Raw genomic sequence first — 278,391 nt, 5'->3', positions numbered from 1 at the left:
CATATATATATATATATATATACAGGGGTGCACATATTTTTTTTGCCCAGGTTCTCAGAGGAGAACCTGGAGATGTGACTTGGTCCTCATTGAGCTTGAGAGCCGACCCGCCTGATGCGATAAAATTATGACAAGCTTTACTTAGAGCCAATTAACTTTAATTAATTATATTAACAATTAATGCTTGATTAACATCAACTGACACAACAAAATTGTCATTACTTTGAAGTGAAATGTAAAGAAATAAACATAAAAACACCAATTCAAAATAAAGGGCATTATGCGGCTCCCACATTAACTCCAAGCCTTTGTAAAAGTGGGATGTCCTCCTCATAAGACCTCATTGAACGTGCATGTTTAGCTTTGTAAAATGCGAGCAAAAACACGTTTGTCAGTACATGGCGCTGTTCTTCATTACCTTTATTCCGCCACTTGTCCATAGGGTGAGTGGGGTCCTGTCTGACATCGATTGTTTGCTTAACTGCCACATGCTCTGTTTTTTTCGTGCTTTTCAAAGTTTGGTTGGCTGAAATTCTTTGACCCTACATAAAATGCGCTGCTCTTATCAGCGACATTGGGATTCTCACGGCACATTTTGTACCGCATTTCCGTGCGAGCATCATTTGCTTCTAGCCATGGTACCTCCTGCAGCCACTTTTCAGCAAAAGTCCTTTTTTTCGGTAGCTCTGGTGATGTCTCTGTCATCTGTCTGTCTTTTGACGGGGGTGGGCGAACACGGAAATAATTACTCAGTGGGGCCTGCCTCTTCGACATTTTGAGAAGTTATTTTCTCGTGTCCGCCGCAAAAACTGGTCAGCCATCGGTACGCAAAAGCGTATGGAAGCCGTTGAGGGCCAGCGCGTTTGTCTACGTCCAGTACACATGCGCGCATGCGGACCACTTATGTGCACCCCTGTTTATATATATAATACAGGTAGTGCCTGGGTTACGAACGAGTTTTGTTCCTACGCTGGCGACGTAACCCGAATTTCTGCATATGTCGGATTTACCCCATTTAAGCACCCTTAAATACTCCCCAAATCTCAAAATAACTATCCAAAAACATGTATTATACGTCATTGTACTGTCCTCGCCAAGACATTGGGGCTAAGTCCTAGTGAGACAGCGAGCTAAGCGCCAAAATGACGAGGTTAGACGTCCATGTGGTTTGCTGACTTTATTCATCTGCTTATGGCATCAACACGTGCAGAATGGAACTAAATTAAAAATGAAATCATCTTCAATAACAGCAATTCAAATTTGCGGATATAACTAGCTGCTGATATAGCAATAACAATTCACACAAACGATTAGCATGTATTAGTTATAGCCAGGGGTGAAAGTGGGCCGGAACACTGTTCCTGTAAGAGATTTGGTGCCGGAACGGGGCGGAACGGTGCTTTGATGACGGCATACTCTATGAATTTGACGGCAACTGCCACACAGGCATCTCCAAGAGGAAAACAATCTACTAACGTCAGATTTACATACACAAGAGTTAACAACAAGCAAAATAAAGTGCTTGTGTAGCGTCATCCGTTTCCACCGATATTTATTTTTTATTCATTCCACGGATGGCACGGAGCTCTCCGCAGCTGCAGCAGTTATCGGAGTCTGACGAGACCAGGTACGAGCAGTCGCGTCTGTGTGCACATGGACTCAGTTGTCTCTTCAATTAGCTGACATACTGACATGTGATCAGCAAAGATATTTGGCTCTGATGGGTTCAAATGCACGTTTTCTGGAACAGCCAAAGAAGAAAAAATGAACAAGCTTGTTGAATTATTGCGATAAAAAAGAGGCAATGCAACAGAAAATTGATCAGATCTTTAAGAAATAGAATCGAGTTGAAGAGGTTTATTTATTTAATTTTATTGTATTTGTTTTAATGGGGAGGTTCAGTACATCTTTCATGTCAACGTGCACTTTGGACTTATTTTGTTCATTTATGTTAGGCTACTTACAGTGGGGCAAATAAGTATTTCGTCAACCACCAATAGTGCAAGTTCTCCTACTTGAAAGGATTAGACAGGCCTGTTATTGTCAACATGGTTAAACCTCAACCATGAGAGACAGAATGTGTGGGAAAAAAAACTGAAAATCACATTGTTTGATTTTTAAAGAATTTATTTCCAAATTAGAGTGGAAAATACGTATTTGGTCACCTACAAACAAATAAGATTTCTGGCTGTCAAAGAGGTCTAACTTCTTCTAACGAGGCTCCACTCGTTACCTGTATTAATGGCACCTGTTTTAACTCATTATCGGTATTAAAGACACCTGTCCACAATCTCAGTCAGTCACACTCCAAACTCCACTATGGCCAAGACCAAAGAGCTGTCGAAGGACACCAGAGACAAAATTGTAGACCTGCACCAGGCTGGGAAGACTGAATCTGCAATAGGTAAAACGCTTGGTGTAAAGAAATCAATCGTGGGAGCAATTATTAAAAAATGGAAGTCATACAACACTACTGATAATCTCCCTCGATCTGGGGCTATGCAAGATCTCACCCCGTGGCGTCAAAATGATGACAAGAACGGTGAGCAAAAATCCCAAAACCACACGGGGGGACCTAGTGAATGACCCACAGAGAGCTGGGAACACAGTAACTAAGGCTGCTATCAGTAACACAATGCGCCCCCAGGGACTTAAATCCTGACCTGACGTGTCCCCCTGCTGAAGCCACAACACGTACTGGCCCGTCTGTGGTTCGCTAGAGAGCATTTGGATGATCCAGAAGAGGAATGGGAGAATGTGTTATGGTCAGATGAAACCAAAATAGAACTTTTTGGTAGAAACACAGGTTCTCGTGTTTGGAGAAGAAAGAATACTGGATACACCATACCCACTGTGAAGCATGGGGGCGGAACATCATGCTTTGGGGCTGTTTTTCTGCAAAGGGACCAGGCCGACTGATCTGTGTAAAGGTAAGAATGAATGGGTCCATGTATCGAGAGATTTTGAGTGAAAATCTTCTTCCATCAGCAAGGGCATTGAAGATGAGACGTGGCTGGGTCTGTCAGCATGACAATGATCCCAAACACACAGCTAGGGCAACAAATGAGTGGCTTCGTAAGAAGCATTTCAAGGTCCTGGAGCGGCCTAGCCAGTCTCCAGATCTCAACCCCATAGAAAATCTGTGGAGGGAGTTGAAAGTCCGTGTTGCCCAACGACAGCCTCAAAACATCACTGCTCTAGAGGAGATCTGCATGGGGGAATGGGCCAAAATACCAGCAACAGTGTGTGAAAAGCTTGTGAAGAGTTACAGAAAACGTTTGGCCTCCGTTATTGCCAACAAAAGGTACATAATAAAGTATTGACATGAACTTCTGGTATTGACCAAATATTTATTTTCCACAATGATTTGCAAATAAATTCTTTAAAAATCAAACAATGTGATTTTCTGTCTTTTTTTTGGTCCACATTATGTCTCATGTTTGAGGTTTACCCATGTTGACAATTACAGGCCTCTCAAATATTTTCAAGTGGGAGAACTTGCACAATTACTGGCTGACTATATACTTTTTTGCCCCACTGTATTTATTTCCTAATAATTCAAAACAGTCAACGTCTGTGTGATCTTCTAAATATATTCCATTTCACTGTGCATAATGTATTTATTTTTATGAATGTTTACTTATATCTTTATTATTTAAGAAAAATCAGTAAATATTTACATTATCTTCAATTTTAATGTACATTCTATTTTCTTAAGCAGTTAAAATTGAGGTTTTGCATTTAGATGTGAAGAAATGAGGGAAAGTTATAATTAGGAGATACAGGTTAGGGTTACTGCTGTTTTTGTTAACTGTTATTTTGCAAATCATTGAAAAATACAATTTTATCTCATGTTTGCCTTGTGATATTAAGTGTAATGCAGTAGCCAAATGCACGTGTAAAACCATTTTTTGTGAGTGTATGTGTTATAGGTATAACTGTGCCAAAAGCAATTTTCTCTGTATTTCAGTGGTATTAGGAGGTTTCGCTCTCACTCGACTGCGTGATTTCTTCGTTGGAGCAAATACGCTCTTCCTGGTGTGTGTGCGTGCGCGCGCTCTTCTTTGTGTGCGCAAATACGTTTTTCTTCATGTGTTCAGGTGCCCTTACTCGCATGTGGATGTACTACCTGCTCTTTGCTTCCTGCGCTAAAATAAAAGTATGCATCACAAAACAAACATCAACATTACGAAAAAAAAAAACAAAAACAACTAACTAGAGTGAAGACAAAATGGCGAATGAGTCTCCGGCCTCATATAGTCGAAAATCACGTAAATCGGGTACGTCGTAACCCGGGGACTACCTGCATATCAGTGTCATTGGCAGTCAATGATTTTTTAAATCTATTTTTAATTACTTCATGTATTCATGATGTTCTATGTAATTATTTAATGTACGTAGTTTCCGCCAATTCTTATTAAATTTTATTCCCTTTACATTTAATAAAAGTCGGTCCACTATAGTCATTGGTTACTAAAGTACAAGTAGATTGAATGATCACCAGTGGTCCATGCAGTTTAACTGGATTGGACGTCTATCGCTATCACTGTCAGCCAATGAGTTAATAAAGTATGTAACGCCTGTATAGATAAAAAAAAAACACGTTTTGGATAATGATATAGTCCAGCTTGCGGCTACGTCAGCTACCTTACACTCATGTCTGCGTTGACATGGAGACACACTCGTACGTACCCCCTCGAGCTCCGAGTGTTCTCAAATACACACTCTCTACAGTACAGTACACACATGGTCTCACACACCCTACATTGACGAACAAACACATGCACTCCCTATGGGTCAGTGACTTAATATGCACATACTTACACATTGTTGATAGACACACAAACACACACACCCTGAAGGTCAAGGCTGTGATGGACAGCAGTAGTGATGCGCTGTGACACAATCAGCTGCTTCCCTTCATTTCTACTTGCCTCTCCCCGTCAGGTGACACCCATGAAATAAATAAATAAAAATGAAAAGAGCCTACATCCTCAGGGTGTAATGGGGGTGCGGTGGGAGGTCAGCTGGTACGGAGAGGAAGTCGGCGTCGGACGAAAATCGGGCGACTCATGGGGAAGCAGCTGGGAAATGAGGGTGTCGAGTCCAGAAGCAGCTGGTTAGCATCTAGAGTAGTTGTTCATTCTCTGGTAAAGCTAGTTGATGTCTACCGAACAGCTGAAGTAGGGCTGACATCCCAGTTGAAATGAACTGGACTAGGGATGTCCGGATCCAGGTTTTTGCACGATATTGTTTTGCACTTCCGATCCGATACCGATACTGGCCGATACCGATACCGGCCTATCTGAGCATGTGTTAAAATTTAAAGTTACCGGTATTTAGCCTCCTTACTTAGTTGTCAGACTCATGTTGAAAAAGGTTTTAGTACTCTAGATAACAACTAGCCAGCTGAATTAGATGAGTTTGAATAACACACAACGGTTGGTAACAAGAAACTGACCTGTTTATTCAGTGACAAACACAAAACATAAATAACAAACAGAAATGGCATAGTCAGTCAGTAAAACTTGCAAATAATATTGTAAACTGTCTTAAAAAAGCAAAACACACAAACAACCTCAGTGGAAAATCATACAAACCCCCCAAGCTATTAGATGCTTTTAATGTTTCGTGCATTAGTTACAAAAATTGCATAAAAAGCCTCTCAGGTTTAAATAAACGACTATTTCAGTATCAAGTTAACATTTTAAAACAGTAAATAAAATACTCAAGTCCCCATTCTGTATCAGCAGCTTTAAACTACATTCAATTCATTTAATTTTGCGAATCAACTGTTAAAGTTGTTAAAATTGCTCCCGTTATTCCATAATTTCCCTTCTGTCTACTTTCGACATGTGAAAGTTTTAAAACTGTTTTGAAGATACAGTTAAGTCATGATTTTACCGATCTAGGAGTATTTTAGATAAAAAGTTAATTAGGTTCGCTTGGAAGGTTCACAACAGCCTACTAGGGAAGTCTCCTGCTTTAAGATGGCGGCTGTTTACTAACGCAACTAGTTTTCAATACTTCAATGTTGCTAACACCGTCGAGTCTGTCATTTTGCATCTTGTTCTATATACATATGATATCTATTATCTACAGTAAAATGATGATGACGTAGCTTGTAGTGGCTGTCAGCAGCAGTCAGGTATTCTTGTGTTTTTTATCCGGCGGCATGAGTTGAGCTAAAGCCGTGAGTTGAGCATTAGCATTACCCGGGTCTATGACAAGCATGATGTTTACTCTCGGGACGCAATGCGGTCTGTTTCTCATTGCGTCCCGAAGACCGCGCTGTGTATTAGTTCTGCTTTGCTTGACATATTTCAATAATCGGAATTTGGATGTTTGTGAATCGTTCTCGAATCTTCCACGGCCAAATCGCTCAAGGATGTAATGACGGCTGTGCATGTTGTACCGTGGTTCTAAGTGTTGGATGGTGCGTCTTTACTCATGAGAGATACTTTAATGGCTCGTCATCCAGAATGAATTCTTCGGCAATGACTCTTGTTATTCCCTGGGCTTTGGGACTGTCAAGTGCCAGTTTGTCACGCATAGCAAAAGTTTCTGCCTGTGTTAGTTGCGTAGGACCTTTCTTTTTGTCTTCGGTTTTCTTAACATATTTCTTATATTGTTTGTGGTGGTATTTCGCTAAACGCTTGATTAGGTTGGTTCTATTAAAACTTCTTACAGCTTTACCACCACGCTTGACTTTATTGTGGCATATGTTGCACTCTGCCTCTTTGTCTTTGTCGTCCTTTAAGGTGAAATGATCCCACACAGCTGACATTTTTACCGATAAAGTATCTCGGTAAATTGGGAGACAGTAATGTAAATGTAGTGTGTTGAAGGTGTGCCGTAAAATGTGGACCGGATTTTAGGGAAACCCATGCAAAAACTGTAATGGATTATGTAAATCGGTGCGCTGGAAAACCTGGACAGGACTTAAAAAAAAAAAAAAAAATTGGATCGGAGGTCTGGATCGGAATTTTTCCGTGTTGGCCGATCCGATACAGATGCGCATTTTTTAGCCCATATTGGCGCCCGATCCGATATTTGGATCGGATCGGGCGCCACATCTCTAAACTGGACATCTATTGTCATCAATGGCAGCCAATGATTTAAACAAAATATAATAAATCGAACCATGATTGTGTAGGACTATGAATTAGTTCCCCCACATGTGTTACCATTCCAAAGCAAAGCAGGTCGAGCCGAACTAAAGTGTGTGCCGTGTTGGTGCGTCGAGACTAAAGAGAAGGGCACAACTGTCTGCAGAGGAAAAACCCCAACGACTCATAGGTCCTGTCACGGCTGAACCTTGATATCTGCCCTTTTCACATATGAAGCCAGCTGACTTTGAAGGGCTGCCTTTTTACGGTCTGGACGGCGGCCAAGGTTCGTCCGGCCCTCATCTGTATAATCGCATCGTGTGTTCATTTAAGTGTGAAAGTGGAAATGTCTCATTGTTTGCTCCCAGCGGCGTTAACTGACATAATGTGAGGGCAGGTCGCCTCAGTCAAAGACACTTGTCCATCTTGATATTTTTTTTAATGGTTTATATATAAGTGGCGCAATTAAAGACTTTTTTTTTTTTTTTTTTTTTTTTTAGAAAAAGTATTTTTAGAAGTTTGACTCCAGTGTTGATTTTAATTACAATACAATATTTTATTTATGAACTATGACTACTAAAATGTGAATTTTAATTTAGCTATGCTCGAGAATAATTTTGAAAGCAGTAGTATTAAAAGAATTACAGTAGGTTCACACATGGACAAAGGAAGTTTAAAAAAAAAAGGGGTCAAATTAAAGTGTGTTGTCGAAGTAAAACTATTCATAAACTTCACTATCAGTTGACGGGAAACCGGGCGCGGGGGCGTTCCATAGAGGGCCTATTTTTTCAAAAACTTAAAATTCAAAATATTTTCTAAACTAATGCCGCGAGCGACCTAAAACCAAAACAAGCACCTCTATTAGCCATGTATGAGTCTTCATGAGCAGCGGCATCAAAAATATTCAAAGTAGTTCCCCAATAAAATCCCAAATAATTATTATTTTTTAAAATATAAGTATAACAAATAGGGATGGGAATTGATAGGATTTTTACGATTCCGATTCCATTATCGATATTGCTTAACGATTCGATTCTTTATCAATTCTCTTATCTATTCTAATTTGGGGAAAAAGAACAAACGTTTTGATTGGCATCGAGTTTGTTTAATCAGAACTCACAACCTTACAAACTCACAACGAAATCAAAAGAGGCCCAAAGCCTCAATGTTAACTGTGGCAATAAGTGGCAAATACACAAGAATGTGTAACATTTTACTGAAACATTTATCTAATAGAAATAAAAAATATTGGTATTTATTGGCAGATAGGTTGTTGTTCTGCCTTTGGCAATATGTGTTAAAGCAGGGGTCCCCAAACTTTTTCCTGTGAGAGCCACATAACTTTTCCCTTCTCTGATGAGGGGCCGGGGTCAGTTTGTAACAGAAAAAGTGTGACGATTGCAGAAGTGCATAAATGTAAAAAATTATTGTTTTTCAGAAAGCCACAATCAAATAACCCTTTCTGGATTCTTCACGGAATGAAAGTAAATAAAATAAAAATAATAATATAATAATAATAATTAATAATAAAAACACTATTAATTAAATAGATAATAACCAAATAACCCTCTCTGAATTCTTCAAGGAAAAAGGCCAGGAAATAAAACGATTGAGAAAAAAAAAAAAAAATTCAAAATGGCCGGACCAAATGTGGAGGCGGGCCGTATTTGGGCCGCGGGCCGCAGGCACCCGAAGAAATGCCGCACATCCAAGCGAGTGAGCGAGCGACGTGAGAGAGGGAAACACTTCTACGAGCCTACGTTCTTTGTTAATGTTAATATCTACAGAGGCAACGCCTGTATGTATCATCTTTTGTGTTGTTGTTGTTGTGTTTCCACTCGCGATCGGACACTTAAATCCAGTTGTGTAGTGGTTTGAACGATGTGCTAATGCTAGCGAACGAATGCTAACCATACTGTTATTAGCAGCTAATCATCACTGATTTACGTTGATGCAAACCTGTTTGTTATTGGGGACGAAATTGATTTGTTTCATTTCTATTCTTAGTTTCACTCTTCAAGTGATGGTTGAAAAGTCAGCAAATTATACCAACGTCTTCTACATCGTCATTTGGGAGTTTAGCTAGCTGTATAGCCTGAACTGAGCTTTAGCCTCTCTGTGAGGACAGCGCAGTCGTATTCCCTCCCGATGCAGTTACCTCCACCTTGCAATGACTGCAAGTCACTTTGTTGTGATTTTTCCTCGTGAAGTGAAGACACACTTTCGAGCGTTTGAACCTACGTGCTGTCATTGTTATGTTTATGGCTGCAATGCTCGTGCTTACCCGTCGTAACCTTTCATTTTCACACTCTTTCCTGGTGAAGTGTAGTCAAACTTTGGAGCGAGTGGTTCTTGGCGCCATGCTAGTTTGATGCGTCTGGACAACAAGAAACGTCACGACGCAATACGCGTCTTTAGGAATCGTTAAAGGGATCGTTAAGGCTTTTTCATTGTGATGTCGAGGCCTCGAAACACTCGGAACCGGTTCCGAATTGGAATCGGATTTCGATTCCCATCCCTAATAACAAAGCGAAAAAGGGCTATAAAATTCTCAGATTTTATGCAAGATGCACAAAAAACACCAAATTCAGAGATAATCACCTACATTTTCAGGATCAATAGCAATATTTAACATATGATATAACTTTTTGCCCGAAATAGCGTTTTATATGTTTTTTTATTAAGTGGAATTTTGACGCAAGTTTTCAACAGCTCATAAATCACTCAATTTTAACATCAGAAACTTAATACTTGATGAAAGCATGCATAATCATCTTAATTTTACTCAACAAAAGCTTAATTTGCAATTTATTAAGGTTGAATCCTGGTGTCACGATTGCCTCAGCACGTCTTGCCAGTTATGTGGGCCCTCGTCGTTATTAGATTGAAATGTTACATCATATAGAACACGTAAAAGCAGATTTTTTTTTTTTGTAAGGATGCAGAAATGTCTAAATCCCCCCAAAAATTTTTGCCCCAAAAAACAGGCAGATGGCCAAAAATTGCCTGATTATTTTTCGAATGTAAAGTCCAACGTGGCGGCCGTCACAAAACAAAAAGCTTTTTAAGTTGAACATTCTTGTAAGTAATTGTGTAAATCCCTGAATTTCTATAGATAGCAAAAACATCGGGCAGTTATCATTTTAATATTTTACGTAAATATTTTAAGCTAAAGTTATGCAATTTTTTTCCATTCATTTCAGTTTTTTTCATGTTTCAAAGTGCATGCATGGTGCTATTTTATATAGTAATTACCTTGAATCCTCGACCAAATCCCTCCCGAGACACTTCTTCCTGCTTGTATGCAGTAAAACATTCGTCGTGTTTCCACCTAAATTGGGCGTTAGAACGCAGAGTATGTTTAGCACAGTGAAAAACGCCACAATGCTCTGCCTAGCCCGGCCCCCTACGGGAAGCCGTGGCGAATGTCAATAGGAGCTGTCTCGTCAACTGATAGTGAAGTCTATGAACTATTTTTAAAACAAATGTAAGGTCAAACTTTTAACAATAGTTAATGGACAAATAATTGCACGCACCTGACTGTAAGTAAATCACAAAATTATACAACAGAGGCCAACAAAACAACTTGAGTAATAAAATATATGCTGTAACTACGATTATGTGCTTAATGGCCCCTGCCACCTGTAGATGGGTTCCGGCACCCCTACAACCTAATGAGGATTGCAGGTACCCATAAGGAGTGAAATACATTGGAACCTCTACTTAGGAACGTCTCTACATACAGAATTTTCAGGGTATGGCACGCCTCAATGGGAAAATATAGCCTCTTGTTACGAAAGAAATTTCAGGATACGAAAGGCAAAGATCCAGTATGGGCTCTCAGAGTTCATTGAACGTAACAAACTTATAGCTGCTCTACCATGCGCTATTGCCAAGCATCTTCCTGGCATTCAATTGGCTAAGAGGGTCCTCTACTGTATGTGTATGTGTGTATCCCAGCATCCTCTTCATTCACCCCTCGTGTTCCGACAGCTTTACGTGAGTGTATTAATTTATTCTTTACTATATTCTTGGTTTTTACATCATACACATCTCTCTTTTTATGTTTATTGTGCAATAATCTATATTTCTTACTTGTTTTGATGCATTTTTATGCTTTATAAAAGATTTATGTCTGAATTTTGGGGGCTTGAACAGATTAGGGCATTTACATGGAAAGCGCATGTCTAATTATGGAATTTTCAGTTTACGAAACTACTTCCAGAATAGGGCTGAGTGATATTGGAATAGATATGGAATAAATATATTGCAATATTGAAACTAGAAGAATTTTCACTAGACTTGAATAGCTCTGTTTAGGAAGACTTTACTTGACTCACTATGACCACATTGTATTCATTAGACACGTCCCGATCCGATCACATGATCGCAAATCGGGCTGATCGAGCCATTTTTAAGAGGATCAGAATCGGGTGAAAAAGATAGGGTTTTCAAATAAAAAATATATATTTATGTTTTTATGCTTCATGCTCGAACAGCCTCTCATCCTCCTTCCTGAAAGACAGTGTGACAGATGGTCCGAGTTGCAGAGCTGCAATAAACGTTGACTCAAATGAGTTCAAGAAACTAAATTTTGTGCTTTAAGAAGAGTGAAAAAAGCAGAATTTAACACAGACGAAATCATTCGGCCCATCAGTGTGAAGTATTATCGAAACAAAATGGTGACGTCACGTACCGTAATGGTCGGCAATGGATCGCCGCATACGTTTCTTCAACACAACTTGGCCGTGTCAAAAAAAAAAAAAAAAAATCGGTTTATATATATATATATATATAATATATATATATTTCTGTCTCCATCCACGTTTATAATGCGCACCATGATTTAACAAGTTGATTTTGGGGAAAAAAAGTGCGTGTTATATTCGGGAAATTACGGTATATTGTGTAGGCCTATTCCAGAACAATTAATTTTTTCAAGTAGAGGTACCACTGTAAATGAAAGAAAGTGAAAATCAGCTCCCCTATGAAAGTATTTTCCATCCTAGAACAAGACCTTCAAGAAGCTCACACTTTTCAGATTGATTCCATCTAACTCTTCACTGAAGCAAACGACTGAACATCCTTACAAAATAACAGGGAATAACTTAAGGGTGTTGTTCTTCTTTGATAAGGACGGAGGCAAAAGAAGCTCGAGGGGTGGGGGGCTGCGGTGAATAATTGATATTGGCTGAGAGCGATATGAGTTTAACTAATGTGCCCAGCAGCGCACGCTCAAAGAGGAGCTGTTAGCCATTCCACCCCAGGCCTCAAACTCAGAGAGTGGAAGAAGAGAGAAACACTCATCCCGACTTGGAGGAGTTTTCTATTTTAAACAAATAGTCCATCTTATGCGACACGCTGCAAAATGTGTTTGGATGCATACGCACAGCTGTCTCTGCCTGGTGGGCGTGTTGTCGGAGCCCCCCGGTTCCTTTCTCAGAGCTGTAATGGAGTGCGACTGTCAGCCTTCGCAGATGCCGCTCCATAAGGACCCTTAGCTCATCCTCCTCCTTCAGAGCATCAGTGGGTTCACACTGCAAGTCGCTTTTCTCAGTCACTGCATCAGGAGGCCCAGTCTTGATTGTGGAAGAAAGCAATGGATGGAGAAAATGAAAAAGTGCAACACAGATGTAGACTTTGCACTTTTACCCTTGTTTTAATGCTTTATATGTTTAGTAGCGTTTACACACTAGGCAAATTTATAGAGCTTTACAATTGAAAACAAATACTGCAGTATTTATAGTAACAAAGTAACATTTCATAAACCCCCAATCTCGGGACTCTAGAATAAGGGTCTGCAACCCTGGTCCTCGAGAGCCGCGGGGGGTGTCAAACCGCCTAATACTACTGAAATGCAAAGAAAGCTGTTTTGGCACAGTTATTTCTATAGCACTACACTCTATAACACATACAAATACTGATTTCCATTCAAAATTGTATTTTTTTTTAAGGATTTGCAAAATAAAAATTAACACAAACAGCAATAACCCCAAACTCCATCTCCATCTTGTTGTTGTTGTTGTTTTTTTTTTTTAATAATAAAGATATAAGTAGCATACATTCAGAAAAATAAGTACAAATGACTTATATTATGCACAGTGAAATGGAATATATTTTGAAGATCGTGCAAACATTGGCTTTTTTAAATCATAAGGAAATGAATAGGTAGCCCAACATAAATGAACAAATATAAGTCAGACTCAGATAACTGCAGCAGCTTGGGAAACCTCCATGCCGCCCGTGGAATAAAATCAATAATAAATATTGGTGGAAACGGATTACGCTACACAAGCACTTTATTATGCTTTTTGTTAACACTTGTGTACAGTATGTTAGCATTTTTATTTATTTATTTTACATAGTGTTTTGACAGTTGCCGTCATATTTTCGGAATCAAAGCACCGTGTACCAGAACATCATGCCGGCCCTGAATCTTATTCCGGAACAGCAATACGGCCCTGAATCTTATACCAGAACTGCATTCCTGACCGTTCTGGCCCACTTTCACCCCTGGTTACAACCTTATCTCAAGGCTAGAACATTCTCTGGGAACCATTGCCAGAAATATTTCTCCGTGAAAAAAACGTCTTTCAGGACTAAAACCTTTAACCTTCACTTGTCACATGAACTTCCTCTACTAAAAACGTCTCTCATCACTAGAACCATCACTTGCAAAAGAATAGCTATCTCTGCGTTAGTACCAACTCTCATTAAGAAAACCTGCTCTGGGATGTTGGTGCTTTTCTCAAGACAAAACCTTAAACCTGAACGAGAACCTTCATATCATACCTTCATTCATAACCTTTCACACACATTTCCCAGTAAATTCCCGTGTAAGGTGACACGGGATTTACTCGCGTCATTGCTTTCACGAGAGAGATATCCCGGGAATGACGCGGGTTGGACACTTTCACAGACTTGTCCCATGTTGCCGACTTAGCACTTCCTGTTCGAGGAGGGCCGCTGGCGTGATTTTATAACCCGGACATTATGTCATTTTTGGTCGGCAGCAGCTGTTACATTTTGTTGGTCAGATTGTGTTTTGTTACAGAGGCGGTTGCGGGAGTGTTCCCGACGTTGTAACTGCAGCCAATTCAAGCTCATCAAGACAGTATTCAAGCCCAGGCGATCCAGGAGAAGCGTGCCGAGATAATAACTTGCTGGGTGCCATTCGACAACTTGTACTCCCAAATTTCATGCATTTGCTAGCTTGTTTGTCTGCCGCCCTTGTTTTGAAATCCCCTACGTTGTGTTGGTATTTGAGTGTATTTGTTTTGTTGTCTTATCGGCTCTCTGCCTACCGCTTAGGTTAGTGTTATTGAACCCGTTGACCTACTGTCACGACCCATTGTGTTATTCCCCCTTGTCCGCAATCGCATTTATTTTTGTTTATATTTGATAAACCCTTGAACGCGTCCCTCCATTGTTTTGTGCTTTCTGCTCAGTTCTGCCTACATGCAGAACTGAGTGCTATAGGCGTTCTTTTGTGCCCAATGCCATCAGACTTTACAACAGCAGAGGTTTGTGCTCTCGATTAAATGTACATGAAGCAGAAGGACAATGACAGGTACTCTTTTTGTATGTTTCTGACATAGTGCTGATCTGCAGTCAGGTTAGATTCAATTTGTTCTTAATTTAGTCGTAGGTTATTTGTATATGCCTTTTATATAGGTCTTATAGTTCGTCTATATGTTATACATTCGATTAACACTGTCTGAGCTGCTGCAATGCCTGAATTTGTCCTATGATGGATCATGAAAATCTTATCTTTGAGGTACAACCAGGGGTGAAAGTGGGCCAGAGCGGTCAGGAACGCAGTTCCGGTATAAGATTCAGGGCCAGAACGCAGTTCCGGTATAAGATTCAGGGGCGGAATGCAGTTCCGGTATATGATTCAGGGCCAGAATGCTGTTCCGGTACACGGTGCTTTTAATTCCGAAAATATGACGGCAACTGTCAAAACGCTATGTAAAAAAAAAAAAAAAAAAAAAAGCTAAGATGCCACACATGCATTTCATCTCCAAGAAGAAAACAATCTACCAAAATCAGATTTACATACGCAAGTGTTAACAGCAAGCATAATAAAGTGCTTGTATAGCGTCATCCGTTTCCACCAATATTTATCATTTATTTTATTCCACGGACGGCATGGAGGTTTCCCCAGCTGCTGCAGTTATCTGAGTCTGACGATGATGAGTCACATCAATGTGCGAATGCACGCAGCAAAGCAAAACGTCCGTTCAATTGGCTGACATACTGACGTGATCAACAGAGATAATTAGCTCTGATTGGTTCAAATGTGCATGTTTTCTGGAACAGCAAAAAAAAAAAAAAATGTTATTGAATTGTTGCGACAAAAAAGGGCAATGCAACATAAAATGGATCAAATCTTTAAAAGCAAGGAAAGAGTTGAGGAGGTTTTATTTGCTCTGATGGGGAAATTCAGAACATAGCTGTCAATGTGCACTTTGGACTCATATTTGTTCATTTATGTTTGGCTACTTATTCATTTCCTTATGATTTAGAAAAGTCAATGTTTGCGCCATCTTCAAAATATATTCCATTGAACTCTGCATAAAATAAGTAATTTGTACTTATTTTTCATAATGAATGTTACTTATATCTTAATTATTAAAAAAAAAAAAAAAAAAAGTAAATATTTACATTAACTTCAATTTTAATCTACATCCTATGTTCTTAAGTAGTTAAAATTGAGATTTGGCATTTAGTATGTGAGGAAAGAATTATTGCTGTTTTTGTTAACTTATATTTTGCAAATCATTGAAAAAATGCAATTTTGAATGAAAATCAGTTTCTGTATGTGTTATAGAAACAACTGTGCTAAAACAGTTTTCTTTGCATTTCAGTAGTTTAACAGGTTTGACCCCCCCCCCCCCAAAAAAAAATAATGAAAGAAAAAAAAATAGAATAACATTTCTGGCTCAGTGGCGACCTTCAGGACGGCAAGAAATTCTAGCCACTTTCGCCCCTTTGTACAACCTTGTTTCCGCAGTTGCGGACCCTAACATCGACAACAAAATAAACCACACGTTTCCAAAGATGGAACGATGGACTCTCTTCCTCGGCTCTACGATCCAGTAGCAATTTAATTTCGTTCTGTTTTTAGTTTAATTTAGCTATTTCCAGCTAGCTATGTTGATAATTGCGATGTTCGTTTACCGCTTTTCGTCCTACTGCGAGGAAAAAGGAAGTGACGATTGGCCTGCCATGATATTTATGTCATCAGCTATCGTGCTGTGACCTGTGAATTTAACGCCTGCTTTCACACACACCGCTTCCCAGGAAAGTCCTGGACATTATACTAAGACGCGACTCGGTAAATGTCAGCGTCATTTCCGTGTCAGTCGACCCGGGAAATTGCTTTCACATATAAGGGCTGCCCGGTGTTCAGGTGTATGTGAAAGCGGCTTTAAACTCAAAAGATGCTAGTGTGTATACCCTTCTTTAACTAGCAATTTTAGAGATTTTCAGACAGTAGTGATGAGTTCTAATTTTCTGCTCCCCACAAGACAATTCAAGACAATCGTCTTTATATTCTCTGGCATCATAGTCATTCTCAAAGAGTGTATCAAACATCAACGTCAACGCACCCTGCAAGTCAGTCAGCCAGTCATCCAGTCAGGGACCCTTCACGAGACATCGGGTTGGCTGTCGCGCCGACGCGGCCAAATGAGGGCTGACAGGCCGCTACATAGAGCTTAACCATCTGGAGCAAATGTGACAGTTGGGGGACGACCATGTCTGCTCAATCAGGAGGAAGGGCAGGAGAGCTCAGTGACATGAAGGACCAGGAGGAGAAAGAACCACATGGGACTCTCTTTCATGACTACTTCAGTATGAAGATGTTTCTCTTTTACTTTGTGGAAAAAGTCAGATAAAGACAGATATTTTCAAGAGAGAAGATAATGATTGGTTAAAAACTCGTCAACCGTGCGGTAAAATTAAAAGAGTCGTGTCAAGTTTTAAAATGCCATCACACACTGATCTAACCTTTAAGATGATCTTGGCTGCAAGGTAGAGAGCACATTTGAGGATCTAAAGTGTAGGTGGTTGAGGGGTGTAAGGGGTGCGAGGGGTGGGTAGGGTGGCTGCTGTATTGTAGCGCCTGAGGGCGACGCTCCCAGTCAATATAAATGTGCACGCTCGCTCCTGCTGTGCTCCCATTTGAGCACAGGGACGTTGGACGAGAGGCAGACAGACAGCACCGGGATACGACGACGCCACGCCACTTACTCTGAGAGACACGTCACACATCTATTTGCAGGTAATTCCTGACACCGAGAGTTTATTTGGTCTATTATTGCCTAGGTTTTGGTTTTGTTTGGAAAAATGGCCTTGCATGGACTAAAAAAGTGTTTGCTATCAATAGAGTCATACCATTAAAGTCAGTATAATTTTTCCACTTATCTTAAATACAGTTTAATTTGTGAAAATGGCGATTCCATTTTTACATGGTTATTGGTTGTTTTATTCTAATTGGTCTTGCATTAACGAAGAAAAGTCTGCTAATTACAGACAATTACCCGATTGTTTTGTACGTATGTCTTATATTATTATTATAGAAATAAAGAGAAAGAAAAGCACATTTTTACTCATTGTTATTTATCTTTTTACCTCTATTCCGTTTCAGCTGAAACAAATCATTTTGACAGCGATGTTCTGATTTAGAACTTTATTGAATATAATATTATTAGAGTGAAGTTAATAGGATCAAAAATACAAGGTCAAAATTTAATATGAATATTGTTTCGGAAAAGAGCTACATTTTTCTTTTTTAGCTGCTGGTGCCGTGACCTCACAACTGATAAATAGATTGATTTACATTTTATTGAATATACAAATTTAAGTTTTTAAAATATATGTATACTATATGTTTAAAAAGGATACAATTGTTTAATATGTATCACATTAAAAACCTGGTCAAATTTGACAAGGCCAATGTAAAAAACTAAAAAATACATATTTTCTAAATCATTGGCAAGCTGTTTTGTCTATGGTAATACCTATTATAATTTTCATAGTAATATTAATTGTGTTATAACAATGAATTATGACAGATAAGCCATTTAACATTTGTTTTTTCCCTGGAACAGGACGGTTCTCTTCGTGAAGGGAGACGACCCACCATCTCAGAAATCATAAAAAAGGTAATTAAATAAATACATACATGTACAGTGATGTTTTTTTTTCAAAGGATGCTGTCCCCCGTAACGTCAATCAGTGATTGCTGATGCATGTCAAAGTGGTCCTAGTGTGGATACTCTGTCTGTAATTGTAACAATAGATGTTCAAGTGGTTCAGCTATTTAGTCATCAGCTCTAAAAGCCCAAAACAAGACCGCAGGGTTTGGATATGGGGGTAGGGGGGCAAAGTGCGCAATCCAGATATAGTGGCCAGAAGAGGAGGAAATCTGTACTGTAAATTTTATTTTATTGATCGCCTGGTTACAACAGCTGTTAGGCTCCATTATGAGCTCAAACGGGGGGGTCAGAGCCCCAAGGCGAACCAGGTCGATGAAATGGTCATCGGGCGCTGACGAAACAATGAAAGTTGGTAGTAGTATAAATCTGGCAGAGGTGGAAAAAGTACATACTCTTCGTACTGAAAAACCCCAAGAAAACAGTAATGATTCAATTTCTTTAAGTAAAAAAAAAAAACATTTTCAAATTGTAAAGCTCGTTAACACCCTTCCCTGCTTTTTTTCCTCAATCAATCAACATGTCAACTAGTGCTGCAACGATTAATCGATTTACTCGAGTATTCGATTAGAAAAAAAAAAATTTGAATTAAATTTTTCTTCGTCGAGTATTCGTTTAATCAAAGTGGCGTTGTAATGGTTTGTTTTGAAAGTGTTTGCATTTAGTTTTATTGATTTGGGTGGATACACTGCCCTCCAGTCTGCCTCATTTCACATGGCTGAATCCAGCTGCTCCCTGTTAAGACCAACATAAGCTAATTTTTTGTTTGAGCTCATGTTTTTTTAATGCGTTCGTAATTTAGTTTAAAGGTATATTTAGCCGTTTTTTTGTGGGAATATGTGTTTGAACCATTTTATAACATTTAAAGTAGCGGACTTTTGCTATGTAAGTTAGTCAATTGTTCTTTTGTTGCACATATATGCTCATTTATTTATTTATTTGTACCGTTTAAGGCTCAGGTCAGGTATATTAATTTTCTTATGTTCCTTATCCGATTACTCGATTATTCGAACTAACAAGTTCATCGATTAATCGACTACTAAAATAATCGATAACTGCAGGCCTAATGTCAACTGAGGTTGACTAACCACTTTCAATGCCTTGAAAAAGTCACCATCCTATTTTCACAAAGTAAGGATGAGAAAATACAGATTTGTTTAGAAATGGAAGCGGTGGGAAATAATTGTCGAGAAAAATGAATACTCATGTAACATACAGGTTCATGAAAAGAAACTAGGGCTGTCAAACGAATAAAATTTTTAATCGAGTTAATTACAGCTTGAAAATTAATTAATCGTAATTAATCGCAATTAATCGCAGTTCAAACCATCTATAAAATATGCCATAGTTTTCTGTAAATTATATATATACATATTCTGTAAAATAAATTGTTGGAATGGAGAGATAAGACACGAGATGGATATATACATTCAACATACAGTACATAAGGACTGTATTTGTTTACTATAATAATAAATCAACAAGATGGCATTAACATTATTGACATTCTGTTAAAGCGATCCACGGATAGAAAGACTTGTAGTTCTTAAAAGATAAATGTTTGTCCAAGTTATAGAAATTTTATATTAAAACCCCTCTTAATGTTTTCGTTTTAATAAAATTTGTAAAATTTTCAATCAAAAAATAAACTAGTAGCCCGCCATTGTTGATGTCAATAATTACTTACACAATGCTCATGGGTGCTGAAGCCTATAAAATGAGTCCCACCCAAGCGCCAGCAGAGGGCGGCAAAACTCCATTAAACACAATTAACAAGTGGGCATTTCATTCTACTGTCATTTAAATCTGTCTGAGCGGGACATGTGCGTTAATTGCGTCAAATATTTTAACGTGATTAATTAAAAAATTACCGCCCGTTAACGCGATAATTTTGACAGCCCTAAAAGAAACATGAACACATTTATATAACTTCAAAAACAGATTTCAACGCCAATCCCAGAAGGCAGATCTATAAACCACAAGTCCACCATTCTGCCTGTGTTTGCCTTCAATTACTATCTTTTTGAAACATTTAAAAAAAAAAAAGACAATTTATCTCCAACTTCACTCTTTTATCTTTGCATGACCTGGGGCAAAAGAAGAAATAAAAGCCTCCAAGCAAAGTGTTTTAAACTTGCATCCTCAATCCCTGAAGGGTCCCCCTCCGAGTGGTATGTTATAATAGTTTTTTTTATTGTTCTTGATGAGAGGGGTGTTAATTTAACTTTTCAGTTTTTAATATCTTGTAAATGTAGGCGATAGAAGTAAAGAATATGAGTGTTAAAGTTTCTCAATAAAGAGATAAGACCTAGTTCATGAGTGCTTTTGAACTTATGCGCCGTGTCTTGACCCAGATCCTAGTCCTCTGCCACTAATGATGCCCCCCAGGCATGATGCCAGGCCCTCATTAGTAACCAGCCCCCACCCACCATCGCCACTTTCTCTTCTTACCAAGCGCAACCCGCAGCTTGGCTTCATTGCGCCTGCTACTTGGCCTTCGAGGTTTCTGGTCCCGAAGACTAGGGGCAACCCCGAACGCTGCACAGGTGCACAACCCCCCTGCCATAACCCACTTGCCCCCGAGCCCTAACCCTCACTCGGGCCTGGTGCTCTGCTGGAACTAATGAGGAGTGGCAGGTACAGTGAAAAGCTCAAGTTAGGTTAGTGGTGAGGTGACCTTTAGCTCAGGTAGACAACGCATGCAGTCTCGAAGTATAGTAACATTGTACCTCTAGGGTGGTCGCGTTTGGGTTCAAGGGACACATTTGATTTTGATTCAAGTTAAATGCAGCATTCAAGAAACTCATCTTGTCTCTTCACAGGACCCAAGAAAATGCAGCTTTACATTGAAAACCATGACGAAAGCTGAAGGAAAACCCTCCAAATGAGCAAACCTAGAGATCAAAAACCTACTCCCGCAACTACTCTTGTGAATGATCGTAACCTGAACACAATAGTGTTGTCTTCCGAAATATCAGGAACGATCATGTCCAAGGACGACGCTTGCAAAGTAACGTCAGCCTCTAAACACAAGGAACGCAAGCCCAAGAAGCCTCACTACATCCCTCGTCCGTGGGGCAAGCCGTACAACTACAAATGCTTTCAGTGCCCTTTCACTTGCATGGAGAAGTCCCACCTGTACAACCACATGAAGTACAGTCTGTGCAAGAACTCCCTCTCCCTGCTTATCGAGTCTGACTGGCCCTACAAAAAGGGCAACAATGTCCTGCACCCGGACCAACTGCGACCACTACAGCAGGGGATGCGTGGACCTGGAAAAGACGCCCAGGATCAGGCAACTCGGACTGAGGAGGAGCAGCAGCAGCAGAATGTGGAGGAGGAAGCGGAAGATCGGGAAAACCGTGTACAGGAAGAGGAAGGAGAGGAGGTCCGCACGTTGGTGAAAGAGAGGTCGGAAAGTGGGGATCCTGCAGAGTGTAAAGCAGATTCCGAGTTATTGATGGCGGACATGCTTTCTCTGGAAGACCAGCTAATACGGGCACGGTCAGTGGAGGTGGAGGCGCAGTTGAAACACTACAAGACCTTATCCAAGACCTGCATGACAGCTCCAAGGTTACTCTCGGACCAGTGGCGCCTCCTTACTTCAAGTAAAGCCAAAACCGAAGGCACTCAAGCCCGAATGAATGGTTCAATCCCGTGTTACCCTCCCCCACCCAACCTGGTGGATTATCAGGATCCGACCGGGCTCAACCTATCAGTGCTCGGGGTGGGCTATCCCATCGGCCCAAGTCTTTTCTCATACATGAATTCTACTCTCCCCGCCACTCAAACCCATGCGCAGCTCGCTCAGCTTCCCTTCCTGGCTTCGGCCGCCCAGCTGATTCATCCGGCCTCAGGCAGCCACACGGACAGAACTTTTATACCCCCGCGGCTCTACTACCCATTCCTCTGTGAACACAGCTTCGGACCAGCTTCCGGTCAGAGTGATGCCAATAAAGGACAGAAAACATCCCCAAACACTGGCGATACATTTTCTTTACCTGGCTTCCAGCCCAAAATTAACCTGTGGAAGGTGCCTGCTTTGAGGCCCGGGGCTGCCACGGCTTCTCCCATTGGTCGGGTTTCACCTCTAGGAGTTTCTTCTGACACGGTCTTTAGGCTGGGGGATAAAGTGCAAGCTTCACCTAAGGAAGGTAAAACAAGTTGGAGTCTCAAGAGAACAGGCGGCCATTTGACAAACCATGAATCCCCAGTGGAAAAGAAGCCGACAACAGACTTCACGTTGGATCTTCTAAAGAACATCCAGACAAGTCCTACTCTAAATATGGTATCAGACAAACTGAGGTAAGTATTACATCTGCCCTACCTGGATAAGCTTAAAGATGATTGAATATTTTCATTAGAAGGAACAACCACCATACAGAAAAGCAGTTTATCTCAGATTTTCTTGTCTGATTCCACCATTCTTTGATTTTCTCATACGGCAATATGCTCCTAACCTAAGAAATACTCAACAGTCTAATCAGTTAATTGGGAGACTAATAGTCTAATTTATGATTAGCAGACTTTTCGGAGGTTGTTTAACAATCAGAAACTCAACTTTTCTCCACTTTTCAGTTCACAGAATTTGCATCCCAGGACTAAATCATCCGAACCCTTGTACACACATCATCTAACCAGTCCCAAAAATGAAGCATCCTCCTTACCGGCTCCTATTGGGGGAAACAGTAGCCAAGACCTTACGACCGCACGTCCTATGGGTGACGGGGCCTCAGATTCAGTGGCTGCTCTACTTAATGATCTCTCGAAAGCACTTCAGGAGTACCAGGAAGCAGAACGCAAAATCTCCCACCTTGAAAAGGAGGAACTTCCCGTCCAGCATCACCTATGGGAGCACCTGAGCAAAATCCGAAATGAGCTGTCGCACATCCACCAAGCGCTGGAAAGGACGGCCCGCCAAAGCGACGGTCCGCTAGACCTTTCATTTAAGAGAGACTCCACAGACTCAAAGGAGTTCCACATTAAGGACAATATTGCAGAGACGGACGAGGAAGAAGAGGAAGCTAGAGAAGAAGAGGAGAGGAAAGCCATGAGGGCCTCGCTGGAGACTCGTAAGCAATCGCTAGACATGCTGATCAAGATGAATAATACCGGTGCGTCGGTGATGACTGCAGATGTCCTGGCTCAGGGAGCACTGGCCATCAGCCACACCCCCGCGGAGACCTTGTGGCCCGGCAGAACCACAAAGTGCGAAGCCGACTCCAGCGTGCTGCTCTGTCCTGACGGCAGATCGGTCATGTTTACGGACATCCCATCATCGGCCAAAGCGGCTAAAAGACAGACTTCAATACAGCGGGTGGAGGGGCAGTGCCCCCAAAGCCCTTTAACAGCTATAGAAAATTAACGATTGCTTGTATGTTGAGATTCTAAGTCAATCCGCAATTTGAATCGGGACAAATTTTTATAGTTGTTGTAGACATTTCACAACTCGGTTTCCCTAAAATGGCTTATTCATTGGCTGCTATTGTCCGTAACAATCAGAGTTCAGTTTATATGTTGCCATGGCAATGTAATATGCATTTGGCCATCAGAATAATAAGAATATTTAGGACCAAAGAAGTTTTTAAGATTAAAGGTGAAATGTCTTCATGAATAAAGAATTCTGTTGCCGCTATTGACTTTGCAGATGAAAGGTTAGTTCCTAAGGAAAAAACATTGTCTTTAATTTTACAGGCCACTGCATTTTGTTTAGCACTTTTCTATTGAGACCCAAACAACATGGGGAAAAACAATTTTACATTTTGTCTGCTATCTTGTTAAGTGTGTAAAAAAAGCACATACTGTATCTATAATATTGCCTGGGCTCTGTACATTTCCTCAAAAGAGACACGTGTCACACATGCACTATAAACTTTAGATTGTCAGCAGGTTGTCATTAGAAAAATCCTTTCAATCAGTTGGACTGACAATCATTACCACCACTTTGTAAATGATGTGAAAGACAATGAAAAAAATGTACAGTGTTTTAAAGTCTAAATGATTTTATAAAGACAATCTTTCGTATGTTGTGAGTTTACTAACAAAACTGTATTGCACGCATATTTCTTGCAAAAATAAAATGTCATACCAATAGCAAAAACAATGAAGCCTATCATATTAAAGCAAAGGAACAAACATCCTAATATTTTGTAACCAAAAGTTATTTCAGTTAGTGAATTCTTATGAACTTCAAGTAGTTGTAGCCAATGGCGTAAGATTGTTTCAACATTGGTAGGGACAATATAACAGCATACCCTGCATGTACACTTTTTGCTGGGGACGGGACATTAATAAGACCAAACAGATTGGGTGAACGGGGGTCAGGGTTACATTTCTCACAAATATGAATCTAATTTACTGATAGACTAAATTATCAATGCAAAATAAATCTCCATTGACTTATATTCATAAGCGGATTTTAAAGTGATCCTCTAACTTAAATACATGTAGGCTTTAATAAACCACAATTGTTCTCTTGTACTAAACTATGTTGTTAGAAACACATAAAATGTTAAATCAATGGCAATATTTTATAATATTTAGTCCATATTTTGACCGTTAGTTGGCGGCATGGTTTGCGGGCTCGCAGTGATGATGCCATGATGTGCTGCTTTTGGATGCAATTTCCAGTCTTATGGAAAAGAGGGGATTGAAGTGAGTGGTCAAGGTGGAATTATTTTTAGTATTTAGTATTATTTATAGTTTTTAGTGACATGTTTTTGAAAGGTTTCCCAGCGCTCCTTTGCCCAAAAGTGTTTTTGAAATTTTGAAAACATGCGCTAGCACCCCCCTTACAAAAATGTAAAAAATTGACTTTTCCCAAAAGTACACCTTTTTGGTAGATTTGGGCTGTGCCGAGAGTCCTGACATGTTTTTGGAACATTTCCCGACGCTCCATTGCCCAAAAGTGTTTTTAGACCGTTTCTGAAATTTTGAAAAAATGCGTAAGCACCCCCCCTTACAAAAAAGTCAAAAATATTATTTTCCCAAAAGTACACTTTTATGGCATATTTGGGCTGTGCCAAGATTCCTGACATGTTTTTGAAACATTTCCAGACGCTCCTTTGCCCAAAAGTGTTTTTTGAACATTTTTGAAATTTTGAAAAAATGCGTAAGCACCCCCACTTACAAAAAAGTTAAAAAAAAAAAACTTTTCCCAAAAGTACATTTTTTGGTTTATTTGGGCTGTGCCGAGAGTCCTGACATGTTTTTGAAACGTTTCCCGGGGCTCCTTTGCCCATAAGTGTTTTTTGACCGTTTTTTGAAATTTAGAAAAAATGCGTGAGCATCCCCCCTGACAAAAAAGTCAAAAATTGACTTTTCCCAAAAGTTAACTTTCTTGACATATTTGGGCTGTGCCTAGAGTTCTGACATTTTTGAAACATTTCCCGGTGCTCTCTGGCAAAAATGTGTTTTTTGAACATTTTTGAAATTTTGAAAAAAATGCGTAAGCAACCACCCTTACAAAAAAGCCAAAAAATGACTTTGACCAAAAGTACACTTTTTTGGCATATTTGAGCTGTGCCGAGAGTCCTGACGCGTTTTTGAAACGTTTCCTGGCGCTCCCTGGCCCAAAAGTGTTTTTTGACCGATTTTGAAATTTTGAAAAAGTGCGTAACCACCCCCCCTTACGAAAAAGTCAAAAATTGACTTTCCCCAAAAGTCCAGTTTTTTTGCATGTTTGGGCTGTGCCGAGAGCCCTGACGGGTTTTTGGAACGTTTCCCGGCGCTCTCTGGCCCAAAAGTGTTTTTTGACCGATTTTGAAATTTTGAAAAAATGCGTAACCACCCCCCCTTACGAAAAAGTCAAAAATTGACTTTCCCCAAAAGTCCAATTTTTTGCATGTTTGGGCTGTGCCGAGAGTCCTGACGGGTTTTTGGAACGTTTCCCGGCGCTCCCTGGCCCAAAAGTGTTTTTTGACCGATTTTGAAATTTTGAAAAAATACATAACCACCCACCCTTACGAAAAAGTCAAAAATTGACTTTCCCCAAAAGTCCACTTTTTTTGCATATTTGAGCTGTGCCGATAGTCCTGACGGGTTTTTGGAACGTTTCCCGGCGCTCCCTGGCCCAAAAGTGTTTTTTGACCGATTTTGAAATTTTGAAAAAATGCGTAACCACCCCCCCTTACGAAAAAGTCAAAAATTGACTTTCCCCAACAGTCCACTTTTTTTGCATATTAGAGCTGTGCCGAGAGTCCTGACGGGTTTTTGGAACGTTTCCCGCCGCTCCCTGGCCCAAAAGTGTTTTTTGACCGATTTTGAAATTTTGAAAAAATACGCAACCACCCCCCCTTACGAAAAAGTCAAAAATGGACTTTCCCCAAAAGTCCACTTTTTTTGCATATTTGAGCTTTGCCGAGAGTCATGACGCGTGTTTGAAACGTTTCCCGGCGCTCCCTGGCCCAAAAGTGTTTTTTGACCGATTTTGAAATTTTGAAAAACTGCATAACCACCCCCCCCCTTACGAAAAAGTCAAAAATGGACTTTCCCCAAAAGTCCACTTTTTTTACATACTTGAGCTGTGCCGAGAGTCCTGACGGGTTTTTGGAACGTTTACCGGCGCTACCTGGCCCAAAAGTGTTTTTTGACCGATTTTGAAATTTTGAAAAAATGCGTAACCACCCCCCCTTACGAAAAATTCAAAAATTTACTTTCCCCAAAAGTCCACTTTTTTTGCATATTTGAGCTGTGCCGAGAGTCCTGACGGGTTTTTGTAACGTTTCCCGGCGCTACCTGGCCCAAAAGTGTATTTTGACCGATTTTGAAATTTTAAAAAAATACGTAACCACCCCCCCTTATGAAAAAGTCAAAAATTGACTTTCCCCAAAAGTCCACTTTTTTTGCATATTTGAGCTGTGCCGAGAGTCCTGACGCGTTTTTGAAACGTTTCCCGGCGCTCCCTGGCCCAAAAGTGTTTTTTGACCGATTTTGAAATTTCGAAAAAAATGCGTAACCACCCCCCCTTACGAAAAAGTCAAAAATTGACTTTCCCCAAAAGTCCACTTTTTTTACATATTTGAGCTGTGCCGAGAGTCCTGACGGGTTTTTGGAACGTTTACCGGCGCTACCTGGCCCAAAAGTGTTTTTTGACCGATTTTAAAATTTTGAAAAAATGTGTAACCACCCCCCCTTACGAAAAAGTCAAAAATTGACTTTCCCCAAAAGTCCACTTTTTTTGCATATTTGATCTGTGCCGAGAGCCCTGACGCGTTTTTGAAACGTTTCCCAGCGCTCCCTGGCCCAAAAGTGTTTTTTGACCGATTTTGAAATTTTGAAAAATTGCGTAACCACCCCCCATTACGAAAAAGTCAAAAACTGACCTTCCCCAAAAGTCCCCTTTTTTTGCATATTTGAGCTGCGCCGAGCGTCCTGACTGGTTTTTGGAACGTTTCCCGGCGCTCCCTGGTCCAAAAGTATTTTTTGACCGATTTTGAAATTTTGAAAAATTGCGTAACCACCCCCCCCTTACGAAAGAGTCAAAAATTGACTTTCCCCAAAAGTCCACTTTTTTTGCATGTTTGGGCTGTGCCGAGTGTGCTGACTGGTTTTTGGAAAGTTTCCCGGCGCTCCTTGGCCCAATAGTATTTTTTGACCGTTTTTGAAATTTTTAAAAAATGCGTAAGCACCACCCCCCCCCCTTACAAAAAAGTCAAATACTGAATTTTCCCAAAAGTACATTTTTTATGCATATTTGGGCTGTGGCGAGAGTCCTGATATGTTCTTGAAACATGTCCAGGTGCTTTCTGGCAAAAATGTTTTTTTTTTTGACCATTTTTGAAATTTTGAAAAAATGTGTAAGCACCCCCCCTTACGAAAAAGTCAAAAATTGACTTTCCCCAAAATTCCACTTTTTTTTACATATTTGAGCTGTGCCGAGAGTCCTGACGGGTTTTTGGAACGTTTCCCGGTGCTACCTGGCCGAAAAGTGTTTTTTGACAGATTTTGAAATTTTGAAAAAATGCGTAACCACCCCCCCTTACGAAAAAGTCAAAAATTGACTTTCCCCAAAATTCCACTTTTTTTTACATATTTGAGCTGTGCCGAGAGTCCTGACGGGTTTTTGGAACGTTTCCCGGTGCTACCTGGCCGAAAAGTGTTTTTTGACAGATTTTGAAATTTTGAAAAAATGCGTAACCACCCCCCCTTACGAAAAAGTCAAAAATTGACCTTCCCCAAAAGTCCCCTTTTTTTGCATATTTGAGCTGCGTCGAGTGTCCTGACCGGTTTTTGTAAAGTTTCCCGGCGCTCCTTGGCCCAATAGTATTTTTTGACCGTTTTTGAAATTTTAAAAAAATGCGTAAGCACCACCACCCCCCTGCACCTTCGAGTGAGTAAAAAACGCGGATTTGGATTATTATGTTCGTGGGAGTTTCCCCCCAATCGTACTAAATAATTAAAGCACTATGGCATGCTACAGTGACGACAGTGACTCTGACGTGGACCTCACAACAATGTTTGAGTTCGTCAGGGAACGCTTGTTTGCTAACTGCTGAGCTCCCGACTGAAGAGTGGTCAAGGTGGAAATATTATTTTTTGTGACTAAATGTGCATAGTAGAAGCTTCTCCCCTTTCTGGTACCTTTATACACGTATCCTAGCTGCCACGCGTTACAATGTACAAGACATGGATTACAAAAGGTGTGCTCTTTGGCCTGTACTGTATGCAAAGCACACGACAGCTCTGGATGCTAACAATCCACATAATTATATTGGGATAAGTTTGAAAACGCAAGATGTTTACCTTCAATATCTGCAAATAAAACCGGACAGCATACACTCTTGCTCCCAACCGGAGTTCGCAACAGGACTCTCTCGCATCACCGGTTTTGCCCAACTTTTGTCTTTTCAGGTATTTGCTGCACGCATTTTTCCCTGAAGCTCGTCTTGTGAACGACCAACAGTGCTGTCCTGCTCTTCACTTTTCAGATCTGGTTCAAATAGGAGGGGTACAACTGACGACATGTTGGGAAAGCTAACGAGTGACACGCTGGAATTTCGGCAACGGGACCAGTGACGTCACGCACTGCGACGTAACAAGAATGGCGACCTATCACTAAAATAATTTTACAAACTTTATTAAAACAAAAACATTAAGAGGGGTTTTAATATCAAATTATTATAACTCATACTAATATTTATCTTTTAACAATTACTTGTCTTAAAAACAGGATCCCTTTAAGGGTGAGGGGGGGTGCAGGCCCCTCCTGGAGGCCGCAAAGTATCATCGCATGAATTTGACTTTCCTTTGTATATAAAAGTTGTAAAACAATAAACCTGCAACAACAAAAAAACGAATTAAATGTACAAAAAAATATTAGGCTGTCAAACGATTACGAAATGTAATTAATTAAAAAAAATAATTAATTTTTAAAAAATTAATTAATCGTAATTAATCGCAATTCAAACCAGCTATAAAATATGCCATATTTTTCTGTAAATTATTGTTGGAATGGAAAGATAAAACACAAGACGGATATATACATTCAACATACTGTACATAAGTACTATATTTGTTTATTATAACAATAAATCAACAAGATGGCATTAACATTCTGTTAAAGCGATCCATGGATAGAAAGACTTGTAGTTCTTAAAAGATAAATGTTAGTACAAGTTATAGAAATGTCATATTAAAACCCCTCTTAATGTTTTCGTTTTAATAAAATTGTTAAAATTTTCAGTCAAAAAATAAACTAGTAGCTCGCCATTGTTGATGTCGATTATTACACAATGGTGCTGAAACCCATAAAATCAGTCGAACCCAAGCGCCAGCAGAGGGCGACAAAACACCAAAAAACACAAGTAACAAGTGCACATGACACTGTGCTGTCATTTTAATCTGTTTGAGCAGGGCATGTGCATTAATTGCGTCAAATATTTTAACGTGATTAATTTTTTAAAATTTATTACCGCCCGTTAACGCGATAATTTTGACAGCCCTAAAAATATATTTTCATCATTGGTCAAAATTATTTTTCGAACATATCATGTGACTAACACCTTGGACGGTCATTTGCTTTGCATATAATCCCCCCCCCCCCCAAAAAAAATGAGGGGAGGGCAATTTTATTTTTTAAATGATTTTTTTTCTTTGATTGAATTTTTTTTTTTTTTTTTTTTTTTTTTTTTTGATTGAAGCAACTTTTTGGGGGGATTGATTGATTTAGACACAAATGTCCTTCCCATTAGATGGCCCAAACACAAAAAGGATTGCTTCAAACAAAGAAAACTTTTTCAATGAAAAATTAAGTGTTCAAATGCAAATTTTTCAAATATTTTTTCGCATCAAAAATGTTTTCTATGATTGAAATTTTTCTTTTTTTTCATTGAAGTGATTTTTCTTTTGGAAAATATACATTTTTTTAAAACAAATATTTTTTTTATTGGATAATACAGACAAAAAATGTCCTAGCCAAAATGTGGCCCAAACACAAATCGACATTACTTCAATCAAAAAAGTTGCTTCAATAAAATAAAAAACTTGACTCCAATAAAAAAAAAAAGTCAAAGAAAAATAGCTTTCGCATGCATTTTTTTTTTTTTGCAAATTTATTTTTTGCATTCAAACTGATTTTTTTTTTTTTTTTTTTATTGAAGTGACTTTTTTTAATTGAAAATATATGTTTTGATTGAAGCAACTTCTTTTTGATTGAATAATAAAGGCACAAATCTACCTCCATATGGCTCCGCCCAGGGGATAAAATTTTTGACTGGGGTAACTACATTGGCACGACAACGGCGGGCATACCATATTCAATGGATGACTATCTTGGCGAAAAGTATTGCCTACGCAGCCTGATTTAGAAATCCCCTATAGAATGATGCGAAACAAAAAACGCTCATTGTCAACTTATTATTATGAATATTCTTGTAAGTTAATTTTATTGCTGACACTGCGTTTCGGGGTCATCAACATGTTGTGCCCCCCCTGCCCCAAAAGTCAAACTCTGCCTATGCTTATATTAACTGTCATGTCAATTGGTTCAGGTGATACAACGTTCGATTCAAACCTTTGTTTGCAAAAACTACTAAAGAAACATTTTGAAGTGCAAGTCCCTTTATTAAAAAAATGGAGCTTTAAAAAAATGGGTCCGCTTCTGGGAGACACTGGAGCACCCGTACACTCAAACTAAACTATTGTAATATTGCAGTGATTTGGGCAAAAAATTAATGAAACTCTGAAGCCACCCCGATGAATTACGGTAACGCACATAATGCAAACAATAATCCAAATGAGGGACGGCTAGCTTGATTTAGTTGTTCGTTGTGGAGGCTGGTCTGACTGCAATAGTTTTGCAAGTTAGCAAGTTCACACAGATTAATGCCATGCTAACTCTGATGAACGTCAGAGTTTTAGTAGCAATATTTGTGGTGTTTCCCCCACCTCCTCAACATTGACGTCTTTTACATTACTTACAGTGGCTTGTGCTGGCTGAAAAAAACTTATGATATCCCTCCTCTTCGAAGGGGGTGGAGGAGACGGCATGTTGTATTTCTGTCGGCGGGGTTGTGTGAGTGTGCATCTGCGTGGCGGGAGGAGGAGGCGATCATCAGCCATTCAAATTTGGGTTTGAGGGGGAAAAAAATGGACCGGCACACTCAGCAAGTGAAAAGGGATAATTGTAAATCTGAACAAAATTAAAATCATTCACTTAATAATGCTCGGGTCTATTCTGTCGTAAAAACATATGGGAAGACAATCTAAATGACCCACTTAACTGAGGTCATCATATAATGCAAATAAGGTGGCTTAAAAGTTGGTGGGGACCATTTGAGCATCCTGAAAAGTTTGTAGTGTTATGTCCTTACCGTCCCTGTGCAAACCTAAGCCCTTGGTTGTAACTGTCTCTGAGTAAGAATACTCTTAATTTGTGAGTAAACTGAGATTGTCCAAATGTGTCTGGGCCCAGCTGATCGTATTCAATTGATGGTATATCAACACTATCAGGACAGACATGGTCTTAAAGTCAAACACTTCCCCCAGCAAAATCTCCATCAAAAGGCGTCACCTGAATCACCTCCTTTAAAGGTCAATAAGCCCCAAGTTCTATCAAGACAGGCAAAAAAGGGGAGTACAGAGGACAAGAGGGGTCAACAAGGGGCATCTCTACATCCTGTGGCCTCCTCAACATCAAGCGAAAGGTCATCTGCCACAACCGCAAATGCTTCTGCAGAAGCCAGAGATTGTCACGATTGATTCTCAGTGCATGCAGAATTTCCGGTAATTCACTTTTTTTTTTTACATTATAGTACAACCTTATTAGAGATCAATTCCTCCCCCCAAATACTTCTACACAAATCAATACCGCATAATGACAATCTTCCAAAATGTGCACTGATATGCATGAATAAAACGTTAAGTGTGGAGGTTTACAAGTTTTTACGTATGCACATGTATGTATTTAACATTGTGTCGTCAATGCGAAAGAATTGCATATGCCGCATAGTATGGAATCACAGGAGTGCCAAAATTAAAAAATAAATGAATCAATAAATAAATATAGAATAAATAAATGAAAAAAATAAAAGAATATGCAGAAGTGGAGAATAACGGGTTACATTTACGCCATTACATTTACTTAAGCAACTTTTTAAGAAAAATGTATTTTTAAGAGTAGTTGTACTAAGCCATACTTTTTACTTTTACTAGAGTAGATTTGTGAAGAAGAAATGCTACTTTTACTCCGTTACTTTGGACTACGCTAGTCGTTACATTTTTCCTCTTTATTCTACATACAGTTTTAGATGTTACTTTTTTTTTTTTCTTTTTTTGCCAGAGGCTCAACCAGTTTCACCAATGAGATGTTGCAACAGTAATCACATGACTCCATTATACCAATCAGACGCAAGCTTGCCGTGCTATGATTACGCCGGCCTGTTCAATCACATGGCGTCTTTAAAGCACCTTAAAAAATTATGCATTTGACACAAAGTGTCGACGTTAACATGACTTAAACGTGCGGATTTTAATCTCTGTCCCATTTTTTATTTGGCACCGATTGACCAAAGAAAACCAGAGATATGATCATTTCGGTTTCATAATAGGAAATATGTTTTCTCCACTAGAGGGCTCACATGCTCTTTGGACGAATAGTGCTTCATTTCTGTAGATTCATTTTTTTGTCTCACTGGAATGCAATGTTTTTTTGTATTTCTTGGTTTCATGTAGTTATTTAATATGTTATAGTACAGTATAATAACAACAATTAATATAGAGTGATCCCTCGCTACTTTGCGCTTCAAACTTCACGCCCTCAGTCCATCGTGGATTTTTTTTTAATTAAAAAAAAAAAAAAAAAAATCAGTATTTTATTCGAAAATGTTAAGATATATGCATGTGTAGATGAACAACTCATTGTTTTCATTTGTATATAGCTAATTTATATCTAGTGCTGCAACGATTAATCGATTAACTCTAATAATTCAATTTGAAAAAAGCTTCGAATAAATTTTACTGCTTCGATTATTCGGTTAATTAGAGTGGTGTTGTAATGGTTTGTTTTGAAAGTCTCCTCATTTAGTTTTATTGATATGAGTTGATACACTGCCCTCTAGTGGTAAAAGAGAATATGGCATTACTCATTTAACATTGCTGAATCCAGCCGCTCCCTGTTAAGACCAACATAAGGTACGTTTTTGTCTGAGTAAACATGTTTTTTTGTATGCATTCGTAATTTAGTTGATAGGTAAATCTGGCATTATTTTTGTGGGAATATGTGTTTGAACAATTTGTTAAGAGCATTGTAAAATCAAAAACAAAAAGTTAGCATTTTATAGCATTTAAGCTAGCGGACATTTGCTATGCAAGTTAGGCAATTGTTCTTTTGTTGTACTTATTTATTTTTTATACTGTTTGAGGCTGAGGTATTTAAATTTTTAAATGAAAGTGCAATTATGCATAGTTTTAGGAATTTTATTTTGTATTCGCATTTAATGCTCTTTTAAAAGTACAATCTTGACAAGCCTTTGTTTTATATCTCCTAAAATTAATTCTGCATCGCATTAAATGTTCCTAATCCAATTACTCGATTATTCGAAGTAACGTGTGAATAGGTTAATCGATTACTAAAATAATCGATACTGAAGCTGCAGCCCTATTTATATCATAATTATTAAATTTGCAGTGCTTAAAAACCATTTATAAAAAATATACACTTAAATATGTTTTTTTTTTTTTTGTACTTTCAAACAAAGGGGGGAAATGTCTTTTAGGCCTATGTTTCTCTTTCCAAAGCTGTTAAATCTGAATAAATATATTGAGCACACCAAAAAATAAAAAATAATACAAATATTTTTAATGTAAATAAGCTCCACCTGTTCTTCACAGAGTTGCGATTTTTGCGGGATGGAGATGGGGGGTACGCTATAACCGCGAAAAACAAGGCATTGCTTTGTGCTGAGAAAAACAACACCAGTTTAAAAAAAAAAAAAAAAATTTAATCAAACATCTTAAGCAGTTACTCACGATGTTACTCATTACTTGAGTTTTCTTTTCACCAAATACTTTTTTTACTTGTACTTGAGTAAGGTTTTTGAATGACGACTTGTACTTTTACTTAAGTAATATTATTTTGAAGTAACGTTACTCTTACTTGAGTAACATTTTTGGCTACTCAACCCACCTCTGAGAATATGTTGTCATTGACTTTTACTTTTTGTCATTGAAAAACACCGACAAAACCCAAAAAAATAATGGCAATTTTTTTCTTTGCCTTTTCTATTTTGTTTTTCGTTGTCTTTGCGTTTGCTTTTACCGAAAGGATTGGTCTGCTGAGAGAAGCAGCTGACATGCTGGATGGGCCACCTCAGCCAACTACCTATCACCAAGACAACCAAATTTAATGCCGTCCATAACTACAATAAGTAACCCAAGGGCCGGTAACCCAAAGTGTTGAAAGAGCCAAATTGGACCCCCCCCCCAAAAAAACAAAAACAAAATACAAATAACAAAGATTTCTGGAGCCGCAAAAAATATTAAAAGCCTTATATAAGCCTTATAATGAAGGCAACACTAGCTATATGTAGCTATATTAGCCTACTATTAAAATGACGAAAAGTTGGGTACAAATACATAATGAGCCTTCATGATTAAATGTATTTTCGCTGCAGTGCTTTCTATAAAGAATGACGCACCACGTGACTCCTCTCTTGTACGATGGCGCCTCAAGTTTAACTTCATTACAGTGTTAATAAATTAGAAGAATGTTTTTCATGTTTGTCCTCCTACAGAAACAATATTACAACAAAAATGTATTCCCTCCCCATTCTTTTTCCTTTTTCTAACATGTAAAAAAACAACAACAAACAAACAAACAAAAAAGCTCCAGGGAGCCACTAAGGAAGCGCTGAAGAGCCGCATTCTGCACTAGGGCCGCAGGTTGCTGACCCCGAACTAACCCTTTCCTGTTTGGAAAGCCCCTCCCAAACGGCAATTTGTTTGACAGACCATTCCATCGGTAAAAGCAAAGGCAAAGCGAAATAGAAAAGGCAAAGGCAATGAAAAAATTGCCATTGTTTTTTCCGTTTGTGTTTTTCAATGACAAAAAAAGTCAACGACAAAATTGCCAGTTCTTTCATTTGTTTTTCAATGACAAAAAGTATAAGTCAGTGACAAAAATTGTCACTTTTTTCCGTTTAGGATTTTCAATGAGTAAACAACAACAAGTAAAAGTCAATGGCAAAATATACTTTTACATTTTGATTTATTTCTCTTTGTATTTATTTATTCGTTTATTTTTTAATTTTGGCACGAAGTATAGTTTACATTCTTCCTCAAATGAATCCAGAAAGCATGCTGATAACGCCATCTTGTGGACAGCATTCAAATATTTAACATTGATCCATCCTTTTAAGTGCTTGAGGGTGTAAATTGGGCAATCTCAATGAAGTAAGTCAGAAATCAGTGAAAAGATTACAGCTGACATTGTCATATTTTCCATTTATTTCATTTTATACATTAAAAAAAATCATATATATTTCATATAGAGCTAATGAGTGAAGTTTAAAACAAGAGCACAAGTGTTCCATGTGGCACATATATAATATATATATGTACATTTCCAAAGGGTTTTGAAAACTATACAGTGTGTTTCCATAGCTGCACAGGTTATAGTAAATCGATTTTAATATAAGTGGTTTGTGTTCTTCACTGGGTTGAGGCGCAACTAGAACGGAAGCGAGAGGTCAGGGGTCAAGTGCTTTGGGGGAATTGCCACTCACAGTAAAGGTGAAGCAAGTTGCGTATTTAGGAGCATTTAAAATAGCAAAAACGAGGCAAATTTTGTAAAAGACAATATAATCATGCCAAGTCCTTAAGTGTGTTCATCACAAAAAAAAAAAAAAAAAAAAAAAGGTAATAAAGACGAATGCCAGATTGAAGTATCAGCCAATCACCACATTTGGTTGCACTGCAATAATCGAAACTCACGACATTGACTGGAGACAATTAAAGGTTCCTCAAGTAGTCAAGTTATAAGTGCAATCCCCAACCTTTCCCTCTGCAACACACAGACATGATTTAAAAATTAAAAAAAACGTACATAAGCATAATAAATTCCATCAGTCAAACTTAATTTTATAGTACAGCAGATGCCCCAACACTCAATAACAAACCATGCACTTACATACTGTATGTCCAGTAGTTATGTACACGAAACATCAAAAACATTTGGGTATAGAAATTGTAACAATAGTAAAATACAGCAGACAAATATTTAATATAAGGGAATATATATATATATATATTATTTAGACTGTGTGTGTTATCTATTTTGGCATTTGGGAAGATAATTCAAAACGCTGTTATGTATCCTCTCACAGCTTATTTTACACATCTCCAACTTTAACAATACATTAAATACCATTTTTCCTTCTTTTTCTATGAAATGTCAATACTCGTCCAACTAAGTCCATTTCTGTTAATTAAACATGCAAAAACCTGTGTTCCAAGGAAGCGGAAGGTCTTGTTTGGACCATTTGATCCTAGCTGTTCTATAAGCGTGCCGTCTTAGCAAAAAATAAAAATAATAATAGTAACACAATTAGGGTGAAAAAGGCAAGTGAGAAGTGAAGCTCCAGGGTTGTTGACATTCAGATCTATTTGGAATCTTTTGCCTCAAACAGCTTCATGCGCTCTTGCACGGTCAATCCCTCTTTCAGGCTCTGCCAAGAAAAACAGAACCAGAATAGCATGTGAGGATAAAAGCGGGGACTTAAAAAAAGGGGAGGTTTAAAGGCAACAAGGGGTTAGGACGGGACGCAAAAGACTTCATGCAATAACAAAAACCAACATTGACAAGTTTTGTCGGCGTATCGCAAGGCACCAAAGTAATATAGAGTACAAATATTTGTAGATACAAACTTGAATACAGGTAGTCCCCGAGTTACGAATGAGTTCCGTTCCCACGCTGGCGACGTAACCTGAATATACCTTTACGTACCCCTAACCCTCTAAATAACGAACCAAAAACATGTATTATACATCAGGGGTCCCCAACGACCGGGCCGCGCAGAAATAATAAATAATTTATTAACGACTGCATTCTGGCCGATTGACTTTGGCCTGTGCCGCTTAACACACCAATAACCCTGTCTTCTCTAGATATACAACTACAGGATAGGAGGTCGTCATAGAAATGCATTGATTGGACTGTTGGCAGTACATCTTGTTTTGTATATCTATGTGCGCTTGGCCTCGATAATAGCGTATGACGTAGGTCCTCGCCCATCACATTTGTTCCCAGAAACTAGAATGTTTGTTCCCCCACACTAGAATGAGTGAAAAACGGACATCTTTGGACAGATTTTTTTACGGGGAAAATGGAACCTGACGAGCCAGAAGATGAGCCTGCACCCTCGAAGAAAACAAAATCTATGCTATGTTCCAATCACTAAAGACCCACGAACTGCGAAGGAGTGGCTTCGGGACCCGTATGTGAATAAACCGAGTGGTTCGAGCATGTCTGTGCAAAAGGAATATCAGCTTGTCGAGATCGCAAATCACGGCAACGCTAAAGGTACATTTGAGACAACAACTCTACTGAGGTTCTGGATTATAGTCATTTTGGAATATCCTGACATCGCTAGGAGAACACTGAAAAATGTGCTACAATTTCCAACAACGTATCTTTGTGAAGCGGGCTTCTCTCACTCTCCCATCTCGGGAGATTCAGCCACTGATTCAGCGGGTGAGTTGTATTTTTCCTGCACTTAACACGGCAGGGCTAAAAACAAATGCTATTTCATATTTGCTGTATTTTTCTGCCGCACATTGCCGGTGTTCTGACAAATTTGGCATGCGCGTAACATTAAAAATGACTGCGAATGCAGCGATTCCAAAGTACAAAGGTGGAAAAGCGCTATATAAGTATAACACCATAACACCATAACACTACAAGCTTTCTTTAAAGAAAGGAATATTAACTTACGTTTGCCATGTTAGCTGCACACAAAAACTGCACGCAGCTCTCTCACTTAATGACTTCGCCGTGTCGTTAAGCATTAATTTACGCCATTTTCTTGTTGCACATGTATGTTTATGATGTAAATAATTTTTTTTGCACCGCTGGATAACATTGAGAGTCCAACTGAATATAAAAGAGTGCTTTTTTTCACCGCCACAAAAGCTTTGGGAGCAAAATTTTATAAGGGTGCAAAATTTTACAACACCGGTCCGTGAAAAAAAAAACCAAATCACACCGATCCGTGGTGCAAAAAAGGTTGGGGACCCCTGTTATACACCATTGTACTGCCCTCACCAAGACATTAGAGCTAAGTCCGAGCTAAACAGCGAGCTAAGCTCCGAAAGTCAGACTTCCGTGTGGTTTACTGACTTTATTCAGCTGTTCATGACATCATCACTTGCAGAATGAAACTAAAATAAAAATGACATTAAGGCAGTTTTACCTTTAATAACCGCAATTCAAATTTGTGTTTATAACTACCTGGTGATACAGCAATAAAAATCCACACAAACAATTAGCATCTATCAGTTAGCGTCTGCACATCATCAAAGCTAATCACATACAGTGCTGGCCAAGAGTATTGGCACCCCTGCAATTCTGTCAGATAATGCTCAGTTTCTCCCAGAAAATGATTGCAATTACAAATATTTTGGTAGTAATATCTTCATTGATTTTGCTAGCGATAAAAAACAGAAAAGAGAATGGAAAAACATAAATCATTATAATTTTACACAAAAATCCAAAATTTGGCCGGACAAAAGTATTGGCACCCTTTGAAAAATCATGTGATGCTTCTCTAATTTGTGTAATTAACAGCAACTGTTACTTACCTGTGGCACATAACAGGTGGTGGCAATAACTAAATTACACTTGCAGTCAGTTAAAATGGATTAAAGTTGACTCAACCTCTGTCCTGTGTCCTTGTGTGTACCGCATTGAGCAAGGAGAAGAGAAGACCAAAGAACTGTCTGAGGACTTAAGCAAAATTGTGAGGAAACATGGGCAATCTCAAGGCTACAAGTCCATCTCCAAAGACCTGAATGTTTCTGTGTCTACCGTGCGCAGTCATCAATAAGTGCAAAGCCCATGGCACTGTGGCTAACCTCCCTAGATGTAGACGGACGAAAGATTTCCACAAAAGATTGTGCGGATGGTGGATAAAGAACCTCGACTAACGTCCAAACAAGTTCAAGCTGTCCTGCAGTCCGAGGGTACAACAGTGTCAACCCGTACTATCCGTTTGAGTCTGAATGAAAAGGGACTCTATGATAGGATACCCAGGAAGACCCCACTTCTGACCAAGGGACATAAAAAAACCGGGCTAGAGTTTGCCAAAACCTACCTAAGAAAGCCAAAATGTTTTGGAAAAATATTCTCTGGTCAGGTGAGACAAAAGTAGAGCTTTTTGGGAAAAGGCATAAACAGAGTTTGCAGAAAAATAACCCGGCCTTGAAAGAAAAGAACACGGTCCTCACAGTCAAACATGGCGGAGGTTCCCTGATGTTTTGGAGTTGCTTTGCTTACTCTGGCACTGGAATGCTCGACTGTGTGCATGGCATTATGAAGTCTGAAGACTACCAACAAATTTTGCAGCAAAATTTAGGGCCCAGTGTGAGAAAGCTGGGTCTCTCTCGGCGGTCATGGGTCTTCCAATGGGGAAATGACCCAAAACATACTTCAAAAAGCACTAGAAAATGGTTTGAGAGAAAGCACTGGAGACTGCTAAAGTGGCCAGCAATGAGTCCAGACCTGAATCCCATAGAACACCTGTGGAGAGATCTGAAAATGGCAGCTTGGAGAAGGCACCCTTCAAATCTCAGAGACCAGGAAAAGTTGGCTAAAGGAGAATGGTCTAAAATTCCAGCAGAGCATTGTTAGAAACTCATTGATGGATACTGGAAGCGACTATTCGCAGTTATTTCATCTAAAGGTTGTGCTACCAAGTATTAGGCTGAAGGTGCCGATACTTTTGTCCGGCCCATTTTTGGAGTTTTGTGTAAAATGATAATGATTAAAAAAAAAAAAATTCATTCTCTTGTTTTTTTTTCATTGCAAGCGAAATAAATGAAGACATTACTACCAAAGTATTGCAATCATTTTCAAGGAGAAATTGACCATTATCTAGCAGAATTGCAAGGGTGCCAATACTTTTGGCCAGCACTGTAAACTCTCCCCAAGTATTCGAACACAATTGAAAAGGCACAATAAACAGTACAAAAGGTATTATATACAGGTGTTTCCTCGTTTGATGCTTCACAAGCAACAGATGTGAGCGCAGGTTTCCAGCTGTCATCTTTCCCTCTCTCTCTCACTCGGCTGAGCGACTCGCTTCCTCGTGTGTACGCGTCTGCTTTTGTTTGTGTGCGCAAATACATTCTTCTTCGTGTGTATATGCTGTCTTACTCGTGTGCAGAAGTACTACTAGCTCTACGCTTCCTGCGCCCAAATTAAAGCATGCATCACAAAACAAAGGTCAATGTTATGAGGGAAAAAAATGGGGGATGAGACTACGGCGTTGTAAATTCGAAATCACGTAAGTTGGGTACGTCGTAAACCGGGGACTACCTGTATACAGTGGTACCTCTAAATACGAATTTAATTCGTTTCAGGACCTGGTTTGTAAGCCTAAATGGTCGTATGTTGAGCGAGATTTCCCCATAAAAATACATTATAATTCCATTAATTCGTTCCACACCAAAAAGTCGACGCTAAATCCTGAACTGCAGGTACAATTACAAATACAGTGATCCCTCGCTACTTCGCGCTTCAAACATCGCACACTCAGTCCACTGCGGATTTTTTATTTTTCAATTGAAAAATAAATACAGATTAGCTGTTCCGATCCAATCACGTAGTCTCACTCTCCCTCCTGTGCTTTTCTTAAGTCAGGCAGTGCACTGGAGTTGCTAATTAAAGTTAACAATGATTGATAGATGTTAAGGTTTGATTTTACCAGTGATGCTTGGAAGCCAAAATTTCAAAGCGCCGCATGCGTCAATCATTGTTTAGCTAGTTAAACAGTTGCTGTAGCAACTTATTGTGTGTAAGGGGCCGTTTACATGGTGACTCTCCGAGAAGATGAAAAATTTCATGTTTGCATTTATATGGTTCCGTCTCCATCCGAACAATGTCAAAATTCCGAATGAAAATGATGTAATATTCATGCCAGGCCCTAGAAGGCAGTGCAGAGTTACAAGGCGACAGCGAATGATGCACTTTTACCTCCTTAGCCCGGAAGACAACATGCCCGCGCACTCCAAGCAATGGCATTTTCTTTTGTTCAAAAAGGCACATAAATGGAAACATTCAACATATTTAAATTAAAAATATTATTAAGACAGTAAATTAGGCCGACGTTCCGCCATATTTGCTGTTTTTAATGTGTGTCGAGGTACCACTGTACTATATAAGAACAACAACAACAACAAAAAGTAATGACAATTTCAGCAAGGTGGATGTCAAAAAGTCACATAAGCAAGGGAAACATTATTAGTGCACAGTTAAGAAATGTTAAAAGATGTTATGTGCAGTTTAATACAGGTGAATACAACAGATCAGATAATAAACCGAGAAATATATGCAATGTACTGTATTTTTTTAAACCTACAATACTACGCAAAGGCACCACTCTTTCATATACAGTGAAGAAAATAAGTATTTGAACACCCTTCTTTTTTTGCAAGTTCTCCCACTTAGAAATCATGGAGGGGGGCTGAAAGTTTCTTCGTAGGTGCATGTCCACTGTGAGAGATAATCGAAAAAGAAAAACTCAGAAATCACAATGCATTATTTTTTTAACAATTTATTTTTGTGATACAGCTGCAAATAAGCATTTGAACACCTATTAGCTAGTATTGTGACCCTAAAAGAACTGTTAGCCCGCCTGTTAAAAGTCCACCTCCACTCCATGTATTATCCTGCAGCATATGCACTTTTTCGAGGTTGATAGCAGCATAAAGTCCTGTCCACCCATTACAATCAGTAAGACTCGAACTTGGAATATGGGCAAGACCAAAGAGCTGTCCAAAGACACCAGAGACAAATTTTTTCACCTCCACAAGGCTGAAAAGGGCTACGGAGCCATTTCGAAGCAGCTTGGTGAAAAGAGGTCCACTGTTGGAGCAATCATTAGAAAATGGAAGAAGCTAAACTTGACGGTCAGTCTCAATCGGAGTGGAGCCCCATGTAAGATATCATCTGATAGGGTCTCAATGATCCTAAGAAAGCTGAGGAATCGGCCCAGAACTACACGACAGGAGTTTGTCAATGGCCTGAAAAGAGCTGGGACCACCGTTTCCAAGGTTACTGTTGGTTATACACTAAGACGTCATGGTTTGAAACCATGCATGGCACGGAAGGTTCCCCTGTTTAAACCAGTACATGTCAAGGTTCGTCTTAAGTTTGCCTATGACCATTTGGATAATGCAGAGGTGTCATCGGAGCAAGTTTTGTGGTCAGATGAGAGTAAAATAGAACTTTTTGGTCATAATTCCACTAACAGTGTTTGGAGGAAGAATGATGAATACTATCTCAAGAACACCATCCCTACTGTGAAGCATGGGGGTAGTAGCATCATGCTTTGGAGGTGTTTCTCTGGTCATGGGACAGGACAAAAGCACTGTAATAAAGACAGGATGACTGGGGTCCTGTGTTGTGAGATTTAGGGGAACAATATCCTTCCTTCAGACAGAGATTTGAAGATGGGTCATACCTGGGTCTTCGAACATAATAATGAGCCGAAGCACACAGCCAGGAAAACCCAGGAGTGGCTCCGTATGAAGCATGACAAGGTTTTAGCATGGCCTAGCCGGTCTCCAGACATAAACTCAATAGAAAACCTATGGAGGGAGCTCAAACTCCTTGTTTCTCAGCGACAGCCCAGAAACTTGACTGATGGGTGGGCCAAGATGCCTCCTGCAGTGTGTGCAAACCTAGTAAAAAACTACAGGAATCGTCTGACCTCTGTATTTGCAAACAAAGGCTATTGTACCAAATATTAACAACCGTTTATTTCAGGTGTTCAAATACTTATTTGCAGCTGTATCAAACAAATAAATCATTAAAAAATCATACATTGTGATTTCTGGATTTTTCTTTTTAGAGTATCTCTCTCACAGTGGACATGCACCTACAATGAAAATTTCAGCCCCCTCCAAGATTTCTAAGTGGGAGAACTTGCAAAATAGCAGGGTGTTCAAATACTTATTTTCTTCACTGTATTTAGTTTGTTTTTTTTCTCGCTAAATTGTGGTCTTAAAATCCTTGAAGAAATACTGTCGATTTCATGCTGGGTGCAGGTTAAGAGTCTCCTCATCCAGCCAGTGGAAAACAACAGAAAAAAGTACTTCTGACTCAGACTGTTCTTATTTACTGTACTGAAAGTAGCCCGTGAGTTAAGTAAATGAGGTCGAAAGGAGGTAAGTTCATGCAAGGGATGCTTTACTCTAAATCATGCTTATACTGTTATATACCTACGGCGCATCTCGGGCGGGTTTGGGGGGAGGGCTAAAGAGCCACAAAGGGGGTGTCAGCTGTCCCATGAGACCTGTTCAGTGACAGACTGTTGGACAAAATACATACATGACAAACACGCACGACTAATCTGCTGTCACCAACTTGAAAACAAGACAAAATGTGCGTGGAAACAAGCAAACAAACAAAAAATCTTCATACTTGCCTTTGATCTGAGACCTCGGGGTGGCTTGGAGGTTCCTGGTTGTTCTGTTTTTGTGAAGTCAGGGTTACTTTTGGATTTCATGATGTCTTACAAAGACACAGAGAGCATAATGGTACATTATTCATTGAACTGGATCCAGTTCATATCAAACACTACACTGGAGGCGTAGAAAATAAATTCAACAATTACCATATCCAGACTTAACTGTCCCATCGACGGAACTCTCGCCTGACGTTTCACTAGCGATGAGCAGCTTTTCCTTCAGTTTGCCAATATCACAGTCAGCCTTCGCTTTCACAATGCTCAGCTCGGTGTAGATGTCTTTATATTTGTCCGTGGCATACTTCTTGTCCTGTTGGCATCATAAACAATTTTTAAAATGTAAAATACGTGCTTCAAAGCAAAAATAACACTGATAATCTATTTACAAACCCTAAGAGCAGACTGCAACTCATCCTTCAAAGAGTGGATTTCCTGTTTAAGATATTGAATCTCTGACTCCTTGATTCGAAGCAGAACCTTAAAAAATTACCACGCAGTGAGAGAAAAGTTCAGATGAAGCTCTTATGCGTTTGTTTGAGTCTCCCACATACCTCCAGTTCATAAACATCTTTGCCTTGCGTAACAGACGATCGCGCAGTCTCCTTTCTGAAACAGGACCGCATCCGTGTGATCTCTGCACTCAGACGGTTGTTTAATTCCTGTTGGACCGAAAACGAAGTTAAAGGGAGAGGAAACCGGACGCTATTGCGTGTTGATTCTAACCTGGTTGTGAGTGTTGAGCTCCTGGTTCTCTCGCTGACACTGTCTGAGGGCCTGCCTCTCGGCCTCCAGGGCCTGAGCCAGGTGGGCGTTTTCCAGGCATTTCTGAGAATACTGCTCGGACAAAACCTCCAGCTCCCTCTGAATGGACTGCAGCTCCTCACTGGACAGTTGAGTACAGAATTTAAGGATCGTACTTATCAAGACGATAACCTTGACTTGAATTACATGACCTGAAACGTCTCGGAACGTACTCGTATTGTAATCGAAGTTCATCAATGTCAGAGTTCAGTCCACTGAGCTGGGAACGTTGGTTCTTCTCCATTTCCTCCTTGTGTGCATTCTTCATAGCTTCAATAGCTACACATTAAAACGAGAGACGATACATATTCTGCCATTAATTGCTAAAATAAGAGAAAGTGTCATTGCGGTCACACCAAGTTCACATCCCAAGAATTTGTTTCCGTACCAGCAATAGTAGCAGCAGTCTCCTCAGCAAGAAGCCTCTCTCGCTCCTCCATAAGTTTGGAAATCTCTCTCTGATGCTGCCTCTGGAGGTCTTCAACAACCTTGTGGTGGGTTTCTTCCATTGCTGCAAAGCCACGCTCGCATGTGGCCTGGCGAAAGAGAAAGCTGACTAAGCTTGTAAAAAATTTTTTTCTATCGCTATGTCCTAATTTAGTAGACCATGACGAGGCTAAATGCAGTCATGCAAGAGCATTGGTAGCAGAACACGAACACCGCAAGCCCAGCTATGCTAGTTGAAGAGAGTTTCATTTAGCTCTGAGTAAGTGAGTGGAGGCAAGAGATTAATATTCCACTAATATATAAGGGATATAGTTAAACAACTTTATTTAGTTGTAGGCTACAATCTATCTGCAAATATGTGAGATTTCTAGAGTAAAAGTGAAAAATATAAACCTTAAGACTTTCAAAGTCTCTCTGGTATTTTTCCCTCAGGCTGGCCACATCTCCTTCTAGGGGCTTGCTCTCCAGTTCGTCCCTCATGCTTTTCATCTGAGTCTCCAGTTCCTGGATTCTGTCCTTCAGAAGCATCGTAGTGTCCCCATCAGACAAGGTCTGTGGAACCCCCGCCCCGTCTTGATCTTCCAACGGTGCCGAGACCACCTCTATGTTTCTTTTGTACGCTTGTCGCTCCTGGATACTCAGAATGGTTTCCTCGTGTTGGGAATGCAATTTGACAATCTCGTCCTCGTAGATGCTCTGAAGTTGAGCGATTCGTTGCTCACATTCTTTCTCGAGTTTTCTCACGCGACTCGCATGTTGCTCTTGCATGGTGTCGACGTCTTCCAGCAAATCCTTCAGCTGTTGCTGGGTGTCCGTCGCCTTCTCCGCGAAGGTCTGTTCTGCTGCTGAATGGTCTAGCTCAGCTTTGATCAATTGTTGCTGGTGCTTCTGCTTCAGCTCCTTAATTTGCAACTGGAAATCTTCCTCCAAGAGAGCGACTTGTTCTTGCTGTTTTAAGAGTTGTTTGGCACGTTGGCTGATTTCACTCTTAAGGGTTTTGTTCTCCTTCTGGAGATTCTGGAGAGTTTGCTTGAAGTTTTGACGCTCTTCCTCAAGGGAGACTTCGCACTTCTCTTGGATCGTCCTCACACTGGAGGTGTGCTGCTGCATGAGAGCATCCATACTCTGCTGCATCTGCTTACACCAACCCAAATTTTTTTCATGCGTGGCTCGTAATCTGCAGGCCACGTAAACTACCTGAGCCTGAATGAGCGCTTCCTGCAGACAAACAGATGTACTCATGATAATATGCGATGTCTGGGGCCCTAAAAGTGCTTTGAGCATTTTAGCTAGTTCTGGATGGTTTCCTGTGCTCTGTAGTTCTTGAGCATATTTGTGGAGTTTTGCTGCCTGTTGTTGAAGCTCAGCAGCCAAGCTATATTGAGCACTTTGAAGAGAATCACAAGAATCAATGCCACAACACGGTATTTTCTCTGCCAAATTCCGCTCGATTATTTCTTCAGCCAGATCTTGGGCTTCTTGCAATTCGATCTGCTCTTTGTACGGCGCGAGTTCAGGCGGGCAGATATCAGCTAAAGTTTGTTTAGTGTAGCCAAAGTTGCTTTTAACTTCTTTTATCACACTTTTTAAGTCAGATCTCTTGGATGCTTCAATAATTGACTTCAAGGCCCTTTCCCTTTGATAAAGTTTGTGGTGCGCTTCAGCCAACTCCACTTTCAGTTGCCTGAATTTCTCTTCATAGTCAAGCTTAAGGTTTTGAATACAGTATGACAGTTCTGCTTTGATTAAGGTATTAAGTATTGGTGATGTATTTATTTCTGCATCAGCTACAACACTGGCCTCTTGCATTTTAGCAACATTTGAACTGTCGCAAGGCGTCTCTTTCTCCAGTTTTTTCCAGAATGCATTCTCTAACATTAACTTTCTGGTTAAGACATCTGCATAAACTACTGCTAGACAATCTTGGTTACCACTTTTAATGTTTTCTATATCTTCCCATATTGCATTAAGTGTTTGGATAAGGTCAGACTCTGGAGTCTGTATCAGCAAAGCCATTTTATTCAAAACAAGGGCTTCAAAAGAAAGGGTTTTGGCAAAGCGATGAATCATTTCTTCATCTGAAGATTCTGACATTTGAGGTTGAGGACAATATGGTGATTGTTCCTCCAAGGTCTTTTGTCCATGGCGGAGATACACTGATGCACTAAACAGCTCATTTTCAACCTCTGACAAGGAGTGAAGCTGTGAATCAGTGTTATCTTGAGAGCGAGACAGAATGGCCTTGACTTTCTCTCGACATGCTTCTACACAAAGGAGGGCCTTGGCATAAGGATTATTTACATCAGTTATCGGAGGCTCACTGTCACATCCTAAAGGCTTGTTTTCGACTGTCTTCAGATCTTTCTTTGACATGTCTTCGGCATGTGAGGAACGTTGGTCCTGTAGATTCCGAGTGAGATTTTTTAGTTTTTCCTCAGTAGCAAGCAGTTTAGTTTCTAGGGAATGTACAATGGAGATAAACTTCTCAGAGTCACTGGCTTGTGGGAATGCAAAATCAGGGGGGGAAAGTGCTTCAGCTAGATCAAGGTCTTTCTGGTCAACATCTTGTTTTGTATCATCAAAGGTATGGCACTCACCCAGGTCATTCAGGTTCATATATTTTTGGCACTGAATATTGGAAAAACGGATTCTTGGTCTCTTAGCTTGGGACTCCTTATCATCTGTGCAGTCCTCATCATTGTTAAATGAGAGTGGGGACTCCACGTTTGAAATGAAAGTAGCTGAGGGTTTAACACACTCTTGCCTGTTCTGTTCTTTGACTTGCTTCCTTCTTAAGTGCAGATCGGCATATCCCAGCTGCAGTGCATTAAGGTGCTGCTCAAGCTCTACAATACGGTTCTCTGCCACCACAAGCTTGACTTTTAGTTTTTGTTCAGCGCTGCCAGGCTCAACTTGATATGACCGATTTTGACTCATTTGACATAAAAAGCCCTCCTTGGCTTGTAGCTTCTGTTCGGTTTCCTCCAAGCTATTGCCAAGTACAGTCATTTTAACAAGAGCCTCTTTCAAGTCCTCCTCCTTACGTACCATCAATCTTTCATACATTTCCTTAGTATGACGAATCTCATCCTCTTTCTCTCTGAGGAACTGGCTCGTTCTTTCAAATTCCTGGGTTACCCTTGCATAAGAGTTTTCCAAAGCGGAATAATCTGCCTCTTCCGTTTCAAGGCGATTGCGAAGCTTGTTGACCTCTCGGTCTGCCTCTGAAATCTGGTTTAGGAGTTCCTGACAACGGCATGTGAGCAGACCTCTCTCTTCTTCAAGCAGTCGGACACTCTCCCGAAGTGACTCCAACATGTTTGTCTTCTGTGCAAGATCCTCTTTCAAGTTCAGCAATTCCTCACCATGTTCTATTCCTGTTGAGTTCTGCTTCCCTCTTAACAGGGCCTCCACCTGCTGTTGGGTCTTTAGGAGTCTGTCCTCCATTTCCTTGTTTGCAGTCTCGGCTTCGGCTATTCTTCTGCACAGATTTTGTCTTTCCCTTTCGTGACTCTCTTGAATGCTATGCTGCTCTTTTCTCAAGCGCTCCTCCTTCAGTGCCTGACCTTCTTCTGTAGCGACCAGTCGTGCAGTCACTTCTTTCAGTCTTTCCTGTAACCTCTGGATCTCTCTGAGATGGTCTCGCTGAAGGGCCTGTTGGTGCTCCAGGTGCCTAAGGGCCTGGTTTCTTTCTAAAAGGCTAGCCTCAACCTCACGGAGTCTAGTTTCACTGTCCTTAAGCTGGGCTCGTAAAGTGGCCTCACTACGTCCGTATTCCTCTTCTTGCTCCTTTGAACGTGCTTGCTCCAGTTTCAGTTCATTGCGCATGCGGGCTACAGCTTGTTCACTTGCTAAGATTTCGGCCAATGCAGAGGCCAGCTTTGACTGGAGGGCTTGAATATCAGCATCATGGCGATCCACAGCATTCTGGGCTTCAGCGTAGCTTCTTTTTAGTGTTAGAATCTTCTGTTGGGCGAGGTCTTGCTTGCGCTTTTGGGATTCTAATTCACAATGCAAGTCTTTGTTCAGCTTGTGCAGGTGTTGCCATGGTACTCCGTGCGTTGAGGAGGCAGGGTTTGTTGCACTCTTGAAAAAGATTGACGAAACAAATTTGATTATTTGATGCAACGCCTCACTTTCATTCTCTGATACGGAGCCACATCTCGAGACTCTTGATACCAATCTTGTGTCAAGGTTTTATTTTTCTCCAGGGCTTCCACTGTGCTTTTTCAAGGTGGAAATATGAAATGTATGTACACATATATACACAGTGATACTAAATCTGGATTACGCAAAATTTAATCTTGAAATGAAAATGGGGATGGGTGTGTTGAAACAAACTGTAAAACATGGTGACACTATATTTTTAGACGCTAGCGAAACAAAATACATTTGAAAAAAATATATATATTGTTTAACATGCATAGGCAAGAAGCCATTAGTTCCCCAAAAGCCATAAGGATGAGAATGCACTGTACAAGAGCAACACAATAACATGCATGATATGCCAGAACCAAGAAAAGACACAAAGAGCACTGATGAAAACAAAGAAAAAGCACAGCGCAAGGCCCTTTGATAAATTTGTCACCTCAAGCATATCAGTTAAGATCAATTATTGGCCCAGGAGATGTGAGACTCCGTGACAAAACATTAGTAAAACACATGCTATACACCACAACCATGCATATCAGTCCCAGAGAAGAGCCTCACCAGTTAGTCCCATACATGTTACACTAGAAACACATAATCAGCCCATTCGTTGCCAATATTGGCGATAGATATTCAAACAGCTTTGACTGGGAGGGACTGACAGCGAATGATAGCCGCCAGTCCTCACAGTCAAAAAATTATTGTACGTTTATTCCCGTCAATGGCACTGAAATATGATCACTTGTGTTCATTCAATGGCAAAATGTTGACTTCAATAAAAAATCCCAACACTTCCATCCACAACTTAGACCAGTGTTGGTACATTACATCAAGCAATGTTGTACCTGCAGTATATAGCCATCCCTGGCACTTTGTTCTCTTCCTAGTGCTTCTTCCAGCTGCTCCTTTAACATGCTGTTCTGTCTCTGAAGTTGATCCAGCTCTTTTAGCTTCTGTCCCAGTTAAAAACAGAAATGGAGAATTCTATGGAGACTCATTGAAATTCTATACAGATATAGTATGGTTTTGGGAAACATTACAGAACACTACCAAAATGCACATGAGCAATACCCTCATTATGACTATGCTTTGAATTGCTCCAAAATCAACAGTAAGTGACCTGAAATGAACAGAAAATGACCCAAAATCACCCAAAATCAATAATAAGTGGCCCAGAAGTGACCCACAATCAGTATCAAATGACTCCAAATTAGGCATGTGCCGATTACCAGTTCCAAGGTTTACCCTGGTATGAAAACGTCACGATTTCAAAACCACAAAAATTTTCCGTCATACTGTCGTACGGTTTTATCTATTTTTATGTCCCAAAAATGCAGCAAGAAATGGCTTGGAGCTTCAGCGCTCATCCCTCCCCCTCCAGTTGTTGCTCTGTCTTGTGTGTCGGTGACACTGCTGTTGCTGTCAAAACTACACCTGAGCTTTTTCAAAGCCCCCTAAAAAAAAGTATAGTCTAGTGTTGGAAGTATTTCGGCTACTGAAAAGAAACAGACAGCCGCGGCTTAGAGGAGAAAGGACAGCCGACGTGCAGGCACCACCTCCAGCATGATTTCACATTTTTGTGACCATCATCTGTTACTTTACACAAAATTTAAGGTAAGTAAAAGCTGTCATGAACGTTTCCCACAAGCTGCGAGAGTTCACTCTAGCATCTTTCATGTGTCTATCGATGGCAAATGCCATAACGTAAGCTTGTTAACGAGGCTGTTAACATGACTAGTTAGCATGCCAAGACGGCTAACTAGTTTTCTCTAGTTTTTAGCCAGCTTTTTTAGTCTTCAGCCATTGTAAACATTTGTTCAAAATAACATTTTTATAATACAGCCTGTAGTGTTTTTTCTCTCTTGCAACTTTCTGTGTTGAGAGGGTGTGTGTGTTTAATGTGTAAATAATGATACAAGTCATACACGCGCGCGGTCTCTTGCGCTCATTCTCCATTAATATCAAACAAATTAATATTACCGTATTGGCCCGAATATAAGATGGCCCCGATTATAAGACGACCCCCTCTTTTTCAAGACTCAAGTTTGAAAAAACTTTTTGAACACCAAATTAATCTTTATACAGTACATCCGAAACAAATGATTATAACAATATATTTGAGAGAAAAAGCATGTTATTTTGCCTCATTCAAATCTTAATAGCTGAACATTTAAATATGTAAACTAAAGTGCAATCACATTCGTAAATGAATGGCTTCTGGTTTTTGATATGTAAATAAACCAATCTACTGTGATAAAACAACAAAATTGCAATAACTGCATTAACCATTAAAGTGAGGTCTAACTGTAACTGTAGACTTGAAACAAATCTGAATAAGGAAAAATATTGCAATAAAATAATGCAAACTGGTTAAACTTGAGAGTAGCTGAGATCTGTCATGATAGAACATTACCCCTCAAGTTCAGCATTCGCTTCAATGATATCTGGTATCATCTAGCGTTGTGAATGGGTATAATGTCTAGACCCCGAATATAAGACGACTCCCATTTTTTCAGTCTTATTTCAATGCAAAAAACACAGTCTTATATTCGGGCCAATATGGTAATAGTAGTGGTATATTAACCCAGAAAAGTGAACATACTCACATTCCTGCATCATAACTTGGACTGAGAGAGAAATATGTAGAAAATGAGCAAGTCTCAAAAAATGTTGAGATGGAGCTTTAAAGTCAGTGAAGTGCCTGCAATATTTTATTTAGAAGTGTTTTTACTTTTTTATGGAAAATTATGATTTTTGTTCTAATGTCTAGCAACTTGAGTTGTGACTGGGGGTTTAGTCTATAAGTTCTATTTTTTTCAATTTTATTTCAAATATTTGTTATTTTATTTATTTTAACATTTCATTCATGTTGATGTTCCAATTTGCAAATATTTTGTGTAAAATAAAATTCTGTTCAATTGAAAAAAAAAAAAAAAAAAAAACTAGAGATGCTGATCGATCGGGTCCGATCACGTCATTTTCAAAGTATCGGAATCGGCAAAAAAATATCAGCCATGCCTTTTTTTAATATATATATATATTTTTTTAATTAAATCATTTTCTAATTGTATTAACGTTACAGGCATAATATGTTACACTTTTCCAGAGACTTTAGTTTAGGCTTATGGTAGGGTTATCAAATTTATCCCAATTACCGCGGGAATAAATTTTTTAAATAATGTATCACGTTAAAATATTTAACGCAATTAATGCATACGTTGCACTGCATTGTTGCACTCCATCTGCAATGGCGCCATTTTGCCTATAGAGAGAACTAAAAGGCAGCGTACAATGAGTAGAGTGAATCTTAGCAGCCTTTGGAGCCTTATTTTAGTTGGCTAAAGCCTTACAATCCCCCTCCCTATGATTAGAAATATCATGGGTAGCAATGTGGAGAAGCAAGGTAGCATTTGATCTTTTTCTTAACAACTTATATTATAGCCCATCGCAGAGAAGATACTGTATATGAATTGGTAGCCCGACGCACAGTCATGGTTCCACTTGTCATGGCTCCACTTCCCATCATGCATTTGGGCATGGCCTTCAGTATCATTTACTGAAAGCTCAACAAATACACTAGATGGCAATATTTAGTCACAATATACAAAGTCACAAGTCTTTCTATCCGTGGATCCCTCTCACAAAAAGAATGTTAATAATGTAAATGCCATCTTGAGGATTTATTGTCATAATAAATACAGTACTTATGTACTGTATGTTGAATGTATATATTCGTCCGAGTTTTATTCATTTTTTTCTTAATGCATTGCCAAAATGTATATGATCGGGAAAAATTATCGGGAATGATTGGAATTGAATCGGGAGGGGAAAAAAAGCAATCGGATCGGGAAATATCGGGATCGGCAGATACTCAAACTACAACGATCGGGATCGGATCGGGAGCAAAAAAACATGATCGGAACAACCCTAATAATAACCCATACACATCTCAAAATAACACATTTTAGAGCTATAATTGCAATATTGTGATACCTTAAAAACGCGGTATTTTTGCTTAAGGTTATCGTACCGTCAAAATCTCATACCGGCACATGCCTACTCCAAATCAACAGGGTGTGATCCAGAATTGCCTCCAAATCAACAAAAAGTGACACAGATTTGCTCCAAAATCAACATGAAGTGCAACCCTGAAGTGCACAAAAAATTGGAAGTGATCCATAATTTACAGTTTATTGACCACCATGAAAACATTCCCATGCAGTTTCTTCAAAAAAATTCTATTTGTTTTAAATCGAGTATACAATTACCAGATTCACAACTCCTACCTCTTTGTCTAGCATTGCCGCGAGCTCATTTGCAGGCAATTTTTCAGTGTTGGAGCTCTCTGCAGCAGAGTTGATGGGCACTTGCTTCTCTTCCCTAAGTGGTATCGTTTCCACCTGATGCCACCTTTGTTCAATCTCCTCCTTCACGCCTGACGTTAAGGTGAACTTTTCTTCCTCGACATTGTTCGAGGCTGACGGGTGATCTACTTCCATCCTTCCTTGCTCTTGACGTTCTCGTAAGGATGGCTGCACGGGAGATATCGTGTTCAAAGTGGAAGTGACAAGAGTGGTATTTGGCAAATGGCTCAGGGTGCTCCCCCTAATGTTATCATCTACTGTCGAGGCAGGGTGGGGTTCTGACACGATGGGAGTTTGCAGGGCCGAGGTAGAGACCGGAGAGGACGACGAGGAAGGAGAGGAGGTAACAGAGCAGCAGGATGCGGTGGTGGAAAGTGACGAGGAGCTGAGGTTGACAGAGTCTGTTTGCTCCTTCACCGGCTTGTTCGTTTTTTCAATTTTGAACTCTGACCAGTCAAATGTCTTTGAGCGGCCCTCCCGTCTGCGCTCGCGAACTCTGCTTTTACGGGGTTCTGATAAAGGGAAGGACGCCCCGTTACTGTTCGGATGCTTGTGGCCATCCGAATTAGGGGGCTCAGAAGAGGTGCTTGGCTCAGGCTTGACCTGCAGGACCTGCGTTGTTATCTTCTCCTCTGCGACAGATCTGGATTGAAAAAAAAGAAATACACATCAGGCTTTCTCCATGTATTTTCATCCATGGAAGAGGACACAATATTGTGTCATTCAATTGTAGTTTTAGAAAAACAGACACACAGACACATGAAAATCCAAGCACTTGTAAGGCACACAACATGTTGGTCTGAAGGTAGCTTTAGCGTTTACACTCATAAACTAAAATAAACCCAATGGATGACGCCGTCCTCCAGTTGCTATGTTAATACCATTTATACAGCGGCTGAATGCGAAGAATGCATTTGCAGTAAAACTGGATGAATTGCCATGTTTAGAATTGACAGGCAGGAGAATTTTTAAAAGTGACACAAGGGTCTAATATACCAACATCACGTCGCTTCACATTAAATCGGGTCAGCTAGGGGCACAGAGCTGAAACGACGCTCAATAGTGAGAAAGAGGTATCCCAAGGTGAACGTGCGTCTATGCAGAAATATCCAAAATACCACACCTTGAAGGGTTAAACCTGATGGACACACTACCAGGCTGTGACTCCGTTTGTGTGAGGTGGAGCGTTTTAATTAACACGTAATCTGAGATCATACTGGCATGCTCAATGTTTCAGACATAGGTTTACATCTTGATTCCCAAAGTTAGTTACTGTTAAACAAGGTGAGTGAGCAGGGTTATTTAAGTTTGTTGACTTGATTGCTGTTTGGCTAAACAGTGTCCCAACACCCAAGGAGACATGACTCAACGTCACACGACAGAGGGTGGGACGACAAACAGGCCAGGGCAGACATTGCGGTGCAATGACATCACTTTTTGAGGAAAAAGGCAATGGGGGGAGGCGATATTCAACACAGAAGTTTTCCAACCTGGGCTTCAGAACGGATAGTTTCAGTGAGATGTTTTTCCTGGAAGCAGGTTGTAAACACCATTTGAGGAAAAAGGAGGAGGAGGAGGAAACAGAGGGTAAGAAGGAGAAAGGGATTAAATTCAAGTAGGTGAGAAAAGTGGCGTTTGGACCCGCCAGCGGGCAAGAGATAATTCTTTCGTGGTATTACCGGGTGACATCAGGGGCGATGGTGGGCCGTGCATTCTTCATGATGGCCTGGATCCAGTTGCGGCGGATACCAGAGGTCATGGCTGACAGGGTGCACACGCCCTCTTTACACTGAAACAACAGAGCGGACGTGGTTTACAAATGAGTGCCAAGCTGGAAGCAACAACTTCAAGCGAGACTGTAATTGCAACCACAAACTAGCACCATGTAGCCTATTAAATCACACATTTCTACTTCAAGCACATTTACATTCCATGTAATACAGTATGTAATGCAAACTAACACCACATAACTGTGCTGTGTAAACTCAATCATAGATTTGCAAACATTTTGGATTCGATGGGCCCCCACAGGGGAGAATTATTGTTTCAGGATGTCTTATACTCCTAATAGCAATAAAAATACTTTAAGTGTAACCCTAAAAGGTATAGGATTTTTTTGTTTCAACTTCCATAAATGAATGTCATCAAGTTAATCAGGTTTCTGTACTGCACCACCTTGCATACTTAAGTCATAAGTCTTTATTAATGATGGTAGAAGTCATGAAGTTGTCGTATTGTAACTGGCTCAAAAAAGGTATGTTAAGTGAGGTATTTACAAACTACAAATTACAAACAAAATGATATGACACAATCCATTGAAAAGGATTTCCATCAAACTGCAGCTCAAGGACCATAAAGAAGAACACGGCCCATTTTCTATACTAGTATTTTAAACAAGAGTCCCCCAACAAGCATATGCAGTACACCCAAACTCTACAAAAAAAAAACAATATTCGAATCCATGACCTCTCTAGTGTGTTCAGCCCTTTTTTTTTGGCACTTATGCTAGGTTTATTTTTCATGCTTTTACGATTCGAGTGAGGCATCAAGTTGACAGTCTGAACGGGACAAGTCGCATAGAAGTGGACCATTTCAAATCCGATCTGGGTCACTTTCATATCTGGTTTAAACCCAATTTGGGTCACATTTTTCCAGAACATGGCGGCGGTCTGAACTGTCAAGTCTCCCAAATCAGAATTCATGCAGCAATTACGTCAGCAAAGAGCTAGAGCGGCGGGCAGCGATAGTTGTGCATCAGCGTTAGTGCCTAGCTTGAACTCTGCTTTCACGCAGGAGACAGACTTGACCAGAGTCATAAAAAAAATAAAATGAAGGATAAGCCTGATAATGCTCGGTTTTCTTTCTGTGCGCCAAATACTCTATTTCAGTATTGCTTACATGGCCGAGTTGGGGCAAACTGACCAACACACATAAGGCTTATGTGTGTGAATCAGTCACGCACAGTGCGTGCATGAGTTCTACGAATCCATATACTCTTAGAATATAAGACTACACTGGTATTATTAATGTCTGTTATTTGTGTCCTCAATTAGGAAATCAAAATATCACAGTGGAATGATGTACAGCCATCATTTGTTTTGATGCTTCTGCGCATGCGGGTCAGTTTGCTCAGCACGTGTCGGACTGCGAATTAGTGCGCATGTGTAATAGGTGAACGGGCTCAATGGACAAAAGCTAACTGAACGAGCATGCCCAAAAAAACAGATGAGACCCAAAAAAAATCGGCATTAAGACCTGCAGTTGGAACCTAGCCTTATTCAGCAATTACATTGGCTCTAGTGTCACAATTTTTGTACAGTGGTACCTCTACATACGAAGTTAATTCGTTCCTGGACCTTGTTTGTAAGTGGAGATGGCCATATGTCGAGCAGGATTTTCCCATAAGAATACATTATAATTCCATTAATTTGTTCCACAGCCCAAAAACCTACACTAAATCCTTAATAAATGCTGCTGGTACAATTGCAAATAGCAATTACACAGGGGAAAACAAATAAATTGTGAATAAAAATTGGAATAACAATATAATAATAATGATAGTAATAGCTGTAATGATGTAATGAATCGGGTTCTAATGTGGTGGATGTGTTTTGCATGATGTACCCGAATGCACCGCGTGGCTGACTTGACAGAGAGATTACTTTTTACTTTCACTTTCATTTTCAAATGCGGCGGATAGTAGGCATGTTGCGTGAAATAAATAATTAAAAACTGACGAAGCTGGCGATTTTTTTGGCACTCTTACAATCATAATAAATGTCACCTTAACTTATAAAGACTGGCGAACGGAGGTCAGAGGACCGTCAAGATCTTAAGACATGCTACAGCCATATTGTCGAGCCAGTTCACGGACTCACACGCCACGCTCATATTTTTCTATCATTTCCATCTTCATTTCAATGAAAAGCCTCACCTTTTTCCTTTTTTTCACCAGCTGCACTAACATTCTTAGAACCCATGTTGATTTCTCTCAATAGAAAATCCGCCATGCCCGTCTTGCGGGGAAACAAAGAAACTGCGGCACTGTCATAAATCGTCGTATTTCGAGCATGTCGTCGGATGTAGAAACAAATGGCAGGTCAAATTTTACGTCGGATGTTGAAAAGATTGTGTGTTGAAGCGATCGTATGTCGAGGTACCACTGTAACTTGACTACAGTTTACATTAGCTGTAAAACACCTGTAATAGGGGTTAAAGTTGAGCACTTTATTAGACATCCTGTTGATAATTCCTTAATATTCCACATGACTGAAATGAACATCACAACATGGCAACTGTTATAGTCATTTCAACAATTTTGAAACTGAACAGCTAGTCAATAAACAAGATCTCATTAGCAAATCAGAAATTCTCCCCATGGTTCTAGAATTCTGAATATGACTCTAAGGACTATTATCAAGGCAATCAACACAATCTTAACTGGGCCCTACATGCTTCTATCCATTTAAACCATTTCTATTTGCAGTCAACTATTTATACCAATCCTAAAAATCTCAATAGTAAGAATTTATAATTCTTGACTGACTGCAGTATGGATGTCTGCTTTGTATAATTCATACAGGAGTCCTAATTTTGAGAGTTGCATTTCTGAGGACTGCTCATGCAGGAGCAATAAATCAATCAACTGTTACAAAGCGTATAAGCAACACTCAACATGCTGCGAGCACCTCCCAATTCAAATGGATTAGACGTCTATTGCTGTCAGTACTATTGAAACAAGATCATGCACTGTAATTGCTTTACTTTATGTGAGTTGTCAAGCTGAATTCTACAGTGCAGCCTGTTTCAGGCTGACTGTGGTGAGAAGGAATTACAGATATAAATACCTGTACTGGAGTTATTAATTTCTTGACATCAAACCCAAGTTGTTCTTCGCCAAAGACATGACGATCCCTTTGACTACTCTATTTCTGACATATGCCAAAAAATAGCCAGGGATGATACTCAAAGAAAATGTAAACAAAAAGTTATTGGCCTCAATGCTACTTTTAAACTAAGAATATAGCTAGCATTAGGACTGAATAGAAATCTAATATGAAATACGATACATCTCCAAAGAGGTGAAAATGTACATTAGCCAAAAACAGAACATCCTATAGTCGACACGCTATACTGTGTACCGATTATGTAGGATGAGGGCAGTATGAGCGTTCGCAGAGTGGTAACGACTGCTTCCAATTTAGACTGTGATGTCATCGAGAGATGACAAGTCAAGTGACATCCTTCATGACAGACAAAGAATCATTTCAAAAAGAGAAACAGCAAAACCTGATACCTTAAGTTGCACCACATGGCGTCTAAAGCTGTTTATAGACTGGCAACAGACAGCGGAGCTAACACGGTTGACAATGTGTTCAATCCTTACTGGTGATGAATGACGTAACACAATTGAAGTGGAGAATCGACACTGACCAGGATTTGGAAGCCATAATTCCTCTGGACTGGGAACTCTTTGACGTCATAACATGTGGAAAGATCAATCTCACCATCCAGTTCAGCCGCCTAGAAAAAGCGCACCATGATTTTAGAATGTGTACTATTGATACACATATTGCAAAAAAGTTCTTACCTCTTCAGCTATTGAGTCCTTGTAGTAGCGTAGACTCTGATCTGTGAGAACAAACCAGTGTTTCTTCCACTAGAAGCAAGCAGAAACATTACGTGACTTCAGCAGCCAAGTATGCATACAAATTACATAGTAGATGAGACAAAGAACTTATGACACAAAGACTATTACCATTCCGTCATCATACAACTTGGTCATCCATCCTTTCTTGAAGTTCAGCAGATCCGGCTGCAGTAAAGATGAAGGGACATACAATAAATACCATCTGGTTTTAATCCTCATTGGACATTCAGTCTGTTGACGTAAAGGTTAGTGCAAAAAGACCCGTTGTTTGTGTGACAATGGCAAATTCAATTGACTTTACACTAAACTGCTTAATGTGTGTGCAACATTCAGTCCGCCGCCTTCGCCAAGTCAGCGGAGCTGCCAAAAGGTGACGACAGTTAAAGAGACGAACTGCTGCACAGGCACTAACCCTAAAGCCGGGGTAAAATGTCAACAACACATCCAAGCAAGACCCTACGTGCACACTACAGTACCTTGTTTTTGTTTAGCTTCCTCAGGTGGGGAGTCACCGTCTGGCAGAGAGTCATTGTGACACCTAACTGCCTTTCCTTCATGTGTTGACAATCTGCTCCTCTCCCTCAACCCCAGGGGGAACGCAACGCTCGACTGCGACTGCCTCAGTGACGGCTATTTATAAAATGGCAGTAGCAGCGGTGGCGGCGCTGTCAGTGTGTGGGTGGGTAGGTGGGTGGGGTTCCTGGCAGCTGCAGACCGATCGCAGAGACCAACCACAGTGATTACCCTAAGTCTCTGAGGAGATCTCGGGTCAGTACGTGACGCGTAAGAGTCGAGCCTTGGGAGGACACCTTTGCAGCCTTAAGCAGCTTGGCGTTCAACACTTTAATCCCACTTGTAGGCGTAAAGGATACTTTTACACGTGTATTCATAGTTTGGAAGGGGTTAACAGTGAGTAATGTGTGAAAGGGGGAAATCAGGCTACATAAGTACTCACAAAACTTTTTGGTGGCCTGGTACTACTTTAGAGGCGGCATTAGTTATCCTAATGTCAATTAAACATAACTGCGGCCAAAATCGCAAAGGTAGTAACCCACTGGCTGCTGTTGACGGTGATAGATGTCCTATCCTTTGAACCCGGAGGGCTGGCAGCGAATAAACATGAGTTCATTCACTGATAGCCGTCCCACTTTAAATTAATTGGACGTCTACTAGTGCCAGCTAAATTCACAGAAGAAGGTTGAAAAGAGCTACATGATTGGCACTGAAAGAGTACACTATATATTTTATGCGATATTAAAAAAAAATTACTAAAGACAAATGCCAGATATCACAATTTCACAGTTTCTTTCATAGATCCGTGGCCAAGACAGGAGTTTTCTTTTTTAAACATACAGTTCCTATGTGTAAGAATGTACACAATAAATCACATGACAATTCGTTGTTTGTACTTCCACCCATCCATCCATCATCTACAGCTTAATCCTAGGTCGGGTCGCGGGGGCAGAAGCTTTAGCAGGGAAGCCCAGACTTCCCTCTCCCTAGCAACTTCAACCAGCTCCTCCGGTGGGATCCCAAGCCAGCCGAGAGACAGTCTCTCCAGTGGGGTCCTGGGTTGTCCCTGGGGTCTCCTGCCAGTTGGACATGTCCGGAACACCTCTCCAGGAAGGCGTCCAGGAGGCATCCGAACCACATGCCCGGGCCACCTCAGGTGGCTCCTCTCAACGCAGAGGAAGTGCGGCTTGACACCGAGTCCCTCCTAGATGACTGAGCTTCCTACCCTATCTCTAAGGGAGAGTCCGGACACCCTGCGGAGGAAACTCATTTTGGCTGCTTGTATCCGGGATCTTGTTATTTTAGTCAAGAGTCACAGCTCGTGACCATAGGTAAGGGTAGGAACGTAGATCGACTGGTAAATCGAGAGCCTGGCCTTTTAGCTCAGCTCCTTCTTTGCTACGGTGCAAAGTCCGCATCACTGCAGACGCTGCACCAATCTGCCGGTCGATCTCCCGTTCCCTCCTGCCCTCACTCGTGAACAAGACCCCAAGATACTTGAACTCCTCCACTTGAGGCCGGGTCTAATCCCCGACCCGAAGAGGGCACGCCACCCTTTTCCGACTGAAGACTATGGTCTCGAATTTGGAGTTGTTGATCTTTAACACAACCACTTCACACTCTGCTGCGAACCGCTCCAGCGAGATTTGGAGAGATGCAATGATGAGGCCACCAAACCGGACCCCCTCAATTCTTTGGCTGCAGCTAGAAATTCTGTCCATAAAAGTTATGAACAGAATCAATGCCAAAGGGCAACCATGCCGGAGTCCAACCCTCACTGGGAACGAATTCGACTTACTGCTGGCAATGCGGACCAAACGTAGACATCAGTCCTACAGGGACTGAGCAGCCCTTACCAAGGGGCTCGGTAAACCTTACTCCCAAATCATCCCAAACAGGACTTCACGAGTGACACAGTTCAACGCCTTCTCCAAATCCACAAAACACAAGAAGACCGGTTGGGCGAACTCCCATGCACCCTCGAAGATCCTGCCGAGGGTGTAGAGACGGTCCACTGTTCCACGGCCAGGACGAAAACCACACTGCTCCTCCTGAATCCGAGATTCGACTTCCTGACGGACCCTGCTCTCCAGCACCCCTGAATAGACTTTACTGGGGAGGCTGAGGAGTGTGATCCCTCTTTGTACTTCATAGTTAAAAATAAAGATTTGAATGATAAAAGCCCTTTGGGCATTTTTATGACCAACACTTAGTGCCGTGCTTATTTAAATTTGTATTGGGATAAAAAATGTTTCAGTGTATTTTGGTCTTTTAAAGATGTCATCCCAATGACCTTGTCCTTCACCCTTGGCATACTTCCAAAGATTAACAAAATATTGCAAGAGGGCCATTTAACAGTCTTTTGACACCTAGAAATGTCCAAACTATTTTTCCTTCTAGTCATTTGTCATCGTCTACTCCGCACCGTTATAAATAATAAAAAAAAAAAAAAAGATTTTCCCCATTCAAACCACGGTGCAGAGGGGAAGATAAGAAAGACAAACGTCAAGCCACATTCCCATGCAGCAGTGGAGCTGGATTACCCAGGTCAAGTACAATCCATGTATAGTTCTTTAACACGGAAACACTGTTTTAAAGTATATTTGAGAAAGACGTCAGAAACTCACAGCCATCGCAGACTCGGTGACTCTACGGTCAAGTGATTTGGCTCGTCTTAAGTTTGCAAAAGTTGAGCTGCACCCATTTGGATCCGAGTGTTCCTTTCCAGCATCCAATGACGACATGTCCTACAACAATAGAAAAATCCCCAAATGATCCTTCAATGTGTCACAATAAGAGTAAACAAAGCAGTCTGCAAAAATTCCGCGTACATGTTTGTCAGCCAGATAGCGTTTCTCACTGCGACCTTGTCGCTGCACATTGTTGACCTTTGATGACGGCTCGCCGGAGGTACTCGTGTCCATGCGCTCCACATTTGGACTCTCTTCAAACCGGCCTATGACTTGCGAACGCCTGAGACAGAGAGACCATTTTTCTGATTAGTAAAAAAAAGTTTTAAGCTGTTGTCAAAAGTCCTTTTCAGAGTTCAGCATGAGAAATACACTGACTGCCATCCTGGCAGAATTGATCCGGACAAAAATTAATTTTAAAAAAAGCCCCCTTTTACCCCCCGAAAACTTTGGGCAACTTAATGTGGTGTCTCCCCAAAAGATGAACCTGAAGATACATAAAGGGTGTATTTTTCAGTTGAATTTTCTACGACTGGAAGATGGCTCAATTTCCAGAAGTAGCAGCAATGACAACTTACGGCGGTATTACCTTAAGGCACCGAAAATTGATTAATGCATCAGGAAAAAAGGAAGAAAACAATGTACCATGGAAAAAAGTGTGTTTGCATTAATACAAGCATTTGTATTAAAATGAGGGTGCTTGTGTGCGCTCCCAGGCAGAGAAGAGATGAAATGAAAGAAAGCAGGAATCAACGGTGACCAGCAGGAAACAGCATTGGGACAGAGGTGGAGGGGTTGCTTGAGCATGAGCTCAGTTCAGAAGCCCCTGGAAAAGATGAAAACAACAAAATCATCGAGCAAAGATGGCAAGAGTGAGAGGCCCACAGCCCAAATCAATAAAGAGAGAGAGTACAACCGTAGGGCGGGGATATTAAAATGCTGGCATGCAACTTGAAGCCAGTGATTACCAACCTCTGTGCCCGTTAGAGGGAAATTTCCCTTAGTTGGTACAAAAAAGTTCATTTCTTCAGATTCGGCGTGTATTTCAGCTTAGCGTTAAAATAGACATGTACAGATTTCCCATTAAAGTAGGATTAGAGAGTACACTGAAGAGCAGAAGTATTTACACCCCTTGTGATTTTGCAAATTCACCCAACTCGAAAATAGATACAGGTCTGAAATTCCAATCATAGATGCATTTCCACTAATAGAGACACAATCTAAAAAAAATCCGGAACTCACATTGTATGATTTTTCAATAATTTATTTGTAAGTTACTGGGGTTCATAAGTATTCGTACCAATGAGCAAATCAGTGCTAATATTTAGTGCAGAAGCTTTGGTTTGCAATTACAGAAGTCAGACGCTTTCTTTAGTTCTTCACCAGGTTTTCACATATGGAAACAGGGATTTTGGCCCATTCCTCCACACAAATCTTCTCTAGATCTGTCGAGTTTCGGGGCTGTCATTGAGAAACACGAAGTTTCAGCTCCATCCAAATATTTTCTATTGGATTGAGGTCTGGAGACTGGCTAGGCCACTCCAGAACCTTGATATGCTTTATACGGAGCCACTCCTTGGTCAGCCACGACTCATCTTCAAGTCTCTGACTGAGGGAAGGAGGTTGTGGCTCAAAATCTGCTGATACACTTCACCATTCATCCTCTGCTTTATACAGTACAGTCGTCCTGTCCCCTTTGCCGAAAACCAGCCCCAAAGCATGAGGTTTCCACCTCCATACTTCACAGTGGGGATGGTGTTGTGTGTCTTGGGATTGTACCATACCTGTCAACCCGAGGCCGTTGGAAATCTTACAAATAGTGACGTATGCCCTTACAAATTGGTGACTAATCTTACGTTTTATATCGCGTGCAATATGAAACAAAAATAGAACTCAAATTTTTAAAAATAATATCAATTTGTTGGTAATGTTGTCACTTATAACCTGGTGCAATCAAAGAACAATCAATATCTTCAGCTACATCATGATTACTAAAATTTAACTGTGACTTTTGTTATAATTGTATGTAACACTTTTGGCAATTTCTATCATGTCTTGATGGTTGCACGTCATGGCACTTCAGCTCGCAATTCAGTTTGACTTGAATGTAGTTCGTTAGTGTGTCCAATTATAAATTTAAAAGGTCAACTGATAAAATTAACTTGATTTATTAATTAACCGATGCAATCTTTGAGTCGGGAAACATTTCTTTTGCTAATTCTAAGAAGTGATCAGGAATAGTTGCAGGCAAGTTGCAGTATGAAATCTTTGCTTTCGACACTTTCCATTCTGCAGACGTCATCTTTATTAACAGTGTTGTTAATAATACTTTAAGAAATTAATTAGTTACAAATTACTTCTAAAAAGTAATTTAGTAACTCAGTCACCTGAATGTAAGAGTAATTAGTTAGTTGGCAAAGTAACTGGTGTTACAAAAAAACATAGTAACCTTTGCTAAGTGTGGAAGTCATTTAATGTTGTGAATCAACTGTTAAATTTGTTAAAATTGCTCCTGTTTTTGTATTAGTACCCTTCTGTCTACTTTTGAAATGTGAAAGTTTTAAAACTGTTTCACCATTTAAAGATCGATTCAAGTCAAGATTTGACCGATTTAGGAGTATTTAAGATAAAAAGTTACTTTGGTTCGCTAGGGATGTTCACTACAACAGAGCCTTTCTGAGAAGTCTACTGCTTTTAAATGGCGGCCGTTTACTGACGCTGCCGAGTGTCATTTTGCATGTAGTTCTATATGTATCCTTCCCACTCCCGCTCTTCCTTTTCCATGTCTCTGACTTTTCTCGCGTCATTCAACCAACGTAGTAATGCACATTGTCTCATTCCCGAAATGGTGACAAAATCCGAACGGAGAAAAAAAAACGTAATGCACGAAAAACGTACAGATTTTGAAAGTACGGCGTACACATTTAAAAATTAGCGCTCACTTGTACAAATTACGCCAAAACCGTACAACTTGACAGGCATGTTGTACTTATCCTTCTTTTTCCTCCACACACGACAAGTAAAGTCTGCACCAGAAAGTTCTACTTTGGCCTCATTGGACCACATGACTCTTTCCCATGACGCCTCTGCATCATTCAGATGGTCCCTGGCAAACTTCAGACGGGCCTTCACATGTACTGGCTTCAACAGGGGAAACTTCTGAGCAAAGCATGATTTGAAACCATTGCACCGTAGTGTTCTACTGACAGTAGCCTTTGACACTGTGCATCCAGCTCTCTTCAGGTCACTGACCATCTGCTGCCATGTAGTTCTAGGCTGAGCTCTCATTTTTTCATTATGAGAGATGCCCCACATGGGGAAATTTTTCATGGTGCCCCAGTCTGAGGTAGATTATCAGTCATGTTTAGCCTTTTCTATTTTCTAACAATTGCTGCACCTGTTTATTTATTCTCACCAAGCTACTTTCCAGTTGTCTCATAGCCTTTTCCAGCTTTGTGGAGCTCAACAATTTTTTCTATGGTGTCTTTTGAAACCTCTCTGGCCTTGCCCATGGTAGCAGTTGGATTATGACTGACTGTGGGGTGCACAAGTGACAATAATGAGCTCAAATGGGTGGTAGGTGGTTACTCATGGGTAAAGGTGGACTTTTAAGGTAGATTGACAGCTCTGAGTGTCATAATCATTACTGATTCTCAAGGGTACAAATACTTATGAACCCCAGTAAATTACAAATAAATTATTTTTTAAAAATCATACAATGTGATTTCTCGATTTTTTTAGATTTTGCCTCTATGAGTAGAAATGCATCTATGATTGAAACTTCAGACCTCTACCTATTTTCTAAGTGGGTGCAAACACTTCTGCTCCACACTGTATGTTGAAAATAGATTAACATATTTCAGTATATGGCAGAAAACACAGACAAGACTGAAAAAACAGTTTCTGCTCTTGCACTCCTCTTTAAAAGAAACTGCTATATTTTAAGCCAAAACTGTTGTGTTTGAGAGAACAATGTGTCTATACGCTGCCATAGCAGATTCATGGCGCATTAAGCCCCCGAACTATTTTTAATGTCCGTTTTACCCTGAAAACCCGTTTACAGACGTCGCGCAACCGCTTTTGTTTCAACCCAGCCATAAAACGAAGGTCATTAATTATATTTATTATTCAAAATGTCTGTCATTTTTAGTTTAGAATCATTAATTGATACCTAATATTTCGTAAAAAAAAAAAAATTCACTCGCATGTTTTAAACTTTTAAACAAATGACGTCACAATGAAAATAATGGTGTTCGTAAAAGTCACGGATATCTACCTCATAACTATTGCTTGATTGTTTTTGTTACTGTCGCATTTTCCCCGATATGTTAGATGATAAATAATCGATCCAAACAAAAAAAAATAGAAAAATAACTTTTAAAAGGGTAAATATATGAAAAAGAAAATCTCAACCACTCCTTGATGTCTGCGATTTCTGCATCGCGACCCTTGTTATATTACCATGTTTCACCCATACAATCCCCCCCAAATCCAGCTGTGGCCATTCACAACTGTGTCTTGACACTCAGTGATACATGCTACATGCAGTTTTTGGATTGAAACAAGGTAAGTACGTGATAATATCTCATTAAAGTCATGGCGTCTTTAATTCTGCTCTCGCGTGCTCTCACCTCCAGATAGTCTTTTGCCGTTTAAAAAACCTTAAAAAAAAAAAAAACTCCTGTTCAAAATTTTATTTCCCCCAGAAAATTGAGATTTTAAGCTTTCCAATGATGTATCACACATGCATATCAGACGATTTTGAAATTTGGCAAATTGGGGGTCTCAGAGTAGAACTTCTAGTCAGCTGAGTGTTTTCCGCCATATATATTATTTATATATATCTGTATACTCCATTTAATATGGTGGCGTGCTGTAAGATTTGTCTCATGAAAAATATAGAGGTTGTGAAACACTGCTTTAAGTCATTAATTCTCATCTTTCCATTGCGCTTCAGCAGACAAGCTCAGTTTTAGTCACAAATACATAAAGTCCATGTAAAGGTTACTTTACAGGGTCTTCAAGTATTTGTTATCGTTTTATATATTTGCAATGCAAGACACCAGTCTATCTGCCTGCTCTCACCTGCGCTCCTCTCCAAACAGCCGTGCCACCTCTTCCCGTCCAGGGCTCCGAGTGCGTTCTCTGAGTTCTTGTCGCTTTTTCTTAGAATGAAAGGCTTCGCGGTAGGTCATCCTGCGTGCTCGCGGCACGTCCGAAAGTGCCGCATACTGCCTGCCTGAACGACTTGCACTATTCACACTAGTGCTCCCTCCACTAACGCTGTTGCCCTCCCAGTTGGGAGTAGCGCTACTGCTGGGTTCAGAGTCCAGTGAACTCTGGGAGGAGCTGATGGTGGAGTAGCTAGGAGATGCAAGGGGTCCCGGAGAGGGGGGGTAGGGGGAAATCGGTGGTTCGGGCTCAGAACTGTACCTGGGACTGGATGCTCCTAAAGAACAGGAAGATGTCGACGAGGACAGGGGTAGATGCTGGGGCTGCTGCACTGGTTGGGAATGCTGAGTGGGTTTTGGAGAGGGATCAGACTTTGTCTTCTCCAGGGAAAAGTAACCACTCTCCACTCGTACTTTGCGTCCTGTGCCCATAGTGCCACCGTCTGCAAGTCAAATATAAACACCTAGCGTTTTCATCAAACGTTATGACAATGTCTATCAATTTGCATTTTCTGCATAGATGTTGAAATCAACATACGTGTATGTATTTGGGGGTTATGTCAAAACCTTATCCAAATTATCACGTGCCGACATGCATGACATAAGAATTGGGTTCCTATTTTTGAGGAAAAAAACACGAAACTAATAATATTTATGTATTTTAGGTAGGGATGTCAAAATTATCGCGTTAACGCGTTACTTTTTTTTTTTAATTAATCACGTTAAAATATTTGACGCAATTAACGCACATGCCCCGCTTAAACAGATTAAAATGACAGCACAGTGCAATGTCCACTTGTTACTTGTGTTTTTTGGAGTTTTGGCGCCCACTGCTGGCGCTTGGGTGCGACTGATTTTATGGGCTTCAGCACCCATGAGCATTGTGTAATTATTGACATCAACAGTGGCGGGCTACTAGTTTATTTTTTGATTGAACATTTGACAAATTTTATTAAAACGAAAACATTAAGAGGGGGTTTTAACATAACATTTCTATAACTTGTACTAACATTTATCTTTTAAGAACTACAAGTCTTTCTATCCGTGGATCACTTAACAGAATGTTAATAATGTTAATGCCATCTTGGTGATTTATTGTCATAATAAACAAATACAGTACTTATGTACCGTGTGTTGAATGTACTGTATACATCCATCTTGAGTCTTATCTTTCCATTCCAACAATAATTTACAGAAAAATATGGCATATTTTATAGATGCTTTGAATTGCGATTAATTACGATTAATTAATTTTTAAGCTGTAATTAACTCGATTAAAAATTTTATTCGTTTGACAGCCCTAATTTTAGGATAATTCACTTTTCCAAGATTGTCATTACTACAGTACCGTCAATTTTTCGTTCTCAATTTATGTTTGTAGAGGTGAGACAATTAATCGATTAGCAAATTAATCGACAACTATTTTGACAACTACTTAATTGCTTCGGACCTTCTTCACCTTAAACTTGTCCAAATTCTTGAATTATAACATAGATATTACTTCTCAGTAGTAAATATCAGATTTCTTCATTATATTTTTGTAAGTGCAAGAAGGACATTAACAAAAATCTGCTTTTACTATGGGAAAACAACAATTCACATTTTTGCCCATTACTGTCTAAAGTAGCTTATTAATAAGGCTGCAACAATTAATCGATTAAAATGGATAATACATTAGTTGTCATCGAATTTGATAATCAATACAGTTGTAGACTACAGTTAGGAAATTGTCATAAAATATTATTTTTGAAGGAAATAGTCATCCACTTTGTCTTCATTGTTACTAAGGACATGCCTTAAACAACTTCAAGGTAAAATGTGAAAGTAATTGAAAAAGTGACACTTATCGAATTAATCGTTTAAGCGATTGTCCAATTAATTACCGGTATGTAAAATCATGAGTTGCAGCCCTATATGTTTAGATATGAAAATACACCTTTTTTCTATTCAAGAAAAAGGGCTTAACGGTATATTATGCAGGGAATAAATGTTTACTATATAAATTATACTATAATAATACTATACAAACTATACAGGGTGTCCATAAAGTCTCTTTACCATTTCAAAAATTTATTAAAAATGCAATTGATTAGATATTTTATTCATATTTGTTCTATTGTATTCAGCGTTTATTGAAGTTTTTTTTTTAATCTCTTTTAATACACTTCTACATGGGCACCATTCGTTGCACGAAGCACATCAAGACGGTACTCGATTTCTTGCCATGTTCGCTGTAGCATGGCCTCAACAATTGTGGCCATGGCATCAGTAATCCTTCGCTTAAGGTCAGTAATGTCCCTTATCTTTGTTCGATACACGATATCTTAAACATAGCCCCATACAAAGACGTCCAGGGGAATGATATCTGGTGAACGTGGCGGCCAAGGAATTGGCCCATCCCTTCCAATCCATCGGTATGGAAATGTTTGATTGAGGAACCCGCAAACATGCAGCCCCCAATGTGGTGGTGCACCATCTTGCTCAAAAATGATGGTTGAAGGTCATTCAGTTGTGGTGCCACATATTCAGTTAAAAGGTCAAGGTAAAAATTTGCAGAAGAGTCATTTGTGCTTCGTCCAACTAATGGTGCCCATGTAGAAGTGTATTAAAAGAGGTAAAAAAAAAAATAAAAAAAAAAGTTCAATAAACGCTGAATACAATAGAACAAATCTGAATAAAATATCTAATCAGTTGCATTTTTAATAAATTTTTGAAATGGTAAAAAGACTTTATGGACACCCTGGACAGTATATCCCATTATCCCATAGCTAAGTAATTAGGTTCGAATATTTGTCCAAATCATTGGCTGGCCTTTACGGTGCGTCCAATCAATTTGAACTTGGGGGATTGGCATACATTAACATTTGTTCATTTGCTGCCAACCCTCCCAGTTCAAATGAATAGAATATTTACTAGCGTCAAACTGATTTAATTATTAATAATTCTTCTGCAGACGCTACAGTTCGCTAACAACGTGTTCTAATCAGTCCTAACCATCTTGAGTCGTGACAGTGGAGTCCGGTTGGCTCTGGCCCAGTTGGCTGAGACAAGAAGCACTACGACTACAAGGGATGGCAGCCCGACTCCAGCGGTTTTCCTCCTGCCACAGAGTGGTACGGCTCATCGGGACACACTCTGCATTTGCGATGCTGCTGGGCAGACACGGGTTGCTGCCTCCACTGCTGCTGCTGTTGCTCGTCACTGTCACCTTGGCAGGGCCTGGTTCCTGGATAGGGGTTTGGGACGGAAGGAGTGGGAGGGAGGATGAGAGGACATAATGGGAGGCAAGGTCACAACAAGACTAGGAAAAAAAAGCAAGAAAGTGAAGTCAACTACAAATCCATATCAAGTACAAGCACAAGGCAGCCCTGTGAACTTGGAAAAATCTCTTCAGTGACATCCATGATGGAGAAAAAAACACAAAAGGCACCTTTAACAACTGTTCACAACTTCTGAAAGCATAAAAAGTGAATTCAAATTTTTTCAAAGTCCAACTAGAACCCTAACTGATTGGCTGATTAGAGATGACAAGTCACAATATGGTTGCCCAAAAAGTGCAGTAACAGATTGAAATCACCATTTTATTCAACGTTTTGATGTTACAAGTACAGTTGTATGAAAAAGTATCTGAACCTTTAAGAATTTCTCACATTTCTGCATAAAATAACCATGAAATGTGATTAGATCTTTGTCAAAATCACACAGATGAAACAGTGTCTGCTTTAACAAAAACCACCCAAACATTTATGAGTTTTCATATTTTAATGACTTATTTAGAATCAATAGTATGATTGAGTATGCATACAATGACGGGGGGGGGGGGGGGGTAAGTCAACCATCACATTTAATATTTTGCCCCTCCCCCCCCCGATCTGTCACATTGATCAGGACTAATCTTGGCCCATTCTTCTCTACAAAACTGCTGTAGTTAAGATTCCTGGGATGTCTGGCATGAATCACTGTCTTTAGGTCATGCCACAGCATCTCAAAGGGGTTCAAGTCTGGACTTTGACTTGGCCACTCCAGAACGTGTATATTGTTCTTCTGAAGCCATTCTGAAGTTGATTTACTTCTGTTTTGGATCATTGTCTTGTTGCAGCATCCATCCTCTTTTTAGTTACACCTGTAAACAGATGGCCTGCAAAACATCCTGATATACTTTTTAATTCATTCTTCCATTAATTAATGATTGCAAGCTGTCAAGGCCCTGAGGCAGGAAAACATCCCCAAATCATGATGGTCCCTCCACCATGCTTCCAGGTGCCTGCCAACGTTAAATGAGCAACAATGTATTTTTTCTGTGGAGTCCTCCCATGGACACCATTCTTTGCTAGTTTTACATATAGTTGATGTGTGCACAGAGATATTCGACAGTGCCTGAGATTTCTGTAAGTCTTTAACAGACACTTTAGGGTTCTTTTTTTACCTCTCTGAGTATTCTGCGCTGAACTCTTGGCGTCATCTTTGGTGGACGGCTACTCCTTGGGAGAGCAGCAACAGTGCCAAACTCTCTCCATTTATATACAACTTCTCTGACTGTCGATTGATGAACATCCAGACTTTTAGAGATTGTTTTGTATACTTTCCCAGCTTTATACAAATCAACAATCCATGAACCCAGGTCTTCAGACAGCTCTTTTAACCGAGCCATGATGCACATCGGACAATGCTTCTCATCAAGACATTTCTTAACAGATGTGTGTTTTATAGTAGGCAGGGCAGCTTTAAACCAATCATCAGTGATTGGAAACACACCTGACTTAAAATGTTTGGTAAAAATTGGTTTCAATTGCTCTTTAAGTCTCCTGAGGCAGAGGGTTCACTTATTTTTCCCCCTTCTGTCATTGTTTGCACGCTATCTTCATTAAAATATGAAAACCTATAGATGTTTGGGTGGTTTTAGTTAAAGTAGACTCTGTATTTTCCTCTGTGTGATTTTGACAAAGGTCACATTTGATAGTGATTTTATGCAGAAATTTGACGAATTCCAAAAAGTTCAAATACTTTCATACCACTGTAAAAGACAGCAGAAGTGAATAATGTAAGACAAAGAAAATATTTAGAATCAATGTAGACCAAACATTTTTCAACCCCATTGTTTTCAATCACCACCAACATGCAACTATTACAACTGAGCATTTCTGAATGTTCATTGTATTGGCCTTGATCTCGATTGAGTGTACAGTAAAATCTATAATCTGCTTTTGCATTTATAGCGGTGAAGCGGGGTTGAGGGCTTAACTCACAGGGTGTCCATTCATGTCCTTAGTACAAAAACACTGGATTGTAGTTACCTCCCCCTGCCAACCAAAAACAAAAAAAGCTATCATCGTTAAATATAAACTATATGGTGCGGAATAAAATTATCCCCATTTTGTGGTCTTGATCTTTTATAACGTGTGTATTTGTCCAAATGTATAATGGATTATCTGTGGTCCAAAAATATTTGGTAAATTGTGTGGTGTAATCCCTAAATCCCACAGGACACTGGGCAGGTCATCCCGGTCAGTCCCCAATGATCTTGCGATGTTTCAGTCTTGCGTAATTCTTTCAAATCCCACCAATCCCCGTAAATTATGCTGAACCACAACTCTCATAAGGATTGGAACTTGTCGTCATTTTCCCAGAGTTTCATCACTTTCGTTCGTCTGTTTTACCACACGCTTACGTCCTCATTTCCTTGTTTACACATGCTGACGTGATAACTCCCACAGTGATATAAATCACTGTTTGGAGCTTTTGGTAATCCTGAGCCTTTTAGTGGAGTTTTTCTTTGTGTCTCCCAAATGTTTTAAAGAGGCTTTTGGGGACCCAAACAGTCTATAAAACAGCCTCTGAAATCACCGCTTCCTCTGCAAATGAGTTATGTAATGTCAGTAAATTCATGGCATCGTCATTAGGGGAACCAGACAATAGACCTCAAAGGAAAAATGTGTGCGCACCGACTACAGACAGAAGACACAACAGTACTACATTGTGGTTGGACTAAAACCCCTTTGAACTGTGTAACTTTATCGATATAAATTATATGGAACAGAAAACATTTGTAGGCAATACCTGCTGAGTTGTTGGATCGACTTTGCGCTTCTTCTTCTGATTCTGCTTGTTTGTTCTGGGGTACACGCTCAGAGCTTCATGCCATCTGTTAAGATTGACAAAAGTATTTTTTGTTCATTTGGTGTTAAACTGCCTCAAAATGCACAAATAAGGTGGTAAACTTGACCTAATGCTACGTTTTAAAAGGTTAAGGCTGCAACAACTAGTAAATTAGTTGGCAACAAATTTGATAATCGATTTCTGCCGGCAGCTATGAGCAGTCATGTTTGGGTCTTTGTGTGTAATGTGAGGCGTGCTCCGCTCTAATAATTAGAGCAAGAGAGAGAGTTCACTGCTAGTCTACTACACTCAGGTTGGGTTGCTGAATCAACTTTACGAAATGTCGAGAGGTAGATGGTCTTTTGTGTTTTTATATCCAGTGTGCCTCCGTGAGAGGTGAGTAAATGAAGCCAACTGTATTGTTTGTATTCTTTGTTGACGAGACGTTACTATTTAGCAAGGAGTGCTGAGCTAGTTAGCGATTATGCTAAGCAGTGTATTAAGCGTCCGTTTGTATTGTATTTTGGAGACACATATTAGCATTTGAGTTATTGTTAGATACTAAAGTTTTCTCATTTCTAAACCGCACACACAAACCCATTTATATAACAGCTTAGAGCAGGGGTCTGCAAGTCCCCTGAGAGAGCCAAAATCCAGCTTGTTTTAGATGTCTCCCTTCTTTAACACACCTGAATCAAATGATCAGCTCATCAGCAAGCTCTGCAGGAGCCTGATAACGATCCTGATTATTTGATTCAGATGTGTTAAAGGGGGGAGACATCGAAAACAAGCTGGATCCCGGCTCTCGAGGACCGGACTTGCAGACCCCGGCTTAGAGTCTTCTTCAAACACAAGCTCCCATTCAAACTGTAAATTGTCATACAAGAGAGAGTGCTTTGAAATTGGATTTGGATTGTATTTTAGATCAACTGTTTGATAAAGAAAACTGATTCATTACAGCCTGCCTCTTCCTTATTTGATTTTGTTGTTTAGTTTGGTTAAAGAAAATAAATGAGTCATTAACACAATTTATATCAGCGCTTCGGCCACAAGATAAATAAATGTCAAAAATCAGCAGCGCCTCTTTTATTTAAAAATGAACAGGACTTTTGCCTTGTTTAGTGAGAAATTCTTGTTTTGTACTTAGAACCTTTATTAAAATTTTTTAAAAAATTTTATGTACTTAAAACAGTACAGTTGTAGACTACAGTTCAGTCAGGAAGCTGTAATAAAAATTTTTTGAAGGAAATAGTCATCCGTTTATTCTTCATTGTTACTTACAACATGTCTAAAACGACTTCAAGTTAAATTGAAGGTAATTGGAAAAAAATCAATCGTTTAATAAACCATCCGATTAATCAATTATAAAAAATAATAGTTGCTGCCCTACTAATGGTAAACACCACTTTGAGTCAAGGACAACTAGTCTAAAAAACACCAGCAGAGGGCAGAGTAGTTTAAGTAGCACACATTGGTCTTCCAGTTCTTAAACTTGGCACGTTACACTAAACTACACTGCTCACCTGACCCAGTTCTTTCAAACATATCCGCTGCGAAGTCTTACTGTATTCATCAAATTCCTACTTACCCGTTAATAATTTCTTTGCACTCAGCCCGAATGAAGTGCTCATTTTCAGAAGTGAGGATGCACAAGGAGTTCTTCTGACCCGTCCTGGACTCTCCATCAATGACATCGGCACACAGGTTCATATTGATTGTACCCTGGGGAAGAGTACTGGGCTGGAAGACACAACAGAAGGACATGTAGAAAGTGTGGAAGAGTTAGGGAACTCAATTGAATTGACAAACTGGCATATCCTCCCAAATGACTTTCTCGCATAACCCGCCAAAACATCAACATGGTGCCAGGATTTACACAGCAGACATCAACAGTCTCTGCAGAGGAGCGTGTGCCTGTCGCCAGTCGCATTCAAATCTGAGAATATCATTTTTGATTATCCCAAAATACCCAAAGAGCACATTAACTCTTTTGCTCCCATTGCTTATTGTCATCATTGGCAGCGAATCAGTAAAACTAATCTATTTGAGAAACAGAATAAAGGAATCTTAGTAATATTTTTTCCCCTCATTCAATTTAAAATGTTTTACAGTTGCCGAATAAAGTCATATGAGTAATGCGAAGCAGAACAAGCATTCTTTGAACAACATTCGGGTCCTTCCTTCACATACGGGAAAAATTACAGCATGTAACCGCTGTGGTGTCTTTGTGTCTATAAGTACCAGCCACAAATGATAAATTACAGCCCTCTTTGCATCGGCGTATAGGAGCGAGACGAGATTAAAAGGCATCACACTCAACTTGGCCGGTGACCCAATAAATCGCATTCAGGAAACCGATTTGCGTGGCATTACCGTGCCATGACAGTACCAGAGCAATTAAATCCTGCGGATGGTCTCTGATGTGGACGGAGAAGTCAATACTTGATGGTAATCCCACCCAAAGGCCGCTGATGAGCTGTGTTGACTCTGTTCCTGTGAAATGTCATTTTAAAGGCTGACCTTTTTCACATTATAGAGAACTGTGTCATACAGTGACAGTCAAGTACAGTAATCCCATCGTTTTTTAACATGTGTCAGGGAGGAGCTTACTTTAGCCCAGGTTGTCAGTGGAAGTTTCAGAGACTCTTCACAAATTGTAAAATGTCATCAACCTGTTACGACGTTTGACCTGAACTTAGTTGAGAGACTGAGTAATGGAAGTAATGAAATCTCTTTTAGATAAGAACAGGAGAGGCAGCAAGGAGAAAATGGCGACGCACTGAAAATTTTAACGGTTACAAGCAGCCACTACCAATGTCTGTTGCGGTAGATCTACCTTATTGGCCTGAATATAAGACGGTGTTTTTTGCATTGAAATAAGACTGAAAAAGTGTGGGTCATCTTATATTCGCGGTCTAGACATTATACCCATTCACTACGCTAGTCCTTTATTTAAAGAAGATTTGTAGTGGTTACTTTGTAATTGCTGTATGCGCGGCCATTTTTAACACAAAGTTGCAATTTCTGATGGGGTTGAAAATTTGACAGAACAACGGGCACACGAAGAGGGCAATAAGCCGAGTATAGCGCTCTCTCAGTGGGGGGTGTGCAGCAAGCCGCCGGTCGTCGGCCGAGTGGCATTTTCTGTGGACAATCAGTCACAAAATTCAAGCCACCTCTGTATTAAAATGTGTCCCATGATCCCAGTATTTGACATAATACAAAATACAATGTTTACTCACTTCCTCATAAGTCCAATGGTCCAACAGTAGTAGGGCTTATTTTGGCCAATATCCACGGGGAATGGGAACCTTTTGAAACCCAAAAAGGCTCACACGCCTCTCCCTGGTGCGGCAACAAATTTCTGCAGCCGTTTGGCTGGCGTGATGCGAAAAATAAATTAATTAATCTGCAAAATCAGCTAAATCCGCAGTCCATCTGCATGCTATAAAGCAATGCTGTATTGTGAAATGCTGACCCGGGTGATGTCACATTCGCATTCGTCCAAAACCAGAGATTGAAGCCAGAAGTCACTCATTTTCATGGCGCGGTATTCAAAAATATGTATACATGAATACATAAAACGATTGCTTCCACACACATCCGAGCGGTCCATTTCATTCAGGAGGATAAAACACCGCATGAAATACGAAATAAACATGCTTTTTGGTGTCATACGCACTTTAAAAGGTAGAAAAAATGACATGCCAAATACAAAGAGTCGCTCTTGTCTTGAAAATTGAGAATTAAGGAGGAATGGTGTGCCACAGTTGGGGTAACTACTTGTGCCCGCAGATTAAAAAACAATAAAGGACCCTCAACAGGGTGAGAGGTCAGCTTGACAGCTGTGCTTGACAGGTAGACTGACAAACAGACCGTGAGGCAGCTGGGCGAGGGCCTGGTAGGCCTGCTTCAGATTGCAAAGGAGAGACTGGCGTCAGCTTGACCTGAGAGCCCTGTCATTCTCAGACTTGAGAAAAGGGAGCTTTAGAGACAGAGAGAAAGTGGCGATGCGGATTAAGGATCACTAGCTGGTTGTCAGTGGGACTCTGGGAAACAAATGGTTTAATGGACTAACTGTTGACTGCTGTTGGTGTTCATGCAAGTCCTGCCCTTGACTCAGAGTCAAGGCAGGATACAAAAGCCTTAATTCTGGGAACAGTTCTAAAAATGTCTTAAGCACTGAGAGTTAAATTCACATCACAACCAAGAAAGAAAGAAATCAAAACCCGCTTACAGTTCAATCCATTCAAACAATAAGGCAGCTGCATTAATAAGCTGGTTCTGTGGCAGTACAGTTGATATTTATAAGAAGCACGAGTCTCCACACACACGTGTGGACACTCCCAGCACTGGATTTAGGGTCAGCTGACCAACACACACACATACACCCTACTTCTGTCCAGCCAAGGGCACAGTTACCCCCAGACCAGGCCCCCTTGAACCCACACCTCTGTCACTTATCCCAGACCCTGTACCCTCTCTCCGGGCCATGTCCGACCACAATGAGCCCTTTGTGTGGCTGCACCAGATCACACAATGTGGGATTGTCAGCCACCAAAGTCCATATAAGCACTCCTCCCCTTAACCCTCAAACAAGGAAATAATGGAGAGACACCAGATTTGGGGATCAGTGGATGGAAATTAGGAAGACAACACATATATTTCTATCACACAAGTAAAGAGATTGGAATGCGAGCTGTGATTGAGTCATAGACATCACATCGTTTTCCACGACATTCTTTCTAAATCAGACTCATGCTTATATATATAAATAATAATAATGCTCACTGCCCGATTCATTTAGTGACAAACACCTGTAAGTCGATTGCAAACATCTGTCTGGTTTCAAGTGTCAACTGTCTGCCAACTTTGAACATGACAAATTCAATTTGCTACACCTTCACTCTCTAATACTATTTTTCGAGGCAAGTAACAACAAGAACAAACAAACGAGTTCAAAGGTCATCACCCAGCACCCGTCTTAGTTCTCAAAGACATCTAATGTGAAGGAACAACGATGAGCTGGCACTGCATCATCCTGACTCACAAATATGGCAAGCAGGCGGGTCCGACATCCTGCTCATTACCGATAACAGAAAATGTGCAATGAAAACTTTCCTTAGCAACCTGGGATAATAGAGGTAAACATATTTTTTGGTTACAAGTGAACCCACAAGCTGCTGCGAGGGGGGAATGTCCTCGGGTGCCAGACGGATGGAGTCACCTCTAAAGTTGCTTCGTAACAGTCACGAATCCAAACAGATGTATAAAGCAACTTCAATAAGAAGGACTTTTAGTTGATAGACCGACCATGAACAAGGTTTTTATAATGTATTTCACTTGACAGCCACATTATCACAACTTTAAACACGTCTTTGCTCTAATATGCATGGTAACCACTCGCAGTGGAGCAAACATACTGCCTTACAGTGGTTTTGGGAGTTACAGCACTCCACTGCAGTGCATTCAAGACACACAGTACCGGTATCTGTTCCCGCGATGACATAAAATGGACAGCTGCAAACTCACTCAACACATTTCCAAAGCAGGTATGTCAGAGAACGTGGGCAGCTAGTGTTGCTCCTTATTCAGTGAATAGTGAGAGGAGCGTGGGCGGTTTCATGCGGCCTGTTAGGAGATCGTTCGTCGTCAGAGATGGGGATGCAGAGGAGGAGGATGAGGAGGGAAGTGTTGGAGGATGAAGAGCAAGTCCAGCATCACTCTTTCCAAAACAACTATTGTAAAACCGGGTAAAATAGCTAGATGGGCGTAGGTCAAACATCTCCTATCAAACGTACAAGATTTGTCAAGGTTTGTGTAATGTCTATGAATGCTGCATGCATCATCAATTGTGAGAAATCATTTCAGATAATGACTGCTTGCCTGGAAAGCGGACCAAAACAGGTGCTAACCTGAACTTGTCATGTGGCCTATTCACACTCACATTGTAATAGCAGAATTAGTGGGGGTGTGCTTTCCCACACTGATAAGATTTCTCTTGTGCTACACAGCTATTATTAATAAAACAATTACATCTTTCTGTATGCAGCCTTCCTTATCAGATCACCTTATCTTATAAACTTTATGTACTAGTATGTGCATCCAGAATCAAGTGCAGATCATATGTAGAGTGTTTGACCAGTAACAGCCACTGACTTGTTTTGGGAAAGCTTGTACAGTGGTATGAAAAAGCATCTGAACCTTTTGGAATTTCTTACATTTCTGCATAAAATCACCATCAAATGTGATCGGATCTTTGTCAAAATCACACAGATGTAAAAACAGTGCTTTAACTAAAACCACCCAAACATTTGTAGGTTTTCATATGTTAATGAGGATAGCATGCAAACAATGACAGAAGGGGGAAAAATAAGTACAGTGTATCACAAAAGTGAGTACACCCCTCGCATTTCTGCAGATATTTATGTATGTCTTTTCATGGGACAACACTGACAAAATTACACTTTGACACAATGAAAAGTAGTCTGTGTGCAGCTTATATAATAACGTTAATTTATTTCCACCTCAAAATAACTCATACTAAAGCCATTAATATCTAAACCCCTGGCAACAAATGTCAGTACATCCCTTAGAAACTACGAACATCCCTAAATGTCCAAATTGAGTACTGCTTGTCATTTTCCCTCCAAAATGTCATTTGATTCGTTACAGGAGTGCTGTCAGCATTGCTGCAGAGACTAAAGAAGTGGGGGGTCAGCCTGTTAGTGTTCAGACCATACGCCGCACTCTACATCAAATTGGTGTGCATGGCTGTCACCCCAGGAGGAAGCCTCTTCTGAAGACGGTATACAAGAAAGCCCACCCGTCTCATCAGACCATAGGACATGGTTCCAGTAATCCATGTGCTTTGTTGACATGTCTTCAGCAAACCATAGGACATAGTTCCAGTAATCCTTGTGCTTTGATGACATGTCTTCAGCAAACTGTTTGCTGGCTTTCTTGTGTACCGTCTTCAGAAGAGGCTTCCTCCTGGGGTGACAGCACACTGGCACAGTCCAACATCTCTGTGCACACATCAACTATATGTAAAACTATGGCCAACAATGGTGTTCATGGGAGGACTCCACGGAGGAAGCCACTGCTGTCTAAAAAAACATTGTGGCTTGTTTAATGTTCGCATAAAGGCACTTGGACACTCCAAGGAGGGAGCATCATGATTTGGGGTTGTTTTGCTACCTCAGGGCCTGGACAACTTGCAATCATTAATGGGAGAATGAATTCAAAAGTTTATCAGGATGTTTTGCAGGAAAACCTGAGGCCTTCTGTCAGACAGTAGAAGCTAAAAAGAGGATGGATGCTGCAACAAGACAATGATCTAAAACAAAGAAGGAAAAATCAACTTCAGAATGGTTTCAGAAGAACAAAATACATGTTCTGGAGTGGCCAAGTCAAAGTCCAGATTTTATAATAATAATAATACATTTTATTTCTAGAGCGCTTTTCAAACCACACAAGCTTCACAAGAGACATGGGATCACAGTACGATCAAAAAAGGTATTAAAACGATAAAAGATTAGAACCACAATAAAGAGAAGTAAAGATATAACAGAGTTAGGGGTTATGGTAGGAAAGAGAGTGAACAGGTGTGTTTTCAGTCTGGATTTGAAAAGTGATAGGGTAGATATATTGCGAAGATCAGTGGGTAGGGAGTTCCAGAGCTGGGGGGCACACTGACTAAAAGCTCTGGAACCAAAGGTGGAGAGGCGGACACGGGAGACAGAAAAGGGGGGGGGGGGGGGGGTTGGAAGAGCGAAGTGGACGGAGTGGATTGTTGCAAAGGTTGGGAGGGGCCAGGCCATGGAGTGTTTTGAAGGTGATGATGAGGATCTTGTAATTGATTCTTTGTTTGACGAGAAACCAGTGAAGTTGATGGAGGATGGGGGCGATGTGGTGTGTTGCGGGGGTCTGAGTGATGAGGCGTGCTGCTGGGTTCTGGAGGAGCTGTATTTTCTGGAGCGACTTGTTAGGTAGATCAAAGAGCAGTGAGTTTCAATAATCGAGCCGGGAGGTTATAAGACTACAGATTTGAAACCCATTGAGATGCTGTGGCATGACCTAAAGCAGTGCTTCTCAATTATTTTCTGTTACGCCCCCCCAAGGAAGACGTAAATGTTTCGCGCCCCCCCCAACTCTCTGCCGCCACTGTAAATAGTATCATTTGTCTATAATATTACGATTATAAGTACGCCTCAGCCTAACATTGTGTCCTTTTTTTCTATTAAAGAAAAAAAGTAACATAGATCAACTTATAATAAAGTATAACTTTATTAACATTGTTTTGCTTGTAACAGAAAAGACTTAAAGCGCATCAATTTGCCTGAAGTAAAAAAAAAAAAAAAGGCACATCCAAACTGTAAAAATACACGCAAAGTACATTTTTGACCATTTGATACTGAAAAATAAAATGTAATAAAATCAGTAAATAATAACAAATTCAAATTGATTAGAAACATTTACTCTTCAGGACAACATGCCAAAAAAATTGACTGAAAAAAACAAAACTGAATAGAAGGTGGGGGGGGGGGGGGGGGGTCTTTGGACAGAAGGAAAGTTTTTATTTTCGCTGATTCACCACAGTGCTCACTGGTTTACTGATATAACACTGACAAAGCGGGACGATTGTGACAATTGGCAATATTCGGCACGTTTTCGCTGAAAAACAATCAAGCGGCTTATCAATGAGATTGAGGTCTAATGTCTTTAAGTGGCGTCTTAACTGATTTGGCTTCAGACTCTCCGCTATAATCATTTTTAGACTCAGTAAACAGTGGTCTTTCCTCATTTCCCACTGTATTAAAAGTCAAAGCCAAAAGGCAAACGGCCCGACAAAAAGCGCATTCTCGGCGGCCGAGGGAGAACCGTAGGTGAGGGCGGTGGTCGTGACGATCCCAAGCCGAAAACGGCACTTCTCAGCTGGACACGTGAGCACCGGAGAAGACCGTGGGTCGCTGCGTGAGGCCAGCTCTGCATGAGTCTCTTCCGTGTGCTCTTGCTTACTTCAAAAATACTGCACGCACTATGGAAATGAGAGCGCCACTGCCACCCACGGAGTGGATGTGCAAGTACACTTTATTCTAGTACGGCAAAAAAAAAAAAAAGTATGTTCCCCGAGGTCACTCGCGCCACCCCTGGCATCGCTCTGCGCCCCACCATTTGAGAAGTACTGACCTAAAGACAGCGATTCATGCCAGACATACCAGAAATCTGCCTGAACTACCGCAGTTTTGTAGAGAAGAATCGGCCAAGATTAGTCCTAATCGATGTGCCAGACTGATCTGCAGCTACAGGAAGCATCTGGTTGAAGTTATTGCTGCCAAAGGAGGGCCCACAAAATATTAAATGTGATGGTTCACTTTCTTATTTTCCCCCCTTCTGTCATTGTTTATATACTATCCTCATTAAAATATGAAAACCTATAAATGTTTGGATGGTTTAAGTTAAAGCAGACACTGTTGTTTCATCTGTGTGATTTTGACAAAGATCAGATCACATTTGATGGTGATTTAATGCAGAAATATGAGAAATTCCAAAAGGTTCAGATACTTTTTCATACCACTGTATGTTACAGTGGTGCTACAACGACAACAAACAAACATATTTATATTGCCTTTGACATCACAGTTGTAAAGCCCCTTCAGTATTACGTAATTTAATCTCTTCTGTTCTCTTTAATTTCCTGGATAGAATGAGCACTCCACACAAAAGTGAAATATCTTCAACATTTTTCTTTTCCAAAGTAGTCAATTCTAGTTTTCTCTCAAAGCACTGTGACTCACTCATGCAACAGTAAATATTCACACTGCAGCCCTGAAGACAAGTCCAGAAATATCATCAGAACCACCCTCAGCTGGAACCAACACTACCACCCACTGCATCCCACATTTCTTTGTGACACATTTATAAGCTGACCAAGGTTATAAACAAGCAATTTTATGTTACAGCGAATTGTTTCTAAATCTGTTATAGTCCCCACTATTGCTACTTTTATCATTTTTCCATTTTTAAACTCTGGAACCAAACCCAGGGTGAAATTTTCGTTCCGATAATATCATGGCTGCGGGGCTATGGTCTGAACAGATGGTTGGATTGGCTGAGGTGAAGGGTTGAAGGTCATGCTTTGCACCTGTCATAACTTGAAAACACATTTTGCTACAGCTGCCGTGCCTGCAGTCCGGTACAGGACAGCAGTATCAGGCAGGGTTACAAATTGACTTCATCCAACCAGGGCATCTTTTGGTAATGACATAAGCGATCAAAAGTGAGGAACAGTGCAATCGTGTCATGCTTGTTTCATTGCATGGTTCAAAAGCCATAAACCAAATGACAATAACTTCACAGAGAATCATAATGCTCTCCATGTTTTCTCATTTCTCACAATATTTCAAAACTCTTGGTGTCCCTATAGCGCCTCCTCCTCCACATATACACACAGCTACCCATCCAACCCACTGTTTTACAAGTCCCTTTCTCCACATTGACTAACCTCTCACCCGAACACTTTAAACTTTTTTTCCCCAACTAAAGTGAGCAGAGCAGGCAGAGGGAGGCTGTGGAGAAACAGAGAGGGAGAAGTTGCACAACACGGCTGGCTACTTTCTCCGGCACCAATGATTTATTGGCCAGACCAAAATGGAGTGAAAGACGGACGTACAAGAGCCTGGCAGGGAGAGAGAGCGCAGACAACGATGGGAAAGTGAACCAGAGGGAGTAATGGGATAAGCAAAGGTGATGGCCATGTCAACTAGAGTCGTGGTCGCTGGCTTTAGCTAAAGCTTTTGGAGTTTGCCCTTCACTGCATGATGAATGTTTAGGGGAAAAGGAAAAAAAATGAAGGAAAGCACAAAGAATCTGGAAAGCTACCATCGACATTCCAAATAAACATATTAAGAAAATTTTCCAAATGTGTTCGTGTTATCTAAAACATTTGGTAGCTCACTACATTGGTAACTTGCTTAAGTTGAATTGATTCCATGATTAAGGCTGTAACTCATTGCATTTGGATTTCAAGCAATGTTCGATGTGTGGACTAGTGAATAACATCAGGGGAAAGATTTCGGCTCAACTTGGCCAATTAGTCTAAGTTTCCAAATTCATTTTTGTGTTTCTGTCTCCAAATTGAATAAACTAGCAGCGATTGTGAATCTTTTTGCCCACATGTGGAGGCATCACAGAACTAAATATGCCCCATTTATTTTTTCACTTAAATTAAGTGGAGGAAGCCATCTTAAAGGGACCAACGGATAGAAAGACTTGTAATTCTTATAAGATACACGTTATGAGTTAAAATAATTTGATATTGAAACCCCTCTTGATGTTTTCATTTTTATACGATTTTCAAAATTAGCTTAACTAGTAGATCACCATTGTTGTTGACGTCGCAGGGCGGTGACGTCACATGGTTATACTGACGGGCTTCCAGAGTATGATTCTACCAACATAAACATGTCATCTGATCAACCCTTCCAATTTGAACCCGAGAGGGACATTAATGAGAATGACAGCACTGTTGATATTTCACAAAACGAGCAGCAAAAGCAAAATGAATAGGAAAGATGGGATGAGACGTGACGAGAGTAGGGAAAAAAACAGGTGTTCTGCCGAAACGTCCTACAAGAGGCGAATTAGACAGCCGATGTACTACTGTGCGCTTTCAGCTTGTTTTGTTTAGATGGATACAGACAGAACATACTAAAGATGCCTTAAGAAAATACATAAACTTAGTAATATCAAATAAGGGTAGTTTAAACACCCTACGTGACTATTGTGGTCAAAAATCTGCTTTAACGCTACCACAAGTAAACACAATGCTTGAAAGTATAAGAGAGAAACACATGCAAAGTATTTTGAGGCAATGAAAAGGTAATAAAAGACTCAATAAAAACACAAATTTTAAGTACTTGTCAGTTTTAACTGATGAGCGCACGTGCTGGACGTCTGGCCGCGTAGAAGAAATTGCAGTAACCCAGTAGTATTTATCGAATGACGGTGACAATCAACGTCATCACCTGGAGCGTCCATAAAACATGGCGCCCTCCGTAGGTCAAAACATGGACTAAATATTATAGATTTTTAAATCAATGACAATATTTTACGTGTTTCTAATAACATATTTTAGTAAAAGAGAACAATTGTGGCTTATTAGAGCAGTCAAGAGTCAAGCTAACACGATAAGTACAACTTTATTACGGGTATGATAGATGGAGTAAGAGCTGAAACATCCATGGTTGAATTTTGATACATTTTGACTCATTAAAATGACTTGGTTTCAACTTTATGAAAATAAGAAAACCACATCAATATAGAAAAATGATATATTGGCTGTATTTGCACATACTCTTTGCAAAGTACAGCTTTACCACATCTTATTGGTGACTGGCTAGTTGGGATCATTGGTATCTTGGGCCTTTCATTAGCTTGAATGGCAGTTCCGCAGAGCCTGATGATTACAAGTTGCCCTGCAGACTATTCCCATGGTTTTGTGGCCTTGCACGACGCAAACAGTGACCCCACTGTAATCCATGGTTGTTTACATTCCAGCAGATCAGTTACTACTGGATTCGAAAGGAAGGAAGGGCAAGGGTTAAAAAAGACTCAAGCACCATCCTCTTTGCAACACCAGCAAATACTTCATCCTCAAGAAAAACTAGCACACTAATCAATCCTACCATAATCTTGCAATCTATTCAACTCACTACTTGACTTTTACACTTGACCTTCATATCCATTGTTTGCAATGAAAGGCAGACTCAACTCTGCCTATAAGTGTTCCTAATTCGATGGCTCTTGGTGGTCGTTCCCCGCTAATTCCCGGCACAGAAAGCCTAGAGGCAACTGCACACATCCTTCCAACTCATTCATCAGTCCCAGTCTAACATAAGACAAAAGCCCATCAAAAGAGCCAGCAATTTTAAACTCCTCAGGGTACAGAGAGAAGAGGGTCTATGCAATGTTTAAGCATACCAAAGGGCTTACAATTCTAAATGTAAACACTAGTTAGTGCTGCATAGGCTTGTGTCTGCAAGATTGGTGGAGAAAGCAGAATGGTGTGTCTCAAATTAACAAAGAATGCACAAAATGGGAATAGGAAGTTTCTCAAAACTCTTGGACAGTGCTAGAGGGCAGAGGTCCACGATTTTGAATTCCAGTAAACACAGGAAATTAATTGAGCTGACATGAAATGAGAAGGACTTCAAGGGATAAAAACGTCATGAGAACATCATGTTCTTGTGAAGAATAATGAGGGATGTGGTAGACACTCTGAACAGTCACTTTAGTTTTAAGTCATTTTGAAGACGCATTCAGTGAGCTGCTTTTGAAAAGGCGAGCTTTTTCGCAGGCATAATGTTTGGATTAAGAGTTGAATGACAAAAAAAAAAAAAAAAAGTACCGTAGTCAACCATAATATGATTAAAATCTAGTTGAAGTCCATTAGTTGATGACATCATTGCTATTTTTCAGCATTTTAGACTTAGTTGTCAAAGATGTCCAATACATTAGTTCAATTGGATTGGACAACTATCGCCTTTAAATGGTACCTACTGAGTTAAACAACTTTAAATGTCAATGCTGAGCAGTCAGTCAACTAGTCAACTAATTGGTTCAGCCCCAAGTTTAGACATGTGTTTGACAGTAGCACCCAACTGATTTTTTTTTTTTTTTTTTTTTAACAATCATGTGCAAACAGTTACAAATTTAACGTGTTTGTACACAATCCAGCGTGCAGCGTGATTGTTCAGCTATGCTCAAATTTAATAAAAGTGCTGTCAGTGTCAGATAAGTGTTACATTATTAGCAATGTAGAGCTGTTATTATAGTGTGGGTGTTAATCATTTACACTCATCTTGGTGTGAGTGAAGCAGCACCGGAGAGTTCTTAACACCAATCTGACAAGTCCTGAGCACCCAATAACAAATGGCAGCTTCTAGTTATCATGCAACTTGAAGGATTTGAATGGTTTAATTGTTAAACTACGTTGACTAAATATACAGTGCTGGCCAAAAGTATTGACACCCCTGCAATTCTGTCAGATAATGCTCAATTTCTCCCCGAAAATGACCGCAATTACAAATGCTATGGGAGTAGTATCTTCATTTATTTTGCTTGCAATGAAAAAACACAAAAGAGAATGGGGGAAAAAATTAAATCATTATCATTTCACACAAAACTCCAAAAATGGGCCGGACAAAAGTATTGGCATCCTTTTAAAAAAATCATATGACGCTTCACTAATTTGTGTAATTAACAGTACCTGTTACTTACCTGTGGCACATAACAGGTGGTGGCAATAACTAAATCACACTTACAGCCAGGTAAAATGGATTAAAGTTGACTCAACCACTGTCCTGTGTCTTTGTGTGTACCACACTGAGCATGGAGAAAAGAAAAAAGACCAAAGAACTGCCTGAGGACTTGAGAAGCAAAATTGTGAGGAAGCATGGGCTATCTCAAGGCTACAAGTCCATCTCCAAAGACCTAAATGTTCCTGTGTCTACCGTGCGCAGTGTCATAGATTAGTGTAAAGCCCATGGCACTGTGGCTAACCTCCCTAGACGTGGACGGACGAGAGATTTCCACAAAAGATTGTGCGGATGGTGGATAAAGAACCTTGACTAACACCCAAACAAGTTCAAGCTGTCCTGAAGTCCGAGGGTACAACATTGTCAACCCGTACTATTCGTCGGTGTTTGAATGAAAAGGGACTCTATGGTAGGATACCCAGGAAGACCCTACATCTGACCCACAGACATAAAAAAGCCAGGCTGGAGTTTGCCAAAACTTACCTGTGAAGGCCAAAAAAGCTTTGGAAGAATGTTCTCTGGTCAGATGAGACAAAAATAGATTTTTTGGGGAAAACGCATCAACATAGAGTTTACAGGGAAAAAAACTGGCCTTCAAAGAAAAGAACACGGTCCTCACAGTCAAACATGGCGGAGGTTCCCTGATGTTTTGCGGTTGCTTTGCTCTGTCTGGCACTGGACTCCTGACAGTGTGCATGGCATTATGAAGTCTGAAGACTACCAACATAATTTGCAGCATAATGTATGGCCCAGTGTGAGAAAGCAGGGTCTCCCTCAGAGGTCTTGGGTCTTCCAGCAGGACAATAACCCAAAACAAATTTCAAAAAGCACTATAAACATTTTTTGAGAGAAAGAACTGGACACTTCTAAAGTGACCAGCAATTAGTCCAGACCTGAATTCCATAGAACACCTGTGGAGAGTTTGGAGAAGGTACCCTTCAAATCTCCGAGACCTGGAGCTGTTGCCAAAGAAGATTGGTCTAAAATTCCAGCAGAGCATTGTAAGAAACTCATTGATGGATACCAGAAGCAGTTGTTTTCAGTTATTTTCTCTAAAGGTTGTGCTACCAAGTATTAGGCTGAGGGTGCTAATACTTTTGTCCGGAGTTTTGTGTAAAATGATAATGATTAAAAAAATTTTTTCATTGCAAGCAAAATAAATGAAGATATTACTACCAAATAATTTGTAATTGCAATCATTTTCTGGGAGAAATTGAGCATTATCTGACAGAATTGCAGGCGTGCGAATAATTTTGGCCAGCACTGTATGTAAAGAGGGGGGGGGGAAAAATAGTAAAACCACAAAATGCTCTATATTATTTACATGGTGTGTTACTGATTAGTGGTAGAGCTGTGGTTAACACGCAACTTCCCAATTCTCCTACAAGTGTCCAAGATCAGACTGTGAAGACACACCATTATCATAAACTTGATTAATTTGCTCAGTTAATCAAGTAATCAGGAATCTCGCTGATCGCCAATGGAACAGCTGCATCCTATTTGATTGTTTCTGTCATGGCATCTGCTATTAACCTATTGGCAGAGGTGGGTAGATTAGCCAAAAATTTTACTCAGGAGTAGCACGACTTCCAAATAGTATTACTCAAGTAAAAGCAGTCATCCAAAAAATTTTCTCAAGTACACGCAAAAAAGTATTTGGTGAAAAGAATACTTAAGTAATGAGTAACATTGTGAGTAACTGCTTAAGATGTTTGATTTTCTGTTTTTAACAATTTTTTTTTTTTTTCCTCAGCAGTTATCGATATGAACGGTTATTACTATACTGTACTAGGGCTGGGCGATATTGGAAAAAACGTACGTTGTGACTTTTTGGGTGTAGAAGTAGAAGAATAGAAGAAATAGAAGAATTTTCACCAGATTACGTAAATAGCTTTGTTTGTGAAGACTTTGGTTGACTCAACATGTTTTTGTATTAGTGTATTGCATTCAGTATTTTATTAGATTGTTTTTCCTGAGTTTCCCCCTTGTTTTTCCTCATTTATCCTTCTTGCATTCTTATTTTTTTTTCTTTATTTTAAATTCTTTAATTTATCATATTCTTCATCACAAAAATGTCATCTTATAGTGTCCGTATCATTATAGATTTAAGGTGCTTCAATTTATTTTAATTGTACTTATTGATTTATTATTCATTTATTTAAGAACTTAAAGTGCAAAAAAAAAATGCAAAACTGCGAAATATGATTGTATTCATATAATACCATTTAATCCAGGTTAAAGGAGGTTAATGCCATGTCTCAGCACACTTGCTGCTTTTGTGAAGCAACCAAAAGTTTACATGTACAAAATATTAATAATTGCATATCCTGCTATAGGACTATTGCGCATATCGTGATGGTGGTATTCAACCGATATATTGTGCAGGCCTATACTGTACTATAACACACAGTGGGGCAAATAAGTATTTAGTCAACCACCAATCGTGCATGTTCTCCTACTTGAAAAGATTAGAGAGACCTGTAATTGTCAACATGGGTAAACCTCAACCATGAGAGACAGAATGTGGAGAAAAAAAAAAACAGAAAATCACATTGTTTAATTTTTAAAGAATTTATTTCCAAATTAGAGTGGAAAATAAGTATTTGGTCATCTACAAACAAGCAAGATTTCTGGCTGTCAAAGAGGTCTAACTTCTTCTTACGAGGTCTAACGAGGCTCCACTCGTTACCTGTATTAATGACACCTGTTTTAACTCATTATCGTTATAAAAGACATCTGTCCACAACCTCAGTCAGTCACACTCCAAACTCCACTATGGCCAAGACCAAAGAGCTGTCGGAGGACACCAGACACAAAATTGTAGACCTGCACCAGGCTGGGAAGACTGAATCTGCAATAGGTAAAACGCTTGGTGTAAAGAAATCAACTGTGGGAGCAATTATTAGAAAATGGAAGACATAAAAGATCACTGATAATCTCCCTCCATGCAAGATCTCACCCTGTGCCCGTGGCGTCAAAATTATAACAAGAACGGTGAGCAAAGATCCCAGAACCACACGAGGGGACCTAGTGAATGACCTACAGAGGGCTGGGACCACAGTAACAAAGGCTACTATCAGTAACACAATGCGCCGCCAGGGACTCAAATCCTGCACTGCCAGATGTGTCCCCCTGCTGAAGCCAGTACATGTCCAGGCCCATCTGTGGTTCGCTAGAGAGCATTTGGATGATCCAGAAGAGGACTGGGAGAATGTGTTATGGTCAGATGAAACCAAAATAGAACTTTTGGTAGAAACACAGGTTCTCGTGTTTAGAGGAGAAAGAATACTGAATTGCATCCGAAGAACACCATACCCACTGTGAAGCATGGGGATGGAGAAGAAGAAGCTTTTCAAGGTCCTGGAGTGGCCTAGCCAGTCTCCAGATCTCAACCCCATAGAAAATTTGTGGAGGGAGTTGAAAGTCGGTGCTCCCCAACGACAGCCCCAAAATATTACTGCTCTAGAGGAGATCTGCATGGAGGAAGGGACCAAAATACCAGCAACAGTGTGTGAAAAGCTTGTGAAAAGTTACAGAAAACGTTTGGCCTCCGTTATTGCCAACAAAGGGTACATAACAAAGTATTGTGATGAACTTTTGGTATTGACCAAATACTTATTATCCACCATGATTTGCAAATACGTTTTTTTTTTAGTTTTTTTTCCACATTCTGTCATTCATGTTTGAGGTTTACCCATGTTGACAATTACAGGCCTCTCTAATATTTTCAAGTGGGAGAACTTGGACAATTAGTGGTTGACTAAATACTTATTTGCCCCACTGTATTATGTGACTACAGTAAGCCAAAGAAATACAACAACAAAAAACATTGAATTCCGGCGAGAGAAAAAAAAAAAACTACAGAAATTAAGCATTATTCGTCGAAAGAGCATGAGTGCCCTTTAGTGGAGAAAACATATTTCCTATTATGAAACTAAAAGGATCATATCTCCGGCTTTCCGTGGTCAATCGGTGCCAAACAAAAACTGGGAGATTAAAATCTGCGCTTTCCAGTCATGTTGACGGCGACGCTCTATGGCAAATATTTATTGTTTATGGTGCTTTAGACCAGGGGTTTTCAACCCAGTCCTCAAGGCACACTGTGGGTCCTGGTTTTTGTTCCAGCCGATCCAGCAGAGACAGTTGAACCAATGAGGCTTCTGCTAAAACAAGCCACACCTGACTGCAATCAACTGATTGCACTTGTAAAACACCAGATTGGGGAAAAAGTGTTGTCATCTTGTTTGGTAAGAATGAAATCCTGCACCCACAGTGTGCCTTAGTGGAATAGGTTGGGAACCCCTGCTTTAGACGCGCCACGTGATTGAACTGGCTGGCGTGATCAATGATTGGTGTAATTGAATCATGTGTTATTATTGCGACGTCTTATTGGTGAAACTGGTTGAGCCACTGTTTGCGTCTCTGGCAAAACAAAGAAGTAAAATCAAGTATGTAGAAATTATAGGAAAAATGTAACGACGAGTGTAGCGTGTCTTCTTCCCTACTCAGCTAAAAGTAAAAAGTATGGCTTAGTAAAACTACTCTTAGAAGTACGTTTCTCTCAAAAAGTTACTCAAGTAAATGTAACGCGTTAATACCAACCTTTTCTTATTGGTTGCCATTAACGACTATAAACGTCCAATTAATTTTGACTGGGAGGGTGGCACACTCAAAATGAATTGGACTTTTTTAGTCGTCAATGGCACTGAAAAATAAGCCTTCAATGCCAGCCCTGGCTTTGGGCAGTGGTTGCTGGAATAAGTGACAAAACATGTTACCCTTGGCAACGCAGAGTCCCCCTGAAATAACTGTGCCAGTTGCCCTGGGAAACCAGCTTTTATAGTCTAGTACAGGAGACTTGAATTGTTCACACTTGCTCCCTCTAAGTGAATGTATTTTATTACCATATGTGTACTAAAACACCAACAAATTACATTACACGTTTGACATTTCCAAAGTCAAAATACAAGTTGTTGTGACCTATACAGTTATTTATCCTGTAACGGAACGCATTTTTATTTCATGCTTTTTACTAGGTGTTCCTTGCACAAAGATTAATCATCGTTGTGCGTCACAGGGGGTGTTCACCACAGGTGGGCAACTCCAAGCTGATGGCTCAAAGTATTGCGATATCCAAGGCCTTTGCTTCAGCCAGGCCACATCCTGCAGGTTGGGACCGCAGCCCATCTGGCTTTGGTTAAAAGATACAAAAGCTATAAAAGTGGGCCGGGAGGAAAACAGAGGGGCACCACCTCATCTACAAGGCTAACATTCTCTCAGATAGGTCGTGATGTGGTCTGGAGAAATGCGATACTGGAAAAAGACAGCGATCTTTAACTCATTCACTGGTAGCCAGTCAGTTAAATCGGACCTGATAAAACACACAAAACACCATTTTAAATTTTACACGACACAAGCAGTGACCGAACCACCATGCGAGAGTGTTCTTGTTTCAAATAATATTTATGAACTGCGAGAGTTAAATGCATCTGGTGACTCCACAATGATTGATTGACAAATAAAAGTCAGCAACCAGCCAACAAATGAAATACAAATGATTACTGTGAGGCTCTACATTTAGCGTCACTTGATATTTCCCGTTTCAGACCATTTCCATCCTCCTTCCCTTTTGATCCTACATTCAGTAAGGAGATTAAAAGAGGTTGATTGACATCCAGCGAACAATAAACAGAGGACAAAGGTAAGCTTTTTCTCCATATTACGAATCGTCCTTCCGGCGTCTCTGCCCTTCAACAGTGTCCCTCCATTCACTGGCCCCCAAATGTCGAGAAAACACTGTGCGGAATTTCTCACAATGCTTCTTATGATGTAGAACCTTGCTGAAGATATATCGACCCTGTATTAAGATGCACATTGAATACAAGCACTCCACGTACGGCTCAATCGGTGGGTAAAATGCAATTTCCCCTCAAGGTTTTAACACAAATCCTTTCCATCCGTATTATATAAACACTCAGCATCTCTTGTGCCAGAAAATGCCACATGTAGAAAGAAAAGGTCAAATAAAGGATGTGCTGATGCTTCACCATAATACAGTGTACATCCCGTGCTTTGAAAAGCGCCTGCTTCTGGGTCAGTCACAGCTCAATCACATGACACAGTGCAACTAGAACCAAACAAGTACAGGTGACTTACAAAAACACACGCTATTCGATACTGAACTTCTGGCACTGTAAAACGACATCGATCTTCCTGGCACCGAGGTGGTTTTTCCAGTTTTTCTTTCTGAACCCGAAGGAATCATCAGGATCTTGCTCAATATTTGAACAAGCCACAAACTAAACAGACAGCGCTCGGCACATGACGCTCTTCATCAACACCATGTGTGGTGTAACTTCATTCCTCCTGACACCGTTGCGCTAGTTTGGCTGTTTAACACACTGACAAAATACTCCTGGGCAAGTCTCAACTCATTGTTCACCCTTGTTTTTTTTCCAGAAATGAACAATGATTATACTTAAAGCAAGTGACTGAAGCAAATTTGCAATTATAACAAGTTTTAACCAAATTTCAAGTGTACTTTTCTAATGCCCCGTGACTGAAATTTGACTAAAAGGCAAACTTTGTGCTTCGTTTTCAAACAGACCCTTTGAAAAATCTCAAGGGCCCCAGTCAGTTCCCTTCTATTGTTTGATATAGTGAAGGTTTTCATTCCCAGCAGTTTGATAGAGTGCAGGTTTTCATTACCAGTAGGTAAAAAAAGAAAGAATTGCCAAAGGACAACAGAACAATTCATTACGTTCTCATCTCCCTAATCCCTATACATCTGGTGATAGAAAATTTAAAGCAACACTAGGTAACTTTTCAACTAGGGATGCAGCTATCGAATATTTTAGTAATCAAGTAATCAACTGAAAGTTAGAGATGTCCCGATCGATCGGGACATCTCTAATCGGATCGGCAGCCCGATCGATCGGGTCCGATCACGTCATTTTCAAAGTATCGGAATCGGCAAAAAAATATCGGACATGCCTTTTTTTGATATATATACAGTGGTACCTCTACATACGATCGCTTCGACACACGAACTTTTCGACATCCGACGTAAAATTTGACTCGCCATTTGTTTCTACATCCGACGACATGCTCGAAATACGACGACAATGGCAGCACCGCAGACGAATGCACGGCGGATTTTCATGTGTGACAAATCAACACTGGTTTCAGAAAAGGTTGGTACAGGGGGTGAAACAAGGAAAAAGTTGACACTTACCTTCTAAATGAAGATGCAAATGACAGAAAAATATGAGCGTAGGGTGGGCATCCGTGAAATGGCTCAAAAATACATCTCCACGGTCCTCCTATGACCATCGTTCGCCAGTCTTTATAAGTTAAGCTGACAATTCCTTTTGTGGTAACATCTCCAGAGAAATCGCCAACTTCGCCACGTTTTTATTATTTATTTCACAACTTATTCAAAACAAAAACACCTTCTGTCTGCCGCAATTGAGGTGTTCTCAAGAAAACATTCAAAGTGAAAGTGAAACTCAAGCTCACCGGTCTGTCTCTGGCACGTGAGCCTCGCGGTGCGTTCAGGGTCAGCAAAAAACGTCCGCCACATTAGAACCCGATTCGTTACATTAATACAGGAATTATTATTATTATTATTATTACGATTTTGATTTATAATTTATTTGTTTTGCTATGTGTAATTGCCATTTGTAATAGTACCAGCAGTATTTTTTAAGGATTTAGTGAAGGTTTTTGGGCTGTGGAACGAATTAATGGAATTATAATGTATTCCTATGGGAAAATCCTGCTCGACATACGACCATTTCGACTTACAAACAAGGTCCTGGAACGGATTAACTTCGTATGTAGAGGTACCACTGTATTTTTTCAAGTAATCGTTTTCTAATTGTATTTAACGTTCCAGACATAATATGTTACACTCATCCAGAGTCTTTAATTTTGGCTTAAGGTAGGGTTATCAAATTTATCCCGATAATGGCGGTAATTAATTTTTTAAAAATTGTATCACGTTACAATATTTATCGCAATTAATGCATGCGCTGCACGACCCACTCACGCATTGTCGTGCTCAATCTGTAATGGCGCCGTTTTACCTATATAGAGAGCTAAAAGGCAGCGTAAAATGAGTAGAGTGAATTTTGGAAGCCTTTGGAGCTTTTTTTTAATTGGCTAAAGCCTTACAATCCCTCTCCCTACAATTAGAGCTATCGTGGGAAGCAATGTGGGGAAGCAAGGTAGTAATTGATCTTTTTCTTAACACCCTATGTTATTTCCCAACGCAGAGAAGATATATCAATTGGTAGCACTACGCAAAGTCATGGTTCCACTTCCCATCATGCATTTGGGCATGGCTACAGTATCATTTACTGAAAGCTCAACAAATACCCTAGATGGCAATATTTAGTCACAATATACAAAGTCACATTTGTCCTTTAAGAATTACAAGTCTTTCTATCCGTGGAAGAATGTTAATAATGTAAATGCCATCTTGAAGATGTATTGTCATAATAAACAAATACAGTACTTATGTACTGTATGTTGAATGTATATATTCGTCCGAGTTTTATTCATTTTTTTCTTAATTCATTGCCAAAATGTATATGATCGGGAAAAATTATCGGGAATGACTGGAATTGAATCGGGAGGGGAAAAAAAGCAATCGGATCGGGAAATATCGGGATCGGCAGATACTCAAACTAAAACGATCGGGATTGGATCGGGAGCAAAAAAACATGATCGGAACAACCCTACTGAAAATTCTATCGATTAATCGAGTAATCGGATGAAACATTTTTTTTTAGGTAAAGAGCAATTATAAGTATACGTGAGAAAAAAAGATATTTAATCCAATATTGAACCATTTTCAGTCAATCAATGTCTTTATTTTCGATGTACATTGTTGAAAACAGCCAACAATTGCATCTCAGATGTGACTAGAAAAAAAAATTCACTGCTTTCACTCAAAAAACTTATTTTTACCTAAAAATGTAATTACGCTTGATAACACACATCACTTAAAAGCTACGTGTTTTTCCCACGTGTTTCAATTGAATTTCTATTTGAGTCAAGCTATTTTTAAGTTCTAGTTAAGTTTTAAATTAGTCTAAACTGTAAGTACTGACAGGGTAGGTTTTTGCAACCTTTTTCAAAATAAATGTATGATACCTGCTGCATTGGAGCACATTAGGCACCAGTGCTACTTGGTGTTTTATTCAGCAATGACTACTGAGCTAAAACTGACAGTTAGCTTTATTCTGTTTTAATTTTACACCCTCATCACTCTACAGCGCTGTGTTTTTACAGATTAAATTAAGCCTGTATGTAAGACACGTTAGCCACGCATCGACAGTGGTCATAATCAATAGAAACCTAGCCCTCCGAAGGGCTAACGTTACGTGAGCGAGTGACAGTAACGTTATATTTATTAGCGCTGAGAAGTCTACTGCTTAAAGATAGCGGCTGTTTACTAACACTGCCCAGACGCGGCCGAGTCTGTCATTTCGCATCTAGTTCTAAATGCATGCTATATCTATGAGACGCCTCGGACATTACCTGCTAGCACACTAGCATCATGTGGACGTAGTTTAGCAACGTCGGCGTAGTTTGTAGCGGCTGTCGGCTGCAGTAAGTTTATTATTATTATTTTTTTAATTGCTTCTTCCTCTATGCACGTGACGTCAGCGCGTTGTCCCGCATTAAAAGTAGTCCGGGCAAAACATGATGCTTAGAGCTGGCAAAATTAAACGATTCCTCGAGGTGAATACAAAATACTCGGATCAGTTTTTAAACTCGAGTTACTTGAGGTGCTCGAGTATTCGTTTCAGCTCTATTTTCAACCTTTACAAAATATTTTCAGAAAATTTGTGATGACATGTCGACTGACAACTAGTTGAATGACATCTCTTTTATATCTTAAGGGGGTCTGTATCGCTTTGACCGACACCAATTAACTTTGAGGAGGGGGGCAGGAACCCTGCCACACACAAAAAAAACCCCTACAAATGTGCCGACTGCTTCACGGCATACGTCACTACCGCCTTTCCCCATTCATTATAAAGATGGGAGTCGTTGTCTGAGGAGGAAAAAGAAAGGCCAACGACCAGAGCCCTTTTCAAACACATATCCAGGGAAATTCCCGTGTAAGGTGACGCGATATTGACTCGGGTCATTGCTTTCACGCATGTAAAGATGTCCCGAGAATGATGCAGGTTTGACACCTTCGCACACTTGTCCCGTGTTCCCCACTGGTGCTCTCTGTGCGGGGAGGGCTGCAGGCATGATTTTATAACCCGGAGATTACGTCATTTCTGGTCGCCATCGGCTGTCATGATGTTGTCAAATAGTGTTTTGTTCCAAAAAGAGCGTTCCCGACGTCATAACTGCAGCTAATTCAAGCTCATCAAGAGTGTATTTAAGCCCAGGCGATCCAGGAGAAGGGTGAAAGGAAGAAACCCGCTGGCTTTGTTTTGTTGTCTTATCGGCTCGCTGCCTACCGCTTAGGTTAGTGTTTTATTGATCCCCATCGACCTACTGTCATGGACCCATTGTGTTTTTCCCTCTTTTCAGCCAGCGATCATGTGCATTTTTGTATTTAATAAACCATTGAACGCGTCCCGCCGTTGTATTCTGCTTTGAAGTACAACCTTGTTTCCGTAGTAGCAGACCCCAACATCAGGAACAAAATAAACCACACATTTCCAAAGATGGACGATGGACTCTCTTCCTCGGTTCTACTGTCAAGGACGCATTGTGTAATTCCCCCTTTTCAGCCAGCGATCGTGTGCATTTTTGTATTTAATAAACCATTCAACGCCTCCCTCCATTGTTTTCTGTTTTGAAGTACAACATTGTTTCTGCAGTAGCAGACCCAAACATCAGAACAAAATAAACCACACGTTTCCAAAGGTGGACGATGGACTCTCTTCCTCGGTTCTACTGTCATAGACGCATTTGTGTTATTCCCCCTTTTCAGCCAGCGATCGCGTGTATTTTTCTTTGCGGGGCAGCGTCGGGGAGAAGCTTACTTTCTTCCCTCGCCTCAGGCCATGCCGAGTAGGAAGGCGGCCGCGGTGCGCACGGAAGCCTTGGGCGCAGGCCTGGGTGGAGACGCCACGGGTGCAGATCTTGGTGGTAGTAGCAAATATATATTTAATAAACCCTTGAACGCATCCCTCCGTTGTTTTGTGCTTCGAACTACAACCTTGTTTCTGCAGTAGCAAAAGGAGAGTAGTCGAGGAAGTGACGATCGGCCTGCCATGATATTTACATCATCAACCATCGTGCTGTGACCCAGGAATTTAACGTCTGCATTCATGGACGCTGCTTCCCAGGAAAGTCCCGGACATGATACTAAGATGCGACCCGGCAAATTATTTTCACATAAAACTGATGCACGGTTAAATTCCGCGATATTCCCAGTGTTTTAGAGTGTGTGAAAGGGGTTCAGGATATACAGAATAAACATTGGCCTAGGTTTCACTTGCTGGCGTGACGTCCCCCCCCAACCGAACTCGTCAGCGCTGACAAGTTCGAGTGGGGTGGGGCTTAGCCACACTAAGCCACACAGTTGCTAACCGTCATATGCTATTGTTTAGCCACAACTGGATTCATAACCTTACTACTTTTCATCCTTCACACAGCCGCTAGAAACAGAAATGTTGTTTAATCCATGTACAGGTGACCATCATGATTTTACGACACTACGCGGGTGTGCGCTGGTCCTCATTGGAAACGCAGTCTTCCTTTTGGTAAAACACTACCGCTTCTGTCTACCTGCGTCGCTAAAAACGACTAAAACTGAAAAGTTACCATGTGTTGCTTTAAAAGATATGTGAAGTTTTATGAATAAACTTCAGTACATGCAAAAAATGTGTTAACACATTTTCTGTCATTCCCGACGACATATGATCGCTGCCAGCCCTCCATTTTAAAATGTATTAAACGTCTATTGTTATCAATTAAAACACATATAAATTCTACAAATGGCCTAGTAGTAAAGAAAAGTTGTTTTTACTCACCATTTCATCCAAAGCATAGCGAAGTAAGCCATGTTCGTAAAGGATGAAAAACCTCCTTTGCCATTTCTGCATATGAAAAAAAGATTACAAACAGTAAAGATTAACATTGATAGATTGACAATATATGATTAACCTTTGAAATCATATTAGCTATTAATACAGCAGCCACAAATGATAAAGAAATATTTATTGATAGGTTTTAAATTTAACAACATGATTGACCTCAAGTAATTCAAAATATGTCAAACCAATTCAATTTTTCAGAAAGCAAAATAAAATAAAACAATGAACAAAGTCAGAATTTTGATTTATATTTGCAGAATATAATCAACAACGGTCAGGCTGACCTTTCAGTAGAAATATTGCCAAAAAAACCCACCACAAATACAGCCAGTGTTGCCAGATTAACAAAGTTTTGGAAACAACAACAGTGTTAAAGTTATTTGGCTGCTCAAGTAAATTTGTCACTCCCCCACCCTACTAGCCACAATTTGGCTCCTAGTGCTTTGGTTGTCGTTAAATGACATACAAATCAAGGTCGCTTTTGGACATAGTGGAGGAATGTGAGCCGCAAAATAGAAAAGAACTTTTCACACTCACTGTCACTAAACATTTCTTGAGTGTCAGGAATTCTAGAGTTGTCACTCCCGGAAGGGGCAGCTCAGTATTGAATTAACTGTGGCATTATTGAAGTTGCTTTCTAAAATCAATTACACAATAACATTCAATCCATCAATCTATTTTCTAAACCTAAATCTAAGATGCGTTTGGAGCCTATCCCTTTGGAAGAGAGGCGGGATACACCCTGAACTGAGCAGAAGTATTTGCACCCCTTGTTATTTTGCAAAACATAATTTTAAAAAAATCTGTAAATCACATTGTATGATTTTAAAAATAATTTTAGTTGTAATTTACTGGAGTTCATAAATATTTGTACCCCTGAGAATCAGCAATAATTATGACACTCAAAAATTTGTCAGTCTACCTTAAAAAAAAGTCCAGTTTTACCCTATGAGTGCACCCACCCACAAGCCATTTGAGCTCAATATTGTCACCTGTGCAACCCACAGTCAGTCATAATCCAACTGCTACCATGGGCAAGACCAGAGAGCTTTTGAAAGACACCAGAGAAAAAACTGTTGAGCTCCACAAAGCTGGAAAAGGCTATGGGACAATTGGAAAGCAGCTTGGTGAGAAACATCAACAGTTGCAGCAATCGTTAGAAAATAGAAGAGGCTCAACATGACTGATAACCTACCTCAGACTGGGGCTCCATGTAAAATCTCTCTTCGTGGGTAATCACTCATAATGAGAAAAGTGAGGGCTCAACCTAGAACTACACTACAGGAGCTAGTCATTGACCTGAAGAGAGCTCGATGTACAGTTTCAAAGGCTACTCTCAGTACAACACTACGGTGTAATGGTTTAAAATCATGCATTGAGCAGAAGGTTTCCATGTTTAAGCCAGTGCATGTGAAGACCCGTCAGAAGTTTGCCAGGGACCGTGTAAATGATGCAGAAGAGGTCATGTGGTCAGATGAGACCAAAAGTAAAACTTTTTGGTGCAAACTTTACTCGTCGTGTGTGGAGGAAAAAGAAGGATGAGTACAATCCCAAGAACCCCATCCCCACTGTGAAGTATGGGGGTGGAAATCTCATGCTTGGGTGCTGCTTTTTGGCAAACGGGACAGGACGACTGTACTGTATAAAGCAGAGGATGAATGGTGAAACGTAATATCAGATTTTGAGCCAAAACCTCCTTCCCTCAGTCAGAGACTTGAAGAAATCATACAATGTACACTCTGGATTTTTTTTAAAGATTATGTCTCTATAAATAGAAATGCATCTATGATTGAAATTTCAGACCTCTACCTATTTTCTAAGTGGGTGAATTTGCCAAATCACAAGGGGTGCAAATACTTCTGCTCCTCACTATAGACATAAAAGGACAATTTAGAATTTTCACTGAACCGAACATGCATGTTTTTGAATATCGAAGGAAGTCGGAGAAACCGCGAAAGCAAGGGGATAATATGCAAACACTAAAATTCGAACTCCAGTCCTCAGAACTGTGAGTCAAGCATTCTAAACAACTAATCCACCGTGCTGCCCTACAATGAAATTCTAAGTTTAGAGGGAAAGAAAAAAAAGGATCAATGCACTCTAGGGCACACACATGCAAAGAGTAAATATACACAAGCTAACCTTAGGTAAACATTTACCATGTGTTGGGAAGTGAATTCTTGGAAACTTTCTAGCACTGAACACATCACATTTTGAAACATGTGGAGCATCAGTTTATCCCCCTTGCATTAATATATACAGTAGTATGCAAGCTTTCTTTGTTCACATATGTAGTATATGGAAACGTGTCTTCTGGTGGAAAACTGATTTAAAAAATTTAGATAACAGCATGCAAAAATGGTAAATGAGACAAGAAGTAATCTAACCACTAATGTGTATTTAAAAGAAAAATAAAAAAGCTGTGTGTACACTTTTTGTGACATTGTTCATTGTACAATGAATAAATGTCTTGGCTCAATAACGGTCAACAAACACTGATCTTCAATGGTGACCCTGTCCTCTGAAAATGGTGACAATTTTAGGTTTCCTCGTTATCTCAAAGAGTTCTTTTCTCAACGCTTCCGCCTATCTTTAACCGCCACTTTGTCTCAGACAGTGTTGCATTACTATTGCTTGGCTCAAATTCCAACATAATCCATGAAATATTGAACAACGCTTTGGAAGGTCTTAACAGGTCTGACCCGCTCCTGCAATTGACAATTCTTGTCATGTAAAAATACAATAAAATCCTTCTAGGAAATGTTATTCAAGCTAAAATGTTTACGCTGCTCACTTCAGCACAATCAAACATATCAGTGCTGTCAGTGCGAGCAGCAGGCTGTTGACAACAGCAGGGGTGAACAATCCGGAGGTGCTTCACCCCCCCAAAAGAAAACATATGGAAGCCATCAGAGTGGCTGTGAGAACTGGGACTTTTCCATCACCTCCCCCACATTCTCCCAGGTCCACTTTTGGGATGCACCACCACCATAGCTTTTATCTGGGGGTCAATAAAGAAGGCGGTGCAACCCTGTGAGGCTCACATTACGAGATGCCAAGCGAGCAGGGTTCAAGGAATCAACTGAATATAAAGCTAATTATTGCCTGGGAACCACGATTCTCATCATTATGGGCCAAAACTCCCACCGGAAGCTTCAGTCCAGTTTTTCCCAGAGAGTTAAAGTATACTGTAGATATCAAAATGAAAACATTTCCGCTTTGTGATCCAAGTGACTATTTCACTTGTGTCTTCTAGAAACATAGTGTTATTAATTACCAAGGGCCTAGCTTTGCATAGGGACGGTAGTGACATAACACTACCAACTTTTCAGGATGCTCAGATTGTCCCCACCAACCTTTAAGCAACCTTATATGCATTATATAATGATTTCAGTTACACAGGGAATTTAGATTGCCTTCCCATATGTTGTCAGGATAGAATTGACCCAACCATTATTAAGCGAATTATTTTCATTATGTTCAAACATGTATCCCTTTTCACTTGCTGAATGCGCCAGTCCATTTCCCATCCCTCAAACGCACGTTTGATTGGCTGATGACCTGACCCGCCCCCAACACACGCACGCTCACACTCACACAGCCCCGACGAATAAATGTCTACAACATGCCACCTCATCCGCCCCCTTCGAAGATGAGGGATATTAGAATGTTTTTTCTGCCAGTAGATGCTACTGTATGTAATTTAAAAAGACACCAATGTTGTGGAGGTGGGAAACACACCACTAATTTTGCTAATGAAAGTCCGACCTGCATCAGAGTTAGCATAACATTAAACTGTTTGAACTTGCCAACCTTCAAAACTCGAGTAGGAAGTTGCTTAGAGAGAAGTGTCCTACTGTTTGTGTTTTCTACTGTTAACGTTAATTAAACTGTGAGAAATGTAGCAAATTCTGCTGAACACTATAGAACGAGAAAAACGGCAAGAAGCTGCTTACAGAGAGACAGGCTCACACAACACAACCTACACACAACATGATCATAATTAACTACTTACATTAAAAATTAAAAAATAAATAAAAATGAAAAGTTTTTAGGGGGATGCTGTGAGCTACCCACACTAGTGTTGTGATCGACTGGTCGATCGTGATCGACGTAATAAGCACACCTGATTTAGCATACCAATTACAGTGGGGCAAATAAGTATTTAGTGAACCACCAAAAAGTTCTACATGAAAAGATAGAGAGGCCTGTAATTGTCAACATGGGTAAACCTCAACCATGAGAGACAGAATGTGGTAAAAAAAAATCACATTGTTTGATTTTTAAAGAATTTATTTCCAATTTAGAGTGGAAAATAAGTATTTGGTCACCTACAAACAAGCAAGATTTCTGGCTGTCAAAGAGGTCTAACTTCTTCTAACGAGGTCGAACGAGGCTCCACTCGTTACCTGTATTAACGGCACCTGTTTTAACTCATTATAGGTATAAAAGACACCTGTCCACAACCTCAGTCAGTCCCACTCCAAACTCACTAGAGAGCATTTGGATGATCCAGAAGAGGACTGGGAGAATGTGTTATGGTCAGATGAAACCAAAATAGAATTTTTTGGTAGAAACACAGGTTCTCGTGTTTGGAGGAGAAAGAATACTGAATTGCATGCGAAGAACACCATACCCACTGTGAAGCATGGGTGTGGAAACATCATGCTTTGGGGCTATTTTTCTGCAAAGGGACCAGGACGACTGATCTATGTAAAGGAAAGAATGAATGGGGCCATGTATCGAGAGATTTTAAGTGAAAATCTCCTCCCATCAGCAAGGGCATTGAAGATGAGACGTGGCTGGGTCTTTCAGCATAACAATGATCCCAAACACACAGCCAGGGCAACAAAGGAGTGGTTTCGTAAGAAGCATTTCAAGGTCCTGGAGTTGCCTAGCCAGTCTCCAGATCTCAACCCCATAGAAAATCTGTGGAGGGAGTTGAAAGTCCGTGGTGCCCAACGACATCCCCAAAACATCACTGCTCTACAGGAGATCTGCATGGAGGAATGGGCCAAAATACTAGCAACAGTGTGTGAAAAGCTTGTGAACAGTTAAAGAAATCGTTTGGCCTCCATTATTGCCAACAAAGGGTACATATCAAAGTATTGAGATGAACTTTTGGTATTGACCAAATACTTATTTTCCACCATGATTTGCAGATAAATTCTTTACAAATCAAACAATTGATTTTTTGTTTTTTTCCCTCCACATTCTGTCTCTCATGGTTGAGGTTTACCCATGTTGGCAATTACAGGCCTCTCTAATATTTTCAAGTGGGAGAACTTGCAAAATTAGTGGTCGACTAAATACTTATTTGCCCCACTGTATTTATGTTCATATTCGTGACAATTGTAGCCCTGCCCCTTGTTCACCTAATTTGTTTGGTCTTATTCATGTCCCATCCTGAGCAAAAAGTGTACATGCAGGTTATGCAGTTATATTGTCCCTACCAATGTTGAGACCAAACCTACGCCCTTGTTTATTACACAAAATTCACCAAATAATGCCACTTACCCGAGATCTGTGTAAAGGATTGTCAAAATTGGTCCCCTCCGGCGCAAGGAGCAACCACCCTCCATATATAGCTTTTGCCTGTTAATGAGAAAACATAATTATCAAGACTAACCATGAAACAGAAACCTTAACAGTACAATTACGCGCCTATTAAAATGACGGCTGATTAGATTAGTAGACAGCTCATTCCCAGTGACCACATCATTAAACTAAGCACACAGTTCAGATCACTGCCATGGTAGTCAAATTCACTTGCTGACTTGAGTTGACTGCAAGCTACTTTTCCCCGCTGGCTTTATTCCAGTGCACCATGCTGCTCTTCGGAGGGGGAAAAGGAAAAGCCAACACACACGATTTTCTCTCTGATTCTCTGAAGAGAGTGTACTAGCGGACAGAGGGGATGTCCAGCAAGAAAAACAGCACAGACATTCAGAGTGTTTGCGGCTACGAATTTGCAATTTCAATTTAAGAAACGCGAGTCGGCCTGGCATCCTTTCTGAAATAGTTGCTGCTACATACTTGAACTGCTGCCACTTGAGTAGTCAGCAGTTATTTTGAGTCAAACATGCCCTGCCTAACCACAGCTGGCTTTACGTGTGAATGGCAAGAAATGTCGCAAGAATTGTTGCGAGATGTTTGCGCTCAAATGATAAGACGTAAATCTTCTACAAAGTCAACCGGCGTGCACTCAAAAATCCATGGAACACTGAGCTAGAAATCAAGTTGAATAGCTCTGACATTTATAGCCGCGTGGCTCCTCCGTCAGGGGTTTTGATTACAGTCATAACTTCATCCCATGTAAAGCCACGTATAATCCACCTTAAGATCCACTTTTGTTTTGATTGCAAGAGGTACGAACCACTTCTAAACAGCAAGTGATTGGATAAACAAAATGACATAACAGCAATTTTCAATCTAAACTCCCCAACGCAAGAGTCTCAGACAGTCAGCGCTTTGCGGCCCAACTATCTGATAAGCGGTTCGCCTGCAGGAAGGAATCACACTGGTACCGGCTGCGTTCTAGCCTGTAAAAATATGCCTGAAACCCAAGGAGACTGTGCAGAGTTCAGAAAGAAAAAAAAAGATCTTGTCTTTCCTCACATGACCTGACAGCAGCCCTATTTAAAAAATACACTCTGATAATTCCAGGTCAAGTTTTCCCCTTCATTGGTTTAGTGGTGTTGCAAGAGCTCCTGACCTCCTCGTTCCTCAGACTGTAAGGCAACCGAGAGTCTGGATAGTAAGGCCAATGGAAGAACTACAAGAATGAAACAAATGAGCCTCCAAACGTTCTTTGCTTTGCAACTCAGGAATGACTGGCTCAAGTGGGAGTTTGACAGCCGTGGTTTGTCCGAAACGAGGGTGTAAAGAGCTTATTCACTGCAAGTCCTCCGAGTCAAAGTGGATTGAAAGTCTCTCACCATCACTGGCAGTCAATGATTTAAATTTTCAACAGATCATTTCAGATGCAATTGTTTCTCATGAGAACGATTATTATGAAAATGTCATCCAGCTTCCTGCAGCGGATGTGCCCGACCTTAGAGATTCAGCCGCGCTTCAAAACATGAACCGAATGACACCAACGCGCCCGCCAAGCACTTCGTTGTAGGAAAACTTTACAACTTAGACGTGACCGTCTACGTTGGAGGTTGACAGCCGGTGTTCCACAGGGAAAGACTAGCTATTTATTTTCCATCGTCTTTTTTTTTTTGAGTTGAGGAAGGAAAGTGTGTTAGTTTTCCAGAGTTGCCGCTCTCTGACCAGCTGGGATGTACTGTTGGAATAATACCATTTGTGCTTAATCAACAAATGGAACATACAGTAATGCGATTTGCGGACAGTCTATCCTGAGGGGAATCCAAATAAGAGTTTGGACTGTGTGACAAAAAAAAAAGAGGATTATGCTGGTAATTGTTTTTGCATGTTTTTTTACCTACTTAATTAGCAGACGCAGTAGATCATGGCATGGTGAGCGATATTATCTATATCAGGTAACAGATAGTAAACTTCCTATTGTCATAATTTCCTTCTACAGCCACGATCACCATTTATCAGCCATAGGCCAGTGGTGCGGACTGTACATTACAATGGAGAAGCTCGTACTTCTATCATCAATAGGGGTATAACAAAATATCGAAGTGGTGATATATAGGGTTGTTATGATCATGTTTTTTTGCTCCCGATCCGATCGTTTTAGTTTGAGTATCTGCCGATCCCGATATTTCCCAATCCGATTGCTTTTTTTTTGCCCCCGATTCAATTCCAATCATTCCCGATAATTTTTCCCCGATCATATACATTTCGGCAATGCATTAAGAAAAAAATGAATAAAACCCGGACAAATATATACATTCAACATACAGTACATAAGTACTGTATTTGTTTATTATGACAAAAAATCCTCAATGGCATTTACATTATTAACATTCTTTCTGTGAGAGGGATCCATGGATAGACAGACTTGTAATTCTTAAAGGATAAATGTGACTTTGTATATTGTGACTAAATATTGCCATCTAGTGTATTTGTTGAGCTTTCAGTAAATAATACTGTAGCCATTTAACTTCTGCCCAAATGCATGATGGGAAGTGCAACCATGACTGTGCGTAATGCTACCAATTGATATATCTTCTCTGCGTTGGGAAATAACATAGGGTGTTAAGAAAAAGATCAACTACTACCTTTCTTCCCCACATTGCTTCCCACGATATTTTTAATTATTGAGAAAGGGATTGTAAGGCTTTAGCCAATTAAAAAAAGGCTTCCAAAATTCTCTCTACTCATTTTACGTTGCCTTTTAGCTCTATGTATACGTAAAACGGTGCCATTTTAGATTGAACGTGACAATGCGTGAGTGGGTAGTGCAGCGCATGCGTTAATTACGTTAAATATTTTAATGTTATTACCGCCGTTAACGCGATACATTTGATAGCCCTACTTTAAGCCAAAACTAAAGACTCTAGATGAGTGTAAGACATTTTGTCTGTAACGTTAAATACAATTAGAAAACGATTTAATTAAAAAAAAAAAAAAAAAAAAACGTATATTAAAAAAGGCATATCCGATATTTTTTTGCCGATTCCGATACTTTGAAAATGACGTGATCAGACCCGATCGGGATGTGATATATTGTGATTAGACATGCGCCGATTACTGGTTTCAAGGTATACCGTGGTATGAAAAAGTCACGGTTCCAAAACCGCAAAACTTTTCCGTCATACCGTCCCTAAGATATTAGCCATTTTTTTTTGTCCCAAAAATGCATGGAGAAATCCCTCACTTGCAGCCGCAAGGCTCAACCCTCCCCAACCGGTAGTTGCCCAGTGTCAGTGAGTCAGCTGTGATACTCAATGGCTGGAGGTTAAACTCCTGAACTTTTTCACCCCACCGAAGAAAATGAAATCGCTGGCATGGGAATACTTCGACTATAGAAAAGTTACAGCCACGGCTTAGAGGAGGAGAGCCAACCGACATGTAAAACATGTTTGCGGAGGGTGGCTGCCGAGGAGGTATTACCTCCAATATGATATTGTATTTAAATTTTATACAAAATTAAAGGTTAGTAAACACTGTCATGAACGTCTGCCACCAGATTTGAGAGTTAACTCCAGTGTGTTTAGTGTGTCTAGCAGTGGTAAAACGTCAGTTTTTTTTTTTTCTCTCTGGCAACTGTGTTGAGAAAGAGAGTGTGTGTATAATGTAAACATGATACGAGTCACACTCACATGCTTTTTTTGGAAAATAATTCAATTATTTTGGTTCTGATGGTAATAATATTGAGCTCTGGCTGTGGATTTAGGCTCACCTAAAGGACTGCCTTTATTTTAATTTTATTTAGAATATTTTGAGGGTTTTTTTTAATGTATTTTAACACATGCCTAATCGTAATACTTTGCATCCAAAAAAGTTATCGATCGATATGCTCATACCAAGAATTGAGATATTGTTTTAAAAAGGTCAATGTTCCACCTTAATAGTGTCTCAGTTAACTCCATGGCAAACATTGACGGCGCTCGACGCCCAAACCAGATCATTTACAGTCACAATTTCTGATTTTCGGGGCATTTACAGGTCACTTGCTGTTCATTTTAAGACATTTACAGGCCACTTCCTGTTGAGTTTGAGTCACTGCCTATTCATTCCCGGGTCACTTCCGGTTCTGTAACCCAAAATCGACAGTAAGTGACCCATAAAATGCCCCAAAATCAACAGGAAGTGACTGAAAATAAACAGGTAATGATCTGAAATGGCCCAAAACTACCTCGTTGCCTGACACTGGCTGCCACGGACAGCCATAGAAGTGGGATGGGCCCGTTTGAAGTGGGAGAGGTTCATTCGCTGCCACTCTCCCAGTTCAATTGGATTGAACATCTAATAGTGATAAAGTTACAGCATTACGATTGTTTTTCTGTTCAGTTTATTTATTAGTTGTTTTGTACAATGATTTCCTGACCAATGTACCAATAATCGTTGCTTCACCATATCATGAGCTCATCGTTATCGTGAGCTTTGTATCACAAATCGTATCGTATCGTAAGGTACCAAGAGGTGCCCACCCCTAATCAGCAATAGTGTAGCAATACATCTAAGTAGATTGATACATTGATAAGTTTCGCCATGACCCAATCAATTCGATCCAAACAAAAAACATTAAAATTATTACTTTTCTGTTATGCAGTTTCTTTTCATTTGAACGTCTGCAATGTTCTGCTAACAATATTGTCAAAATTGATTTGTATCCCCTCCTGCCATCCCTGAAGGCCGGTTGATGGGTGCGCGGGTGGCCCAGGGGGCCACCCTGGGTCCCGGGGGGGGGACGATGGCTCCTTTGCTGGGCTGCGGGAGGAGGGATGGGCTGCGCATGGCCCCCCGCCCCCCCGCCTGCCCTCCCTCCCCGGGCTGGCTGGGTGGGGGCCGTGGCCCTGGGTTGGCGCCCGCGCGGCTTCTCCGCCAGTCTGCGTGGCTGTCGCGCGCCCGGTGGGGCCTGCGTGCTGCTGGATGTGGTAGGGCATGCTCTGGTTGGGGGTCCCGGTGCCGGGATTGGCGATGCGGCGGCGTAGGGTTGGTCGCCAACGGGCTTACACTCATAAGCGATTCACACGATTACTGGGTTCTAGATCACAGAACTGATTTGTGTACACTCTACCCCTTTCAATCACTTAGCTTATAGACACCCCCACCCCCATTCTCCTCTTTCACTGGCCAATAGGTCCCCACATGGTGTAAACCGGAAATACATCTCGCTGACGATAGCACCAGCATATTAGTAACTAGTTTAGATGTTCAATGTATTTCTAGTTGTTGTTTGTGTATGTGTTTCTTTTCCTTCTTCTCTTGTATTTCTTTTCTTCTATCCCCCCATAATCCCTTCCTGTTCGCTGCTTTGTCATAATAAAAAGGTATTTTGAATGATCACAATGGGAGTATGTCAGACTCTCAATGTGAAACATTAAAACTGTTCAGAATCCGGGCACTTAGACTTCCATTCTCTGTGTCAAACAGCTGAACAGGACAGGTTTAAAAAAAAAAAAAAAATTGATATGTATTTTTGTGTGTTTTGTGTGTTTTTTAAGGATATTCTATTAAATCGATCGAAGGCCCTTGAATCAAATCAAATTGTGACAGTAATAATCGCAAATATCATATTTTCCAAAGAATTCCTATCGCATTGTCATCTAAATGGTGATTTACACCCCTACTCATGACTGTATCCTCAAGTATTTTGACCCAGTTAATCAGCAAAAGCAGTAGATAGTGGCTAGTGGACTGGAAAGCTTGGGCAGAGGCCTAGTTTGGCATGAAATTAAGGTCAATAAGGGCCCCTGGCCTGAAGACTAATTGAGTTCAATGAAACAAACCTTTGCACTTTTCGTCTGTCTACCCCTTAAAGCAGAAACACAACCACCGCATGGCCATTCATTCCACTATTGAGTTCATGTTCATTAATATCACACCACACAGTTTAACAGTGATGCCCACTCACTGCTTCTGATGTGCTCTGCCATCTGTGTCCATCTTAAATCTCAGCTTTTTATATGACAACAAGTCAATTTAGAAATTGTGAAACACACAAGAAGCTGTCTCGGTCTGCGTTTGCAAAATTTAACATGCGTGTGGAATAAAACCAGTCAACCATAGCAAATTGCAATTTGTCCGACCCGTTCAGATCTACTTCTAAAAGGGCTTGTGTGAATTCAACAGGAAGAGAAAAAGTAATGGAACGGAAGCACATTACTGAAGATTGAGAATAAGCTTGCGCTGGTATGATATTCTGACGGTATGATGACCTTAAACCAAAATATCCCGGTTTCACAGTATTTCGATTACAGCCCTAAAATGTGTTACTTTGAGATATCTGGGCTTAAAATAAAAACATAAACTTTTTTCCATTGAACGGGATTTTTATTTTTCAAAGCATATTAGCAAATTGGAGCATAAGTACAATGTTAAGGTAAAATAAATAAAAATAACAAAATATTCAAAATAAAATGTAAATGAATTCATTCCTTTAGGTGATCCTAAAACAACAGCCACAGTTTAACATTATTACCATCAGAACAAAAATATTTATTTTCCATTAAAAGCATGACTTGTATCATGTTTACATTGTACACACAATCTCTTTCTCAGTTTTACCAGCGGTAGACACACTAAACATGTTGGAGTTAACTCTCGTAGCTGGTGGGAAAAGTTCATGACAGTGTTTACTAACTTTTAATTTTGTATAAATGGGTAATCCTATTGGAGGTATTGCCTCCTCAGCAGCCACCCTCTGTTTTACATGTCGGTTGGCCCTCCTCCTCTAAGCCAGGGCCGTCTGTCACTTTTCTGTAGCCGAAGTATTCCCATACCAGCGATTTCGTTTTTTTCGATGGGGGAAATTTTTCAGGAGTTACACCTCCTCCAGCCATCGTGTAGCACAGCTGACTCACTGATACTGAGCAAAAACCAGTGGGTGAGGATTGCGCCTTGCAGCTGCAACTGCAAGCAAGGGATTTCTCCATGCATTTTCGTGAAATAAAAAATAGCTAATAACTTAGGGGAGCTATGACGGAAAATTTCTGCGATTTTGAAACGTTGACGTTTTCATACCACGGTATTCCTTGAAACTGGTAACTGGCACATGTCTAATTGAAATGAAAATTGTCATAACTGAAAATCAACAGGTAAATGACCGTAAATGGCCCAAAATTACCTCATTCATTGTAGCATCAGTTATGCATTTCATCCCAAATGAATGCATTTATTTTGTTTTGTTAAATGTAGGGCTGTCAAATTTATCGCGTTAACGGGCGGTATTTAATTTTTTCTTAATTAATTACATGAAAATATTTATTGCAATGTCGCAGTACGACTAATTCACACATTGCTGCATACAGCCTACAATGGCGCCGTTTTACTTATATACAGAGATAAGAGGCAGTGTCAAGTGAGTGGAGTAGATACAAGCATTCATTTGGGCCGTGCTTTTAATTGGCAGAAGCTTTGTCATCTCTCCCACAGCAACTATAAATAGTGTGGGAAGCAATGTGGGGAAGAATTACAGGAGTTGATCTTTTTCTTAACACCCTGCAGTGTACCCAACGCAGAGAAGATAAAGCATTTGCAGCCACCACACACAGTCATGGTTGCACCACTTTGCATCATGCATTTGGGCAGAACAGTTAAGTCGCTACAGTATCATTTACTGAAAGCTCAACAAATACACTAGATGGCAATATTTAGTCACAATATACAAACTCATTCATCCTTTAAGAATTACAAGTCTTACTATCCGTGGATCCCTTTCACAGAAAGAATGTTAATAATGTTAATGCCATCTTGTGGATTTATTGTTATAATAAACAAATACAGTATTTATGTACAGTATGTTGAATGTATATATCAGTCTTGTCTTATCTTTCCATTCCAACAATGATTTACAGAAAAATATGGCATATTTGAGAGATGGTTTGAATTGCGATCAATTACGATTAATTAATTTTTGAGCTGTGAGTAACTCCATTAAAATTTTTAATCGTTTGACAGCCCTAGTTAAATGTACACCTTATGCTAATATATACATAACACAATAAAACAGAATTGTTGTGGAACTCAAAATGTTTACTGGACAGTTATGGACTATGCACATTAAATCATTAGTAACATCAAATATTACACAATACATCAAAGTATATCAGTAGCAGTAGCAGTAGCAACTTAAGTCTTTGTGATAGTTTTCCCTTGACCTTTTTACTGCAATAATATAATAAAAACCTGACATTATGGCTTTTAGTTTTGGTGTGCCACCCCAAGATTTTAAGTGGTCCCATCTGGCCACCCCTATGAAAAATTTCTGGAGGCGACACTGGCTGCCACTGACGACCATAGAATGTTCATTCGCTGCCACCCTCCCAGTTCAAATGGATTGGACATCTATTAGTGATAAACACACAGCCGAAGGATGAAAATTGTGTTTTTCTGTTTATTAGTTGCTTGCAGAATATCCTTGAATCGTTTCCTGACCAAAGTATCGATTATCGTTGTATCGCCATATCATCGGTATCGTGATCTTTGCATCGCAAATCGTATCGTATCGTGAAGTACCAAGAGGTTCCCACTCCTAATCTGTATAGAATTGTAATCAGGGTTTCAATATCTGACACTGTTTCGATGCAATAAAAAGACATTGAAGTACTCACCTGACCGAGGTCTTCGTCGTTGAGCAGGTGGGATTCTCGAGGTTTAAAACAATTCTGACATTTGTTCTTGTTGAAAATGTTGGCTTGGAATTTCCGACAGGGATTCTCTTTGAATGACATGGTGATCAAAGGAGGACGTAATACGATTTTTACTTAAAAAAAAAAAAAAAAAAACTTTTCAAATGATAAGGAACTTTCGAGAACAACTCCAGGTTAGGGGTTACACGAACTTGCACTTTTAGGTCACGTCTACACTGGTCATCATGCCCCAAAGTGGGCTAACGTTCACCCGTTAACTTCTCGCTTTCGTTTCGACGCCAATCAACAAGTTGTGGATGTCGTCGCTTAGCAGAGATAGTTTTTCCAATTTCTAGCTCTTAATTGCGTCGGTCAACGAGGCGTCGACGTCTGGTGGCCGACACTGCGGTGGTCCTGGCGGGTCCCGTCAGCAGCAGCCTCCATCGCGGGGGGAACGACGCCAATCTACCGAGAGGGAGTCCGATCCGCCTACTCCTCCGGGCTCCTATCTCACGAGTGATAGTGCGTTCATACGTGTTTGGCTTCCTGTCAGTACATGGTACACGTTTAAAAACACGCCATCGACGCGGCTGTTGGCTCCATTTGCGCCGCTGAGTTGGATGTTTTCGTCAAATGCCCCCTTTGGCCGGACATCCAGTCGGTGCAGAGTAGGGAGGGGCTAACTCAGGGGATTGTGATTGACTACAATATCGGCCAATCAGGCGCATGCTATTGAGGGCGGTAAGGAAATCGGCCAATCAGATGCTTTCAAAGTTCTACCCGTCAAGCTAGGTGGGCTTTTAATAGTTCTCCAACCACCGGGCTGCGGGCCAGGACAAGTCCATAGGACATTTGGTACTGGACTAAAGAAGACAAAAGTTGTACAAAAATAGTTTAGGGAGGGAAACTGGCTGAAGTATAATTGCTGATTAAACTCATGCACTAACATATAAGTGCAGACTCCAAATACTAGTCACACTGAATATACAAAGTCTTAAGCCTCTGTTTGGATGTCAGATTGTGATATGACAATAATGAAACCGAGATAAAGCATTGAAAACCTTTCCCAATATTAATATGATAGATAACCTGTACTAATCCATCGGAAATGAGGACACCAAGTGAAGGTGAAAGTACGGTGGCCGAGAGGTGTCAGGCAAAATGCAAAGTCCAAACACTTTGCTCGGCCACCATAGATTCGTGCTTTATCTATTTGCACAGTGTTTGGACTTTGCATTTCGCTGACACCTCTCGGCCACCGTATGAAAGAAATAATGTGCTAAATTAATGCTCGAAATGGTCTGCAACTTTTTTGGTATTACTCAACAGCAGGGGTGTCCAAACTTTTTACAACGGGGGCCAGATTTGGGGTGGTAAAAATGTGGGGGGTCGACGTCCTTTACGTAGAACAATATATTTAAGCAAAATTTAGCTAGCCATTCAGTGTGTCACATTTGCTTTATATATTTTTTTAATGATTTAGCTAGCCATTCAGTGTGTCACATTTGCTTTATATTTTTTTTAATGATTTAATAATTTTGTGGCGTTCTCTTTCGACTCTCGGGCTCTTGCGAAACACTACTGCTGTGAAATTAAACTAGCTTTAAGTTGCTTCAATTTCTCACTGCGTATCTTCCCTGTAATCTTGTCGTACATGTCAGCGTGTCTTGTTTGGTAATATAAAATAATACTTTCTTTTTTTTTTTGTTGATTGTCGCCATTTTAGAAAATGGAAGTAATGGGTCACACGGAGTAATATTGCTTAGCCCTTAAATACCTGCAACATGAAGCAATTATCAGAGAATCCCAAAATTTGAAAAAAAAGGTCCTAATGAAACCTTTTTTTCAAAGTTGTAAAACGAAATGTCAAAATGAAGATGCGTAATTAGCACTCTAATATCTATAACCCATGCTAAATCATGTTTTTTTTTCTCATGGAGCCTGCAGATGCATGTGTTGACTTGCATCCATCATTTTTTTTTCAAAAAGAAATTTCAAAATTCTAAATCTCAAAATAATGACATTTTTAGGTGTATCAAATGTGATACATTTGGCGATAAAGGGTTAAAGTGCTGCTGCCTTTTAGTGGGTAAATGAGGAGCAGTATTTCGTGTGTAAGCTATTTCATATGCTGGTTGCAGTACTGCTGACCAATTTATTAAGTCTGTGTACGGGCCAGACGTGATTGATTTTATGACAGAGGCAGGGGGCCAGATGAAATTTGACCACGGGCCGCATTTTGGACATGTCTGCTCACATCTTACAGCAACTGTAAAAGATGTGTGCGTTCTTTTAGTACAAATTGGATTTGTGATTCATTAGCTCTGAGCACAAGTGGGGTGTATTTCTTTCTTTCTTTATTTTCCTTTCAGGCATGAGAAATCCAAACATTTAAGCATTTGTGTTTACATTTAGATCAACCCGAAAAGAAAAGGGCAGACGGGAGAAGCCGAGGCTTAACGAATCCAGCCCCCAGTAGGCTATACTATAGTTGAATCTTTTTAATGGTTTTATCTCCAGTATACTGTAGGACGCAGAATTTTATCGAATAACAATTTTGACCTTTCAGATTGTGTAATGATTACAAGGTGTTTGTTTTTTTTTTTTTTAGGGTTGTCAAAATTTTAACGCGCCGTAATTAATTTTTAAAATTAATCACGTTAAAATATTTGACGCAATTAACGCACATGCCCCGCTCAAACAGATTAAAATGACAGCACAGGGTAAAATGCACTTGTTACTTGTGTTTTTTGGAGTTTTGTCACCCTCTGCTGGCACTTGGGTGCGACTGATTTTATGGGTTCAGCACCATGAGAATTGTGTAATTATTGACATCAGCGATGGCGAGCTACTAGTTTATTTTTTGATTGAAAATTTAACAAATTTTATTAAAACGAAAACATTAAGAGGGTTTTTAATATAAAATTTATATAACTTGTACTAACATTTATCTTTTAAGAACTACAAGTCTTTTTATCCATGGATCGCTTTAACAGAATGTTAATGTTAATGCCATCTTGTTGATTTATTGTTATAATAAACAAATACAGTACTTATGTACCGTATGTTGAATATACAGTATATATCCGTATTGTGTCTTATCTTTCCATTCCAACAATAATTTACAAAAAAATATGGCATATTTTATAGATGGTTTGAATTGCGATTAATTATGATTAATTAATTTTTAAGCTGTGATTAACTCGATTAAAAATTTTAATCGTTTGACAGCCCTAGTTTTTTTTTTGGGGGGGGGTTCCCCTCCCCTTGATTGTTCATTTTCCCAATAGTCATTGTCGATTGTGGATTTGTTCGTTATGTTGATTAAATCCAGTAGATTAGTTCATAATTCAGAGGTTAGTTGATTCTGTTGATTCGATCCAGAAGATAGGGAAAAGCTGAGGACCGATGGCAGGCCGCTACCAGTGATATTAGACTGAACAGGGACGCCAACAAACAAGGTTTTATCGTCAGTGTCACAAAGAATTTGTGTTGGTAAATGGTGTTTAAGATACATTTTTTTCTATGCCAGTCAGCCAAAATATGACTTAAAATCAAACTGACCAGTGGCACAAAAATGGCGGGGACCGCCCCTTTAAAGAACTCATAATAAAAATATTAACAAAATAAAAATTCCACATCGACCTGAGACTATATTTTCCATTCTTTCTCTTCTCCGTTTGTTCAGCTTACTCTGGTTATCAGTCTGGCTTATTTCTTTAGCCGATAATTTGTTTCGTTGTCTGCTGTGTAAATCTTTGAGAGTCCACAATAACAGGACAAGGAGATACAGGAAAGGTGAGAGTGTGTCCAAACATTTACAAAATGTTGGCAGCTTCGTTTTTCAATCCAGTCAAAACATATGACTCAATAAAGGGATGAGACAACCGCAAGCTAGAGTTACAGGTGCAATCATTATTTGATTTTAAACAGCTTCAACAGAAAGACTGAAGCATCTACAGTCCAAAATAGACGGCAAACAGCAGGTTCTCCTAACAAGTCTTTTTTTAAAATGAAATGAAAATGATATTATGAGTCTAACAGTAGACTTGTCAGTGAGTGTGAGGACACAGATGGCCTCTTTCAAGCAGTTTATCTTAAAATAAGCGTGTGATCTCCCAACTCTGACGGAATGATATGAGAGCGGAGCCATTTGAATTCCAGACTAAAGAGTCAAGTTGCCTTTTCTATTGCTTTCATATACTGACTGTATTTGAAAATTTCTCAAATAATCTGCAGACAGGATAATGGCCACAAAGGTATCTCTCTTGGTGCAGTACAGATAAGCAGATCAAGTCATCATCTGTCATCATAAACAGGCTCTTTGAGGTCCACATGAAAGTCAAAAAATGACATATTTTTCATTTTGAAGAGTTCATGCGCAACCAACTATGGCCTCCTTGGAGATGCGAGCCAAAAATACTACTCCGAGCTGAATAGAAACACAAACACAGACATAAATATCCACTTCATCTCATTTTATTTTACGGCGCTTAATGATGGGGCAGAAAAGTTGTGTGAAACATAACTCAATTTGTTTCCTTAAAAGCCCATATTCCTGAAAATTAAGAGACCGATTGAAAACGCCATACTAATGTGGTAATACTTTTTATGTCATTTGTTATGGCTGTAAATGTTCTTGATTTTCATGCATCAAGAATAATCTGGATCTTAAAAAAAACAATTACAACAATCATAGAAAAGCATCAATATCTAAATATCCTCTTCAGTGTCTTAATTTCTATCATTTTCAAGGCAAATACAAACTGAGGCATTAGTGAGCATGTCACAATTGTATAATGTAAGCTTAACATTGGAAGCTCTGCTTTGAGATCTTCCAGATTGCTTTAACATAACATTCCATGCAAAAACATTCCTATGATTCAGCTTTTAGCTCAGATAATTTAGTCCTCGGAATCCATCAATATGAGCACAGGGGAAAAAAATACTTTGCTTTGTGCTGCTGTAGTGCCCCCACCTGTATGCTGAAATTATAGCAGTATTTCCAGCACTTTTTGAACACACTGCCTTATTTGAGCAATATGACAATAAATAAAAGACATACAACGAATAAAAGGTGCTTTTAGAAGAGGTTCGCCTTTTTCTTCATGTCGTTTCGTTTCCATAGCGGGAGTCTGTCAAATTCTTTTATTGCCATGCCGAAGATCTCAAAAAAGGAATCTGGGGACAGATGACGCTGAAATGAAAGAATACAAAAATATTTACATAGTAAAACATTGACATACCGTATTGGCCCGGATATAAGACGGCCCTGATTATAAGACGACCCCCTCTTTTTCAAGACTCACGCTTGAAAAAAGACTTTTTGAACACCAAATTCATTTTTATACAGAAAATAATTACAGTACATCCGAAACCAATGATTATAACAATATATTTGAGAGATAAAGCATGTTATTTTGCCTCATTCAAATCTTAATATCTGAACATTTAAATATGTAAACTATAGTGCAATCACATTCGTGAATGAATGGCTTCTGGTTTTTGAAATGTAAATAAACCAATCTATTTCAATTAAACAACAAGATTGCAATAACTGCATTAACCATCAAATTGAACTCTAACTGTAACTGTAGTTTTGAAACAAATTTGAATAAGGAAAAACATTGCAATAAAATAATGCAAACTGGTTAAACCTGAGAGAAGCTGAGATTTGTCATGACAGAACATCGCTTCAATGATATCTGGCGCCATCTAGCATCGTGAATGGAAAGAGTAGCTAAAATCTGTAATGACAGAACATCGCTTCAATGATATCTGGCGCCATCTAGCGTCGTGAATGGGATAATGTCTAGACCGCGAATATAAGACGACCCCCTCTTTTTCAGTCTTACTTCAATGCAAAAAACACCGTCTTATATTCGGGCCAATACGGTATATTATCAAATATTTTTAAACAGTATAAACTAGGGTTGTTCCGATCATGTTTTTTTGCTCCCGATCCGATCGTTTTAGTTTGAGTATCTGCCGATCCCGATATTTCCCGATACGATTGCTTTTTTTTTTGCTCCCGATTCAATTCCAATCATTCCCGATAATAAAGTATATTGTGACTAAATATTGCCATCTAGTGTATTTGTTGAGTTTTCAGTAAATGATACTGCAGCCATTTAACTTCTGCCCAAATGCATGATGGGAAGTGCAACCATGACTGTGCGTAGGGACACCAATTGATATATCTTCTCTGCGTTGGGAAAGAACATAGGGTGTTAAGAAAATGATCAATTACTACCTTTCTTCCCCACATTGCCTCCCACGTTATTTTTAATTGCTGAGAGAGGTATTGTAAGGCTTCAGCCACATAAAAAATGGCTCCAAAGGCTGTCAAAATTCTCTCTACTCATTATACGCTGCCTTTTAGCGCTATCTATATGTAAAACGACGTTTTTATAGATTGAACGCGACAATGCGTGAGTGGTTCGTGCAGCGCATGCGTTAATTACTTAACGTGATTAATTTAAAAAAATTAATTACTGCCGTTAACGCAATAAAATGAGTGTAAGACATTTTGTCTGTAACGTTAAATACAATTAGAAAACGATTTAAATAAAAAAATTATAATATATATATATGTGTGTATATATATATATATATATATATATATATATATATATATATATATATATATATATATATATATATATATATATATATATATATATAGGCATGTCTGATATTTTTTGGCCGATTCCGATACTTTAGTATAAACACATTAGCTATAGGAGTGTAAATTGACAATTTTGTCTTTTACCCTCACTGGCGGCGAATATATTAATTTAATCCCAACAGTCCGTAGATTTCTGTCCAGTCTGTCTACCGATACTTTAGTATAAACACATTAGCTATAGGAGTGTAAATTGACAATTTTGTCTTTTACCCTCACTGGCGGCGAATATATTAATTTAATCCCAACAGTCTGTAGATTTCTGACCAGTCTGTCTAAATAATGTCATTACCTCTAATCTTGTTCTGTCAATTTCTCTGGGAAGCTTCACACGTCCCCTATTGGCAACCGTAAGCATTTCATATGGGTAGACCTTGACACAACAAAGACTGGATTAAAGCCCAAACGTCAACTGTTTGTGCAGATACAGAACTGGCAAAAGTATTCCTATTCAGTACTTAAGTAGAAAATCAGATAAAAGTTTCTTTGAACTAAAAGTACTTATTTGAATCATGCTTTTTTAATAAAAGTAAGAAAGCACTCTGAAATCCACTTAAGTACAGTAACAAAGCACTTTGTTACTTATCACCACTGACATACATGCATGGTTAGTATTTGCAGAGAAACCAAAAAAAGCACATAATTTCAAGAGAAGAACTAAACATGGATGCAATACTTGCTTTTGGCTCCAGCAAATTAGGCATTGACACTCCTCTGTCCATTCGTGCAAATGGATGCAGGCTGTCATGGAGAAGCTACAGACACAAGCAAACACTTGCAGTATAAGAGATTGCAATATGGTTAATCAAGCTCAGAATTACTACAAGCAACATTGAGATTTTTAGTTTAGGATGTTTGGTTAATAAAGATGCAATCATGTCACCGGCAGATGAATAACTGCAAATATATGCTTGCTTTTTGAACTGATTGCGTAGAACAAACAAGAAAGTGTCTTGAACTCGACTCCTGACAAATCCTTTCGCATACCTTAAAATCTGAAAGGGAAAAGAATAGTTTTAGGATTGGAATAAAAGCAATGATTAAGATAAAGGAATCGTACACTGCTACACATACCTCTTAATGTGTCCCCGCTGCTCCGGAGGAATTCAGCAGATTGAGGCTGAATAAAGAAAAATTTAATTGTGTCAGTCAGTGGTTCTCAAACTGGGCTCACTGGGCCTTTGGTGTTTATGTGCAACAGTTTTGATTGTTTGACAATTTTTAAAAAATAAATTATGTCTTGTTATTTTTTTTTTACAAAATATATACAGACGTGTGAAAAAATTTAGGACACCTCATTAAATATTGAGTTCTTTATTAAGAAATGTTTACATATCAATGTTTGATCTTGTATTTCTTTACCTCTGGAAAAGACAGTGATTTAATTTCAGGTAAACAAGAAAAATTTACATTAAATTAACACTAACCCAAATTTATCAACAAAAGTGCACATTCTAACTGAGGAAAAAGTTAGGACGCCCTACCACCTAATAGCTAGTGTTACCGCCTTTGGCTGAAATAACTTCAGTGAGAAGCTTTTTGTAGCCATCTACCAGTCTTTGACATCGGTCTGAAGAAAGTTTGCCCCACTCCTCAACACAGAATACTACCAACAGTGACTGACTGTTGAAGTGAGGGAAAACAACATGGTGGGATCAAAGGAGCTGTCTGAGGCCTTCAGAAAGAAGATTGTAAACGTTTAGGAGTCTGGTAAAGGATTTCAAAAGATCTCAAAAGAATATGAAATCAGCCATTCCATTGTCCGCAAAATAGTCTACAAGTGGAGGACATTTAAAACAACTGCCAACATGCCCAGGTCTGGCCTTGCAACAAAGTTCACCCCGAAAGCAGACCGCATGATGCTAAAAGAAGTATCCCAAAACCCTAAAATGTCATCACAGGACCTACAGCAAGCTCTTGCTACTTTTGATGTGAAAGTGCATGCCCCTACAATCAGAGACTTCACAACTTTAACCTTCATGGTAGGTGTGCAAGGAGGAAACCTTTGCTCTCCAAGAAGAACATGAAGGCCATACTGAGGTTTGCCAGAGTGAATGAAGACAAAGACCAGGACTTTTGGAATAATATTCTTTGGACAGATGAATATAAAATGGAATTATCTGAACACCAGAAAAGAGTACATGCTTGGCGTCAACCCTATAAAGCATTCCAGGAAAAGAACCTCATACCAACTGTGAAGCATGTAGGTGGAAGTGTCATGGTTCAGGGATGCTTTGCTACAGCAGGACCTGGCCAGCTCACCATCAAAGAATCCACCATGAATTCAATCGTGTATCGGAGGGTGCTTGAGGAAAATGTGAGATCTGCTAAAAAATTACAGCTAAAGCGAAACTGGACCCTTCAACATGACAATGACCCAAAACAAACCCGTGAGTCCAAGGACTGGCTGAAAAGGAAGAAAGTCCTGGAAAGCCCATATCTTAATCCCATTGAGATGCTGTGGGATGACTTGAAACGGTCTGTACATGGAAGAAAACCCCTCAAACATCTCACAGCTGAAAGTATTCTGCGTTGAGGAGCGGGGAAAATTTTCTTCAGACCGATGTCAAAGACAGGTAGATGGCTACAAAAAGCGTCTCACTGAAGTTATTTCAGCCAAAGGGGCTAACACTAGCTATTAGGTGGTAGGGTGTCCTAACTTTTTCCTCAGTTAGAATATGCATTTTTGTTGATATATTTGGTTTAATGAGTAAAACAATTTTAATTTTTTGTTGTTTACCTGCAATTAAATCACAGATAAAGAAATACAAGATCAGACATTGATATGTAAACAATTCTTAATAAAAAACTCAGCATTTAATGAGGTGCCCTAAATTTTTTCACATGACTGTATAGGGTCTGACAGGCCTATTAAAAAAGAACGTATTTACATAACTGTATACGTACCCTAGTTTTGGGACAGTTAAAAGTTCTCATATGGCTGTTTCTTTTTGTAACCAAAGTCATATTATGATAGCAAATAAGTCTCATTTGTTTTTTTAGAGAAACATAATAAAAAGCATTACATTACATGTATAATAAATAGAAACTTTGATTTTAGTATCATCATGTTGACGATTAATTTAATTTATTAACATTTAGTTATTTCTCTAAAATAGGCCATTTGTAAAAATGTCCATTCATGGAAAGCGTTAAGATTTTGAGGGTGTATAATTGGAAACATTTCTGTCCCTTAAATCCAAAAGTTTGACCATTTCAGATGTAAGTCATCAACGCTCATAGTGTGAATGTAAATATGAAAATATTGTACTGGAATTGACATACCGGACTGAGGCCGTTGCAACCATATCCTGGCAAAGAGGAAGTTTGGCTGGAGTTTGAATCTATGTCAATGTCAAAGGGCAGATAAATTATCTCACTTTGCTTTTGTGCCTCACTCAGTTGACACAAACATTGAATTTGAATTTTTGTATCTGTTGTCTAACCTCAAATTCATCCGAGCACAGTGAGTTACCTAACATGACTAAAAAAAATCACATATCATATGCCTATAAAGCGCAAGACAACAACTAATATACATAAAAGGCAGTTGCTATAAGTATTTGAGTATGCAAATTGCAAATTTCTTAGACCTCTGATAATGGGGAAATAATGTTTTTAAAAAATAAAAAAAAAATCACACTACTTACGCGCAGCTGTTTTGTGATGTCACATATACATTGCACATATACATTAATAGACTTAAGCACAGGTCCATGTGATAATTGGTATTTATGACGGAAATTTGTGATACTCACATTGATGAGCTAAAATACTACCAGCATTAATAAAATGTCTGCCTTCATGTCAGAAGGATTCTTTCTGGATTAATGGCTTTTATTTACATTTTTCTCCACTATAAGATGTCAGAAAAATGATATTTTGTGTTTTTTTCAGTTTTTCAAACTAGATTCTTTCCGCTGGGATGAATATGATTTAGGTGATGTCTTTCCCCTTCAACAATTTTCAGCTACAGCCAAAGTCCAACATACGTATGTGTAAATGTCTCTACAATGAAAAGCAGGCCCAGCGTTGTAAAGCTTTACTCGACTGCTTATGTGTCAGGCTCAGCACAATAAAGTTTAAAGGTCATGATGATTCACTGGAGGTTGTGACGCCAGCTAATGAACACTGAGGAGTTCCGACAATATAAACAGTTTGTCATGTTGTTGTTTAAAGAAAATACACAAAATTATAAATACCTTGCTGCTTGAAAATTGGAGGTTTTCTGTACATGTTGAAACCTTGATCTGGAAATAGACAATATTATGGCATCAGGTTTAAGTGGATGAATTATTCTTTTTGTACAAAATTCAGTGAGGCCACCAACAACATATACAGTGCAACATAATAAATATATCTTTCAAACATGAAAAAAAAAAAAGTTCAGATTGACAGCTAATTTTGTCCACTAGGTGGCTCAATGTTTTTATGGTAATTCTTTTTATTTTTTTTTTCTCATATTTTAAAACTGCTTTGGTATATTACGTACACCATAAAAAGGATAAATTGTATGATACAGTAAAATGAGTCCACTATGAATAATATCAAAATCTTTAAAGCATTATTTGACCATAAAAAAATATGAAATACATGAGGGCTAGGGCTGCAACTAACGATTACCTTCATAATCGATTAATCAGACGATTAATTATACGATTAATCGATTAATCAGATAAATGTCACTTCTTTCAATTACCTTCACAATATACCTTGAAGTTGTTTTCAGCATGTCCTAGGTAGCAATGAAGACAAAATGGATGACTATTTCCTTCAACTATATTGATTATCAAATTCGTTACTAATTTATTACTGCCATTTTCGCACTATGAGCTGCCACCCACCAAGTTTGACACGAAAACGACATTTGTTCATAGATAAGCCGCACTGGACTATAAACCTCAGCTGTCCTCACTGTATCATGGGATTTCACACCCAAAAATATTAATCCGTAACACTATATTTGACAGCGGCATCATACGACTGTCGTAAAACCAAATGAACCACCATGAAGCTTTGAACCAATTGGCTGCAAAGCTTCATTGCTCCAAGAAGCTTCATTTGGCCATCACTGCTCCCTATGGGGAGACAGTCAACCTCTGCCGCCACCTGCTATCAACAGTGTTGTTGTCCAAAATGCCTCCAAGCATGCATTGCAGCGCTACAGATGTAAATAACAATCAAAATTCATGTTCCGTGCTAATTATTTCTTCACTTACTGTTCCAGTTTCATTAATTGGTACTTATGGTATTTGATAATACTTTATTTGACAGTGGCGCCATAAGACTGTCATGACATAATCATAATTATGACATGACACTGTTATGGGCATTAATGAATGCTTATGATAGATGTCATTTCGTGTTTTCTGGCAAAATATCATGCTTTTGAATGGATGTAAAAGATCCGAGCTGGACATAAATGAAGTTAGTGGCATAATTTGCCAGATGAAACTTAATGACATTTTTCATAGGCGTTCAGTAATGCCAGGGCCGGCCCAGCTTACACGCAGACTATGCAGCTGCTTAGGGCCCCTGACCACTAGGGGGGCCTCAATCTGGCAATTGCTTAATTTATATTCTATTTTGTTTACTACAGTTTGCTTTATTTGAATTTTGTGAGTTTTGATACTTGATTACAAGCTTAAAAAAAATAAAAATTCTTCCTTAACCTCTTTCTTTCCTCTTTTAGAAAAAGGTTTGGCGCTATCAACTGTAAGTACTGACAATCATTTGGGGTGAGAAGTTTGAAGTATGCAGTGCAACAAAATCTGATTAATATACAAAATATGGACGTATGGGTTGGATTGCATGTATGGGTTTCACAGTACACTGTGACGAAATGGTGGGCCAAAAATATGGGCCCCTTTGCATTATTTTGGTTAGGGCCCCCAAATGGCCTGGGCCGGCCCTGAGTAATGCCTGCAATAGTGTCATGTCAAAATTATGACGGTCTTATGACAGCGCTGTCAAATAAAGTGTTACCTATTAATCCAAATAAATCAACAAATAAACCGCACTGGACTATAAGCCGCAGGATTCAAAATGAAGGAAAAAAGTAGTGGCTTATAGTCTGAAAATAACGGTAATCGATTTAATCGATTAGTTGTTGCAGCTTTATTCAGAAGCTAGTTTAAATAGTTAGATGTCCGAATATTGGCAGAAATGTGAATTGCTGTTTTTCAAAGTAAAAGCAGATTTTTGTTCGTGTCTTAGTTTAACTTAACAAAAATATAATGAAGAAATCTGATAATATTTACAACTGAGAAGTTTTACCGTATTGGCCTGAATATAAGACGGCCCTGATTATAAGACGACCCCCTCTTTTTCAAGACTCAAGTTTGAAAAAAGACTTTTTGAACACCAAATTAATTTTTAGACAGAAAATAATTACAGTACATCTGAAACAAGTGATTATAATATATTTGAGAAAAAAGCATGTTATTTTGCCTCATTCAAATCTTAATATCTGAACATTTAAATATGTAAAGTGCAATCACATTCGTAAATGAATGGCTTCTGGTTTTTGAAATGTAAATAATCCAATCTATTGTGATTAAACAACAAAATTGCAATAACTGCATTAACCATCAAAGTGAAGTCTAACTGTAACTGTAGTCTTGAAACGAATCTGAATAAGGAAAAACATTGCAAAAAATAATGCGAAGTGGTTAAACTTGAGAGTAGCTGAGATCTGTCATGACAGAACATTGCTTCAATGATATCTGCCGCCATCTAGCGTCGTGAATGGGTATAACGTCTAGGCCGCGAATATAAGACGACCCCCACTTTTTCAGTCTTATTTCAATGCAAAAAAACATCGTCTTATATTCGGGTAAATACGGTATATATACATGTTAAAATTTCAAGAATTTAGACAAGATTACAGTGAAGAAGGTGCAAAACTATTAATCGGTTATCAAAATAGTTGCCGATTAATTTGCGAATTGATTAGATGTCGATTAATCGAATAATTGTTGCTCCTCTAATGTGGAAAAGATTTTTTAGCCTGGATTCAGGGCACCATTACATTGGGAGAAAATTGTTTATGTTAAATTTAGGTGAATTGCTTTGGGAATTACCTGAAGCAGAAAGATTTGAAAAAGAGGGTATAAACAGAGGCTGCTGTGATCTTACCTCTGGTGTCAGGGGATAAGCGGTGACAGGAAGAGGGAGTGAGCAAGGTGTCGTTGGTAGAAAATAAAGAGCCTATTTGTCATGCCAGAAGAAGGGAGGGAGTGGTGGATCAAAAAGAGAAGTGGAAAGGTGGCCAGGTGGAGAAAAGATGAGCTACTGACACAAAAGTGAAGCTAAAGAATCTGGTGAGGTTTACCCGGTCGGTGGAAGTGCTGTGGTGAACGAGTCGGCGTGTAACTGTGACGACTGTACGACTGAATGCCGAAGGATCCGTGGCTCGCCGATTTGGGAATGCATTTTCTCAACTCGTAACTTTCCTTGACAGACAAAAGGAGGCAATATGCAGATTAGGAGAGATACTGATGCATACTATAGCTTTGACTGCCGAACAAGTACAATATTTACCTCTGTGGTTTCAGATACATTTGCCAGAGACTAGAAAGAAAAGATGTACAGTTTTAGAAACATGATCTCAACTTTTATGCACCAAAGAATATTAAACTATAAAACAGATGAGTACTTTTTTTCATTTCATTTGAAAGATTTGACCATTGCTGACGTTACCTCTGCTGACTTTTGTCTTTCCTGTGTTTGGCCTCTGCTTTCCAAAGCAGCAGAGGCGATGCTTTCACTCTTATAGGACATCATATCAGGATGCTCTATGTCATAAATAGCCTTGACCTTGGGAATCGCTGCTAAGTCTCGGTAATCAATGATCTCATCATCTACTTTAGCCTGGGTGGGGGACAGGGAGAGTAGGAATGCGGGTGGGGAGGTGGGGGGTGGGAGAAGTACATAGGGGGTTGAAAGGGGAGCAGACGTTAAGGATAAGTCAGGTGAAAGTTGAACACTTGCACTTATGGGAGGGGTGACACTTTAATGCCACAACACTATGATTCATGTGTGACTCAAAGCAAGAGGCTTGTATGTGATTTCAGTGTTTGGTGGGCTTAAAGTGAATAACACAAAACTACAACTTTGAGGAGAGACAACAACTGATCTCATAATTTAGTGACTGCAGTGGAAATACCGTAATTTTCGGTCTATAAGCCTCTACTTTTTCCCCTCATTTTGAATCCTGCGGCTTATAGTCGAGTGCGGCTTATTTGTGGATTTATTTGGGTTAATAGGTAACACTTTGACAGCGGCGTCATAAGACTGCCGTAAGAGTCTAGACCAGGGGTAGCCAACTCCGGTCCTCGAGGGCCCCTATCCAGCTTGTTTTCCATTTCTCTCTCCTTTAAAACACCTGAATTTAATGATCAGCTCATCAGTAAGCTCTGCAGGAGCCTGATAACGATCCTGATTATTTGAGTCAGGTGTGTTGGAGGAGGGAGACATGGAAAACAAGCTAGATAGGGGCCCTCGAGGACCGACGTTGGCTGCCCCTGGTCTAGACTAGGGGTGTGACAAAATATCGAAATGGTGATATATCGTGATAATTTGTATCCCAAAAGGTTATCGATATGCTCCTGCCAAGAATCGAGATATTGTTTTAAAAAGGTGTCAAGGGCTATTTGCAGGCCATGACATTGACTAGATGAGTCTTTCTCCAAAGAATGCTTTAACAGTTTTAGGTCTGTGGCATGATGCATTGTCATCTTGGAAAATGACAAACATATTTTCAACTGAAGGGATAAGAAAGCTGTCTAAAATTTGAACGTGAACTTGTGCATTTATTGAAGATTTAACCACAGCCATCTCCCCAGTGCCTTTGCCTGACATGCAGCCCCATATCATCAAGGACTGAGGGAATTTTGATGTCTTCTTCAGGCAGTCATCTTTGTAAATCTCACTGGAACGGCACCAAACAAAAGTTCCTGCATCATCACCTTGTCAAGAGTCAAGAATTTGCATTGGACAAGGTGTCAAGAGTCAAGAATCTGCATTGAACAAGGTCATGATGCTGGAACTTTTGTTTGGTGCTGTTCCAGTGAGACCTTAAATTGCCCAAAATTACCTAATTGCCTGGCGTTGACTGCCACTGACAGCCATAGACGTTCAATCCGTTTGAAGTGGAAGGGGGCCGCGAATGAACGAATGTTTATTCGCTGCCACCCTCCCAGTTCAAATGGATTGGACGTCTACTAGTGATAAACTAATTCCAATTCACACTAGAAGCATGTTTTTCTGTTAATTAGTTGTTTGTAGAATATTTTAGAATGATTTCCTGACCAATGTATCAATAATCGTTGTATCACCATATCGTCAGATCATTGTTATCGTGAGCTTTGTATCGCAAATCGTATCGTATCGTGAGGTATCAACAGGCTCCCACTCCTAGTCTAGACTATCATAGTTATGACATGACATGGTCATTGCCATTAATGAATGCTTATGACCAATGTCATTAAGTGTCATCCGGGAAATAATGTCACTAACTCCATTTATCCATCCATTCAAAAGTGATATAATTTGCCGGATGGTACAAAATGACATCAAATACAGTGTTACCAAATAGCATAACTAGGAATTAATGAATGAAAGGAACAGTAAGTGAAGACATAATTAGCACAGAACATGAATTTTGATTGTTATTTACATCTGTAGAGCTGCAATGCATGCTCGGGGGCATGTTGGACGACAACAGTGTTGACAGCAGGTGGCAGCATAGGTTGACTGTCTCCGCCAAGGGAGCAGTGGTGGCCAAATGAAGCTTTTTGAAGCAAAGAAGCTTTGCAGACAATTAGTTCAAAGCTTCATGGTGGGTCATTTGGTCTTATGATGCCGCTGTCAAATAAAGTGATACCAGTTAATATATTTTGGTGTGAATATCCCATAATACAGTGACGACAGCTGTGGCATATAGTCCGGTGCGGCTATCTATGAACAAATGCCGTTTTCGTGTCAAATTTGGTGGGTTGCGTCTTATAATCGGGTGCGCCTTATAGTCCGAAAATTACGGTACATAGAAGTGAGGGTACGTGACTTTGGTCATCTCTATTATAAGTATGAGTGGGAACCTCTTGGTACATCACGATATGATACGATTGCGATACCAAGCTCATGATAACGATGATCTGACGACATGGCGATACAACGATTATCGATACATTGGTCAGAAAATCATTTTAGGATATTCTACAAGCAACTAATGAACAGAGAAACAAGCTTTTGTTGTGAATTGGAATGAGTTCATCACTAGTAGACATCCAATCCATTTGAACTGGGAGGGTGCCATCCCTCCCACTTCAAACGGATTGAACGTCTATGGCCGTCAGTGGCAGCCAATTCCAGGCAATGAGGTCATTTTGGGCCATTTAAAGTCATTCGCCTGTTCATTTTCAGTTACTTCCTCTTGATTTTGGGGTATTTTATGGGTCACTTCCTGTTTATTTTGAGTTGCAGAACAGGAAGTGACGCAGAAATCACCCAGATGAATAGGCAGTTACTCAAACTCAACAGGAAATGACATGTAAATGCCCTAAAATGAACAGCAAGTGACCTGTAAATGCCCCAAAAATCTGACCGAATGACTGTGAATGCTCTGATTTTGAATGAACAAAAGTTCCCAGTCTAAATGGATTGGGCTTCGAGCACCGTCAATGGCAGCCTTAGAGTTAGCTGAGACACTATTATGGTGGAAGATTTTGGTAGCAACATGTTGGTTCCTTTTTTTCCCCCAAAAAAACATTGACACCTTTTTAAAACGATATGTCGATTCTTGGCAGGAGCATATCGATAACCTTTTGGGATACAAAGTATCACGATATATCACCATTTCGATATTTTGTCACACCCCTAATTATTAGGATATAGAACTTTGGCTAAAATTTTGGAAACTCAAACTGACTTTGACTTGGTGTCATGAGAGTAACTCAGCCACACCCACCAATTTAAGCCCCCCCTAATCACTAGCTCATTGACAGATTGTGCGGTATGTACTCATGAAAAACTTTCTAGCAATTTTCTATTAACTACCATTTACCCTGTCTGCCCTTGACCATGACTTATGCCTTATCATGCTTGCTTCTCCCCACGACGGGTGTTTCTACAACAGTGTGCGTTTGAATGTCCTGCTATCTCAATAACTGAGATTACATGACTTGACCCCAACCCCTTCCCAGTCTTCAAAGACTTTATCTGGACTTCAAGTAAACTGCTCTTTATCTGGACTTTGAAATAACTTTTTTTTCTGGAATTATCACAGGTCTTAAAAGATAAGTGTTAAGTGGCTAATGTTTGAATACGTGTTTTAACTAAGCAAGCTTGTATGACTTTAATGTGAACTGGGACTTACACAAATTGAGCGACCGGGGCTTCCAGGTGTACATGAGCCAGGTCTGGAGCAGGAGCTTTCAGAAGACGTCAAAGTCGACTAATGGATGGAAAACCAAATTAGTTTGATTTAATAATCCAACTGACGGAAAACATTCCTAATGCACACACATGAAGCAATCTGCTTATCATGTACATCAACTCATTCACTGCCATTCATGACAATAAATGTCCAACAGACAGACGTCCATAGTCATCCAATCCTGTTTGTTGACTGGGGGGCTGGCACACGCCATTTACTACCAACCCTCCGGGTCAAAAGGGATTGGATGACTACCGACAACAATGGCAGTAAATGTGTTAAAAACAAATGGAAACACTAATATAGTATTACACACTTTTATACAATGGTATGAAAAAGTATCAAGTTTCAAACCTTTTTGGAATTTCTCACATTACTGCATAAAATCACTATCAAATGTGATCTGATCTTTCTTAACATCACACAGATGAAAAAATGTCTGCTTTAGCTAAAACCACTCAAAAATTTATAGGTTTTCATTTTTTAATGAGGGTGGTATGCAAACAATGACAGAAAATAAGTAAGTGAACCATCACATTTAATATTTTGTGCCCCCTCCTTTGGCAGCAATAACTTTAACCAGACACTTCCTGTAGCTGCAGATCAGTCAGGCACATTGATCAGGACTAATCTTGGCCCATTCCACACATGACGTTGTGTGTTACTACGAAACAATTCAACCTTGGTTTCATCACTCCACAAAATATTTTGCCAACACTTCTGTGGAGTGTCCAATTGCCTTTTTGCGAACATTAAACGAGCTGTAATGTTTTGTTTTTTCTTTACAGCAGTGGCTTCCTCCGTGTAGTCGTCCCACGAACACCATTCTTAGCCATAGTTTTACATATTGTTGATGTGTGCACAGAGATATGTGCCAGTGATTTCTGTAAGTCTTTAGCAGACACTCTAGAATTCTTTTTTACCTCTCTGAGTATCCACTCCTTGGGGAGAGAAGCAACAGTGCCAAACTCTCTCTATTTGTAGACAACTTTTCTGACTGTCGATCGATGAACATCCAGACTTTTAGAGATGGTTTTTGTATCCTTTCCCAGCTTTATACAAATGAACAATACTTGATCGCAGGTCTCCAGACAGCTCTTTTGACCGAGCCATGATGCACATCAGACAATGCTTCTCATCAAGACATTTCTTACCCGGTGTGTGTTTTATAGTGGGCAGGGCAGTTTTATACCACTCATCAGTGATTGGGCACACACCGGCCTTAAATTGTTTGGTAAAAATTAGGGCTGTCAAAATTATCGCGTTAACGGGCGGTAATTAATTTTTTAAATGAATCACGTTAAAATATTTGACGCAATTAACGCACATGCCCCGCTCAAACAGATTAAAATGACAGTACAGTGTAATGTCCACTTGCTACTTTTGTTTTTGGGTGTTTTGTCGCCCTCTGCTGGCGCTTGGGTGCGACTGATTTTATGGCTTTCAGCATAATGAGCATTGGGTAATTATTGACATCAACAATGGGGAGCTACTATTTTATTTTATCAAATTTTATTAAAACGAAAAAATTAAGAGGGGTTTTAATATAAAATGTCTATAACTTGTATTAACATTTATCTTTTAAGAACTTCAAGTCTTTCCATCCATGGATCGCTTTAAGAGAATGTTAATAATGTTAATGCCATCTTGTTGATTTATTGTTATAATAAACAAATACAGTACTTATGTACCGTATGTTGAATGTATATATCTGTATTGTGTCTTATCTTTCCATTTCAACAATAATTTACAGAAAATATGGCATATTTTATGGATGGTTTGAATTGCGATTAATTACGATTAATTAATTTTTAAGCTGTAATTAACTCGATTAAAAATTTTAATCGTTTGAAAGCCCTAGTAAAAATTGGTTTCAATTGCTCTTTAAGTCTCCTTCGTCAGAGGGTACACACACTTATTTTCCCCCTTCTGTCATTGTTTGCATGGTATCCTCATTAGAATATGAAAATGTATAAATGTTTGGGTGGTTTTAGTTATAGCAGACACTGTTTTTTTTTCATCTGTGCGATTTTGACAAAGATCAGATCGCATTTTATGGTGATTCTATGCAGAAATGTGAGAAATTCCAAAAGGTTCAGCTACTTTTTCATACCAGCTTAGTGTTTCCCAACATTTGTTGAGCGAAAACACCCATTTTACATTAGGAAAAATCACATGGCACAGCACATACAAATACACCATCCCCTATTAAATCGCAGTTCACCTATTTGGACAAGACAGTATGTCGCATAAAACACACTCATGCGGGATCCAAAATGTAACTTTTACAAAGACAGCTTAAAATGTGAAGAGTTGAGCAATGTTTATACTATCCAGATGCACTGCAGAACACGAGGCAGCAAAGAGTTAAGGTGGCATGTGAAAGAAACCAGCTCTGCTTCATCTCAAACTACGAGATTACACACAGACAGAGCACTCCCGGGAGAAGGAAAAAAAAACATCAAACTGCAAAAGCTGCTTATGATATTAACCTTCAGGTCACTCGGGGGGTAAAAGAAATCGAGGCAAGGTGTTTTGGATCGTCGGACCTATGAAGAAGTAGATCCAACTCTCTAATGGTGCATTGCTTCAATCATCACATGAATAATAAGCATAAGCAGAGTTTAAGGTGGATCCAGGGGGGCCAGGCCCCCCCAGGTGACTTTCCTCTATATATAAAAGTTGTAAAGCAATAAAGCAAACAACAAAATGAATGAAATGAACAAAAAATGATATTTCTATAATGGGGATAATAATAATATAATAGAGGAGGGCAATTTATTATTCAAATGATTTTTTTCTTTGTTTGAAAATAAATTTTTTTTTTGAGTGAAGCAACTTTTTGGGGGATTGAATGATTTAGAAACAAATGCCCTACCCATAGTATGGCTCAAACACAAAAAGGATTGCTAAAATCAAAGAAAACTTTTAAAATTAAAAATCAAGTGTTCAAATACAAATATTTGAGATTCAAATATTTTTTCGTACTCAAAAACTTTTTTTTTCTATGATTGAAATTTTTCTGTTTTTGATTGAAGTGATTTTTCGTTTGAAAAAATATATATATATATTGAAGCAACTTATTTTTGATTGAATAATAAAGACACAAATGTCCTAGCAAAAATGTGGCCCAAACACGAAACATTACTTCAATCAAAAAAAGTTGCTTCAATAAAAGAAAAAAAAAAAAAAGATTTCAATCAAAAAAAAAAGAAATAAATAAAAGTAAAATGGCTCTCAAATGCATTTTTTTGTTTCAAATTTATTTTTGAATTCAAACACTTTTTTTTTTCAAACACAAATCTACCTCCATATGGCTCTGCCCAGGGCATACAATTTTTGACTGGGGTAACTACATTGGCACGGCACCGGCGGGCATACCATATTCAATGGATGACGATCTTGGCAAAAAGTTTAGCTGTCCTAAGCAGCCTGATTAACAATTCCCCTCAAGAATGATGGGAAACAAAAAAAATTCTAATTTTCAGCTTATTATTATACATATTCTTGTAAATTAATTTTATTGCTGACACTACGTTTTGGGGTCATCAACATGTTGTGCCGCCCCCACCGGCCCAAAAGTCAAACTCCGCCTATGGTTATTGTTAAAATTAAGGTTCTTACTCTGTTGCTGTCATGATTTCTGCTTCTTTCTCTGCAGTCCGGGTGCCACACGGCTGAACCTGTTGAAAGGAAACAATTTGCTCACCACAACGTTGCGCTTTTAGGTATTTTATATTTTTTAAACTAACCTTGCAAATACATTTCCTCGCCCTCTGAGAACATTTTGTCACATCGGCTGCATCGCGCACATTCCGGGTGATAGTGTTTGTCCCCTGCCTTTTGGAAAAGGGGGAAAAATAATTGCTTATTTTCATAAATGAATGCAGGATCCACGTGTCATCCCTCACCTCAAGAACTTTCCCTGTTATGAACTTCTGACATGAGTCACACTGCACCCCAAACTGAAGCTGGTAGTCCTTTTCACAATATGGAACACCATCCCTGAAAGGTGCAACGTTGGACTTCATAACGCATGCATCAAAAATGGTATACAGTAGTGCTGGGCGATATTGATTGCGAAAACACTAGGAAATCTAAAATCGTCATAATTCCTGTCTAACGGCATTTAATCAACATTGAGCATATATGCTAACTGTACACTATACCAAGATGCTGATAGTTTTCATAACAATGCCACAGAAGGGCCTTCAGAAGTTCTAAAAACTAACAATCCAGGGTTGTCTGAAATGAGCACACACTTATCCACTTATGGTGCATAAACAAAACAATTTGTACATACATCGGGAAAGTATTAGCCACTAACAAATGCAATAAAACACCTAAGTATTAGTAAGTTCATACAAAGGGCGTGCTGGTAATTTTAGCATCAATTTTAGCGCAAACTTGCCTCTCTGTCACTGCCCCTCCGAACCTGAGCAGTGAGTGATGTATTCTAAATAGGGCTGTCAAACAATTAAAATTTTTAATTGAGTTAATTACAGCTTAAAAATTAATTAATCGTAATTAATTGCAATTCAAACTATCTATAAAATATTCCATATTTTTCAGTAGATTATTGTTGCAATGGAAAGATAAGACAAGACGGATATATATACATTCAACATACGGTACATAAGTACTGTATTTGTTTATTATAACAATAAATCAACAAGATGGCATTAACATAATTAATATTCTGTTAAAGCGATGCATGGATAGAAAGATTTGTAGCTCTTAAAAGATTAATGTTAGAACAAGTTATAGAAATTTTATATTAAAATCCCTCTTAAGGATTTCGTTTTAATAAAATTTGTAAAATTTTCAATCAAAAAATAAACTAGTAGCCCGCCGTTGTTGATGTCAATAATTACACAATGCTCATCGGTGCTGAAACCCATAAAATCAGTCGCACCCAAGCGCCAGCAGAGGGTGACAAAACTCCAAAAAACACAAGTAACAAGTGGACATTACACTGTGCTGTCATTTTAATCTGTTTGAGCGGGGCATGTGCGTTAACTGCGTCAAATACTTTAACGTGATTAATTTAAAAAATTAATTACCGCCCGTTAGCGCGATAATTTTGACTGTCCTAATTCTAAACAATATAATTATTAATGGTATTATGCTAACTTAATATACAGTCATGTGAAAAAATTAGGACTCCCCATTAAATATTCAGTTCTTTATGAAGAAATGTTCACATATCAATGTCTGATCTTGTTTTTTCTTTATCTCTGGAAGAGAAAGTGACTTAATTGCAGGTAAATAACAAAAATTAACATTGTTTTACTCATTAAACCAAATATATCAACAAAAATGCATATTCTAACTGAGGAAAAAGTGGTAACACTTTATAATAACTATCCGTTTTACTAGTTAATAGATCATTAGTAAACTTTTGATAAATGATTTATTGTTGATTTGTGAAGTATTTGTTAACAGTTTGTTAAGCATTTACAGGGTGTTCTTAGCCTGAAACAGTTTGTGTAGAAACGTTTCAAGTTTTTTTGTGTAACGTTTGGCATTTCTATCTTTTCAGGTTAAGAAATGCCGTTCACTTCCAAAGAATAGGCTTTTTGATGAGGCATTTTGCAGGCAGCGCTCATGTTGCACATTTATGAAAATCTGCCATAGAACCAACAAATATTTGTACTTTTCTTTGTATATTTAACCAATAAAACTTATGACCTTCAACAAAAAGTGTATATAGTTTTATTAAGATCCATCAACTAGCATGGGCATTTAGAATGGGGTCAACCATATTGGAACACCCTGTAAATGCTTAACAAACTGTTAACCAATACTTCACAAATCAACAATAAATCATTTATCAACAGTTTACTAACGATCCATTAACTAGTAAAACGGATACTTATTATAAAGTGTTACCGAAAAAGTTAGGACACCCTACCACCTAATACCTAGTGTTACCCCCTTTGGCTGAAATAACTTCACTGAGACACTTTTTGTAGCCATCTACCAGTCTTTGACATCGGTCTCAAGAAAGATTGCCCCACTCCTCAACGCAGAATACTTTCAACAGTGACTGACTGTTGAAGTGAGAGAAAACACCATGGTGAGATCAAAGGAGCTGTCTGAGGCCTTCAGAAAGAAGATTGCAGACGCTTATGAGTTTGGTAAGGGATTTCAAAAGATCTAAAAAGGATATAAAATCAGCCATTCCACTGTCTGGAAAACAACCTCATACAAACTGTGAAGCATGGAGGTGGAAGTGTCATGGTTTGGGGATGCTTTGCTTCAACAGGACCTGGCCATCACCATCAAAGAATCCACCATTAATTTTATCGTGTATCAGAGGGTGCTTGAGGAACATGTGAGATCATCTGTGAAAAAATTAAAGCTGACGCCAAACATCATTGTTGAAAGTATTCTGCGTTGAGGAGTGGGGCAAACTTTCTTCTGACCGATGTCAAAGACTAGTAAGATGCTTTTTGTAGCTATCTACCAAAGTTATTTCAGCCAAAGGGGGTAACACTAGCTATTAGGTGGTAGGGCGTCCTAACTTTTTCCTCACTTAGAATATGCATTTTTGTTGATAAATTTGGTTTAATGTTAATTTAATGTTATTTTTTCTTGTTTACCTGCAATTAAATCACTTTCTTTTCCAGAGATGACGAAAACAAGATCAGACATTGATATGTGAACATTTCCTTAATAAAGAACGGAATATTTAATGGGGTGCCCTAATTTTATACATGACTGTTGATTTAAAAGTTAACACCCGACAATTTACATTGGATGCTGGTATGTTGCAGAACTAACTTGATGCAACTCACATTTGTGACAGGCTGTTTAATATCAATTCAAAAATAAAGTGACGGGGAAAAATCTGTCATAACTGTTATATTATTTTTCATCACAATATTCCAATTGCACATTATAGTGGTGTATCGTTACTGCGATATGTTTCCCTATCGCCCAGCACTAATATACTGTAATTAAAACATGTATTTACTTGCTAATGTACTCTCCACTCAGCATTTTTTTGCAGATGTTGCACTTGAAGCAGCCGAGGTGCCATTGACTGCCCAATGCTAACAAAGCTTGACCGTTCTTGATGTCACGACCACAGCCGTTGCAGTCTACGAGCACACCAAAACACATTTCAGTCAACCACTTGCTAGTATTATTGGGACAAATGGATACGGCGGAAAACACTTAGATGACTTGATGTTCCGCTCTGAGACCCCCAATTTGGCCAACTTTTAAAATTGTCCGATATGCATGTGTGACACATCATTGGAAAGCTTAAAATCTCAATTTTCTGGGGGAAGAAAATTTTTGAACAGGAGGGCTTTTTTTTTTTTTTTTTTTTTTTTTTTAAATGTTTTTTAAAAAGCAAAACCCTATATGGAGGTGAGAGCACGCGAGAGCAGAAATACAGACGCCATGACTTTACCGAGATATGATCGCGTACTTACCTTGTTTCGATCCAAAAACTCCATGTAGCAAGACACAGCTGTGAATGGCCACAGCTGCATTTTGGGGGGATTTTATGGGGGAAACATGGTAATATAACAAGGGTCGCGATGCAGAAATTGCAGACATTAAGGAGTGGTCGAGATTTTCTTTTTCATATATTTACTAGGGGTGTCAAACAATTAAAATTTTTAATCGAGTTAATTACAGCTTAAAAATTAATTAATCGTAATTAATCGCAATTAATCGCAATTCAAACCATCTATAAAATATGCCATATTTTTCTGTAAATTATTGTTGGAATGGAAAGATAAGACACAAGATGGATATATACATTCAACATACGGTACATAAGTACTGTATTTCTTTAATATAACAATAAATCAACAAGATGGCATTACCATTATTAACATTCTGTTAAAGCGATCCATGGATAGAAAGACTTGTAGTTCTTAAAAGACAAGTTATAGAAATTTTATATCAAAACCCCTCTTCATGTTTTCGTTTTAATAAAATTTGTAAACTTTTCAATCAAAAAATAAACTAGTAGCCCGCCATTGTTGATGTAAATAATTACTTACACAATGCTCATGGGTGCTGAAGCCTATAAAATCAGTCGCACCCAAGAGGGCGGCAAAACTCCGAAAAACACAACAGGTACACCTTTCACTGTGCTCTCATTTTAATCTGTTTGAGCGGGGCATTTGTGTGTTAATTGCGTCAAATATTTTAATGGGATTAATTAAAAAAATTAATTACCGCTCGTTAACGCGATAATTTTGACAGCCCTAATATTTACCCTTTTAAACGTTTTTTTCTTTCCATTTTTCTTGTTTTGGATCGATTATATATCATCTAAAATATCGGAGAAAATGTGATAGTAACAAAAAAAATACAATTTAGCGATAGTTATGAGGTAGATATCCGTGACTTTTTTACAGACATTTTTTTTATTGTGACATAATTTGTTTAAAAGTTTAAAATATGTGAGTGATTAATTTTTTAAAGTCGTTTTTTTTTTTTAAACAAAATATGAGACATCAATTAATGAGTCTACGCTAAAAACGACATTTTGAATGATAAATATAAATAATTACCTTTGTTTTATGACTGGGTTGAAACAAAAGTGGTTGCGCAACGTCTGTAAACAGGGGTTTTCAGGGTAAAACGGACAAATCAAAAATAGTTGGGGGCTTTATGCGCCATGAATCTGCTATGGCCGCATATAAACATATTGTTCTATCAAACACTACAGTTGTTCTGGCTTAAAATACAGCAGTTTCTTTTAAAGAGGAGTGCAAGAGCAGAAACTGCTTTTTCAGTTTTGTCTGTGTTTTCCGCCATATGTTTAAGAAAATGTAAAAGTATTGTATTGAACAAAGGACATGAGCTTATTCTAGTAGCAAAATGTTGAAATCTGTACAAGTTTGTCTCGCCCTATTGTGCCGTGCACAATTGTCCTTTTAATCCTGAGACTTGGCTTGATCCCCGCTGTATGTACAGTTCCAAGTGAGGCAAAGTCAAGATCAGGTCACACTGTGCTGAGTCACTGTTTTGACACACTCCCAAGAGGACAGCTGTGTGTGAAAATCCATGTTGTGGGGGGTCTAAAGAATGTTATCTATGTATCTAAATGCCAGTTCTGTTTATGGAACAATATTAAAGAATACATTTTTAAAAGACACTATGCAATGTCCTCTGAAATGACATAAAGATGGACCTACTGTTGGAGTATCTAATGCCGGTTGGTGGAGGCGTCAGCGGGCTCACACACCGCTGACAGATGCACTCTTTTCCACTGAAAGTGACACAATCACCAGCAGGAAATGGTTGCCTGAGAAGGATTTTAAAAAAACAATTTTGTTTGAATGTGTACTATAATAACTCATGCACTGCCATTGACGATGTTAGACGTCCAATCCATCGGAACTGGGAGCGAATGATCGATTGGACGTCTATCGCCGTCAATGGGGAGATCTATTTTTAAAATTACTTGCAAATGGTGCACACAAAGCAGGTCGGGTGATAAGTCTTGCCCAAAACGGCGACAACGTCCCCCTCTACAAATCCCCCGCAGCTGTTGCAGATGGTGCCATGAAGCCTCTGGTAGTCTAGCGGACAGAGGCAGTCTCCGTTTTTTATAAAGAAGCCAGACCGGGCTAAGTCGCAGCCGCACACTGCACAAACACAACAGAGAGGAGTGTCAGCCATCCATCACATGAAATTACATTAGATATTTTCTTTAAAGAAGAAAAATAAGAAATTAATTACCGTATTTTTCGGACTATAAGTCGCCCCAGCCATAAAATACCCAGAGAAGAGGAAAAAAACATTTATAAGTCGCACCGGAGTATAAGTCGCATTTTTGGGGGAAATCAACCATAATTTCTGGACTGTAAGGTGCACCTGACTGTAAGCCGCCACCCACCAAATTTGACACAAAAACTGCATTTGTTCATAGATAAGCCGCACTGGACAATAAGCCGCAGCTGTCCTCACTGTATTATGGGATATTTACACCAAAAATACTAACACTTTATTCGACAGCGGCATCATAAGACTGTCATAAGACCAAATCAACCACCATGAAGCTTTGAACTTATTGGCTGCAAAGCTTCATTGCTTCAAGGCCACCACTGCTCCCTTGGGGGAGAAAGTCAACACCAGCTGTCAACACTGTTGTTTTCCAACATGCCTCCTAGCATGCATTGCGGCACTCCATATGTAAATACCAATCAAAATTAATGTTCTGTGTGAATTATTTCTTCAGTTATTGTTTCAGTTGTTAATTAATTGGTATTTGGTAACACTTTATTTGACAGTGGCGCCATAAAACTGTCATAAGACCATCATAATTATGACATGACACTGCCATGAGCATTAATGAATGCTTATGACAGATGTCATTTTGTGTCATCTGGCAAATTATCTCACTTTTGAATAGATGTAAAAGATCCAAGCTGGAGACAAATGGAGTGTTGGTGACAAAATTTTCTGGATGATACTTAATGCCATTCATTAATTCCTTCATCAATGCCCATGACAGTGTCATAATTATGATGGTCTTATGGCAATTTTATGATACTGCTGTCAAATAAAGTGTTAGCTATTAACTAGGGTTGTTCCGATGTTTTTTTGCTCCCGATCCGATCGTTTTAGTTTGAGTATCTGCCGATCCCGATATTTCCCGATCCGCTTGCTTTTTTTTTGCTATCGATTCAATTTCAATCATTCCCAATAATTTTTCCCGATCATATACATTTTGGCAATGCATTAAAAAAAAAAAGAATAAAATTCGGACGAATATCTACATTCAACATACAGTACATAAGTACTGTATTTGTTTATTATGACAATAAATCCTCAAGATGGCATTTACATTATTAACATTCTTTCTGTGAGAGGGATCCACGGATAGAAAGACTTGTAATTCTTAAAAGATAAATGTGACTTTGTATATTGTGACTAAATATTGCCATCTAGTGTATTTGTTGAGCTTTCAGTAAATGATACTGTAGCCATTTAACTGTTCTGCCCAAATGCATGATGGGAAGTGCAACTATGACCGTGCGTAGTGGCACCAATTGATATATCTTCTCTGCGTTGTGAAGTAACATAGGGTGTTAAGGAAAAGATCAACCACTCGTTCTTCCCCACATTGCTTCCCACGATATTTCTAATTGTTGAGAGAGGGCTTTAGCCAATTAAAAAGAGGCTCCAAAGACTGCCAAAATTCTCTCTATTCATGTTTTACTCTGCCTTTTAGCTCTATATAGAGGTAAAACGGCGCCATTATAGATTGAACGCGACAATGTGTGAGTGGGTCGTGCAGCGCATGCGTTAATTGCATTAAATATTTGAACGTGATTAATTAAAAAAAAATTAATTACCGCCATTTCCGCGATAAATTTGATAGCCCTACTTTAAGCCAAAACTAAAGACTCTGGATGAATGTAAGACATATTGTCTGTAACGTTAAATACAATTAGAAAACGATTTAATTAAAAAATATATATACATTAAAAAAAGGCATGTCCGATATTACTTTGCCGATTCCGATACTTTAAAAATTACATGAATCGTAAAGATGTCCCGATCGATCGGATGCCGATCGGGACTATTTACCCAAATAAATCAATAAACAAGCTGCACTGGACTATAAGCCGCAGGATTCAAAATGAGGGAAAAAAGTAGCGGTTTATAGTATGACACATGATACTTGATAAAATCCAATACATAGAACAGATATGTCATCTTGAAAGGCAATTTAATATAAAAATACAATAGAGAACAACATGCTGAATAAGTGTACAGTATGATAATGTTACATGATGCATGAACACCGAAATGTTAACGTAGCATAGCTATTAAGAGTTATTCAGATAACTATGGCATAAAGAACATGCTAACAAGTTTACCAAACCATCAGTGTCAATCCAAAACACCAAAATAACATGTGAAATGATATCATAATTTGTTAATAATTTCACACATAAGTCGCTCCTGAGTATAAGTCGCACCCCCAGCCAAACTATGTAAAAAACTGCGACTTATAGTCCCAAAAATACAGTAAAAGTTAGACATAGTAACAAAGTATTTTAGTCAATCTGAGCCTGGAACAGTTGCACCTCTGCAAAATGCGTTCAAATGCCAAGGGCTGTCTATTTTTGTCAAGGGAGTCACTCTGTACGTGAGCATTGTTGGTACAATAAAAACTTGCATCTGCATTTGAGTTAAGAAAAAAAGATGATGACTAACAAGTCCAATGCATTACTGAAAGACAATTCTGTTTTTTTTTTTTTTTTTTTGCGGATTCTGGTTTTGATTGCTTTTGTTTACTGAATTTGAGTTTGAATTTGTAAAAACAAATATTTTTAAAGGCTTCCTACCCGATCGGATCATTGTCACGTGACCAATGGGGCATAATTTAATTGTTTAATTCTGTTTGGTTATCTAGATGTCTAATTATTATGTTTTGTGTTAAATATTTTACACAATTTCTGATTTTTTTGTTTTGTTTTGTTTTTAATTGATGTACAATTTCTCTTTCAATACATGTATTAAAAGTAAAATATTTAATATAGTACATTTTAAATAAATAAATAGATTTTTTTTGGTCAAATATCTAATTGTAAAAAAAAACTTTGCTGGAACCGAAAATTCTAATTACAAGTTCGAACTCATCTGGCACAGCTACAGTTGTGGTCAAAAGTTTACATATACTTGTGAAGAACATAATGTCATGGCTCTCTTGAGTATCCAGTTATTCCTACAACTCTGATTTTTCTCCGATAGAGTGATTGGAACAGATACTTCTTTGTCACAAAAAACATTCATGAAGTTTGGTTCTTTTATGACTTTATTATGGGTTAACAGAAAAAGTGATCAAATCTGCTGGGTCAAAAATATACATACATGGATCTGAAATAGCGAATCATTGACTTGAACAAGTCAGGAAAGTCACTTGGAGCCATTTCAAAGTAGCTGCAGGTCCCAAGAGCAACAGTGCAAACAATTGTTTGTAAGTAACTGTTATATCACTGCCACGATCAGGAAGAAAACGCAAGCTATCACCTGCTGCTGAGAGAAAATTGGTCAGGAGGGTGAAGATTCAACCGAGAATCACCAAAAAGCAGATCTGCCAAGAATTAGAAGCTGCTGGAACACAGGTGTCAGTGTCCACAGTCAAGCGTGTTTTGCATCTTCATGGACTGAGAGGCTGCCGTGCAAGAAGGAAGCCATTGCTCCAAAAGCGGCACCTTAAGGCTCGACTGAAGTTTGCTGCTGATCACATGGACAAAGATAAGACCTTCTGGAGGAAAATTCCGTGGTCAGACGAAACAAAAATCGAGCTGTTTGGCCACAATGCCCAGCAATATGTTTGGAGGAGAAAAGGTGAGGCCTTTAACCCCAAGTACACCATGCCTACAGTCAAGCACGGTGGTGGTAGTATTATGCTGTGGGGCTGTTTTGCTGCCAATGGAACTGGTGCTTTACAGAGAGTAAATGAGATAATGAAGAAGGAGGATCACCTTCAAATTCTTCAAGCTAACCTAACGTCATCAGCCCGAAGATTGGGTCTTGGGCGCAGTTGGGTGTTCCAACAGGACAATGACCCCAAACACACATTAAAAGTGGTAATGGAATGGCTAAATCAGGCTAGAATTAAGGTTTTCGAATGGCCTTCCCAAAGTCCTGACTTAAACCCCATTGAGAACTTGTAGACAATGCTGAACAAACAAGTCCATGTCAGAAAGCCACCAAATTTAACTGAACTGCAGCAATTCTGTCAAGAGGAGTGGTCAAAGATTCAACCAGAAGCTTGCCAGAAGCTTGTGGATGGCTACCAAAAGCACCTAATTGAAGTGAAAATGGCCAAGGGACATGTTACCAAATATTAGCGCTGCTGTACGTATATTTTTGACCCAGCAGATTTGATCACTTTTTTCTGTTCACCCATAATAAAGTCATAAAAGAACCAAACTTCATGAATGTTTTTTGTGACAAAGAAGTATCTGTTCCAATCACCCTATCAGAGAAAAATCAGAGTTGTAGAAATAACTGGAAATTCAAGAGAGCCATGACATTATGTTCTTCACAAGTGTATGTAAACTTTTGACCACAACTGTACACTAATTCCACTTTAATCACACCTAATTAAAATATTTAAGGCATTTCAATTTACCAGAAAACTGCCTGCTTCCCAATGATTGTTGATGAAATTTCTGCACGCTTCCCTTTTCTTTTTTTTTTTTTTTTTTTCCTTCCCCTGGCGAAATAAACACAGCACGAGATTGCAACAAGAACACTAACATGAGAAGGCTGTCAGGGTCAATTAGGTGAAGACAATGGCCTGCTGGGTAAACATGAGTCCCATGAAGCAGTAACTCCTGTGTGCGGTTGTCTGGCAACCACAAGAACCTATTGAAGAGGGAATATTTTGCGATAAATTGAGTTTGAATAATACATTAGCGGCGGCGACCCATGCTTTAATTAAAGCTGCAATTTGTAGTCTTGTGACTATAAAATATGATCATTTTTCTGTGCCATTGACGGTTATAAACGTCTAATCCATTCAAGCTGGGAGAGGCTGGCAGTGAACTATCGCCAGTGGAGGACTTGGCAATTTTGGGGCCTAAGGCGAACATATCCAGGGGCTCTCTTCATGGGTCAGGGGTTAAAAAGGTGAGAAGGATGTGGAGTAAATATGCTCCGGTACACTAGGGCTGTCCTAAACGACAAATTTTCTCCTGATTAGTCAACCGACTAGTTTTATGATTAGTTGACTGATCTAATAATTTTCTCTTTTTTTTTTTTTACCAATTTAGCAATGAATTTTTTGTTGACGCTTATTAATTCACAAAACCATTTTGGAACACTTAAATTCTTTATTAAACTACAAATAATCATGTAAATAACAATAATTAATCACAAATAAACAATGAGGTTAAATGCTGATAGCATTTACTAGTGCAAAATAATGGAAAGTAAACAGATTCAGAACACTGACTTTGCCTTTCCAACATTATTCAAAACAATTCTTAAAAAAATTCTGGCATTATTATTATAGTATACTTCTATATATAATAGTTGTATAATAATTATAATAATTATTCATTGCCAGTCGTATGTGTCATAAAGAGTGTCATTTGAAAGCTATTCTTAGTGTAGAATCTGTATTCTGTAGTATTTACTTTACATATTCTAATATTAATTCTGAAGTATGTGGGATTAACTCCAGAAATCGTTATATGACGAACATGACGCGCTTTTATTTTGAAATGTTCACCGGAGGTATGTTCGCTAAACCGCTAACTGAAAGCTTTACACGCCGTAAAAAAACATTCTTCAGAATTGCTTGTGGTCTCACTAATAGATTTAATTTTTTTTCGTTAGCAAATGCTGTTAACTAGCTGTTTTGTGTTATGGTATGACTGATTGGAACTGTACTGCATTGTTTCGCCACAGGGTGTGCTGTCGTGTATTTTATGTTCGGTGTGAACAAGAAGAAAGTTAAAAGAGGCATTAGCGGCCTGTTCTCAACTTCTCCCTCACTGCACCTTGGCTCTTATTGAGAGCACGTTCGCTCATGTGTTCGAAATAAACGATAGCCGACGCGCAAAGTAGCAAGTGAGCTGTAAAAATATTGAGCTTAGTGGTGTGAAAAACGCGGGAGAGCTAAGTGAAGCTAACGAACAGCTAAGCGGAGCTAAGCGATGCTTAACGGAGCTAAGCGAAGCTAAACGGTGCTAAATGATGCTAAGCGACTGATAGTCAGTCATTGTAGTGCGTGTGTGTGTTGGAGGGAGATAATATAAATGCAGCTTTCAAATGGCTTTCTTTTTTGTTTTGTTATTTGTTTGTTTGGTATGCTGACATAATTATACATGACGAATAGTTGGGTGGTTGCTCGTTGGGGCAAGGGCAGCTGGTTGGGGGCCCCTACTGGTTGGGGGCTAAGGCGATCGCCTATTTCGCCTGAATAGTAGATCCGTCTATGACTATCGCACGTCAATCGCCGTCAAAGGCAGCCAATTAGTTTAACACTTTTTGTCTTCGTCCATTTGGCAACATTACAGTATTTCCACCCACTCACATTGTTTGTTGTAGCATAGGAATGCTATACTGACCCTTGCAGGTGAAGCACTTGATGTGGAAGTGATTGGACTGGACTCGCAGCACCTCCCCTTTGCAGACCTCTCCGCATTTGACGCATCTGATGACCTGCTTGACTGCAGGAGGGTGAGTGTGAACCACTGTGTAGGGGAGAGCAGAAGGTAAGCCTTCAATCATTTGTTTGTCATCAACATGTCGTGGAAAATGTGACTTATTACCACATGGTGGCATGCAACAAGTGTTCCATGAACCGATTTTCCAAGTCTTTTCATGACAGTTGTTGTGTGTACATAAATACAGGAGGCCAGTAGATGTTCATGGAGCTAATGTGTTTTCCCCGCAGAGATTTAGCGGCTCGCTACAGGTCAAAAGCAGCTTGGACCCGCGTTATGTCACAGTGCAGTATGTGCTCTGGGCCCCATTCTTCTTCTATCTATCCCTGTCATAGTACAGGCTGCCAGAAAGAGAGGGTGCCAGTACAATCTAATCACAGGCCACTGGAAAGGTCCCAACTGTGATTGGCAGAGGAAAGAATGTGATACATTGACAGAGTTGAATCTCAGAATTTTTTTTTCATACAGGATTTTCAGCTTTTTCTTGTCATTATTGCTGTTAGATTAGAAGCGACTTTTATTTTGTATTCGAGTCGCAGACAAAAAGTAAAGTGACTGCACAACTCAGCCTCGTGAAAGATAATAAAATTGAGACATCGGCATGTGGCTCTAGATCTGCCCCACAACAGGGGAGATTTGTCGCCATGGTAACAGGCATGTACGCTGTTACAAACAAGATTACAAGAACATGCTTTCCAAAGGTTGACATCAACTGATTAAGCCTTGTCATTTTTGAAATTATTACCTCATCTGAGTAACAGAAAACTCAGATGCAGATTTTTTCAGTATCACATGCAAAAAAATGTCATCAAATTCAAGGCGCCACCAGTTTTGATGAACTTTCCAGGTGACCTAAGAGCAATTATTTGACCTCTAATTACCCTTTAAACACATTTTAAACACACATTTCCCCACCCATTATCTGCAATATTGAAAATAGCTTTCCCCCATTTTTGTTCCAGTTGTAACAAAATCCATTGTAAAGAAAGCCAGTATGTAAAAAAACCATTGACGCATATGTAAGTCGATGCCTTTGACGGCCATGAACGTCCAAATTTCCTATTCATTTTCAATGGCATTACCACTGCATTGATGCCCATGTACACCATTCTATTGATGCCAATGTACTTGGATTCCATTGACGCATATGTAAGTCGATGACATTGACGTCCGTGTACGTCCAAATTTCCCATTCATTTCCTATAACATTTACTTTACATTGACACCCTTGCATTGACATTCATGTGCACAGATGCCATTGACGGCCATGTATGTCAATTCTATTGATGCCAATGTACTTGGATTCCATTGACACATATATAAGTCGATGCCATTGACGTACATGTACGTCCAAATTTCCCATTCATTTACAATGGCATTTACTTTGCATTGACGCCCATGTGCCCGATTTATGTAAATTCTATTGATGCCAATGTACTTGGATTCCATTGACGCATATGTAAGTCGATGCCATTGACGTCCATGTACGTCCAAGTTTCCCATTCATTTCCTATAACATTTACTTTGCATTGACGCGCATGTACACAGATGCCATTGACGGCCATGTATGTCAATTCTATTGATGCCAATGTACTTGGATTCCATTGACACATATATAAGTCGATGCCATTGACGTACATGTACGTCCAAATTTCCCATTCATTTACAATGACATTTACTTTGCATTGACGCCCATGTGCCCGATTTATGTAAATTCTATTGATGCCAATGTACTTGGATTCCATTGGCGCATATGTAAGCCGATGCCATTGACGTCCATGTACGTCCAAATTTCCCATTCATTTCCTATAACATTTACTTTGCATTGACGCCCTTGCATTGACGTCCATGTACACAGATGCCATTTACGGCCATGTATGTCGATTCGATTGATGCCAATGTACTTGGATTCCATTGACGGATATATAAGTCGATGCCATTGATGTCCATCTACATCCAAATTTCCCATTCATTTCCAAAGGCATTTACTTTGCATTGACACCCATGTACCCCATGTATGTCGATTCTATTGATGTCAATGTACTTGGATTCCATTGACGCATATGTAAGTCGATGCCATTGACGTCCATGTACGTCCAAGTTTCCCATTCATTTCCTATAACATTTACTTTGCATTGACGCGCATGTACACAGATGCCATTGACGGCCATGTATGTCAATTGTATAGATGCCAATGTAACTGAATTCCATTGACGCATATGTAAGTCGATGCCATTGACGGCATTGTACCTCCAGATTTCCAATTCATTTTCAAGGTCATTTACATTGCATTCACCTGATATCACGAGGACATGTCCTAGAAATGCCCTCAAATCAACAGGAAGTGGCCTGATATTGTCCCTGAAATTTCCCCAAATCAACCTGGTCAGGTCTTAGATCTATATTTCCACACAGCAAATCTCAATAGTAATTTCTCCAGAAATTGCAGTTTCTAGTTTAATCTGCTACTCGGTGAATCCCTTCTCCTATTGGCTGAATAAAATTACTTGTATTCACCAACATCCTCAGGCATACAAAATATGACCTAAATAAATGTTTAAATTTTGTCCAGATGTTAAGCAGAAGCTCTTTCACGTCCTGCAGCACTAAAGAGCAAATCACTGATACTCATCATGACTTAGGTGAGGGAGTAAACAATTAACTCATTGGCTTCCATGGACGTCTGCCACCTTCCAAGGCAACCAAAGAGTGAAGTACATTAGACAATATACGGTACACTCCATTGCACATCTCTAAATGTGAAGCTAATCTCCTGTCAGGTATTAGCAAATGGTGTATTTAGAAAGACAGCAAATGCTGAGAAACCCGATACGATCACTTAATCGAGTCTGTGCAGCTAAGCTAGAGAATCTATTTAAAGTATCACAATTCATTTTTATGTCACAGACAGGAAGTGTGTACTTATTTAACAATGCTGCATTCTTTTACAGAGAAGAAGGGAGTCGGTTTGCCTATGAATCACATTTCACTAAAACGAAGATCTCGTAATTGTGAGGTAAGATGGGAGTCAGCTCATGAGATTCCAGTGGAATGTCTCAGGAAGGCATGTGGAGGGAGAGGACTGTTTTTCCCACTTATCATTGCAAGTGAAAGCCGCCTCCTGACTAAGCAGATAAGTCACAAAGAACACTTATGTGTGCTCCCGGTTTAAAAAAGAAAATAAAACAGTTAGTGAAAGGACTCTTTTTGTCATGCAGGGTCATGCAAAATTCACATGTCGCTCTTTGTTTAACTCCACCAGCTGAGTTTGCTGTTTGTATCCCTTCATTTGGTTTGAGTCATTTCCTGAATATTCTCTCCCTCAAATATTTTGGGAACGATGCACTGAGGTTGATGCTGATATATATCGGAACATAAAAAGACAAATGGCTTTTCCCTCCACGTTTTTCTTACTTCTGTAAACTGTTTGGGCTTTTAAAAACTTTTTGGGGAGCACAAAAACACAGATTTTAAAGATGCAAAGACGCACTTTTACAGGACATTAAAGTAGCACAAGTCTAATCTGCAATTAATAAATACTGCAGCCAATATTTCAAAAGAGGCATAAATGTTAAAACTGAACTTCCAAGTTCCTCAGTAAGCTTTTATCATAATATAGCACTGCTAACAGAAATATAAAAAATAGCAGCCGCACTAAAACTATATTACACCAAAAAATTAATTATGATACATGGCCTAACTTTTGCTCTTGACGGATGCGTACACATGAACACACACTACCTTTCTCTTTCATGGCGGTGACTCTGGAGAGGAAAGCTCTGAGTGAGTGAGAATGGAACAAGCTGGACTATTGCTTCATGCAAGAGGGGAGAGGGGCGGTCCAGACGGGCTAAGGGCTGGAGCATGTGTCACAATGCGTGTGTGTGGGAATGTGTGGGTTCTAATTGAAGGCTATGGGTGTATATGTGCTTCCGAGCTATGACATCATCAACTTACTATTAAGAATGTGTCTTTTTCCTTCAGACTGCACGTACTCTAAAGACATTCAACGACACTCAACAGGTCTAGCCCGCCTTCAAAAACACATTGAACGTCACAGATACCGAAGTGTAGAATGCGAGGATAGTGAGCCCAAGTGGACAAAAATAAGACCTGTATTTCACATCAATATACAATCATGGAAAAAATGATTCAACTGTTTTTGCTTTTTCAGTTTTTTTGTTCATCTGAAAACAACGTAAAAGGACCAGTAACACCTAACATAAATCTTTATGTGAGTATGTAAAATGTGACTTTTTGGATCTATGATAATAGGGTAAATTATGTTTAAATTAGGGCTGTCAAACGATTAAAATTTCTAATCGAGTTAATTACAGCTTAAAAATTAATTAATCGTAATTAATCGCAATTCAAACCATCTATAAAATATGCCATATTTTTCTGTAAATTATTGTTGGAATGGAAATATAAGACACAAGATGGATATATACATTCAACATACTATACATAAGTACTGTATTTGTTTATTATAACAACAAATCAACAAGATGGCATTAACATGATTAACATTCTGTTAAAGCGATCCATGGATAGAAAGACTTGGAGTTCTTAAAAGAAAAATGTTAGTACAATTTATAGAAATTTTATTTTAAAACCCCTCTTAATGTTTTCGTTTTAATGAAATTTGTAAAATTTTCAACCAAAAAATAAACTAGTAGCCCGCCATTGTTGATGTCAATAATTACTTACACAATGCTCATGGGTGCTGTCGCTTATAAAATCAGTCGCACCCAAGCGCCAGCAGAGGGTGGCAAAACTCCATAAAACACAATTAACAAGTGAGCGTTTCACTGTACCGTCATTTAAATCTGTCTGAGCGGGGCATCTGCGCTAATTGTGTCAAATATTTTAACGTGATTAATTTAAAAAATCAATTAACGCCCGTTAACGCGATAATTTTGACAGCCCTAGTTTAAATACAAAAAAATTACACAACTTACGAGTGCAGTCATTTTGTAACGTCAGTACCCTCATACATAGACATTGATAGACTGGAGCACAGGCACATTTGATAATTTATATTAATGATGTCATATGGAAGGGCAGGGAATCTGTGATGCTCACATTTGATTGGCTATAAAAGTAGCAGCATAGATCAAATGCCTGCCTTTTTTTCCAAATATATTAGCAAATTTGAACATAAATATAATTTTAAGTTTAAATAAATACAAAAATAAAGAAATATTCTAAATAAAATTGAAATAAATGCAGTCATTTAGGTAAGCCAAAAACCACAGTTCAACATTATTACCATAAGAACATAAAATAAATGAATTATTTTCCATAAAAGGCACGTGTGTATGACTCGTATCATGTTTACATTTTACACACACGCTCTTTCTCAACATAGACAGTTGCCGGAGAGAAAAAAATACATCATGTTTTACCACCGCTAGACACACGAAACATGCTGGAGTTAGCTCTCGTACCTGGTGGGAAACATTTATGAAGGTGTTTACAAACCTTTAATTTTGTATAAATGCGAAATCATATTGGAGGTATTGCCTCCTTGGCAGCGACCCTCCGCAAACATGTTTTACATGTCGGTTGGCTGTCCTCCTCTAAGCCATAGCCGTCTGTAACTTTTCTGTAGCCAAAGTATTCCCATACCAGCGATTTTGTGTTCTTCGACGGGGGGGAGAAGTTAAGGAATATCACCTCCTCCAGCCATCGTGTAACACAGCTGACTCCCTGACACTGAGCAACAACCGTGTGGGGGATTGAGGCTTGAGGGATTTCTCCTTGCATTTTTCAGACATAAAAAATAGCTAGTACCTTAGGGACGGTATGACGGAAAATGTTGGCGTTTTTTGAACCTTGACGTTTTCATACCACGGTATAACTTGAAACCGGTAATCGGCACATGTCTGCCTCCATGTCAAGCAGCCACTCCCTGGAAATACTGGTTTTTATTTACGTCTTAAACATCTGAATTTTTTTTTCATATTATTTAACAAGAAAAAGTTGTTATCCGTCCCTTTAAGACATTTGTTTTTGATGATTAGAATGACAACAAAATTTGCTCATTGGTTTTTACTTCAAAAAGTTTTGTTGATAACAAGGGTGTAAATCACCATTTTAATGACATTTGATACAATATTTGATATTCTTTACGATATGGTATTTTTTAATATCACTGCCACATTTTGACAAACTCCCACAGTTTTCTCCTGAATGGAGCAGGTTGTGGAATTAGCATAAGCAACAACAAAAACAACATTTTAAGAAGAGAAAGATTCAATAGCTACATTTTCCATGAGAATGCCGTGCATTTGTGTGTACCTGACACATCCGCCGGTATGGCCGCCAGCTTCTCACACAGAACATAGTCATTGGGGTTCAGGAAAGGCAGCTGATCCATCACGCACTGCTTGGGGATCAAGTAGAGCACTTCTGCTATCTGACCGTCCTCGATGATGGACATGCGTCTGACCGAGTTCTTCCTCTTGACCCGGTCCAGGACCACCATGTCGTTGCTTTGGCCACTTCCGCATATCCTTCCAAGGCTGTTGAGGCTGAGGCGGCTGGACGAGCTCATCTTGTCCAGACAGTCCAGGCTGCACAGCCCCTCCAAACGAGAAACCATAAGAGCAGACCCTGGATGGATATGATGCCAGGAATTAGGCTGCTCTTAAGGATCACTCTGCATGTGTGTGTGTCGTCCATCAAGCAGCACAGGACCTGTAAGAAGATTAAGGCAGGTGTATTTTTAGGGTTTATCTTCACAGTGAACGGAGGATTTTTACAAGTCTCGCAGGTAATGTTCTACCAAGTGTATGACCGTATGAAACAACATCACAATCTATAATCACAGTAATCAATGGTGTGTGGTGAGATTTTACATGTATTAATACTGTCTGCACTCTGGGAAACACTGATCTATGCAATTTAATCAGTTTTTAAGCTTTTTCCTCCCTGATCAGATTAAAATAAACATGGACCCCAAAGAACATTGCTCTTTTTTTCCCCACTAATCCACACAGTCATTCACAATCATTGCTTCTTCAGCATTTGGAACATGGCCTCCAATCATGCCAACTGGTCATCAGCCTCAACTTGGATTGATTAATTGTCATCATTTTTCTGGGGCAAATTATAATAATAAATTTTATGAATTGTATAATGAGATTGTTCGAGTATTGGACTTTGTCAAATATGAGATATTGGGGGTGTTAGGAGTTGTGCTGTCATTTGGTTTAATTCATTAGTTGTGCTAGTGTGGTTCTTCTGTTTTTTGAAGATATTTACTGTATTAAATATAAAAAAATAATATTGAAGTACATACGAAAAGTAATAGAAGGTCAATGTAATAATGACAGGATTAAGGTTGGGACACTGTGGATTGAACAAAACAAAAATTGATTGGTAAACATGAACCTGTTCTATGCGATGACTGCCAAACAGATGAATCAGTGGAACATGTAATAGATGTATGACAGAGAGAGAGAGAGCAGTGATGGTGAGTTTCATGAAAGCTAGGATAAGTAATTTTAGTTTGGACCGGATTGCAGGAAAGGGAAATTAACTACAAATAAATAGGGAAAATTCATACAGAATGGACTTAGGATCTCTGTGTTCCAAATAATTGGAACAGAAGGAACCCGAACCAAAGCACCTTAGAAAAACCCAGAGGAAGAAGAAACACACTGGCACAACTGTTATACATCTATTACACAGTACCCTCCATAATTATTGGCACCGCTGAAAAAGATGTGTTCTTTAGCTTCTAATTTTTTTTTTTATTCAAATAATATGGGACCTTCATGGAAAAAAAGATAAAAATCCAACCTTCAATATAAGTGCATTCATTCAGTGGGGAAAAAAAATCCCACATAAAGAAAAAATTATCTGATATCAAATAATGTGTGTCACAATTATTAGCACCCCTGGTGTTAATACTTTGTGCAACCCCATTTTGCCAACAAAACAAGGTCTGGGGACTGAGATGGCCATGGGAGGAGCTTGATTTTGTGTCTGGTGAACCATTTCTGTGTAGATTTGGCCATATGTTTAGGGTCATTGTCTTACTGAAAGACCCAGTGACGACCCATCTTCAGCTTTCGGGCAGAGGGCAACAGATTTTGATTTAAAATGTTTTGGTATTTCAAAGCATTCATTATGCCATGCACCCTAACAAGTTTCCCAGGGCCTTTGGAAGCAAAACAGCGCTACCGCATCACTGACCCACCACCATACTTCACAGTGGGTATGAGGTGCTTTTCAGCATGCGCATCTTTCGTGGCACGCCAGACCCACTTAGTGTGTTTGTTGCCAAAAAGCTCAATCTTGGTCTCATCTGAACAAAGCACACGGTCCCAGTTGAAGCCTGGGACCGTGTGTATTTTTGTGTGAGAATATTTTTGTGTGAGAATGGGGGTGGGTCAGTGATGCTGTGGAGATGTTTCGCTTCCAAAGGCCCTGGGAACCTTGTTAGGGTGCATGGTAGGGTAGTTCCGATCATGTTTTTTTGCTCCCGATCCGATCTCGTTTTAGTTTGAGTATCTGCCGATCCCGATATTTCCCGATCAGATAGCTTTTTTTTTGTGCTCCAAATTCAATTCCAATCATTCCCGATAATTTTTCCCGATCATATACATTTTGGCAATACATTAAGAAAAAAAGGAATAAAACTCAGACGAATATATTCATTCAACATACAGTACATAAGTGCTGTATTTTATTATGACAATAAATCCTCAAGATGGCATTTACATTATTAACATTCTTCCTGTGAGAGGGATGCACGGATAGAAAGACTTGTGATTCTTAAAGGATAAATGTGACTTTGTATATCGTGACTAAATATTGCCATCTAGTGTATTTGTTGAGCTTTCAGTAAATGATACTGTAGCCATTCAACTGTTCTGCCCAAATGCATGATGGGAAGTGCAACCATGACTGTGCGTAGTGGTACCAATTGATATATCTTCTCTGCGTTGGGAAAGAACATAGGGTATTAAGAAAATGATCAACTACTACCTTTCTTCCCCACATTGTCCAATGACCTCCAGGTTTGCTCGGTATGTGGCCAGGCCTGCACTTGACTCAGGGACTTGGACTCCCCTGCCATGCATAGTCCATTAGGGCTCAGCCCACAAGCCAGCTGCAGGGTGTGGCAGGTAGACGTCCCTGACACTGCCCCACCACCCAGAGATGTTCCGGGATGAAAGGGGCGAAACATCAATGAGGAGTGGCTCCCGGCTGACGACCCTCCAACGGGCCCACTGGTACCTTTGGAGGTGCGACAAGCAGTTATGCACAGCAGACTGCATCTACCTGTACTCCCAACTTGATGTTACATAAATGTCTTCCTTGTATTATTTTAATCATCAGGTTTTTTTTTTTTTTTTTTTTAGTTTTTCATATTTACACACACTGGATAATTGCTCGAAATAATTTTACACACAATATTTCAGTTCACACATGAAGCACGATATTTTTTATTTTAAAAATAAATTTTGAAGTGATGTGCAAAAACCTCTGCAAGGATTATGTAGGGTGCTCATTTTTACAATTTTTAACAGTTATTGTAAATGTGCGGTGACTTCATCTAGCTCCCTTTTTGAAGAACACGTTGACTAATTTGCTGCTATTAACGGCCGTGGATGTCCAAACCATTTGAACTGGGTCTCCGTCAATGGCAGTGACCGATTTCAAATCACTGACCATAAAAAAAAAAAAAAAAAAAAGACAAATCATGTAAAAACATAAAAAGTGTCAGTAACAGTCAAGTTTTTTTTTGTTATCAATACAATTTGATTCATATAGTTAACCATAAAATATTTTAAAACTATGCAATACATTGAGTATTGCAACAAAAACAACAAAAAAAATCAAACACTAGCAAGAAAATTAACCTTCGTTCATCTTGTAAAATTCCTTAAAGTTCAATTTTAAAAAGTCTCTAAAAAAATTGTCATCCACTCCAAATGAAACTGCTAAAAAAGGAGGTTGAGAAAAATGTTCAAACTTGAGGACACTTGGAAAAGTCACGAGTTGACGGAGCCGACGGTGCGAGATGTCGGTTGTGCATTCCTCTCATCCTCGCTTTCCACTTCCTCTGCATGGGAGAGTGGCTCTGTGTCGCTGTCTCTCTCAGCCTGCGCCGATCTTTTGGTTAACTTGTTCAGGGTCCCGCCCTAAATAAAACACTTGTTTAGTCCCGAACTGATGAGATGGGAATATAGCTTGATGCAAGGTTATGTAGTTGAAAACACATGATGCCGGTAGAAAAAGAGATGTGTGACCTGTCTGTGATCCACAATATTGAGCAGCACGGAGGTGACGATGCACGCGATGGTGTTGGCCAACATGAAGATCATCATCCTCTGCCACCGCCACAGCGGAATCTTAGTGTCACTGAGTACAAACGAAAACAGTGGCGGCCATGACGCATCAACAATGAGCACAGATTCACAGTGTGAGACTTCCGACCTGGACTTGGTTCCCAAGATCTGCCCGACAACCAGATTAGAGATGCCGATCCCGATCATCTGGACAGAGGTGGCGAGGCCCATGGCCGTGCCGATTGTCGCTTGAGGTACAACTAGGGGAATGGATGGCCACATGCTTGCCTGCAGCACAGCATGAATTACTATGAATGTGTGACAAATGGTTCATCATTGCATTATTCATTTTTCTTTTTGTTCACTGGAAAACTAGACAAGGTTATTGCGCTCATTCAAAACCCGAGTTAAAAAAAATGAATTAAAAAAAAAAAGCGTAGGAAAGAGCGCCATCTTGTGGCATCTACAGGAAATTTGTGAACCTTTGACTTAAATTAATAAAAATAGTTTAATGTATCTGAAATTTAAGACTAGTGCTGCAACGATTAATCGATTAACTCGAGTATTCGATTAGAAAAAAATATTCGAAATAAATTTTATTGCTTCGAGTATTCGTTTAATTAAAGTGGCGTTGTAATGGTTTGTTTTAAAAGTGTTTGCATTTAGTTTTATTGATTAGGGTGGATACACTGCCCTCTGGTCTGCCTCATTTCACATGGCTGAATCTAACTGCTCCCTGTTAAGACCAAGATAAGTTTTTGTTTGAGCTCATGTTTTTTTTTTTTTCAATGCATTTGTCATTTAGTTTATAGGTATATTGAACCTATTTTTGTGGGAATATGTGTCTGAACCATTTGTTAAGAGTGTTGCAAAAAAAAAGAAAAACATTAGCATATTATAGCATTTAAGCTAGCTGACTTTTGCTATATAAGTTAGCCAATTGTTCTTTTGTCGTACATAGAGCCTCATTTTTTAAAAAAATACCGTTTGAGGCTAAGCTCAGGTATTTTAATTTTTCATGTTCCTTATCTGATTACTCGATTATTCGAACTAACTAGTTCATCGATTAATCGACTACTAAAATAATCGATAGCTGCAGCCCTATTTAAGACCACTTAGAAGAGAATTTTATAACACTGGGACAAATTTTATGGCAAACCTTGCACCAAAAAAAACAAACAAAAAACAAATCACTAACTCAGAGTGTCAGAAAATTTCTCAGACAATTTTTAATTCAATGCAATGCAGTCAATTTTCTTTCTTTCTTTCTTTTTTTTAAATTAAGACCTGCAAGACAAATTCAATGTCTTTTTAAGACACTTTATAGATTTTGTAAATTTAATACCTTTATGAATCCGTGGGAACCACGTAAAAGTAACAAATTATTTAAATAATAATTTGCATAGACTTCATAATATAATGTAAAATTAAAATAATTATGAAGTCTGTGTAGTTTGTTAAATATATGTTCAATTTCTTTACAAATTCTTTAGTATTTTGGTATACAGTGATACCTCGACACACGATCTTTTCGACATCTGACGTAAAATTTGATTCGCTATTTGTTTCTACATTGGACGACATGCTAGAAAAACGACGACATGACAGCACCGCAGACAGACGCACGGCGGATTTTCTTGCGAATGAAAATCAACTCAAGTTTCAAAAAGGTTGGTACAGGTGGTGAAACAAGGAAAAAGTGACACTTACCATTGAAATGAAGATGCAAATGATAGAAATTTAGAAGGGTGGTGTGCGCATCCGGAAACTGGCTCAACAATACAGTCGTAGAATGTCTACGATCTCCACGGTCCTCCTCCGACCATCGTTCACCAGTCTTTATAAGTTAAGGTGACGATTATTATTGTGGTGACATCGCCAAAGAAATCGCCAGCTTCGTCAGGTTTTTATCATTTATTTCAGAACTTGTCCAACACAAAACACCTACTGTCCGCTGCAGCTGACGGTGTTCTCAACAAAACATTAAAGTGAAAGTAAACTCTCAACCGCACCGCTCCCTCTCTCTGTCATGTCAGCCACGCAGTGCGTTCAGGTACAGGAAAAAACGGCCGCCACATTATAACCCGATTTGTTACATTATTACAGGAATTATTAGTATTCTTTTATTATCATTCCGATTTTTATCTATAATTTATATGTTTTGCTATGTGTAATTGCCATTTGTAATAGTACCAACAGTATTTATTAATGATTTAGTGTAGGTTTTTAGGCTGTGGAACGGAGTAATGAAATTATAATGTATTTTTATCAGAAAATCCTGCTCGACATACGACCATTTCGACTTACAAACAAGGTCCTGGAACAAATTAACTTCGTATGTAGCGGTACCACTGTATAATCAAATAAATAAATTGAGTTTAATGGGGTGTGGCTCGGCTCAATGGTAGAGTAGTCAATCCCCAACCCAGAAGGTTGTAGATTCGATTCTCTGCCCTTGATGAACTCGTCTAAGTATCCTTGCGTAAGCTACTGAACCCCATGTTGCTCCTGGTGCTGCATCACCAGTAGCTAGATGAGGATATAGTGTGAAGCGCTTTGAGGGCCTTAAAGGTGGAAAGCCACTATGCAAGTGTAACTTCATCTACCATCCATGTATGGACATTATTATTATGTTTTCTTAAATATTTGGCTAGTTTATTATTAACAACAAATCAAATCAAAACATTGTTTTATGGACTAGTTAAATGCTATAAATGAAAAAAAAAATTTTTTTTCAATCACCAATTTGGAGAAAAATGTCTAAATCAAGGCAAAAAATTAAGATACGACTCTTTTTAATCATTGGCTTCCATTGAATGCCTTAGACGTTTAATCGATTTTGACTGGGAGCGAAGTCAAAATGTATTGGACACCTATCGCCGCCAATGGCACTAAGATGTGTTCATTTACTACCAAGGGTGAAGCCAAACTCACAGCAGCAAAAGAGTAGGTGATTCCCAGCCAGATGGTGGAAACCAGAGGCGCCACGAAGGTAAAGGCCAGCAGCCCGAACACGGGCAGCGTGAATACGGCACAGGACACGGCAAAAATTCCACGAAGACCTACGTAATCCTGAAAAGGACACAGTTGCATCATTCAGCATTCTTTTAAAGATCAAAGAATTCAAACTTACTATAAGAATTCCCACGCTGGCAGATAGAACCAGTGAGCTATCATAAACGGCCCCGGCGATGTAGGACGCCTCCTTCTGAGTGTAGTCGTTGTACTTATCCTGAATAAATTTACTGCACAGCATATCACAATGTTCCTATTTAACATATTTTTTTGTACTTTGTTTTTTTTTAATTTTCTAATACCTGGCATCAGCAATGAAGGGGAAGATTCCATTATAAAAGAACATGATAGTGAGAACTAGCAGCCAGTATCGCAGGGACAGCAGCTTCACATCTTGGATTCTCTACAGAAACATGAAACAGGATGAGGACAAATTAATTGTGGCCACGAATTGGTATTGAATGCGCACATTGCATCCAATTAGGCCAGGTTCATAATACATGTCTTAAGGCACGAATCCGATTTTTTAGTGTTTTTCTGACTCGAGTCAGGCATTAACTTGACGGTCTGAACGGGACAAGTCGCATAGAAGTGGACCATTTCAAATCCGATCCGAGTCACTTTCGTATGTAGTTCAAATCCGATCTGAGCCACATTTTTTCAGAACGTGACTGGCGGTCTGAACTGTCAAGACATAAAATCGGAATTCATGCAGCAATTACGTCAGCAAAGAGCAAGAGGCACGGAGGACGGCAGCCATGTAGGCACAGTGGCGCCACCAGGGGGTGGCCAGGGGTGGCCGTGGCCACCCCTATAAATTGGCTGGCCACCTTGCTTGCCAGTATATCGTTAGATTGTTGTAGCATCAGATATGCATTTCATCCCAAATGAATGAAATTTATTTTGTTTTGTTAAATGTAGGGCTGTCAAATTTATCGCGTTAACGGGCGGTAATTAATTTTTTTTATTAATCATGTGAAAATATCGCAATTAACGCATTCGCAGTACGACTCATTCATGCGTTGCCGCAAACAGCATACAATGGCGCCGTTTTACTTCTATACAGAGATAAGAGGCAGTGTCAAGTGAGTGGAGTAGATAAAAGTATTCATTGGGGCCGTGCTTTTAATTGGCTAAAGCTTTGTCATCTCTCCCACAGCAACTATAAATATTGTGGGAAGTGACGTGGGGAAGAATGACAGGAGTTGATCTTTTTCTTAACACCCTGTAGTGTATCCAACGCAGAGGATATAGCATTTGCAGCCACCACACACAGTCATGGTTGCACCACTTCCCATCATGCATTTGGGCAGAACAGTTAAGTCGCTACAGTATCATTTACCGAAAGCTCAACAAATACACTAGATGGCAATATTTAGTCACAATATACAAACTCACATTTATCCTTTAGGAATTACAAGTCTTTCTATCCGTGGATCCCTTTCACAGAAAGAATGTTAATAATGTTAATGCCATCTTGTGGGTTTATTGTTATAATAAACAAATACAGTACTTATGTACAGTATGTTGAATGTATATATCCATCTTATCTTTCCATTCCAACAATAATTTACAGAAAAATATGGCATATTTTAGAGATGGTTTGAATTGCGATTAATTACGATTAATTAATTTTTAAGCTGTGATTAACTCGATTTAACATTTTAATCGTTTGACAGCCCTAGTTAAATGTACACCTTATGCCTAATGTATACATAACACAATAAAACAGAATTGTTGTGGAACTCAAAATGTTGACTGGACAGTTACGGACTATGCACATTAAATTATTAGTAACATCAAATATTACACAATACACCAAAGTATATCAGTAGCCGCATCCTTAAGTTTTTCTGATAGTTTTTCCCTGACCTTTTTACTGCAATAATATAATGAAAACCTGAAATTATGGCTTTTAGTTTTGGCCACCCCAAGATTTTAAGTGGCCCCATCTGGCCACCCCTATGAAAAATTTCTGGAGGTGCCACTGTGTAGGCATTAGCGCCTAGCTTGAACTCTGCTTTTAAGCACGAAGCTGGCTTGACCACAGTCATAAAAAAATAAAATGAAGAAAAGAATAAGCCTTACAATTTTCGATTTTCATTCTGTGCGCTGAATGAGCAATATTTCATTATTGCACACATGGCCGCGTCGGGGCAAACTGACACACCCACGTCATTTCACACACACTTGTCAAGGCTTATGTGTGTGCGTGTATGTGTTCTATCAGTCCATATAAACTTTGAATATAAGACTAAACGGGGATTATTAATGTCTGTTATTTGTGTCCTCTCTTTGGAAATCTATATATGATTACTCTGGAATGACACACAGCTAGCATGTGTAATTTGTTTTGATGCTTCTGCGCATGCGGGCCTCTTTGCTGAGCGCGTCTCGGACTGCGAATTAGTGCACATGCGTGCTACTTGAATGGTCTCAATGGACAAAGGCAGTCTGAACGGGCACGCCAAAAAAAAAAACCAGATATGGCAAAAAATCGGATTTGTGCATTAAGACCTGTAGTATGAACCTAGCCTTAGTGTCCACAAGTGCATATTTCAGATCAACAAATTAGTATTTTCTGCATATTTAAAGTATATTATGGCCAACATTCACATTTATTCTCCACTATATGAATACTTTGGCTTCGATATAAAATACTGGACTGTCTCAGAAAATTAGAATACACAATATTCTAATTTCCTGAGTCAGGAAATTAGAATATTGTGTACAGTCCAGTAGCTGAAAGTCTAGATTAGTAAAAATTTAAAGTAGAACAACAGTGGTACCACTTTGCGAGACTCCTCTTGGATGACACCATCAAGACCGAGCTGTCTCATTCCCACCTTGTCTAGGGAGCTCACAATGATGGCAGATATGAAGCCCAGCACACACAAAAGAGCACCTAAAATATACCCAAGTCAAGAATCACTTTGACAAACAGTAAGACGGTCAAGATGATCAGTCTCTTTCTACCTACCACCCCAGAGGGTCCACTGCATTCCAAACCTTTCTTCAAAGCGCTGCGTGAGGAAGAAGTTGAGGACTGACCCCAGGCGAGAGAATGCCAAAGTGAGCCCAAAGGCTAAGGCCAGTTCCTTCCCCTTGAACCAAAAGGCAGTGATGCGGTTCTGAACAACTGAAGTGGAAGGCATTTCAGTGGTGCAAAATCCGTCATGATAAAACACAACACTTACTGGTTAGAGATCCGTTGCCTGATCCGAATAGAAGACGTCCTGTGAGCATGAGTGGCAGCAGGTAGGTTGTTCCTTTAAAGTGGGACCCTAGCGCAAACATGGAGGAACCCAAAACGCACAAGAAGGAGAAGAGAAAAACTCCAACTGTAGAGACAGAAATGGCAATTTTTCAAATAACTACGGTACAAATCTGAACAATCAGCAATTTACTGATTATTATTGTTTCACACATTTATCAGAATGATTTTAATAGTTCACATAGCCCTAATCACAACAAAAAAGGTATTTCATAACATGCAAATCTGCCCTCTAGAAGCTGTAAACATCACATTGGCAGTGATGACATTAGAGCAATGTGATAGTAAGTGCTCAGTAATCATTGTAATCAGTTTTAGATACAATCAAGACTGATTGTAGATACACTACAGCAGTGGTCCCCAACCTTTTTTGCGCCACGGACCTGTGTGATATGGGTATTTTTTTCACGGACCGGCAACTTGTACCAGAAAATTACAGTAAATATAAAATAACACGATGGGGCTAAAAACAAAGTGCAGGAAAAATGTAACTCACCAGACACTGAATCAAGCTTTTTTAACAGCGGCATCTTTACAAGCGCACACTAATCTGAGCAAAATGACCGGAAGTACCCTGTTCGCCATTGCTGAGATGTGCCAGTGGCGGCACTCAGCCAACAGCAACTAACGTTACTGTTTACATCAGGGGTCCTCAACCTTTTTTCCACCACGGACCGGTGTGATTTGGGTCTTTTTTTCGCAGACCGGTGTTCTGTCAAATTTTGCACCCTAACAAAATATTGCTCCCAAAGCTTTTGTGGCAGTGAAAAAAAGCCCTCTTTTATATTGAGTTGGACTCTCAATGTTATCCAACGGTGCTAAAAAACTATTTACATCATAAACATACATGTGTAACACGAAAATGGCGTAAATTAATGCTTAACGACATGGCACAGTCGTTAAGTAAGAGAGCTGCGTGCAGTTGTTGTGTGCAGCTAACATGGCAAACCTAAGTTAATATTCCTCTCTTTAAAGAAAGTTTGTAGTGTTTATTTTGGAATCGCTGCATTCGCGGTCATTTTAAACGTTACGGGCATGCCAAATTTGTCAGAACACCAGCAATGTGCGGCAGAAAAATACAGCAAATATAAAATAACATTTGTCTTTAGCCCCATCGTGTTAAGTGCAGGGAAAATACAACTCACCCGCTGAATCAGTGGGAGGCCTGAGCTTGTTTCGTTGAGATGGTCCCGAGATGGGAGAGTGAGAGAAGCCCGCTTCACAAAGATACGATGTTGGAAATTGTAGCACAGTTTTTAGTGCTCTCCTAACGATGTCAGGATATCGCAAAATGACTTTAATCCAGAACCTCGGTAGAGTTGTTGTCTCAAATTTACGTTTAAAGTCGCTGTCATTTACGATCTCTACAAGCTGATATTCCTGTTGCACAGACATGCTCGAATCACTCGGTTTATTCACATACGGGTCACGAATCCACCCTTTCGCAGTTCGTGGGTCTTCAGTGATTGGGAAGAGTCATAGATTTTGTTTTTTCTTCGAGGTTGTAGGCTCATCTTCTGGCTTGTCTCCCCATAAAAAATCTGTCCAAAGATGTCTGTTTTTCAGTCACTCTAGTGTGGGGGCTAATTATTTCCGGGAACAAATGTGATGGGTGACGACCTACGTCATACGTTATTATCAAGGCCAAGCGCACATAGATATACAAAACAAGATGTACTGCTAACAGTCCAATCAATGCATTTTTATGACGACCTTCTATCCTGTAGTTGTATAGAGTAGACAGGGATATTGGTGTGTTAAGCAGCACAGGCCAAACTCAATCGGCCAGAATGCAGTCGTTAATAAATTATTTATTATTTCTTCGCGGCCCCACGGACCGGTACCGGTCCGCGTTTTGGGTGTGCATACACCCCAGTAACGGCAGCCAACCACTAGAGGGCGATGTACACAAATCTTGGATGAGTCAATTAGATAGCGGTCGTTAACAAATTATAATTTTTCTGCGGCCCGGTCGCAAATGCACCACAAACCGGTGGTTGGGGATCACTGCACTACAAAACAATTTGGAAATTAAGATCACAAGACGTTAAAAAACCAAAGTAGTCTTCTAACGTGAGATTGAAATGCTCTTACATCGGTTTCCAAGTTTGTCAATCAAGAAGCCAGCCAGTATCACGACAATTGCATTCCTGCAGATGCAAAAAAAAAAGGGATCAGTTCTATATATGTGTTTAACATGCACATAGGATCTTTGTCTTAAAGCACAGTGGTACTAAAACAGGGTCTGTCAGTTGTATTTTGCGCCATATGTTTATAGTCTAGATAACTTACGTCCACGCATAGATAGCATAAAGAAGATTGTACTCCTGAGGGGTCATTCCCAAGCCCTCCACACAGTCAACCGTCCCATTGATCACTGTTGCGTTGGGACATGTCAGGTTCTGAGAGTAGGATAAAGCAATGATGGAGGTTATATGACATATGTCAGAACAGGCAAATTAGTGGCCCCAATTATAATTAACCAGGCTTTAGATACCCCTTGAAACTGGTTTTGCAAAACGCTGGGCATGTCAAAGCAGAAGTATGAGCCGAATGTCAGCAGGCAGTTGAAGAACAGCACCACAAAGCGATAGTAATCTGAAAAATATCAGGTTTAATAATAATAAAAATATTAATGAAAATAAAATTAAGGCTTTAGGAGAAATAATGCAAATGTAAGAATGGAACAAATAAATTGTTTTGAATGAGTGAATGAATGTCATTATTTTTTTCTTTTGTTGTGAACTACACATGTATATGCACAGAAAACACCCCTTTTAAATAAATATTGATCAAAGGCGTCTTTGCCTGCCATATAGCGTCCCTATTTTTATCCCATGCTGTTTGAAATCCCAATTTACTTGTTCAAATTCGTGACAACTTCACACACGAATTCAATGCAAACCTGGCACATCATTTCAGAGGCCATTCGTTCATTTAAACTATTTGTTGTTGTTATACTCCCATTCATGATTTTTGACCCTGCAGTCAAATATGCTGAGTTGGCGAGTTTGTCGGCCCGGTTGCAACAGAGAATGCATAAATCTGGCCTGGCAATTTACTAGTATTACATTAGAATTGTGTCAAACGTACCTTTCTCTGCCGGTTGTGCCATGCTGAGAAGATATAGATATACTGCTTGAAAAAGTGGGGAAAGTCCAGTTTAAAGGAGTTACTGTTCAGTGTTGTTTACCTGGACATTAGCAAGCCGTAGAAAAAAACTAATCTGACAACAATGTGGATTCATTCGGTGTACTGTCATGGCTGGAACTCGTGTTTCCAAATCAGTGCACAGTGTACGCATGCGCACACTGCCGATCCGCCCTCACGTGATTCAAACGTAAAACTTTATTGAAATGAATCTGCAAGACTCTTGAATGAAAATGAAATTACAAATAAATTAAAAAATGTTTAATTTGTATTTCTTTGTTTTTCCATAGGGGTTTACATAATTTGTAACTTTGTTGTTGTTGTTGGTGGTTTTATAAAGGATTTTTATTTCCCTCCGTTTTAGGCCATACGAGAAATTTTACTTTTAGATGCCAGTGTAAACTTTTTTTCCCCATATATTTAACATCTGGTTGGTTTTTGTCCGTAATTACGTCTGCATTAAGAACGTGTTTTTTTTTTTTTTTTTTTTTTTTAATTTGACCCTTAACAAATACCGTCACACGCCTTTTGCCTACATGACCCTCAGCAGACACTGTTGGAGGCAGAATGTAAATAAGTATCATAACCGATTGGCGGGACTTACTAAACTATAACGAATTCTCGGGAAATCTTGAACAAGTAGTATGTCCACGGTGCCTACGTCTACCGTATGGGAAATATCAGATTCGGATACGGAAGTTGAAGGTATCGGCGATTTAATACTTGATGAAGGGTCCAACAATTTGGCTGCTAAAAACGTTTTAGTTCCACCACCATCGTATGATTATGAACTGCCAAGTCCACCGAAAAAACGCCGTTCCAAAGAGGAGATCGAGGCGGAAAAGGAGAAAGTCAGGTTACGGAGGGAGGCTCGAGAGAAGATCCGAGCTGTGAAGGAGCGAGAGAAGCTGGAGAAGAAGAAGGAGGTACAGAGAAGGAAAGAAGCTGCACAACATCTCAACAATCTCAAGCCTGAAAACTATCTTAAATGTTTGACTCTCTGCATAGATCCAGGTAGGTATTTGTTCCATGGAATTTTCATTTAGTGACAAGGATGGTGAGTGGGATTTGAAGAGTACAGGTAAATATACAATTTCACCCAGTTGCTCAGCTGCCACATTCTTGGTTTCCAGCTCTCCTTCAACAGAAAGGCTCTGACGTCCTGCTTGGCACAGTGTCTTCTTTTGAATGGCAGTACAGCATCCAAAAACAACCCCTTCCTAACAGCATCACATGGACCAGGGATTTACCTCAGGTACCTATTAACAGGGGTTGGACAAAGTAATGGAAACACCTAACATTTTGGCATCATAATCATTGAAGATAATTGTTAAAGAATGGCACGAGGAACATTCTAAAGAAGTTGAGCATCTCGCATGGCCGGCACAATCCCCAGACCTCAACATTATTGAGCATTTATGGTGAGTTTTAGAGATTCAATTAAAATGTTCATTTTCACCGCCTCTAAAACAGTTAGGGGGTATTCTAACTGAAGAATGGCTTAAAATTCCTTTGGAAATAATTCACAAGTTGTATGAATCAATGCCTCGGAGAATTGAGGCTGTAATTGCCGCAAAAGGCGGACCTACGCCCGGAGATGGGTAGTAACGCATTACGTTTACTCAGTTACATTTACTTGAGTAACTTCTTGAGAAAAATATACTACTTAGAGTAGTTTTATCACACAATACTTTTTACTTTTACTTGAGTAGATCTGAAGAAACACTACTCTTACTCCACTACTTTGGGCTACTCTAGAGTCGTTACATTTTCAGTCTTTGTTCTCCATATTGACTTTATTATTGCCAAAGATGCTGACGGTGGCTGTCTCAGTTTCGCCAGTAAGAGGTCGCAACAATAACCACATGACTCCATTATACCAATCAGTGGTAGCAATGTTTTTCTCCGCTAGAGGGCACTCATGCTCTTTAGACGGGGAATGTTTCTATGTTGTTCTGGTCTGAATTCGATGATTTTTGTGTATCTTTTTGGCGTCATATGGTCATGTAATAGGTTTTAATACAGTATAATAATAATAATAATAATAATGACGGTTCACAAAGATTATGTTGTGCTGAGAATAAAACATTTATTTAAAATAACACATTGTAAGCAGTTACTCACAATGTTACTCATTACCTGAGTATTCTTTTCAACGAATACTTTTTTACTTGTACTTGATTAAATTTTTGGATGTCTACTTTTACTAGAGTAATATTATTTAATGCTACTCCTACTTGAGTAAAATCTTTGGCTATACTCTAGTTTTTTTTTTTTTTTTTTTAAAGGTGTTTCCATTATTTTGTCCAACCCCTTTATATTTGCTTTAACTAAGTATGCCTCCATTAACTTTCCAGATTAATTTTTATACATCTGTCCACTGTGTTAATTGACATCTTTAATGTCTCCAGCTGTCTGATGACGTGTCAGCAACAGATGTAGAAGACCAGCTGGTGCAGGTCATTGGACCTTCTGAATTCTTAGACATGGTAATCTCTGTAAAAAAAGTAAGTTTCTATTCTCATCTTATTTTGTTTTAGGCCGGTCAGTGCTTTTCAACCTTTACTGAGCCAAGGCATATATTTTACAATGGAAAAATCCAGTAGGTTAAGTATAAAAAATACTGATGTTTACTTCTACATATTTGCGCAAATTTGCCTATCGAAGGATTTTGGAGGGCAATTAATTATATAATCAAATATCTGATAAAAAGTCACAAATTTGGTGTCAAAACTAGGGCTGTCAAACGATTAAAATTTTTTAATCGAGTTAAATACAGCTTAAAAATTAATTAATCGTAATTAATCGCAATTCAAACCATCTCTAAAATATGCCATATTTTTCTGTAAATTATTGTTGGAATGGAAAGGTAAGACAAGACGGATATATATATATATTCAACATACGGTACATAAGTACTGTATTAGTTTATTATAACAATAAATCAACAAGATGTCATTAACATTATTAAGATTCTCTTAAAGCGATCCATGGATAGAAAGACTTGTAGTTCTTAAAAGATAAATGTTAGTACAAGTTATAGAAATTTTATATTAAAACCCCTCTTAATGTTTTCGTTTTATTAAAATTTGTCAAATTTTCAATCAAAAAATAAAGTAATAGCTCGCCATTGTTGATGTCAATAATTTCACCATGCTCACTCATGGTGCTGAAAGCCATAAAATCAATTGGACCCAAGCGCCAGCAGAGGGCGCCAAACACCAAAAAACAAGTAACAAGCGGACATTACACTCTGCTGTCATTTTAATCTGTTTGAGCAGTGCATGTGCGTTAATTGTGTCAAATATTTTAACGTGATTAATTAAAAAAATTAATTACCGTCCGTTAACGAGATCATTTTGACAGCCCTTGTCAAAACGCATAATTTCTGATAGCAAATTTTCTGCTGTATATTTGACATTGACTGGAGTAAGTTTGAACCTGAATAGGACATTGAATTTTGGATTTTTCAAATTGAACATAAGTTTTAATAGTAAAAAAATGCAGTTAGACTTTTTACACTGGAAAAACCCTCGTTATACTAGTAATAGAATGTTGGATGGTTTAAAAAATAAAAATAGTGCTGCAACGATTAATCGATTAACTCGAGGATTTGATTAGGAAAAAAGATTCGAATTAAATTTTGCTGCTTCGAGTATTCGTTTAATTAAAGTGGTGTTGTAATGGTCAATTTTAAAAGTGTTTGTATTAATTTTTATTGATTTGGGTGGATACACTGCCCTCTAGTCTGCCTCATTTCACATGGTTGAATCCAGCTGCTCCATGTTAAGACCAACATAAGTTTTTGTTTGAGCTAATGTTTTTTTTATGCATTCGTTATTTAGTTTCTATGTCTATTTAGCAATTTTTTTTTGTAGGAATATGTGTGTGGACCATTTGTCAAGAGCGTTTTGTAGCATTTAAGCTAGCGGCGTTATGCTATGTAAGTTAGCCAATTGTTCTTTTGTTGTACATAGATCCTTATTTATTTTTCTATACCGTTTGAGGCTCACCTCAGGTATTTTTTTTCATGTTCCTTATCCGATTACTCGATTATTCGAACTAACTAGTTCATCGATTAATCGACTACTAAAATAATCTATAGCTGCAGCCCTAAATATAAAATATATTTGTTAGAGAGTGGGTTTTCATCGTACATGATTTTGAATTAATGAAGAACTAACAATGGTTTTGTTGAACTTTTTACGTTGCTACTACAGATGATTGACAGTGAAGAGGAGGAACCAGGTTTGGATTCTTCTCTCAATCAGGATTCTGTGAAGAAGCTCACTGTTTTAGTAACCGAGCACCAGTCACATTGCAGGTGCCACTAAAATACACATATTTGTAATTTTTATCTTTCAGTTACTTTTGTTTCCATCAAGTACGGTGTGCCAATTTGACACCTGTGTTACACGCTTCTGACTGACAGGAAACAGGCTCATGCGACAGGTGACTCAATCCAATCCAAATATGGTGGAAAGGATCTGGATGTTGAGGAGGTCAGTAGAATCAGCTCCTGTTGGTGCTCAAAACCCACAAAAACGGAATGTGTCCTTTGGTCTCCATCCAGGTTCTCGTCTACCTGCAGCTGTACAAAAACACATCTGTCGTCTTTCTTGAGGGCTGGCAAGAAGTTACAGATCACGTGTGCGCCGTCACCAAGGCCTTGTCCAAACGCCCTTTTAAGTAAGTTTGTCCAAAAGTGGGAACTATTGTAACTACAAACATTCAGCTGTCGTCTGACCTGGCAGGCTGCTCACGGAGCAACCGGAGCTGCCATTCTGCGTGGACGGCTCATGGGCTAGCGGGGCACGGGTGGAGAAGGATGGCTCTGGCCTCAAGCAGGTGTGGACCAAGCAGATCCAGCAGCTCAACAGAGTTAGTCAGGCTACCGCCTCCTGTGTGACAGCAGCCTATCCGTCACCTCAACTGCTACTGCGGGTACGTCTCAATCAGGAAGAGAGTCTTTTTACTCAAAGAACTTATTTGATTTGTAAAATTAGATGAGGTGGCAGGAAGGATGGGGGAATAGTTTAGTCATGGGTCCACTTTGATTCTGCTGAATATCCAAGTTCAGATCAATGTTTTCATTTTTGTATTTCAGGCATATGAAGCCCTGAGTTCAGAGGAGGACAAAAAGAAGCTGTTGGCCAATCTGGTGGTGAAAGGGGAAGGCAAAGACAGGCGTGTCGGACCAGAGATTTCCACCAGAGTTTACCGCTGTCTCACCACTCAGAACCCTGAACTGGTTCTGGACTAACTCAAAATGGTTGACTTGTTATTGAGGGTTCTAGACTGTTAACTAGCTGGTATCATGTGACACATGTTGTCACCAAGCTAAAAGTATACCTTGGTTATCATGTTTACACCATTTCAGGACGTAAGTAGAGTTCATGAATCATGGCTTGATTACGATTCTTTCCTGAATAATGTACGTATGGCCATGTTTTTGTCTTTTGGTTTTTATTTTGAAGGATTTTCCAAGTAAGAAAGTGAAATGTTATAAAACGTTCTTTACATAGTATCAAAAAGTATTTCCCTTTTTCCTTGCGTCTAATCATCATTCCCCCACATTTTTTGAAGTCTAATCTGTTGTCACTTACATTCATTACAGACTCATGAAGCTCTCTGCTACACATGACGTCGTCACTGTCAGATTGAGTTCAGTGTTTATCTGTGGCTGAATAGTTGCAACATACTCATGGATTCACAGGTATCATATCCAGCGACATCTTTTACTCTGATGATCTTCTGGCCCGGGGCTGTCATCGTTGTCGTCGCTGCTGCTGGGAGGCATTGGAGTGCAGAGTAGGGAGCACGACGATTCAAAACAAGCTTCTGGGACTGGGCTGGGGTAGGCACTGAGGACTGGTTCAGACGGGGGGCTGGCGCCCCCCTCTGCTGGTGTGACTGAGAACACCCAGCCGAGCCGCCGGCGCAGGAGAGAGCACAGGCCCGGAGGCAGCTCCAGGACGGACGGTACATCGGCGGAAGTGGGGAGTATTTTGCGGAGACGCGTGCAGCAGAGGTACTGCAAGGAGGTGGGCGTGTAACAGGCGCGGATCACCTTCATGCTGCTTTTGGCCGCAGTGGAGCACAACATGGGGTAGAGTTTCTTGTTCTGCAGCCTTGTGGCCGCCACACCTGTACACGGAAAAACAGGGATGTTGTTCTGTGATTGATTCTATAAATATTTGTGGCGTTTTTTGTTTGGTTTTGTTTTCAAATTGAATAAATACAAATGTATCAAAGTATCCATTTGTTTTTTCTATTACCGTATTGGCCCGAATATAAGACAGTGTTTTTTGCATTGAAATAAGACGGAAAAAGAGGGGGTCGTCTTATATTCGCGGTCTTGACATTATACCCATTCACGACGCTAGCTAGATGGCGCCAGATATCATTGGAGCGATGTTCTGTCATGACCGTTCTCAGCTACTCTCCCCATTCACGACGCTAGATGGCGCCAGATATCATTGAAGCGATGTTCTGTCATGACAGATCTCAGCTTCTCTCAAGTTTAACCAGTTTGCATTATTTTATTGCAATGTTTTTCCTTATTCAGATTTATTTTCAAGACTAGTTCGTTAGACTTCACTTTGATGGTTAATGCAGTTATTGCAATTTTGTTGTTTTATCACAACAGACTGGTTTATTAACATTTCAAAAACCAGAAGCCATTCATTTACGAATGTGATTGCACTTTAGTTTACATATTTAAATGTTCAGATATTAAGATTTGAATGAGGCAAAATAACACGCTTTTTCTCTCAAATATATTGTTATAATCATTTGTTTCGGATGTACTGTAATTTCAGTATAAAAATTAATTTGGTGTTCAAAAAGTCTTTTTTTCAAACTTGAGTCTTGAAAAAGAAGGGGTCATCTTGTAATCAGGGCCGTCTTATATTCGGGCCAATACGGTAATTAAATTATTGCAAAAAAACATTTTCACATCTATTTATTAAATTATTGCAAATAAACATTTTCACATACAGATACAGCTTTTCTCATTCATTTTACTGGACACTATTGGCAATAACAGAATTTAAGCACGTACCTACGCAGTGTCGATTCTTGTAGATAGTCAAAGTACCGTGCCACGTGTCCAAATGCAGCCCGATAATAGAGCCTTGACCAAACCGTGAGGAGAAATTAACTTTCTCACCTTTATGTTGGAAGAGACCTTTAGAGGATGTAAAAAAACACAAAACAAAAAAAACATTGCTTCACTAAAAATGCACATATTGTTTATGTCCACCCAACAAAGATGAATATGCCATGGATCTCTAGATGTTGGTAAAGCATTTTTCTTTGAGGCTGCTATAGCCTGAATAAAGTCCGCACATTACAAAAACATGCACGTCATCTTCAAAAGACATACTGTAAGTGTTCTGTTTTTGGTCGTGACCAACCGGTGAGCAGTCCAACATCTGATTACTTTTGTCGACCTGTTGCAATCATAATCACGGGAATCTCCGACCCCAAACCTGTGTAAGAGAGCCCCCAGCTGTCCTCGTCGTGACCCAAAAGGCTGCCAAAGTTATATTTGAACTTCTCCAGGTTCACCTCTGCAGTTCCAATTCCAACCATCTGGAGGAGACAGACATGGAAAAGTGTCTTTATAATTCACGATAAATACATTAAAAATAAAATTCATTTGAAGAATAATCCCTCTTAAAATATTCAGAAAATGTTATCGTATAGAACACCAAGATATAAATCCCCATGATTTGATTAGAGCCATAAAACTTTAAATCAATTTCCTGCAAAATGACCAAATAGAGAGTTAGTACAAAGTGACAATGGGCACCGTGTATATACAGAATTAGTAAATTTGCATCAAATGCTGCCCGTACCATGTCAGTTCCATAGACTGGTGAGGTCATCTTAATTTCCCAGAAGTGCTGCCCCTCGGTGAGCTCTCTGGTGCCGCGGATGGCGGCGGTACCGCAGCTGTAGTCCGAGTGGAAGCTCACCTTGCGTTCGTCGCAGCTGAGGAAGGCGCCAGACGACTTTAAGCGCTCGTCCCACACCCAGTCGAAGTCTGAAAGGGCAACCGTGCAAATTTTTCTTATTATTCATTAAGCAAATCACTTTACAGAAAAACGAGTTTTACATGAATAGATCATAAATGGTAGAAAATACAGGATGAAATTGTCAAATTATAGTTGGACTCACCATCTTCGTCTTCCCCACAGAGGCACTCGGTGCTGATACCAAAGCCCGCATTCGGGTCGTCTGCGCAGGCACACTGGCAGAAAGACTCCCCAAGCACAGGCGCCAGGCTGGAAGGGGCCGCTGCTTCCGTCAGCTCAGAGGTGGTCTGTGAGTTCGTCAGGTGATCCACCTCAACCTCCACGTCACTGATCTGCGTGATGCAAACAGCAGTACTCCAGTATCTTTCAAGTCCATATATATGATCTAGGGCTGTCCCAAACGACTAATTTTCTCCCGATTAGTCAGCCGATTATTTTTACGATTAGTCGACTAATCTAATAATTAAATTAAAAAAATTTTTTTTTTGGTTTTTGTTTACTAATTTAACAATGAAATTTTTGTTGACGCTATCAATTCACAAAAAACATATTGGAACACTTAAATTATTTATTAAAGTACAAATAAACACGTAAATAACAATAATAAATCACAAATAAACAATGAGTTCAAATACTGATAGAATTAACTAGTGTAGCATCCCGATCGAAAAGGTGGTCTCTTAAGCTGATGGTTTACAACTTTTATTCCATCCTTGATGTAATCACACTGTAAGAGCTGCGGTGCACACAAATAAAACAACACAATTAGAAGTTAGCAAAAACTTTTCATCTTTTTCCTTTTAAACCTTATTTATATATCAATGAATTGCCTTTACCTTAATTTATTACCTTATCATTGACAATCTCTCCCTTGAGTGCAATCACTGTATATACTGTATATATTTATGAACTTTTAACCTTATATAATTTTCTATACCATAAAATAAACCATAACATGAAATAAACCTTTCAGTTAGCATTAAGGACAATACTAATAGCACTTATAGGCCCATTGTCAATGAAACATTATTATTCAGTATGGCGACAGCACCCTCTGGTGTACAAAAATGAAAAGAAAAAAAAATTAACTGGGTGACGGCGCTTGAGGTGTTTATTCACGGCCGACGTGCAGCCAAACTTGGCATTGAAGAGACAGGACGGAAGAGTGTACCCTCCGTTGTTTCTTTGAAATAAGTCAATTTTTTGGACACTCTGGTGCGCTTTTTTTGGCTTTGTGCCGCTTTCCCCGCTTGCATACAGAGCATCCGACATTCTGAACTTACCACGCATATATTTTTTAACCCTTCGTTAACCGTCGACGGGATGTTGTGCTCGTCGACGGATTTACGTCATCGATGACGTCGACTATGTCGACCAGTCGGGACAGCTCTAATATGATCGCCAACAGGTTTCGTATTATCAGGCAGTTTCACTTGCATTTCAGTTGTTGAAAGCAATATTCCTGAAAAATGGCCTTTCTTATAACCTTTTATCAGTATAAAGGCAGCCCTTTCCCTAAAATCTTCAAATGGTTCTTATTGGTCATAGTAGTCATGTGTTACTCAAGTAAATATAGACCCCTTCCAAAAATACTAACGCTCTCATCCTTGCCTTTGAGGTGCAGAGCATGTCTTTCATAAAGCCTGTCCACTCAGCTTGTAAACCTACTTTCATGGTAACATGGATGGTACTAAAGAAATACTGCTATTGTGGCAGTGTTCTACTATTCGACAAGTGTTTGATAAATGACTGAAAAGAGTGTCGGTCGGAACTGTTGCTCTCCTTTCCAATGATGGCGTAAAAAAATATGTGTTACAGTGAAGGAACACTCTACCTGCGTTGTTGTCTGGCTTTCCCATTCTTCTGCTTCAGCTGATATCGACATCATCGAATCAATCATCCGCGAGTCCATCGTGTGCTGGGTTTCGCTCAAGGCCGAAGGCCGAGGCCGGCCGCTCCGTCCCCTTCTCAGCATGGACACTGCAAGTGGCATAAGACGCACAGCATGCTCATTGAGCTTAGGTTTCACAAAAATCACACGTGACGATGGTTTGCAGTCCAAATTATTTTAGTTTTTTAAATATTTTGAATTCCCATATTTCAAAGTACATGGAAAAAAGACTTACCTGTAAAATGGTTTCTTTTGGAATAGCAGCTTTCTAAAATCAAAGCTCAACTTTACAATGGGCTCTGAAATTAAATACAGCTACAGTTAATGTCATCCCAGTACTGCGCATCAGTATGCATTTCATTCCAGGTTCCGGGTTCCGAGTAGTCAGCACACACGAGGTGAACAGCTTATGTTCTAGCGTGCCTATTTTCTCCCTCTACCATATGCCACAATTGGCATGCGCGTACGTGTGTATCTGTTCGAAGTTTACAGCCAACCTTCTGCTCAGACACTGTGCCGGGATGACGGCTATAGCAAGTCTCATGCATTGGAGCACAAATTAGGTCACATACCATTTACCTTGTAGCTTCTCCAACATTCTTTTCACGCCTCCCTAACCCACAAAAGCAGTATTTAATATTATGTTATATTATATTATATGACTAATACAATAGGAAATATTTTCATTATACCAATAATTACATAAAATTACATTTATAAAGTTTAAGTACTTCATGAAACAATAAAAGAACTTCCCACGTTATAAATGGAAAAATATAATTCATAATTTAATGAAATGTAATTACAGTACAGGACAGTACTGAACAATTACAGTAGTTCTAAGAGCAACTTGGCTAGCATGTCTGAGCCCAAGTCACCAGTGGCCACAGCAGCTGGTCGCTGCTTTTCCAAGCAGGTGTACCAGATAATTGCCAGCAATTTAGATTAGTTAGTCTGGAGCCTAGTTCACTTTAAGTGGGCTTTGGCCTAAATACAGTAAATGCATGAATTGGTCCCGTGAGCATCCAGCGTTGGTATGAACAGTTTCAATAAATTACTTAGAAGAACAATACAACAACAACAAAAAAGCCACAATTCAACTGAAATTAAATCAATGCTAGTACAGAACCTAGCTGAACTATTAGCCAGTTTTACACAGTTACAGTTCATGACATTACACTACAGATGTGCAGACCCGTTATACGTTTTTCTAACCAATGTGTGTTTTATGGTATTAAAAGTCTTTTTGCTCTTACCTGACTGGAATGTTCTGGTGTTCTGCTGTGCAGCAAAGGCTCAGTTGACTGTCAGCATGCCACTATATCCGAGTGGGTGACAGGTGCACTCTACACTGTGGCCCACTTCTTCTACACTCCCACAAAGCCAGACGTAAACATGACCTGACCACGCCTCCGCCTTCACTTCATTGGATACCAAGTACGAGAGTCGGAGTTGAGAGGTTTTCGTCCTCAGTGTACAGTTACAATATAAGAATTAATGATTTTGTTAAAGTCATATTTTTTAAATCTGACTTTAAATTTACATTCCAGCATGGGATTAAAAATGAAGCATTGGTCCGTATGAGAACAGTAGTTTTAGAAATCCAATTATGTGTGTAGTACTTGGACGCAACACGCTCTGCCATTGGACACTATGAGTTGTAAGGAACATATGATTGGCTGGGACTTCAATCATGTGACCATTTGCGGAAGTGTATTCGGCATTCAGTGTGCACGGATGCTGCGTAGTTTGCCAAACAGTTATGGAACAGAATAATGGTAAGCTTTCGGTTACTTTATCGTTCAATACTTATGTATAGTTGTAATACTTTGATTAAAAAAATACGGATAAAACGTTTTTCAACGCAGTACATGGCTAGAATGAAATGATATGAAATACAACTAGCGTTGATAATTGTTCCTGAAAATTCAGCGCACTCTAATCATAAATTCGAATTATCGCGTACTAGGCTAAAACCGTGACATACACATTTAGAAAAGGCACCCAGATCAACTCTTACTAGTGTCAAGTGAGAAATACTTACTGAACCGAATCACCACGGTCCTAAAATATTTTAAAGACTTACAAAAATAAAATTTAAAAACTCGAATGAGAACGTCACTTAGCTGCCTAGCTTTTTTTCCCCCTCCCAAATGTGGGGAGTAGAATTTCAGAAAAAAATACTCTGGGACAGATCCCAGAAAATCCACTTGCTTTGTACTTTGTCACTCCAATTACTGAATCCACTGGATGCACTTCCTTTCTTCATAGAGAGCAGTAGCCTGTCCGAAGTACAGCACGTCATCTTGGTTCTGTCCGGAAAAGGAGGTGTGGGAAAGAGCACAATCACTGCAGAACTTGCTCTGGCACTGAGGCATGCTGGGAAAAAGGCTGGTGTTATTTCCTTACCCAATAAACAAGTTAAAACATATCATACAACATTTTAAATTACCTACATTTTCCCCATCCTCTATTGTATATTAAATTTCATTTTTCATCAGGTTGGCATCCTGGATGTAGACCTCTGCGGGCCAAGCATCCCGCGAATGCTGAACATGGATCGTGCAAACGTGCATCAGTGTGACTCAGGTTGGGTGCCCGTCTATGCAGACGCAGAGAAAAGCCTCGCACTCATGTCCATTGGCTTTCTACTGGACGACCCAGATGAAGCAGTTGTGTGGAGGGGGCCCAAGAAAACCGGTGGCGTAAATCTACAAGGATTCGTTCGCAGAAATCTTTTTTCACTTAATCCCATTGGCCATTTTCTTCCTTTTAGCAATGATTGGTCAGTTTGTGTCAGACGTAGCATGGGGTAAGCTGGATGTGCTGCTGGTGGATACACCCCCAGGGACATCTGATGAACATTTGGCCATATTGGAGAACCTCAAGAAGCATAAAAAAGTGGACGGGGCTGTTTTGGTCACCACACCTCAGGTACAAGAACATATTATGTATGACCTGATATTTGTTTTGTTTTGTTGCCCTTCCCATGTCTTAATATTAAGACTCTTAAATAATCGAAAATGTGGTTGTCTTGGAGGCGGTGTCCACAGGGGATGTCAGGAGAGAAGCAACTTTCTGCAAAAAAACCGGAGTGCGCATCCTCGGAATCGTAGAAAACATGAGTGGTTTCGTTTGCCCGCACTGCTCAGTGAGTGCAATTTCATCCTTTTGTCAGTCCATCCCCCATCTATTTTGACTAGTTTTTTTTTTTTTTTTTTTTTTTAAGGAATGCAGCAATATATTTTCTAAAGGTGGTGGTGAAGAGTTAGCCAAACTTATAGGGTCACCTTTCCTTGGTGAGTTTAAGGGAAAATGCATGTTGGCAATAGTCCAATTAGAATTTGAAAATTACATTTGACCATGGTCTTCCATCCAGGTTCCGTGCCCTTGGATCCTCAGTTGAGTGCCAGTGTCGAACAAGGTAAAGACTTCCTCCAGTCATTCCCAGACAGCGCCACCTTCAGCTCCATTAGCAGCATGACTAAGACTCTCCTTAGCAGCCTTCAAACCCCTTGACAGATGGGGAAGTGTAACAATCATGTACAAAGAGATCAATATGATGAAGTATTGCGTGGAGACATGTTTATGTCAGTGTTCTTAAAACTACAAATTAAATGTATTGGTTACCAAGTTGTCTTTGTATGTTTTGCATATTAGGAAAATGGAGAAACTTCAGTAGATTTGGAAATATTTGTTTAGTGCGTATTTTCCTGCGACTAAACTAGAACAATTTTAGAGGTCATGTTCCCTATTTACAACAAAAGTGTTCTATTTTTCATCTTTTGAGTTGAAAGAAAGTTGAACATTGGTTAAGGGGAAAATAATTGCAGTTTTTGGAAAGCCACCCAAATCTAAGTTGGAATCTTTAATTTGCTTGCGGAAACATTCACGTCGACACATTAGGATAATAGCAGTGGTAATACGTACAGAGTTGTGAGATTGACGTGTCAGTAATCGCATTGAAAAGAGATTCAGGAAACGTACTCCAGGCCAAACATTTGAAGAACTAGATGTAAAATGAATTGCACTTTTTCCTCATATAAATGATTCATTTCAGTCTACCTATAGCAAATGTACCACTCAGAACCATAGTGGACATTTTTTTTTAGGTTACAAGGGAAATAAAGGGTCAAAATCAAGGCTCCTTTCCAATTTTGTTTAAAAGGCTCTGTCAGACACTAGTGATAAAATATACAAAAATCCTTAAACCAAAATACAAAAAAATCTAAGTAAAACCATTTCTGTAATGCTAGAATATCCAAAGATAGACACAAAAGGAGATAACCCGGTTTTTTTTTGTTTGTTTTTTTATGATAAACAGGGCAGTACAGGTTTGAGCTGGAATACGTCTTTTGAAACCCTTCAGTTTCATAATCCAACCGTAACAAAACACAACACATGCAGGATTTTAACAGATGGAATGTGAGGAAATAAGGTACAGCCACAGATGATGGGGCGACGAAGAGCAGATAGGAGCGTTTTGTAGACCCGACACTGGGCATAAACGCACACCTTTAATGCAAACAGCAGTACTACAGGAAAACACTGAGAATGTTTGCTGTCATGATTCGTATACAGCTACACATGACAACTCTCGGCCCGACAGAGAGTCAATGATGAAACCAACAATTACATCCAGAAGAATTCCAACCACTTAGCACAATTAACCCTATCTAGAGATATCTATGTCTGTATATGTGTAAATATATATTGTATATCCTGGGAAGTTTAAAGACTTGATACATTTCAAGAATTTAATGGACAATTTTCTTATAAATAAAATCAGCGGAGAGGAGGGGAAAAAAAAAAAGTCCATTTTACAAATAGATCCTCAAGATTAATGCAATCCCACAACAGAAAAAAAGATGTGCTGCCCTTTGGTCAACTCTTCAAAGACCATGGCTCCAGTCCCCAAATAAGTGAGGGGGGAAGAATCTTTATCATACAATTGCTTTGAAACACACGCACGCACACGCGCGCGTGCACACACACACACACACACGACGGACGAATCACTACATTGCGCATTTACAAGTAGACTATCAGATTTGTACACATTTTTAAGACGGGATCCTATCACGGAGCCATTTTCATCCTTTGTTTTTTTAGATATCTTTTTCCACTTTGTGTTTCAGAAAATTTTACAAATACCCCCTCAAGTGCACACGGGTAGGCGCACGCACACACTCACACAATTTACACTCCTTCAGCAGCGACACGGAGGACTGATCTTGTAGTGGCGATGTGCTGCGGCGCTTGGTTTATTTCGTGGACAGAATGAGGGCGACGATGAGCCCGTAGAGACCCAGGACCTCAGCGAAAATCAAGATGAGGATCATTCCCACGAAAAGCCGTGGCTGCTGAGCCGTACCCCTCACGCCCGCGTCGCCCACTATGCCGATGGCGAAGCCGGCTGCCAGCCCGCTCAGGCCCACGCTCAGACCGGCTCCCAGGTGGAGGAAGCTCCTTTAATATGGGGGACAAAAAGTCTGTCACCACATTATGTTCAAATCAGTAGACTTTACCTACTTTACCTAATGTTTTCAAATTCCTTAGTTAATGTGGCTTAGAAAAAAAATCATTAGAACCTTAACACAAGTAAGGATGCATCAAACATAGATTTTTAGAAAATGTGTTTTTTTTTTTTTTTCCTTAATAAACAATGACCATCCTCCTGGTATAATATCTGTGACTTATAAGTGTAAATCACCAATTTCATGAGGATACAATGTTGAATTTTTGGACAACCATATAATATTTGTGAATTTTAAAAAGCATGTCATGATACGATTTCAAGTGTCTTCGATAGATTTAATATGATATTATGTACACGCTTAACACATTCAATTTCATTTAACCCAAAGTAATAAATATTTTTAATAAATTTGCTAAAATATTTAAAACCTTTTTAACAAAACAGCATGTCTTAAAGATGACAACCGTGATTAATGTTTTGCGGTTCAATCGATTTGATTGAATGGTTGCTTAATAAATTGATGAATCGAAATTTTAATTTAGAAAACATTCCACCAACTAGTCGTTACTAATGACCCGGTGTTTGGAAATTCATTCCGCGGTACACAATGCTCAGCGCGCTTGCGCAAGCATCTGCACGCATACACACATCTGTTAAAAGCGGCGAGTATTCACTTTTTTTTTTTTTTTTTTAATATCCTTTTCATTGCCTCAAAAATACTTTTTGCATGTATTACCCTCTCATACTTGTAACCATTGTAGTTTTTTTGTGGTAGCTTTTAAGCAATTGACCAGTCACGTAGCGTATTTAAACTGTTGTTATTTGATATAACTACATTTAAGTATTTTCTTAAGGCATTTTTTTTTTAGTACGTTCTGCCTGTATGCATCGAAAAACAAGTAAGGAGCGCACGGTAGAACTTTGGGTGTCAAATTTGCTTCTTGTAGGACGTCTACCGATGTAGCAAATTTTGGCAGAACACCGGAACATGCCAAATCTTTTCTACCGCTGAATGACATGAAGTGAAGAACTGTAAAACACTACGACCGACAAAGTATGCTAAGTGAGTGTGTGGGATCTAAACTCACTTGTAGAGGCTGACCCTCTCTGTAATATTGTTGGCAATCAGCACTGCTACAACGAGGCCATAGATAGCGATGATACCCGCCATGACCACGGGGATGATGGACTTCATGATGAGCTCTGGCCTCATCACAGACATGGCGGCGATGCCCGTGCCACTCTTGGCCGTGCCGTAGGCCGCCCCCAAAGCTGGCGAAAGAGAACACGAAACCAGATTGGTTAGTTTTACAGAAACTCTGAACCTAGACATACTATGGGGAAAAACACAGATATGACAATAACACATTCAGTTCCTCCTAAAACTCAAAGATGCTGACTTCAGGGAAATTCTGCATTCATTCAAATCGTAACATTCGGTTTCTGACTCCTTTCCTCAAATGGTTTATCATACTTTCAAGATTGAGCTGTCTGAACAGAAGCCAATATTTTAATACAGCAAGGAAAACATAATTGCGGCCCCTGAAACGGTCAAATGGTTCTGCCCCCCTTGGAAGAAATAAATAAAATCAAGCATTTGCAATAACTGATGAGTCTTAGCCATCACTGAGGTGGAATTTTCTTTGCAAAATTGTTTTAGCTCATGCATATTGAAGATTGTTTTTTTATATTGAAAAAATACATTGCTCTACACTTATGAAATGCAGGTTCCTTCAAACCTTTAACAATCTTTTGTAAGTTTAGGGATAAGGAAGACTTTGGTTTCCACCACTCATTTCCTCACCGTTATTGACGTATCACTTTGCTGTGAGACAAATCAAGATGTTTGTGGTCAGTGGTGCCACTTACATGAGGAAGGTGATAACTGCCTGTTCATCTGTTTATGTGTGACCCCACCCAGGGGAAAAAAGGCAGACACTTCTTCGAAAGCAGCCATCCGATAATATTTTCACCGTCTCCTCCTTCTAAAAGTGCTCATTCTGTCTTGTTGACTTAAGATTTAATATTTTCCCCTGACAGTTATCAAGCATGAGCATCCCCCGACAAAAAAACAGTGAAAGAAGTGCTGGTCGCCATAAGTGCTAGGTCCAACTCACAATGCTGTATCAACGTTAAACATAACGTTTTCAAACTTCTTTAACCAAGTGGAGCTTTCTATGAATCAACACATGCATTGTTTACTTGGCTTGTGATCAGAAGGCATGCTAGTGTGCACCAAGTTCTCCTCAGAACTCTTAACAGCATCTAAAAGGCCTCAAGAGACATCTTTGGGATGCTGTCGGTTTACTTTCCACCAGCCATGTGTTGAAAGCTTGTGTGAGTGAAAGGTGCTGTGCCACGTAATGAGGCATGAGGCTTTCTGGGAAATGGAAGTAGACATGGGCCAATCACTTAAATGTGCACACAGTGGCAAACCACAGCCCGCAAGTTATATGACTGATGTGGTCGGTCGTTAAATCTTTGTTGAGAAGCAAAACTAAGCACTACAGGTAGAGGAAAACATGTCTGGCAAATGAAATTTTGATGTTCCTGTTTATTTCAAATAGTATTTCAAAGGTTGTTCACGTATGTCTTGAATTAAGAGTTGGTAATAGAGGTGGGAATCTTTGGGCACCTAACGATTCGATTACGATTCAGAGGCTCCGATTCGATTATTAATCGATTATTGAATACACCACAAACCCCCCCGCTTTTAATTTTTTTGTACACTATTATCAAAATTGTTCAAAAATCCTCTCAGGCTAAACAAACTACTATTTCAGTATCAAGTTAACCGTTAAAAACAGTAAATAAAATGCTCAAGTCCCCCTTCTGTATTGACAGCTTTAAACTACATTCAATTAATTTAATGTTGTGAATCAACCGTTAAAGTTGTTAAAATTGCTCCCGTTATTCCATAATTTCCCTTCTGTCTACTTTCGACGTGAAAGTTTTAAAACTGTCTCATCATTTAAAGATAGATTCAAGTAAGGATTTTGGATTTGTTTTTTTTTTTTTTTTTTTTTTTAAGATAAAAAGTAATTCGGTTCGCTACAACAGAGCCTTCTAGAGAAGTCTACTGCTTTAAAATGGCGCCTGTTTACTAGCGCAAGAAAGTGTCATTTCGCGTCTAGTTCTTGGTATATGATCTAATACGGCCGTCGTCTGTCATTTCACATCTAGTTCTAGATATATGTGATATCTAGCATAGCCGTATGTTTGTAGTGGCTGACGGCCGCAGTCAGGTATTATTATTATTATTTTTTTTTATCTAGCGGCATGAGTTGAACATGATATTTACTCTCGGTCCGTTCCTCATTGCGTCCTGAAGACCGCGCTGTGTTTTATTTCCGCTTTACCTGGTATAATTCAATAATCGGAATTTGGATGTTTGTGAATCGTTCTCGAATCTTCCACGGCCAAATTGCAAATAATCTAAGAATCGAAAATTTTGCATGCCTCTTGTTGATAATATGGAACCGATTCATTTACACACTCATGTCAGGTGTATCCTCCTCAGCAGCACACTACAGAATTCAAATCCAACCATGAAATGTGTCGTTTCCTCTGCAGCACAGTACAGCATCAAATTCCATCTATGAAATGTGTCATGTGTGGCGGCTCCTGCAGCTGGAGCGTAATGTACCTACAACCCCTAGATTTTAATCCTAATCCCCACAGACCTAAGACTAAGAGCTTTCATATTTTTTTTCTTCCCCACCGATAATTTGCTTAATGGGAACCTTCCGTGACGTCTTGTGATGTCAGAGCATAGGAGGTGCCTGCATCTACAAACGATTTTGTATGCAAAATGCTCTGGTGTAGTAGATTACACTGTTCCGGATAGGAAGGAGACAAGGAAAGACTGCTCCAATATCAGGATCACTAGTAAAAATCTTCTGGCTTTTATGTAACAATAAGCAGGCAACACAATGATGAGGGTGCAACATTTACAGTATGAGTCATGTCTTACATCACAAGAACAGAGCCATTTGAAGCATACTGTATGATCCATGTGCATAAAAAATATTGTACATGGCAAAACTGCTTTGTAGAGTTGTTACCGTTTTTAAGATATATACGTTGTTGAGTAAAGACAGACAACGATGACTCTCGTTTCGGCTGTTGTGTAGAGTCGTGTGTTCTGCTGCTCAACACAACATTAAGCATGAAAAAAGGAGTTAAAACCAATCAAATTCTCACAGCATTTAATGTGAGGAGTCGTATTGCGACGTCACATTCAACTCAATCTGTGTGGTGAACAATTTTACACTTCCTTTTTTTTTTTGTTTTAAAGCATTTTGAAATATTTCAAAAAGTATTTGTTAGCCAGATTGATTAAATGTCACCTTACTAATTCACTCGCCCAATTTGATGGATGTCTATGAATTTTTCTTCTCATCCCAGAACCTTGGCTAGATGTTGTATCGAATTGATTTAGTGACGTCTGCTTGAAAAACAGTAAGACAGCCAGAGTCCCCCCCACTACAAAAATATACAAAAACAGATTTTAAAACATTTATTTTCCAATCGAGGTAAGAACACAAATACCGATTGCCATAGATGCCTGGAAAGTGTGACCTGTGTGCAAGAATCATGAGTACTCGCAGCACTTACAAGCAGATAAAAAGCGAGATGAATTGTAAAATTAATATAGTGCACCTGAGCTGATACCACCATAGGAACCTTGAATTCTTAAAAACACCCACGTTGACATTAACATTCCCTACTTCCTTAGCGAGAGCTTGAAACCCCCACACCATGACTCCCAGGATGCTAATTCCCCAGCTGTCACATCTCTGCTGCTGATTCTTTTTATTGAGCTCAGAAACTAGGTTTAACAATTGTTCCTAAGCACCATGAAGCCTTGTGTTGTATCTATATTTACAAAAAAGGACCAAAGGGATTTAAACAACCTATCAAATACAGCGCCAAAACACCTGTAGGTCTCAAATTCTCCCTACTAATACTCAAGAATGTTCATTGAAGTCATTATTAAGTGCAATTTATAAAAATCAAACTGACATAGCGCCAAGGTATGTCTTTAAGTCGACATTTCACACCAGTCAGATGGTCAGGGCTAGAGTCAGAAGGCTCATGTGATTGTCATGTGACTTGGTATCATTCTGTTAAGCAATAAGGAAGTTACCCCTCTAAACTCACTTCCCAAGTGTTTGCTAACGAAATGGCTGCAGTTACAGTACATACATTAGTAGTTATTACTTAGATCATTTGTCCAGGAAATATCCTGTGTTCAGATTGGCTCCAGAAAGATAGAAAACTATGCCTTTATTGACTAGATTGTATTTAAAAAATTAGTTCAACAATGAGTCATTCTAATAAACATTATTCAATGGATTAGCTGGACTGACACACACCCAACAATTACACCGCAGATCTGCATGCTTAATTTACAACTATGTTACAAAGATGTAGTGCTCAACCCAAAATAGTGTGCTACAGTAGAGGCTCAAATAATCATTTTTTGGTTGAGTATTCAGAACAAGTAACTATGTCTAAAACAATAGAAATGTCATAAATTGCTGATGATCATTATAAACCAACACGTGAAATTGTGGTCAGTCTTTGTGGCCTTCGTGACTAGTCATCTTGAGCAGATACTTTGTTGGTTGTACTGTCTCAATAGTAATACGAGTGTTTATTTATGCTGTATATGTTTATTTTATTACTGCACTGTCAATCTGTCTGGCAAGCGTTGACTAACTTATGTGAACGTCATATGTTAGCTTTAGCACTCTTAGCTTATGTGTCTAACGTGTTGGAGTATGTAATAAATGTGATTAGAAGCGATAAGACCATGAAAGTACGTGCTCTTACACGAATTAGGTAACTGACAATGCTATTTGCAAGCTAGCTTCAATGTAATGATTGTCATTTCCTAAGAACTTGCTCGTGGCTATTGGCGTAAATGACATTAAATTACACAAGCGTCGCCATTTTGTATACAACAAAAATAATAAAACCGGACATTATTAAAGGAAAAAAGATTGAGTAGTAGTTACCGCTAAAAACCATTGCTGCAGAGGCTCCCATCACAGCGAAGAACGGGGAGTATTCTGGAGCTTCGGCCGACATCGTTCCACGCGATATATAAACAAAAAGCTACTAAAAAATGAGGAGGCGACGACGTCGACTGCGAAAAGGGAAACCCAGGTGAAGGCCCACAAGCTTGGGTTGGAGGAGGCGGATGACGAAGGGGGAAGATGTGTCTACCTAAACTCGCAGTCAGCGGTGTAAGCAACTCAGTCACGACTCTTGAGATAAATACCCGGCGCAGAGGCACAAAATGGCGAAGCGGAAAATATCACCTGACCAGCCCAGAAGCTATCAAGTCAAGAATTTTACGGTCACGTTTAGCCAACATTTACTAAAAAAATCTGTCTATTTTTACGACTAAACGCCGTTGAAGAATTAGTTCAACTGAACCTTAATTGTACTCTTAAGTATAATGACGCTCCATTCTTGAAGGTCACCCCTATGTAGGGGTCGATTTGGTACAGTCCGCTGCAGGCTTCCTTCTGATGGACATTGACTGTTTCAGGGAAGCAGCATGATTCTTTATTGGCCTATTAGCTACATATGAATTTCCTTACAGTCTTAGTTTTCCGTGTTTTTAAGCATACAATAATAATAACAGTACTTTAGAAATAAACATTAAAAACTCTGTATTGTCTGCAGGGTTCAATGAATAAATTCTTTGATTGGCATGTCCCTGCTAAGAAATCAACTTTATGCTGGTTTCTGTACCAGCAAGACCAGTGCCAACACACACACACACACACACACAAATCCAGCAAGGTTGTGCTAGATTTTTTATGTTTTGGTACAGGTACTGGTTTTGCTGGTACCGAAACCAGCACATGCTGGATTAGTAAACAGGAATCATTTAACACTGCATGGTCGCCAGTAAATCACAGTGGAGACAGATAGAGACAGAAGGCCTTTCACATCGCCACAGTAGAAACAAAACCTGTCTGCTGTAAAGTTGATACCAGTGCTTCACCAAACACCAGCGCTTAGATATGAAATACAGTGATACCTTGAGATACAAGTAGAATTATTCAATTGACAATGCTTGTTACTCAATACACCTGTATCTCAAATCATCTTTTGCCATTTGAAATGAATGAAAATGCCCTTAATCCGACTCAACTGTTTGCATCTTAACAACCTGCATTTAGGATCACTCTTATCTCGACCACTGTTCAAATACTTTGGAGAAACGTCTGCTCAATAGGAGAATAACCGCATCACTACTACTCGCATGTGTTCACACATCCCTGCGTTTTGCACCATGCCTCTACAAGGCAGCAGTGGGCTTTGCGGTGAGCTGTGACATGATGTGACGCGGGTCTGAGGGTGAGAGAATTTGAGGCAGCAGAGGGGATGAGAGAGGGTGGCTGCTGAGAATTCCCCTCTCCTCCAGACACAAAGTGGGGATGGGGAGCTAATGTGTGCGTCAGACATGGCTTGTGCATTCCCTATGTGCCTCCTCCATCCTTCCTCCTCTGCGGCCCAGTCAGCACAAGAGAAGCACCCCCACCCCTTGCTGTCACAGTAAAGCCCCTATACACGTGATGCCATTTCTACACCAACATAATAGGCCTCCTTTCTAAAGTGGATTCTTCAGCCACTATCAAGATCACATTTTGATCACAATGTTGTGTTACGATAACCAGCTGAACAGAGAAGCTGACATTTCTAGTACTACTGTCCTTACTGAGAGTCTCTGTAAAGGGGAAATGTGACAAATTCTCACAAGGGCATGATGAGGTCGCAGTGCTACTCCAAATGCAACATGGGTTTTTTCCTTGCTCACATGACTGGAAGATTTCAGATTGTCTCCAGTCCTCTGCTTTTTAAATCTCTTGTTTATTTAGAAGAGGTGCTGGTGGAGAGCCCTGTATAGGGTTAAGACATAAGCATCTTAATGCAGGGGCTTGAAAGCATGGTTTTCAAGAGATGCGCCAGACCTACACCCAAGGCAGCAGGCTAAATATAGACGGGCATGTGTGATTAGCAGAATCCTCAATGAACAGCGCAGCTTTGGCAGGCAGGAGTCAACTGCACTTATCGTAAAGAGGGAGCTACTACGCCACTTTGCCATCACAGATATTACATCTCACAGGATGCATTACATTACCACGTCCACTGCAATGAATTGGCTTTTTAATAATGATTTACAATATAGATCAGGGGTGTCCAAACTTTTTGCAAAGGGGCCAGATTGGTGTGGTAAAAATGTGGGGGGCCGACCTTGGCTGACGTCCTTTACGTAGAACAATATATTTAAGCAAATTTTAGCAAGCCATTCAGTGTGGCACATTTGCTCTATTATTTTTTTAAATGAATAATTTCAACAATAGGCGGCACGGTGGCTGAGTGGTTAGCATGTCTGCCTCACAGTTCTGAGATCAAGGGTTCAATCCCGGGCTTCGGCCTTCCTGTGTGGAGTTTGCATGTTCTCCCCGTGCCTGCGTGGGTTTCCTCCGGGGACTCCGGTTTCCTCCCACATCCCAAAAACATGCATGGTAGGCTGATTGAACACTCTAAATTGTCCGTAGGTATGAGTGTGTGGGTGAATGGTTGTATGTCTCCTTGTGCCCTGCGATTGGCTGGCAACCAGTTCAGGGTGTCCCCTGCCTACTGCCCGTAGTTAGCTGGGATAGGCTCCAGCACCTCCGTGACCCTCGTGAGGAATAAGCGGCATGGAAAATGAATGAATGAATGAATTTCAACAATCTTGCAACTAGCATTTGTGGCGTTCTCATCGACTCTTGGGAATTTGCGAAATAAAACTGCTGTGAAATCAAACTAGCTTCAAGTTGCTTCAATTTCTCGCTGCGTATCTTCCCTGTAATCTTGTCGTACATGTCAGATAGTCTTGTTTGGTAATATCGCCTAACATTGAAATCTTTAAAAACAGCGACTGTCTCTTTGCAAATGAGGTAGACACAGTTGTTGCGTATTTAAGTGAAGAAAGAGTCCAATTCCCACCTATCCTTGAAGCGTCGGCCGTCACAGTCAATTTTCTTTTTTTTGTTGGTTTTCGCTATTTTAGAAATGGAAGTAATGGGTCACAAGGGTTATGTTGCTTAGCCCTTAAATACCTGCAACATGAAGCAATTATCAGAGAATCCCAAAATTTGAAAAATAAGGTCCTAATGAAACCTTTTTTTCAAATTTGTAAAAAGAAAAGTCAAAATGAATATGTGTGATAAGCGCTCTAATATCTATAACCCATGCTAAATAATGTTTTTTTTTCTCTTGCATCCATCACTTTTTTTTTCCCCAAAAAGAAATGTCAAAATTCTAAATTAGTCTCAAAATCATTAAATTTTAGGTGTATCAAATGTGATACATTTGGCAATAAAGGGTTAAAGTGCTTCTGCCTTTTAGTGGGTAGATGAGGAGCAGCATTTTCGTGTATAAGCTACTTCATATGCTGGTCGCAGTACTGCTGACCAATTTATTAAGTCTGTGTGCGGGGCAGACATTATTGATTTTATGACAGAGGCTGGGGGCCGGATGAAATTTGACCACAGGCCGCATTTGGCCCCTGGGCCGGACTTTGGACATGTCTTATATAGATGCTCTGTCACCCCAATTGATACACAGTCTCATGAAACAATGGGTAATGTTTAATAGACGCAAAATAGTTTTTTTTTTCCCTTCAAAAAGGGCAGTACAGTACTTTTAATCAAAGGGCACAAAAACTATTTTGCATTAACTGTATATTGCAAATAGCTCTGAATGTCTGTGTAAAAATTTCCAGTCAGGTCATTCAGTCAGAAACTTCCTCAAAGACAAAAAAGGGGCATATGTGAGTAATTTTCTCATGTGCCCACAGGTCTATTTTATTCACCAAAAAGTCTATTAAAATATAACAATTAAATTATATAGTAATTGATCTGAATGCAAGAATGATAACCTCTGATGTCAAAGGAAATGAAACTGCAGTCGTACCCAATCAGGTGGGTTGTTAGTGGAAGGAGTAAAAACCACAAAATGAGATTAGAGGGTTAGATTCAAGGTTAGATGACATAGTAAGGCATCTGGCATGCTTAAGTGGGTTGAGAAAAAACGGACAAATGAAGACAGGCGATTAAATCATAATACTGTATTATCACATGTATTACACCTGTGAATTCATAAGACATCAATCCAAATATCAAAAGTTTGTATAAGAGCGGCAACACTACAGAATTATGGACTTTTGTTACTATTACTAAAGGACGGAAACCCCAAATGGTAAGCACAAGACAGTCACAACAGCTTTAAACCAAATAAACATTTCTCACATTGACAAATAAAATGGCTTGTTTAGCTACCACTCATTTGGCAGCTTTGGCATGTCAACAGTGCAAAATGGCAACACTGGAAAAAAAAATCAGACACAAGCAAAAATCACATTAATTCAGTTAGAGCTCCCACATGACCCAAACTTCACCAGGCTGAACAAATCCACTTATTATTAATACACATGAATCCTACTTAACCAACATTAAAACACTGCATAGCTGCACATACTTCAGAGAAAACCACACTATCATGACCAAATCTGGTCACTGATATGTTTTTGAGGACTGCACTTTTTTTGTGAATTTGGCATTCTAGGGATAAACAGCTACATATAAAACCACATTTACATTTCGATTAACAAATTGAATTCCTCCCACTCAGCCTGCATCAGTCCACCAGTTTACAAGATATGTAAAATTACATTTTTAATTATGAACACTTTCATACAATCAAATAAACATAGAACTGAAAAATGTACATTTTTCTACATGATGAAAAGAGGTTATTAAATACAAACATGGATGATATGAAAGGATGGGTTCAGTTACATATTTTCACCCAAAACTTGAAATTTCGTGACTTTTCCAGGTCATAACGCTAAAATCGGGGGGACACTTCCCATCTCAATAGTGAAATATCAATTTTAATTGAACATAGTTTTGGACCAACACCTTTTGTGAATTTTGACATTTAGCAAGATGTACGAAATTTATTGAAAAAGCAACAATTGGACGTATGTTCATTAGTTTAGTCAACTAAGTTCACCTGTAAAGGTTACAGTGCGTTTTAGCTTCATCCTGAAACTTCCCTTCGCAAACCGAATATCCTAAACATTTTGTGAGTGGTGTATGTGCTTCATGCTTTTGTATAAAATACAGAATTATGTGGCCATGGCATCTTGAAAGCCCCAGGACTCGAGCAGCGCCACTTGGAAGCTTTCAGCGCACAGTGGCGGGTTGTCGAATGTTGTGCAGCAGCCCGTGCGCCCGTGGTTGAGCTCCGAGTCGATGTACAGCGCATTGCCTTCACCGCCACCTGATTGGGAAACACAGAGTTGTGAGACAAGTATTTCAGAGGAATTCCCCCATTGCAGGTGCATCAGAGCAGTGATTCCCATTCTTAATTAAAGCAGACATGTTTAGGAAACACTGCATTAAAGTGTGTTGGCTTCTGCCACTCACCTACAATGATGGAGTCAAAGTTCCCAGCCATGAACATGGAAGTGTTCCTTGAATTGAGGTTGAAGTGACGGGCAGAGAGGAAGGGGGACAGCTCGCCAGCCGCTTTCTCTGGCTGCGGCAAACTATTGCTGTCAGAGTTTTGGCCCTCGGAGGTCTCGCTGTCGTCGTGACCCTGACTCTTGACGGCGGAAGCTAATTCGGGGTGGCGGATCACCACCCACTCATAGCGTTCCATCTCCGGCTTCAGCTGGAGGCAAACAATTAGGCTTCACCAGACACTTTATCTGGAACACCCGTATGATATAATTCTAGATGCTAATGTAGATTAAAATATCATTCTGGGAAATTTCAATGACAAGAATCGCCTATCACTAAGCCATAACTAAAAGAGAAGAACAAATAACAAAACACCAGCTGTCCAAATGGTACCACGTCATCCCAAGGCTGCCAATTTTTGACACAAGTGCAAACGCTCCACTATGGTGTTGGGTGGCAACCCGGTGAAATACAACCGGATCAGGTTACAGCAGTTCCAAATCTGCCCGTGCCTGAACATGCATGCGTAAGGAGAGTTGTGTTTGGTTATGTGCCGAGCTCAGATGGACAATGGTTTGGCAAGTAAATAATTAAAACAAAAACACATCTGAGACATGATCCAATTTCTATTGATAGCACTGGAAATCTGCCAGTGCACCATGCAGACTGGTTATTTTTTTTCTTGACATCACAATATGGTAAACTGACTCTACAAATATTACTTGCATTATGCAAAGCACTGTAATGTCAATGACGCCTCAACAGCATGTGAGACGAGTGGACAGCATCCTCTGCTGGTTACAATGAGATACTGCAAAGAATTAAAGCTTCCGTTGGCTAGCATGGCAATGACGTTAACTGATAATTAGTATTTTGAATGCATTTAATACCTATTCTGTGGCGAAAAATTAGTATATTACGGTAAAAAAAAAAAAGTTCATTTTAAAACGTATATCTATTTTGGTGTTTATGAAAAGAAAAATGAACTAACCCTGAAAACAAAGCACTCTCCTGTGCCAAAGAAGCTTAGCTTGTTGCCTCCCCTCTTGCGTTCTTCCCAGTCAGTAGACAGGAAGGCTCCACATACCTGAGCACAAAACAGTGTTTGCATAATTCACTAGTCTACATCTTTACCCATATTTGACATTTTTAATCATATTTGACAATTGTTTTTAAATTGACTTCTTACATCTCCATCTGTGGTTCGGATTAGGAGCAGCGTGGGTTCGTAGCCTTCACAATGCTCGTAGAATCTGGGTGAGGAATTTTGAATGAATTTACTAAAGAGAACCTATTGTTACACTGTTGGAAAACTAAATACAAAAAGAAAAGTGTACCTGTTAAGGCTGCAGCCATGTGTGGAGGTGGTGAAGAGGAGCTGCGGTTGGCACAAGGCAAAACGCTCTGGGATCCACGACCAGATGTCTCGCATCTCCTTAGCACTGACAATCTCCGAAGAGAAGGTGTCTGGGTTAAGTGCCAGCTGAACGTTCCTTCTGGAGATGCCACGGGACGAAAAAACACAAAGGATTGGTTAATTGCCATTACTAATGCTGGCAGTGACTTCTAAACACTACTATCTCAAGTTCCTAAAGGTATAATCAACAAGCCTTAGCTAAACTTTTACCCACCTAATATTTTGCAATGAAAATTTTAATGAACTTAGAATGAAGGAAAATAACTGAGAAAGGAAAACAATGGATGTAGAGAGTAGAAGAAGGCTGAGAACCCACCTCAAGCTGAACCAAATGTGGAAGGGAGGGTAGATGAGATGGAAGATTGATGGAAGAATGTAGCAAAAAACAAACAAACAAACAAAGAGGGGGAAATAGAATGTGAGACAAAGTTTCAAGTGAAACCATCCAAAGGAGAGAAAAAGCAAAACAAATACATCAACTCATTTGAAGGATGTGGTGCCACCCGTCCACATCAAAGTCTGCACTCATACACTGCCCCCACACCACAACCAAATACTTAACAGAAGGAAAAAATGTTATTTCTTATCCAAATTATTTTCCAAAGCTCTGAGATATGATTGACAGGCTTTACACAATTAGCTCTAATTTTCCTTATCAATAAATTCTTACTGAATCTACCTCTTCTGCTTGACAGTGATGCCTTTTTGTTGCAAGGACTTCTCATTGGTGAGCTGCAACAGAGTGATCTCCTTGCGGCTTAACAGGCGGATGGAGAAGGCCTTCTCCAACAACTTATCAGGTGTGACTACTGAAGCAATTCCTTTGACGAAAGCCTGAATTTCTGACCTGACTTTGGCGGAATCCTGCTGCTGGACAGCCTGACCTGCCCCGGCTCCCGCTTTGTGCTTACGGAAGAACTTGAGTAAGGCTATTGCCACACGGTACAGAATTTTGTAGCCCTCCACAAGGTAGACATCCAGGACACGGACAATATGGCTGAAGGGCAAGTCACCCAGAACCCACCGCTGCCAGTCCGAATAGACTTCCAGAACATCTTGAGCTGTGGCCACGATCAGTTTATGAGCTGGGGCGCAGTACTTGATGGCCAAGTCCCCGAAAGTCATGCAGCCCGACTCATAGGCCAGGAAGGTCTGGTCCAAGAGCCGTTTTCCTGGTTCGTTGCAAGCAAGTATGCGGCTCACGTGCTCAAAACACTGAGCTTCGTCGGCGCTAAAGTGCAGGAGCAAAGAAGTGATGGCTGGGAGGGACGGGCAGTGAGAAATGTCGGGAAACTGACCAGCCAAGCAGTTGATTATGCGGTGGGCGGAGGCAACTGCATCAGACTTTAGGCAGTAGTGAGGCACGGGGTTCCCATCCACAAAGTCTGGCAGAGGGATGTTGGTTGATGGTTTCTTAGTGGCCGCACTTCCCATGAGGTCTCGATAGACTTCGGCATCTGGTGTCACAGTGCGACAGGGGATGGTTTTAATCAACTGTTGGTACACTTGCGCCCGAAGTTTGTGATTCTTTGCCCAGTAACCCTGACGAGCCATCTGCTTGAACTCTCTCAGGTCCTTGCAGTCCACCTTGGTGGGCCCACTGCTCTTTGCCAGATCACCCATCTGGTTTGAGTCCACAAAGGTGGCATAGTCCTCTTCAGCCATTTTGGAAAACTAAGAAAGACTCTCCACAGGTATGAGCGAGTTCCTCTTCTACACAGGTGATAACTGGTCTATTCTTCGGAGTGGCCCATGACTGTCACTGCAAAGAAAATGTGAAAAAGTGAGAAATTAGCACACATTGAGGAGACCTTAGGCATAGATGTATTTTTTAATCTAATAATAAAAATAATATCATTGTTCATCTATTTTTGCAAGCATAATCACAAGCAGTATGATTACTCATTCACTTAAAAAAAAAAAAAAACAGATTACTTTTTCCTTCCCTGTACAAATTGGACACAGTAATAAGCGTATTTTCCGGACTATAAGGCGGATCAGAGTATCAGGCTCACTTTGGATGATTGGCTTTTTAAAATGTTTTTCATATAGGGTGCACTGCATTATAAGGTGTAGTAGTAGTAGTAGTAGTTGAAATAGGGGTTGGGGTTGCGTTATGTATTCACTAGATTGAGCTGCGCTAAAGGGAATTTCTTGCCATAATTCAGGGGTCCCCATCTGCCGGTCGCATTTGCTACCGGGCCGCACAGAAATAATAATTTATTAACGACCGAATTCTGGCCGAATTAACCCTTAACACACCAATATCCCTGCCTACTCTAGATATAATACTGCAGGATAGATTAGAATGTCGTCATAGAAATGCATTGATTGGACTGCTAGCAGTACATCTTGTTTTGTGTATAAATATATCTATGGGCGCTTGTCCTCGATAATAACGCATTACAAGGCCACGGGTGCAGCACATTTGTTCCCGGAAATAATTAGCCCCCACACGAGCAAAGATGACAGAAAAACAGATGTCTTTTGAGATATTTTTACGGCGAAAAGGGCACCTGACGAGGTGATGAGCCTACAACCTCGAAGACCCACGAACTGCGACGAAGTGGATTCGTGACCCGTTTGTGAATAAACTGAGTGATTCGAGCATGTCTGTGCAACAGGAGGATCAGCTTGTAGAGATCGCAAATGACAGCGATCTTAAACGAACATTTGAGACAAAACTCTACCGAGGTTCTGGATTAAAGTCATTCCGGAACATCCTGACATTGCTACGAGAGCACTGAAAACCTTGCTACAATTTCCAACATCGTATCTTTGTGAAGCGGGCTTTTTAATTAATGCTTAACGACAAGACGAAGTCGTTAATGGTGAGAGAGCAGTGTGCAGTTGTTGTGTGCAGCTAACATGGTAGGGTGGATCTGAGAACTTTTCTACATGTCCTTCCATGATCAAATAATAAGTTAATATTCCTTTCTTTAAAGAAAGTTTGTCGTGTTTACTTTGGAATCGCTGCATTTGCGGCCATGTTTAAAGTTACGCGCATGCGCAGTACCACATCATTGCAATTTTTGATGGGTTGCAAATATAGTCAGAACACCGGTCTGTGAAAAAAAGACCCAAATAACACCGGTCCGTGGTGCAAAAAAGGTTGGGGACCCCTGCCATAATTAACCAATATTGATCCTTATATAAAGTATATTAGATTATAAGGTGCATTGTCAGCTTTTAGGTGCACCTTATAGTGAGGAAAATACTTTACGTAAACAGCATCATCCAACCCATCACTTCCTCGGAGCCAAATACATCTCAAAACTAGACCAAGTAAGTCTGTGACGTTATAGGAATGCAAGTTCTCATGCGATCCACTGGTCTACAATATCTTAATTGACAAAGTTGATTTTAAAGCAAAGCATCTTGCGAGAGGGAAAGAGATAAAAGCTAAAGCGGCATAACTGTAAAAGATCCTTTAACTCTGGTTTAGCAGCTGTCACATGAAATGATAAAGACCACGTCCAAAGATCAGTTACAATTACGCAATAGTCAAGTGCTGAAAAACATCAGTCACTTACAATCTCAGACCTCTGTTAGCATTTTTGTACTTAAATAACAGCTTTTGCTTATAAGAAAGGGAATTTTCACACAGCAAATCAAGTGTAAATAAAGTAAGTCAGGGGGAGACTAGGCTAATGTGAAGTAACCATGCAGTCATGAGGGTCAACATGTCAGCTTGTAATTGAATAACAGGAGAGCGCCTCTTAGACTATGGAAATAACTGAATGCATGCACAAATTTACCAGCTGACAAGGCTAAAATAAAAGATTAGGGCTTCCATACTTATATAATTGCCCGTTTAAATACTGTATTCGAATTTCTTGAACAACCACTTTATTGACATTAGACAACTAAAAAGGTTGTACCAAGTTACTAACATGCAGCTGCAAATGCAATGATTAACTGACAAATTATTATTCCGTGAAATACATACAAGATCTTCACACATTCAGCTGAGGTACATTCTTAAGGTGCATCTTCAAGAAATCTGTGTCAACCTCTCCCATTCATTTTGCTAAGTTAGCATTGTTAGCATGAGCTAGCCGCCAGCAGCCAGTGCAATCCAGGTACAACCTACCCAAAAGCTGAAGGGCAAAACTACCTGTGACATAAATACACACTGTGAGAAAACCATGAAACAAATTGAAATAACTTCGTAAAAGCGTGTCAGTTCACGTTTGCAATCATGAACGTCACCTACCTCCATATGAATTTGGATAGTCGATTTGTCACTGTGATCTGGCGAGAAAACAACGAGTGAATATCTCAACGTCTGTTGAGAAGATATGATTCTTAAGGAGGGTAAACGTGAGTGACAGCGTGTCTTGGTGCAAAGAAATGCCGGTGTCCCTGCTACCTGGATGTAGGAGATGCAAGAGATTTCTTGAGACGTCAAGCGTCACTTACGTCGTCTCGCGCATGCGCACTTGATTTAGAGCGGCTTATGCATGCTCGATTTGCAGTTGCAGAACAAACTGAGGAGCTCAAATTGAGTGTTTAAATATAGACTATTTATCTAATGTTAGGACTAAAATCCCCCCACATATATCCCAAGATTAAATGCGTTGTTTAAGTAAACATCACTCATAATCTATATCATATTTACTTGTTTGCCTCCAGACTGTCAAAGTGGATGATAGTGGGACAGGAAGTACCCTAACAAGGCAACAAAACATGCCTTTGTGCTGCAGTCAAAGCCATCACCAAGACACAGCCGCCCAACACATGACACTTATTACTGATGATTAAATTGTGGGGAACCTCCTTGCCTTTCGTGACCACTAATTTGTTTTTAGCCCTGTTGTCTCTCAAATACACTACGTCGTGCATTTTCGAATATTGTAAATTGGAGGTTGCTTGTCTTGATAATGCTTTCAGATCGATGCACTGTAGACAGCTCGTGTTTTTTTCCCATTTAATCAACTATCCGGAACTAAATACTACTTAAATATTAAATAGTATTTCTTTTAATAACTGGATATTGCCCAAATTCAGTGGAAAAGTCTACACACCTCAAATTCGAAAACCTGTTTTCTTATGTTATAATAGACAATGAGAACTGTAAAATCTGATCAGCACTATTTAAAGTTATGCTGGTTAGGGCCAGAGCACCAACTGGCACGAGAGCCCTATTGGAATGCAAAGGATTATTTATTTATTTTTTTTTCATGGCAAATGGGAATGGCCAATTTGGAGGCCTTAACATGCACGAAAACTAACCAAAATTTCCACATAACATGACTTTGCGTGAATTTCGACAATTTTGCGAAAATAACATTGTGAAAAAATGTAACAAAATGACTCAGTGGCGCCCCTTGAATTTTTCAAAAAGACCTCTCCTAGTAGGTTTTTTCAACGAAGAGTGATGAAATTTGGAGAGTCTATACGCTGTGCAAAACTGCTCCAAAAAGTCTCTTGCACCCATATTCCTAACCCAACAAGAAATCGGGTATTTTGGATTGAATGTGAAATTTTTATCGATTTACAGGGTGCACATTTGAGACCATGGAGCCAGGGAATTAGTTGGATCCTCCTTAAAATTGGTGAGACTGTTCATAAGACATATGAGATCTTAAGTTATCAGTATGGTTTTCATTCGTGGGCCTGACCTGGGTGGGGTGCCAAAGTTGGCCATTTTTATGGCAACACGCCATATTCAGTATATGACTAATAACTCCCTAATACAAGGTAGAGTCTTTTTCATGTCTGGCATGTATAAAAGGCATCCCAGCCTTTTACGGCCTTTTTTACGAGACAGACTCCTCCTCCAAGGGAAAGAAATCAATTAATCTCAAATAAGCATCAGAGGAGCCTTAAGACATGTGTTCAGGTGCCTGATGAAAAATATTAAGGTTTCGTTGAAGCTGAGGACAGAAAACAGGAACGTGAAAATGACCGTTGCCATTTTGTCTTGCCACAAATTTTGAACATACATTACTTAGCAGATATACAACATATCTGCACCAAACTTCCTGTGCTTGGTGAAAGTCGTACCATGAAGGGTCCTGTAGGGGTCATTTGCATAAACTCTGCAGCGCCAACTAGTGGCAAAAGAAAGTCACTCTTTTACTTATACATGTCCAATTCTTTTCAGTTTGGTCATTGTAGTTACAAGACCTTTGGTAATACTACATTTTATGTCCCATGTCAACATGTCTCTGTCTGTTGCCATGACGACTCTCTGTTCGCCATCAAAAGAAAGCTGATTTTTTTCATGGGCTTAAGCAGCTTACAGAGCCACGAAATTTGGCACACTTGGTCGAACTGGCCCAAAAACGCTAAAAAAAAACAGTGAAAAAAAAAATTGTCTTTATACCCCTGCTTTTCCGCGAAAAACGCAAAAAACAAGGGAATGGAACGAATAAAATTCCACGGTATTCCCTCGCATTTTCGCAAAAAATGGAGGAATACAGCGAAAAAAAAATCACTGTATTCCCCGCTTTCCCACAAAAATCGAGGGAGTAGAGTGAAGAATTTTTTTCACTGTATCCTCCCGCATTTCCACAAAAACCGCGAAAAACGAGGGAATACGGTGAATAAAATCTTCAATATATTCCCTGCTTTTCAGTGAAAACTGCGAAAAACGAGGGAATACAGTAAAAAAATCCTCACAATATTTCCCGCTTTTCCGCGAAAAATGAGGGAATACAGCGAAAAAATTTTCTCTCTTTTCCCCCGCTTTAATACAGGGAATACAGTGAAATTTTTTTTCGCTGTATTCCCTTGTTTTTTGCGGTTTTCGTAAAAAACGCAAACATCGCGATAAGTGGGGGAATGAAAATGAGGGAATACGGTGATTTTTTTTTTTTTTTTTTTTTCCAGATCAACCGGACACTTAGACTTCCATTCTCTGTGTCAAACAGCTGATCAGGACAGTTTAAAAAAAAAAAAAAAGTCGCTGTATTCCCCCGCTTTTCGCGATGTTCATCCGAGTAGCAGCAAACTGCTAGGGTCCATTCAGTCCTGCATACAGGCCTAGTTTTTTTTATTCCTTTGGACATTTTCCCTTGCATGACTGTCTTCTGCCTAGAACTTAGTGAAATGCATAAAATCATGGTTGTGGCAGCATCTTTATATAGGAGGCAAACAGTTAGAGGTGTGTGCTGCTGACTCCCATTGTACATGAGTTTGGATGGCATTGCTTAATACTAAACACAGCTGCATCCTATTCATAATAGGATGTACATCAATATCCAACAACATTATTTCAGTAATTTATATACAGCATTTGAACAGCGGTGTGAAGATCTTTTATTGTTCATGCTATAATACTATATTACTACTACCGCTACTACAACTACTACAGCTTCTACTGGTGTTAAAAGGCTTAGGCTGATCTAACATGAGACGGGTGTTGGCTGCAGTTAACATGATACATGCCATGGAGCATTAAATATTTTAATTTGGATCAAAGTGAGGCTTGAGCAGGACAGCCAGGCTACAGGCATTGCCTTGGAATATGTACACGTATCAGGGTTTGCTTGTGATTACGAGGCATTTGTTGTGAAATGTCATGACTGTGCATGTGTACATGAGCAAGGAAGAGCGAGGGACAGATGGGTCTAAAGCCAGTAAGCCTTCAGGGCCTAGCTTAGTTTATGCTCATCAAATCTTTCCGCTCCCACACATGGCGTGACATCACTGCATCTGCGGTTTCATGAAGGAGTGTGTGAACAAATTAACACGCAAAAATATGGATAAGACTGAAGCGTTTTGTTGACAATATTAAGTGATGAGAAAGTATTGATTTCTTTCTGAACACTGTCTAACTGTGTTTTTGTGTTTCCTCATTTACTCAGAGCTTCATCTCAATTGACTTAAAGGAGTTGTTGATCTTAACCAATCAGATTTCAGCATATCAACTGCTACTTAATTCCAAGAAAGGAAGGTGTGACATATGGGTTAACAAGTTATCTTCTATTGGTAGTCATGATATACTATTGTAACACTTTGTTTGTAGTACTGCTGAACTGGAAAGTCCTGTTTGATGTATTGTTCTGTTGTAATGGACTGTAATTTTCATGTCATGCTGAACGCCACGGATCGTTATCATAGAGAGGAGGTCTGAGCAAAATGAAAACAATTTTCGATTCAACTAGTGGTTTTATTCCACTTACTGTAATACTGTACTGTATATATGTAAATGGCAAAACATTCATAATGACTAAGAATGTGACAATATATAAAAAAAGCCCAAAAGGCTATGCTCCCACCAACAATCGATATGTTGTTTTAGAAAGGTGTCACTGTTTAAAAAAGGAACCGACAGGTTGCTACCAAAATATTCAATAAGAATAGTATCCAGTTTAGCTCACTGGCTGGCATTGACGACGCTAGACATCCATTTCATTTTGACTCGATTGGACGTCTAGTCTCGTCAATGGCACTAAAACCAGAGCATTCGCAGACAGTCTTTTGGGCATTTACAGGTCACCTACTGTTCATTTTAGGGCATTTAAAGGTTACTTCCTGTTGATTTTGAGTCACTTGCTATTCATTTGGGGACATTCTTGCATCACTTCCTATTCTGTAACTCAAAATCAACAGGAAGTGACCTGTAAATGCTCCAAGAGGAAAAGGAAGTGACAGATAATCAACAGGAAATGATGCATAATGCCCTAATATGAACTCATTGCCTGGCATTGACTGCCACTGAAAGCCATAGAGCTGTACATTCGCTGCCATCATTATCCCCACTTCAAACGGATTGGACGTCTACTAGTGAAAAACTCATTACAATTCACAGCAGAAGGATGAAATAATGTGTTTCTGTTAATTAGTTGTATATTAGAATGATTTCCTGACCCATGTATCGGTAATTGTTGTATCCCCATATTGTGGGATCAGCATTATCGGGAGCCTTGTATCACAAATCGTATTGTGAGATACCCAGAGATTCCCACCCCTAGTAATTACTGTATTTATCTTTTATTTTTTTTTACTGTACGGTTTTGCCTTGAGATAAAAGTTAATTTTGCCCGTCAGGGAAATTCAACTTTGAACTCCAAGACAAGTGTTACCGCGATAGCTCAATTAGACAAATGAATATGACCCCAACCATGGATTAATTTTCTTCGAAGGATTTATGTACGAGAGCTCTCGGGTACAGACGCGGAGCCACACACAAAGTGCCTCTTCGCATGTGGACAAAAAAGAAATGCAGGGCATGCCTCTATTTATGGGTTGACATCATAGAAACAAAACCGAAGCTTACTATAGCATCTCCTGGTAAAAACATCTCAAGTTATAGAAAAACATCTCTCATGGGGGAAAACCACCTCAAGTTACAACCTTGAACACCGGCTGGCTAGAACGATGATAAGAAACCACAGTCCTCCCTTGTATTCATTCAGGGCATGTTGAAAAACAGGAACATAACAGTCCATATTTGGGCATAGCTACAATGTTCTAATGCAAGCATAACAAAAGCATACAAAATATGATGTATAATAATTGTGTTTTAAGCATGAATAAAATTCTCTCACAGACCCCAAATTTCCATGGTCACCCCGTATAAGAAAGAAAACTTGTACATCACATCATCTTTCCTGTTTGAAAGGAATGTAAATTATATTAATCCATAGCAGTTTCCCCTTTACATACAGTGCCCACCATAATTATTGGCACCCCTGAAAAAGATGTGTTTTTTTAGCTTCTAATATTTTTTTTTATTCATATAATATGGGACCTTAATGGAAAAAAAGAGGAAAATCCAACCTTCAATACAAGGGCATTCATGCATTGGGGGAAAAAATCCCACATAAAGAAAAAATTATTTGACATCAAATAATGTGTGTCACAATTATTAGCACCCCTGGTGTTAATACTTTGTACAACCCCCTTTTGCCAACAAAACAAGGTCTGGGGACTGAGATGGCCATGGGAGGAGCTTGATTTTGTGTCTGGTGAACCATTTCTGTGTAGATTTGGCCATATGTTTAGGGTCATTGTCTTACTGAAAGACCCAGTGACAACCCATCTTCAGCTTTCGGGCAGAGGGCAACAGATTTTGATTTAAAATGTTTTGGTATTTCAAAGCATTCATTATGCCATGCACCCCAACAAGTTTCCCAGGGCCTTTGGAAGCAAAACAGCGCTACTGCATCACTGACCCACCCCCATACTTCACAGTGGGTATGAGGTGCTTTTCAGCATGCACATCTTTCGTGGCACGCCAGACCCACTTAGAGTGTTTTTTTGCCAAAAAGCTCAATCTTGGTCTCACACAAAAATACACATGGTCCCAGGCTTCAACTGGGACCGTGTGCTTTGGTCAGATGAGACCAAGATTGAGCTTTTTGGCAACAAACACTCTAAGTGGATCTGGCGTGGATCTTTTTCAGGGGTGGCAATAATTATGGAGGGAAACGTATGTTCAAATACCAGCCTTAAGGTGTGATCAATCTGCCACATGGATGCTATTTGTTAGCACGTCTATGTTGTTTATCATTAGCTATTTCGATTAAGATTTTAAACTTTTAGTATATACTGCACCTGGTGCATCCTCTCTAAGTACATTGTGATTTTTGAGTGTGCTCGTTTTATGGTGTCAAAGATGGTAATAAAAATTGTATACTATTTATTAAAGTATTCAAGCGGATTACCAAAAGTTACTTATGCTATAATAATACTGGTCAATATTTTTTAAATACATAGTATATGAGAGCAATGCATCAATAGTGCAATTTTAAAAAGCTCAATGGGTAACAATTCACAGCCCAGACTCAAGTATGTCTAGCAGCCCTGAAAGAAACTCTGTCACCCTATAGCGTGGGTTCCATTGTATCAGTGAATGGCCTTAGTACCACAGTGGGTATTGTTTTCTTTAAAAAGGGGAGTCGGGTTACCATGGAAACCACATGATGCCCACCCATGGGTCACGAGACAGAAAGGGCGCAGCCAGAGAAGGATGTAAAGAGAGCGAAAGCATACAAAATAGAAGTTTTTAGACTCAACTTCATTTCTTCTTAGTACTTGTTTTTTTTCAAAGACTGTTTGCTTTGCAAACTGACTTGATGGGAGTCTGGCAGCGGGTAAGAAAATCTCAGGAGGTGAGGAGTGTGCATGCGCCTTGTCTATTGTAACACAACTGCTGACATCTATATAATGTAGTGACATCATAATGGCTTTCGAATTATATAAACCTACTAAACCTTCTGCATAAACTCGAGACCACATTGTTGTTTATCCATGCTGTTTTTTGCATTACTGTATGTGAATATATGATTCAATTCCAATTTGAGTTTAAAATGACATTACAAAAAAAAAAAAAAAAAAATCAGTCAATGATTGTCCAGCATGCTTTACAGTTGGATTCTTGTTTTTGGCAGTGAGAGCTGACAGCTGGAACAGCGTAAAAAGGAGGTCATGCGTGTTGCACTGAGACCTCGCAGGTAAGACTGAGCATCATCAGATTAATGGTCACAGTTTTCCACTACAACAGATTTAGCTGTATTCCTCTCATGTAGCTGAATGACCATATCCGCCCGTGCCTCAGCAGATGTATTTAACATACGTAATTAAACTATTGTATTGCTTTTATTTTTTTCCTTTTCAAAATCTAATTTATAGCTATAAACAGTTATAATTCCTCTAGGATATTTGTATACAAATGATGCAGCAACAAATTTAGACAGAGAATATAACAGTTTTTACAGGCATATAGTATGTTCTATGAAAACCTTCACAAGATTAAAATATTTCATGATCTTATTATCATGTAATTGCACTTACAAAAACATGGGTATTTCTTGAGGCTTGAATGAATTAATTTAATTTCTATGCATTTCAATGAGTAAAGATTGAAATATGAGTTGTATTCTTTTTAGTTACAAAGTGGGTAACTGGGCCAATGAATTTAAAAAGTCTATTTCCCTATGTCTTTTGCATCCTCTAGTGGTTGCCTTGTGCTCTGCTTGGGTCTGTCTGCCTGCACACTGCTGCTGCAAAGCCTTTGGGTGCCATTGGAAATGCCCATGGTTGACGTTCCTGAAGATCAGGGTACAAAAACAAAAAGCGATGATCATAATGGTGTGACATGTGATAGGATGTGTTGCTTTCAGGTCAGCGAGGTCTGGGTTTTCGTAGGCTGGCCCTTCGTTTAGAAGCTCTTAGTAATCAAGTTCAGCAACTGAGCAGAGATCGAGAAGCCAAAATGACTTCAGAGTATCTCCATACACTTTTCCAGAAGTAAGTCATACACAAATAGAAAGATTATTATTAGGGTTGTTCCGATCATGTTTTTTTTGCTCCCAATCCGATCATTTTAGTTTGAGTATCTGCCGATCCCGATATTTCCCGATCCGATTGCTTTTTTTTGTGCTCCCGATTCAATTCCAATCATTCCTGATAATTTTTCCCGATCATATACATTTTGGCAATGCATTAAGAAAAAAATGAATAAAACTTGGATGAATATATACATTCAACATACAGTACATAAGTACTGTATTTGTTTATTATGACAATAAATCAAGATGGCATTTACATTATTAACATTCTTTCTGTGAGAGGGATCCACGGATAGAAAGACTTGTAATTCTTAAAGGATAAATGTGACTTTGTATATTGTGACTAAATATTGCCATCTAGTGTATTTGTTGAGCTTTCAGTAAATGATACTGTAGCCATTTAACTGTTCTGCCCAAATGCATGATGGGAAGTGCAACCATGACTGTGCGTAGTGACACCAATTGATATATCTTCTCTGCGTTGAGAAATAACATATGGTGTTAAGAAAAAGATCAACAACTACCTTTCTTCCCCACATTGCTTCCCACGATACTTTTAATTGTTGAAAGGGGGATTTAATGGCTTTAGCCAATTAAATAAAGTCTCCAAAGACTGCCTAAATTCACTCTACTCATTTTACACTGCCTTTTAGCGCTATATATATGTAAAACGGCGCCTTTATAGATTGAACGCGACAATGCGTGAGTGGGTCATGCAGCGCATGCGTTAATTGCATTAAATATTTTAACGTGATTAATTTTTAAAAAATTAATTACCGCCGTTAACGCGATAAATTTGACAGTCCTACTTTAAGCCAAAACTAAAGACTCTGGATGAGTGTAAGACATTTTGTCTGTAACGTGAAATACAATTAGAAAACGATTTAATTAAAAAATATATATACAGTATATTAAAAAAAGGAATGTCCGATATTTTTTTGCCGATTCCGATACTTTGAAAATGACATGATCGGACCCGATCCCGATCGATCGGGACATCTTTAATTATGATTTTACAGATGTATATTACTGATCAGTGATCTTACTGTATATTGACTTGCCAGTTTTAGACAGGACCAGCAAAGCTTGGCTCGCTTGGTGGAAAGGGAGCTGAAAAGGGTTACCCAGAGGTTGGACCAATTTAAGAATTATCATTACCTGCATCAGACCTCGTCAACAAGTGAAAGTTATGGAAAATACACAGGTATTGGACCAGAATATTGGCCATTTAGTAACACAGAAAAGAACTTTGGATGCTTCTGGATACCAATAAATTTTGGACCATTCTACTTTAATGGCAGTTCAAGTTTTGAAATTATTTATTTGAACAGGGGTGTGTTGACCCCCGCCCCCGACTGTAAAACAGGTAACTGCCTGCTGACATAAAGATCCTGCTTAATTAAGCTGTGTTTTCTATCATTTGACCTCCTAAAAGCAACTCCAGTCCGAACCAGAGTTTCTGGTTTGTAGTTATAATTGACTAATTGGTAAATTACAAGCACCTCTGTGGTCGCCCTGCATTATATCACTGTTAGCCAACCCCTCAGTTCAAAGCCTTCATAGCGAGTGAGGTTAACCGCAGGGACAAATTAACAAGCTGTGATAATGCATGTGAATGGAAGGGGATTCTGGTTAAAGGGCAATGCGTGCAGGTGGTTATGGGGAATGAAGTCCTTTGAATTGAACTTTAACAAGACCTACGACCCACCTGAGAGGTGTCAGGTGAGAATTAGGTTACGCATGCTATAGTTGGCGTGCTATATATATATGTTGGCCACAGGGATATTCAGGGGCACTCTCACCCTGTTATTTGAACAATTCAGGAAAGTAAGGCCACACATACTCTTGTCGACACGCTTGAAGCACAAACTTGCCACCCCTACAAAAACACACGCTTCCTCTGCTCCCCTAAGTATTACTTAGGAGCCTTTTCATAAAACTTGTCTACGCATACTTTTGAATTTAAATCACTTTTTTCACTTTACCTTTACTCTCTTTGCTGTTTTAAGGAATGGCCATTCCCGTTGTTTTTCTTATTCACATTTTTCTTTTATAAGGTTGTTTTGCACAGCACAGGAATGCTTATTTTGGCATTGTAAAAAGAGACTGGTAGGACACAGGTGGGTCAGGTGTGTATGTGTGCGGGTGTTGACATTGGGGGGGGGGGGGGGGCTATATGTAAGTTTGCATACTGCCTTCAGTCTAAAAAATTTACATGCATTTCACATTGCAAACACTCTTTTTAGATTGTGCGGTTGTGCCCAAAGAAGAGTTTATTTACAGTAATTAATTTTCATATTTTCATTAATCCTACCTACTAAAAAATACAAACTTTCTGATGTGTAATCAGGGCCAAAGGAGAGCTGTGTTGTGCCAGTGGATGCTTCATATCCAGTGTGTGCAGAGAAAGTTGAGGTTAGGAACCTCATACAATACAGTGATCCCTTGCTACTTTGCGCTTCAAAGTTCGGGCCCTCGGTCCATTGCGGATTTTTTTCAATTAACAAAAATAAAAATAAATAAATATAGTATTTTTAATAGATGTCCCGATCTGATCACGTACAGCCTCTTACTCTCCCTCCTGCTGCTTTTCTTGCTCAGCAAGCAGCTGGAGTTTGCTTGTTAAAGTTAATGATGAGTGACTGGGGTGCTGCTTTGATCTTGCCAGAGAAGCTTGGTAGCGCTAACTTCAAAGCTGCAGATCTGTCAATCATCGTTTAGCTTGTTAAACACTAGCGGCAGTGTGCTATGGCAACTCAGGGGCAGTTTACATGGGGACTCTGCAACACAAAGACGCAATGACTGAGTAGCGGACTCGCCTCGCGTGCATATGGTGTTGGGGAAGACGAAAAATTCTGAATCCTGCCTCCAAAGTGGAAGAATCCGATTGCGGGGGGGCTTCCTCGGCATGCATATCAAAGGCTCCTGCGGTGTGAGACTGCGCCGTTAACGTCAGCACTCGTACACGTCACATTGGGCGTGCGCAGCGGTGCTACTAAACATTAAAAACAGCAAATATGGCGGAATGTCGGCTTTAATTTACTGTTTTAATAACATTTTAAATTAAATATGTTGAACGTTTCAATTTTTGTGCCTTTTTGAACAAAAGAAAAATGACATTGCTTCGAGTGGGCGGGCATATTTTTTTCCGGGCTGAGGGAGCTTGGCGGAGTCAAAGTGCATCATTCGCTATCGCCCTGTAAATCTGCACTGCCCCCGAGGGCCTGGCATGAATACTACATCGTTTTCATGTGGAATTGTGAGATTGTTCAAATGGAGATGCAAATGCAAATGCAAATTTGAAATTTTTCGTATTCTCGGAGAGTCACCATGTAAACGGCCCCTCATTGTGTAAGTGACAACAGGCCAGTCTCAGCAGCATGAGTGGATTTGAGTGGACCCACTCAATGAAGCATTTAATAAAGACAAGCATTTTGCTACATTATTTTTGTTTAAAAATAATTCGGAGGGATAGGAAGATGTTTAAAACTTTTTTTAAATTATACTTTCGGGAAAAACGGGAAAAAATGTCTTATATGTATCTCTTTCCAATGCTAAATCTGAATTAATACATTGAACACACACACACACACACACAAAAAATGTAAATAGACTCCGCCTCTACCTAGCGCATTGTCGATTATCGCGTGGGTGGGGGGATAGGAGGTCCCCATTAAAGGCGAATAACGAGGGATCACTGTAGACTATACATTATGTTTAGCTGGTGATTTTCGCCCGTAAACCTGCTTTATAAAGGCTTGTCGTACATAGATATATGATCATGTGGATTTATTACTAATTTATCTTGAAGTTCCTACAGGCCAAATGGCAGTCAGACCCCTGCTATGCCTTTTATGGTGTGGATGGTACAGTTTGTTCCATTCTGACTTACCTCAGCCAAATAGAGAACTTCTGCCCCCCTCAACCTGGCCAGAACTACTCTACTCCTCCTTGGCATCAGAAACATCAGCCCTACATGAAAAAGGTACAAGTCAGCTATCAATATACAGTGGGTAGAACAAGTATTTGATACACTGCCAATGGGATTGGCAGTGTATCAAATACTTGTTCTCCCGACTGTATTACCAGAGTTGGGCGACTCTTGCATACTTTCACAACTTTGTTAAATTTCACACAGGCAGAGATTCGTACCACCATGAGTTCACTGTATAAAGTCATCAACAACAGCAGTAGCCCCGCAGTCAAATTCATGCGCTCCAGAGTGGAAATGATGTCAGAGTGCTGGAGAAAAGCTGCTCTTAAGATGAGGCAGCAAAACAACAAAACGCGTTCATCTTTAATGAGGGTTAGACCTCGCTGTTCATTACTTTATTTCAAATTTATGTACCGCAAATGAAACATAAAACTGTGACATAAAATGTGGACAACCTTAAATTCTGCAAATACTTTCTTACTGCACTAAACTATATTTAAATCAAGTGTTTTGTGGTTTTTCTTTAATTTGACACAATATTTCTTCTGAACAGAAGGTTCTGCTTTATCCCGGTGCACTTGCTGGTGATGCTGGCCAACATTTTGGAGCTACGGTGGAAAAAGGCGGTCCACTTGGAGAGCTTGTTCAGTGGGCAGACCTTAGTGCCTGTTTGACCATACTGGGCCATAATGTAATCCTTACTACCTCACAGCATCACCTCCACAGGTGGGCAACCTCAGTGTTCTGTCTAAAATCGAGTTTGAAATTTTTAACGATTATAATAAATTGATATAAATGGTCTAGACTGATCAGTGCTGCTCCAGGCCGAGGAAGCTGTCCGATCAAGGCGCCATTGACATTTGACCTCATCTACACTGACTATCATGGTCTTGCTCATCTTCATGGGGCTATGGGACTTGCTTTCCAGCATTACAAGTGAGACTAGATAGATGTTCATTCATGCTGTGCTTCACCCGCCATCATTTTGCCCTAAAGAATTATTCTCTAGAATAGATTTGTATTCATTTATTTGCAAATGAAAATAATCATTTTTGCTTTATAATTTGAAAATTTTGTACTGAAAATGTGTTAAAACTGTACTTCATCTGCCTAAACAATAGGTAGAGCAGCTAGTCATCTTATTGTTTTTTTAATCTACTTGTGCACTCAAGTGCATTAGAAAATCCTTGAGCTTTTCAAGAACAAGCACTAATGTGATACTACAGGCTGAAGGCTGTGACCACTTCAGAGTGCACTCATGTGTTTTATTGACTCCTAACCTACAGACAACAATAAGTCCTGAGTTAGTTAAACAGGCCTGATACAAGAAAAAAATCCGTCTCCAAGGATCGCTGCATCTACATCCCTAGAATATACCGACAAAATTTCATTGTTATCCTTCCATGAATAACGGAGGAATAAATAAAGAAGTTTACACCAGTTGTTCTTTTATCCCAGACAATTGTTTTAGGTTGTCTTATTTACCTGACATGTTTCCCTCTGCTGAGCCTTCACTCTTCCAGGATGCTGTCCAGGTAGTAGAGAGCATGTATGCCCCCTCTTCTCTGTTGGGGATCCGCTTGCGGATTTCAATGGCCTCCCTGATCTACACATCACTCCGCCAGATATTGGTCCATCCAAATGACAAAATCCACCCAGAAAACACATATATGAAATTCAACGCAAATTATGCAATAAATCATACATCGGAGAGACAGGGAGGAGCTTTATTACAAGAAAAACAGAAGACTAGAAGAGAAGAAAACAGCAACAAGACAAACAAGGGCAATAAAAGAACAAGAACAACAGGAACACCGCAAGTCAGCCATCACTGACCACTGCAAAAGTGAAAACCACATTATGGACTGGGAAAAGACCAGAGTCATCAGCACCAAAGAAAACAAACATCAGCGCTGGATCAGGGAGGCCATTGAAATCCGCAAGTGGGGCCTTAGGACTTTCAACAGGGACAGGATTCACTCTTCCAGGATGCTAGTCCAGGTAGTAGAGAGCATGTAAGCCCCCTCGTCCCTGTTGCGGATCCGCTTGCGGATTTCAATGGCCTCCCTGATCTACAAAACACTCCACCAGATATTGGTCAATCCAAATGACAAAATCCACCCAGAAAAAAATGCAACTCCATATACTGTATGAAGTTCAATGTAAATCTTGCATTAAATCATACATCGGAGAGATAGGGAGGAGCTTTATTACAAGAAAAACAGAACACAAGAAGCAGTGTGAGAAGAAGACAGCAATAAGACAAACAAGGGCAATAAAAGAACAAGCGCAACAGGAACACCACAAGTCAGCCATCACTAGGGTTGGGCATCGATGGGAACGGGTTCTAACACTCCGATTCTCCCAGAATCATTTGAATTTTAAAATTTCGAGTCCTCGTTTTGATGCCCTGACCGCCGAGTGGGGAAAAAAATGCTTGAGTTCAAAGACTGATATTTATATACAAGATAAAATCAACCCTGTGAGAAGTTCATTTGATTTAAAAAAATCATCGAGAAGTTAAGACTTCAATATAAACAATGCAAATTTTTTTTACCAGGTATTTTTTGGGACTCTTAAAATCATCGGAAACAAGAATCGTTCGGAATTGGAATCAAAACGTGGAATCTCAATCGGAACCGGAATCGTTCAATTTCAAACGGTGCCCAACCATAGCCATCACCGACCACTACAAAAGGGAAAACCACATTATGGACTGGGAAAAGGAAGACTCATTCGCACCGAAGAAAACAAACATCAGCGCTGTATATGGGAGGCCATTGAAATCCGCAAGTGGGGCCCGAGGACCTTCAACAGGGACGAGGGGGTTTACATGCTCTCTACTACTTGAACCAGCATCCTGGAAGAGTGAAAGGTCAGCTGAGGGTGTGACTCACCTGTCACGCCTACATCCATCAGCTGATAAACGACGCGTCACACCAACATCAGTGACACTCTGATGAAGGCGAAAGTAGTCACTGAAACATGTCAGGTAAATAAAACAATAAAACAATTGTCTGGGATAAAAGAACAATCCAACTAATCTAAAAGTGTAGCCAAAATTAACTTAATACAACAACAAAGAAGTTTACACTACCCCAAAAAACAACAGCAACAACAACAACATGAGCTTTGACTTTACAGACTTTCAGCCTGTAATAACAAAATTCAAATGGTTGCCTCCAAAAAAATCCCTCCCACTGTGGATTAACAAAGATTATATGTAGTGGGCTGAGAGAGAGCCACACAAATGCTAACATAAAATTCCCAAATATGTACAACAGGTGTCGCTTCCGAATCCTGGACTCGTTTGGCACAGAACCAGCCTTTAACTTGGCCAGTTATGCACACCCTCACGATTTTAAAACACTGTGGGGCAGTTGGGGACTCCAGCCTCTACAGTACATGACCATGTTCCGTAAGTGTGTTTTATTTGATTATTATTTTTCATTCATCTCCCAATGACTTGTAATAACAGAGGCCTAGGAAAAGAAATACCTCCTGCCGCTATATTTGGAAATTTGACTTGTATGATTATTCCTCATGAACTTTGAAGTATTCTCATGGTGAAGATTAATAGTCAAGGTTAAACTAACTGGCAGCCCAGACAGACCTTTCATCCCAACACCTCTCTCTGTCACCTTTCCCGTCCTGTCGGTGGATGGAGAAGAGCTGTACGTGTCGAGATGAGAAACGTTCATCATCGCTCAGCTTGGAATGTGTTTATTTGTCCTGTGGGGGGATGAGAAAATGAGAAATAGGTGTTGGCTTATGGGGAAAGGCAAACTTTAAAAACTAGAATGGCACCTAGACTTATGCTGGCACATTCCTGCATTTCTTAGGTAAATACTCATCCCTCACACTTCGCTCAGTGTGGCGGGCAAGGCAGCTGCCTATTCAAACAGCCGAAAGTGGACTTTGTATTTGCGGAGAGTTCTCATTTCTTCTATCAGCTGTTATTTTTGCACACATTGAATAGCCATGCAGTTGTAATGTGATTCACCTGCTGTTTCCATCATTTAAAGGATTTTTTTTGACTGTTTGGAATTGACTCACCTCATTTATATTGGTTGGGTTATTTGTGGGCTTTGCTGTTACTTTAGGTGTAACCAATGTAAAAGAAAAAATACAGTATGTGTGTTATTGTATGTAGCGCATACACCTGACAACTCCTTCCTGGGCTTTGTAAGTGAGGATGCAGTAAGGCCAAAAGATGTCAACAAGAAGGAGAAGATTGCCGTCATCTATGGTAAACAGGAGTACATGTGGCAGGTAATGTCAAAATTGTTTTTTATTCATATAAACTGTATTTTATTTCTACTTTTGCATATCATGTTTCGTCTTACTTTTGCCCTGGTCAATATTTTAGGGACTTTCAGAGTACGTAAAGGTAATCAGTGACGAGATGGAGACCCACGCTACAGTCTACCAGCCCCCGGGGCATATCTCGGCCTTACCCAACTTTGTAAGAAACCATGGCCTGCTCTCCCAGCAACAATTCCTGACACTCCTCCGCCGAGCCAAGGTCAGAATATGAGCCTTTGTTCAATAAAGTTAAAAGATATGGTATATAAAGTACAATTCCCTGATAAAATTGCTTATCATTTCAATCCTGCTTGTTTTACTTTGATAACTGACTAACATACTGGCACCCCTGTAAGGTTTTTGTCGGTCTTGGTTTCCCCTATGAGGGTCCAGCACCCATTGAGGCCATTGCTTTGGGCTGCGTCTTCCTCCAACCGCGGTTCAATCCGCCTCACTCCTCAGAAAATAATGACTTTTACAAAGGCAAACCCACAACAAGAAAGGTATACATGGGAGTAAACACTGCAAATTGTTTTTCATTTACTACCGTATTGGCCCGAATATAAGAGTGTTTTTTTTGCATTGTAATAAGACTGAAAAAGGTTGTTTTATATTCGCGGTCTAGACATCATACCCATTCACGACGCTAGATGGCGCTAGATATCGTTGAAGCGATGTTCTGTCATGACAGTTCTCAGCTACTCTCCCAATTCACGACGCTAGATGGCGCCAAATATCATTGAAGCGATGTTCTGTCATGACAGATCTCAGCTACTCTCAAATTTAACCAGTTTGCATTGTTTCATTGCAATGTTTGTCCTTATTCAGATTTGTTTCAAGACAACAGTTACAGTTAGACTTCACTTTGATGGTTAATGCAGTTTTTGCAATTTTGTTGTTTTATCACAATAGATTGGTTTATTTACATTTCCAAAACCAGAAGGCATTCATTTACGAATGTGATTGCACTTTAGTTTACATATTTAAATGTTCAGATATTAAGATTTGAATGAGGCAAACTAACATGCTTTTTCTCTCAAATATATTGTTATAATCATTTGTTTCGGATGTACTGTAATTATTTACTGTATAAAAATTAATTTGGTGTTCAAAAAGTCTTTTTTTCAAACTTGAGTCTTGAAAAAGAGGGGGTCGTCTTATAATCAGGGCCGTCTTATATTCGGGCCAATATGGTAATGGTGATCCACTTTCGATCCCAGATCTCCTCGCAGCACCCGTACGCTGAACAATTCATTGGCAGACCTCACGTGTGGACTGTGGATGCGACCAACGAGACAGAAATTCGCAAAGCAGTCCAAGAGATTCTACGTAGCCAGGTTATGCTAAATTCAGTGGTGTACACTTCCTTAAATGCTATATTACGACAAATGAGACATGAGCATATAAGTTACAGCAAACAACAGTTCAATATAAATATAATTGATGAAAATATTGTATTAATAAAAAAGTTGTAAACATGGGTGAAATAAGTACATATTTTACATTATCTTGAAAAAAAGCACTATATCCATTTAAAATTATATCGTTGTCTCTTGGTCTCGTAAAGAATGCATTTTTTTTCTTCTTGAAAATTATAAGTGTGTCCTTTTAAAGGTTAAGCCTCTAACTCCTCGAGAGTTCTCTTGTGAAGGAATGCTGGAGAGGGTTCATCATTATATTACACATCAGGTAAATACTACCATAGACTTCATAATGATATTGACGGGACACCTGTCCCAGACACTGCGTCACGCCTACAAGTAGGGGGCCGTCCCACACTTCGCTTCAGTCTGTCGAAGTGGGTCGCAGTTATTCTCAGACACATGCAGGTATCCAATGCCAGATGTAGGTTGAAAAAGTACGAAAGCTGTACCGCATACAAACAGGAAGGATTGTCTCAGGAGTGATTTGTTCGAGGGTTTAAGGTAATTATTATATTTTTTGTGCCATGCATGATGTTTGAAACGTTGTGAAATATAATCAATGGGAGAAATCAACCGCTACGGCATTGGCGTCATAATTCGCAATATTTACGTAAAATAAATGCCAACTGCCAGGTTTTTTGCTTTTAACCAAGAATCGGGACTGTTTTACGTTCATATCTTTAAAAAATTCAGGGATTTAAGCATTTATTCACATGAATTTTCAATGTAAAAAGCTCTTTGTAGTGATAAGGTGGCGCCACAGTGGCTTAAAGACTATTCAACATATTTACATAAAATAAATGCTAACTCCCCGTTTTTTTTTTTTTTTTTTGCTTTTAACCAAGAATCGAGACTGTTTTACGTCCCATATTTATAAAGAATTCAGGGATTTCCGCATTTATTCACAAGAATTTTCAACATAAAAAGCTCTTTGTTTTGATAAGGTGGCGCCACAGTGGCTTAAAGACTAGCAGCACATTCAACACATTTACGTAAAATAAATGCTAACTCCCCCTTTTTTTTTTTTTTTGCTTTTAACCAAGAATCGAGACTGTTTTACATCCATATCTATAAAGAATTTTGGGATTTAAGCATTTATTTACAAGAATTTTCAATGTAAAAAGCTATTTGTGGTGATAAGACGGCGCCACAGTGGCTTAAAGATTAGCAGTACATTCGACATATTTACGTTAAAAAAATGCTAACTGCCCGGGTTTTTTTTTGCTTTTAACCAAGAATCGAGACTGTTATACGTCCATATCTATAAAGAATTCAGGGATTTACGCATTTATTCACAAGAATTTTCAACGTAAAAAGCTCTTTGTTTCCACTCGGTCAGCTTTGACGGAGATAAGCCTTCTATTAATCGGCCCCGCCTCCCATCAATATATTATGAAGTCTATGATACTACTGCCATGTAACTTTACCTACTCTACTTTCTACTCCCTCTACACCTTTTGTTAGCTTTTACCTAACAGTGAAACAGTTTTCCACAATTATTGTTTTATTAACAAATATCTGTACTTCTACATACACTAGGTATGCAATGTGAGTAGTACTAATGTCTCCTCAGCCAAAACACACTGGTACGGCTTTACTCAATCAACAGATCAGTCAAATTCTCATCAATTAAACGATTTCCTGCATTCACACAAAAAACAATTTTCATCTAAATGTTTACATACCATTAATAACCCAATGTGATATTTGCGACCTTTTCTCCCTCCAGAGTTTCTGCACTCCGTCAGTCACCACGTGGCCGCCAGAAAGTGCGCTCAGAGTGCACATGGGTCCTCTCGGTCAGTCATGTGTAAGCGTGTGTGCACGCGCCTCGCTGGTGTGCGAACCCTCGCAGTTTCAACGCCTCAACGACCCTGAGGTGTTCGCCAGGTGAGAGGTGAAAGCCGTGTGAACAAGTACCTTTGTCTAATCTGCTTTGACTCACTGCGCCATGATTCCTTAGATGGAAAAGGGAAAACGAGAGGGTGGACAAGGGAAAATAACATTTGTGTTAATGTATTCCAACACCCAAGTCCATTTTAAAAGCATAAAATCATAGACACTAGAACACAGAAGGAACATTTAAACCTCCAATTTAGAGTTTGAGCCTTAAATTGCAAAACATGCCAGTTTTTCCATTGTTAAACGTATATGACTTAGTTAAAATCAGCTCTATTCTTTCCAACTTTCCAACAGACTTTCAATTGGTTGCTCCAGCATGGCCCAGGAAGTCAACCATATCTTCCCCGCTTACACTCCGTGGGGTCGACACTGTCACCTCCAGCAGGAACCGCTACTCTTCAGCTGCGCCGGTTCGGACCCTTCTTATCGTCGCCTTTGTCCGTGTAGAACTTACCAACCTGGACAGGTGGCACTTAGTCCTGACTACATTTCGGACTTGTAGGGCAAAGTTTCAGACCCTTTATTGAGGCAATACACAAACAAAAATAAATCACTTCAGTGTCAATGGAGTGCTTTTTTTTAGGCTCACTATATGCAGTGTGGTAAAGCTAATTGAGCATTTTTACTTCAACTCAGGAAATCATCATCTGCTGTTGCTGACTATGGAAGGACGACATATTCATCTATTCCATCTTTTATACTAGTTTCTATTTCACTGTCTGTTAATTACACCGAAAATTGAACCCCTCTTTTTGGGTCCTACAACACGCACGACTAGGAAACGATCATACGGGTCACATTTGCACGGTTCCTTGATTCCTGGTGGGCTGTAAATGATGGGCCCGCCGGGCCTCTCAGGAGATAGTGTGACAGTGTAAGTGATGAGGCTCATTATCGCAGTGAATCACGGATAACCTCTGGGTGCCTTTGGGTGGTCACTGCCATATGAGTGTGATTATATTGTCATATAAAGCGCCACTTTCTAACTGTCTTGACTTTGTTTAATCTGGCCCACACAGTATTTACAATATCAAACGTTTTATGATAGGTTTTTGCATGGATGGATTTGCTACCCAAAATTGCTTCAATAAAATGTATTGTTATTTAGTCATTTTTCAACTTGTCTTGAATTATTCGGAATTCAGTGATCCTTAGTTTTTAGTGGTTAATGGGGACCAGAACCCGCCGCGAAAAGTGAAAAACCACTAAGTAGCCCCCCTCTTTTTTTTGTATTTATGTATTCAAATTTAGCATTGGATATATATATATATATATATATATATATATATATATATATATATATATATATATATATATATATATGTATATATTAGGGCTGTCAAACACTTAATTTTTTTAATCGCAATTAATCGCAATTCAAACCATCCATAAAATATGCCATATTTTTCTGTAAATTATTGTTGGCATGGAAAGATAAGACACAAGATGGATATATACATTCAACATACAGTACATAAGGACTATTTGTTTATTATAACAATAAATCAACAAGATGGCATTAACATTATTAACATTCTGTTAAAGCGATTCATGGATAGAAAGACTTGTAGTTCTTAAAAGAAAAATGTTCGTACAAGTTAGAGAAATTTTATATTAAAACCCCTCTTAATGTTTTTGTTTTAATAAAATTTGTAAAATTTTCAATCAAAAAATAAACTAGTAGCCCGCCATTGTTGATGTCAATAATTACTTACACAATGCTCATGGATGCTGAAGCCTATAAAATCAGTCGCACCCAAGCGCCAGCAGAGGGCGGCAAAACTCCATAAAACACAAGAAGTGAGCGTTTCACTGTGTACTGTCATTTAAATCTCTGAGCAGGGCATCTGCGTTAATTGCGTCAAATATTTTAACATGATTAATTTAAAAAATTAATTAACGCCCGTTAACGCGATAATTTGGACAGCCCTAAAATATATATATATATATATATATATTTACGTATATGGGCCAAAATACCAGCAACAGCGTGTGAAAAGCTTGTGAAGAGTTACAGAAAACGTTTGGCCTCCGTTATTGCCAACAAAGGGTACATAACAAAGTATTGAGATGAACTTTTGGTATTGACCAAATACTTACTTTCCACCATGATTTGCAAATAAATTCTTTAAAAATCAAACTGTGATTTTCTGTTTTTTTTTTTCCACATTCTGTCTCTCATGGTTGAGGTTGACCCATGTTGACAATTACAGGCCTCTCTAATATTTTCAAGTGGGAGAACTTGCACAATTAGTGGTTGACTAAATACTTATTTGCCCCACTGTACATATACCGGTAAATAAAACACACTAAATGAGGTCATAGTTAATAAAAACAGCACATTCATAAAATGAAAACATAAATAATAATAAAAACATAAAACAAACTTAAATAATGAAAAAAATATTACAAGGAAAACAATTTTTATTTTTTTTAGATTTAAAAAAATTATTTGAGTAAATATTTGATGCATTAATTATAGATACAAAAATGAAAAAGACTATAAAAATATACTACCATATAATTAAAACTGAAGATTTCTGAATAGAATATAATAGAATTAGTTATTTTGTTAAATGATTATTTTAATGACTCAAGTAAATGATAATAAGTAATACGTTTTCTTATCAGAACATGTTTCTTGAATATGAACAGATAAAAATAAATGTAAACATAATCGTAAACAATTAAGTACGTTTTTTTTTTTTTACACATACACTGAACATTTTAGTATTATTCTTATTTAAATACTAAAATGAATAATTACTAATTTGAGTCTTGCATTAAAATAAAATACTGCTAGGATAGAAAATGAGAGGTTTTTTTCCATTATTCCTTAATTAATATCATGTATATATTGCAGAAAACACAGACAAGGCTGAAAAAGCAGATTCTGCACTTGCACCCCTCTTTAAAATAAACTCCTGTATTTTAAGCCAAAAGAACTGTTATGTTTGATAGAACAATATGTCTATATGCTGCTATAGCAGTTTCATGGCACATTAAGCCCCAAAACTATTTTTAATTTGTCCATTTTACCCTGGAAACCCCCGTTTACCGAAATCGCGCAACCGCTTTTTTTTTTCAACTCAGCCATAAAAACAAGGTAAGTAAATATATTTCTTATTCAAAATAGCTGTCATTTTTAGCTTAGAATCATTAATTGATGTCTAATATTTCGTTTAGAAAAAGAAAAGACAAAAAAATTATTCACTCGCAAATTTCAAACTTAAACAAATTACGTCACAATGAAAAAAAATGGTGTCTGTAAATAAGTCACGGATATTTACCTCATAACTATGACTTAATTTTATGTTTTTTGTTACTGTCGCATTTTTCCCGATATGTTAGATGATAAATAATCGATCCAAACAAAGAAAAATTGGAAAAAATAACGTTTAACAGAGTAAATTTATGAAAATGAACATCTCGACCACTCCTTGATGTCAGCGATTTCTGCATCGCGACCCTTGTTATATTACCATGTTTCACCCATAAAATCCCCCCAAAATCTGGCTGTGGCCATTCACATCTGTGTCTTGACACCGATGATACATGCAACGTGGAGTTTTTTGATTGAAACAAGGTAAGTACACGATAATATCTTGTTAAAATCATGGTGTCTTTAATTATGCTCTCCCATGCTCTCACCTCAAGTTAGGGTTTAGGGGTTAAAAAAAAAAAGTTTTTGATTTTTATTTATTTTTAAATACCCTCCTGTTCAAAATTTTTCTTCCTTCAGAAAATGGAGATTTTAAGCTTTCCAATGATGTATGACACATGCATATACAGTAGGACAATTTTGAAATTTCTCAGAGCGTCTAAGAGCGGCACTTCAAATCACCTGAGTGTTTTCAGCCATATACAAGTAATAATTTCTAACATTTACTGCTAGCCCTCACAGTTCAAATTGATGGACCATCTTATCACATGATTTTAATCAATGGAACCAGAAATGAGAATTCATTAGACGATTGTTTTATTAAAATAACTATACCCATGTGTCTGTTTTAAAATGGTGGTGTGGCCCTCAAGTAGGTTTGCTTTCCCTTGTGTGTACCAAACAAGCACATGAATCAATATAGTGTTAGGCTAACTCTCAAGTGTGAGAGTGTCGGTTGCATAGCCTTCTTCCTTCTTCATCATTCACCGCTCATGAAAGGAACACATGATCAGTACTCGGGGCTAAAATATTGCATTTAAGTGATTGGTTGCTGGCCCTACACGCCACAACTGTGTTCGCCAAAGCGTCGTCAACAAATGCTGCTATTTCAAACTGGAACGGATGTCAGACTCTTCTCGGAACTGACGCGCTGGCTGAGGTTCTCTTGGCAAAGCGGGAGAACTTTTTCACTCCGATGCGCTCCGGAATATATTGTCGCTGCGGGATGGGGCCATGCTGCAAAAGCATATGACGTCATTGAGATTGAAAAGGCCCATGTAAACAAGGTTCCTGATGGCTTTGGTGGATTGCGGTCAATTCATTTGGCTTCTTTCACATGTGAAGTCTGCTTAATTATAAGACTCTTCCAACTATGACGACTTGTGTTTAAACTAAATTCAACTGAAGCTCTTGGGATGTGTCTTTTGGGATTAAGAATTGTTTTTGATACGTTTGGACCTTGCAGACTATCCTACAGGGCCCTACTCAGCCAATGTTCTCCTTTTGCTTAAATGGGGGGCACTCATAGCCATGCTTGTATTCCAAGTGCCAGCTGAATGCCACCTCTTCTGTGTTAAAATAACCATTAGACGCTGTGAAAACAACAGATGATTGATGGAGCAACCCGAAAAGGAAACACCAACTGGGGTCACATGCTGACACCGCGGAATGTTCACGCTCTGCTCGAGGTTCAATAATACAAATTTTACATACGAGAGAGGAACTCTTGAAGCGTTTCCTTTACCTCCAGGAATCGGAATGTGGTGACAAAGTCAGACGTCACGGCCAAGAAAAATGAAGGATCTCCAATAAGAACCACAGAATCATTTTTAATTGAGCTGACTGACTACTGTATTATTACATCACTAGAAGAACAAAAAAATTAAAGCCACTATTACACCTATACACACACTGCAAAATTAATAACGTCTTAATGAGATTATTTTTTTCTTAAAGCAACACTAGGTAACTTTCAACCTTTATAAAATATTTTCATAATGCGATGATATGTTGACTAAAAACTAGATGAATGAATGGATGACACCTCTTTTATATGTTGAGGGGGTCTGCATGGCTTTCACCGGCACTAATTAACTCGTTCACTCACAGCCATTTTCACCGAAACAAGGCCCTTCGCTCCCGGCCGTTTTACTGGACTTTGACTGATTTTGCAAGGCACAAAGAAAATTTGGTTCTATTGCTATGTAAACATGGACCCCACCAAAAGAAAGATTAGATTTTCTTCTTTCAGCAGAAAAAAAAGTTAATTCATACAGTGCCCTCCATAATTATTGGATTTATAATAGTTATGTGTGTTTTAGCTTCTAATATATTTTTTTCTTCTAAATAATATGGGACCTTAATGGAAAAAAAGAGAAAAAACCAACCTTCAATATGAGTGCATTTATTCAGTGGGGAAAAAATTCCCACATAAAGAAATAATTATTTGACATCAAATATTGTGTGTCACAATTATTAGCACCCCTGGTGTTAATACTATGTACAACCCCCTTTTGTCAACAAAACAGCACCTAATCTTCTCCTATAATGTTTTACAAGATGGGAAAAGACAGAAAGAGGGATCTTCAGCCATTCCTCTAAACAGAATCTCTTGTTGGCGTGTAGACAGCACCTCATACCCACTGTGAAGTATGGGGGTGGGTCAGTGATGCTGTGGGGCTGTTTCACTTCCAAACGCCCTGGGAACCTTGTTAGGGTGCATGGCATCATGAATGCTTTGAAATACCAGGACATTTTAAATCAAAATCTGTTGCCCTCTGCCCGAAAGCTGAAGATGGGTCGTCACTGGGTCTTTCAGCAAGACAATGACCCTAAACATATGGCCAAATCTACACAGAAATGGTTCTCCAGACACAAATTCATGCTCCTACCATGGCCATCTCAGTCCCCAGACCTCAACCCCATTGAAAACCTGTGGGGGTGAGCCTACAGAGGAGAGGACCCAGGTCTCTGGATGATTTAGAGAGATTCTGCAAAGAGGAATGGCTGAAGATCCCTCTTTCTGTCTTTTCCCATCTTGTGAAACATTATAGAAGATTAGGTGCTGTTTTGTTGTGTGTCATATGTTCACAATGCAATTTTCATATTGTACATGTAGTATGTCAGTACGTCAAATAAAATTTTACCTTAATTTTTTTTTTTTTTTTTTTTTAAATCCTCTAGCTCTTTTAATGACTTGTCAGATTGTCAGAATTCCTACTCTTTTTTCTTTTCTTTTCTTTTTTTTTTTTCTTCTAAATTTTCAAATAATTTATTCCAATGTTTTCCACTTTTTAATTCGACATAGTAATTTAAAGACAAAATTTGGGGGATTTTTCCCCCTGTATAGTACAGCATATGCCTTGGTTGAGGCTGAATAAAGACAATGCGCACTAGCAATGATCCTGCAGTTAACATTTGAAGCACCAGAGGACGTTATTGCGACAGCTAGTCTACTAGAGCCAGAGCGTAAACGGGCGAAAGAAGGGTGCTTACTTGGATATTTGATTTGTGACCATGTGAAAACAATAAATACATACAAAAGTTAAAGACTTGCAAAATAGGGACAAAGACAGATAAAAAAAAATGGGCCAGAGTCAATGCAAGAGATAGACAAAAAGTACCACAAACAAAAATGAGTAAGTTCGTGCAAAATATTATTTTTTAATTGTGCCATTTAAAATCAAATGATAATGAAAAACAAATATTTTAATTGAAAATGAAACATTCCTGTGAATGTAAATTTACTAAATTCATTGTACTAAACGTTAAACACTAAACTGTACTCAACAAATGAACATTTCATTTAGTGATCCTTTTGGGTTATAAGAAGAGAGCGCCAAATATGTTCAATTTTTTGGACAAATTTACATAAGCGGATTTATGGGGGGGCCAGGGGGGCCAATTTGTAAAGCAATAAAACTGCAACAAAAATGAATGAAATGGACAAAAATTTTTTTTTTTTTATAATAGGTCAAAATTATTTTTCGAAAAGATCCTCTGACTAGCAACTTAGACAGTCGTTTGTTTTGCATATAATATTCAAAAACAAAAAAATTAGGGGAGGGCTATTTTATTTTTCAATGATTTTTAAAAATTTGATTAAAGCAACTTTTTTGGGGGGGATTGAATGATTTAGACACGAATGTCCTACCCATAATATGGCCCAAACACAAAAAGGATTTCTTCAATCAAAGGCAACTTTTTCAATGAAAAATTAAGTGTTCAAATGCAAATTTTTCAATCTCAAATATTTTTTTGCATTCAAAAACTTTTTATGATTGAAATTTTTCTTCTTTTGATTGAAGGGATTTTTTCTTTTTGAAAATACATTTTTAAGCAACTCATTTTTTGATTGAATTTTGATTGAATAATAAAGACAACAATGTCCGAGCCAAAATGTGGCACAAATCACAAATCAACATTACTTCAATCAAAAAAAAAAAAAAAAAAAAAAAAAAAAAAAAAAAATCAAAGAAAAATAGCTTTCACATGCATTTTTTTGAGTTTCAAATTTATTTTTGCATTCAAACACATTTTTTTTGACTGAGGCGACTTTTTCTGGGGTTGAAAATATATATTTTGATTAAAACAACTTTTTTTTTATTGAAGCAACTTTTTTTGGGATTGAATAATAAAGACACAAATCTAACTCTGTATGGCTCCGCCCAGGGGGCTACCATTTTTGACTGGAGTAACTACATTGCCACGACACTGGCGGGCGTACCATATTCAATGGATGACGATCTTGGCGCAAAGTATTGCCTAAGCAGCGTGATTTAGAATTTCCCTCAAGAATGATGGGAAACAAAAAAAATGCTCATTGTCAAATTAATGTTATAAATATTCTTGTAGGTTAATCTTATTGCTGACACTGCGTTTTGGGGTCATGTTACATGTTGTACCCCCCAGCCACAAAAGTCAAACTCCGCCTATGCAAATTTAGTATGTAAAGAAAAAGGTTTGGTGTCATGAAGCATTTTGACTAACCTTATAAAAGAGTAATGCATCTATTATAGGGTTGTTCCGATCATGTATTTTTGCTCCCGATCCGATCCCGATCGTTTGAGTATCTACCGATCCCGATATTTCCCGATCCGATTTCTTTTTTTGCTCCCGATTCAATTCCAATCATTCCCGATAATTTTTCCCGATCATATACATTTTGGCAATGCATTAAGAAAAAAATGAATAAAACTCGAATATATACATTCAACATACAGTACATAAGTACTGTATTTGTTTATTATGACAATAAATCCTCAAGATGGCATTTACATTATTAACATTCTTTCTGTGAGAGGGATCCACAGATAGAAAGACTTGTGACTTTGTATATTGTGACTAAATATTGCCATCTAGTGTATTTGTTGAGCTTTCAGTAAATGATACTGTAGCCATGCCCAAATGCATGTTGGGGAGTGGAACCATGACTGTGCGTAGTGCTACCAATTGATATATCTTCTCTGCCTTGGGAAATAACATAATGTGTTAAGAAAAAGATCAATTGCTACCTTGCTTCCCCACATTGCTTCTCATGATATTTCTAATGGTAGGGAGAGGAATTGTAAGGCTTTAGCCAATTAAAAAAAGTCTGCCAAAATTCACTCTACTCATTTTACACTGCCTTTTATCTCTCTATATAGGTAAAACAGCGCCATTACAGATTGAGCGCGACAATGCGTGAGTGGGTCGTGCAGCGCATGCATTAATTGCGTTAAATATTTTAACGTGATTCTTTTTTTAAAAAATTAATTACTGCCGTTATTGGGATAAATTTGATAACCCTACCTTAAGCCTAAACTAAAGACTCTGGAAGAGTGTAACATATTATGTCTGTAACGTTAAATACAATTAGAAACAATTGAATTTAAAAAAAGAAAAAAAAAAGAAAAAAAGGCATGGCCGATATTTTTTTGCCGATTCCGATACTTCTACATACATCTCTAGTCTATTATATAGCTCAACTATTTCAGTATCATACTCAATGTAAAAGTAATGCTACAAATGTTACAAGAATTACACAAAAAAAAAAATTGAGTAGGGCCTATGTGCTGGCCACTTTTGACTTTTAACCCCACATCCACATCCAAGCTTAGCATGTCACCTCCCCCAAAAGCTTTTGTCATTTTTCATCCCACACCTCTAAACTGCGCTCATTTTCTGCAGGCCCATAAATCCATTCTTATTGTCCCATAAATAGCTCCTTTTGGGGTGGGATTTATAGTGAGAAGTGCCAATGGGGTGGCGGCGGCTGCAAAAAGCCCACCTTTTGATGTCACATCTACTTAAGAGGTGCCGCCGACGTGCCGGCACATATGCCGCCGGTGTGCACGGGTGCATTCAAAGATATGAAATTGCATTTCTGCTTTCAGTCAGAGTCATGAGATACAACGGGATGACTTGCGTTAAGCGCCGCCACTTCCTCTGATGTCATTAAACGCGCCTGTGCAGGGGGTCTTTAAGAGTCTTGTTCCTCCCCATGCCTGATGCTGACCTTTTAAAAAGTAGAGAATGAGGTCTTTTTTGTGGTATTAAGACAGAATAACACAACCCCATGTTTTCAGCTGGGTGGTCACACACGTTTTTCTTCATGTGGATTTTATTACGCATGCACGCATGGAGCCTCAACATATTTCATTAGCTGAGCGATTAACAGCGATGTCACTTTGACATGCTGTGAAAGCCCCTCGGAGTTGGATGACAAACTGAAGGAAAAAGTTGCTACTCGGAAGGTGGTCCGCCACATAACTTCTGACGCAGTCTTTGATTTGGATTTCAAGGCCTTCTGGACACGTGCTGCGGCTCCAAAAGGGAAGGTTGAAATGAAAGAAGAAAACAAACAGCAAGAACTTAAGTTGAGTCACTACCTTATGCTTAACTTTTGACATTTTTACTGAGGTTCAAAAGAGGCGGCCACGTTTGGAAAATAGGCCTTCTTCCTTCACTCTCTCTTCAATTTTTTTCTTACATCCAGATTTCCATTCTTCCTCCCTATGTTCCTTCCTTCCCTTCTGCCTTTTTACCTTTCTATGTATCTTCTTTCTTTCCTCCTTGTCCTCCTTGTCCTATCTCCACTCTCTGTCCTTCCTTCCTTCCTTCACATCTTCCAGTATTGTTCCCTTCCTTTTCTTCTATCTTTCTATCATTTTTCCTTCCACCCTTCCTTCCTTGTTTCCCTTTTCCTTCCTTCAACCTTTCCTACCATCCGGCTTTCTTTCCTTCTCATTCCTCCCTTCTCCCCTATATTCATTTGCCATAGACAGGTGAGCAGAAATTAGTCACAGCAACAGTGTTGTTTTCGTCAACTATGACGATAGTAAAAATATTTCATTAACGCTTTTTTTCATGATGATGATGAGACGATACTGAGCTAAAATTGTGTTTTGGCCAGTTGCCAGTTTTCGTCTGATGAGACGAGAACGAGCGTTTTTTGTTTCCAATCATTCTTGAGGGGAATTCTGAGTCAGGCTGCTTAGGCAATACTTTTATCCAAGATCGTCATCCATTTAATATGGTACGCCCGCCAGTGTCGTGCCAATGTAGTTACTCCAGTCAAAAATGGTATCCCTTGGGCAGAGCCATATGGAGGTAGATTTGTGTCTTTATTATTCAATCAAAAAACGTCGCTTCAATCAAAAAAAATCAATTGAAGCAACTTTTTCATTGAAGTAATGTTGATTTGTGTTTGGGCCACATTTTTTTATTTATTTTTTTTTTTTTAATTGAAGTAACTTTTTGATTAAAGTAATGTGGATTTGTGTTTGGGCCACATTTTGGCTGGGATGTTTTTGTCTTTATTCAATAAAAAATAAGTTGCTTCAAAAAAAAAAAAAAAAAAAAAAAAAATTCAAAAAGAAAAATCACTTCAATTAAAAAAAAAAAAAATTCAATAATTGAAAATGTTTTTCAATGCGAAAAAATATTTGAGATTGAAAAATTTGCATTTGAATACTTAATTTTTCATTCATTTCGTTTAATCAAAAAGTTTTCTTTCATTAAAGCAATGTATTTTTTGTTCAGGCCATATAATGGGTAGGACATTTGTGTCTAAATCATTCAATCCCAAAAAAAGTTGCTTTAACCACAAAAAAAATATTTTCAATCAAATAAAAAAAATCATTTGAAAAATAAAATTGCTCTCCCCTAATTTTTTTTTTTTTAAATTATATGCAAAGAAAATGACCGTCTAAGGTGCTAGTCACGTGATCTGTTCGAAAAATAATTTTGACCCATTATAAAAATATCTTTTTTGTTCATTTCATTCATTTTTGTTGCAGTTTTATTGCTTTGCCGATCGATCGGGTCCGATCACGTCATTTTCAAAGTATCGGAATCAGCAAAAAAATATCGGCCATGCACCTTTTTTAATATATATATATATTTTAATTAAATCGTTTTCTAATTGTATTTAACGTTACAGACATAATATGTTACACTTATCCAGAGTCTTTAGTTTAGGCTTAAGGTAGGGTTATCAAATTTGTCGTATTAACGGCAGTAATTAATTCTTTTAAAACTGTATGATGTTGAAATATTTAACGCATTTATTGCATGCACTGCACAATCCACTCACGCATTGTCGCGCTCCATCTTTAATGCCGCCATTTTACCATTACAGAGAGCTAAAATGCAGCCTAAAATTAATAGAATGAATTTTGGCAGCCTTTGGAGCTTATTTCAATTGGCTAAACCTTACAATCCCTCTCCCTTTGAATAGAATTATCATGGGAAGCAATGTGGGTAAGCAAGGTAGCAAGTGATCTTTTTCTAATCACCTTGAATTATTTCCCATCGCAGAGAAGATATATGAATTGGTAGCACTACGCACAGTCGTGGTTTCACTTGTCATGGTTCCACTTCCCATCATGCATTGGGCATGGCCTTCAGTATCATTTACTGAAAGCTCAACAAATACACTAGATGGCAATATTTAGTCATATTCAAAGTCATAAGTCTTTCTAGCCGTGGATCCCTCTCACAGAAAGAATGTTAATAATGTAAATGCCATCTTGATTTATTGTCATAATAAACAAATACAGTACTTATGTACTGTATGTTGAATGTATATATTCATCCAAGTTTTATTCATTTTTTTCTTAATGCATTGCCAAAATGTATATGATCGGGAAAAATTATCGGGAATGATTGGAATTGAATCGGGAGCACAAAAAAAAGCAATCGGATCGGGAAATATCGGGATCGGCAGATACTCAAACTAAAATGATCGGGATCGGATCGGGAGCAAAAAACATGATCGGAACAACCCTATTTATAACTTTTATAAATATAGGAAATTCATTTTCATGCAATGACACTTTTCAGCCACCAGGGGGGGCCTGGCCACCATGGTCCCCCCTCAAAATCCGCTCATGGTGTGATGAGATGTGTGACATTTTATGTGTATCTAGCCTGCATCTTAGCAGTGCCTGGTTGTGTCACTCGAGACGTGCTGCACCCCACCCTTCCCGACTCACCAGTGTGTTGTTTCCAGTCTGCGTGAAGGCTTGCACACACGGTAAGATTTGATTTCTTGGCGAGAGAAAATATGCAATGTTGCTTTAGCCTGTAAAGGTCTGTGCTGAGTGATCAGCACTAGAGGTGTGACAAAATATTGAAATGATGATGTATCGTGATACTTTGTATCCCAAAAGGTTATCGATATGCTCCTGCCAAAAATCTATATCGTTTTAAAAAGGTGTTAGTGTTAAAAAAAAAAAAAAAAAAAAAAATAGGAACCAAGAAGTTGCCACCCAAATCTTCCCACATAAAAGTGTCTCAGTTAACTCTAAGGCTGCTATTAATGGTGCTTGACGCCCAATCCATTTAGACTGGGAACTTCGTTCATTCAAAACCAGAGCATTCACAGTCATTCTGTCCGATTTTCGGGGCATTTACAGGTCACTTGCTGTTCATTTACAGGTAATTTCCCGTTGAGTTTGAGTCACTGCCTATTCATTTGGGTGATTCCCAGGTCACTTCCTGTTCTGTAACTCAAAATAAACAGGAAGTGACCCATAAAATACCACAAAATAAACAGGAAGTAACTGAAATCAACAGGTAAACGACCTTACATGGCCCAAAATTACCTCATTGCCTGGCATTGGCTGCCACTGATGGCCATAGACGTTCAATCCGTTTGAAGTGGGAGGGTTGGCAGCGAATGAACGAATGTTCATTCGCTGCCACCCTCCCAGTTCAAATGGATTGGATGTCTACTAGTGATAAACTCATTCCAATTCGCAGTACAATCTTATTTTTCTGCTTATTAGTTGTTTGTAGAAAATCCTAGAATGATTTCCTGACCAATATATCAATAATCGTTGTATCACCGTATCGTCAGATCATTGTTATCGTGAGCTTTGTATCTCAAATCGTATCGTATCATGAGGTAACAAGAAGTTCCCGCTCCTAATCATCACACACTAAATGTAACTGTACTGTAGCGTTAGCATACTGTATACCTTCGACTGCAGTCCAGTCCACAGGAGCAACACCATCGTCAAGTTTGCTGATGACACCACAGTGGTTGGACTGATCTCACAAGAGGTCCTCATGCACTTCAGGAGGGAGAGAACCGATCCGCCGCCCCTGTACGTCAACGGTGAGAATGTGGAGAGGGTCCACACTTTCAGGTTCCTGGGAGTCCAGATCTCGGATGACCTCTCATAGACAGCACACATAACGGTTATCATAAAGAAGTCTCAGCAGCGTCTGCACTTCCTGCGAGTCCTCTGGAAGAACAACCTCGATAGGAAGCTGCTGCTGGCCTTCTACCACTCATCCATTTAGAGCCTGCTAACATACTGTATTTCCACCTGGCACTGCTGCGGAGGCTTCAGAGGACAGTCAAGGCCACACAGAGGATCATTGGCTGTCCTCTTCCTTCCCTGATGGACATCTACTCCTCCCAGTGCATCAGCAGAGCTCTAAACATCCTCAAGGACAGCTCACATCCTGTTTTCCAGCTGTTTGAACTGCTCCTCTCTGGGAGACGCTATAGGTGTTTAAACTCAAAAACAAACAGACTTAGGAACAGTTTCTTTGCTAGAGCCATCTCCACCCTGAACTGCCATATGTAACACCGCATCACCCAATGTTCAATATTCATTTACATGCAATATTCTATGTGCAATACTTACTTATATGCAATATTAACGTGCAATATTCAATGCATTCACTGCCAACCGCTGCTACTTCACTTCTATTCATACGTATTCTATGTGCAATACTTACTTACATGCAATATTAACGTGCAATATTCAATGCCTTCACTGTAAAACTTCTGCTACTTCACTTTGATTATTTGCACTGCCTGAACATTATCTTGTATTTATTTAGATTTTATGCTTTTGTACTAGCATGTCATTGTTGAGATTTTAACTTATCCTGCACTGTGAAGGGAGATACTCCACAATTTCATTGTACAACTGCATAATGACGATAAAGGGCTCTTCTATTCTATTCTATTCTATTCTATTCTATTCTATTCTATTCTATTCTATTCTATTCTATTCTATCATAGCATTCGTGTTCGCAATAGGCTAATGCTAACGAGGAACCTCCTCTTGAACTCTTGGACATTTATTCGTTTTTGGAGTAAAATCTTTTAATTTCACAGACAAAAATATTTTTGTGAACGTCGACTAAAAGTAGACGAATATAGTCTTGAGTTTTCATCACCAAAAACTACCCGAAGACAAACACATTTTGAGATGACTAAAACATGACTAAGGTTAGGTTCAATCCGCAGGCCTTTATGCACAATTCCGATTTTTTGTCATATGTGTTTTTTTGAGGGCCCGTTCAGAGTGTCTTTGTCTATTGAGTCTGTTCAAGTATCACGCATGCGCACTAATTCGCTGTCTGAGATACGCTAAGCAAACTAATCTGCATACGCTGGAGCATCAAAACAAACGACTAAACATAATACACACACACATACGGACAGTTTGCCCTGACTCCGGGCCATGTAAGCAATCTTGAAATATTGCTCATTTGGAGCAGAGAGAAAACCGAGCATCTTATCTAGGCTTATCTTCAACCCATTTTATTTTTTTCATGACTTTTGCCAAGCCCGCCCCTTCCCCAAAAGCCACGTTCAAACTGGACGCTTACCCTAATACACTGCTGCACCGCTACCGTAGCACCCTGTCTCTCTCGCTCTTTGCTGACGTAATTGCTGCATGAATTCCGATTTGGGGGACTTGACAGTTCAGACCGCAGCCACATTCTGGAAAAATGTGATCAAGATTTTAACCACATATTAAAGTGACCTAGATTTGATTTGAAATTGTCCACTTTTATGTGACTTTTCTGTTCAGACTGTCAAGTTAAAGTGCCTGTGACACGAAAAAGCATGTTTATTTCATAATACACACGGTATTTTATGCTCCTGAATGATATGGACCGCTTGGATGTGTGTGGAGGCGATTGCTATATTTATTTAGTTTTTTGAATCCCGCGCCAGGAAAATGAGTGACTTCCGGCTTCGGTCTTGCATTGAGGAGGAGGGCGCTGTGACGTGTACGGTAGAAGACGTCCTCTTCACTATACAGCGTACTGTTGTGTATGGGGACGAATGATTCAGCTGATTTTGCGGATTAATACGTTTATTTTTCGCATCACGCCAGCCAAACGGCTGCAGAAAAATCATTCTGTATGAGGGAGAGGCGTATGCGCCTTTTTGGAGTTTCAAAAGGTTCCCATTCACCGTGGATATTTACTGTGGGACCATTGGACTTACGAGGAAGTGAGTAAACATCTTGTTTTGTATTATGTCAAATACGAATACAGCGATTACAAGGTAAACACTACAAACTTCCTTTAAATGAAGGACTACTTACGTTTGATCATTGATAGGCATGTAAAAAGCTGTCCTAATGGTCATTAGCAGCAGCCCGTTAGCTGCACAACAACTCCAGCCACCCTCCTCCGGGGAACGAACTGTAAATTGCTCTCCGCCGGGCGGTTTGCCGATCCGCGACGACAATAGACAACCGGGTCGTCATGTCAAATAATCCAGGATAGTTATGTGTGATTTTCCGCTTTGAAGACTTTGAAACATCACTCGGTTCGGGTTAGCATGTCGGCTAGCAGTCAGGCCTTCTGGTTTGTTTACATTCTCCGAAGCCGGGGAAGGGAAATGACATATGTCCGATTTAGGTGTCATAAAATATAGTACGGGAGGTGCGACAGTAAAGGTGAAGTCGACAGTTTTGACCATTATGGAGTAATTTTGCCATGTCGTCCTGAATAAATGCATTTTTATTATTTCATATTCCATTCAGCACAAGACTGTTATTTGTCATGACCATGCCATTTATTTAGCAATTGGGGAAAATACTTGGATAAAAAGAATATCCTGTAAAAATATTGAAGTAAAGAGACAGAAACAATGACATTTTGCCGCTCTCTTCGTCGCGTTTTCCTCATTGTGAATAGTTCCCCTTCGACGGGCTGACTGGTCCTTCTCAAGCCATTTATATAGCTATTGGGTAAAAATACTTGGATTAAAAGAATATCCTGTAAAAATATTGAAGTAAAGAGACAGAAACAATGACATTTTGCCGCTCTCTTCGTCGCGTTTTCCTCATTGTGAATAGTTCCCCCTCGACGGGCTGATTGGTCCTTCTCAAGCCATTTATATTGCTATTGGGGAAAAATACTTGGATAAAAAGAATATCCTGTAAAAATATTGGAGTAGAGAGACTGAAACAATGACATTTGGCGGCTTTCTTCGTCGCGTTTTCCTCGTTCTGAATAATTCCCCCTCAATGGGCTGAATAGTAAAATCGATGAGACCAGTCTACCGCTGACGTCATCCACCTGTTGGGGACGCTAAAGCCCTATAATGGTAGGCGTGGCTAACTGGCAGATTAAAAGGCTAATTTCTCGTCATCTGTGCTTTGCTAAATTGTTGTATATAGTCGAATCGTCTCAAAATATGATTCTAATTCACATAATAATGCCATTTAAGACTTTTTTTCTCGTGTCGTATGCTCTTTAATGCCTCATTCTAGTCGGAATAATAGGAAAAAAATCAGATACGTGCATCAAGACCTTTGGTACAAACCTAGCCTAAGACATTAAGTACCGTATTGGCCCGAATATAAGACGGTGTTTTTTTGCATTGAAATAAGACTGAAAAAGTGGGTGTCGTCTTATATTCACGGTCTAGACATTATACCCATTCATTACGCTAGATGGCGCCAAATATCATTGAAGCGATGTTCTGTCATGACAGATCTCAGCTACTCAAGTTTAACCAGTTTGCATTATTTTATTGCAATATTTTTCCTTATTCAGATTTGTTTCAAGACTACAGTTAGTTAGACTTCACTTTGATGGTTGATGCAGTTATTGCAATTTTGTTGTTTTATCACAATAGATTGGTTTATTTACATTTCAAAAACCAGAAGCCATTCATTTACGTATGTGATTGCACTTTAGTTGACATATTTAAAGGTTCAGATATTAAGATTTGAATGAGGCAAAATACCATGCTTTTTCTCTCAAATATATTGTTATAATCATGTTACAGATGTACTTATTTTCTGTATGAAATTTAATTTGGTGTTCAAAATATCTTTTTTCAAACTTGAGTCTTGAAAAAGAGGGGGTCGTCTTATAATCAGGGCCGTCTTATATTCGGGCCAATATGGTATTATCGTCCAAAAGACTAATAGTAAAACTAAAATTAAAAAGGCTTTCAAAAACAACAATGCACTGCCACCCTTCCCAAAACTCTTTAACACATCCCGACACACAAAAACGGAGCCGACACAGACATTCACAAGTAAAGTTGCACCGATACCGATACCAGTATCGGCAGGGGGCGCCAGTAAAGTAAACAGTAAAGGTTGTTCGCAGCGCTTTCATACATAATTTCTTCAGATCAGTAAGAAGTAAGCACATAAATATTATGCACTAAAATGCTTGTTTATATGATGGCACTGTTATTTTTGCTTGCTAGCAAATAAAAAAAAAACATTAAAAAAAAATAATAACAGCTATATTTTCTGTTTTAGAGCATTAAATGTATTGAATTGTATCGAAAATCGTACCGAACCGTGACTTAACTGTATCATTGCATCCCTTATATATATGTATTTTTTTTGCAAACAGAGTGGTATCGGAATGGTGCACAGCCAGGTATCTGTATCGGTATTGGGCCCAAAAAATGGTATCGGTGCAACACTATTCACAAGCATACGCTTTATTCTCTCTGCTTGGTGGGAATGAAAAAAAAAATACTAGAGCTCATTAGGGACCTTCTCTGTCTCTTCATTCCACTGCTCCTCTCACACAAATCAAAATCCAGACTTCCTTCTATACTGGAAAACAGCTTTAAAATAGCTATTAAGGGAAATGCAAAGACACCAGAGTTCAAGTTAACTGATTAAATATTTGGTCATACATATTCTCCATTATTTGTCCCCCGCAACAAAATGTTATCGAAGAAGAAGAGTCGGACAGTTGTGACACAGACAGCTGTCGGACAGTTACTACAGCGATGATAGCTGGCAGCCCAGGTGCGGCGCGGGCAGCTGGAAAGCCAAAGAATGTGTGTGTGTAAGTGAGATGTTTGTGATGCTGGTATCTCCGCAGAAAGACATGAGGGAGCTGCTATTGAAGGCACAGGTGCGTCGAGAATGAAGAGGGCATGGGAGAAGGTTCAAGCAGAGCGGAAGAGGAGATCCACTGCGATAAGGATGGGCTAGAAAAATGTCTTAGTTGGGCCTCAACTGAGCTGAGAGGTGACATCATCACAACCCGACTACTTAAATGATATCACTTAACTATTAAATTGTTATTCCACATTAAATTTCTTCAACAACTTCAAAATCTTAAGCACTCTCTGAAGATCTACAGAACTTTTTATCCCATCGCACCTGTGGGCCGACCACAGATTCTCTTTATTTTCTTCCCTCTTGCCTTCTCATGCATTCTCACCTGGGAACATTCCAAGCCTGTCCTGCCTAAAACTGTCCCCCCCACCATCAGTCACCACTTGGTGATTACCAACAAAGCCGGCCGCTGAGGCCACGAGACATGCACGGCTACTAGGTAACGAGAAGAGGAAAGCCCCCCCCCTTCTCGATTCCCAACAGTCCTCCATCATTCCCGCCTCCACGGATGATGAAAACCCTGTCAGTGCGGATTAGGCACGAGTGGCAGGCATCACCTGGAGCAACGACAGCGATAGAAGCTGTGCTATGTCTATCTTGCTTTCAGCTTGTGTCACTTGAAACTAATTAGGGGATTTGAAATCAAATAAGATTGAACGAGCACACTTCTTGATTATCTTCTGTCACCAACTAATAATGAGAAAACATCTGTTTAATGACTTTGTGAGCAGTTTTTCCAACCTTTGATACAAAAATTTGTAATGTTATCGCGATCATTCGCTGCCAGCAGCACCTATTAAATCCAAATGGATTGGACGTTTACTGTCGTCAATGGTAGTGAAACATGATCATTCACGACACAGCCAATCTGTTAACCCCATTCACAATCCTCAATCCATCATATGGAAAGCATCAAGGCTCATTCCCTCCCTGATTCTAATTTACAATGACGGTTCTCGTGCTTTTCTGCGACTTTGTCAAATCTGGAAAATTCTTCTTCAGCCGCTAAGAATCTGGAATCTGTCATCTAGACTTTTATGACATCCCACTTTAACGACTCGCCGTACAGCCGTCCCTCTCAATAGAACCTCTCCAAGACTTCAACGAGTTAATCAGTGCCTGCCCACGCCGATGGGAGCTTCGGAAAAGAGTGCTGCCGCTTTGGTTACACGTGCGATTTAAATTTGAACGGCTCCTGATTACATCACTGACGAGGCTGGGGATGTTTGGGCTGAGGACTGCTAGTAATTCCTGGGTCGGGTCAAGGCTGAAAGCAAGAGACGGGCCTTTAGAGATCACAAACTCGCCTGCACTTTTTATACATCTTGTCTACTTCGATTTCTCCTAGGTAGTTGATTCATGTGTCAGCAATTTAACTTGGTTGTAATTGCCTTGAATTCAATTCTTAGATAATAGATAATTATAAAAGATGCCTTTTGTTTGTATATAGAGATTAGAGAATGGATTCCAATACTATCCAGAGGTGCAAATGGTTCTGCACATCAATAGATACATTTCAAGTTTCATCTCCAGGTTTCAGACTTAATCATAATTTCAAAAGTACAGAGTGGGGCAGAGCAACTTGCTTATTTAAATTTGGTGCCCTGAAGCGATGGTTGCTCTGAGGATGGTAGGAATGGACTTAATTGAGAGTGTGGGGCTTAAAGTTTGGTTCTTAATGTGCATTATTTATTTTTTGTTTATCTTTCAGGAACCCCAGTGAGCACCATGGAGTAAACAAAGTTGGAACGCGCTTTTGCTGTTGAGGCATTTTTTTCAAGCGAGCATTAAAATTGCGTCGATTAAGTTCCTGCACCATGGCTAATTCGTAGCAATGAAATTTCAATTCTTCATGGAGGATTCATCTCACAGAATGAGAAGACAACCCAAGAGCAGATGCGTGTTTGCAGGCAGACCGTCGGGTAGATCTCAAAAAAGATTGTCCCACTACGTCAATGTTTTGGAGTAACCTTGCTGTTCGTGGGAGCCCTTAAGTTGTTTACCCATGAAACAATCGACTGCCGGCCAAGAACATGACTAGGCATGTGCCGGTATGAGATTTTGACGGTACGATAACCGTGGGCAAAAATACAGCGGTTTCACGGTATCACGGTATTGCAATTATAGCTCCAAAATGTGTTATTTTTTAGATGTATGGGTTAAATTTTTATTTCCCATTGAAAAGTTTTTTTTTTGTATTTTTCAGAACATAGTTGTAAATTGGAACATGAATATATTGTTAAAATAAATTATCAATAAAAAAACTCCAAATATTTTATATAAATATTTTAAATAAAATTAAAATAAATATAACTTATAGACTATACCCACAGCCACAGCTCAAGTTGCTCAAGATTAGAGCAAGAACAAAATAATTTCTATAAAAAAGTAAAAACACCTCTGAATAAAGTTTTTTAAAAATTCTACTGCATGACATTTTTTTTTTGAGGGTGGAAAAGCTCAAGTGAAGTTTCGCTATTTTCAGCCACTGTGTCAGCTGTAGTCTACTTGATGTCATGCCTATGTGTTAAAAAAACATAAAAAATTAATAAGTTAATAAGTTAGTTAAAAATGTATAAGTTAGTTTAAAGTGTAAATGTTGGTGTGGAAAGGTTTCATCGAAACAAACATACAAACAAAAAAAAACATTGGGAGTGAGACCTCTCCTTGATCCAGCGAACGTGGATTTGTGCTTAGGGCAAGAGCATCTTTTGCAATTAGCGATCATTAATGCTATCCCTTTTTCCCCTTCATTCAAGCGAATCAAGCTTGTTTTCTCAATCTGCGGCTGTAACACTCAACGAAGTTGCTCTCCCAGCTAAGCCGAGGCTAACATTCGTCTTTGTAAGCTTTTAGTTAGTTTGTATATTGAATTTGAAAGGAAAATGTGTGTTTTGTTTTTGGCGAACTTTTTCATGGTGCTTATCTGTTGAAGCTCCTCACACATGGAAAAATACAATTGTACAACATTTTAAATGTATGCATTTTGTATATTCCACTTACCACGATTTGAGAGTTCAATAAATTGAAGAAAAGTACGCCTTATGTTTGGAGTATTTGTTTTTGGGTTCATTGGCTGTCTAGCCGATAGCGTGACTTTCACACACAGCAACAAACGGGAGGGGGTGAGCGCTGCCACGCCACGCCACTTCTGGCGGCATTTTTGACACATGAAAAATAGCGAATACAGTACTACGGTCTGACGGAAAATTTTACTGGTTTTGAAACCGTGACGTTTTCACACCACGGTAAACCGTGAAACCGGTAACTGGCACATGCCTAAACACGACCACAGGGGGCCATATTGAAATGTCTACAGAATGCACGTTGCATTGCGACGATTGAGCGACCGCTCGAAAAAAATGGCTCAACAACGAAAACAAGTTCGAACTTTGTCACTGCATGATGCTCACTGGGGTTCCAGAAAAAAATAAATAAAGAACGCACGTTAAGAACCCAACTTCAAGCCACACCCTCTCAAATATGTCCATCCCTACCATCCTCAGAGCAACCATCGCTTCAGGGCGCCAATTTTAAATAAGCAAGTTGCCCTGCCCCACCCTGTATAACAATCATTAGACACAATGTTTGTTCAGTTAGGTCTGAATTCTGTTTTTAACTAATTATCAGATGCAGAATCCAAAACCGATCTCAGTTTTCCTCTATCACATCAAATTCTAAAAACTCTATATTCAAAATATCTATTCCAGTGGTACCTCTACTTACAAAATTAATTAATTGGTTCTGGAAATAGTTTCTTAAACTGATGTAGTTTCTTAAACTGAAAATTCCGTAAGTAGATGCCCTCATCCATTCCAAGACCACTCAAAATTCTGATATAAATCTTCTATAAAGCATAATAATGCATCAAAGCATGTAACAAATACATGTTACAATTAGAATATTGCACAATTAACTTAAAATGAGAGTTGTGCATTATGTAAAAAAGAATAAAAGTTAATACATATACATAAAGCTGAGAACACCTCATGGCCAGAGGGGCGAATGAAGAGGACCCTTGGATACACACATACACATGCAGTAGAGGCCCATCTTAGCGTACTGTGTTTTTGCCTTTCGCATTCTGAAATTTCTTTCATAACAAGAGGCAATATTTTCCCGCTGATGCACATCGTAACCTGAAAATTCTGTGTGTGGAGACGCTAACCCTAACCCTAAGTAGAGGTACCACTGTATTGCCATACAACGAAATTTGAAACAGGCATGTGAATGAAAGTTGTATCCCAAGGAACCTCTCTATGTAATTGCATTTAAATGTAAATTGACCTCATCATATTAACACAGATTTCCATACATTTCTTTGTTATTATTTATATTTCCAACAACACATTGACCTTATGGAAAAGCTACAGGTCCATTTAGGTTGGTGAAACTAAATACTTGTAAAATGACTTCGATTGAAGACAAATTGTAATTTCAAAATATACTGTTTTGTCCCAAAAGAAAATGAAGAAGGGACAAATTGCTCGCTTTAGTGGGCACCCCCCCAAAAAAAAAAAAAAAAAAAAAACCCACACTGGAACCAGATCTGTTCCGCGGGCCTTGTATTTGACACCAAGGCATCAAAGGCGTAAAGAAACTTCATTGAGGAGACTATGACAAAAACCCACAGTTTCATGTCTTACTGATTCACCAATTAAATTAATTTGATATAAATTGTCTTATAAAAAACAACATGGACTGATTTACAATCAAAAGTGAGAGCCAGTTGGAACAGATTGACGGAAAAGGAAGAGATGATTCAGATAGAGCGCAGAAGGATTGTGGGACGGAAGGCTGAGAAGTTGGGGGTGGAGGGCAATTCCAAACCTGGCACAGAAAAGAGTCTTGCTCTCTGCTGGGAGAAAAAGGACCTGAAATCGATTTCATGGAGGAGCGGGACGGACACAGAAGAAAGGAGGAAGAAAAAGTGGGTGTGTTTGTTTGCGTGAGGATGAGACAGAGTCCACTGTGGATTTAGACAATGGAGGAAACCCTCTTGCATCAAAGAGACGAGACGCATGAGAAATTGCATTTTGTTGTCGTGTAAATTGGATGTTAACAACCCCAAACCGTTAATGCCGTTAGATGTCCGATCCATTTTGGACATCAATCGCTGTCTATGGCAGCCAATGAGTTAACTCTTCATACGGTGTTCAACATTTCCCTCTTTTTTTTTTTTTTCTTTTTCAAAGAAACATGTTTAATCCATTAATCACAATATTAACTAATAAAAACAAATTCAACCACACACTCTCCCATGTTACTCCTAATTAAAACACCACATCAAGGTTTCACTATATAAACATGCCTAATTATCATACCAGTCTACCATTGCACTTATAATTTTGCCTCCGTTGTAGGGCACTTGGGCACTACCTGGGGAGTAGACACCACATCATGGGAATACAGGAGTACACTGTACAAAGTAAAGTTTTGCTTTACCTACTCTTTGTTGTTTTCAAAGCATATGTCGAATCGTCACTTCATAAAGATAATTAAGAATACCTTCAATATTATGATCAAATATTTAATAATAGGTCTCGTAAATCTTTGTGAATGGAAAAGTTTGAATAACTGTCATTTTATGGAATATTAGGGAGAGCAGTAAAAATAATAACATGAGTTATGTAACTTGTGATCTTATCTTAATAGCTAGCTACAGTATGATGTACCGTAATTTTCGGACTATGAGACACTACTTTTTCCCCTCATTTTGAATCCTTATAGTCCAGTGCGGCTTATTTGTTGATTTATTTGGGTTATTAGGTAACACTTTATTTGAAAGTGGCGTCATAAGACTGCCATTAGACCGTCATAATTATGACACGACATTATCATGGGCATTAATGAATGCTTATGTCAGATGTCATTAAGTACCATCTGGCAAATTCTGTCACTAACTCCATTTATGTCCAGCTTGGATCTTTTACATCTGTTCAAAAAGGGAGATAATTGTCTGGATGACACAAAATGCTCATGGCAGTGTCATGTCATAATTATGATGGTCTTATGACAGTTTGACGGTGCCACTGTCAAATAAAAGGTTACCAAATTCCATAACTAGCAATGAATGAAACAACTAGAACAGTAACTGAAGAAATAATTAGCGCACAACATGAATTTTGATTTGTAGCGCTGCAATACATGCTAGGAGGCATGTTGGACGACAACAGTGTTGACAGCAGGTGGCAGCAGAAGTTGACTGTCTCCCCCAAGAGAACAGTGATCGCCCAATTGAAGCTTCTTGAAGCAATGAATGGTGGTTCATTTGGTCTTATGACAGTCTTATGATGCCGCTGTCAAATAAAGTGTTACCGGTTGAGATCTTTTAGTGTAAATATCTCATAATACAGTGAGGACAGCTGCGGCTTATAGTCCAGCGTGGCTTATCCATGAACAAATGCCGTTTTCGTGTCAAATTTGGTGGGCGGCGGCTTATAGTAAGGTGCGCTTTATATTGCGAAAATTACGGTATTAACAGACAGTAAAAAGCATGTACTTACAAAGTAAATACAACTGAACTGCATCTAAAAAAATAGGGCAGGTTTAAAAATGATTTCAGACATTGTGACATGCACAGTTTTAACATTAATAATGTGCTTTAAGAAATAGAAATTAAGGAAATTGGAGTATCAAAAGTATCAAAGTACGAGTCGATTGGCATTTGTCGCTTTTTAAAGTGACATAAAATAAAAGTATACAAAGTAGGGTTGTTCCGATCATGTTTTTTTGCTCCCGATCCGATCGTTTTAGTTTGAGTATGTGCCGATCCCGATATTTCCCGATCCGATTGCTTTTTTTGGCTCCTGATTCAATTCCGATCATTCCCGATAATTTTTCCCGATCATATACATTTTGGCAATGCATTAAGAAAAAAATGAATAAAACTCGGACGAATATATACATTCAACATACAGTACATAAGTACTGTATTTGTTTATTATGACAATAAATCCTCAAGATGGCATTTACATTACTAACATTCTTTCTGTGAGAGGGATCCACGGATAGAATGACTTGGGACTTTGTGTATTGTGACTAAATACTGCCATCTAGTGTATTTGTTGAGCTTTCAGTTCAGATACTGCAGCATGCCCCAAGGCATGATGGGAAAGTGGAACCATGATGGGAAGTAAAACCATGACTGTGAGTCATGCTAACAATGGATATACCATCTGTGCTTTATGAAGTAAGTTATGATGTAAAGACAGTAAGTTATTGCCACCTTGTTACCCCACACTGCTTCCCGTGACACTTCAGATCATGGGGAATTGTTGCAAAGACTGCACTCGTGACCACAACAGATTGAGTGCGTCAACGGGCAAATGAGTCATACAGCGCAATTATTAATAGCTGAGAATGCTTTAACGTGTGTCATTTATCAGTCAAGGAAATGCCGCCGTCTTCGGGATATTTATGATAACCCTATGCTAAATCTAAATTAAAGACATTGGATGAGTGTAACATATTATGTCTGTAACATTAAATACAATTAGAAAACGACTTAGTTAAAATATTTATGTATTAAAAAAAGGTATGGCCGATATTTTTTTGCCGATTCCGATACTTTGAAAATGACGTGATCGGACGATCGGGACATCTCTAATACAAAGCGTTGACTTCAAAGTTTGACTTTGACACATGAGCTATTCTTATTTTAAAAAAGTTTATTACACAGTAATGTTAGGAATTGTTAAAAAAATTAATTAAGTAATTCCTTTTCGCACCACTAGAGGGGGCTGCACAATATTAATAGCATTTTTCCACTCATTGAGAAATATCGTATAGCAAATGTGGAGTCATGAACTCCAGGCACAAACACAAAATACTGCACTTTTTTCCTCCTTTGACATTCAAGGACTTTCCCTGCAGTATAGTCCTCTGATGTTCATCCTAACTTCCATTTCCCCTCCTTCCTTCAGTCCTTCCTTCTTGTCCCTCACTCTCCCTTCCCTCAGTTGTTTCCCCATCTTGGCATGAGCTGCAGCATCTCTTTTAAGGCGCGCGTCAAGGGAGCTGTCTGCCTCTTTCAAAGGCCTTTGTGTCCGGCCTTTCTTCCCCTTAATTTGGTTTCCCCAAAACACTTTCCCATAGCACGGTTGTCTCGTCCCCCTGGCCCTCGATCCCCCAGCTAACTCTCGTTCATGGATTCAAAATCAGAAAGAGTTGCGCAATGTAACATGTGGAACCACACATTTTTGGAGTTATCTATTTGAAGAAGTCAAAATAATAATAATTTTGTTCTGTTTAACTTTATCTGATTAAAAGTAAACCATGAGATGGGAGGACAAAATAATTTTTTTCAACTATTTTTTTGTTTTTTCACAACAAGATGAGCCGTAAAATGCTGTGGAACCAGCGTGGGCAAACAACGTGTAGAAACAAGCGTGCGGCGTGTGGTCCCTGGTGGGGGCCAAGTGACGGCATTTGTTCCTCGCATGTGTTGTGGTGGTGTCCTCACCTCCGGCGAGCCCATGTGCTTTTAATACACCGTGTGTGGATGTACTCCTTGGCTCCATCTGCATCCCTTTTCCCCCCTTCTCTTGTGTCTCTTCACCAATCCCAAGGCACCATTCCTACTTTTGTAACACCACTATTTCTTTTTTAAAAATCACTTACGGGAAGTAACAGAGGATAAAAATTACAGTTGTCTGATAATGACTTTTTAACCAATATCTCCAAAATGCGATACTGATATCAAACAGTTACCGAGATATGCGGTCGTGGACTTAACATATTATGGCTAATTGTATTGTGATGTCCCACTGGTAAGCTTGAGAACCATAAACCGATACGACCGGATATCCGGTTTTACAGGTGAGAGATACAGCTGTATCGATAGTAAAGATACCATTCGACAGTAATTAGCCATAAAATATTCAATGAACCGATAGTAGAGATAGAATTCGGCTATTGCGAGCACAAGAATCGGCTTCTACTGCCTAGTTCAATGCATTGCTTAATATATTATATATATTGCTTAATAATTTAGCTTTTACCTCACATGCTGCGCTTGTGTCATTCACCACACAGCGCACTTAGATTGTGACCGCCGTCGTGGTTGCCTCAACTTCCCATTCATTTCGGCAGAACCGCTAGTAGTCGCCGTCATTACCCGATCGTCACGGGCGTGTCATAACAACGCGAGAGCTAACAAAACCACTGTAACGCACGCTCTGTAGCGTTTTCTTCACAGCCCAAAATGAAACTAGTAGTGGCAACGAAGCAACATGCTAAAACAATGGAGTTTGCGCGCCACGCCAGCGACGTGCAGCGATTGATTTTCAACGCACCCCGGAAAACAAAAGTCGGACTTTGAAGTGACGAAGGCAGCCAGATCTGTTCGCATGGGACAGAGCCAGTGTGAAGTGTGAAGCGGTACAGAGATCGAGAGTTTTAACCTTGAAAAATAACCCACTACAATGGTGGAAAGGGTGGCATATTGTTTCCACGAAACGCAGTCCACTTAAACATGAACATGTGGATCAGTTGATCTTCCTCAAGAAAAATCTGCCCTTCAAAAAAGATATAGACAGTGATGAGGAATAAAAAAAATGTGGAAGCACAGGCATAAGGGAATGACTTTGCTGTGTATAAGGTTAAAGTAATGATTATAGAACTGTCTAAAATGCCATGTTTTTATTCCCCCAGTTTACCAATGGTAAAGCTAAATTTAATATTTCTTATGATAACACTAGCAGGTTTAATTCTTTTTTTCAAGAGCTGCTGCATATAATTAATATTTTTTGCTTTTAAGATGTTTACGTTGAAAGTTTGCACTTAAATTACTTAACTATTGTGTTCAAAACACCAGGAAATATATTAATTAAATTACTGCACTTTATTGTTGTCAGTCACTGGAGTTTTATTTTATTATCAATCCCATCCAACAAAATTATGGTCATACAGTAAGCTCTATTTTTTTTTTCATAAAAAAATAAATATTAACATTGGTATGAAATTTTGTTGTTTCACTTGATTTTTAATCTGTTTTTATATGTTTAAAATACTGTAGGAACACACACAACAAATGTTTACTATCGTATCGTTTTCACTCTGTATCGAACCGTATCGTTCTTAAACTGTATCGAATCGTATCGAATCGCTCGGCCTTAAGAATGTATTGTTTTTTAATCGAATCGTAACCTGTGTATCTAGATACATATCGAATCGACTTCATGCCAGAGATTCCCAACCCTACCCACTGGATGCTTTAATAATGATAAATGTAACAACTTCTTGGTTTTTTCAGATAAACATTGCGGGAAAAATAAGAGAACAACTTCCTCTGAAGTTATGGAAAAAGTCCCTATATTGCACCACTATATTGTTGAAAATCTAAATAGTGCAAACATTAGTTTTTTTTTTTAATAAGTGCAAAGTGCCAAAAAGGCACTTATTCTGTCTACAATGTGCGTGTGGGTACACAAATCAACAGATAGCGAACAAATCAGGCTCTAAAGAGTAGTCAGAAGCTGGCGTAAAGTTGAATTGGCTTTACTGTGGTCATCTTTCTCTTGACAAGACCACTGAAACGTTTTTGTAAAACTGAAAACAACAAAACATTGTCACAAAATTAAGCAAAGTACACACTACCTGTCAAGTTGAATAGCAACTGGAAGTACAGCTTGCAAGCAATTAAATATTGTAACCAGATTTTACCTGAAATGCAAATAAAACGAAATACAAACCTCTCCAACATACTACACAACACTCATGAATATAAAACAAAGGAAGAATATAACTGACAAGTGATGCTTTTATAAGGCACAAAAGACATGGTGAAATGGCAAGTACTGCTATGGTAAAGTGGCTACAAACGTTAGCTCGTCCATTTAGCTATCTCTACTCGCAATGAGCTCTTGTCGACATATGACTATGTCAGCAGAAAGTGCTGGAACTTATCACAACTATTTGCACATAAACACCAGCAGAGGGCGACAAAACACCAGAAACACAAGCAGGCAATAAGGCTACGTTCATACTACAGGTCTTAATGCACGAATCCGATTTTTTCGTGTTTTTCCGACTTGAGTGAGGCATTAACTTGACGGTCTGAACGTGACAAGTCGCATAGAACGGGACCATTTCAAATCCGATCTGGGTCACTTTCGTATGTGGTCTAAATCCGATCTGGGCCACATTTTCCCAGACTGTCGCGGCGGTCTGTACTGTCCAGTCCCGCAAATCGGATTTAATGCAGCAATTACGTCATCAAATAGCGAGAGAGTCGTTACCGTAGCGATGCACCTGTGCGTTATTAGCGCCTAGCTTGCAGTGAACACAGCTTTTGAGGAAGAGCTGAGCTTGACAACAGTCATAAAAAATAAAAATGGGTTGAGGATAAGCCTGAGAATGCTCAGTTTTCTCTCTGTTCCAAGTGAGCAATATTTCAACATTGCCTCCACGGCCGAGAGTCGGGACAAACTGCCCGTATGTGTGTGTGACGTGCACGGACAGTGCGTGCATGCTATCGATCCATATAAACTTTGAATATAAGCCTAAACGGGGATTATTTATGTCTGTTATTTGTGTCCACCTTTTGAAAAGCAAAATATGATATCCCTGGAATGATGGATGACGTCTGTCATTTGTTTTGATGCTTCTGCGCATGCGGGTCTTCTTGCTTAGCGCGTGTCGGACTGCGAATTAGTGCGCATGCGTAATACTTGAACGGTCTCAATGGATAAAGGCAGTCTGAACGGGCACGCCAAAAAAACGGATATGACAAAAAATCGGATTCGTGCATTAAGACCTGTAGTATGAACGCAGCCTAAGTGAACATGACAGCACTGCCATATGCATATTGGCCCAAGACCGATTATGAAAAACTGATGGCTTTATTATTATCCAATATCATTTTAAAATACTTTTATCAGCAACTCTATTAAAAACATATGTGGTCTGGAATAGCAAAATGAGTCGTAAGTGGCACAGAGAGATTCCTAGGCAAAAATGTTTCACTAGATGATCATTTTTTCAAATTTACATTTTCTCATTAAGCATACCATAAACAACTCTTATATCAATTTTATGGATTGCAAAGTGTTCGAAAATCACATTTTAACGTCAGAAAAGATTTCAAAAATATTGAATTACAATTGCTCACTTCCTAACTATTTTTGTAACTATTCAACATTCTCCTCTCGCAGTGCATTGAAGACTAATGAGACTGATCTGAGCATACGAATTGTGACAGTTTTTACTGAAACAGACTTTTCTATGGATTCTGAAGGTTAGAAATACACTGCTGGCTAAATGTATTGGCACCCCTGCAATTCTGTCAGATAATACTCAATTTCTCCCAGAAAATGATTGCAATTACAAATGCTTTGGTAGAAATATCTTTTTTTATTTTGCTTGCAATGAAAAAACACAAAAGAGAATGAAAAAAAAATGATTGCAATTACAAATGCTTTGGCAGTAATATCTTTATTTATTTTGCTTGCGATGAAAAAACACAAAAGAGAATGAAAAAAAATTAAAACACTTATCATTTTACACAAAACTCCAAAAACGGGCCCGACAAAAGTATTGGCACCCTCAGCCTAATACTTGGTAGCACAACCTTTAGACAAAATGACTGTGAACATCCCTCCCCGGTATCCATCAATGAGTTTCTTACAATGCTCTGTTGGAATTTTTTTCTTTGGCCAACTGGTCCAGGTCTCTGACATCTGAAGGGTACCTTCTCCAAACTGCCATTTTCAGAACTCTCCACAGGTGTTCTATGGGATTCAGGTGTGGACTCATTGCTGGCCACTTTAGAAGTCTCCAATGCTTTCTCTGAAACCATTTTCTAGTGCTTTTTGAAGTGCGTTTTCGGTCATTGTCCTGCTGGTAGACCCATGACCTCTGAGGGAGAACCAGCTTTCTCACACTGGCTCTACATTATGCTGTAAATTTGTTGGTAGTCTTCAGACTTCATAATGCCATGCACACGGTCAAGCAGTCTAGTGCCAGAAGAAGCAAAGCAACCCCAAAACATCAGGGAACCGCCGCCATGTTTGACAGTGGGGACCGTGTTCGTTTCTTTGAAGGCCTAGTTTTTTTTTTTTCCTGTACTCTATGTCGATACATTTTCCCAAAAAGCTCTACTTTTGTCTCATCTGACCAGAGAACACTCCTCCAAAACATTTTTGGCTTTCTCAGGTAAGTTTTGGCAAATTACAGCCTTGCTTTTATATGTCTCTGGGTCAGAAGTCGGATCTTCCTGGGTATCCTACCATAAAATCCCTTTTGATTCAGGCGCCGACGGATAGTGCGGGTTGACACTGTTGTACCCTTGTACTGCAGGACAGCTTGAACTAGTTTGGATGTTAATCGAGATTCTTTATCGACCATCAGCACAATCTTTCGTTGAAATCTCTCGTCAATTTTTCTTTTCCATCCACATCTAGGGAAGATAGCCACAGTGCCATGAGTTTTATACTTATTGATGACACTGCGCACGGTAGACACAGGAACATTCAGGTCTTTGGAGATGGACTTGTAGCCTTGAGATTGCCCATGCTTCCTCACAATTTCGCTTCTCAAGTCCCCAGTCAGTTCTTTGGTCTTCTTTCTTTTCTCCATGCTTAATGTGGTACACACAAGGACACAGGACAGAGGTTGATTCAACTTTAATCCATTTTAACTGGCTGCAAGTCTGATTTAGTTATTGCCACCACTTGTTATGTTCCACAGGTAAGTAACAGGTGCTGTTAATTACACAAGTTAGAGAACCATCACGTGATTTTTCAAAGGGTGCGAATACAATACTTAATAATAAGTCTTTGAAAGCAGACAGAAGTTATTGACAGTTTGAATTAACTATCAGTTTACAATTTGGATGGTGCTGCATGTGCATTGCAGTGGACTTAACAGGGGTCCACATACAGTATTTCTTTGATGATAATGGACATGCAGGCAGCGCTAGAGGGAGTCAGAGAATGACTACATCATTTGCTGCTAGTCCCTCCTAGTTCAAATAGATGGAATGTCTATCACAAACAATGGTAGCCAATGAGTTAAATGGCATTCAAATTTGCTTGTTTGCTGAATCCAACCGCCCCCTCCCCCGTCGAGCTATCCTCAAACTCTATGTTTTCACACATCTGAGGGAAAAACACATCCTTAAGTTTCTCTATTCTGAAAAGTGGTTTTCATTAGGACCACCCGTCCACTTCTGGGACGTTTTTGAAAGCCAAGCGTGGGTCACAGCAGAGCAGTTCGCCCACTGTCAACAATAGGATATCATTACAGCGACAATAGTGAGACGAGATGCTCCTTTAAAGGCTTGTATTACTTTTTCAGATGGATGACTGTTATTGAGGTTGATATGTTCTGGGTCACGTCAAGTGCTCTGCTGAGACGAGCGCCACAGTGGGACGACATTTGCTTCTCATTGACCTCCACCCTCCTAGTATCGGGCCTCGCCTCGCACCGCATCTCCAGATCTCCGGGTGGCAATTTGGCTCGCACTTAGTCTCCCACTTTCCTCACACATATGCAGCCTTGCACCTTTGGCCTAAGAGCTTTTTTTTTTTTTAAACGTAAGAACTTAACCGACCATCAAAGCGCTCACAGCTGGGACGCAGAACCATGACCTGGGACCACAACTCTAAGGAGACTTCCTCTCCAGAGCCGCATTAGAAGTCTTGTCTAAAGCTGTGGGCTGTAAATCTGACAGGTACAACTTTCGATCCATGGAGAATTAACCTCCTCAATTGAACCTGATTCATTTTAAATTTAAGAAAGATTCTAAACAGAAATCTAAATATATTACCAGATTACAGAAATGGAACTTTCACTTTCATTCAACTTCAAGATACAGTAAAACTCAGGTCCAGCTAACCCAGTGAATCACAATCTTCGTTGAGTCAAACCTTGGTACATACAATTGTTAAGGCACATGTGTAAACCACTGGTCCACAAACAATTTGTTGTTGTTGTTAGAAACTAATAGAAATTTGTCATAGACTTTTCCATCAGTTGACAAGACAGCTCCCACAAACATTGCGACATGCCTTACTGTGGGGCAGAGCCCAGGCAGAGCAATTGGCTTTCACTGTGATAATCTCAAACACACGCTGTGTTCAAACGCCGGATCTAGGTGGAAAAACAACAAAAGTTTTACTGCATACAAGCAGGGAGGAGTGTCACATGAGTGATTTGGTTGAGGATTCAAGGTAATTATTATATAAAATAGCCCCATGCACGCACTTTGAAATGTTGTGAAAAAAAATGCATGGAGAAAACTTAGCGTAACTTTAGCTCAAAATATTTATGTAAGATGAATGATAACTGCCTGTTTTTAACACCATTTACCATTTTGGTTTTTTTTGCTTTTAACCAAGAATCTAGACTGTTCTATGTTTATATCTATAGCAATTCAGGGATGTATGCATTTATTTACAAGAATTTTCAACATAATAGGCTCTTTGTTTTGTGACGGCCGCCACGTTGGAGTTACACAATAGCGTAATTTTAGCTTGAACTATTCATGTAAAATGAATGATAACCGCCTGTTTTTTTGCTTTTAACCAAGAATGTAGACTCTTCTATGTTCATATCTATAGAAATTGCGGGATGTACGCATTTATTTGTTGTCAACTTAAAAAGCTCTTTGTTTTGTGATGGCCGCCATGTTGTATCCATACACAGTAGCGTTTACATTCAAATGATCAGGTAATTTTCGGCCAACTGCCCGTTTTTTGGCAAGAAAGTAGTAATTCAGACATTTTTGCGTCCATACAAAAAACCTTGCCTTTTACGTGTTTTATTTTATGTAACATTTCAATCTAAAAACGCAATGGCCAGATAGCCGGTAAGACGTGCATCTGTGCAGAAGCAATAGTAACATCGGAATTCAACATAAATAAGTTGTGATTTTATATAGAAACATTTTGCTTTTGTTCAGTAAAATTAAGATGATTCTGCATGCTGTAAGTTTCTGATGTGAAAATTGAGTGATTTATTAGCTGGTGAAAACTTGCACTAAATGAAAAAAAAACTAAGTTTTTGTTTTGGGCAAAAACTTACATGTTAAATATTGCTATTGAGCCTGAAAATATAGGTGATTATCTTTGTATTTGTTGATTTTTTTGCATCTAGTTTAAAATTTGAGAATTTTATAGCCATTTTAAGTTTTGTTATACTTGTATTAAAAAAATAATTAATCGGGATTTTATTAGGGAACCACTTTTAATTTTTTTATGTCGCTGCTCATGGAGACTCATATATGCCTAAGGGAGGTGCCTGTTTTAGTTTTAAGTCGCTAGCGGCTTTGGTTTTGAAAATATTTGAATTTTAACTTTTTGAAAATAGGCTCCCTATGGATCGGCCCCGAGCCCTGTGTCCCGTCAACTGATAGTGAAGTCTATGAATTTGTTATTTAAAAAGATGAGCGTAGCACTTAAAAAGTTAACAGTAAATCAGACATCAACCAGTATTGCTACACTGGATGAGATAATGTCTAAAGAGGTAACTTCCACTGAATTATTTTTTTCTCCCAACCGTTTTATTCGGGGAGTAGGTCAAAATGACTGTGAACTGGTTGAGGGTTGTCATCTTTGCTATGGATTTGTCTAAAATCACTTTTATACAACCCCTCTCACGCCCTAACAACTGCTTCGCAAACTCAGTTTTTAAAAGGCTTTATACCAGCGATGTTTTTTGGTAGCTCTTTTAATTTTCGTCCTAGTCTTTTGGACGATAATACTTATTAGTCTTAGTCAAATTTTAGTGTGTGTTTAGTGTTTTAGTGTAATGTGTCTTTTTTTAGTTTTTGTTGACGTTTACTCAAAATGTTCTCATCTGTAAAATTTGAAGGTTTTAGTAAAAAAAAAAAAGTAAACAAATAAAGGTTTCCAACCATTTTGAATGAACATTGACAGACGAGCACATATTGTAGCGTCTACAAGGACAATGCCAAAACAGGAAAACAGTACATTATTTTCAATTAATTATACCAGGGGTGTCAAACATACGGCCCGCGGGCCGGAACCGGCCCCCAAGGAGGTTCGATCAGGCCCGCAGGATAATTTGAAAGTGGAAAAAATGCATAAAAAACATGGAATTAATATTTTTAATTTGCTGCAATTCATGGATTATCCGCTAAGGGGCGCACTCTTTCCATCAGAGTAGAAGACAAGCCGCATCACTGAGACAGACTGAAAACAGCAGACGGTATCAATGCGCCATCTGCTGCTTGTTACGACGTTGTTAATACATTGGTCTCTACCTCTCCGCTACACCCTCATTAGCCAAAATGTCGTTATCCAAACGGAGAAAAGTAGATAAGGAGTGTAGAATTTTCAAAGAAAAATGGACCACGTCCTATTTATTTACAGAGATGCACGGAAAACCTTTGTGCTTGGTGTGTTTGCAACAAGTTTCGGTATTGAAGGAATATAATATTCGACGCCACTACGAGACTCATCACAGCGAAAAATATGACGGCTTGCAAGGACAACTGAGAAGAGATAAGATTAACGAATTGCTGGCGGGTCTGAGGAAACAGCAGTCAACTTTCATCAAGAGCCGAGAAGTCAGTGAAGCAGCGGTAAAAGCCAGCTACCTAATTGCTAGCGAAATAGCATTAGCATCGAAGCCGTATTCCGACGGTGACTTTGTTAAACGATGCATGATGAAGGCGGCTGAACTTGTATGTCCCGAGAAGCGACAAGCTTTTGCCAATATTAGCCTGACGAGGAATACTATAGCAGAGAGGATTTTGGAACTATCGGCAGATTTAGACAGTCAATTGAAACAGAGAGCCAAGTCATTTATTGCATTTTCCGTGGCAATTGACGAGAGCACTGACATCACAGACGTGGCCCAACTGGCCATATTTATTCGAGGAGTTGATGAGACATTGACTGTTACTGAAGAGTTTCTTGAGTTGGTGCCAATGATGGACACCACAACAGCCGAGGACATTTTCGGCTCTGTCGTTGCTGCATTGGACAGAGTTGGAGTGGACTGGTCCCGCGCTGTCAGCCTGGCTACAGACGGCGCACCATCCATGGTCGGAAAGAAAGCAGGTGTCGCGACAAAGTTCAAAGACAAAGTACAAGCCCTTAATGGAGGAGATCGTTTCTGGACATTTCACTGTATTTTGCACCAGGAGGCATTGTGTTGCAAGTCGCTGAAAATGGACCACGTCATGGAGGTGGTTGTTCGCACTGTAAATTTCATCCGGTCCAGAGGTCTGAACCATCGTCAGTTTGACAAACTTCTCAGCGACAGCAACATTACCCACAGCCTGCCATACCACACTGAAGTGAGATGGTTAAGCCGAGGCGCTGTGCTGAGGCATTTCTTTGATCTACGAGAGGAAATCGGACAGTTCATGGAGAAAAAAGGAAAACCGGTGTTGGAATTACAATCTCAGGAATGGCTACGGGACCTTGCATTCTTGGTTGATATTACTGAACACTTGAACAATCTGAACAAAATGTTGCAAGGCCGCAAAAAAATTGTCACACAGTTTTCGGACAACATACATGCATTTAAGTTGAAGCTGACTTTGTGGGAGATGCAACTGGCAAATGGCATCCCTGCTCATTTCCCCCGTCTGAGAGAAGTGTGTGTGACCAGACCTGATGCGGACATGAAACGGTACAAAGACAAAATTGCAGGACTACTGCAGGAGTTTGAGAAACGTTTTCAGGTATTTGGTGAACTTGAGACAGAATTTTCAGTTTTTCGCTCACCTTTCACAGTTAAAGCTTCTGATCTGCCGGTCGAAATTCAGCTAGAGATAATTGATTTGCAATGTGATGCAGATTTGAAGGGCAAATTTGCCTCTGTAGGTCTGGACAGATTTTATCAGTATCTACTACCAGGGTACCCCAAATTAACAACCCTGGCTGCTAAAATTTTGTGCATGTTTGGGACAACCTACCTTTGTGAACAAATTTTCTCAGTGATGAATCTCAATAAAACAAAAATGCGTTCAAGGCTCACAAACAAGCACTTAAATGACATTCTGAAAGTGACAGCTAGTCAGGACATGACACCTGGTGTTGATGCACTTGTACAGGCCAAAAGATGCCAAGTTTCAGGAACAAATACAAGTCCAGACTAGACTAACACCTTTAAAATGCTGCCTTAGATACCGTTTGCATTGAAAGAATACAGCTCTGTGAAGATGAATCCTTACTGTGGTGATTTAAAAAATGTGCACTTTAATGTTAGTCAGCAGCTTCAAAACAAAAGTTGTGTGATGGAATTCTACTGTTCATACAACTCCATACATTTTCAGTATGTATTGTATGTTTCATGTATAAAGTTTACAGATTTACAGGAATTGTATGTTTCATGTATAAAGTTTACAGATTTACAGGAAAGGCGAACACTTTCTTCATTGCACATTTAAAATCACTCTCCTTAGTTTGTAAGGTGTACGCAGGGATTACATTTAGATTTTATATGCGTATGTGTAAGTGGTTTAAAAATTCCTTTCTTTAAAAGTCTCATTTAATCTTAAAGTGCATTACTATATTTTTCAGTACCAATTAAAGTTTTGTGCCTTTGTACAATCAGTGGGATCAGTTGCAATGCATATTTGTGAATGATAAAAGTAAATTGCACATTTGTCTAAGGAAATATGAGGTGTTTCGTGAAATGTTTTGTAAAAGGATAGTTCATTAAATTTCAATATTTTCCTAATGTTCTTGTGCTTCTTTACACCAAAACAAAGGAAACACATGATATTTTGGTTATTTATAGCAGAGTATGGTATAATTTTAATGGTCCGGCCCACTTGACATCTCCCTAGGCCGTATGTGGCCCACGATGCGAAATGAGTTTGACACCCCTGAATTATACCCAACTGAACGCCACAAACTGTTTGTGGGAAAAATAGTTGTCCGAGAGTTTAAGAGGAAGCACGCCGTCAGCATTAGCCTAAAGCTAACGCGACCATGAATGCTAAGCTAATGCTAGGAGTTATATTTAGTGTGTGATGATCACTCAGCTCAGACCTTTAAAGGCTAAAGCAACATTGGATGTTCTAACTTGTAGGGTTGGGCATTGTTTGAATTTGAACGGATCCGATTCCGATTTCATATTTAGATTCCGATTCCAAACGATTCTCAATTCCAATAATAGGCAGGGTCAAAAAATTGCATAGTTTATAATAATTTCTTAACTTCTCGATTATTTTTAAATGTAACGAACTTCCAATTAACTTTGCTATGAATTTCTCACAGGGCTGGTTTTAACTTAATATCAGTCTTTGAACTTAAATATGATGAAGTTTCTCTCCACAGGAGTGCAATTTCACAAAGCAGTTTGTTTTTCAAAAGCTCACGGAGAAAACATTTAGACATATTATTTTGCCTATGTTTTAGAGTGTCTTATGCTGCAGGCATTTTTACATGTTATTGAGCTGCCACTAATGGGCTGACCTGGTTTTTGTTGAGGAAAATTATCATATCTGCCTTCTCAGGCGGTAAGTGTGAGTGTTCTGGACACATAGTGTCTCCTGCAGTGGAGAACACACGTTTACTGGGTGTAGATGAAGCTTGAACGCATAACAGCTGTTGGCTGGTTATCACAGCAGAGTCAAATGTCACGCATCACTAGTGACGTACGTGAAAAAAAAAACAATGATGCACGTTGATACGACAGTGTGTTAGGGCCAAATTAATAAGTTTTAAAAAAGGACGAGATTAGCCATACTATTGCTATGAGAAAGCACGTCACATGAGTGACACAACCAGATACTGCTACAATGCAGACTACAATAACTAAACATAAAGATGTTACACATCGTGAACATGTGACGGAAACTATGGCGTATTTGTGTCTTGTTCTTGTCTTGTCAGACAAAAAATTCTTTTCGTTATGTTTTAGTCTCTCAAGACATGTTTTTAGCTCGTTATCGTCTCGTCATGAAAAAGTTGTTCGGCGACGAAATATTTTTGTTATTGTCATTGATGACGAAAACAACCGTGCTTAATACTTATTTTGGGAGAAATAACTAAGCATTTTGGAACCAGGATTTTACAGTATATAATTTCGTACACAATGTGTGCATTTCCTGGTTTTCTGGCTACGTACAAGCCATTGGAATACAGAATAGAGATGCATACATTTCTGGTGGTTTACTCCTTTCAAGACTGTGAGTACACGAGAAATGATTGAATGTTAGCACAAAAAAATCTCGTCGTCAATGTTATCTTGTTTTGACATCTCGCCAAACCATTCAACTTCCGTGCACACTGTACAAAGTGAGACACTCGGAAAGCCTTTTGCACATTTGGACGTCACTGTTAACGTGAAAAAGAAGCAGAAATCACGCTCCATTTTCCACAATCAGTTAAACCTGATGTCAAACAACTCAGTGAAATTGTCCATTTATTTGGTTTCCAAATGAGACAGGCCACTACTTCAAAGAGATTGATTACCTCAGCCAAGCATGCATGAAATCACGAGACATAGTTTCAGTCGCAGCGGAATTACGGCGAGCGCCGCCTTTTCGGCGGGACGACCTTTCAAGGCAGTTCAAGAACAAGGCCATGCGTAGACACATGCACATTGCATAGCTCAGACTGCACCCCTTCCCCCTTCTTTTAGTTTGACTGTTTGTGTAAGTGAAGACTCAAAGGGGAGAGAAGGAATGAGAATGGAATTGTGTGTGATTGGAGAATCTGAGGAAGAGAGAAGCAGTTGACAGCGTTTTGATGGCCGCAGGCTGGAAACAATTTGAAGGAGGTGGGAGGGAGGAATGAATTTAATACAAATTCTTGATGTGTCCCAGTTGACCTGAGCTGCCCTGGAACACCTTCTCCCGAGGTGTGAGGATGGTTCCTCTCTTTCTGATTCAGTTTAATGAAAAACTAGAGATGGGCAATGATTGCAAAATTTTAATCGCGATTAATAGCATTAGAGTTTTGTGATTAATCGCATTGTCATAACAACTTTTCAAAAATAAATGCAAACATACAGTATTTCAGTTTAAGCAAGCTATAATTACTCACTTAGAGCCGTAGAGCAGTGGTTCTTAACCTTGCTAAAGGTACCGAACAGCAGAGTTTTACACGTGCATTAATTGAACACTTTGGAATTAAAAATCTTTTTTTTTTTTCCAAATTCAAAATCGATATATCTCAGCTAGCAAGCTAAAACCTAAATGAATTTCCATTCACATTTCTCCTCATTTAGACAGCCATGTTTTTAAACGGGCCAAAATGTATGTTTTTATCTTTAGGCCTGCAGCAGCATCAGACCACTAAACCAAGACACGTGCGCATATCTTTGAATTTTTCATTCCAATTTGGAGGAATATTGTTATATTGTTCAACATTAAACCTGCTTAGTTCCGTAAACCTTGACCGTGCAGTTTCTGTCATCTTTACATCACAAATTATATCAAATTTAATGAAACACCCATAGGCGGAGTTTGACTTTTGGGGCGGGGGGGGGGGCACAATATGTTGATGACTCCAAAATGCAGTGTCAGCAATAAAATTGATTTACAAGAATATTTCAAATAATAAGTTGAAAATGAGTGCTTTTTTTGTTTCCCATCATTCTTGAGGGGAATTGTAAATCACCCTGCTTAGGCAATACTTTTCGCCAAGATCGTCATCCATTGAATTTGGTACACTCACCGGTGTCTTGCCAATGTAGATACCCGAGTCAAAAATTGTATTCCCTGGGCAGAGCCATATGGAGGTAGATTTGGGTCTTTATTATTCAATAAAAAAAGTTGCTTCAATTAAAAAAAAAAAAAAAAAAAAGTTGCTTCAATTAAAATCTATATTTTCAATCAAAAAAAGTTGCTTCAATCAAAAAAAAAAAAAAAAAAAAAAAATGTGTTTGAATGCAAAAATAAATTTGAAACTAAAAAAACTAAAAAAAAATGCATGTGAAAGCTATCTTTCTTTGATTAATTAAGTTTTTTTTGATTGAAGCAACTTTTTGATTGAAGTAATGTTGATTTGTGTTAGGGCCACATTTTGGCTAGGACATTTTTCTCTTTATTATTCAATCAAAAAATAAGTTGCTTAAAAAAAAAAAAAAGATTTTCAAAAAGAAAAGTCACTTTAATCAAAAAATAACATTTTCAATCGTAGAAAAAAGTTTTTGAATGCGAAAAAATATTTCAGATTGAAAAATTTGCATTTGAACACTTAATTTTTCATTGAAAAAGTTTTCTTTGATTGAAGCAATACTTTTTGCGTTTGGGCCATATTATGATTAGGACATTTGTGTCTAAATCATTCAATCCCCCAAAAAGTTGCTCCAATCAAAAAAAAAAATATTTTCAATTAAAGAAATAAATGTTTTTTAAAAATATTTTTTTCTCTAATATGTATATGTATATATATATATATGTATTAGGGCTGTCAAAATTATCACGTTATCGGGCGGTAATTAATTTTTTTAATTAATCACGTTAAAATATTTGACACATTTAACACACATGTCCCGCTCAGACGGTATTCTGCCTTTTGGTAAGTTTTACAGCAAGGCTTTTTGTGTTGTCTAACAGCGAACTCTTGTGGTCGCTTTGCGACATGGTTTATTGTTTTTTTGCCAGTTAAATATGGCTGCACGACGTCTCGGGCTGACGCCTACGTTGTAATGTTGTGCTTATATGATCCTTGGACCAGATTTGTCCGTAAGTATGGTTGTTGTAAAGAATGTACATATTATGTTTGTAAGCGAAATGTTATATTTTTTGTATGAGACGCTTTTTGTTTATGTTTAGTGAACCTGTATAGCGTGCTAAGCTAACGTTGTTGCTAATGCAACGCTTGTGTACTTTTTTTGTAGTTTTACGACGGTCTAAAGAGAACAATGGTTTGAGACCGTTTTATTAATAAATCAGATGAAAAAGGAAGAAGTCTGATTATTAAGGCGTCGTTCACTAGCTGTCTAGCTTTGGAAAAAGTAGACGCTTCAGAGTGAGGACAGCATAGACAGATTTAAATGACAGTAGAGTGAAATGCCCACTCCAGTCCTTATGTACCGTATGTTAAATGTATATAACCATCTTGTGTCTTATCTTTCCATTCCAACAATTTATTTTACAGAATATATACATAATTTACAGAAAAATATGGCATATTTTATAGATGGTTAGAATTGAGATTAATTGCGATTAATTAATTTTTAAGCTGTAATTAACGCGATTAAAAATTTTAATCGTTTGACAGCCCTAATATATATATATATATATATATATATAAATTACATGCAATGACACTTTCGGCTACCAGGGGGGCCTGGCCTTAAAATCCGCTTATGGAAACACCCTCACAAAATGATCTATCTCCAAATTTTTACACAAAGTCATTAAGAAAAAAAAAGAATCTTCTCACAAATCCAATAAACAGTGTGAATTCCCAACGAATAATTTAACCTTTTGATTTGCTTTTCACATGGGAAAATAAAATCAAACTCATTCATTTTACACTGTGTCTATTTTTTTATGTCGACATTCAAGCCTGCCAATCACGCTGAACTGCGATAAATACAGTAGATCTGTTGACTCTAGTGACGGGATCTGTCGTTCACTTGAGTAAACGAATCCATTCCGGTTCGTTCAGTAAAACGATTCGTTCAAACGAATCGTTCAACGAATCGTTCGCCCCCCTCATCTCCCTCCCCACCCAAATGAATCGTTCGGTTAGTGAACGGGAAGTGACGTTGCCGAACGAATCCCCAAAGACCGCTTCGCAGTATAACTGAACGGGAAGTGACATTGCTTGGTCCCTCCCTCTCTTGCACATTGACCACTCGTCGTAGTTTCAGAAATGAATGACAGGCGATATCATTCTGCTCTCAGAGACAGCCTCGTCTCCCTCCCGCTGCTGCAAAAGCGAGGGAGAACTTCCGCGTCGTCTGTCCTAGTTTAATGGGATCAAAGTCATGGCTCGTGCTTGCATTTCGATTGAGGACACGGTTAAACATTTTCCTTTTGTGGGGGGAGCGGGGGGTTGGGGTCGGGGGCGCACGGACTTTCTTTAGCATGATCTTGCTCACATATACAATGCTGCTGCTAACAGCCAACGCGGCATGCCTGCTGTCACGAAAACAAAAATAAATCGAAAGTTTAATTTCTAATTATGGAACGGCCAACACATCATATTAACCTCTCGCTCTGTTGTATTTTTGTTTTTTATTATTAAGATGATCGTTTTGAATTTTTGCACTGGTATTAATAAATAAAATAATCCGGTCAGCTCCCCTGTCGTCCCCGCATCTCAGATCGTCAAATGCTGACGAGAAATAATTGTTTGCTTTATGATTTCGCCTTTCTACTCTCATTAGTCTGTTAAGAAAAATGTAGACATATTGCGACATCTCCCGTGTCCGCGCGCTTTGTTTTTGGGGCGCTTGAGTAGCACATGATGGACGGATTGACATAATTTGTCAAACCAACCGACACCCTCTGACACGAAAAAAAAAAAAAAAAAAAACACTCGGAAAAAATTGACATGTATATACAGTTTCATTGCAAATCAGTATTATGGTGATCATACTAAATATTATTTTTTTTCTGTGCACATATGAGGTACATATCGCTGCCATGAAGCCTCCATATAGTGACAGTTCTCTGCCCGCTTCACTGCCGTCACGCGACCGCAGCTCAGGTTTTGCTTGCCTCGTAGCTACGCGTGTTTTAAATTACTGTAAATTTGATAGTATATCGTCATAGGCACAGTCCCGAGTCTGTTGAGAAAAGTAGAACACTAAACCATGCTCGCTAGATTTGTGTGGTGTTTTTGTCTTTTTGAGCAGCATTTGATAGGCTCCACGTTAACAAATATGTGACAAAGTCGTTTCCTTTCATTTTATGACTCGTTCACCGCATAGTCATTACTGGAAAGTCAAGTTAGCAGCAAGCTAGGTCAGGAACCGGAGGACCGAATCACTGAACGGGAAGTGACAAAACTCAGTCTTTCCCCCCTGCCTGCACGCTGGCTGCTTATTGGCCACACGTGGAAATGAGTGACATACGCCATGATTCTGTTTCCGCTCCCTCCCCTGCCCGCGATGAGGCTGGCGTCTGATTGGTCGTGTGCGATGTCAGAAGACGCTGCCGCTTGCTCAACGCCCTCCCACGCAGCGAACAAGCGCCACCAACTTCATAGAACGAATCAGTGCAGATGGTGATTAGTTCGGTCTCGTTCACCCAAACAATTCGTTCAAAAAGAACGAATCGTTCGCGACCGATACAACACTAGTTGACTCATCCAAAGCGAGAGAAAAAAACGGTGCTGCATTTATTTCCTTACGTCCTGCTGAAAACTACGATACTCCTCGTCTATTTTTCTTTTTGCCATCTTCTCAAAGGGTTTCTAAAACTAGATGACAACGGGAAAAACGAAACTGAAAACGCGCACATAGGCCGCTATTTTCAACAACAAAATACGGCAACCCCACTTGAACAGTGTGTCTGCCTCATCTGCGTTGCCTATGCGATTGATAGATAAATAGATAGACACAACGAGATGTATATTTGCCACTTTCCCACTAAAATTACGGCGAACTTACTTTCTAGTCGCCGGCTGTAGTATATGGACTACGTGTCCCATGATCACCCTGGGCTCACACAGCAAATGGCATGGGACTTGGGGGGATCTAACGTAGCACATCTAGGTTGCTATTTGATGATATCTAGTGTGAAGTGCGGGAGTGATGTCGGAGTATTAAGTTAACATACGCCGCAAAAGTCACGTCTGCTCATTATTACACAGCACCAGTGTATGACCGGTGACTGATGCAGTTTCGTGAAATGCGCAAAGGAGTATGATTAAACTTTTAAAAAAAAAATTTTTAATAATTAAAAATTTGTCTGTGAGCCAGATGCAGCCATCAAAAGAGCCAGATCTGGCTCGCGAGCCTTCGGTTCCCGACCCCTGTTCTAGTGGGTCAACGTCTAAGCCAAAAGAGCACAAGTCTCCTCACGTTTTTGTCTCAAGAAAAGTTATTTTAAGCCCACACACGGTTCACTACATTAGTAGCACATTAGAGCATAGGTCTCCTCGCGATTTTGTGTGACGAAGAGTGAGATAGGCGATAAGCACCATCGTTCTCGTGAAAGAGGACATTGCCTCACTCAAAAGGTAAGATATTTTTTCTTTTTTCCTTTGTATTATGTTCTGTTATCTACTTACCATATTTTTCGGACTAAGTCGCAGTTTTTTTTCATAATTTGGCTGGGGTTGCGACTTATACTCTGGATCAACTTATGTGTGAAATTATTAACACATTATTATTATTACATTACATTATTATCAAAAAAATTTCCCCCCAAAATGCGACTTTTACTCCGGTGCGACTTATATATGTTTTTTTCCTCTTCATTGGGCATTTTATGGCTGGTGCGACTTATACTCAGGTGCGACTTATAGTCCGAAAAATACGGTACTTCATTTCATACATTAACAGTTAGGTTAGGTATATGGAATGATTTAAATATGTTTGGCTGTTATTTTATCCCGGTTTTACCCCAATTATAAAATCTAATGTGGGATTTCAATAGTGCTTGCAACGGATTAGGGCATTTACATTACGTCTCTACTTACTGTACGAAATTTTCGCATTACAAGACTGCTTCCAGAACGAATTAATGTTGTAAGTAGAGGTATCACTGTAAATGAAAATGTGTGTCCTTTAAAAAAAAAATAAATAAAATGTCGCAACACAATCTATTGTTCACTCCTCCCTCATCCTTATATTTTGTTATTTGTTTAAAGTTGATATTTTTATAATATTGAAATAAAATTGAAACTGTAATAAGTTATTATACCTTTAAAAATGAGTGATTAAAATTGTAATTATAAAAATATATTAAGAAGTAAAAAAGAAATAAAAACGTAATTTTTATACTGTAATGACATGTCACATGTCATTTGACTTGACACTTGGCACCTCTAGTCTTCACAAATGACAAGCTGTCACATTCTGCTCTTGGCTGATACTCTCGCGCTTGTAACAAATATCCTTTTCCAAAGGGAAAAAGTGTCTACAGACTCAATCATCTCCGCTTTAGAGTGACAGTTGATGGAGCCCACTGGAGGAATCTGGATTTACACTTGCTTGGAGTGCTTTGTCACTTTCCGTCTCACTATGTACTCGTTTCAAAAAAAGAATTAGCACCTTCACCAAAGGCTTTCAACTGATCAAGTGAAAAATTCACTTCAATTTTGCAAAAAGTGTGGCAAACGAGAGCAAATGGAAATCTTGATGACAGGAGACTCTAAAGAACAGTCCTCAAAATTTTTGACCTATCAATCCATATATGTGTCAGTCAATATATATGGACATATATGTACCGGTATATGCATATATGTGTATATATACTGTATATGTCAATATATGGCAACTCTGTTACCTCATTGTAAGAGTAATTAGTTACTCAGCAAAGTAACTGACGTTACTTACTTTTCACGTTCTACACGTTATTTCATTATATACTGTATATTTTTTAATCTTTCACATCAAAGATGTTTTTATTAACTGATTGAATTGAACTTATTTTTTCCATTAAAAAAAACAACAACAACAAAACATAGGCAACACTTTTTACAGTTTTTTTTTTTCAAAATTTCACCTATATAAGAGTGTAAAAGTATACAGTGGTATAAAAAAGTATCTGAACCTTTTGGAATCTCTCACATTTCTGCATAAAATCACCATCAAATGTGATCTGATCTTTGTCAAAATCACACAGATATAAAAACAGCGTCTGCTTTAACTAAAACCACCCAAACATTTATAGGTTCTCATATTTTAATGAGGATAGCATGCAAACAATGACAGAAGGGGGAAAAATAAGTAAGTGAACCCTCTGCCTAAGGATACTTAAAGAGCAATTGAAACAAAATTTTTAAAATGATATGCAAAGCAAATGACCGTCCGTCTAAGGTGCTTGCTAGTCACATGATCTGTTCGAACAATAATTTTGACCCATTATAAAAATATCTTTTTTTGTATAGGAAAATATATAGGAAAGTCAATTACATGCAATGACACTTTTCGGCCACCAGGAGGGGCCTGGCCCCCTGGCCCCCTCTTAAACTCCGCTTATGGTTGCGAAGACAGGAAAAATAATTAATTAGATTACTCACTACTGAAAAAACAAGCCTTTAGAAATGCCGTTATACTCTAACGCCATTATTAACAACACTGTCAGTCAGTCGGTCTATATGCTGCATTCCAGACTGTAATTGATCAACCAATCCATGAAATATCTTCCCCTTCTGCAATCACTATTGACTACAATTAACCCCACTCTCACCAGTGCCACACGTGTGTGGATGCGACTGATATTCTTGTGTGTAAACGCGCTTCTATCCTGCTGTTGAGTGTCGTCCAAGAGGCATCTGTAGTCACTGCTGCCACGGATATCCAGGTGTCCCCGCAGCCCGACCATAGACTTATTTTCCAGAGAAAATGCTTTCAAGGGGGCTAGGATTACCGCAAAGCCTCATGGACATCTGAGAGATGCCAGGAATGCCCCTTTGCATCAAAGGGGCAAAATTTTGACATTTTTATATCTGCAATTAAACTATTGGAAGGGTGTGGGTGTGAGATTAAAGAGTGAGAAGGAATGTCAGCACCTGTCTTAAATCATTCACTGCCATTTACGTGGATAGATGTCCAATCCATTTTTGACTGGGAGAGTCTAGCAGTGAATGATTGTTGCCAACCCTCCCAGTCAAAATGGGATTGAACATCTATCCCCGTCAATGGCAGCCAATGAGTTCTAAAAGTTAGAAAAATCCCAACTAATATTAATGGTGCCAAGGGGAACACCGCGTAAACCTTTGAGCCCTACACGTTTCTCTACAAATAGGCCTGCTTTTAATTGGTCGGGGGGGAAAAAACACCAGCGGCAACGAGGCACGCAAGGCACACATTTGGCATTTCGGAGCTTGTAAAAATACTTGTTCACTGCGCTTTTTTGCACGCCACCTGTACTCACTCACACAGGATTTAAGGGTTTCAATTTTGGATGCATTATATATTTATTTCCCAGCAACTGGCAGAGGACAAGACGGGCTGATGCTTTGGGTTGGGGGTGACGTGGCACAATTGGCAAAGATGCACCTAATGGATTTTCCCTTTTTCATGCTCCCGTTCACTAAAGTTCCAAGCACTCCCAGCCGCTCTCGGTGTGATTAGGGGACCTTTCACACGGCACATTGCGTGAGACAGCGGCTATATTGGAACAGTCTGGGTAACGTTGTACAAAGTAGTTTAGTATGTTTTTTTTTTTTTTTTTTCTGTGGGTGCACCTGTTGTCATCCAGGGTGGGTGGGAATCAGTCTACAAACACGTCTACATGGGCTAAAATGCTTAACCATCTGGACAATGTGGGGAATTGAACGGTGGCTCAAAGCTTTTGTCTGTTATGTAGGCTTTGGGTTCTGAAACATTTTGTGACAGAAACTCCCATATAATTCTAATGATAACTACACTGCAAATTTATAACGTCTTAATAAGTTTATCTTTCTTAATTGCAGTCAAAAAATTTTCTCCATCTTGTTTTTGAGTGTTAAAGACTATAAGTATTATTATCAGATTAATGTGTAAGATTATTGGATATTTTGGTATGTTGATATTTGAACAATATCTATTATTAAATCAAGAATATTTCTGACACAGATACCCCACCCTCTTTACAATAAGAAAAACTCAAATATAACTTGAACAAATCACTTCTACTGAGTTCATCTTAAACTTTTGAACAGAATTGATTTATTATTTTTATGTTAAAACACGTCACAAATAAGACATTTTAATCTTAGAAAACAAGTGTTTCAACTTCATTTCACGATCTGAGTTGTTCTGTTGCTTAGAATGAGTGATTTAAGCTTTTTTAAGGTTTAATTTCCTAGATGTGTTGCTTAGCATTAGTATTTTCTTTGCTTGTTCGAAGCAACATGTTGCTTAGAGTGAGTATTTATTGTTTTTCTTTTATTTTAAAGATTGAATATCCTTGATTTGTTGCTTAATATACCGTATTTCCCGGACTATTAGGCTAGGTTCATACTGCAGGTCTTAATGAACAATTCAGATTTCTTGTCATATCTTTTTTTTGGCATGTCTGTTCAGACTGCCTTTGCCCATTGAGCCTGTTCAAGTATCACGCATACGCACAAATGCGCGTTCCGAGATGCACTGAGCAAAAACTGACCCGCATGCGCAGGAGCATCAAAACAAATGACTACACATAGCACACACACACACACATATGGACAGTTTGCTTCCACCGTGTAAGCAATCTTGAAATATTACTAATTTGGAGAATTATATATATTATATATACAGTGGGGCAAATAAGTATTTAGTCAACCACGAATTGCCCAAGTTCTCCCACTTGAAAATATTAGAGAGGCCTGTAATTGTCAACATAGGTAAAACTCAACCATGAGAGACAGAATGTGGAAAAAAACACCCAGAAAATCACATTGTTTGATTTTTAAAGAATTTATTTGCAAATCATGGTGGAAAATAAGTATTTGGTCAGTACTAAAAGTTCATCTCAATACTTTGTTATGTACCCTTTGTTGGCAATAACTGAGGCCAAACGTTTTCTGTAACTCTTCACAAGCTTTTCACACACTGTTGCTGGTATTTTAACCCATTCCTCCATGCAGATCTCCTCTAGAGCAGTGATGTTTTGGGGCTGTGGTTGGGCAACACGGACTTTCAACTCCCTCCACAGATTTTCTATGGGGTTGAGGTCTCGAGACACTCCAGGACCTTAAAATGCTTCTTACGAAGCCACTCCTTTGTTGCCCTGGCTGTGTGTTTGGGATCATTGTCATGCTGAAAGACCCAGCCACGTCTCATCTTTAATGTCCTTGCAGATGGAAGGAGATTTTCACTCAAAATCTCTCGATACATGGCCCCATTCATTCTTTCCTTTACACAGATCAGTCATCCTGGTCCCTTTGCAGAAAAACACCCCCAAAGCATGATGTTTCCACCCCCATGCTTCACAGTGGGTATGGTGTTCTTCGGATGCAAGTCAGTATTCTTTCTCCTCCAAACACGAGAACCTGTGTTTCTACCAAAAAGTTCTATTTAGGTTTCATCTGGCCATAACACATTCTCCCAGTCCTCTTCTGGATCATCCAAATGCTCTCTAGCGAACTGCAGATGGGCCTGAACGTGTACTGGCTTCAGCAGGGGAACATGTCTGGCAGTGCAGGATTTGAGTCCCTGGCGGCGCATTGTGTTACTGATAGTAGCCTTTGTTAGTGTGGTCCCAGCTCTCTGTAGGTCATTCTCTAGGTCCCCCCGTGTGGTTCTGGGATTTTTGCTCACCATTCTTGCTGTCATTTTGACGCCACGGGTTGAGATCTTGCAAGGAGCCCCAGATCAAGGGAGATTATCAGTGGTCTTGTATGTCTTCCATTTTCTAATAAATGCTCTAACAGCTGATTTCTTTACACCAAGCATTTTACCTATTGCAGATTCAGTCTTCCCAGCCTGGTGCAGGTCTACAATTTTGTCTCTGGTGTCCCTCGACAGCTCATTGGTCTTGGCCGTAGTGGAGTTTGGAGTATGACTGACTGACCGAGGCTGTGGACAGGTGTCTTTTATACCGATAATGTTAAAACAGGTGCCATTAATACAGGTAACGAGTGGAGCCTCGTTAGACCTCGTTAGAAGAAGTTAGACCTCTTTGACATCCGGAAATGTTGCTTGTTTGTAGGTGACCAAATACTTATTTTCCACTCTAATTTGGAAATAAATTCTTTAAAAATCTAACAATGTGATTTTTTTTCCCACATTCTGTCTCTCATGGTTGAGGCTTCTCTAATCTTTTCAAGTAGGAGAACTTGCACAATTGGTGGTTGACTAAATACTTATTTGCCCCACTGTATTATACAATCCGTATTCTAGCCTTCTGGTATGCAAATAACGCAAGTAACGCATGAAATGGGGTGGCTCGGTCTCTGCTTGCTTCAAAGTAGGTAGGCTAATTGTGTGAGAAAGGGAGGAATTCTCTCACCATATTTGTTCAATGTTTTAATGGACAACTTATCCAGCCGACTCAATAAGTGTAATACTGGTTGTGTTGTAGGAGGCACTGTCATTAATTACCTTATGTATTATATTATCTCCTCCCCCAACAGCGCCGTCCCGCAGTTCTTTTCGGCAGGGATATCTGCTGCTTTCTTGTTCTCATGCTGCTGCTGGATCTCCCTCTCTCTTTCGAGTCCCAATCCGTTTTTTTTAGTTCAGACGGCGGGCTCGCGTTGAGAGAGTGGACACTGGCAACCTGAGCGGCCATGATATCCCACCTCTCTCGCCTCTCTACTCTTTCTATAGCGCCCTTTTCGCTCAGCAAGGTGATTGCGCAGCACTATATGGCAAGACTTAAGTCAAGCCCGAATAGTTAATGGATATAACGGCATTTAATACAACATACCTCACAGAAACGTATCTTTTACTTTATTTCATTAATATGACGTGTAATACATGTTTTTGTAAAGTTATTTTGAATTTTAGGGGGCATTTAGGGGTAGTTAAAGGGTTAATTCAAACTGAAGCAGAAATTCAGGTTACGTCGCTAGCGTTGGAACGGAAATCGTTCGTAACCCGGGGACTACCTGATACTGAAGATGACGACTTGAATGGATTTGACAGTGATTTGGAGTAAAAATGAGAGTTTGCTTTGTTTATCTTTATCTGAATAACTTAAAATGTCAACAGATATACTTTTAGCACTTTGTTCCCAGTTTTATTACTACTCTAAAGTATAATGTTTCTGTTTAGTCTCTGATTATATAAAATGACCTTCTGTAATACGACTCAATGCAACTTATATGTTTTTTTCCTTTTCATTGTGCATTTTTTGACTGGTGCGACTTATAAACCAAAAAATACGGTACAATTGCCAACAATCAAAGTGGCTCCTCTCATTCCCTTTAAGCGTGACACATCGACATGACGCATGTATGACCAGAGTAAGATTGACAAGCTCTGCGGTCAAATTTCTTGACTAGATGACACGTGATATATTTTTAGTGCATGTTGTGGTTTAATTCTGAGGTCAGTGAGATTTCTAGAAAACAAATAAACTTGAATGTGGTACAAGAATACTTGAGACATGGTGTATTCTGCAGAGAATTCAAGGGGTGCAGTTGTGGGAGTACTCCCTAAAAACACTGGAGGCCAAGTGAAATTGAGCCTAATTCCCAGGAATGCCGCTTCCGTCTGGACATGTCGATAAAAATAAAGCTTATTGTGATAGCGGGGGTTCAGCCTGCAGGTAGAGTAATGAAAAGAAAACTGGCCCACCTCCCATTGGGGAAAACATATAACCTTTCACCTTGCTAACAATAAGCCATATAGATTGGTACCTACAAAAAATATACAATGCTCCAAATGTTACCTAGCTAATATATCGCTTACCTTGCCGTAAGATTTCCAACTGGACGTGAAAACACTTACCTAAGGTTCATTCCATCGGCTTATTCTGGAAAATGTAAGCATATTGTAATTAGAGCACAATAAACGCAATGTGTTTTGTATGAGAGAAATTCCATACCTTTTGCTTCAGAGTCCAGGGTCATCGTACAGTCCTGTTTTAGCACATATAGAGGGAAAACAATCAACCAACTGAAGCAAAGCATTAATTGATATGAATTCCAATGTAAATAAATGATTGAAGACTCAGGTCATAAAATTGGCCTTTAGTTCAATCTTTCTGTAATATGCACAGGTAAAGCAAAATAACTGCTAGCTAGAGCTACAACGATCTAGCTGGCACCACAATGATTGCTGTGATTATTATCCTGATCTCTTGTTGTGAGGAAGAATGGTTTTTCACTTTACTGTATATTTTCCACCCATTTTTAACACATCTTTGAAGTGTTTTTCATTTACAATGTGTTCATGACAAAGTTTCATTAATCTTATTTATTATGCAGGCATACGCGGGGTTTAAGGGGTTGCCAGGGGGCATGCACCCCCCCCCCCCCCGGTGGCCTAAAAGTGTAAATCTATGTAATTGACTTTCCTATATTTGATTTTAAAATTAAGAGTTTTACGGTAAAATATTGTCTATAAAAGTTGTAAAGCGATAAAATAAACAGCAAAAATGAATGAAATGATCAAATGAACATTTTTATTTTTTTATTTTTATAATGGGTCAATATTATTTTTCGAACAGATCATGTGAGTAGCACCTTAGACGGTCATTTGCTTTGCTTAGCCAAAACCACTTGAGGACCAAAGAGACAAGATGGATATACTATAGGTATTTTTTTTCAAACCTAAGCTTTCAAAAGCTGAGCAACTGACTGAGCAAGAACCAAGTATTGAAAATGTGGACCAAGAAACGCCAGGGAGCACCGCCAAAATGGTGAGCGGAGTTTCAATTTGCCCCACTAAAGAAGCTAATTGTACAACAGAGCCACCACCGGTGTTCTGCCACCCTTGTAATATTTTGCTCCCAAAGCTGTTGTGGCAGTGAATAAGCCCTGTTTTACATTCAGTTGGACTATCAATGTTATCCGCAGGTGCTAAATAAAGTAACATAATAAACATACATGTTCAACACGAATATGGCGTAAATTAAAGCTGAACTACACGTTGAAGACGTAAACAGTGCGAGAGCGGCATGCAGTTGTGAGAACTTTTCTACATGTCCATCCATGATCAAACATAATTAATTTGACAGAACACCATATTCAATGATCTTGGCGTAAAGTATAGCTTGCCTGATTGAGAATTCCCCTAAAAAATGAAGGGGAAGAAAAAAACGCTCATTTTCAACTTATTAGTATTCTTGTAAGTTACTTAAATTTCACTTGTTGTAGATTTACACTGAAAACGAGGGAAATTAACTACCGTAGTTTTAAGGAGGTGTGGTTTTGCAGTGTAACTGCTCAGACACTGAGAATAGGAATCTTGAGTGTCCTTATTGTTTGAACAGTTTTAATGTGGGATTGATATGGTGTGATACATTGTGGTTGTTCATTATGTTTTATTCATTAACTCACCCATGCCACAATTGGACCTTACCCAGGTCAAAGCAGGGCTCTCCTATGGGTAAAGCAAGACTCTCACATAGTATAACAATGTACACATCTCATGATCAACGAGATATTGGACTTTTTCATTTTAAGTGGGCCAAATCAATTATTGTGCATTCAAAGTAAACGAATGAAAATTGCTGATGTAATTTCATTCTTTTAAAAAACCATGTACAGTGTATCACAAAATTGAGTACACCCCTCGCATTTCTGCAGATATTGAAGTATATCTTTTCATGGGACAACGCTGAAAAAATAACACTTTGACACAATGAAAAGTAGTCTGTGTGCAGCTTATATAATAGAGTTAATTTATTTTCCCCTCAAAATAACTCAAAATATAGCCATTAACATCTAAACCCCTGGCAACAAAAGTGAGTACACCCCTTTGAAAAAACGTACATCCCTAAATGCCCAAATTAAGTACTGCTTGTCATCTTCCCTCCAAAATGTCATGTGACTCGTTACAGGAGTACTGTCAGCATTGCTGCAGAGATTAAAGAGGTGGGGTTCAGCCTTTTAGTTCTCAGACCATATGCTGCACTCTACATCAAATTGGTGTGCATGGCTGTCACCCCAGGAGGAATCTTCTTCTGAAGAGAGTACACAAGAACGCCTGCAAACAGTTTGCTGAGACATGTCAACAAAGCACATGGATTACTGGAACCATGTCCTATTGTCCGATGAGATGGGCGGGCTTCCTTGTGTACAGTCTTCAGAAGAGGCTTCCTCCTGGGGTGACAGCCGTGCACACCAATTTGATGTAAAGTGCGGCATATAGTCTGAGCACTAACAGGCTTACCCCCCACCTCTTCGATCTCTGCAGCAATGCTGATAGCACTCCTGTAACGAGTCACATGATATGATTTTGGAGGGAAAATAACAAGCAGTACTCAATATGGACATTTAGGGATGTACGTAGTTTCTAAGGTGTGTCCTCACTTTTGTTGCAGGGGTTTAGATATTAATGGCTATATTTTGAGTTATTTTGAGGGGAAAATAAATTAACTATTATATAAGCTGCACACAGACTACTTTTCTTTGTGTCAAATTTTCATTTTGTCAGTGTTGTCCAATGAAAAAATATACTTAAATATATGCAGAAATGATAAGGGGTGTACTCACTTTTGTGATGCACTGTAACTTGCTATGATCCAAGGTTTTGAATAGGTGTGATTCTGGTGTGTGGTCTCCGTGTACACACATGATGTTGCTCACCGTGGTCCGCAGTGAACTCAGAGAGCTTGTGTGTCTGCTCAGACACATGAAAAATTAGAGGGAACATTATCCACAAGGACTGTAAAGTTAACTCAAACACTGTCCTTGTTGGCATAAGACGTCCAATCCATTTGAACTGGGAGGACCTGAAGCATAATATTGTTTTCCTGCTGAGCCTATCACGCCTGACCCTAAAAGGTACAGCTCTTATTCGAGGCGAGGTGGGAAAAAACTTTGAAAAGGTGTCAAGACAAACAAGTAAAACGTGTGAGCGAGAGGAATCTTCACGCCAAGGACGACATGGACGTGAGAACGCGTCTGTCAGGGATATTGAAGGCTTGGCACACATGTGGCAAAAATAGCCATGGACCACTTTGGGAGCTGACAGAAAACCATCACATGCTGACTCAGGGGAGCTCTCAACATCTCACCTTCAAATGTTGGTATTGCTTAGTAGACACAGCTGTAAAATGTATTTACATAATCCGTGCACAATTTGACCAAATACAAAAAAATCTAAATAATCAATGCTAATAGTCAACCCAAGTCCACAGTTGGCATCATAAAAAGTTGATGAAAAGTCCTGACCGCAATGATGATTGGAGGATTGGTATTAGTTGTGTTGGAGGTCAACACCTCCTAATCGGAATATGTCATTCTACTGTATACTGCTTGTAAGTGACTAACCAACAACATGCGAAAAATGACTAAACAAACAGAAATCGAAAAAGACACTCCCAATAACTTCCAAATTAAGAGATTAATATCATTAATAAAAAAAAAAGTCACTAACATCATCAAACACAGCCTTGTTTTTGCTCACAATCTGTCAGTGCATGTGTACCGAGACCACCGAGCTGTTAACAATTGCCATTTAGAAACAACTTGTGCGCACTTTCACTTTACGAGGACACTGGGATTCATCAACGGCAGGCAGAAAATATGCGAGTGACGCAAACACCATTAATCAGACAAAAGAGCTCTTTTCGCCAATTGACCTCTCTAGAGGATTAAAAAAAAAAGAAAAAAAAAAAGAATGGCTGTGACAGAGAGCCACAATGCACTTGTGTTGTGGTTTTAGTGCCACATTCTGAGAAATAGTTACAGAAGAAAAAAATTGAACAACTGTGCTGTATTATACTGTG

The 278,391-nt window shown here is 39.2% G+C and overlaps 11 protein-coding genes and 1 long non-coding RNA gene across 30 annotated transcripts; 5 read left to right on the top strand and 7 right to left on the bottom strand.

Annotated features, from left to right (window-relative positions):
- The first annotated feature begins 17,259 nt into the window (after positions 1-17,259).
- Positions 17,260-24,457, top strand: prr35 (proline rich 35). Its single transcript, XM_057825311.1, has 4 exons — positions 17,260-17,397; positions 18,227-18,280; positions 21,154-22,636; positions 22,910-24,457. The coding sequence occupies exons 3-4, from the start codon at positions 21,216-21,218 to the stop codon at positions 23,694-23,696; spliced, it is 2,208 nt and encodes a 735-aa protein (XP_057681294.1). The 5' UTR covers positions 17,260-17,397; positions 18,227-18,280; positions 21,154-21,215; the 3' UTR covers positions 23,697-24,457.
- Positions 24,458-35,306: 10,849 nt separating this feature from the next.
- Positions 35,307-115,677, bottom strand: si:ch73-103b11.2 (protein outspread). Of its 9 annotated transcripts, none has more exons than XR_009061785.1 (26): positions 114,989-115,677; positions 106,308-106,385; positions 100,728-100,793; positions 75,984-76,135; positions 74,357-74,441; positions 71,294-71,600; positions 68,214-68,742; positions 63,270-63,411; positions 63,066-63,185; positions 60,034-60,090; positions 59,866-59,934; positions 59,709-59,798; positions 55,955-56,064; positions 55,766-55,804; positions 54,198-54,918; positions 50,757-50,864; positions 46,156-49,848; positions 45,704-45,851; positions 45,489-45,594; positions 45,238-45,397; positions 45,066-45,173; positions 44,905-44,991; positions 44,662-44,824; positions 44,473-44,558; positions 44,267-44,340; positions 35,307-37,494 (listed from the first exon to the last, which is right to left on the bottom strand). XR_009061785.1 is itself a non-coding variant. In XM_057826416.1 (25 exons), exons 1-25 carry the CDS (start codon positions 115,106-115,108, stop codon positions 37,429-37,431), a joined length of 7,407 nt encoding a protein of 2,468 aa, XP_057682399.1. In that variant the 5' UTR covers positions 115,109-115,677; the 3' UTR covers positions 35,308-37,428. The 9 variants fall into 9 exon arrangements, 5 of the variants coding, with proteins under 5 accessions (XP_057682399.1, XP_057682398.1, XP_057682400.1 ...); XR_009061783.1 differs by having other exon boundaries at positions 35,308-37,494; positions 44,267-44,355; XR_009061782.1 differs by having other exon boundaries at positions 35,308-37,494; positions 44,271-44,355.
- Positions 115,678-122,440: 6,763 nt separating this feature from the next.
- LOC130909675 (actin-binding LIM protein 1-like) lies at positions 122,441-156,141 on the bottom strand. 7 transcript variants are annotated; one of them, XM_057826420.1, is made up of 17 exons: positions 155,604-156,137; positions 149,202-149,327; positions 142,565-142,748; positions 142,296-142,405; positions 140,108-140,234; positions 137,040-137,133; positions 136,881-136,968; positions 136,753-136,811; positions 133,069-133,146; positions 129,393-129,563; positions 129,234-129,263; positions 129,025-129,145; positions 128,829-128,900; positions 125,894-125,941; positions 124,977-125,035; positions 122,766-122,811; positions 122,441-122,686 (listed from the first exon to the last, which is right to left on the bottom strand). In XM_057826420.1, exons 1-17 carry the CDS (start codon positions 155,905-155,907, stop codon positions 122,571-122,573), a joined length of 1,833 nt encoding a protein of 610 aa, XP_057682403.1. In that variant the 5' UTR covers positions 155,908-156,137; the 3' UTR covers positions 122,441-122,570. The 7 variants fall into 7 exon arrangements, with proteins under 7 accessions (XP_057682403.1, XP_057682408.1, XP_057682405.1 ...); XM_057826425.1 differs by lacking the exon at positions 155,604-156,137 and adding an exon at positions 153,042-153,179; XM_057826422.1 differs by lacking the exon at positions 129,393-129,563 and having other exon boundaries at positions 155,604-156,141.
- Positions 156,142-158,005: 1,864 nt separating this feature from the next.
- On the bottom strand, positions 158,006-169,395 carry mfsd1l (major facilitator superfamily domain containing 1-like). Its single transcript, XM_057826427.1, has 13 exons — positions 168,990-169,395; positions 168,394-168,494; positions 168,189-168,298; positions 167,991-168,046; positions 165,820-165,963; positions 165,603-165,761; positions 165,412-165,527; positions 162,925-163,025; positions 162,741-162,852; positions 162,542-162,679; positions 159,756-159,895; positions 159,569-159,680; positions 158,006-159,460 (listed from the first exon to the last, which is right to left on the bottom strand). The coding sequence occupies exons 1-13, from the start codon at positions 169,009-169,011 to the stop codon at positions 159,311-159,313; spliced, it is 1,461 nt and encodes a 486-aa protein (XP_057682410.1). The 5' UTR covers positions 169,012-169,395; the 3' UTR covers positions 158,006-159,310.
- Positions 169,396-169,516: 121 nt separating this feature from the next.
- On the bottom strand, positions 169,517-182,668 carry spsb3b (splA/ryanodine receptor domain and SOCS box containing 3b). Of its 3 annotated transcripts, XM_057826429.1 has the most exons (9): positions 181,024-181,169; positions 180,236-180,400; positions 179,215-179,278; positions 178,923-179,068; positions 177,231-177,420; positions 176,909-177,096; positions 176,540-176,642; positions 176,110-176,235; positions 169,517-175,193 (listed from the first exon to the last, which is right to left on the bottom strand). In XM_057826429.1, exons 4-9 carry the CDS (start codon positions 179,061-179,063, stop codon positions 174,766-174,768), a joined length of 1,176 nt encoding a protein of 391 aa, XP_057682412.1. In that variant the 5' UTR covers positions 179,064-179,068; positions 179,215-179,278; positions 180,236-180,400; positions 181,024-181,169; the 3' UTR covers positions 169,517-174,765. The 3 variants fall into 3 exon arrangements, with proteins under 3 accessions (XP_057682412.1, XP_057682413.1, XP_057682414.1); XM_057826430.1 differs by lacking the exons at positions 180,236-180,400; positions 181,024-181,169 and adding an exon at positions 181,194-182,668; XM_057826431.1 differs by having other exon boundaries at positions 179,215-179,247; positions 180,236-181,168.
- Positions 169,583-175,592, top strand: LOC130909677 (probable crossover junction endonuclease EME2). The gene is made up of 8 exons (XM_057826428.1): positions 169,583-170,060; positions 170,180-170,301; positions 171,458-171,553; positions 173,267-173,370; positions 173,479-173,548; positions 173,620-173,735; positions 173,801-173,990; positions 174,154-175,592. The coding sequence occupies exons 1-8, from the start codon at positions 169,691-169,693 to the stop codon at positions 174,307-174,309; spliced, it is 1,224 nt and encodes a 407-aa protein (XP_057682411.1). The 5' UTR covers positions 169,583-169,690; the 3' UTR covers positions 174,310-175,592.
- On the top strand, positions 180,673-182,608 carry nubp2 (nucleotide binding protein 2 (MinD homolog, E. coli)). Of its 2 annotated transcripts, XM_057826434.1 has the most exons (7): positions 180,673-180,757; positions 181,251-181,369; positions 181,481-181,679; positions 181,756-181,913; positions 182,020-182,130; positions 182,209-182,278; positions 182,359-182,608. In XM_057826434.1, the coding sequence occupies exons 1-7, from the start codon at positions 180,742-180,744 to the stop codon at positions 182,496-182,498; spliced, it is 813 nt and encodes a 270-aa protein (XP_057682417.1). In that variant the 5' UTR covers positions 180,673-180,741; the 3' UTR covers positions 182,499-182,608. The 2 variants fall into 2 exon arrangements, with proteins under 2 accessions (XP_057682417.1, XP_057682415.1); XM_057826432.1 differs by lacking the exon at positions 180,673-180,757 and having other exon boundaries at positions 181,118-181,369.
- Positions 182,669-182,812: 144 nt separating the features above from the next.
- Positions 182,813-190,795, bottom strand: atp6v0cb (ATPase H+ transporting V0 subunit cb). Its single transcript, XM_057826435.1, has 3 exons — positions 190,482-190,795; positions 185,547-185,730; positions 182,813-184,448 (listed from the first exon to the last, which is right to left on the bottom strand). Exons 1-3 carry the CDS (start codon positions 190,552-190,554, stop codon positions 184,244-184,246), a joined length of 462 nt encoding a protein of 153 aa, XP_057682418.1. The 5' UTR covers positions 190,555-190,795; the 3' UTR covers positions 182,813-184,243.
- A 3,678-nt stretch (positions 190,796-194,473) lies between these two features.
- Positions 194,474-201,907, bottom strand: tbc1d24 (TBC1 domain family, member 24). 2 transcript variants are annotated; one of them, XM_057826221.1, is made up of 8 exons: positions 201,788-201,907; positions 201,632-201,669; positions 198,095-199,177; positions 197,336-197,494; positions 197,188-197,251; positions 196,990-197,085; positions 195,963-196,209; positions 194,474-195,816 (listed from the first exon to the last, which is right to left on the bottom strand). In XM_057826221.1, exons 3-8 carry the CDS (start codon positions 199,078-199,080, stop codon positions 195,662-195,664), a joined length of 1,707 nt encoding a protein of 568 aa, XP_057682204.1. In that variant the 5' UTR covers positions 199,081-199,177; positions 201,632-201,669; positions 201,788-201,907; the 3' UTR covers positions 194,474-195,661. The 2 variants fall into 2 exon arrangements, with proteins under 2 accessions (XP_057682204.1, XP_057682205.1); XM_057826222.1 differs by lacking the exon at positions 201,632-201,669 and having other exon boundaries at positions 201,788-201,896.
- Positions 201,908-208,796: 6,889 nt separating this feature from the next.
- LOC130909176 (alpha-1,6-mannosylglycoprotein 6-beta-N-acetylglucosaminyltransferase B-like) lies at positions 208,797-222,230 on the top strand. The gene is made up of 17 exons (XM_057825339.1): positions 208,797-208,823; positions 209,327-209,430; positions 209,493-209,619; positions 210,725-210,864; positions 212,011-212,075; positions 213,472-213,651; positions 213,799-213,966; positions 214,148-214,320; positions 214,399-214,530; positions 216,879-217,012; positions 217,748-217,866; positions 217,964-218,119; positions 218,256-218,402; positions 219,120-219,236; positions 219,514-219,588; positions 221,053-221,213; positions 221,520-222,230. Exons 1-17 carry the CDS (start codon positions 208,798-208,800, stop codon positions 221,725-221,727), a joined length of 2,232 nt encoding a protein of 743 aa, XP_057681322.1. The 5' UTR covers position 208,797; the 3' UTR covers positions 221,728-222,230.
- LOC130909177 (uncharacterized) lies at positions 209,288-213,980 on the bottom strand. The gene is made up of 3 exons (XR_009061701.1): positions 213,747-213,980; positions 213,553-213,632; positions 209,288-209,418 (listed from the first exon to the last, which is right to left on the bottom strand). It is a non-coding gene; the product is annotated as an uncharacterized LOC130909177 (long non-coding RNA).
- A 34,764-nt stretch (positions 222,231-256,994) lies between the features above and the next one.
- On the top strand, positions 256,995-259,758 carry LOC130909690 (general transcription factor II-I repeat domain-containing protein 2A-like). Its single transcript, XM_057826445.1, has one exon. It carries the CDS (start codon positions 257,272-257,274, stop codon positions 259,090-259,092), a length of 1,821 nt encoding a protein of 606 aa, XP_057682428.1. The 5' UTR covers positions 256,995-257,271; the 3' UTR covers positions 259,093-259,758.
- Positions 259,759-278,391: the final 18,633 nt, after the last annotated feature.

This window comes from Corythoichthys intestinalis, chromosome 21, assembly GCF_030265065.1.
Source record: "Corythoichthys intestinalis isolate RoL2023-P3 chromosome 21, ASM3026506v1, whole genome shotgun sequence".
Classification (NCBI taxonomy): domain Eukaryota; kingdom Metazoa; phylum Chordata; class Actinopteri; order Syngnathiformes; family Syngnathidae; genus Corythoichthys; species Corythoichthys intestinalis.
The sequence above is the reverse complement of the archived record's forward strand: the minus strand, read 5'-3'. Positions and strand labels throughout refer to the sequence as shown.

Bases quoted from the DNA above. Each gene is read 5' to 3' on its own strand.
- atp6v0cb (XM_057826435.1), bottom strand. From the start codon at position 190,554: ATGTCGGCCGAAGCTCCAGAATACTCCCCGTTCTTCGCTGTGATGGGA. The intron at 185,731-190,481 runs GTAACTACTACT...CTCTTTCGCCAG, and splicing joins TGCAGCAATGGTTTTTAGCG to CTTTGGGGGCGGCCTACGGC. The intron at 184,449-185,546 runs GTGAGTTTAGAT...CCCATATTAAAG, and splicing joins GAGAGGGTCAGCCTCTACAA to GAGCTTCCTCCACCTGGGAG.
- prr35 (XM_057825311.1), top strand. From the start codon at position 21,216: ATGAGCAAACCTAGAGATCAAAAACCTACTCCCGCAACTACTCTTGTG. The intron at 22,637-22,909 runs GTAAGTATTACA...TCCACTTTTCAG, and splicing joins ATGGTATCAGACAAACTGAG to TTCACAGAATTTGCATCCCA.
- LOC130909176 (XM_057825339.1), top strand. From the start codon at position 208,798: ATGCGTGTTGCACTGAGACCTCGCAG. The intron at 210,865-212,010 runs GTATTGGACCAG...ATGTGTAATCAG, and splicing joins AAGTTATGGAAAATACACAG to GGCCAAAGGAGAGCTGTGTT. The intron at 217,867-217,963 runs GTAATGTCAAAA...TCAATATTTTAG, and splicing joins AACAGGAGTACATGTGGCAG to GGACTTTCAGAGTACGTAAA.
- LOC130909675 (XM_057826420.1), bottom strand. From the start codon at position 155,907: ATGGTTTCTCGTTTGGAGGGGCTGTGCAGCCTGGACTGTCTGGACAAG. The intron at 142,406-142,564 runs GTAATTTTAAAA...AATCCTTCTCAG, and splicing joins TTTGTGTGCACCATTTGCAA to GCAACCATTTCCTGCTGGTG. The intron at 125,942-128,828 runs GTAAGATCACAG...GTCTATTTCCAG, and splicing joins CTTATCCCCTGACACCAGAG to ATCAAGGTTTCAACATGTAC.
- spsb3b (XM_057826430.1), bottom strand. From the start codon at position 179,063: ATGCTGAGAAGGGGACGGAGCGGCCGGCCTCGGCCTTCGGCCTTGAGC. The intron at 177,097-177,230 runs GTGAGTCCAACT...TTGCCCTTTCAG, and splicing joins CTGTGGGGAAGACGAAGATG to ACTTCGACTGGGTGTGGGAC. The intron at 176,643-176,908 runs GTACGGGCAGCA...TGTCTCCTCCAG, and splicing joins CAGTCTATGGAACTGACATG to ATGGTTGGAATTGGAACTGC.
- nubp2 (XM_057826432.1), top strand. From the start codon at position 181,133: ATGTGGGGAGTAGAATTTCAGAAAAAAATACTCTGGGACAGATCCCAG. The intron at 182,131-182,208 runs GTGAGTGCAATT...TTTTTTTTTAAG, and splicing joins TCGTTTGCCCGCACTGCTCA to GAATGCAGCAATATATTTTC. The intron at 182,279-182,358 runs GTGAGTTTAAGG...TCTTCCATCCAG, and splicing joins TATAGGGTCACCTTTCCTTG to GTTCCGTGCCCTTGGATCCT.
- mfsd1l (XM_057826427.1), bottom strand. From the start codon at position 169,011: ATGGCACAACCGGCAGAGAAAG. The intron at 168,495-168,989 runs GTACGTTTGACA...GATATTTTTCAG, and splicing joins GGCACAACCGGCAGAGAAAG to ATTACTATCGCTTTGTGGTG. The intron at 162,853-162,924 runs GTATTAGAAAAT...TATGCTGTGCAG, and splicing joins CCCTTCATTGCTGATGCCAG to TAAATTTATTCAGGATAAGT.
- LOC130909677 (XM_057826428.1), top strand. From the start codon at position 169,691: ATGTCCACGGTGCCTACGTCTACCGTATGGGAAATATCAGATTCGGAT. The intron at 171,554-173,266 runs GTAAGTTTCTAT...TTGCTACTACAG, and splicing joins TGGTAATCTCTGTAAAAAAA to ATGATTGACAGTGAAGAGGA. The intron at 173,371-173,478 runs GTGCCACTAAAA...TCTGACTGACAG, and splicing joins GAGCACCAGTCACATTGCAG to GAAACAGGCTCATGCGACAG.
- LOC130909690 (XM_057826445.1), top strand. From the start codon at position 257,272: ATGTCGTTATCCAAACGGAGAAAAGTAGATAAGGAGTGTAGAATTTTC.
- tbc1d24 (XM_057826221.1), bottom strand. From the start codon at position 199,080: ATGGCTGAAGAGGACTATGCCACCTTTGTGGACTCAAACCAGATGGGT. The intron at 197,252-197,335 runs GTACACTTTTCT...TTCCTCACCCAG, and splicing joins CATGGCTGCAGCCTTAACAG to ATTCTACGAGCATTGTGAAG. The intron at 196,210-196,989 runs GTTAGTTCATTT...GTTTGCCTCCAG, and splicing joins GAGAGTGCTTTGTTTTCAGG to CTGAAGCCGGAGATGGAACG.
- si:ch73-103b11.2 (XM_057826415.1), bottom strand. From the start codon at position 115,108: ATGTCATTCAAAGAGAATCCCTGTCGGAAATTCCAAGCCAACATTTTC. The intron at 45,174-45,237 runs GTTAGAATCAAC...TCGGTCCAACAG, and splicing joins AGCTCAACACTCACAACCAG to GAATTAAACAACCGTCTGAG. The intron at 37,495-44,472 runs GCAAGTATGAAG...TTTTCTTGGCAG, and splicing joins CCCGAGGTCTCAGATCAAAG to AGCCTGAAAGAGGGATTGAC.